Source organism: Onychomys torridus, chromosome 2 (assembly GCF_903995425.1).
Source record: "Onychomys torridus chromosome 2, mOncTor1.1, whole genome shotgun sequence".
Taxonomy (NCBI): domain Eukaryota; kingdom Metazoa; phylum Chordata; class Mammalia; order Rodentia; family Cricetidae; genus Onychomys; species Onychomys torridus.
In genome coordinates this window covers 65,394,263-65,682,620 of record NC_050444.1, presented here as the reverse complement: position 1 = coordinate 65,682,620, position 288,358 = coordinate 65,394,263, and the positions used below count along the sequence as shown (strand labels likewise).

The following is a 288,358-nucleotide window of genomic DNA, read 5'->3' as shown; positions in this document are numbered from 1 at the left end:
CACATAGTAGGAGAGAGCCAAATCCTGAAACGTGTCTTATGACTTCTACATACGTGTTATCACACACACACACACACACACACACACACACACACACACACACACGAGAACTTTAAAGGACGTGCACATATTCATTCATATGAGTGATAAATGCTTTTCCCGGAACAGAAATGTCTTCGGAGTCAATTCCACACCAGTAGCACAGCCCTACCTCCTCTCTCCCACCCCCAGATTGGAGATTGAACCCAGAGTCGTGCAAACCAGGCAAGTGCTCTGCCACTGAGCTGCCCACCCCCAGCATCCCTTTAACATCCTGTTTTGAGACAGTGTCTTAATAAGTTGCCCTGGGTAGCCTTGAACTTGACAGCCTCCTGCCTCAGTCTGTCAGGTGGCTGGGACTGCAGGCCTGCATCATCCCACCTGGCTGCCTCATTCTTTCTATTGGTGCAGAACTGCACTGTAGGAATGTGCCATAAAGAAGAAACAGCCTGTGGACGGATGCTTAGGTCGCTTCCCATAGTTTGCTCTAATGAGACCACAATGGAGAGCTCCTGACACATGTGAGTTCTGTAGTGGTTAAAGAAGCTGCTTTTTATGCTAGGCATCCATCTTGGTACCCATAAGCCTCTGGCTCCGGTCCCTGGAAGGTAAGTTCCCAGTAACCTTGACTCAGCTGTGACCATCTATGTGCTGTGTCACGATGAACTGCTTTTTGCGTTCTGCAACCTGATTTTGCAGACATTCAGGACTATTTTGAGGTTGCCTTGACTACCTAATCATGGCAGAGCAGAACAGCTCCTGGCTTGCTTGTACAGATACTCAAGGTCTTCTTGTGGGTTTTGTCTTTAAAAGTCCTTCCCTCACCCCACTTCATACGACAATCTCAGTTTGGCTCAGAGACTGTGTATCCTGCTAGCAGTAATCAATAAACCTTTTAACTATAGTTCGATTGGCTCTATGGTCTTTTCCCAGGGGTCAGCAACTCCATAACAGTTTGAACTTCTGTAACTGCATCTGCATGATAAGTTCCTAGAAGCAGAATTGCTGGGTCAAAAAAAAAAAAAGAAAGAAAGAAAAATATGAGTACTCCAAATTTTGATAGATCCTGCCAAAAATACTTTTCATGAAAATTGTTCAATTTTATTTCCTAACAGCAATGTATAAAAGGACCCATTTCCCAGGATCCTATTTTTAAATAGTAATGTATCACGGTTTCAATTTTCAGCTCTTTCTTGAGCAAAGATGAGCCTGTTCATACATTTTAGAGTTCCAGGGCTGGAGAGATGACTCGGGGTTAAAAGCTCTCGCAGAGGACCCAGGTTTGGTTCCTAGAACTCACATGGTGGCTCACATGTATAAATCCAGTTCTAGAAGTCTGATGCCCTCTTATGGCCCCCATGGTACACATGTATGTGTGCAGGCAAACACTCAAACATATAAAAAATAAATCTTTTCCTTTGTAAAAAGAACCACTTCATTCTCCAGGACCTGTTGATGGCCTTGGCGTCTTCAGATGGCCTTGGCGTCTTCAGATGGCCTGGCTATCTTTGTCTTGGGAATGGGTAGCGCAATAAGGACTTAGCCATTTGTCTGTAAGAGGTTTTGCCAATATGTGGTATGTATCCCAGTTTTATGTGTATCCTGTGATTTCATCAATTCTCCTTTCCTTCCCTCCTTTTTTTTGGGGGGGGGTGATGGTGATAAGGATGGACTCCAGTCCCACCCCACCCCCATCTTAGGAAAGTACTCTAGTACAGAGCCAGACTCACCCATCCATGATTTTATTAATGTTTGTTTGAGACACAGTCTGTCTCTACCTCCTCAGTCTGGGATCACACACATCCTCTACTATACTCAGCTCTTGTAAAAAAAAATTTTAATGCAGAATGTTTTTATTTCTATGACTTCTAGGCTTTGTCACGCAGAGTCACTATCATGTATCTATGTTGCAAAATGAATGATCTCCCAAACCTGGTGGCTTAAAGCAATAGGCACCATTTTCCTGTCGTTGCTATGGTTTCTGGGAGTCTTAGGCTGCACACAGTAGCGGGTTGCACACACACAGTGGCGGGCTGCACACACACAATGGCGGGCAGGCAGTAGGTGGGCTGAGTCACCCGAAGCCTTTCTTACACTTGTGTTTGGCTGTTGATGCCAGCCAGCAGCTGAACTGTTTGTAGCAACATTTACACAGGACCTCACTGTATATCTTGGACATCCTTAGGGCCCAGAAACTGGGTTTCAAGCATGGGCCATCTTGAGAGGATGGAAATGGAAACTTTAAGTTGCTGAAGCCTGAGCCTGGACTGTGCTAGGCAAGTGTCCCTGCACTGAACATCTCCAGCTTCAAGACTCCCTTCTGATGGAAGAGGATCAGAAAGCAAGGGCATGCATTAACACAGTTGGTTCCAGTGTGCACTGCAGCTTTGCCAACACTGCCAGTGTGTTCCCATGGCACGCACTGCAGCTTTGCCAACACTGCCAGTGTGCTCCCACAACATGCACTGCAGCTTTGACAACACTGCCAGTGTGCCCCCACGGCATGCAATGCAGCATTTTTTAAGGCCTTTTCCACAATGAATTTAGTGTTTAAACAGCAAATCTCACACTTTTTCATTCTGGGACTTTTGCGGGGTCTTTGGTTGTTGTTGTTTTCTGAGACAAGCTCTGGCGGTGTGATGCTGACTGGTATAGAACTATAAGGACCAGGCAGGTCTTGAACTCAGACTCACCTCTGCCTCCCAAGGCTGAGATCATGGGCATGTACAGCCACATCATTCATTCTGCAACATAGGTAAGTGATAGTGACTCTGTGTGACAAAACCCATCAACTTTAATGGCTCTTGGAGTTTTGGAAAGTCATTTCCTTTTTTCACGCAATAACCAGTCATTTAATACCTTTTATAAAATAATACACCTTTTCCTGTCTGATTTAAAATTTCAGGCCTGGAGATGTAGCTCAGTTAAAGCACTTGCCTAGCATGTACAAAGCCCAGGGTTAGTCCCAAGGATTTTATGAACTGGGTGGCGGTGCATGTCTGTAATTTCAGCACTCCGGAGGTGGAGCCTGGAGGATTGGAAGTTTAAGGTCATCATCAGTCACATAGTGAATTAGAGGCAAGCTTGATATCCTGCCTCTAAATAAATACATAATAAAAATTTACCTCTATTAGATACTGAACTCAGATCTCCTGGGATCTGTTTGTAGACTTCATGTTCTCTTCTTCAGAGCTCAGTTTGTCAAGTGTGTTACCTGGTACACTAGGTAAATTATTGTACACTTGTAGTATATTGGAAACATTCTGGATGTTGGGCCTGACTTTATTCATCTGCCTGCTTAGCCCATTAGCAATTTTAGTCATCAACAGATTTGATTGGAAATAGAGTTTTGCTATATAGCTTAGGCTAATCCAACTGCCTTGGCTACTGACGTGTTAGAATTACAGGCAAGCAACACCAGCTTAAATTAATTTAATTCTTTTTAAACTGGGTGGTGGTGGCACATTTCTTTAATCCTAGCACTTGGGAGGCAGAGGCAGGTGGATCTCTATGAGTGTGAGGCCAGCCTGGGCTACAGGGAGAGTTCCAGGACAGCCAAAGTAACACACAGAAACCCCATTTTGAAAAACAAAACAATAATTTTAATATTGAAGTACATCAAGTCTTTATGCAAGAAATCCTAAAAGACGTGAAATCCCTTCCTCCCTCCCTTCACAGTAAATCCCTGATTTTTCAGGAAGCAGGCACAGCTATGCCTCCTTTGGGAAGCAATATTGGATTTGGGGGCCCCTTCTCGCGCTCACAGACTCTAAGATTCCTGAGGTTGGGGGTTCCTGTACCTGTTGTAATGGGGAGGCTACCCCCAGCAGGTCTACCCTCATCATATCAAGAGGTGCAGCATCAGAAGCCCTCCTGTGGACTGTGAAAAGGCGCCCCGCCCCCCTCTGTGGTGGAGAAAGTCTGTGTCAGAGTGCTGCTGAGGCCCTGTGCTTCCAGGAGCCCCAGTCCTGCTTACAAGGAACGACTGTGCTGATAAAGAACCCAAGCAAACCCAGGCTCCTGACTGTGGAGCTGAGAGGCAGAAGAGAAGTCTGTGGTCCTAGGAATGCTGCCACAGGATTTAACGATGATGTAGCGGGGGGGGGGGGGGGGGGGGGGGGGGGGGGGTGGGTTGTTGCTCTGTGGAATCAGCCAGACTCTGTGGCTTGAATCTTTGCTGAGGCATGATGCGAAGCTGGCTGCTCAAAGGACTGGGGTCACAGACTGGTTGGGTGGCATTAGGCAAAGCCCTTCTATCTATTTGGGCGTAATCACTGGGCTGTAGGTGCCAAGCCCCGGACCAGGTCCTCAGGGAGCGCAGGACCGGGCGGCACAGTGGGATTAGCTTACAGCGCAGCCTGCTGGCTATAGGAGGAAACACATCCTTCGCATGTCCCTGTCCTGGTTGAGCTCTGTCGTCTCCTGGTGTTCATCCTCACAGTTTTGACACATGCCCCTGCAGGGTGGCTCTGAGTCTCTATGACCTTGGTCAGAGGTGCCAAGGGACATGAACCCAGGTCAGCTTGGCTAAGTGTCCTGCTTGGTCCTTGGAGACTTTTTCTGGTCACCCAGCTTCTGTGAGACCTCAGACTTGTCTCCACCCTCCATTTCTGGAATCCGGAGGCTGGCAGGCTTGTACTAACCTCCTAGTCCTCCAGCAGCTGCCCCAGAATCCTCTGTCACTCTCTTCCCCACTGTCCTCAGCTCTGTCCAGTCTTTGTCCTCTGCAGGATTCCAAAGCTCTCCCCGCTGTCTGGCTTCCTCCCTGCATCTGCCCAGCACACACACAGGCAAAGAGTGGCCACGCTGGAGACCTAACACCCAAGGGCTCAACTCACAGAGCATGGTCGTTGTCCCAGCCAGAGGAGGGGCTGCAGGAAGAGCCAATTTGAAGATGCAGCGCAATGCTAGGTATGTACAGGTACCTATAAATAATGCATTAGAGCTCCAACCTCAGGTCTAGAATTATGTACTACCATTCAACAAATGGTTAACAAAACTAACATCGTGCCAACTTTAGAGTTAACATTTACCACCTGCATGAATGTCAGTCATGCACAGTGTGGTGGTGACATAGAAATGTATTGTATAGAAATGATAGGATAAAAGGGTAGATTGTTGAATCTACTCTGAAAAAAAAAAAAAAAAGAGAGATAGAGAAGCCAGGCTGTGGTGCACACCTTTAATCCCAGCACTCAGGAGGCAGAGGCAGGCGGATCTCTGTGAGTTCGAGGCCAGCCTGGGCTACCAAGTGAGTTCCAGGAAAGGCGCAAAGCTACACAGAGAAACCCTGTCTTGAAAAACAAAAAAACAAAAAAAACAAAAAAAAAACCCAACCAAACAAACAAAAAAAGAGATATAGAAATAATAGGATAAAAGGGTAGATTAATGAATCTACTTCTGAAAAGCAACTACTAGTTTTAAATATTTTACATTGGATTTTTGTATATTGTATACAAACTGTGTATATTGATACAAAGTTGAGATTATTTTTGTTGGAACATATACTGTACATATATTTCTACTCTTGTTCAAGCTATTGTACCTATACAGCTCATTTAACAATGTAATTCAAATTGCTAGTCCTTGAAAATTATTATTACCAACTAATTAGGATATAAAGAAAGACAAGTTAGTAGTTAGTCACCTATCTCATTGGAACTTGTCAGGGTAGGTATGTTTTCAAGATCAAACAGAGATATATTTTAGATACACAGGTCATCTTCAAACACTTCAGAGATCTACAGAATATGGCATTTAAGATGTTCTAATAATATAGATTTTTTTTATGACTATGAGACATGTCTGCTCCTGCCAGCACCAATCTACTTCAGAGAAGATAATGGGCATTGGGGAAACTCCATATGGAGTTTACTTTCTTTGTGGAAAAAGTTAGCCACTGGGCAAGAAACTGCCCTTGCCTCGACTGCTAACAGTATGCTGTCCAAATAGACAAGCAGGACACAAAAGAAAAGACTTGGCAAAAGAACTTTGCCAAGACAAGAACAGCCCTTCAGAAAATCCTGCTTCACAGATGAGTCTGTCAGATATGCTAGGCCTGTGGGCTGAAGATGGATGCCCCGGTGTTGCAGAGGAGCCTTGAGTGACTGTCCAGGCAGCCAGCTGTTTCTATCATTTGTCTATCATTTTTTGGGAGTTGCTTATTTGTACTTCCTTCTCACTCAGTTAATATTATTTCCTTCTTGGGTCTCTGAGGGAGTTGAGGATGAAATATAGTTTTCATGGTTAACAAATTCAGAAAAGATACTCACTAAAGAGTTGTAAAGTGTATAAGTTTGAAAGACATCAAAAGACAGTTTTGGGTTGGTAATACAAGTTAGGATAGAAAGTGAATTAGGTACAACATTTTGAACTCACCAAAATAGGATAGATAATGGAGTATTTTCTCTGAACTTATCAAATGTTTATGGACTGGACATTGTTAATGTAATTCTTGACTATATATATATTGTATATACTTATTGTACTCATTGTATATAGTTTTTCTTATATTAGTTATAACCTTCTTTTATTATTTTAGACAAAAAAAGGGGAAATGTGGTGATATATTGTGGTACCCTAATAAAATTTACATAAAGATCAGAGGACAGAACAAGCCACTAGATTAAACATAGAGGCTAGGCAGTGGTGGCACACACCTTTAATTCTAGCACTCAGGAGGCAGAGATCCATCTGGATCTCTGTGAGTTCAAAGCCACCCTGGACTACATGAGATCCATTTATTTATTTGTTAGTTTGTTTTTTCAAGACAAGGTTTCTCTGTATAGCTTTGGTGCCTGTCCTGGATCTTGCTCTGTAGACCAGGCTGGCTCAAACTCACAGAGATCCACCTGGCTCTGCCTCCCAAGTGCTGGGATTAAAGGCATGAGCTACCACTGCCAGGCTATGTTTGTTTTATTTTTGAGATAAGTTCTGTTTACCTGGCCCAGGCTGGCCTCAAAATCTTGATCCTCCTCCATCATCCTGATGAGTGCTGAGAACATAGGTGGGAACCGCCATGCATAGCAAAATTTAAAATTTCTGATGATGCCATCAATTTGTCTTATTATTATTACCACCATTATTGTTTTGAGTCAGGGTTTTGCTATGTTGACCTGTCTAGATGGAAACTCACTGTAGAGATCAGGCTGGCCTTGAACTTGTGGTTGTCCTCCTGCCTTTACCTCCAGAGTGCTGGGATTGCAGGCTTTGGCCATCACTACAAATCTCAGAGATGCTAACCTTTTCAACAATGCTCTCTCCAGACGCTGACAAGGTGGAGAGCAATTTGAACCAGAGGCTGACACATAGAACTCACGGTTCCTTGTGAGGCCTTGGGCAAGTCACTGCCCTTCTTGATGAATTGCTTCTTCATTCATAAAGCGTGAAGTAGATGGCTTGTAGCAGAGAGCAGCAGGCCTTCTCTTCAAAGGGCTGGATAGTAAATGTTTCCAGTTTTCAGGCCATATAGCCTCTGTTGTAACTCCTCGGGCTGTGGTGACCCCACAGACAGAACAGATGAGCATGTTTGCGTCCCAATAAAACTTTATTTGTGGCTACTGAAATTTGAACGTTGTCTCTTTCTCATGTATTTCAAACTGTCCATTAGAATTCTTTTTTTTTTTTTTTTTCCCCTGAGCATGATTCATTTTTAGTATGGGAACCTATAGGTGACCAAAGTTAGCCCACAGGTATCATTTGCCACCAAAGCTCTGGGGTAGCTCTCCCACTTCAGCATGCACGTGAATGATGCCAGGATCTTGCTAAAAGGCAGCTTCTGATTCAGTGCATTTGAGGAACTCAGGGCTCCTGAGGCATTCAGAGTGGTGAGGAGACAATCATCGACTCAGTTGGAAGAGGTGATTTTATGATCGATCCCGGCATGCAGTGAAGTTCCAGTCAAGCAACATGGACACGCTGGGATCCTGCTTCATCTTACTCTTTTTGTGTCTCCCTCCAGCTAGCTTCCTGGAGAGCAGGGGCTGCACTACACGCTGGTCCTGCCCTGCAGCCTCATGCCCAGCAAACATACTGATGTAGCTGGGACGTCATCGTTCTATCGCCACCTAGTGGGCACTTTTCTGAACTGCGGGATTGGGGAGGAAGAGGCACGTGATTGACTGCGTCCATCCTGGCGGCAGGTGGAGGTAGCTGGTCTCCTGGTACAAAGCTCCTTGGAGGAGAGACTTCCTGGGGGAGGTGAAGAGCAGGGGCAGAGGCTGTCCTCAGGCATGTGCTAAGAAGGAAGAGGATCAGGGACCGCTGAGGTGGTCTGGAAGATGAGTAGGAAATGACCAACAGGAGGAAAAGAGGCCCCAGGAAAGGGAATTTCCAGGCCAGTCACTTCGGATGCGTGATGAGGTCATTTAACCTCACAAAGATCAGTGAAGCATATGGCAGGACTTGGGTTTTATACATGAGTGAAATGGCATGTTCTAGGTCTCAGATCATCACAGAAGCAGATCTGAACGAAGGCCATGTTGGCAGATGAATAAGGGTGTGTGCTTAGGTTTGTGTTTGGGGATTGTGGTTTGTTGATGGGTACAGGGTACATGCAAGATGCCCTTAAGGCAGACATGAGCACAGAAGCCCAGGGGTGGGACAGGGGGGAAGAGAGTGCCCGCCTTGATGATGTCCAGCAATCAGGGTCGGAGTGGCTTTTCTCCTATCTAGACTCAAGTTTGTTTACTGGAAGTCCACAGTCCCCAGCAAAAAACCTGATCCTTGACCACAGAGGGTAGCAGAGAGCTTTGCTGGGACCAAGTCGGGCGGCCAGGCCTCTGAGAACTGGAGAATTGTGTTTGGGTTTCGGTTCCCAGTGAGGCATGTCCCTAGGGGCAGCATGAGTGTATGGGGTGCAGGTGGGGTGGGGGTTGGGCCTCCCGGCTGTCAGGATGTTCCCCTCATCAAGGCAGAAGGAGGGGTGTGGGGCCCCCAGTTCCCCCAGTCCAGCATCAGAGCTGGGCAGTCTCCCCCCCCCCCCCCCGCAAGCTTGTACAGTCTCACACCCCACAGTGGAAGTCAACTGCCCCATCTTCTGGGGAGCAGAGGGCTCCAGCCTGAGAGACTCAGTGAGATGTGGGAGCTACACTCTCTCAGACTGTGCCAGAGCCCCAGGCTAGGATAGTCACCTCCCAGCAAGCCTGCAGGTGAGCCTTGTTAGGACTCTCATTTTTGTTTGGTGGTGGTGCTGGGGGTTAGACCAGAAGCCTCTTGCTAGCTAGGTAAGTGCTCAGCCACTGAGCTACATCCCTACATTCACCTTTTATTTTGAAATAGAGTCTGGCTCAGTAGTTGCCCAGGCTGGCCTTGAACTTGCAACTCTACTGCCTCTGCCTCCTGAGTAGCTGGGATTGCAGGCCTACAGCTCCAGGCATGGTTGGTGTCCCCCTTTTGAAGTGAGAAAACTGAGGCTCAGAGGGCCACAAGTCCTCTTGCCAGAAAGACACTTTCCAAGGTCGCCAAGTTTAAGTTGGATCTGAAATCCATGTCAACAACCCCTAAAGTGTTCGATAACAACTCCAACCACTGCCCTAGGCCACTCCTCCTCCTAGGCCGTGTCCACAGCTGTCCATCCCTCCCCAGCCTCTGGGCATCACTGGAGCATCCACTTCTGCCCAGGACCTCGGCCACCCTCCAGTTTTCCCCTAGCAAGGTCCACACCTACACATCTGACATCTCTCTCTGACCCTCAAAGTCCCCCCATGCTTCCACTGTGGAGCATGGGACCGGCACAGAGCTATGGAGCATGATAGTGGAGCAGGGTGAGAGCCCTTTCTGAGAACCTGATGCTCTGTCTAAGTCCGGTGGGCTGAACACTTGTAAACCCGTTTTTATCAACAAGAGGATCTTGGCAGTAGTGGATCCTGTCCCCATTTTTAAATGGAAAAGCTGAGGGGTTCGCAGGGGACACGACCTGTCTGAATCCTTGTAAGTTCCAGGCACAGCAGCAATCCGTGCAGACTCGATTTCCTGTCATGGGACTACCTGATCTGATCCAGCTCCCCAGCAGCTGCTCAAGGTCCTACATGTACATCAGAGGGCCGAAGCCTCTTTCTGCCAGGCAGAGACTGAGTGTCAGCTGCCCAGCAGCCCCACAGTGCGCTTCGGGGAGACCTCAGGAGATTAGAAGTAGCTGGATTCTTGGGACTTCCTGGGGGAGCATGTTCCTTCTGCTGGGCCTTCCTGTATCCAGCTCAGGGCATGGCTGACCTGAAGTAATGCTGGAATCGTCGATTCTGGGAGCTGGGACCCAGCAGTTCATTCGCACACATACAGTGCATCTCCCTTCTCCACGATCCAACGGAGCCACTGCAGAGTGAGGGTGGGGAGCTGAGACCCGGAGCCTGGAGAGCCATTGCTTGCACAGGGCCAGAGCTCAGCTCCAGAGCTGAGCAGCCACGCCCCAGCAGCCAGGGTGCTAAGGGCAGCATCTGTGCAGCCTCAACCATGAGCCAGGCCAGCGGGAGGCGCTGTCTCCTGGATCCTGGCTGGGCATCAGTGCAAGAGCAGGGGCTTCCTTGGATCTCAGGATGGGACTTTCCACTAGCAAAGGGTCCCCATAGGTGAGTCGGAGGGTCAGAGAGACCTCTTTCCCATCCCATTTCACCTTTGCACTCCGTGGAGCTGTAGAAGCCGCCGCACGGAGGCCTCTCTAGTGACTTTAGGGCCAGTGTCTAACTCTGGAGTTACCAGAGCTGGGCAGGTCTCATCCGACCCTGCCCCCACCCTAGGGGTGCCGTGCTTGGGACACAACCTTCCTCTCAGCTCCAGCGCTGGTCTTGAACTGCTGCAGGCTCTCCTCCACAGCTCTCTGTGTTTAGCTTTATTTTAGGAGAACTCCAAGAAAATGGAAGATCTCATTTCCACAGTCATCCGGGGAACTCAGAGGCTCTCGGGAGGCCATCAGAGCTGAGAAGTCATCCTGAGGCAGAGTTCAGCTCACCAGAAAGTCCTCTCGGTTCTACCTTTATGCGCACGCCGGAGCCCCTCCCCCTACTGGTCCTCTGGTCCAAGCCACTGTCACCTGTCACCTCTGAGGCTGCCTCCGGCCTGTCTCCCTGCTTCTGTTCTGGCTCAGCCCTGCTCCCAGATCTTCAGCCTGGCTCCCTCTAAGCCTCACACTTGTCCTGGGAGGGAGTTCTCCAAGGCCCCCGAGTCCTTCAGATGAAGGCCAGAGTCACAGCACAGCCTCACAAAGGGCAGACCCCCATCTCCTTCCTCCAGCATCTGGGCCTAGCTGTTCCATTTTGTTCATCCCACAAATCCCTTTCGTGTGTCCCCTACCTGGAGCATAGCTTCATGGCATCAAGTTCATTCACACAGGCTTTTTTTTCCCCATAGATCTAGATCAAGAGCGAGTCCTTCACACACCTGCCTGATTGCAGACTGCCCACACCTCGGAGGCTTCGTTTCCCTCTGTTCCTCCCCAGCCTGACGGACTTCTTTCTTTCTTTACTGTCCTCCTCCCCCAGACCCCCACTGCTGATGAAGATGGGATTTCTGAGGGCCGGAGCTTGTCTTTGCTCCTCACTGCATGTCTACAACAGAGCCTCGTGGCCAGTGCTCAGTGACTAACCACTAAATGAGCTAATGAAAGGATCTTGTCTGTCATACGTCAGGGTCCCAGTATACGCAGAGGGTGTTCCCTGGGCAGGTAGAGTGACATATTTGGATTAAAATGGAAGTTCTGGTTTCAGTATGGGTGTAGACAGCAACTGATCCTGGATAGATCCAGTTTTCATTAGGGGGCAGACACCTCCTCCAGGAAGCCCTCTCAAAGCTCTTCCAAGCCCCCGGTGAAAGTGGTCCCACCCCCCCTTCAGCCTGAAACTTTCTTGTGGTGAGTTGTAGGCCAGTGGGTGATATCCCAGTAGGGCCCCTGAGTCATGGCCAGAGAGCACCTGGGGACTGATTAGGCTCAGCTTCATGAAGCTCACAACCACCCCAAGGTAGTCATCGGCACCCCATTTTACAGATGAGCAACTGTGGTTAGAGGCTTCCCCCCCAAGCTCCACGGCTGGCATCACATAGTAGCTTCTCCTGAGCCTGAGGGCTGGCCGGGGCTCAGTGAGTGCTTGGAGGCTGAGTGAGAAAGAAAATCTGAACTGTTGGCCTGCGCGTGCCCATCCCCAGCATGTGCCTCCCCTGCAGAACATGCTCCCCGGCAGCCCTACCACAGCCTGGCCTTTGCTCTGCTGGGACGAGGGTGCTGCTTTGACGCTGTGCTGTGGAGAAAGCAAAGGCTAAGACTTTAGTGACGTTCTCTCTCGGCAGGCTTGAGTGCACCTGCCCCTCATCCTCTCCCTGGAAGGGGGTACTGAGATAGCAGTCTTTGCTCAGAATGGATGCATTAAGGTGTGTGCCTCGGTTTCCTCGCTTGTAATGTGGGGTAACTGTACCTGCCTGAAGGAAGATACTATAAAAGTGTTTGGCACTGCCTGACAGAAAGTAAATCTCCCCCTCCGTGCCCCCAGCTCCAGCGTCCTCTGTGTGTGTGTTTGTGTCTGTGTGTACACACATGTGTGCGTAGGCCAAAGGACAACCTCAGATACCTGGATCGGGAATTGAATCCGGGTCCCCTGGAAGAACAGCTGGTGATCTTAACCACTGAGCCATCTCTCCAGTCCCCATGAACAGGTTTCATAGCAAAGGAAACATGGTGGCTCTGGGACAGCCACACCTCTACTGCCAGAGAGACACCCCCCCCCCACTCTCCAGCAGTCATTTGATGTAGGAAAATAAGGGGGGGGGGTCAAAGGTCAATTTTATTCTCCCCTATCATGGAGGGGGGAAGACTGAGCTGGGAGACACCAGCAGAGGCTCCCTTGGGGCTCTGGCTCTGGACTGGCTGGACTGGCAAGTCTCCTAAAGCGGAACCCAGTGCTGCCCCCGAGGAGCAATCCTTGGGCAGGGAGACCCAGGACGAGGGTGTGTGACAGACAGACTGCCCTGGCCCACCCTCTCCACCCCACCCAGGGTCTCTGGGCTGTCCTTTCGCATTCCCCCAGGGAGGCATGGAAGACCCCAAACCCCAGGCTGTTCTGACTTTGAGCTGGGTGCACAGGAAGGCCTGCTGCATCCTTGACCCATGAAGCCCTTTGGGAAAGAACCCTGGGAAACCTTCTAACACCTGGTGCAGGTGTGGGCTGGCGCTTTTTCCAAACTTCTTTTTTAGTTGTAATACGGAAATTTTCTACTATGCAAACTTTGCTAGAAATAATACACAAGGTGTCCTGCCGTTGCCTGGCTTGGGAAGGAAACCTTCCAGGGTCTTTCTGCTGTTTTCCATTGAGGTTGTTTTTAGAATTACATTTGTGTGTGTTCGTCTGTATGTGCGCGCATGAGGTGCAATTGCATGAGTGTGGAGGTCAGGAATAACTCTATGGAGTAGACTCTCTTTCCACCAGGGATCAGATTCAGGTCACCAGAGGTGTGCGGTGTGCAGTTTGGAGAGGAAAGGGTTTGTTTGACTCGGGCTCACAGTCCCACATGGAGAGAAATCAGGGCAGGAACTGAAGCAGAGGTCGTGGAGGAGACTGCTGACTGGCTGAATCCATTCAACCTCTTTCTCTCTTCCTTCCTTCCTTCCTTCCTTCCTTCCTTCCTTCCTTCCTTCCTTCCCTCCTTCCTTCCTTCCTTTCCTCCCTCACTCCTCCTCCTCCTCCTCCTCCTTCTTTTTTTGTTGCTGTTTGTTTTTTGAGACAAGGTTTCTCTGCTCACTCTGTAGACCAGGCTGACCTGGTACTCACAGAGATTCATTTGCCTCCCAAGTGCTGGGATTAAAGACACATGCCACCACAGCTTGGTTATTTTGTCTTTTCTAATTTGCTTTATTCCATTGTATGAATTCTTTGGTTGAATGCATGTCTGTGCACCATGTGCATGCCTGGTGGCTCAGGAGGCCAGAGAGGACCCCAGATCCCTTAGAACTGGAGTTATGGATGGCTATGAGCTACCATGTGGCTGCTAGGAACAGAACCTGGGTCCTCTGCAAGAGCAACAGTGTTCTTAACCACTGAGTCATCTCTCCAGCCCCCTTTTTTATATACCCAATGCCTACCTATCCAGAGATGGTATAGTCCCCACTCCACATTAGCAGTCAAGAAAACACCCCACAAGCTGGGTGGTGGCAGCAGACACTTTTAATCCCAGCACTCGGGAGGCAGAGGCAGGCAGATCTCTCTTTGAGTTTGAGGCCAGCCTGGGCTACAGAGTGAGTTCCAGGACAGCCAGGGCTACACAGAGAAACCTTGTCTCAAAAAACAAAACAAAACAAAACAAAACAAAACAAAACAAAACAAAACAAAAAGAAAGGAAGGAAGGAAGGAAGGAAGGGAGAGAGAGAGAGAGAGAGAGAGAGAGAGAGAGAGAGAGAGAGAGAAAGAAAGAAAGAAAGAAAGAAAGGAAGGAAGGAAGGAAAGAAGACCCTACATATATGTCCACAGGTCGATTGGATGGCATGACTCCTCAGCTGAAACTCTCTCCTCCCATGTATGCCAAACTGACATCCAAAATTAGCCATCACACATGGCAAGTGCCTTCACCACAGAGCCATTTCACCAGTCTCTGGAATGTTGTAATTTTAGGCAGAATGTCACCCTCCCTGTCTTGACAATTTACTCATCAGTCTGATCATCTTTGGGCGAGGGTGCTATCTTTAGAGGTTATACTTAGGATTTTCTTTTGGTCTTTTTTCTTCTGTTCCATTCCAACAGCGTTACCCTCAACAAATGTCTTTTTGTGCCCATGATAGCAAATTCCCAAGGCCAAATTCAGAGCATGTTGAACCAGACTTAGCCAGAAGATACCAACAGATTCTCTGAAGTCATTAGAACAGCGGCTCCCTGAGGATCTGGGCCTTCCGGTCTCTTCCCCCACATTTGCTGCTGCCAGAGTTTTAAAAATACTCCCTAATCCATCGTATAGGATGCTAGACAATTATTTAAATCTAAATCTGCCGGGTAACCACTGAACATATGTTTATTGGCTTTTGCCAATCCAAGAATCTTCTTAACCAAATGGGTGGTTTGTAGATTTCTTTAAGCTTCCTAAACAGACAGTGAAGCCATCTGCTGATAATGGCACGGAGTGGCCTCAGACATGAGGGAGAAGCTGACCTGCTTGAGTGATGTGCCTCCCCTGGAAGATGAAGTTGAAGATATCCCCCAGAATGAAGAGATACAGCAGAAATGCAAAGAAAGAGAAAATACAAACTGAGCGTGGTGGGCTGACCCGGGACTCTGACTTGTAAGGAACAAGAAGTCCAGGAAAACAGAAGGAAGAAAGTAATTACATTTTTTTTCATGTTTCTTAGAATTGGAGCACATTAATGCTGAGACCAGTGGATGAAACAGGCCCACACAAAGAGATTCCAGGGCACTGGGAACATAGAAAATATCCTCCAAGTTTGCAGAGAAAACGGTGATTCAGACAAAGAAGGATGGATGAGTTAATTGCACCAGTGGAAGCCAGAGCACAGTGAAGAAATGTGTTCAAGGCTCTTAAAGAAAGAGTTTTGGCCGGGCAGTGGTGGCGCACACCTTTAATCCCAGCACTTGGGAGGCAGAAGCAGGCAGATCTCTGTGAGTTTGAGGCCAGCCTGGGTTACAGAGTGAGTTCCAGGACAGCCAGAACTGTTGCACAGAGAGAGCCTGTTTCAAAAAAGGAAGGAAGGGAGGAAGGGAGGGAGGGAGGGAGGGAGGGAGGGAGGAAGGAAGGAAGGAAGGAAGGAAGGAAGGAAGGAAGGAAGGGAGGGAGGGAGGGAGGAAGGAAGGAAGGAAGGAAGGAAGGAAGGAAGGAAGGAAGGAAGTTAGTTAGTTTTGGTTAAATTTGTGATGATCAGGCCAACGATAACTGGTAAGTCCAGGGAAAACGAAATGCTCTACCAGAGAGATTTAGTGGAGGTTAGTTTCAAACTCAGAAACTGTAAAAGCAAAAGCCCTCATTGGGGGTCTAGATCACAACTGGGGGGACACAGGTATAGACAGTGCTGAGCGAGACCATGGAGCTGCTCAGGTAAGCAAGAGGACCCCCAGAACTCCCACAAGTCCACACACGGGAGGAGGCAAGGGCTGCAAAGCTTCATCCAAGCCTGGCCTCTGCCAAGGGCTGGATCAGGAGGTGCTTTCCAGTCTTAGCCCACGGTGGCTCCCTCTTCCCTTCCAGGAGCGTAACCATGTCCATTTTCCAGCCTCGGCAAACTCTGCGTCAACTCTCATGTCTCCACCGGTTTGAGGGTCTAAGAGGTATTTTAGGGCTTTGGTGTGGTGTTTGGTTTTGTTGTTTATTTTGTCTTTCCAAGACAAGGTCTCCCCATGTTGCCCGTCTAGCCTGGAACACCCAGCTCCCGCCGCACAGCTTGAGTGGCTTCCTCATTTCTCTGCCCGTCTGTAGCCTTGAGAACTTAGTGGACTTCACCGTCTCTAGCTCTTCTTTGGTGAACTTATTGTTGCTGTCTCTTGCCCATTTTGGTCATGGGGAGTTCCTCTCTTTCACTCTTGAATGGTAAAGTTGCCTTTAAATAGCAAGCCTACTCTTTCTTTATCTATCACACCCCACAAACACTTTCTGACGGGGGGGGGGGGTCCTTCTCCTTTCTATGGTCTTTTTTAGTATAAGGGAGTTCTCATTCTTATGTAGCCCAGGCTCTCCTATGTATGTTTTACCTTTAAGTTCTTATCTGTGGGTCTTCACAGGCACCTTCCTGTGGTGTTAGCCTACAGCGTTTCCCATTTCACATCTCCGAGATACCACAGCGCTCAGGCCACAGCCAGCACCTATCTACCACTTACCATGATGGGCAGAAAGTATCAGTGACTCAAACCAAAAATCTGGAGGCAAGTGTAGGGCACTTAAGAAGCATTGTGCCCTTACCTGTTTTTTGTTTTGTTTTTGTTTGTTTGTTTTTTCCTTCCTGGGTGAAAGATCAGATATCACTTTCCAGCTTACCTTGTTAGATGGGGCCATGTGACTGATCTGGCCATGGTGTATGTGTGAAAGTACATGAGCCCTTCACTGCCCCTCAGACTTCCTGTGTGATCTTCTCTTTCCTCTTGTCCAGTGTGGGGCAGCTGCTGGGCATGCGCTAGGTGCCGGCAGGGACAGAAGACAGGAGGCCCTTTCTCTAGGAGCAGCAACTAGCTGGAACCTTGTCCATCTGTGTGTGAATAAGTACTACACTTTTCTTATGGTGTCCCATCGGGAGACTTTGTGTGATGTTTGTTATGGCAGCTAGTGTTACTGAAACCCAACAGAGGCCTTTGAATTCACCGGGACAGCTGTTCTGAATTCTGCAGAGTGGAGCTCATGTTGTCCCAGTGGTAGGATGTCGGCTCTCCGTTTTAGAGATGCATTTTCCTCTTGTGCTCATTCTAAAATCAGATCTTGGTACTGGAGTTATCAGAAGTATGCAGAATTAATTGGGAAATTGGAGCTTTCGGCTAAGCTCTGGGAGAGGTTAATAGCACTGCCAAAGCCCGTCCTCAGAACGGCTGCCTGTCTCCTCACAGCAGGTACTTTAATGAGCTGCATTTTCTCTTTCTTTTTCAAATTGACTTTTGGTATAGACTGAAGTGCACTTCCCCCCCCCCCCAATTCATAGATAAGGCACTAAGAGCTCAGGTGATTGTGTGTGGGGATAGGGTCTTCAAGGAGGTGATTCAGGTAAACTGAGTCATGAGGTGAGGCTGATGTGCAGTGGTGTCCTCATGAGGAGAGCTACACCAGGGCTTGGGGTGTGGTCAGTGGTCAAGCACTTGCCTAGCATGTATGTGCAAGGCCCTGTGTTCTGTTAAGCGGGGGAGAGAGAGGATGAATGAATGAATGAATGACAGAGAGGAGAGAGAGAGAGAGAGAGAGAGAGAGAGAGAGAGAGAGAGAGAGAGAGAGAGGATGTTCACAGGAAGGAGACATGAAGCGGTTATCTGCAAGCCGAGGACAGAACCTTCTGGAGAAAGCAGCTCCGCTAGTGCCTTGAACTTTGACTTCTAGTCTCTAAAACCACAATAAAATAATTTCCTGTTGTTTACAATTCCCTGACTATGGTGTTTTGTTACAATATTCCCAGAAGAATAAGATAGTTCTTTTTTTCTTTAGTGATAAAATATAAAAAAGAAATCTACTTATAATTCTACTTCCTAGGAATAGGAAAGGTTTTAACCAGAGGTGGTGGTGCACACCTTTAACCCCAGCACTCAAGAGGCAGAGGCAGGGGGATCTCTGTGATCTCTTCCAGGTCAGACAGAGTTACACAGTGAGACCCTGTCTCAGGGAAAATAGCAACAACAAAATGAATGAAAAAGTTTTGTTGCAAATATTCCAAATATGGGGTCATTCTCTGTGTATACAATTTGAAATCTGCTCAATGTCACATTTCCATGTGTTCCATTTGCATATTTTTGTTTTTGCAGATTCTCAAAGTAATAAATATTCACTACAAAATATTTAAATATCATTAATAGGTTTTCTGCCTCCCCTCCCCTAATAAGTTTCTCTGCTGACACAGTAAGCCAGATCAAGCCAAACTGAAAAAGTATAAAAACAGGTATATCGAGCAAAGCAACTTCCAGGCAGGTTCACTGGTCCCAGAGATCAAGGCCAGAGAAGTCACGTATCTGAACTAAAGCAGAGAGATTGTATAGGTTGTACGTGATGGGTGGTGTCGTGTCTGCCACAAGCTGGGTCTGTGCCCAAGTCAAAGCTGAGTGCTTAGGCAGGGACTTGAGTGGCTGGTGGCATCAGAGGAGGAAGCTGCAATAACCGAGAAGGGGGAACTGGGCTTTTTGGCACCGCAGAGACTCTGTGAGTGGGCAGGGTTTGGAGAGAGAGAGGGGGGCAGGAATGGGGCTTTCCTGACCGTGCAGGGCTGAGCCAGAGGCTCCAACCGAACAATCATAATACAGAAAGCATTTACATTTCTTTCAAGACTTCTGGATTTTTTTCTACTTCTTTTCCAGTCAGTCTATTAAAATTCCTTTTTTAAGATTTTTAAGATTGGTTTTTTATTTTTATTTTTTGTTTTTTGAGACAGGATCTTTCTATTATGTAGGCCTGGTTGTCCTAGAATTGCTATGTAGACCAGGCTCGCCTCAAACTCAGTAGGATCCACCTGCCTCTGCCTCCCAAGTGCTAGAATTAAAGGCATGTGCTGCTACACCTGGCTTCTATTAAAATTCTTCTTTGTTATTATTGTGAGTGGGGACGCATGGCCTTGTACACTTACGGAGGTCAGAGGATTCCAGGGTAGAACTTGGGTTGTCAGGCATGTGCAGTAGGTGCCTTTACTTGCTGAACCAATCTCCACGGGTAGAGTTAGTCTCATAAACAGTCCCATAGGCATTCATCCATTTTTGTTTCCAGAGATGAGGTCTCACTGTGATGCCCAGGCTAGCCTTGACCTATCCTAAGCCCCTGTAGCAGCTGAGACTGTGGATACGCTTCACTGTGCCGTCATTGCTAATAGAACCCCCCAGTGCTGTTCCATTTCCCTGCGCCCATAGAGATCCAGCCACAGGCTCTTCACGTGTTTCTCTCCACTCCCTCTGTCTAGCATCCACTTGTCCTTCAACATCCAGGCTTCCCGGATCCTTATAAACATTGCTTTTCCTTCCCTCTTCCTATGCTTCCCTTCCTTCCTACACCCACGCAGACACCAGAGGGAAGAGCTGGAGGTGGCAGAGAAGGACAGGGCTGGGCTTGTCTCAACTCTGCCATTTCTTTTTTGGTGGAGGGCCCATTATTTACCCTGTCTGAGCATGAATATCCTCATCTCTAAATTGGGATCATAATTGTGCCTACTTCCATGGTTGAGGTGAGAATTAAATGCAAGATTCTCGTCACTCGTTATATTTGATGTAATTCTCAGCTCCATCAGCTCCATGGTTGAACCAGACACAGCATCTCAGTAAATCCGGGAAACTGAGAAGACACCACAGAAGCCCTGAGAGGAGCTGGTAGGCCGGCTCTTCACTTCCAGTTGGTTTTCCAGCCTTTGAGGTGTCTGGGGCCCAACTGGTCCAGGAGACCCTTATAGAAGGCTGGTCTCTCACACTCTCACCTGATGCCTGGCTCAGCCTTTAGACCAAGAGCTGGAGGACGTAGAGGCAGCTGATTTAAAAACATTTCTTCCCAAGAGCTGAGAATATAGCTCAGTTGGCAGAAGCCCCAGGTTTGATCTCCAGCACGACATAAAGGCGTGATGACATGTCTTAATCCCAGTACTTAGGAAATAGAGGCAAAGAGAGCAGCAGGTCAAGCTCATCCTTGGCTACACAGTGAAGTTGAGGCCAGCCTGGCATGTATGAGGCCCTTGCAAACAAAAAAGTTTCTGTTCAAAAATATTAACCATAAGCGTGAGAGAGATGGCTCAGCAGTTAAAAGCACCTGCTGCTCTCACAGAGGACCCGGGTTCAGTTCCCAGCATCCACATGGCTTCTCACAAACAGCTGGAACTCCAGTTCCAGGGGATCTAACGCCCTCTTCTGGTCTCCTTGGGCACCAGGCATGTACATGGTGTACAGACATACTTGCAGGTAAAACTCCCATACACATAAAATAAAAATAAATCAGTCTTAGTTTGGGCATGGTAGTGTACACTTTTCATCCCAGCACTTGGGAAGCAGAGGCAGGTGGATCTCTAGAGGCGAGTTCTAGGCCAGCCTGGTCTACAGGAGGAGTTCCAGGTTAGCCATGAAAGACAAATACAAATTCCACTTACGTGAGGTCCCAGGGTAGTAAACTTCACAAGTACAGAAGGTGGGAGGGCAGTTCCAGGAGGGAGATGGGAAGATGTTAGTTGTGGGAGGCGAAGAGGGCTTTGGAGGTGGGAGTGGCCGGACTAACCTAACAGTAGAAATATCATCAACGCAGCAGCCCGAACACTCGAAAACAGTTACAACTAACGGGTTTGTTGTGTCCTTTTTCCCACAGCTGAGAAAGACAAATGCTTCTTGGGCCTCCTGCTTGCCCAGGCTGGGGAGTTATGAGCCACCACACTGGGCCCACGGGCACAGAGGGCTCAGAGGCATGCCTGTGAGGTCCAGGCTGCTCCCGCGACCCTGCCGGCACCCTGTCCGCTGCCTTCTTCCCAGGCCGCAGGTGTCAAACTCTCAACAAGGTCGTGAAACAGACCATCCACGGCTCCTTCCCAGCTCCGAGGAGCTCAGATGAGGATGAGAGTGGAAACAGGTACTTTTTAAAAAGTAGAGAATTAAAAATTCAATCGAAAATCACACTCAGTATTCCAAGATTAAAAACATTCTTTAGAAACTGGCTTATTAGAGGACATGCTTCCTGCGTCGTGCAGGAGGGAGGGGGTCAGGTCAGCGGGGCTCTCGGTAGGGGGCACGCAGGTGCAATGATTATAAAATATGTCAAATAAATGGTCCTTTTTCTCTTGCCGGGAGATAAGGAAAGGTAATTTGGTCTGTCAGTTGTGCACACAGAAGACGTCATGGTCAACTGCATTAATACTGAATACTTTGTCCAGAGTCATAGAGCTAAAAGAAATTACAGCATCTCGCCGCTGTGAGTTCTGGCATGACTCTCTGCAAGACGTCCCCACCTGAATTCACAAGAGACTGGAGATGAAAGGCAGGGCCCAGAGTGGCTTCCCTCTGGGACTTCTTTTCCTTGATCACATCCAGTCCCATCTCTGCTCCAACCTTCTGGGTCTGATTTTGCCTGGACACAATCCCAGCTCTTTCTCATGACTTCCTGGGACCACCTGTGCCTCTGGCCCCAGACTTCGCTGGGCCTTTCCCCGACCCGGATAGTTCTTCCTTAATACACACCCGTCAAAAATAACCTCTTCCAGGTCTGCAGGGCACTGTGCAGCCTTCCTCCATCCTGGACTGGAACCTTTCTTTCTGTCTTTCAGGTACCTGTGCACCACGCATAACTCTTTGTCATCTGTGAGCCACCTGGTTCAAAACCCCTTGGAAGGCAGGCCTCCCCAGTCCCAGCAGGACTGAGACTTGCTGTGTGTGACATGGGCTACTGGCCAGCATAGGTAGTTTCCTTCGGTTACCCAAGTTTGTAGCGGATGTGCTGTGTAATGGCTAGCACCCTTCTGGCCTTAGGCACTTGAGCCTGAGAACTAGCCAAAGCTTTCTCCAGATCTCTGGTTTTACACCATATGAGCAGGCACCAGCCAAGGGGTTGACTGTTCTAATCCTAGAAGTCCAGTGTGGCCTGGGGTAGAAATGCCCAGAGAGACCATATATGCTGGCAGTCAGTACCTTAGGGTCACAACTTAAATTTGGCTGGTGTTAATTTTGGAATGGTTTTTAATTAAGAATGATTTTTTTTTTTACATTTTTAAATAGTTGCATGCAAAATCTAATCTTTTTTTTTTGTTGTTGTTTGTTTTTTTTGAGACAGGGTTTCTCTGTGTAGTTTTGGTGCCTCTCCCGGATCTCGCTCTGTAGACCAGGCTGGCCTCGAACTCACAGAGTCCGCCTGCCTCTGCCTCCCAAGTGCTGGGATTACAGGTGTGCACCACTGCCGCCCAGCATAAAAATGTAGTTTTTAAATGCAGTATAAATATAAATTAAAATGTAAAAATGGTTTCACATTTTAAACGGTTGCAAAAAAATCAAAAGGAGAATGATATTCTGCAACACATAAAGATAAGATAAGAAGTCAGGTTTTGTTGGAATGTAGTCATGATTTTTGCTTAATGAGCACACTGTGCCTCTGGCTATGTGGGCTCTAGAGCAATGGCTGGAGTAGCTGTGAGAACTTATGGCCTGAGAAGGCTCAACGTCGATGACCTAGCCAGTTAGACAAGCTTTGCAGCCCCCTGGCCTTCAGAACTTCTCTGTGGTAGCCAGAGGGGATCTTAGGTTGTTGGCTTTTTTTTAAAGATTTATTTTGAATTATGTATAACTGTGTGTGTTCATACATGTAGGTGATCATGAACACCAGAGGCAGCCAATTCCCTGGAGCTGGAGTTACTTACAGGGGCCGTGAACTTCCCAGACAAGGGTGCTGGAGAGCTGTATACACTAAATCACTGAGCTGTCTCTCCAGCCCACAAGGGAGTTTTCTCAATGGCAGTCTAAATGAACATCCCAAGTTATTTGTTCTTGTGAGCTTTGGTTACAATTCACTTAATAAACATGGGAGCACATTCCAGTTTGGGCATTGGGGAAACAGAAGGAACTCAGAGCTGTGTCTCCTCAAAGGATCTTCTCACCAACGGGGAGCAAGGCTTGTGGAAGAGAGGTATAACTGCAGCATGGCCGGCATGTTAACAGGCTTGGTCCTTTGTAAGGAACACCCAAGGTAATGAAGAGAAAAGGTCCGTCACGGGTCACATTTTAGAGGTCTCAGTCCATGCTCAGTTTTCCCTGTTGCTTTGCGGCCTAGGAGACAGGGCAAGATGGCAGGGGTAACTGACCATGTAAAACTGTTCATTTCGTGGCCTGAACACAAGAGAAAGAAAAGACAAGTGGTGGAATCCTACAATCCTGAGGCAGGGCCCCCAGTTAGGCAAAGACTTCCCACTAGGTCCTACCGCCTAAAAGTTCCCCATCAATAGTCCTTAAGAGCCATACTTAAGGGCTCAGTGGAGTGCTTGCCTGACACACACAAGGGCCTGGGTTCAATACCCAGCACTGTAGAAACCAACCAACCAGCCAACAATTCAAAGATTCAAACTACAGACGAGGGTCAAGGCCTATGGTAAGTTTTGATAAAACACAAGGAGGCCTAGAAACCATAAGGATGGGGCGCTTGGCTCTGCCTTGAGAAATCAGAGAAGGCTTCTGAGAGAAGGTGATGTCTGAGCACGGTCATCAGCTGGAAAGACGGTGTAAGAAGGACAGACAGCTATGCTACACGGTGCAGCTCTGCAACAGTCCATGGAAGCCCTGTTGCGTGTGCCTTGGGGTAGACTTGGTTGCAAGGGAGAGATCCTAACTCTGCAGAGCTTAGGCAGTCAAGGAAGCCACTGGCTCCCGGAAGGCAGACCTCTGGCCACCAGGCCTGGCTGGTGGCACGAGGACAGCCAGTGTCACTGAGCCGCAGAGTCCATCTGAAGAGAATTAGGGCTGGAGGGCAGAGCCACCATGGAGGGAGGTTGTGGTTCTCCCAGGAACACTTGCAAATAGCTTACACATCCACTTCATGAGTAAGGACCCTTCTAGGCAGGGCAGGCAGAAACCTGTGCCCCGGACATTGCCCCTAACTCGAGAGTCAGGGCCTTGGCCATGCAGGACGCCACTGTGAGCAGCAAGCAGTGTGTGAGCTGAGCTGACCGCTGCCCATTCCCAGTCAGCAGGAACTGCTGACCTATGAACTCAGAAGTGGAAGACAGGAGGCAGTCCCTCCCTCCTCTCCTTTGGGCCCAGGTGCTCAGAACTTGGAGGTCTCGGCTTGAGTTCTTTAGAAATAGGGCCTTATGAGCACCTTGCTTTCCAGGGTTCCACTGCTCAGCCTCCAACCACAGGAATTAAATTTGTGTAGCACATTTAACAGACAACAAACACTGAGCAAGGTCACAGATACATGTTGGGATTACAAGACAAGACACGGTGCAGGGACCAGCAATCATCCACAGCCTTGTGATGGTTACCTGTACACACTGCCTGTGCCTCCATGCACAGAGCTGACATGGCCCCGTGTGCCATCGGGGGCCCATCATGCTGCACCCTGCTCTGCACATGACACCACTTCTTTGTTTTTTTAAGTATAGTATTTTAATTCTTTAAGGATTTCATACGATGGGTTTTGATCACATTTATCATATTTATATCATATCCAACCACCTCTGTACCCCTCCCAACCACATGTACTTTTAAAAACAAACAGTAACCTCACAGGTTCCATTTGTGTTGTCTACACAGTCATGGGGGTGAAACCACCCACTGGAGCTTGTTTGACCTCCCAGGGGCCACACTGTCAAATAGGATGGAATCCCCCTCCCACAGAAGCCATCGACTGTCAAATAGGATGGAATCTCCCTCCCACAGAAGCCATCCACAGTCAATAGTTAGGGGCAGGAGCTTGCATGAGTTCCTTTTCTATTGCAGTGATAAAACACCATGACCCAGGCAACTAGGGAAGAGTTTAATTGGACTTACGGTTCCAGAGAGTTAGAGTCCTTGAAGGGAGTACAGGAACATGGCAGCAGGAATAGCCACAAGCAGGAGGCAGAGAGCACACTGAGGATGGCAGGAAGCTTTGGAAGCCTTAAATCCTGTACCACGACACCTCCTCCATCAAGGTCACACCTCTTCATCTTTCTCAGTCTGCCCACAGGGGACCAAGTATTCAAACATCTGAACTAATGGGGGCCACTGTCATTCAAACCAGAACCAGGGCTCATGAGCAGTGGCTCTCAACCTTCCTAATGCTCGGTGACCCTTTGATACAGTTCCTCACGTGGTAACACCCAACCATAAAATTATTTCTGTTGCTACTTCATAACTGTAAGTTTGCTAGTATTATAAATTGTAATGCAAGTATCTGTGTTTTGTTATTCGAATCTTAGATGGTCTTTTAATAAAATACCCAGCCGGGCGGTGGTGGCGCACGCCTTTAATCCCAGCACTCGGGAGGCAGAGACAGGTGGATCTCTGTGAGTTCGAGGCCAGCCTGGGCTACAGAGTGAGTTCCAGGAAAGGCACAAAGCTACACAGAAAAACCCTGTCTCAAAAAACCAAAAACCAACCAACCAACCAAACAAAAAAAACCCAGAGCCAGATATCAGGGTGAAAGCTGAAAGATCAGAGAAGCAGAACTGCCAGCCACTAGTTCTGACCTCTTTGAAATGCTCAACCTAAAGAGAGTGAGTTTCCGTTTCCTCACACCTTATATACCTTTCTCTGCCCAGATATCACATCCTGGGATTAAAGGTATGTGCCACCACTACTGGCTCTGTTTCCAGTGTGGCCTTGAACTCATAGAGATCCCAAAGGATTTCTGCCTCCTGAGTGATAGGATTAAGGGTGTGTGCTACCACTGCCTGACCTCTATGTCTAATCTAGTGGCTAGTTCTGTCCTCTGATCCTCAGGCAAGTTTATTAGGGTACACAATATATCACCACACACTTCCCTGATGAGGTCTGAGAGCTGCAATGATGTAATAGGTAGAAAAACATGAATTTAGAGGTAGTTTGATGCTGTGTGCCAGAACTTCTCAGAGGTGGGCCTCTGCAGGGCAAGCATGCCCATTTTCTTATGTATTTAAAAATATGTGTAAGACGACCATCTGATGTCTCTGGATTTTTAAATCTGAGCAACATAATTTCCATCCAGTCCTTTGATTTTATAGTTGATGAAACTGAGGCCCAGAGAAGATTCCAGATAGCGATTCCAACTGCCAGGACTACAAGGTGGCCTGCGAATCCCAGCCTGTCACATTTGAATTCCGTCAGGTGAAGCATGTAGGGGTGCTGTAGGGGGCACTGCTTTTAAGGGGTCTTAGGGACACTTGGACACCTTCTCATTTGACCCCCTCTCTTTAAATTCAGAGTGGGAAACCCTGCTTTTCTTGACTGCAAAGGTTAGGTTGTTCACTTAAGTATTGTTAGAGACCAATTTTATGCAAATTAAATGCGGTAACCTACACTTAGGAGTGATCTATAAATGTGGTACCTTTATGCCAAACTCAATGGCTATCAAAAACGTTAGCTATGGAAATGAAGACTTACGGGATGTCACTAGCCTCCCGTGCCTGAAACTCATGGTCCCTCTGCTGTAACTCCAGCCTGGTCTTGGGACTCGCTTTGACCAATGGAATGTGACAGGGAGTAAGATGAAGGTTCTCCTTCAGCCTCAGGATCCGGGCCCCAACCAGCTGGCCACAAGATGGGAACCGGGCTATGCTGAATCAGCCAGCTGACCTGGTGCCTTGGTGACCAGCCAAGACTAGCTGACTCTGGCCAGCCCAGTGGATCCCACCCGCCCTCGACACTCCCGCCCTCGACGCAGTGATGCCGCTTGTTCAGAACAACCAAACTTCAAGTTGCACTGTTCTCCACCGTAGCTGATGGAGACAGAAGTGTTTTCTGATGGGGGAGAGGGAAGCATGTTTAAAATGCAGAATGGAAGTATCCACCAGAGAGCATCAAGGCCGTATTCTCTGTGATAGCCCACACCTGCTCACTCTGAGGGGGCATGATGGGCGGAACTACTTCACAGCACAGGATGGTAAGGGATGAAGGGGTAATTCTGTTTTCTAATCTCTCTCTCCTTCTCCTTCCTCCCTTCTTCCTCCCTCCCCTCCTTCCCTTCCTTCCCCCATCCCCTTCTTCCCTCTCCCCTCCCCTGTTATTTTTTCCTTTTGTAGTGCTGACATTTGAACCCCGGGTCTCACACATAGTAGGCAAGCATTCTACCACTGAGTCACACCCATAGCTTTCTTTTTTCTCTCTTTCTAAATTTCCTGGGATGCTATCACACGACTTTTTATAAAAATGCCCTTTCATAAAATGGGTGACAACAGCCCATCACTCATACCGCTCCCAGACAAGCCCCCATCTGTGTGAAAACCCGCTATTGTCACAGGCAGGAAAGAGCCACCCTCTCCCATGGAAGGTCAAGCCACTCTCTCACCCCTGCCCTGCAGCTCTGGGCATCAGGAAACACCGTTGGTCTTCTCCTCTGGACGGCCTCCCTCCTGGTGGCTTTGCTGCCCTGGCTCAGGGACGCACTGTCCTGTGCCACCGGCTCCACAGCATTCTCAGCCTCCATCTCAACTAGTTCACATTCCCCAAACTCTTCATCTTCTGGGGAAGCAGCCCTCGTCTCTCCAGGTGAAGAGAACCTTCCTACTCTGAGCTTCCAGACCCACCCAGGTCTCCATCCTATTGTGCTACCTTCATCCATATTAATCTCTTTCCTAAACTCTGAGGACAGGGTCAGTCATCACACAGTACAGCCCCCGGGACAGTGACAGAGCTAGGAATAAAGGGAAAATTATACACAGAGAGTGGAAACTGTCACTTCTAACCCTTAGATAAAGTGAGCAAGGATGAAGTTTGTGTGCAGTGAGGTCTTAATTGCCTGATAACCAGAGTAACTCGTGTGGCGGTTTGAATGTAATTGGCCCCCATAATCTCATAGGGAGTGGCCCTATTAGGAGGTGTGGCTTTGTTGGAGTGGGTGTGGCCTTGCTGGAGGAAGTGTGTCTCGGTAGGGGTGGGCTTTAAGGTTTCCTATGCTTAGGATACCGCCCAGTGTTTCAGTTGACTTTCTGTTCTCTGCAAGCCAAGATGTAGCTAGCACCGTGTCTGCCTGCATGCCACCAGGCTCCCCGCCATGGACTGAATCTCTGAAATTGTAAGCAAGCTATCCCAATTATTTGCTTTCTATATAAGAGTTGCTGTGGTCATGGTGTCTCTTTATAGCAATAAAAACCCCAAGACCACATGTAAAGTGTTTTTTGTTTTGTTTTGAGTGAGGGTCTCATATAGCCCAAGATGGCCTCAATGTTGATATGTAGTAACAGCTGACCTTGAACTCCTGGTCTTCCTGTCTCCACCTCCTGATTCCTGGGATTACAGGCATTTGATGCCACACTTCTGAAGAGAGCTTTGATTGGCTCATGACTCTGGAGGGCAAGTCTGACGACATAATGCTGGTCCTGTGATACCAACAGGGCTGGGTGGAAATGTGGCAAAGAAACGGGGGCGGGGGGGGGGGATGGCAAAAGGGATCGAGAGCATGAGGTGGTCTTGCTTTATAATAACCCACTCTATAATACAGCCATTAGCTCCTAAGTCATTCCTGAGGGCAGAAATCCACTCATAGAATGGAGCTCAGAGACGCAGTTACTGCTTACTGGGTTCCTTTCCAAAGATTTCTAGCACATGAGCCCTTGGGGACAACTTACTTCTATACTGTAGCAGCAACAAAGCCATACAGGACTCGTCTACAGACCCAGTGCCATATTTTTCCTGTAGAGCTAGACTGTGGCCAGGCCAGCTGGTCCAGGGTACAGAAATACTCTGGCTGAGCCTAATCTTACAAGGCGAGGACAGTGAGTGCTTCTCTGGCCTGTAGCAGATGGAGCCTGAGTTGTGTGACAGTCCACAGCTCTGTGTCTGGGTGGCCTCATCATCCAGCAGGAGAAGGACCACTATAGCATCTTCCCAGGGATGCTCAGGGATGCCGCTTGATGTGTTAGGCTCTGGGGGAGCCATGAGGAAAGGTGATCAGAGGAGCCAGGGAGTCCCAAAGAATAGTCACTATCCAGTGGCCACTGAAGGGCTAGTTAGCTATGTTCTGTTTTATTTGGGGGGTTGGTCATGGGCTTCCCTCTCCACATGTGCTTCCCCCTGGAGAGGATTTAGTAGCTGAAAATGGTGTAGGAGAATAAAGTCTGAAAACTCAGGAATGGCAAAGGAAGATAGCAGTCTCCTTCCTTCAGGACTCCAAGCTGGGCACGGTGTTGCATGACAATTCATAACACCATTAGAGGCCATGTGGCTTCTAGGCATCCCCACGGGCTTAGTCCTGGCTGCCAGTGCCCTGTTTGTCAGCAATTCTGTCCCCTCTACCTTGCTGGTGGGGATGTCATGATCTGCCCACCATAAGCATCCACCATATCGAGATCACATACAACCTTAACAACCATTTGTCAAGGTCACTTATCTAAGCATCAGGGGAGGAGCCAGGGGAGAGCTGTTGACAAGTTCCACCACCCCTTGAAATGCCTGGTCCTCAACAGCCAGCCAGACTGAGGACGGAGACCCACGTCTGCTGTCGCCGCGGCCATTCCCACATCGCCAGAGTAACCACACAGATGAGCCAGCGCTCAGTCCTCACCGCCAGCTGCCCTTCTTGGCCTCTTACACATTGAAACTGGGCACAGTCCTTTGGGAACTGTAATTTCCTGGAGTCTGCGCCATCTAATTTGAATACAGAAAACTGTACTGGAAAGACATGGTGGCCCCAATGGCTTCTTCTTTTGTTCTACTTGTGGGCCCAGCCTGCCTGAGGGCACAGTGAGCCAGAGGGAGAGGGCCGCTCCAACATCGCATAAGAAAGAACACAGACAGTGTGAAAGTCATGTTAAGCCAAACCGGTCAGAGTGTGGCCTGAATCCCACCCACTCGATGGGACAGAAGTGAGTTTACGTAGCCTCTCTGGGAGTCAGTTTTCTCATCCATAAGTGGCAAGAGCACTGGGCACCCAGGGCTGTAGGGGAGCCACACATCACAGACACCCAGAGCAAAGGCTGCATGGAACACTCCTGTACCAAGCCTTTGAAGAAGTGGACACAGAAATTTACCCAGTATTGGTTTGGATCACCTCACCCCTCTCCCCTACCCTCTCTTACTCCTCCTCCTCCTCTCTTCCTCCTTTATGAATTGTTGGTATCAAACACAGGGCCTCATACATGCTATGCAAGAGCCCTACCACTGGCCACACCCCAGCCCCCAGCCCTGTTTTTTTTTTTTTTTTTTTTTGAGACAGGATTTTATGTAGCTCAGGCCGGCCTTGAACTGTCTGAGTAGCTGAGGATGACCTAAGATTTCTTTTCTTTTCTTTTCTTTCTTTTTTTCTTCTTAGCTGAGGATCGAACCCAGGGCCTCGAGCTTGCTAGGCAAGCACTCTGCCACTGAGCTAAATCCCCAACCCGACCTAGGATTTCTGATCCACCTCCCTCCCTCTCCCGAGTGCTAGGATTACAGGCATGTGCTATCCATGCATGCTAGGTGAACAGAACTAATGGAGCTACCTCAAGCCCTGTATTACAATCTTACTTTGCAGTTAGTAACATGTTCAGTGAACATATTTCCATGTAAGTAGACATTTATAGATCACATCATCTAATAAATGTAGCACTGCAGTTCCTGTCCTCATCACATATAGAGCAGAGAGTTCTGTAAAGATACAGCCCCCCACACACTGCCAGGGTCTCCTCACTTTCCTCTCATACTGTTTGCTGCATCTCCTGAAGTTCCCCGAGGAAGATGCTGGTAGGATCTAAGGGGATCCATTGCCACCCATAGAGAACTTTGAGTTCTGGGTGGTCACCTGCCTCAACTAGACAAGGCTGCCCTCTGGGGAGGGAGCTTCTGGGCTGTGTGTTCTGTATTGGAGAATCACCCAAGTTTGATTAGGTCCAAGAACCTGCATTAGAAGAATCTCCGCAGTGTCTTCTGGGCAGGAAGCATGGATGTGCCAGCCTTCCAACTCAGTGAAAATGGAGCATTAGCAGTGGGAGACGTTTGCAGTAGCCCAGCTCCTGGGGTGGGGACTTCACCGGCATGTGTCGATAGTGAAGACAGTAAAGAGTACAAGGCAAGGAGTACAAAGGCGCCCTGATCCAGGGAGAATGATGGGCGCATGCGGCTCTATGACCAGCTACATGACATGTGCCAATCAATGCTGAGTGAAAAGGTGGGCCGGAAGCAGCCTACATCTGTGATAATCAGCTGTCCTCTCGGGCACTGGGAAGGTGCAGGGCAGGGCTAATGAGGTGTTCCCTCCTCCAAAGAAGGCAACGGGGTGAGGCAGGGGCTGGAAGAGGTCAAAGGGCAAGTCAGAGGTCTGCCTAGCCTGCTGGATCAAGCCCACCCCTGCCATGGGCTCTGCCAGGACACCCCTCCAGCCTACTGGCCACTTCCTTTCATAGCTTCCTTGTTTCTTGAATGGGATAAACTGTTTGGTCTTTGGACAAGATTCCCGCCCCCCCGCCTCCCTGCACCCCAAGATAAGGTTACTATCACGCAACTGAAAACAATTATGTAATGTAAGTAGAGGTCATTTGTCCAGTTGGGAATAAAGGAGTGGGTATTTTGTGCAGGTTCACTGCTACAAATCCTAGTATTCTTAAGTAAATAAAAGCAAGGAGATTAAGGCTGCTCTCTGCCCAAGCCAGGGAATTGGCAAGCCTTTTTTGAATGCCCTCACTCATGAGTGGGAGGGCTGGGTCACTTCATGGTCTAAAATAATAGGTATCCTGATGTCTGTGTCCTGGGGGAGAATGTAAGAGCTTACTGGAGGCTCCTGGGCCCTCTGAGTGGCAAGGATGCTGGTCAGCCTGAGCTGCGGCTCAGCCTCCCGTGGGGCTTTGCCTGCAGACACTGGCCTTGGCCTCCCTGGGAAGGGGAGAAAGAAAGGGTCCAGGGAAGGAAGGAGCCTGCTGCTGGCATTAGTCTGACGTTGGGGGTTGTTTGTTTTCCTTTGGTGTTCTTCATCCCAAGTGCTGGCACCCCCCTCTCCCCCGTCTCCCAGACCTGGAGACTTCTGCTTCTCTAAGGCTCTGCCTCACTCAATGGTCCGCCAGCTCCAATTGCTCTTCCGAGGGTTTCTTGGTTTGGCTCACATCCTTTCATCCTCACTGTGTCACCCGACTCACTGTCACCAGCACTGGGTGGCAGAGCCAGCAAACCGGAGGCCAGCAGCAGGAGGTCTTATGCCCTGAGCAGGGGTGGGGCAGCTCTGAGCTATGTGTGTCTCACCCTGCCAGGACCCCAGGGTTCTGTGCAGGTGATGCTCGTGGGCAGGGCAGGTGCTGGGAGGGTGAGTGGGGATCTGGAAAGGATCTTAAGGTCAAGTCTCCCGCTGGTATCCATTGACCCTGTCACAAGGCTAACAGCACTGTCACAAGGGGCAAGAGGGACACCCCTCCCAGGAAGGCCTACACCTGGGGCCGGGCTGCAGGGAGGGGTGAACTAGGCTTCGTATCACCACCTAGCACCCTCGGCTCTGCTCTAGTCCTGACTCTCCCACCTCTGACCTCTCCCTAATCTACCTACCACACACAGCGTAGCTTGGCCCGCTAAGGAATACACCGAGTCGTTAGGCAGCCTGAAGCCCGCCCTCCTTCCTTGGCTCAGTGGCCTTCTTTCTCTTTATAGGGAGCACAGTCACCATTGCTTTCAAGAGGTGCGTTCTGAAAAAGAGTATTGCTAGGTGACGTCATCATCAAAAACTCAGGTGACTGTCACTGGGCCATATAGTCCTATGGCACCATTGTCTTATACAAGGCCTGTTTTGACCAAAAAGTCATTATGGGGCACATGACTCTAGTTGAAATTCAACTGTAAATAAATAAATAAATAACGAAACCAGGAAGACGGAGCCTTTCTCCGTATAGCTCAGGCTGGCTGTGGGGGTCACTGTGTGGCCCTGGCCGCCCGAGTGGAGGGATTACAGGTGTCCCTGGTTAAATCACTATCTAACAATTGTCAACAGTACATTTGGACGGTGGTCCTGTAACTGAGGGGCTCTGGTCCTCCTTGCTTGTAGGGTCATCCCTGGCTGTCCTTGCTTACAAATAGCAACCAGGAACATTACAACCTCAGCACAAGCTGAGCCTCCTGAAAGGAACCCTGGGCAGCAAGACCATACAGTGGAAGGGGCATCCTTGAGGGCTGGCCGGTGGTGGTGATGGTGGTGGTGGTGTGGTGGTGGTGATGGTGGTGGTGGTGGTGTGGTGGTGTGGTGGTGGTGGTGATGGTGGTGGTGGTGGTGGTGGTGGTGGTGGTGGTGGTGGTGGTGGTGGTAGAGAAGGAGGAAGAAGAGGAGGAAGAAGAGGAGGAGAAGGAGGATTGTTGTTCTCTTTCAGGTGCAGATCCACCTGGATGTTAACTTTCCACAAGGAACCAACTGTGCGTAACAGGCAGGTAGGTAGACAGATGTCCATCACTGTCACTCTACACATTGCTCAGCTCCTCTTGACTTCTGTTCCTAAGATGTTCTCAGGGAAGGACAGAGAGTGTGGATCTCTTCTCTGGGGCAACCTCTGTATCTTGTCCACTCTAACAAATGACCCAGCTTCTCTGATGCTGTTCAGCTCGGTTCTCTTCTGAGGACATGGACCTGAGGCATCCAAATATCTCTGAGTGGTACCCCAGAGAACAATTATGAGGACACTGGGAAAATCTAGTCATTAAAAATTAATAATGAATGTTATAGTCATAAAAATGAGAAGCTCAGCCAGGCAGTGGTGGCGTACACCTTTAATCCCAGTACTCAGGAGGCAGACACAGGTGGATCTCTGTGAGTTTGAGGTCAGCCTGGTCTTCAAAACAAGTTCCAGGACAGCCAGGGTTACATAGAGAAACCTTGTCTCAAAAAACCAAAAAGAAAAAGAAAAAAGAAAGAAGAGGACAGAAGCTCTTTCCATACAGAGACAGGTGGTTAAGCAGTTATCCATGCTGCCTTAATTGCAGTCAGGAGATAAGAGCTCAGCAAGAGCTGGGTCCACTCAGCAAGAGCTGGGTCCACTCAGCAAGAGCTGGGTCCACTCAGCAAGAGCTGGGTCCACTCAGGAAGAGCTGGGTCCACTCAGCAAGAGCTGGATCCACTCAGGAAGAGCTGGGTCCACTCAGAAAGAGCTGGGTCCACTCAGCAAGAGCTGGATCCACTCAGGAAGAGCTGGGTCCACTCAGCAAGAGCTGGGTCCACTCAGGAAGAGCTGGGTCCACTCAGGAAGAGCTGGATCCACTCAGGAAGAGCTGGGTCCACTCAGGAAGAGCTGGGTCCACTCAGCAAGAGCTGGGTCCACTCAGGAAGAGCTGGGTCCACTCAGCAAGAGCTGGGTCCACTCAGGAAGTCCACTCAGGAAGAGCTGGATCCACTCAGGAAGAGCTGGGTCCACTCAGCAAGAGCTGGGTCCACTCAGGAAGAGCTGGGTCCACTCAGCAAGAGCTGGATCCACTCAGGAAGAGCTGGGTCCACTCAGGAAGAGCTGGGTCCACTCAGCAAGAGCTGGGTCCACTCAGCAAGAGCTGGGTCCACTCAGCAAGAGCTGGTCCACTCAGGAAGTCCACTCAGGAAGAGCTGGATCCACTCAGGAAGAGCTGGGTCCACTCAGCAAGAGCTGGGTCCACTCAGGAAGAGCTGGGTCCACTCAGCAAGAGCTGGGTCCACTCAGGAAGAGCTGGGTCCACTCAGGAAGAGCTGGGTCCACTCAGCAAGAGCTGGGTCCACTCAGCAAGAGCTGGGTCCACTCAGCAAGGGCTGGGTCCACTCAGGAAGAGCTGGGTCCACTCAGCAAGAGCTGGGTCCACTCAGGAAGAGCTGGGTCCACTCAGCAAGAGCTGGGTCCACTCAGCAAGAGCTGGGTCCACTCAGGAAGAGCTGGGTCCACTCAGCAAGAGCTGGGTCCACTCAGGAAGAGCTGGGTCCACTCAGCAAGAGCTGGATCCACTCAGGAAGAGCTGGGTCCACTCAGGAAGAGCTGGGTCCACTCAGCAAGAGCTGGGTCCACTCAGCAAGAGCTGGGTCCACTCAGCAAGAGCTGGGTCCACTCAGGAAGTCCACTCAGGAAGAGCTGGATCCACTCAGGAGGCTGAGGCAGAATGATAGCCATGAATTTGAGGCCAGCCTAGGCTACACAGTAAGATGCTGCCCATCAAAATTTTAGAGGCTTTTACAATAGAAGAGGAAAAGCCTTAGGATATAGTGAGAAGTTTTAAAAAGTCAGGATGTGGGGTGGAGAGATAGCAGTTAAAGGTATGAACTGCTTTCATAGAGAACCTGAGTTTGATTCCCATCACCCACATTGGGCAGCTCAAAACCGCCTCTGACTCCAGTTTCAGGGGACTTGGTGCCTCTGTGGACATTTGTACTCACGTGCACACACACATATGAAGAAATAAACATGCATAGATATGGAAAGGAGATACATCTTTAAAAAGGCAGAATATCACCTTGCCAGTGTAGGAGAGCTGGCCCCGCCCCTTGGCAGATGGGAGAGCTGGTCCGGTGTGCAGGGTGCAGGGAGCCAGTCCTGCCCCTGGCCAGCTGCTACAGGCAGGAGAGCTGGCCCTACTCCTCACCTGGGCAAAGTGGGAGGGCTGACCCTGGTGACTCGGGTGCAGGGGTGCAGGTAGATTGAACAGCTCAGCCCCCAGCCAGGCCCAGATCCAGGGCTTTGAGTTGGCCACTCCAACACCCACCCCATCCATAGACTGCTGGAGCACGTGAAGGGACCAGTCCTGCAGAGCCAAACCTGTAGGATCTCCCTGACACAGGGCATAACAGGACATTCCAGAGGAGTCCCAGTGAGGATCCAGTGTAGTAGAAGCCAGAGGCCTTGGACCAGACCAATGAGTCATTGCAAAGAACACTTGCAAGGTGTCTGAGCTTTAGTAAAGTAAAGGGTAGACTGGCTGACACACCACAGCTTCCACAGTGGGATTCTGTTTTGTTTTGTGGGGGGAGGCTGCAAGGGTGGAGGGAGGACATGGAAGGATGGGGCGGGGGGGGGGGGAGAGGTGAATGGGGTTGGGGTGCATGGTGTGAAATTCACAAAGAATCAATAAGTTTTTTTAAAAAGAGGCAGAATATAAAACTGTGTGAGCACTTCCCTGCACCATGTGAGCAGGAATGTTTTGTGCATACTCGAGCACCATGGGTAACTGCATGAAGACATCAAGAGGTGGTTCAGGGACACAACTTTGTCTTTATTCTTTACACTTCTGAAATACAGTTCTGTTACCATACACTGGGGTTTAGTTTAGACCAATAACACATTTCCAGGGACTTCTCAGTCAGTGTCTTTACTCAAGTGTCCCAGGGCAGCCCCCCATTTTATGGATTTAGAAACTATGAAGTCAAGGACACCCCTGCAGAACTTCTGCTCACTCAGACTGGCCTTTCCCAGCTCAGCAAACTCAGACCAAGCAGTCTCCAAGTGCTACTCCAGGCATGGAGTACCATGACTGGCTGTTGTGGAATATTATTCTAGCTAGGCAAAGATGTGTGACATTTGTTTGGGCTGTGGAATATTACTTTAACTGTAACAGCGTGTTACATTGGTTTGTGTTGCATTTGCCTAATTATGAAAAGATGTGTTGCATTTGTTTCCCCTTGCCTGCCTAAGGCACCTGATTGGTCTAATAAAGGGCTGGGCAGCCAATAGCTGCAGGAGAAAGGATAGGTGGGGCTGGCAGGCAGAGAGAATAAGTAAGAGGAGAACTCTAGGCTGGAGAGAGGAGGAGAGGAGACTGAGAGACAGGTCTGGGGCAAGAAGCCAGGCAGATGCCAGCCAGACACAGAGAAGCAGTGAAAGACATACAGAAGTAAGAAAGGTAATAAACTCTGAGGCAAAAGGTAGATAAAGAGAAATAGGTTAAGTTAAAGAACTAGCCAGAAACATGCCTAAGCTAGGCTGAACTTCAAAGTCTAATCATAAGTCTGTGTCATGATTTGGGAGCTGGCTGTACCAAAGAAAAAGCCTGGTACAACTGGCCATTGCCCATGCCTGAACTTCATTGGGATGCCAGGCTCACCTTTGCCCCTTTCTAACAAATCTTGCCTCTTTCTTCCCTCTGTGCTCTGCCTGTGGCCAGTGTTGGTGACAGAAGCATGTTTTCACTCAACAGAGGAAAGACAGACACCCAGGAAACTTCAGAAAATCCTGTTAAAAAGCTTCCAAAGTAATTCATGCCTGTAATCAAGCCAAACCATACTTCATATGAAAGCAACAACATGCTTCCCAGAGATGGGCAAAATGAAAGGGGCTTGGGGACAGTGGAGCCAAGCAAGAAAGCACATGGTGCCCACCCTCCAGCTTTCTGCTAGGGGAACATGCAAAGCCACATGGCATAGACATTTGTGTTTCTTGTTTTTTTTTCTCCTTTTCTTTTGGCTGCCCCCATGCCTCTCTCTCCCTTCCTTCTCCTCCTTCTCTTTCCCTGTTGGGGAATGACCCCAGGGCTTTGCCATGCTCTGCTCCTGAGCTATTGATGAGTCCCCACCCCTGGTACCTGTATTTCTTTATACACCTTGATACTCCTTTCTCCAGCTTCCCTGTATAAATACACACAGCCCCCAAGTCTATATACAAACTATAAACCACATAGTTTTATTCCCATTTTTATGAAAGGTGATCCTAGATTTCACTTTTCACCACTGTTTTGGAGCAGAGTATAGAGATGAGTGAGCAGCTGGGGGCCACAGAGGATGAGGCTGGTGATGGGGTGAGATGGTTGCCAGGGTAGGTGCCTATGAAATACCTACTGTGTCCTTGCACTCTCCATGCTGCAGACCCTTGCTATATAGGGCAGATGGTAGTACACAGCCCTGCATCTTGATCAAGGGGTCTTTCCCATCTTCCTTCCAGATGCTTCTATGGGGCAGTCCAACATTTTTCTCCCTAACTCCTCAGCATCTGGCCCAGGGTGGGGCCCCACTGATTTGCACTGGAGAAATGGTTAATAGGCTCACTGTTTCTTTTGGAAGCACACAGTGGAGAGTGCCGCTCATAAAGACTGTGCTGTTTAGACAGTGAGGAGTCAATCCCTGGCCAGGGGAGGGTGGGATTAGAACCTGGCTGGTGTCATTGTCCCTCTTGTTCAGCACATCCTAGAGAGGCAGGTCATTTGCACCCTTACTTCCACTTTGAGAGCTGCTCTTATAAAAATGAGAAGCCCCTATACCTGGGAATTTACCTAATGCTAATCTGGATAATTGAAAAACCCACCCAAAAATACCCTACTCAGAAGGAAGTCCTGCTAACTCGCAGGCTCAGCTCTGACTTACATTGTTGGCACTCAGGCAGTGACTGGTCTAGGTCCCTCTGGCATGAGCAGGGCTCCTTCTGAGGTCCAGATCCTGGCAGCTCCAGTGAGCCTGGCCTCAGGCATCAGCAAACCTGGAGAACTCCTTACCCTTGCCTGTTGGTTCCCATGATTTAGCTCACCACCTTTGCTGGAGACTCTCTTCTCTGGGTCTAAGTGCTGCCCTCTCTGTAAACTGGGGTGGGGTAAAGATGTGAAACAAAGTGAGGGTGTCACCTCTAAGAATCCTCCCCAACTAGATCTCACTGAGAAACAAGGCAGATAGCAGAAGGGGAAGACAGACCAACCAAGAATCCGTGCACTCCCTGGCCTTGGCTTAGGGCTCAACCCCAGACTTGTTCTAAGTCTCCTTAGTTCATGCCAAACCCACCTTCTCGGTCCCCAAGGCTGAAGCTCCCTGTGGTCACCTTCCCCATCCACCTCTACACAAGGCTCATAGTCTTAGAGCCCATTTTGTGTTCCACTTACCCATCTGTGTCTTTAACTATAGTGACTTGGGACTTCAGCTTTGTCCTTTGGACCTGTGCTTATGACCGCATTCTGTTGTTTTCCCTTACACTCGATGGTGCCTGACTCTCCTGTGTGGTAATCCGCAGCCCAGGCTACCCTTGGTCAGTCATGCTGGGATTGTTCCTGAAGCCAGACCACTCCATCTGCAGTAGTAGGGTGGCCCTGTCTGGCTTCTGTTGCTTCTCCCAGCATACCCCATGCCTTGATTCCCATCAGGGCTGTCCACCTTCTCTTCTAAGCAAGCCTCTGCTGGCCTGGCCCTGGGCATTGGGGCAAGCACAGTTGCTTCTCATAAAGCCTTCCTCTGTGAGCTCTCTCCCCCGGGAAAGCCTGTCCTGATTCCATTCTCTCTGCTGGTGCCTGGCACCATGTGCTAACTGTGGCCACATACAGATTGTAGTTACTATGTCATCTATGTGCATATTATATCAACTTCCATCCCCTTACATTGCCTTTTAAAATAATTATTAAAATAAACATATGATGAACAGAGTGGTTTCCATATTTGCATATCCAAAGATCGTGTTTGGCATTCAGATAGGTAGGTCAAGGCACACTGGAAAGCTAATGTGGTCTTCTCATATGTGTTGGGGAGTTATCTGCCTGTGGGTAACCCAGCGGTTGGGGCCCAATGGAATGCAGCTAGATCTCAGGATAAGGTCTTTGATCCCCAGATCAAAATGTAGGACATTTCTAGCACCCCGGAGGTTCCCTCACACCCAATCCCAGTCACTTTCTCTCCAAGGGAACTTGTGACATCATGGACTAGTTTTGGCTGTTTTAAATGTGGCAGAGGGCCTGTCTGATTCCCTTGTCTCACATTGTGTGCGAGATTCCTCATGTGGTATAGTGTTCTGTTTTGCTGTGAACATTCCATTTCATGGATGCCCCAGAGTCTATTTAGCCATCATTGGTTGAAGGGCCTTGCCGTCGCTCACAGAGGGCAGAGCATGCACAGCCTAGCTGAGCTGGTAACGTAATGGCTTCTTGCTCTGCTCAGCCAGTCATGCTCATTTATTTCTCCATTCTCTCACAGGCAAACATTCTCATATTTTCAATTATGATAATACTCTGTGAACACAGTAGGCACTTCCTTAAGGGCTCCTAGTTAACCTTTAGGGTAGAATTCTAGAAGTAAAGATGCTGGACCAAGGAGCCATCCTTGTATGACTCTTTCCACATATGGCAAATGGAACCCGCATTGTCTGCTGGGCTGCCATAGCAACACAGCACAGGTTGGGTGGTTTCAACCACAGATGCCTGAAGTCATGGGTACCAGCCTGGGCGAACTTATCTCTTTCTTACAGATGGCAACCCTCTTGGCTCCTCTACACATGGAAATCGTTTGTGATTCCAAGTATCCTCCGTCCTCTTCTCCTGGTCTCATTAGGACACTATTAAGATTAGATGGAGGCTTTCCCAACCCCCAATGATAGCTTAATCTCCACTCTAAAGGTGCAGTCTCCAAGTAACTCCCATTCTGAGGTACCAGGCAGTTGAATATCAACACAGGCACCTTCAGGAACACAATTCAACCCATGACAAAACAATACCCCAGAGCTCAAGCATGTCTCCTCCTGTTAATGGGTTTGAGTGCAGCCCTCTTGGCTTCTAAGGCTGAACCATACTTTGTTAAGAAGACCTTTGTTCCTTATACTCACCCATGTCCCTTGTCTGTGTTCTCATCCCATCAAACCAACCTATCCATCCATTCCTGACATTGTGGTGTCTGAGATGCAGGCAGATGGATGCTGATGTCTTCAGCCCAGGGTTCAGGCTGGAAATGGGGTATCTTAAGGCTCACAGTGGGAACAGACACCTCAGGCTGCTGATCTTTCTCTGCCCCACTTTTTGAAAAGTGTGAGGCGGTTGTGTGTGTGTGTGTGTGTGTGTGTGTGTGTGTGTGTGTGTGTGTGTGTAGTGGGGGCACAGGGGCCGCGTGTAATTATCACCTTGCAAAGTCAATTACAGCTCCATACTCTAAAGCCTGTTTTTAACTTCCCTATACAAGTTCATTTTAAGCTTGGTGGTAATTTGGCTCTTTTGTTAAAATTAAGTCCTTAAAGTAAAAATCAAAAGACAAAATGGAAAAACCATTGGGCATAGAAAATCCAGCCCCGGTTTAATAGGGCCTCTTAAGCCGAGGACTGGAGTAAGGTGTGGGGAGCCTGCTGTACATTATGGTCCTTGATGCTTATGTTCTGTGTAAGCTTTCTAAAGAAGAGGATAAACCTCATCTTCATGAGAGGCCTGCTTCTGTGGTGGGGTGATTAGGAAACCATTGTTAAGTTCGGGCTCCTCTAAATTTAACACCTCAACTCAATGTTTGCCACAAAACAGTAAAATCCTTCTACCCATAGGTGAGTCTCAGACATATAGAGCTAGAAGAACACGTCTTGGCTGGTACCCTGTGATGGAGGCCACGGGTCAAGTCCACAGTGACAGTGGCCTGGGAATGGCCTCTGATATGCTCGTGTTTGCGCAGGATGGACAGATCCTGGATAAAGATTTCTGTGAGACCTCGAGGAAAGAGGTGTACGTGACTCACCCAGTTCTGAGGATGCTAGTGAGTGAACTTGCTTCCCACTACACTATCGTCACCGGCAGGGTGAAGTCCTGGTCCCTGCCCCAGCCCTTGCTCAGACTGGCCTCTTCCTGCCCTAACCCACTCACCTGCTGCTCTGCCCCGAAGCCCACACCTCACAGAGCCATGGAACCTTTGTACACATCGCTCCCCTGCCTGCCCAGGCTGGCCCCAACCTGCTCACTGGGCATGCTGATGATCTTTCCTCTCTCAGCAGAGGCACTGTTCCTTGCTTCCGGGACGGCATGAGCACACCCTTTGTGCATCATGGTTTGCTTTCCTGTCTGGTGTTGGCATGTCTCTGTCATGGGTGTTGTGTTTGTATGGGCAAGGCCTGGAAGAGAGCTGACACTGAGGGAGGGACTTTAAAAAACAACGTAGTCTCTTATTGAGTCGTTTAGGGTAGGAAATGAAGAACTGTGCAAAGACATTCTGTTATAGTCATTCATTTATTCCCAGTGACATCTGAGACAAGATGGGCAGATGTACGATTCCAGTGACATGCTAGGGAGGTCTTTGGCTGGCTGGGATCTGTAGGTGCAGTTCCCAGCTCCAAGGAGGGCCTCAGGATGGTTCTAGGAAGTAGAGGCTAGGATGTTGGGGGGTGGGCTGCATAAAGGAGGTTGTGCTGGACCAATGAAAACCGTTATAAAATAGCACCAAGGCCTAGGGTGAGGAAGTGCAATGATGTTGCTTGGAGCAGAAGGGAAGCTTCCCACGGAATTTCTTGTAGGGTAGAGGAAAGTAAGGGAAGAGGGGCAATTCAGCAGCAACCCCAGGGACAAAAGACTTCGAGAGGTGGAACCCAAGGCAGAGAGGCAGGAGGTGAGCAGATGGGGCGTGGGAGCTGATGGAGGCTGGAATGTTTTTAACAGGGCCATTCCTAATGAGCGTCGTCTTGGCCAGCCTACAGAAGAGGCTGCTGTAAAGCCAGCAGCCCTCAGAAGGTCCCAACCCCTCCAAGTTCTGCTTGGTCTCCCCAGGACTGCCCACCAGAGGGAGAGCGCTGTTCTTCCCACCTGCTGCACAGCCCCTGTGTGGACTGTGTGGGAACCAAAGCGTGGGGCTGGGGGTGGGGTGGTGTGTGCCGTGAGCAGTTGCAGGTGCAGACAAAAGGCTATGAGTGATTTGCATGGGTTGGAGAACACATTTTCAGTTTCCCCCTCTCACAAATGGCGCACTTTCGCGGCCTTTCTTGCTCCTAGCCGACACACTGGCTTCCTTTTGGCTTGTGGTTGCAGCGTGGCACCCGTGCTGGGTGATGTTTCCGCTTCACCAGCCTCCAGGCCCAGCTGCAAAAGCTCAACATGTAACCACTGATGATCCTGGCTCCACACCCCACTTCCCGGCCATGAAAAATCCCACACTGAGAGTCAAGGGCCTGGACCTGCCTCCATATCAGTGTGGGATAGGAGGCTGCATCCGGGTATTGGGTGGGGTTTCCATGTATACCAAGGAAGGTTCTGGAACTGGTAGTTTCAGAAAGTCCTCCAACCTATGCGATGTATTATGGCAGTTTTTGACCTCGGTAGTTGACAGATATTGGGTGATGGCCCCAATAATTTGAGGTCTTGCAGGCATTTCATTTCTTTGGCTTGCTTCCCACCCCAGGTTTGGTACCTGAACCTTGTGCTTATCTTTTCCTTGGATCATGAGTCTGGGGATTGTCACTCCAGGGGTGTTCCGTGTCCCTCAGTGAGAGAAAGAATGCAGCCCCGCTCAGGCCTGGGAGTTGATCCTTCCTCCTCTGTGTTTCCACACTATTGCCTAGTTCATGTTGTGTGGTGGTTACAGCTGCCACCTGAACAGATGTATGGAGGGACCAGGCCACCAAACCTTTTCCATGTTCCGAACCTGTTGAAATTTCAAGAACTATTTTCTGATGATGAGGTTCAGTGGTGAGAGGTAGAAGGGCAGGTGGGAAGGGCTCTAATCCTGATTTGGACATGCCCGACTTGCCGTGTGAATGTGAGGAAGGGCAGAGTAGACCAGGCCGTCTTTGGCAGTTTTGTTATTAACAAGAACGTCACAGTGAGGCCAAGAGCTCTCCCATCCTTGCTAAGATGGTGGGAAAGAAGGACCAAGAGAAGATGGGGACCCCCTGCAGCACAGGCAGGCAGGATTTCAAGCCTGGTTCTGCTGTGGGGATCCAGAACGACCCAGAAAGCCAGGGTTAATTGAGGCGAGAAACCAGAAAACTCCCTGAGCAGTCAAGTGCATGAGGGCTGTCATGCAAAACCCCATGGGAGATGATGAACTGGTTACAGGCACAGAACTGGCTGGTGACCCATGACTTGTCCAGGATGCCTGTAAGTCCCCAAGCCTCTGAGGCTCCACTGGGTGGGTGTGGAGGATGAAACTGGGGTATGAAAGGAAGCCAAAACAGAGGCTAGTCTGGCATCCTCTCAAAAAGGTGACCCAGGCGAGCCTGGCCAGTGATGGCTTCTGGGAAGAGTGAGGGGCATGAGGACAATTTCAGTTTTAGGGGGTTCTGCTATGTCTCTCACTTCTGCTGGTGGGTGCTGGGGTGGTTGGGGAAGGGTGGGACCAGGACCAGGATTTTTCTGATACGTTTGATTAACCACTGGCAACACTTCTGGTACTCAGGGTTGGGTATCCACAGAGGACCCAGAGGAGGCTCCTTCTGACCCCTGATCCATTCTCCTCCACAGCTCCCAGACACGGAGAGGATGACACTTGCCCCTTGGGTAAAAGGAAAAAGTTTATTTTATCAACTGCCAAGGCTGTCTCTCCAGGTTCAGAGAAGACAGCAAAATGGCCAGTTATAAGGGGTAGAGGCAGGAGGAAGGTGTGTTATCTGGCATGTTGGAGGTTTGAGTTCATAGGGAACTAGAGATCCTTTCTGGAGGTTGAGAGTTAAAGGGCGGGGAAGAAAGAAATGGCTTTTCCTGGCAAACACAATCCACTTTATACACTGAGGCCAATGCCATTTCAGATGCTGTCTGTGGCACTGTCATTTTGTGGGGTTGGGACAGTATGCAAATGATGCAGAGTCGAGAGAAAACAAGATCTGTGGGAAGAGCCTGCTGCTGAGGCCTGGGGCCAGTGAGCAGCCCTCCAGACCAGTGGTGGGCACCCCATTTGTGATCCAGTTTCTCTCTGGCTCCATACTAGCAAAGAAAATAGCAAAAATGAAGATGGCTCATGGACTACTGAATGAACCTTGACCTCACCCAAATTTTCCAGATTATTCCCAATTAAATGAAAACAAAACATCAAAAATGTTTCCAATGGATAGACTAACTCTGTGAAAGTGCTTTTTTTAAACTTTGGGTTTTGATCTATGTATATACTTGTGAAGCTATCACAAATAATGTACACACACACACACACACACACACACACACACACACACAGAGTTTGTAATCCTTTCTCCTGCTTCTACTAACCATCCCTGGCCCCTTGCCACTGTAATGAACATTTTCAGTAGCATTCCATTGTGAGTGACGTTATTGGTAACTGGAATTGGTAACTGGTTGTGCTGGCTGGTCTTATGTCAATTTGACACAAGCTAGAGTTAGCTGAAAGGAACCTCAATTAAGAAAAGGCTTGGAAAAAATTGGATTGCAGGCAAGCCTGTAGGGCATTTTTTTAGTGATTGATGTGGGAGGGGCCCAGTCCATAGTGGGTGGTGCCATCCCTGGACCGGTGGTCCTGGGTTCTATAAGAAAGCAGGCTGAGCAAGCTAGGAGGAACAAGCCAGTAGGCAGCACCCCTCCAGGGCCTCTGCAGCAGCTCCGGCCTCCAGGTTTGTGCACTGACTTCCTCTGATGATGAACAGTACTGTGGAAGTGTGAGCCAAATAAACTCTTTCCTCCCCAACTTGCTTTTTGGTCATGGTGTTTCATCACAGCCATAGAAAACCTAACTAAGACACTGATATTGGTAACTGGCAACTGGAAAAATCTGACTTGCTTTCTTACTACACTGCTCATCAGAACAGCTACTTCCTGCCCTCCTTTTTGAGATGGAGCCTTACTGTACAGTTCAAGCTGGTCTAGAACTCTGCATTCTCCTGTCTTAGCCCTCTGAGTGCTGGGATTATAGTGTGGACCATCATGTCTGGTTTGTGCCCATGCTGGGGATTGAACCGAGGGCTTTATGCATGCTAGGTAAGTACTCTACCAACTCAGCTATATCCCTATGATGATATTTTATTTGTACTGAAATATGATTTTATTTGTATTTTAATAAAGTTGCCTTGGGGTCAGAGCAAGCCATAGCAGAAGCTGGGCGGTAGTGGTTGCATGCCTTTAACCCCAGCACTTGGGAGGCAGAGCTAGGCAGGATCTCTGTGTGTTCAAGGATACAGCCAGCATGGCAACACACGCCTTTAATCTCAATACCAACCATAGAAGACCTGGAGGTCTGTACAGACAGGCAGTGATGAGGTCATGTGGCTGGGTTTCCAACCAATGAGAAGGTAGAATGGAAAGTCTATATAAAAGACAGGACACAGGAAGTAGGCCTCTTGCGGAGAGGAAAGACAGAGCACCAGTGAAGGGTAAGGTTTTCAGCTCTCAGCTATTGCTCTGACTTCTTGGCTTTTAACTCTGCAATTGGCTCTGTTTCTAATTTAACAAGACGGTTACGTCTACATAACCCCAACCCTTTCAGATCTTGCTTTTAAACAAGAACCAGAGTAGTTTGGACCTGAGCTCTCCTGAGTGCTGTAGCCATTGCCCATGGTTCCCACCCTGGTGGGAAAAGTGGGTCCCTCACATGCAGGTGTGGACCACTGCTCCTTCTGTGGGTCTGCCCTGGTAAGTGACCTGCAGCTACTTTGGCTTGGCTGATCTCCAGCTCTCAACCTAGAAACATGCTCCCCCCCTCTCCCAAGACAAGGTTTCTTTGTGTAGTCCTAGTTCTGGGACTCACTCTGTAGACAAGGCTGGCCTCGAACTCACAAAGATCCACCTGCCTCTGACAGGATTAAAGGCATGCACCACCACTAAAATGGTTCACATTTCCCTTCTTACAACTCCCACTTTACTAGGATTTCTGGGAAATGTCTACTCGATCACTTTTAAAAGCCTTTTAGGTGTTGGAGAGATAGATGGCTCAACAGTTAAGATCAATAGCTGCTCTTCCAGAGGACCTGGGTTCAATTCCCAGCACCCACATGGCAGCTCATAACTATCTATGTCTCCAGTTCCAGGGGATCCAACACCCTCACACAGACATATACGTAGGCAAAACACCAATGCACATAAAATAAAAATAAATTATATTTTAAAAAGCCTTTTGCTTGGTAACTGTCATGGTGGGCATGTGCAGCACTCTTCTCTCTGGAAAGAGAATTAACTTTGACCCAAATCACACACCACCCAGCTTTATCCTAGAGCTCTGCACAGCATGATATGTAAACCACATTTTACAACCATGGGTTGCTTCTTTAAAATGGTGAGATCTACTGTAAGACATGGGTCTGGGTTGTACTTTCATCCTGGAGATGGCAGCTACACTCAGGTAACTTTCTTCTTTCTTGGATAGCACCTAGCTGAGTAGCCTAAGTTGGCCTCCAATTTGAAATCCCTCCTGCTTTAGGCTTAAGGGTACTGGGATTACAGGTATGTACAACCATGTCTAGATTCCAGTGATTTATCCATGAGTCTTCAAATTTCATTCTTCCATTAACTGACTTCCTTTGTTCCTACACCACAATTTTGTATTTACCTTTTCCCAACACCTGATTTTGCGCTGTTTATCCTTTAAAACACTTTGATTACTTTATGTGTACTCCTGGTGCCCTCTGAGGTGAGAAGAGGGTATCAGATCCCAAGACTGGAGTTACAGATGGCCGTAAGTCCACGTGTGGGTGCTGGGAATGGATTCTGCCTCGTCTTCAAGAGCAGCAAGTGCTCTTAACCACCCCGAGAGAGAACTCTCTAAGTCAAGCATCATGCCAAGAGATTCTAGTTTCTTACCTCTGGCCTAAACTCCTTCAACTGACATCATTCTATACAGTCCTGACTCAAACTCGATCCCCTCAGCGGAAGCAGTGCAGCCCAGGGAGGGTGTGGACAGTTTACAGTAAGGTTCACTGGGAACAGAGAGCTCTCTCCAAAGGCAACAGCTGCTCCAAGTACAGACACAACATTTGCATACTTAACCAAGAGTAAGAGAAAAATTTTAGAATCAACATTACAAAAATGGTCATATTTTATTGATCTCCTACCAGTTCACTCTGTCAGAGAGCTTGTGTTTGGACAACAAAGATATTTTACAAAATTTATAATTATTAAATTATGTGCACATGTGCATTTCTGTGTGTGGGTATTGTGCATGTGGGTGCCGATGGAGGCCAGAGGTGCTGGGTCCCCTGGAGCTGCCTAACCTGGGCTGGGAACCAAATCTGGTCTTCTGGAAGAGCAGTATGTACTTTGAACTGCTGAACCCTCTCTCCAGCTCCAGACAAAGGCCCTTCTTATTCCGATTGCGGTGGATTTGGGACTCAAGGGACTTGTTGTAACAGCAGACACATTTACCCACTGCCTCAGCGTTCTCCTCTCCCTTCCTCTAACCCTAGGCTTTCACCAGCGAAGAAGGCTCATGAGTACAAGAGAGTCTAAACAGCCTTTGTGGGATTTACAAAGATCCATGAAAACAAATTAAGTTGGGTAATATTTATCTCGATTTCTTCAACTATAGCTGTGAAATGTTAAAAACAGTCCCACTGTGATTATGCTAAAGTTTGAGGGTGCCTCTTATGTGTCTCAGGAATCTGTCTTGCACACCCACACTGCAGATCCTGTACGGGAATTCTGCTATTACCTCTCCTTTGTCTCCTCCAGGTTTCAATAGTGACCTTTTCATTTCCACAGCCAGCCTCTGATGTTCTGTCCAGAGAAAGATTCCAACAGCTTCTGAAGCAAACAAAGCTGGATTTGGATTTTCATTGATTTTCCAGTGTTTAACAAAAAAAGAATGCTAAAAAGGTGGTGATTTTTTTTATTAGTAATAATCTCTCTTCTAATGTGCTTTTAAGTCCTCAAACATTGTAGATGAGTTATATCTGAAGAGCTTGTAATTTTCAAAGCATTTAAAAAAGGTTTTCTTAAAAAGACAGTTTTCCTACCTCAAGTAAAATTGCTATAGGAACTGAAACTCAAGTTCTCCCTCCTACCTAATAAACAGCCTGAGAACATAGAATTGAGTTCTCTGTGGCCTCTGCTCAGCAACTCTAGTTATGGCCGAAATTAAGCAATCAAAACCCAAAGCCTCCCTTTATTTAACAGATAATAGAACGCTGCCACAATGGTCTAACGGGAAAACCAGGTCAGAAACCGCCTCACAGCTTTGTTTTTTTCTTCCTTTGCTTAATAAGAAATAAATTATCATTGCTATCCTCTTCCGTGTGTGTCCTCTTCTTTGGCTTCCTGTGCCTGCTCTCTCTGAGAAGGCGCTCTTCTCTCAGCCTGTAGTAATGGGATGAATGGTGCCGGGACCTGGATGGCTTTTGGTTTGCAACACTGCCAGAGGAGTGAGCTGAGCCCCTAGGGAAGTCTTCATCCACATCACCATGCCGGTGAGCCCACCTGTGCTTCTCACTGTCTCTATTCCTGGTCATTTCTTGGCGGGTTTCTTTATTTTCTCGAGGCCACCTGCTGCTTTTCCTTGAGGAATGGCTTTTTCTCACATCATGGCGGCCTCTCTTATCTGTCTCTCCCATGTGTGGTCTTTTGAACTGCCTTGGAAAATCTCCGTTTTTCTGGATTTCTGGAAGACATAAAAGTATTTTACCCATTTAGTCCATGCAGAGTTCTTGTAGTCTTAGAAATAACTTAGCATACAGAGGAGGCAGACGTTTAGAAACGTGACCAATAACAGCATTCTTAAGAGTCCCTACAACTCTGCTGCTAAAATGGGGAAATATTCTTTAGCCCTTTAGCATTTATGTTCTTTAATCTAGTGAACATGCTTTTATAAGGTTAAACAAAGAAGACTAGAGCAGCAGGTATGGTCATTATCTCAGCCCAGGGGTAAAAAGCCACATCTGACTGCTTCCAGTTCCTCCAGTGATGAAGGGGCAGCCTGAGGGCATAAGGCAAAGCAAGATCCAGAGAACAGCCTTTGGACAGTTCATGTGACATTACCCCTGAGGACAAGCACTGTGAGTGGGCGCCACACTCCCATGACAGTACCCCTGCAGAGCAAAGGCTGCAGGTGGGGTGGGGTCTGTGCACACATGCTCCAGTGCACACATCTTGGAGCTCTCAGAGTCAAGGATGCTGCACCTTGTTAGGACTTGACATGTTCATTATGAGCATTGGGTGGGAATGCTTGTGACAGCAGAGAGTGGTAGCTGAGGCTAAAGTCAAATGTGAAAACTAACAGAACCTTGGACTATTGCAGAAGTGGTCAGTAAACGCCCAGCTTAAAAGTTTAAGCACAGGGGCTGGAGAGATGGCTCAGAGGTTAAGAGCACTGCTTGCTCTTCCAGAGGTCCTGAGTTCAATTCCCAGCAACCACATGGTGGCTCAAACTGTCTGTAATGAGATCTGGTGCCCTCTTCTGGTGTGCAGGGATACGTGCAGACAGAACACTGTATACATAATAAATAAATAAATCTTAAAAAAAAAAAAAACTGGAAAAAAAAAAGTTTAAGCACAAAACAAGAAGTTCCAAGGACCACAAAATGGCTATGTTCTTGAGTTGTCAAACTAACTAAAAAGAAAAAACATGATTTTTTTCAGATTATAATGCTGTGGGATGTTCTGTATGTCAAATATGTTGCTCTGATTGGTTAAAATAAATAAAGTGCTGATTGGCCAGTAGCCAGGCAGGAAGAATAGGGTAGGCGGGACAAGGAGGAGGAGGAGGAGGCGGAGAACAGGAAGGCTGGGAAGAGAGACTGCCAGCCGCTGCCAGGAGAAGCAACATGTAAAGACACGGGTAAGCCACAAGCCATGTGGCAAAGTATAGACTAACAGAAATGGGTTAATTTAAGATAGAAAAAATAGATAACAAGAAGCTTGCCACGGCCATACAGTTTGTAAACAATATAAGTCTCTGTATGCTTTCCTTGGTTGGGTCTGAGCAACTGTGGGACTGGCGGGTAAGAGAGATTTGTCCTGACTGTGGGCCAGGCAGGAGAAATCTAACTACATTATAATTTGATAATGCTCATTGTAGAAAACCTGAAAAAAATCCCATAAATTATAAAGAAAATAGGTCCAGTCATACATCCTTTAACCCATGGCGGACTGTCAAGCCTTTTTTGGTGCTCTTTCTAGTTTAGTGGCTGAGTCTCCTCTTAATATGCTGTCCTTTCTCTACAGCTGACATCAATTTCATATCAGCATATAAGCCATGCAGGTGAGAAGTAGCTCACTTTGAACTCAAGAGAATATAAAGCCAAAAGGGGAAAAGTTAAAAATGCTGAGTCAGAAAAGAATTCAGAGAACAGATTGAAAATACACAACTGTTTTATCACACAACAGGAAAGGTAACTTGGGAACGCATTTTGCCTACAGCAAGGAAGAACAAAGGCAGAGAATATAGATTTAAACAAGATTTAAAAACGTGCCAGGCGGTGGTGGCGCACGCCTTCAATCCCAGTACTCGGGAGGCAGAGGCAGGTGGGATCTCTGTGAGTTCAAGGCCAGCCTGGTCTACAAAGTGAGTTCCAGGAAAAGGCGCAAAGCTACAGAGAAAACCCTGCCTTGAAAAAAAAACAAAACAAACAAAAACAAGATTTAAAAAATGTTTTTTCTTTATTATTCTAGGTTAATTACGTGTAGGTGTGCATGTCTGCATGTGGGCCTGTGCACATAAGTGCAGGTGCCTGTGGAGGCCACAGGTGTTAGATCTCTTGGAGCTGAAGTCACAGACAGTTGTGAGCCTCCATATGGGTGTTGGGACTCCAACTCAGGTCCCTGGAAGAGCAGCCAGTGCTCTTAATCACTGAGGTGAAGGGAAGCACAGAGGTGGCCGTGGGCCTGGAACCCTGCCACAATGGTAAATTGTAAGAATAGCCTTTGCAAGGGAAGCCCCAGAAGTCACCAGCCCCCCCCCCCCCTTATTTATTTATTTATTTTTTGGTTTTTCGAGACAGGGTTTCTCTGTGTAGCTCTGGAGCCTTTCCTGGATCTTGCTCGGTAGACCAGGCTGGCCTTGAACTCACAGAGATCCACCTGCCTCTGCCTCCTGAGTGCTGGGATTAAAGGCTTGCGCCACCACTGCCCAGCTCAGAAACCCTTTTGTTCCATGAAAAATATTAGACATATAAAGGGGAAATAATTATTCATCAAGTAGAAAAATTTCAAAGGAATCTTTAACTCTTTGCATAGACAGGTAAAATATTCCTAGGAATTTTCTGAAATGTTCTCTCTGAGAAAAATATTGTGACTAGATTACAACATAGGATTTCTGAAGTAGAGTTTGGTTTCTGGAGCTCAAGAAAGTTTTAGTTTTTATAATTATTAAAAATGTTTTTGGTGCTAACCAATGATCTCCAAAATAGGCAAAGACAGTACATAAAAAAGACTAAATTTGGGAGTCATTGCTAAACTGATCTAAGCAGAAGCTTAATGACGAACCTTTCACTTTCCGCTTTATCCTCCGATCTCTCTGCTGGATCTCGTATTTGTCATCGTAGTAGAAGATGAATGGAGATGTTGGCAGCGTCTGGTTGAACATCCGTCTTTCTGTGCATTCCTACAATTGTGTTTGAGAGAATGACATCACGAGGCTGCAGTGCTCAACAGACCTTCCCACAAGCTTTTGGGCTCCACTCCCCAGAGCTGAGTCCTGCATCACCAGCACCACGTACGACAGCTGCTGGACCACCCAACCCAGGAGTCCTACTATTCGTCTCTGCTCTTCCTTCAGGCCTGGATTCTCCCCTTCTTGACTAAGGAACCCTTTTCTTTTCTGTATCTCTGCTAAGCTCCTTCCCCAGTTTGGGTTAGCGGCACTGAGGGATGGATGGCAACTCCATGTGTCTTGTCCTCTGGAGTTCACTGGCATTGTGTGAATTCTCTGTCCTTCCTGGTGGGTTTCCTCCAGTAGCCTTCCCATCAAATAAATGCTCCTTCCTTTCCTTCTCCCTAGCCTCAAGCTGTGGCTGTAATCTGTTAGCTCTTTGTTCTTTCTCTAGACACATTGGCCAGCTTATCTGAACTCAACATTCACTAGTTACTGGGGCAGTGAATCTTTTTACCTAACAATTTCTTATGGGTACATGTCGTATCCTGAGCATATTCTCTGCTCCCTTCTGCCCCGTTCCCTCTTCCTCCTGCTCCTCCCCTCTACCGCCTCCCCTCTGTCCCCCTTGTCCTTGGGTTGAGGGGTCTTATGTGAGGCGGGTGGTGGGCTGTACCTACTTGGACAATATTGCTGGGTAATTCTGAGAAGCCTCTTTTCTTTGCTCCCTCAACCAAGTTTTCACTCATTTCTCCTATGACTGTTTCCCCATGTCTACTGCCCAATCTCTATCTTTGAGCTTTAACTACTTCTCTATCTACCAGGTGACACCAATGGATGCAGCATGAGAGGTGGAACACCTCTCTTTCAGAGAGGCTGTGCTTTGGGACTTTCTCCCTGTCTGCTTCTTTCATCTTTCGTGAAGTTTATTTACAAATGCTAGCATTTCTTAGCTAAATATTCCAGAAAATCAGAATGCCTTCAACAGTATGTGAAATACCCACACAGAATTTAGCTGACTCACCATATAAATCAATAAATTCTTCAATTTATGGTTACCCTGAAGTCCTAGTGATCTTGAGACACTGACTAAGTACCCATGCCAGCATAGCATTTTATTTCTCCCAGCCCCCCACCTTTCCACGTCCTTCTGGAACAGCTTCTTTTCCCCAGTGCCTACTGCTGTCCCTGCCTCTCTAGCTAGAATAAATGGAATTAGGAAAGGGCAATGGGAAGTGACTCAATGACGACATCTGGGGCTGAGTCTCTGAAACTGACAGGGAGGGAGCTTGGACATCTTTCATCACTGGGGTAGCCTGCTGTTTGGATACTGTTCTATCTAGACGGATGTAACTACACAGAGCTATATCGTATCACAAATGTTTTCCAAAGCTACATGTAAATTATATTTTGATTATCCACATCACTGGTCTCCTCCATTAACACAGATAATTGATAGCTGGCTATATAATTTATCTTCTGTTCTGGATTAGCCACACCAATGATCTTCTTCATTAGTGCTGGATAATCTAGAGTTCCTTCAACTATGGCTGCCAAATTTGTTTTACTGTAAATTGAAATTTGTCTCAGTCTAGATTTCAGGGATAAATTCCAAATGCTCTTGATACTCCCACCTACATTAACAGCAATGACTAGTAAACAGGAAGCATCCAACTGTAACTGTTTTTCTTTAGTTGATCAAACATAAATGCTAAAAGTATACTCTTTTGCTTTAAAGAGATAAGCAAGCACATAAATTAAACACCTGTGTAATGTGTGTGGCAGTGGTTGCCTAATATGAGTCTGTTTCCTCAAAGCTGGTGTGCATAGGGTAAGAGAAAATCTAAAGATAGGAATTCCCTAAAAGAATCTTCTCTAGTTAGGTTTTCAATCTGAATTCTACAAAAGCGAAGTCAAGTATACTGTAGGATCCTTCTACCTATTAGTGGGTTTGATCACATTAGAAACAGCATCTGAGCATCAGTGCTGTACAACTTTCTTGCTTTGGAGATAAAGATTGAATGCCAGAGGGGGAAAAAAGAGTAGTTAAATCATCTGGTTATCATGAACAGAGTAAAAATGACCACTGAGCATCTAAGCTTCATCCCAGCTTCTTACTCTGTCACCCGCCCTGGACCCTGAACATGGAGGAGAAACTCAACTGTTCACAGGCTCTGCACAGCACATTCTCTTCTCCTAGCCCGCTGTCACTTGGAATCCGTGGCACTCCCACGGTCTGGACTAGAAAGGTGCCCCAGCTGGGGTTAAGAAGGTAATCTGCAATACTATCCACTCTGCCACTTGTCTCTCTACCTCTAGTTGGAGGAGTCCTGAGCCTCTGCAGGTGTTCTTCCTCCTGACTTGTTTACCGTGGGTTCTAGGCTGTCAGGAGCCTGTGTGGGGATTGGGAATCCCCTGCACAAGGATTTCTAGTTCCTGTACCACGGTTTCTCCTCTTTGACTTCATAGTTTCACAATGTATGGGTGTGAGGCCTGTTCCTACTGGGCCTTAGCTCTGGGATGAGTTGCTACTGTTTCCTGTTTACTGGGGCAACTGGCTAGAGGACACTCACCCCTTACAGTAGGCAGCTTCTTCTACTCTCATACCCGTGACACAGTTTTGTCTTTTTAGTTTGGACTGGCACAGGATCGGCCAGGAGGGACTCTGGGCACTCGGGGAGCAGGTGTGTGAGTCAATGCTGTACCTGTCTTTCTACTACTGAATGTCAGAGGTTGCATGGCAAAGACTTAAGTGACTGTGGTGTCAGGGAAAGCTGAAGAACTAAGCCGAAAACCCAATAAACAGTTTAGTAACAGTCAACGTGAGGTGGGAGAACTCTCTGTCAGACTAACTTTGTGAGCTAAATTTGTTTTTAGTATATTTAGAAGAACTATAGGAATACGCTTCGACAGTTATTCTTGGTCGAATGGGAGGAGTAAATTAGTTGAAAATACATACAATCTTACCACTGAAGGTTAGCTTAAAAATAGTAAAGTTCCGAGTTTTGTTCGTTTTGAGCTCACTTTTCAGCAACCGCTCCCTGACAAAATGCCTTGTGTCCAAACGCCACCGAACTTACATGTCCATAATGGCCTTTCTTTGCACAGTTGTAGCAATACACTAACGCCGATGGTCCAGAAGGGGTCTTTGGTTTTTTAGGTGGTCCAGGTTTGGTCTGCAACATAAATATTTGTGAGAGTTTAATAGATGTTAGGGAAAAGGCCCAAACCTCAACCTTTCTAAAAGAGCTCTTAGGTAAGAGAACCCTTAGTGATTCTACTTTTTAGAGTTTTGTGGGCTCATGTTGGAGCCTAGGAAACAAAAACATGTAAGGGGCAGACAGAGGCTCATGAAAGCAACAGAGAAGGGAGGCATCAAGGCTAAGGAGACACAGGAGGACAGAAGCCCAGGCCTTAAAGAAGTTTCAAGGAAGGTCTGACCTACACTGCCAAGTACAACAGAAGCCTAGCAACATCAGGACAGAGACACTACCATCACAAGTCAACCATTCACAGGAGTCTCACTGTGAGAACCTGGGAGGGCAGAGAGTAGGGTGAGAGTGAAGGGAAGCATGGAGAAAAAAGTGTGTTATCAGTTAACTTATTAAATTCTACATGCGTTTTCTGCATTTTCAGCACGTACGCTGTATTTCACAATAAGAAACGTTAAGAAATTGAATATAAATTGAATAAAGGGAGAAAGTGTATATTATTATTTTGAGACGCATGCGCAAGAAAGGACAGGATAAAAGGGGGAATCTTTAGGAGGAAGAATTAGTTGGTGGAGTTTTAAATGGCAGCAACTTGATCATGTAGGCTAGTTGAGATGCGGAAAGAAGGACAGAGCAAACCCCAGAAGGAGGCGGACTTCACCAAGGGGAGGAAAATGGAATCTTATTTCTTCCCCTTCTGCAGGCTTGAAGAGGTACAGATGGGCACTTTGGTAATAATTTCTCATGCTTATTGGACTTCTATAGTGAAGAGTGCTAGTCTGCCTACTATCATTTTTACCTAATGCTGTAATCAAGTGGTTTGGGTTGCAGGGGTAGGGGAAGTTTTTATATAGAAAAATAGTGTATAAGTAATGAACTCTTTAAAAGCCTTACTTTAGCTCTTATGTCTTAAAAAGGGAAGCTGGATTGCTAGTTACTCCTCAGTGCTGTGATCAAGCAACTCACAGCCTAGGGAAGGCAGCTGTATCATTGTGGGAGGGTGTGCAGAGCAGCTCACAGATGGCAGACAGGAAGCAGAACAGTCATGGAAGATGCCAGGGCAAGACAACACCTCCAAGGACACAACCCTTCTAACAGCCAAGGGAGGACAGCTGTATCATTGTAGGAGGGTGTGCAGAGCAACTCACAGATGGCAGACAGGAAGCAGAACAGTCATGGAAGACGCCAGGGCAAGACATCACCTCCAAGGACACACCCCTTCTAACCTTAATGGATTTTCTCCAAACATGCAAACAGCCCCACCAACCTCTCAATAGTCTATTCAAATTCTGACTCTATTAATGAATTAAACCATTCTTTAGGTCAGAGCCAAAGATCTACCCCTCAGACACCAAGAGGAGTGCCTTACTAAGTTCCTAATTGCTATTAATCCAATCAAGCTAACAAGTCATCATCAAATTTGAGAAAAACAAAACCTCAACAGTCTTTTCTGCTGAAAATGATCATGGTACACAAAATGGAATTTATAGCCTCAGCTACTACCAGTTAGGATATAAGAAAAACAGAACTATTCTAAAAGCTATTAAACAGATTTTAACAGGGATGTACATAGGCAGGCAAGTGTCACTGCAGTGGTTTAGACTGTTCTTTTAGGTAGTAGAGCACCAGGAAGTTGGTAAATTATTACATAGCAATATTTTTCCTTATCTAAAAAAATGGCTGTTGTTTTGATATGAAATAAAACTGTAGCATATATAGAAAGAAAACAAAACCCAAATAGATATGGTAATTTTTTTTAAAAGTAAGAAGTTATTAAAAGCTATTCATGGTTTGGGCATGGTGGCACACACCTGTGATCCCAGTACTCTGGAGGTAGAGGCAGGAAGATCAGGAATTCAAGGCCAGCTTCAGTTACACAGCAAGCTCCAGGCTATATGAGGCCCATCTCAAAAAACCAGGAAGAAGAAGAAAAAAGTTAATGCCATGTTATGACCCAAGATGAAGCCTATGGAATACCTCGGACTTAGCAGTCGGGAAATTGTAGGTAGCTAGAGACCACTGAAAGCAATTTCATTTGAGTGGGCGGGGCACAGGAGAGACTGTGATGGCTTCACCCTAAGTACAGGCAGAGAGAGGCCGTGCATGGAAGGGAAGGGGCAAGCAGAGTGCAACACAAGTCCAAGAATGGCTCCGTCAGCCATGTCAGAGTCCTGAGCACATGGCTTAAGTGTATCACACATTTCCAGCAATTCATTAAAATATTAACTGCAGAATCCATGTCAGATATCATCCTAAGGTCTGGTATTTGAGAAGTTGGCAACATAAAATCTCAGGACACACACACACACACACACACACACACACACACACACACACACACACGTGTATATTTGTATGTATACACACATACATGTTCCTATAAACAAAATATTAGAAAGTGGTAAGTAGTATGGATTTAGACAGTGAATGAGTCACTGCTGATGACTTAGACTGATTTGCTGGCGGGGACTCCAATTTGGAAAAAAAATCAAGCATCTGAATGTGCTGACTGACTCTATTCTTGGCAAAGTTCCAAGGCAAGGATAAGCCTGCCATCTTAGAGGATTTAAAACAAAAACAAAAACAAAAAACCCTGTACCTTGAAGTAGAGCAGGTGTGAAAGAGGAGGTTCTAGAAGGTGAGGAGGTGTCATGTAAAACCAAAGGTGGAAATGCTCTGTCTGCATTTTAAGTGGCATGGAAAGCCAGCAAAGGACTGGATGCTAATAGTAGGTCGGTAGGTACTCAGCAACCAGCTGGCAACTTAGCAGGGTGTGTCGCTGATGATAAATGGAACAACCAACCTCCAGAATAAGAAATGCTCTCTTAAAAGGTACCTCTCTGCTGACAAGTGGCTCTCGTTTCTGTAGATATGTAATACATTCTATCACTAAGGTAGATGGGCTTTACAGGGTGTATCCATTTCTTACTCCACTTGTACAATTGTTGGATGATTAACAGAGCCTCATAAAGTCTGAAGCCCCTGTCTCTGTAGCCTATTTTCAGTACAAGGTCATCTTTCTGGTCTGTGACTCAGAACATGCCACTTCTCGATCTAAACTGTGACATGTCTCTTCTCACTCAGTGAGGACCAAGAATCTTACAGTAGGTCACATCTTCCCTCCCTGTAACCTCGCTGCATGCCTTGGTATGTCTCATCACCTCACTGGCCTCTTCAGTGTTCTCTGACACTCTATACAAACTTCCTTCCATCGAGAGTTTAGCACCATTGTTCCACACCAGCTACAAGGTGGTCATTATTCTGGGAAGGCCTCCAAGTGATGCTTCCTAAACCCCTTTCCTTTGAAAAACAAAACAAAAAATTACTCCCCTCAAAATAAGTCACATCGTACATACTAAATAGTTTGTCTATTCAATCCAACCCTATCCACCAGGCAAGGAGAAAGTTGCTCACTGTTGGATCTCACCTCCTGGAAGAGGGTTAGGCGTATGGTGCAAGTTCAGTTAAACATAGCAAATGAATGAATGATGAGTTAATACATATGTAGAGCACATGACTCACAGAAAAATCTTATGAATTTTAGGTATTGTTAATAAAAATTAGATACTCTGGGAAACTATTAATTTTTATATCTCCAAGGGCAAACCTATAAAATCATGCCATGATATGCTAAAAAGCTTGGATAATTAATAATACAGTTTCCTTGGTATACTTCATGTTGACAATATGGTACAAACTTGGAAAACCAGGAGGAAATCAGTGATGCACAGAGAAGAGGAACTCAGCTTTCCAGTACCAGAAATAAAGACATACTTCTTAATCAAGATTTTAAAGCATGTTTCATACTGACAATTGCTATTTTATTTAGAGACTAATATCAAATACAGCCTCAATGTTCATTTATGCCTCTGGGTGGAGCAAAACATCTGATGTTCATTCAACTGAATAATGCCACTAGTTAAAAACTTCCATTATTACTAATAAAAATAGCAGTATTTATATTGTTATGAAATTCTACACTGTTTCACAATAATTAATTAGTAAATGACTTGACAAACACTATCTACACGCTCTCATTTTAATAACTAGCATGTACTAGGACTTAATAGGAATAAAATCAGCCTAGATTTTACCTAATTAGAGCACACTTCTGTATTAGAATACAATAGTGAAAACTCAATAATGACTTCCACTGGACAAGTCTTTATACTAAGATTAAATAAAAAATCTTTAAGCTATTTCAAGAGTTGGAAATATAAAGTTTTGACTCAATACTTAGAACATGTCCTCCCCTCTGCTCCCCACAGGGATTTAGCCACACCTGTCCTGAAACTCACTCTGTAGACCAGGCTAGCCTCAGACTCACAGAGATCTGCCTGCCTCTGCTTCTGAGTGCTGGGATTAAAGGTGTAAAGTGATGTACACTTCTTTATTTTACTGGTGCATTTCTTTATTTTAAATTAACAGTAAAAGTCCAATTTAAAGTGGAGTATGTCAGCTGATTAGCTCTAGATTCAGGGTTCTGTCACTTGGGCCTGTACTATTGACAAAGAGTTATGTGAGGGAGTGAACCTAGTTTCTGAAAGTAAAAAAAATGTTTCTAAAGACTTTGACCCAATGGATATCAAATATAATATTTATGAAAGCAGGCTTTTTTTTTTTTGGTTACAGACATTTAAATAATCTATATTTGTAGGGTGATATCTTGGAGATTACTTTACTATCAATATATAGAAGTAATAACCTGGTAGATAGCATTACCTATGAAAGGTCCATCCCATCTGCTATTCTTGCTGAAAGCTTTTCATGCACCAGTAAACTCAGTAAATATCAGAAGATAAAGCATAGGCAGGCCACGCCATGGACTCACTCCTAACGTCTCCTCCAAGTGCGGCCTGATGCACCGATTACAGTGATTTCCTTCTAATGTCACTTTACATAACCCTTTTTTCTGCATGAATAGTTAGTGTGGAATGAATGAATGAGTGCCATTAAAACAGTTAATCATTATCTGGGATACTGGCCTTACTCCCTTCACTACTAAGAATCTCCATGACAAAGGCCAAGAGATCAAAATGCAAGAGCTGCCTCAGTGTCCTGTTTCTAACAGTGATTTTTTATGCAAATGAACCTGCTGGGCATCTCCCTCTGTGACCTTGGGCTGCCCTTATCTAAACTGACTTTGATCCAATGAGAGCTTACATCTAGTTGAAGCTCATTACTATACAGGATATGCAATCAATTTTACTAATTAAAGGGAATTTTCTACTCTTGTGACTGAAAAAAATGGATTTATTTTTAAAATCATACATATCTCAAAGACAAGACCATATGTTTTTATTATCAAGACAGTTTTCATATGAACATATTTTAAAAAGCATACCAAATGGCTGGGGGAATCAAATGTATAATCAAATACAATACTGAGGAAAGTTGAGATTAGCTCAAATCTAAGTATGTTGCATTTGCATGTATATCTCTTAAATTGATATAAATTTTCACATTTGAGAACAACCTTATTCATCCCAACTATTTACAAATAATTTTATTCTTTCAATAAACTAATATTACAACCCCTTCCTTAATACTGATATTTTAAAAACCTAACCCCAAAATGAATAGACTTTTTCAATAAAATGTTATCCCATCCAAAGGGACACTCAATCGAAGTCCATTAGCTGGAGTGATCCTCTGGCATCTATTTGACATTGGAGTAGAAAAAGTTTGAATTTTAAATATACTTCTTTCCTGGTAGTGATGCTGACTTTTCTTAGCTACCCAGTAATGAGCAGAGGTCTCTTCTCAGTGTTTTATCTAGTTTATAGCGAGTAAGCAGGGAAGAACAGGTAGCGGCCCTTTCCTCTGACTGTAGTAGCTAGATCACCAGCATCCAGACAAGGCCGAGCATTACTGTCATCATATCTGGGGCAGAGAGGGATGGAAGGGGAACTCTAAAGTTGGGCAGGGATCCCCTGCCCCGCCCCAAACCAGGGTTGAATTTGTGAAGAAGCACCAGCTGGGACCCTATATACTGGCAGCGTGCAGGCTAACACTTTTTGCTGTGGGGGTCTCTGGTGGTAGATCCTCCACCTGTGACCTCAACTCCAGGCCTGTGTCCATCATGGCTTTGGTCAAGGCCTTCTCTTGGTCCATGTTCTCATAAATATTTACAGTATTATTTTTCTTTGAGGATACTGGGAAAAATTTTTGCCCCAGCTAAGACAATGTTTTTTTATGAAAATTTTACTTTTCTTCTTACTGAGAAAAATAAACATTGCATCCCAGGAAACATTACTATTAATTTTTTGATGCCCTTAAAAAGTATTGAAAGTACTATATAGAGTAATTCATATATTTTTTTAATGTGTTAAAACTATGTCACATATCCAACAGACTCCCAATTCATTGGATAATTCCTTAATTAGGCAGATTTTGAAACATGTATTATGTACACAACAGACCGGAACGTCTCCTTTGGAGCATTTTCTAGTCTATCGGGTGATTACATCATTAAGCCACACATGCTACGTAGAAAAATCCTTATGAATATTCATGAAAAAATGTACAGCACATCATTAGCATGCAGCAGGCATGTATGCTTTTGATAGTTTTCTGCTAAAAAAAAAACCCCTACATGAAGTAATTAGTTGAGGTCAGGGCAGTATGAGACTGGTACCAGACACTGGCAAAAATAAAATTACAAAAAAATTGTACCTCTCTTGGTTTAGCTGAGAATAATTTACTTTATTGGAAAATGGATTCTTGAACAATGTTCATTTGAATTGAAGCAAAGTAAGAGTGTTGCTTTATTGACTAGATATTTCCAATATACATCTAACTTCCTCCCTAGTGCGCTCTTGGATATACTTGAGTTTTACAAACCCATGGGTTGAAAGATTGCAAGTGACCAACGGTAAAAACAGTAATTCTTCAAGGCCTTGCACTATCAAATGCTTATGTGTTTATGCCTTCATTTTATGTAATCAAGAGTTTAAGACAATACATGGGTGTACTGTTTCTCAGTAAGCAAAAAACTGTTAAAGTAAGATGAATATGTATATTACTGGCCTAAATTTTAGTAGTGGAGTTGCATATTTATACCATTAAGAAAACAATAGGCTATACCTAAAAGCTTTGTAAGAAGGAGCTATTAAACTGACCACTTTCCAATCTTTCTGTGAATGAAACTTCCCACTAAAAACCTCAACAACAAAAGCAGAAAGAAAAGCTCAGAGAACAATGAGCATATGCAAGACAGTAAGGATCCCAGCAGCTCTCCCCAGTGTGCCCAATCTCCCTGGCTTAAAGAGCATCCCAATTTTCTCTAAAGGTAGCGGCATTTATTCACTGGGCCATGGCTAATTTTACATGGAATGCAAAAATGTTAGTTTAAGTTTAATTTACCACCCTATTTAAATATTTCCAATGTAGCTCTCCAAGTGCAGAGCCGTCCCTCTGTCTATTTTAATTTTAAAGTAAGTTAGCATAGGGCTTCCTTCTTAATCCCCAGAGACGACCTACATAGTGGCACAGACGCACACATTTATGACGGCAACACAAATGCTCTTCTGAAGTAATGTGCAACATTAAGTGAAAATCGTTTCCTGGAAAGATATTATAGGTATCTATATTTTATTTGCCATCTTAAACATATCTGGGTCTTTATGGCCTTATTTTAAAAATGTATTTCCTTTTTATATTTCCTGGTGCAAATGGACTGCATAAATAAGCAATGTGCTATGAGGCTTCAGACCAGCCGATAAAACCTTTCAATTTTCATGCCAGCTTCTTCTTTTGTAATTCAAATCTGCCTGGAAACTGGCAGCTCTGAAAGCTGAAACAAGCACTGCCACAAATACCTTGTAATGCTATCGACCTTGTCTGCCCATGCAGTGAGGAAGGGGTGCGCATGTGTCTGCAGCCATCCAGATAACACAACTCATTTTTTTTGGGGGGGGGGCATAAGGTGGGGATAACAGAAACCAGCCCCGGACTGCACCAAAAGCAGTCATTACCAGGCAAGCTGGAGAATAAGTCTCTTCAAAATACACAGTGCATTTAAAAACCATATATGAGGCTGAGCCACTGCAGTCATTATCAATTTTAATTTAGCTCCTTCAGTTTGCCAGCCAGATAAACTCTTTAGTGCAGTTTTTTAATCTATTTGCCACATTTATGTTTAAGATTATAGTAATATGGATAGGAGAAGGAATCACTTTTAGGGAAATAAAGAAATAGATCCGCTTATCGGCACCCATCAGAAAGTTCATTAATCAGCTAGGCTTTGTGCCCTCTAAATTGAAAGGTTAAATAATCCTCTCAGGAATATTTCTCAGCCCCTCCGCCAATTGTCCGGAGAGGAGCTGCCATTCATAGCACACGGGATCAGTGACAGGGTGTCTTACCACTGTTTGGACCCCAAACAATGACGGACAAATGGCCTGCTTTACAAAGAAACCTTTTAGTACACAGATGGAAAGGACCACAAGCTTTGATGTAGGGGAGGGTTGAGGAGGGCATAGAGATAGGATATAAGGGAAGGGACAGAAAAGAATATACATATGTGTGAATTCACAGATATTTTTCTTGACAGGTTTACTGTGGTAGAGTGTAAGGCATGGAGATCACGTTAAATATATATCTTCCAACCATGTGAAATACTTATATAAATCACCACTGATAATTATAGATTAGAACCATAGCTCTACTGTATTTATTAGTTAATACATGGGAGCCCAAATAAATCCCAAGCTTTTCATTTTGACTATAACTCCATCTGACCTCTCCTCCCAAGCCTGCTTACTCTATTGAATACTGTTAGCCATCAATCACAAAGGCAGAAAATCTCACAGCTTTCAAGGACCTGCCCCAGGGTAGTCTTTTTTTTTTAAAGTTACATTTTTTAAAAAATTTGTCTATTTATTATGTATACAGCATGTATGACCAGAAGAGGGCACCAGATCTCATTACAGATGGTTGTGAGCCACCATGTGGGTGCTGGGAATTGAACTCAGGACCTTTGGAAGAGCAGCCAGTGCTCTTAACCTCTGAGCCATCTCTCCAGCCCTAAAGTTACATTTTTAAAATTTAAATTTTATTTTAAGTGTGTGGGTGTTTTGCCTGCACTTATATCTGTGTATGCCTGATGCCCACAGAAACCAGAAGAGGGTGATGGATCCCTTGGCATGGAGTTACAGATAGCTCTGAGCCATCACATGGGTGCTGGGAATCAAACTCGGGTCCTCTGGACCAATCAGTGACCTTAAACACCAAGCCACCTTCCCAGCTTTGGTCTTTTGTTTTTATAAGACATTCTGTCTTAGTCCTTGCTTGTCTTAAAATAAAGAACCTGGACTAGGAATGCTCTTTGGCGGGCACATACCACATATCGAGAAAACGTCTAATTTGGTACTGTGTGTTTTTTCTGAACCCACCCAAGGGCACCACTGGGAGACTGCAGAGCTCAGCCAGCTCTCATATTTTGTGATGCTCTCTGGCTCATTTGTGGCACTGGTCATGTGCAGGCACAAGCAGTTTTACCTGAAGTGTAAAGCCCTGGTATATTTTTGGTTTCCCTTTCTATCTTATTAAAACAATCCCTCTCTTTCTTGTATAAGATACTATAATTGCTATGAGCTGTTTGATTTCATGTTATTCTCATTAGAAAGATTTATATAATTTGCTTACAGTAACTAGTCACAGGACATTGAAATTATCAGTTAAAAACTGTGCACATAGCAGCTTAATCCATTTATCTCAAAGTGATGTCAACACTTATCTTCCTCCCTCTTTCCCTTTCTTACCTCTGCTTTCTTTAATGCTGGGGATTAAACCCAGTTCTAAACATGCATTGCATTTGTATGTATGATATGTACTTTACATCATCATTTTTATAGGAAAGGAAGTAACTTAAATCAAGTTAAGAAAATAATTTGTTTGCTGTACTTAATTAAGAGTTACTCACCTAAACCGGGCGTGGTGGCGCACGCCTGTAATCTCAGCACTCATGAGGCTGAGGCAGGAGGATCTCGAGTTCCAGGCCAGCTTGGGCTATATAGCGGTTCCAGGCCAGCCTGGGCTACATAGCAAGACCCTGTCTTGGGAAAAAAGAAAAAAGAAGTTACTCACCTACATTTTTCGGAACAAGAAAGACAAGTGTAAATACTAAGCAAAGGAGAACAGCTTGTGAGTAGTGTGACTCCAGTAGCTGTAAGAAGGAGACACGTTAGGAGACCAAGAAGAGGCTGGCCCATGCCCCTCACTGCAGCAGTCTGAGTCTGGGCTAGAAACAGAGCCCATCTCAAGGTGGGGTGCCGCAGGCTTGCTGTGTGGAGCTTACCTGGTTTAACATGCTACGAGGAGAGTTGTAAAGTACAGCAGTTACCTCACTGCACACTCATAAAGTCCTGAGAGGCAGGCACTACCACTAGTTTCAGAGAGAGAACTGAGGCTCTTCCGAGTTAGACATTTAACAACAACCTCGGTACATACTACATGAAAGAATCAGACTTGGAAGCAGAGCACAGCCCTGAGTTGGCATTCACTTCCTTATACTGTGATATAGAACATTAGCTCATCGGTATGCCTGCCCTTCTGTCCAAATTTCATAGCATGCTTTTCTAAAAAATACATAGTACAACTGTAAAACAAAGGAAATGTCAGAGATCCGAGACATACAAACACGGAGACTTTATTTTATAAACAAAGTTAGCACACAGCCCCAAACTTAGTTCTCCTAATTGCAAATATCTATATACAAGCATATTCATAGGACATAGGTATTTAGCTGGGAATGATAGTTCATGCCTGTAATCCTAGTTCTTTGGAGGCTGAAGCAAGAGGATCAGTAGTTCAAGGCCATCCCAGGCTAGTCTCATAAAAAAAAAAAAAAAAAAAACCTTAAGTGAGTATTTATAAGCACAGAGAGATTGCAAAATTATAAAGATGGACTTACAATACATCTAGTAGATTCAGTTATATTTATGTGTGTGCACATGTACATGCATAATATAAATAGTGTACACACACATACTTTTAAAAAAAAAGTAAATAGAATAAAGCTGGGCATAGTAGTTTATGCCCATAATCCAGCAATAAGAGGCCAAGGCAGGAGGAACTGCCTGTCTCAAAACAAAAACAAAACAATCTGGTGGCCTTATCAGTAACTGATGTGTGTGTTTATATGTATGAATTATTTTCACTATTGAACATTCATATTAAATAATTCTTGTTTCTGAAAAAGGATCCATTCATATATTGGTAAACCAGTCAGTTAAGGTGAAGGTATAATTTAATCTCATATACATGCATGTATGTGGTATGTATGCATGTATATTTGGATTACATACATACATGCATATAAATATAAGTCCTCAAACTTTCTTTTAATTGTTCAGTTCCTTATGACTTTGTAGCATTTTTCTTCATATAAATTACTGACATTACTTAAGAGCCAATCCTCAAATATCTGGAAGAAATATTTACAGATGTATAAATTCATATATAATTCCCTTGACTTTCTAATATATGAGGGAGTTAAATGACCAATGAATTTCAAGTTTGAAGTCAGATCAATCTGGGCAGTAATTCATAAATTTTTAAGTCACTTAAAAAAGTGTTTTTGAAACCTTACAGCCAGTTTAACTTGTTTATTACAGAAACAAGTGTAATAACAACACACAGTTGTTTCTGGGACACTGCTTGTGGAGAGGTCAAGGGTACTTTCCTGATCCGTCACTCAAAGGACTGACTTGCACTCTTAAAGACTATGCTGATCCTAACTGTAATTAATTAATGCATATAACATTGGTTTGTATATCTTAATTTACATTTATTGTTGCACTGAAATATCCAGAGAAGCACACAACAGAGTCTGTTACTTGGAATGTATTTTCAAGGAATGGCATAAATCACCTATCATATGAAAAATGGCCACTCAAATACGTTAAAATTATACATTTTATTTTCTCTGTTCTGATGTGTAGGTAACCTAACAAAATAGAAATTGCTTAACATTTCAAATGTGAAAACTATAATTTGTGGTATAAGATAGTATATAGTGGGCAACTATAAATTTGAAAAAATTTAGTTTAAGGGTTTGTTTATTTAAATTCACTTTCATTGTAAAGTGGCATTCTTTCAAAGTGCAGAGTTCCCAGTTATAAAGAATAGTTTTCTCTGGGGTTGCATGATTCATATGTGTTTTACTAAAGAGACAGAAGAAAAAAAAAATCAAAGTGTGTCATATATGGAAATAGAAGCACCTAGAAATGGAACTGAATCGCTATATATTTAATTATTAACAACTCTTTCCTACAATGATTAAATATATGTCATTTGTAAGTACAAGTGAACACGGGGGGGGGGGGGGGAAAAAAGGATAATAAAATGTCTGAATGTAACCGTCTACCTTTCTATTATCCTCAGGAAAAACAGTATAGAAAACGAATGAGCACAAGGATTTCTTTCAAGTTTTAAGCAGAAATAAACTTGAAGTTCATTTGGTGAGTACGTAAGTTCTCCAGCCATTATGGGACAGGTCAAAAAGCACAGAGACCTTTTAAATATCAAATGAAAAAAGAAGTTACCAACTATAGTAGATCTTCAGATTAAATTTATTACTGAGCAGTATTACTATCTAAGAAATGAACAAAAGTATGAAAGCGCATGGTGAGGTGATCAGACACTGAGAAAGTGGCAAAGCCCAGGCAGTCTCATGGCGTCCATAAATGGTGCAGGCAAGGCACACTTTCTGTGCTTCTCCATCGCAACTGCTTAGATCTACATCATCATCACCGCCATGAAGAATTCAAGTCTCTTTATGCAAGAACAAGCCTGTATAAAACATACCATATTGATTTCCTGTCCAAGCTAAATTACTTTGAATTAAAATATTAAAAATCAAGTATGCTGAAAAATCTCTGAAGGAATGGATACCTCATTTTCCTTCAAAGTAAGGAAACACTAATATTATTACTTCAATAAAAATAAGTTATATCCAAATTTAAATTATTTTATTATACCCTTTACTCAAAAATTAAACATGTGTAGATGACGTGAAGAGACATGAAAGGGAAAAAAATGCATTAATAGTGCACAGTGCCCATGCTTTCCTACTTTCCTTTGTAGGAAGAGCTTTAGAAAATTGCTTTTTGGTAGTTGGGCAAATTAAATTTATTTTAAGATGAATCTCAGTTATTGAGATTGACAATTCCAGGTTTTACCTTCTTTGAAAGTGCAATCCTTAACTGCTTTCAATGATTAGTTCTGGCATGTCAGTGAAATACTTTAAAAAAAAAAAAATCAGTTAATTTAACTCTTTAAATGTAGTAATTACTTTTTATATACTAAGTTAAAAAATGGTGAGACTGAAGTTAAAAAAATCTATCATAATTGTGACATTAAGGGCAGAACAAATACTTAAAATATTAAATACTAAACTATTTCAGATAAAATTTCCATGTGAAAGATCTTCAAAAATTCTGTCACTGTTCAAATGTACTTCCTGTCGGCTATCATTGATGTCATCAATGGCAAGGCTCATGCTTAGCATATACAAAGCCCTGGGTTCAGACCCAGTGCCAACAAACAAACAGCAAATCTTGATCCTTAGATCCAAGCTATCTGAAGGAACAGTGAAGCAGCCCGGTTGTGGGGAGCCTCGTGCGAACCCCATCACCAAAGCACGACAGAAGGGGCAGGTGCCTCCGCAAGTCCCAGACCACGAGTGCATTCCTAACCTTAGCGCAGTAGTGTCAGTTTAGGGTTTACAGAAAACTGCATCTTTGACATTTAACAGAGATAGTGTCTCAATAGCAATATTTAGTTAATCAAAACACGGACACAGCAGCACTGGAGAAAAAAATCCTACAACTTATATGACTATTCTTGGTTCTGGGAGTTGGCAAGGTGGATTGAACTACCAAATGAATTTATAAGAGTGTTGTTTATAATAATTTTTGGTTCTGTAAGTGTGAACTAAACCTCACTTTATTTTGGAATGGTCAATTCTAAAGATAACACTCAACCAATCCTATTTTCTTAAACACACACCTGGGCTGTTTCACTCAGCAACAGATGCAAGCAACCACAGCAAAGAATAAAGCCTTCCAGCTAAGCAGCATGTGGAGAGTGTTCTCACGGGTGGGCAGGTCTGCTTAGGTAGCTTAGAGGCTCCTAACACGTCCAAACCAATAGGAAATTCCTTTTGAAAAATGAATAGAAAAAATTCTCCATTGAGGCTGACTTTTAAAAATGTTTCGCTTTTTATTTTAAGTTATTTTTAAAGGAAAACAAGGCATTTTAGCATCAGGCTGTTAAAAATTGTGATTTATCCCTCCTTACACCTCAATCCCAAGATAGGATATTTGAATGGCTAGAGCTCAGCACCTACATTCACTTCCCTGTTGTCTCCTCCTGGACTGCGCAACAGCAGTTCTAAAGTTAGCTTTCGGCCTGTTGATATTTGGGGTACCATTCTGTGGCATATGGCACAGAATTCTTTAGATGATAAAATTCTGATGTGGTGAAAAATTCACATTGTGAAAACTCAGAAAATACTTCTGAGTTGGTGTTTGCAGATAAGGAGAGAACGTGGAATGGGAAAACGAAATGGAACGCTGTTGACTTCAGTCTGTAAGATATACTCTGCCATTCAGTGGGTTCAGGGTCTTATTCTTGATTACTAGTAAATCCTGACCATAAGTCTTTCCTGGGCCACAAAGAAAGCAAGGAAATTTATTTCTCTTCTCTATTGCACAGTTAATAAATATTTCCTCTTTTTGAAGTGTAAATCCTAAGCATTCCAAACATTATGAATAAACATTTAAAACTTATCCCTTGTATAAAAATTACATTACTTCCTTTTCTGAATTTTTTAGTTAAAATAAGAGGCAGTATGGCTGTAATGCACTTTAAGTCCATTCAGGAGGTCTACAAGCACAAAATCAAAATAAAAGGCACATTAGCCTTTCTGGTTCTTAATACATAGAACCTCCAAATTACAATTTTCTGATTACTTTTTAGGTAAGCAGTTTAAGAATGTCTACTGCATGTCCAATTACAGCTTCTAACAGGTAAAATGTCTATTGGTTATAAAACTCTGTCGGTGCCATATTAGCCTAGGGTTTTTACTATAAGAAATGAAGGGATGGGAGAAGGGACTTTCTTTCTTGATAGGGAGTTATTTGAATGAAGAAAAAGAATACTTAAGAGTCAAGGCTGCTAAAAATCTGAAAGGGGAAGTTTCAATGTAAAGAATAGGGTTATATGATTAAATCATTTAAAAACTAACTTTTTTGAGGAAGTAAAAGTATTAACTATTACAGGAAATTATGTAACTGTTAAATAATTTTTCCCTCACATATGTCTCCAGATCAAGAAAGATACCACAAGGTATAATTTTTTTTTTATTAGTCACTGAAATGTACAAAGAAAAGCAGTAAAGCCACATGCTGTGCTGGGTATGTGCTTAAGAATCCTATTATCAGTGTGTATCTTTTGGAATGATGGACTTGCCTTTTATTAATGTATTGAACTCAGGTTTGTTTAAAAAAAAAGCTATTCTATTTAGGTACAATCTGCTAGAGACTTAATTTTACCTTTGATGAAATTACTGAAATAATGAACACTTCTCTTTTGTAATCATATTACTTCACAGTATTTTAAGGAAGTTTTGAAATTTCACAAGTCTACTTATGTTGATTAACATCACCATCCTTCTTACATGCTTATAAAAGAGAGGCTTTCTAGCCAGCTGGTTTGGAGCTGTGGAAAGTGTACTTGTTCTGGAAGTGAGCATTCAGTCTCTCCTCAGCTGGGAACCATACAACAGCAAGTCAAACACTCAGATGTTAACAGTTAAATCGAACCCTCAAGTACAGTTCACTGGGGTTAGAAATAGACACTTTTTGGTTATAAAAGAAAGGAACACACCACAACGACCCCGTAGACTGTTCCATAGCTTTAAGCAGGCCACTGAAATGATTACACAGTAGCAATTCAAACCTAGTTCCTTTTGTGGCCATTGCTGTGACTGATGCCATATTCACATGTGAGGGCTACTCTGAGTCAATAGATGGCAGTCCATCGCCTAGTAAAAGGGCTGAAGATGGCTTAAAATCAGCATGCAGTTTGCTCTCACTCAATATTTAACACTGCTTAATTACAGGCAGGCATCCATATTGTTCATATACTGATAAGACAATTTAAATAATTAGAAAACGATATATTTTAGATGGACTGATAAAGTACACATTTATAAGCACACTAGTGTTATAGTTATAGTAATTCATTGTTTATTGAAACTTGGTAGTTGTGAAGTACAATGGCTACTTCAACATTTTCTGAAAGAAAATCAACCATGTTTCCAGAATGGAAAGTTTTCAAATTGAATTTGTAATTCTTACAGATAGGATATATTATATTCTAATAAAGGTGAATTTATTTCATTTTCATTTTAAAAGATCTGTATTCTTTTTATAATTTGTTTCTGAAAAGCTAAAAAATATTCAACAAACCTTTAAGTATTTCTGTTACATTTGAAGCTAATTTTCATCCTGTAATAATAGTCACATAAAATTCTTTAGTGGAAAAGCTAAAAGAATAAAAGTCAAATTTACTATGATATTATTTAATAAAAATAATAAGTATTGCTGCGCTATAATACAGAGACTCTGTGATCTTGAGAAGTCTAAGAACGATTCTGTTCTCACCAGGTTTAGGCTGTAAGGACTTCACCAATGTTATGTTACCAAAGAACTGCTACACACTACAGACATAACCCATTGACTGCGTTTGTTACATGTGTGTACAGAATATATAGACATGCACATGACTTTCATTTAATATAACACTAAAGCTTTAAACAAACCTACATGCAGACACTACCCCTGGCACTGTGGCCTGGACAGACACGGGAGATGAGTTTACCTGTTGGCTCACTTTTTATTTCTGTAAGAGGGAAGCAGTATGAAGGTACATTTTTTAAAAAAGTGCCTTTTCTCTTTTCTGACCTGCCTTATTATACACAAAACCTTTTACATAGTAATCCCAACAACTATTAATAATGTTGTTATATAACTGTATAATTAAAAGAAACTTTCTCAGCGCAACTTAGCACATTGAGAATGAACAGTAAGGCAACAGTGAACTACTGACATTGTTTAAGCTGAAGAGTCAAAGCGAGCTGACTTCATAATACTGAGCATCAGTTCAGTTATTTCCTGCTTTTACTAAGACTAAAAATCTTAATAAATTAGAATTAAATAATTTGACTATTAAGTATGTATTATAAAATTCAAACAAGTCAAGAGTTTTAAGGACAGGAGAGTTGAACTGTCCTATGAGAGGTACATTTAAGTTTTTAATCATTTAAGAATGTATAATATCTCAGTAAAAGCAGAAAAATAATGGATGATATTGTAGGCTGTATGCTTATGGACTGTGGTAACACAATATTCTAAAGACAACTGGTTATTACCCTGCTTTATAGTTTCTAGCATTTTCCCCCTTTAATTTAATGAATATAGTCTAAATCTAAGAGCATCATGATATAATCATTCAGTGATATGAGTAATAAAAATCATTTGGAATTTTTTAAAAACGGAAGACAAAGGACAGGCAGTGAGTAGAAGAGAGGGGAAGGTGTATTACTGCTTTCTCAGTACAAACGCTCCAGATGTTTATTATCTGGCTGCAGAAGATGCCTGTCTATATTTTATGGTCAGCAGTTCAGAGAAGGGTAAATAGGCTGGGTCCTGAGGAAAAGAAAAAGGTGTTTTTACTCACCGTTAGGTGATACTGCCTCCAGATTTCTGGGCAAGCCTGGAAAATAAAAATATTGATCAGCTGGGAGCATGAAACAAGGTACTTTACAGCCTGTTGGTTTTGGCATAACCCAGCATCCACCGGTGTCGGTCACAGGAAAATAAGAAGCTTAACAGAAAGGGTCTGCATTTCAGCTTCAAAAACCTGGCTAGACAGTTTAATTGAATTTTACACTGGTTTAGCACACTCTCTGCCATTGTCAGGAAGCCAGTACAAAGTTTTCCTCCTCTCTTTCTTCTCAGGTTGGAAGTTTGGGGACTAAGGTGAAATAAAGAGTCATAACTCAGTTAAACTGGTACACCAGGAGCAGTGGTCAAAATCCGTGGGGCACATCTTTCAAAAGAGCATCTGAGCCCTGGCAGCACGACAGAAGGCACTCCAAGAGCAAGTGCTTCCAAAAGCCCTCACTGGGTTATGTGCTCATCTGCAGAGCTGCTGCTGTCTTTTAGCTAACCATTTGGTGCTAACTCAATACCTAATGAAAAAGAGAATTAAAAGAGAAAACCAAACCAAAAAAGCAAAGTCCAAACCCTTCCCCTTAAATATAAAAATTTTACATGTTCATATTTATAGAGCAATAATATAAAAACAAAACAAGGAAGCCTCAAAAAATTCTGTCAAAGATGAACTTACTGCAATCAGAATAGATAACAACAAACACCATGAAGAGACCCTTCTCTGAGTCACACGTCAATCTCCTCATGGCAAATTATGACCCTGTTGAGGAAACAGTCTCTAAGAGCACACTATTAGCTCATCAGTTGACCATTTTTGCAGAAATAGAATGTGGATGACAGCAACTACGAACAGCAAAAACTCTACTGAAAATACCACATATGCGAAAGACAGTACAACTCAGCTGGAAAAAAAACCAAAACCCACATCTTATGCACTTTAACAAGCCCATGCACTTTTCTGTAGAAAAGTGTGTACATGAGAATGTTTAGTGGCCAGCTTCCCAGTTTTAATGGCATATTAATAAAATATAAAGTGTCTCAAAAAACCCACTACCTATGCCAATGATTTCTGGATAAATAACACTAACTAAAAGGAAACTAAATTTGAAAATTAAAAGCAGCTTCAGGACGCAAAGACAATGTTAGTACCAGATAAATAATAGTTGTTGGCTACAAAAGTTCTTAAGGGTATATACTAACATACATACAAAGACCCAATATACAATATATCTTTAAATACTCATTTCCTACTTTCTAGCATAAGCTTTTTTCTGTGAACATATAATTTGAGTTGGATCACTATAGAGATAAGCAAGCAGTTATTTCTACATTAGTTATGGATAGTTCTTGATTACCACAGTATCCTCAGAATAATACGGTTGAAAAATCACAATCACTGAGTTGTCATAGACTGGCAGAATGCCACTCTACCATGTGACCTTTTCTAGTGTAGTAGCAATTTAGTAATAAAAGAAAGAATTACTTGGTTTTTGAACAATCATTTGATTGCTCTGTACACAAAGATGATGACTGATACAGAAATTTAGTAGTGAAAGACTTGAAACTTCTTTCCTTTTATTAGACAATAGCATTACAATTAAAAAAAATTCTTCCTGGCTATTTCGTAAGTACTTATTTAACATTCCTATGCACAGCTTCATTTTACTATTTTATACATAATACTATGTAAGGTTAGAAAAGAGACTTCAAAGTAAGGGTCAACAGAAAGCATACACATTTATTTTAAATATGAAATATAACTGCAGCTTTGGCAGTTGCTTCCTCCTCCTCCTCCTCCTCCTCCTCCTCCCCTTCCTCCTCCTCCTCCTCCTCCTTTTCAACATTCCTTAGCATTATTCACACACACATATTTAAAATTTCTTACAAAACAGAATGGCAAAGTATTCAGGTTTATATATCTATTACATGGAAAATTTAGGTGGAATAAACTAGTTTCTAAAGGGAAGAAGCTAACTATTGCAACTGGAAACTTAGTCTAATTTATTTTAAAATAAGTTTTAAACTGAATGAGTAGTCAGCTCATCTAAATTGAAAAATATAATAAAGCATCAAAGTATAACTGCATTAGTATTGCCTTGGTGCTCTCCCCTTACTGGTAGATGGACCCAGAGGGCGTCCTTAAGTCACACAACTGAACACACAAAGCGCACTTGCACATCTGTTTCTGCAATGTGGCATACTGTTTGCCAACTTTCGCCCAACTTGTTTTCCTGTCTATTGTATTTTGGATAATAAACATACATGAATAACTGATTGCCATTATTCATAAAATTCAAAGATGAATCAACACAGTTCGCCATGCCAGATGAATTGAGAGTTTATATTGTGCATTTCAACCCATATTGAGTTTTATCAGGTGCTAATTATTGTTTTATGAGAACAACGGCTTAGGGCATCTGTTATTTAATTCCCACTTCCCTATTCTCAAATGTATACATCAAAGAAAATAAAACACTCAATCTTAAACGGCCCCTGACAGCAGACCAAGACTCAAGTGCTCAACAGACAAGGCCCTTGCCACCAGTTCTCATATTTCCACAACAATGAACAAACACAAAAACAGCACTAAGCGGCCTTTCCTCCTCCTCAGCTCCCCTTGGCCAGTTGTCTGCCTTGTACTAGAGAGAGCCCTTGAACGCAGCCCTGCTGGGAACACAGCACAGGAGAAAGGATTAGCCTTACTAACATGCTAGCATTTGCAAAAGGGAAGAAAAAAACCTCTCAGTACTGTATTTGGTATATGAATAACCAAAATGTATGAGCTGACAAGAGAGCAGGACAGGCCTGTGGCTCCCCGGGAGAAAATGTAGCTGTGATGAGTGACAGGGCTTTCAGGAAATATGTTCACAATCACAGACAGTGAAGGCCATGACCTAGATCGTTTAAGAGCTTGTCTTGTCAAATTATCAAAAGCTTCTTCCTCTCTGAATAAAGAGTGACATAAGTGAGTGTCAGAAAGCTGCAGGCTGACAAGCCAAGCATACAATAACAGAATGCACGTCACATACATGCTGAACACCGCCACTGCTAGCGGCAAATCTTAATGAGAGCGCGGCCAGCCCAGGAGACTTGGGTCCCTGCTGGCACAGCTACTCATCTCACAAAAATCCTTCAGCTCCAAGTCAGTTAGGCTCTGACACGACAGCTACAATTACGAAACACAACTTTTTAACAGAATCCTCTGGTGCTTTGTCAAAGCCTCTGTTGTGAAGAGATGGCCCCTTAAGTCACCGCAGCAAAACAAAAGGTTTAACAAAACAAGCAATAGTTATCGATGGTGAATCAGTTAAATAGAAAAACTAAAGAGAATAATTTTGTTTAAAATTTGTTGAATGAGAAGTGATGGCAAGAAAAATATTTCAGCTCCTGGATTCAGCCACCACTGTAACTCTCCCATACACACAGTTACATTGTTTTAGGCACCTTCATTTCAAATGAGTGACTCTGTGCTGGAGCCTGGTCAGCATACTCTTCACATAATGACTCTCAAGTCACCCAACTGTCCAACTACGTGGCTAATCACTGTGTATGTACGTGATTCCTCTGACACACAATATATTTATGTTTCCTACTGCATATACACTGAGTATATGTGAGCTAGAATTTATCTTAGGGGGAAATTTAAGAGAACATCTAACATTTACCTTAAATTGAAATTCTACATAAAGATAAGGTCTAAAATTACAGAAATCTACAATTAAAATTCAAGATGTTACTGTTTTAAGATTGCTTACTATATTTCTACTCTGTATAAAAAACTGGCTATTTTTGGTAAAGAGAAGCTATAAAACACATTAATACAAATACATTTATATGTATATACATCACCTATATGTGACAATGTATACAGAATTTACATTTGTTTTCTCAGAAATCAGTATGAAAAGCCACTGATTGATATCTCAAAGCTGCTTCCAAAATGAACCAGACTCCATAGAACCATCTTTTTATCCAAGGTCAAATTTTAATCAGTCCCTATACTCATAATCCTTTGCAATCAGGAAAACTGACAAGCTTTTTTTTTTCCCGTACAAAAAAAATGCAGTTTTATTAGAAAATGTAATTGTCCTCATTTTACAGAAAAATATTTAAAATCAATCACACACAGAAAAAAAAAAACCAATACATTCACAAATACTCAGTTCTCTTAAGTGACATTTTCTTTTGAAAAAGATTTTGTATAAGGAATCTCAAATGTTTCTGGAGATACTCTATGATTCTAGACGACTGGTATAAGTTCATTTTACAAATAGTTGCTAATCTTCTAACACATGCTGTTTTTAATCTAAGGATACTGCAAGCAAAACAATAGGAGAAAATGAAGACAATGAGTCACAAGAACACAACAGTTAAAATCGACATGCCAGAACCAAATAAATGTCTGGGTTCAAATCCTGGCCCTGTACTTACTGTCTTGGACAAATTATACACCACTGCACCTCAGCTTTCTATTTATAAAGCAGGGCTCCCAGAACTTTCTCAATGGGGCGCTGTGATGGTTAGAGTTGATAAGACTAATTCCTTAGAACATTGCCTGCTATACAGCAAGCTTCTGATTGAAGCTCTATGGTTACGGATAAATAGACATCAATAAGGCAGCTGAGATTCCAATGGACAGTGGTCAACTCTTCTCTGTGGTCAAGCTTAGGAGGAAAGCAAAGACTCACAGAAACAAATCAAAAAGGAAAGATGTAGCCACTGTGGCTCCTTTTTCATCGTAGGACAAACAATTGAACTGATGAGCGCCTAAGACATTCAGATGAGGCCTATTTAAGTTTTCAGTTGTTCAAAAATACATAGAAAAAGATACTGGATCAGGTGATATCTAACTTTGTATCTTACAGCTAACTTCTGACAATAAAAAAATTAAAGTATTTTGGTCACTGATGAAAACGGAAAGTATTCCCCCTTACTCTCAAAGTGACATGTCCCTGTCTTAATTTACTCAAACTTAGTTGATTTCTTTTCCTTACAATGTTGAAACAATAATGGTCATAACATTTTTACAAGCATTTCCTTTTTAACAGTAACCACAGATTTCCATCAGGGAAGGAGACTTGGAATATAAATCTCTGTCATTCTGAAAATCTATCTAGATGGTATACTAGTAAACATACAATAATGTGCACAGGTGAAGAGGGGTCTCCTGTTCTCCAGTATTTTCAATTTCTTTAGAACTTTCAATTTACCCAGGACTTCTATCTTTTCACTGACTTGTGGATTTATTTATTCAGTTAGTTTTTGAGACAGTTTCACTATGTAGCCTTCTCTGACCTTTGGCGCAATCCCATTCCCAGCCTCCTGAATTCTGGGATTACAAATATATGCCACCATGGCCAGAACCTGCATTTTTTAAAAAAAATTATTTATTTTTTACATTTATTTATTTCATGTGCATGAGTGTTTTGAGAGCATGCACGTATGTACACTATGTTCATAGCTGGTGCCTGATGACCCCTTGGAGCTGCAGTTACAGATGATTATGAGTCACCATGTGGGTACTGGGAATTGATTTCAGTTCTTCTGCACACAAAGAGTGCTCTTAACCACTGCACTCTCTCTGCATTCCTGCTATTTCTTTCTAACACAACCGTTGACATTTATTTACTGTGTGTGCACATTTATGTATGCATGTGGACATCAGAGGACAGCTTGCTGAGGTTGGTTTTACCCTCCTTCCATGTAGCTTCTGGGGATCGAACTCAAGTCGTAAGGCCTGGTGTTACCTTACTTGTTAAGCCATCTCACAGCCTAGACCCTCCATGTTTTAAATACTGACATTACTATACTTGAACAGCAACAAAAACTTAGGGTGATGGTATCCCTTAATTCTTAACTGTCATGAACTCTCTGATAGTGCCCAATGAACAGTGAATTTGACATTTATTATTTATATTTACATATATAAAATAAACAGCATCTTAAGTGACAAAAGCTATTTTTTTTAATTAGAAATAGCATTAAGTTATTTCTATTCATGATCATGTTCTATCATTTAGTTCTAGTTATGCAAATATCATAGAATTCTTCCATGGAATTTTTCTCAAGATTCCCATAGTGTCCAGGGCATGTCACATACACTTTTTGTCCAGAGTTGTGCTATCTGATGCCATCACAACTGTAATGTGAAAGGTCATCTTAAAACATCATACAGGGGTAGGGAGGCAGCTCGGCTGGGAAGGTGCTTGCTGTGTAAGCACGAAGACCTAAGTTCGGACCCCAGTACTCATGTGAAAAGCGGGGTGAGGTGGCACACGCTTGTAGTCCCAGTGCTGGGAGGCAGAGACAAGAGGATCTTTGGAGCCTGCTGGCCAACCAGTCTAGCCAGACCAGGAAACTCCAGGACTACAGTAGTCAAGTTAGGTACTAGTATCGTGGCAAATTATAAATCAGTACCACAGAATAAAGTCTAGGAATCAATTCACATAAGTGTGGTTATGTAATCTTTAACAAACGTGCCAAGGATGGACTTCAATGAATGGTGAAAATGAACTCACACCTATGTAAAGACCAACTGAAAATGGACCCGCAATCAGAATATGAAACATTAACCTGTAAAATGTATGAAAGAATACACAGGACAAAATTTTTATGGCCTGAAGTTGGGTAACAAGTTCTTAGAAATGGCACCAAAAACATAAGCCATAAAAGGAAAGACTGGTAAGTTGTACTTCAAATTTACAAATGTGTCAAAGAACAACCTAGAGAGAAAAAGATAAGCTGTTGATTGGAAAAATACTTCTGAATCATATGGGCAATAAGAGTTATATCTAAAATAATAATGAAATAATAAGTACCACAATTAAAAGTGGGAAGGGGCGTTGGGATTTAGCTCAGTGGTAGAGCACTTGCCTAGCAAGTGCAAGGCCCTGGGTTCGATCCTCAGCTCTGGCAACAACAACAACAACAACAAAGTGGGATGGGATCTAGACACTTTGTCAACGACAACACAAGGATAAAAATGAACACACAAAAGAGTATTCAGTAGCACTAATCACTAAGCAGACACAAACCAAAACAGAAAAGGGGCAGGACTGCACATCTGTTAGAATGGCTAAAAACACTCAACAGTAGTAAATGCTGGCTACTGCCTGTTCTTTCCCAAAGTACTTATGACATACAGTATTTATAAGGAGTAGAACAGTGCACCTTACACCTTGACAATATCAGACAAAGTGAATACAAGTCACTGTAAAATAGGAAATAAAGAACAAGAGAAATAACAATTTATCTATGATTCTTGAAATAATACCATCACCCAGCCTGGGCCAAGGGCTGACCATTGAGCTGTATTAGCAATCCTAATTGGCATGTTTACTAGGAGATAGGGTCTCACTAAGTTGCCCAGACTGGCCTTAAACTTGGTGATCCTTCTGTTTCAGCCTCCTGAGTAGCTGGTATTACAGGCAATCTAACATTTGCAAAGGAGTCCAGTCAGCTCTTACACAGTGTTGATAGACTAAGGCTGACTTACTGGACAGACTAAGGTTGACTGTTTGAAATCCTTAGGCTGTTACTCTGTAACTGTATAATGCAATGCTAAGAGTGGCTCACCTTTAAATTCCTCTGTCTGGGTGTGAATTTCTCTATGATCTGTTTTAAAAAGTTTTTCTAAAGTTTTTATCTTGGCATTCAAATTAGCCAATTTTTGACGTGATAAAACAGAAATGATCAACAAATAATATTTATAATTGACATTACATAAATTTCATCTACATTAATTATCCTCTCATTTCCTTGTTCCATTTTCAGACCGTCAATTGTATTATCAAACAGAGACCAAATTCCCTCCATTGTAAAAATGTTTCCCATCTTTAAATGTGGGGGAAAAAATCTCTTTTAACTAATTTCTCCCTTTAAGAAATCCCAAATGTCTCACCAAATCTGTTGACAATGATGATTCAGACATGAAGCTGTCTGCTTGTGCACAGAACAGTAGAAGCCTGAGTGGGTTTCAAGGCAGCTATCTAGTATGGTAGCAGACCAAGATGGGGATCCAGGGAGAGCCCACAACCCACCAGGAGAGAAAAAGCCAAAGAGCCAGTCTCTGCACGAGGGAATGCCAGAAAGCAGCTACCTCCTATGGTTTTTAGAGCTCCAAAAACGTATGGAGTTTGCTGCAGAGAAGCTGCAACAAAAACTTAGCCAGAGGGTTAGGGTCTCTGGTCCACATGGGGTGAAGACTGTGGCTGCGTACAGCTTGGACCTGAGCTGGGGCCTGCAAGGCCACAGGCAAGCAGCTTTTTCATGAATTCGTGCCCTACAAGTTGGATGCCAGATGTTGTTAGAATCTTAGATGGTTTAAAAAGCTCAGAGCCAGATAGCAGAGTGAAAGCTGAAAGATCAGAGAAGCCGAACAGCCAGCCACTAGTTCTTACCTCTATGAAATCCGCAACCTAAAGAGAGTGAGTTCCTGTATCCTCACAACTTCTATACCTTTCTCTGCCCTGCCATTATTACTTCCTGGGATTAAAGGTGTGTGTGCTTCTCAAGCAAAGGCATGAGCTCTCAAGTGCTGGGATTAAAGGTGTGTGCCATCACTGCCTGACCTCTATGTCTAATCTAGTGGCTGGCTCTGTCCTCTGATCCTCAGGCAAGTTTATTAGGATACACAATATATCACCACCGTGGACTTTGTAGATGACAATGGTTCTGAGTGTGAACTCTACAGATGACAATAGTACTGGAGAATGGATTGTGGACTCTATAGGTGACAATGGTGTGTTGCAATGACAAAAGGTTGGACACAACTGCATGTTTAAATGAATTAATTAGTATATAACTGTATGGTTTGAAAGTGATTTATAGAATACAGTTCAGAAGCTGTCTGGAATCAATGAAGTTTAGGAGAGTTGACCTTAGTTTGCAGTATTTAGTACGTTTGTAGCCTTACAGGGCTTTGATGGGGGTTTGTCTTCCTTAATCATAACTCAATTGTAGCCGAGTTCGTCCTTATTCCTGGTATCAATCTCACTTATAACTGTACTAAGAATAAGTCCATTTCTAAGTACCACATAATTCTTAATGAAACTAAAGGCCCTTGCGAAGACAATCTCCCTTCTTTTCGAGAAAAAGAACTGTCTCTATTCTCTACTAATGTATTCTTAGTTTCAACAAAGAAATCCTGCCATTAAGTTGTTAGGCTCATTACTAGGGCCAAGTGCTAGACCATAAGGCATGTGCTACAGAACAGCTTGAGAGGGCAGGGGAATTCTTCAGGTTAGAGATGTTGAGAAAGAAAATTGCTTAATAGAATTTCAAAACAAGGCTGAATTCTCCTTCAAACTTTCAATGTGTAAAGGTACATAGCTTCAATTTAAAATGTAGAACATGTATATGCAATTACAGAAAGTTCAGATATTCATTTATTAAGTGGCTTGGGAACAGTTCCAATGAACAGCTAATTCTTGAATTAGGATTTATTCTCTTAACAATGAAAATATAAGCAATTTTCACTACAACATTATGAGGACAAAAGTCGAGCTGGGGAGATGGCTTAGTGGGTAACAATGTGAGCTGCACAAGCCTTCGGACCCAAAATCAGTCCATGAGGCTAGATAAAAACCGGCTGCAATGGCACAGGTCTGCAATCTGAGCACTGTTTGCTCAGGTCATCTGCAAAGAGGGGATCTCAATTGAGAAAATACCTCCAAATTGGTTTTGGTCAGTGTTTTGTCTCAGCAACACAGAATCAAAGTAGGGCAACTTCTGTGGCAAGACAGGAGGAGGAAACAGGAGAATCCCCCTGAAACTCCAGGGTCAGCTAGCCTGCAGTATGTAGAGTAGCAGCAGCAGCATGAGAGACCTGCCTCAACATATGGAAGGGGAGAAGTGACTCCCCCACGCTGTCCTTTGACTTCCACTCACACATCATGGCACATGTGCTAATAATAAGAACGAAGTGAAGAGGTCTACTTAACTTTCTTGTTAGTATCCTGGCCTCAACTAAATGGGCACTTATAAGTTCATTTAATAGTATCTGTAATTAAGCAAATCAACCCATCCCAGCCATGCCTCTTGGCTTCACAATTATGCTTAAATAACAAATGTGAAAATACTGGAGATGAAAGTCTATCTAGTCCAAGTCTCATTTCCTTCTTCGCTTCCCAAATTGTTGTGATGCTCATCAAGAGGACTACACATTTATTTAAAATCAACCAATCAATTATAATATGTAATTCTGGAATATTTGAGATGATTTGAATTATTTTATTACACTTATTTATTGTGGATGTATGGGTGTGCCCATGCCACCACGAGAATGGTGTGTGTGTAAGTCATAAGATAACTTTCAAAAATTGGTTCTCTCCTACCATATAGGAGCAGGTGATTGAACTCAGGTTGCTAGGCTTGGTGACAAGCACTTTTACTCATGGACCCATGTCATCAGTTCAGGGATGATTTTATTTTCAGAATAAGCTCTTTCCTTCCTTAGCATTTGGGTTCTTATATATCCAAATTGTTTTGTGGCAACAACAATGACGACTAAAACAAACAAGGGAAAAGAATCCAGGGAGGGAGAAGTCCCTATAATCTCATTTCCTGAACCCTTGCTAGGTTAGTACATTAAAGTTGTATTTATTTTCTATCATTTTGTGATCATCATTAAGTCAGTCTTAACGTTAGTAGTTTGTCTTATTTTCAAGTAAATTAACAGGAAAATTAGTTTTTCCTTGATCATTTGAATTGAAAAAGGCTCCCTGAAATTGATCTCATCTTTTCTTGAATTTGTTCTTTTAAGCCATTCAAGTTGACACAGTATATATATTTCACCACAAGCTCACTTGTTAAGATTCTTCCTTATAGAACCTGGCAGTTAGTAGGCCCAAATTAAAGGATTGCAAAGTAACTACAGCATTTACTTAAAACACATATATGTAAGAAAAGTATTTGATAACAAGGTAAATGTTTAACAACAACAACAACAACAATCTAGAGTTGATTTCTAAAAATTCTGGGAAAGAAAGGAGAAGAGACTGCCTTTGCTTTGGAAATGTTACTTTAGTTTGGGTATGCTGTAAGAAAGCTGGCTTCTGTAAAGTCTATTGAAAGGATTTTAAACAGTACTAGGAAAATTACTAGGTCAACTCTGTTTTCACTCAAGCTGAGAATGTCCTAGCTTATGTGCAAGGTTTGACAATTCTCTGACTCATTTAATTGGAGGTTAGGTGCATAGGATTTGTCATCCTTAACTCATTCATTAATTCGTTATTCAAAATTCCATTGAGCTCCAACAGGGCAGCACTGCCCTAGAAACTGGAGTTACTATGACGCACACTCTGACCACTGACATTGCAGCTGATGTTCAAAGTAGAGGACAGAAAAGTGAATTCAGTATTAGAGATACATGTTATGGAGAAGAACCATGAAAAGAGGGCAAGGAGTTGAAAGTGTAGAGACGTGCTGTTTTAACCAGGGTGGACAAAAGGAGACATTTGGGTAGATGTAATAATAAAGATGAGGAAGTAAGCTCTTGTGGGTAACTAGTGGAAAAGTAACAGATGGTGAGTACAGAGAAAAGTTTATTTGGTCTTTTGAGGAAATCATCTAAATAAAGTAAGCAACAGGGATTACTATAGGAAACCAACAGTCAAGAAGTCAAGAGCATACATGGTTCATGTGCAGACGGAATGAGCCTGAGCTCTGACTCAGAGAGATACAAAGTTACATGTGAGAATTTTGGATTGAATTAATCTGAGACATGTTTAAAAAGGATTACTCCAAGACAGGATTGGTGGCACACACCTATAATACCAGCATTTAGGAGGCAGAAAGCTATGCTGGTATACATAGCCAGCTGCCTACCTTGTGAGACCCTCCCCTCCAAACCCCAAAGAGCAAAAAACAAGCAAACAAAAGTGATTATTTAGCTGCCTACTAAAGACAGGAAGCAAATGGGCAAAGGGGACTGTCTACAACACTACGGAGTTGATATTCGTAGGTCATGCCAGGATAATGACAAGTCTGACGAGAGTGGCCGGGACTCCAGACTATGCTGTCAACTGACCTCTGCACTGCTAAATAACGCAGACCGTGACATAACACTGTAGCTTTTAAGACAGGAACAGATGGGGCAGGAAAAAAGTTCAGATTGGCCAAAGTTTCTCAGATATGATTTTGTATCTCTCTCTGAGTCTTCATAGTGAGACCCTATCTCAAAAAACTAAAAGATAGGATGGACATTAGTAATCTCAGCATTCAGGAAGTGGAGGAAGGAGGATTGGGAGTTTCAGGCCAGCCTGAACAGGACTCGGATTTAAGTTACTGAGAAGAGGACAGTCTCTGGCAGCTTCGGGATGACTTTTTCACATTCCATATTCTTGGCATTTGGAGGGCAATATAACCAATGATACAGGTTGACCTAGACCTTGGAGCCTATCTCTATCCTTCACATTATAAAACTCAAATTCTAGTTAAATGGTTTTTGCACTGCTGATAACTAATGAAGTATTTAAAATACATAAAGAGTTTGATCATGACTCATCAGTTTTTATTATGAATTTTCTTTGCATTTATGTATCTGGTTCTGGCAAAACAGATGTTCAAGTATGGCCATAGGAAGAGAAAGTTAAACTTTGCTGATCTATTTAAAATTTTAAAAATATTCATTTATTCAGTGTGCATGTGTGTGATTGCATGCTGTGGAATGCAGAGGACAACCTGTGAGAGTCTGTTCTCTTTTTCTACATGTGGGTTCTGGGGATCCAACTTAGGTGATCAGGTTTGGTGGGCAAGTGTTTTAACCACTGACCCATCTTGTAGGTCCCTATTTGATGTTTTTAACTTGTAAAATGTTAAATATCAATAAGGTTTTAGAAGTCTTCTGGGGAAGGGCGAAAAGAGTACTAGCAGATGAGAAGATGGTGCTGGTAAGATGAGTGGAAGACAGCATCACTCTAGGCGTCTACACAGAGGGAAGTGGAAGGCTCGCAAAGAGCCCCAGCAAATGAGGACGAAGTGGATACTATTAGTTCAGAAGTGCATGTTGGGTAGTTAACAGTAACTTGACCCACATTCAGGAGCTGGCAGGCTTTTTGCACAAGCTTGCAACTTTAGCATTGAAAAGACAATGAGGACTGACCTAAAACAACAAGGGTTGGCATCCAAGTAAGAGTGTGAAAAATGATTAACTCTTAAATACAAAATAAGAATCTGTTACTCTGTAGAAATGCATGTAATTGACAGCTAAAATGACAGACCCTAGTGACACATTCATTACAAATAAAGAGTCAACTGACTGTAGGAAGCTGCATATTCACTATCAAAGCTGAGTCCACATTATCAGCCTTTCTGGGCTCTGAAACTGTGATTAGAACCAATCCCTTCACCCCATACACATTTACAACAGGAGGTGAGCAAGGGCCATTGCATCATTCTATGTTGCAAATAACAGAAATATCTTCTACATTATTTGTATTTTCTTATTATTAATAAAAAATGGGGGTTAGGGATTTAGCTCAGTGGTAGAGCGTTTGCCTAGCAAGCACAAGGCCCTGGGTTCGGTCCTCAGCTCTGGGGTAAAAAAAAAAAAAAAAAAAAAAAATGTTTTTTGAGACAGGATTTTGTTGGCCTCAAAACTTGAGATCTTTGTGCCTAGGACTCTTAGGTGCTAGAATTATAGGCCACACTACCATGGCTGGGTTACTTTTTGAATATCAAAAAAAAAAAAAAAAAAAACTAGTAAAATAAGCATATTTAAAGTCCTAGGAGGCAAGTACTTATTGTCTTAGACTAATATTATGTTACCACTAGTAAAAATCAGACCAGCTATCACATGCACATCTGTATAAAATGTGTAAGTGTACATCTATTTCCATTTAGACATATATGGATTCATATGTAAAATCTCCATGTTATATATATCTCTTTAAAATCATCTTTATTTAGTAAGTAAACAAAGTAAAGACACTAGCATGTGCTTAAAGCACTGCTGGTGTTCTCTCCTGATGGATTCTCTAGTAGGATTAGTACCTGAGATTAGTAGACCATTGCTGTGCACGGCAAGTGGCTAGTGGGATACGACGACCTGATTTAGGGAAACAATAAACATTCTTTCAAAGCCCGGTGTGATGGGGCACACTTTTTTATTTTATTTTTTATTTTATGGGCATTGGTGTTTTGCCTGCATGTGTGTCTACGTGTGGGTATTGGATCCCCAGGAACTGAAGTTATATATGGTATGAGCTTCCATGTGGGTACTGGGAATTGAACCTGCTCCCCTGGAAGAGCAACCATCTGTCCAGCCCTGGTAGCACATACTTTTAATTCCAGTACTTGGGAGGTAGAGACAGGTAGATCCCACAGTTGGAGGCCAGCCTGATCTACAGATTGAGTTCCATGACAGCCAGGGTTACACACAGAAACCCTGTCTCAAACACACACACACACACACACACACACACACACACACACACACACACACACACACACACACATTCTTTCAAGTAGGTTAGCTGCTGGCTATAACTGGTACACTGTTCAAAGTCTTGACAAATTAGTTACATTAAGGATACTTACGTCAGCATAGTGGCCTATCATATCACATCGGTCACATCGTTTTCTCCAGGAAGATCTTTCAAGACATCTGTGTGTGGAAGACATAGGCAAAGAGCAGTCTAAGCAGAAACGGGCTGGACAGCCATACTGGAGATGTCCTCTCTCTGAGCAGAGGCAACAAGGCCGGACTTTCTATGTGGCAGACAAACACAAACTTTCTTTAGCAAAATGTATCAGTTTCAAATGATAAAACATTGGTTATTCCTTTCCTATATAATTCCATAAAAAGTTATTTCTAACTCGAAACGCAGTGAAGGTCCAACCTTGAGCAGAATTGTAAAATCAGACACATGTCTGGACTCAGGGCTTGAACACAGCTATCAGTATGCTGCTGCTCCAAAGTCTTAGGTCTGGATATATGCCCAGCAGGCACTTACTTAGCATACCTTATCTTAGAGAGGAATGGTCATAGAGTGGAAGAAATATCTAGGGAAACAGAATGAGCATATTTGGAAACTAAGTCACAGGAGGAACAGAGAGAGAAGCAGAAGCATACCTATAAAGAGCTGTTTAGGAGATGTACTAGGTAATGAATGAATGTGTGTACAGGGCCACTACATGCCACAATATCTAAGAGCTCCAGTTCTGTGTTGTTCCAAAGATAGATGTACTTGCTTTACATAACTTGTATTAGTACACATATATAAATCTCTAACAGTGAGAATTACCTCAGAATAAAATATGTTGCTTAAAGAGGAGAAGGTTAAGAAAGAAAAGGGAATCATTTCACTCAGTCTTCTAGGCAGAGAATAGGAAGTGATTTGCACACAGTCACACACCTCATAATGGGGAAGCTGAAATGGATCCAAGGGTTCCAGATGCTGCACTTACTGCTCACCCCTGTGCCAGGCTCATGAGCTACCTGTAATCCAACACACTTGAACAAGAGCTGAGTCTATGTCATAGGTTTCTAGGCCTAACAGTTAGACTTTAACTACAAAGAAGCATCATGCATCTCACGTACTTGTGGTAAGGGGCAGTTTTTTGACAAATGGCCACGTTTATCACAATTTCTACATGTGACATTTTTGTTGACTGAATAGTATCGGTTGGTCCATCTTCCAGATGATCTGTTATTGCCTATCTTGGCCTAAGGGTAGGGGGAAAAATCAAGAATTAAAATGATTTCAGACAGTTTAAGGAAACCTACCTATTCTTCCTCAAAACTATCAATGAGTAAGAAACATTATATTTTGGGTCCATTCCATTACTTTGGTAAGACACAAGAATTGACAGACACCTGTGTCCACCCGAGCACCTGGATGGGGACTCCACCCTGTAAAGGTGGGCACAAGGATAGCCCTATTTCTTTTATACTTGCCCATGTGATTCCCTCCCACTTATTATTCTCCACTTAGGGTTCAAGTCTAGAAGGAATACTGATATGCTTCATTTAGTTGTTGCTAACTTCTATATCTAAACATACACTTTTGTGAATGAGAGACTTGCTTGAATTTTAGTTAGGAATGGTATTTTTACAATCTTGTGCTTTCAAACATTATAAAACCATGTAACTACCAAATATATCCTTCTTTTGAAAAGCACAGGGCTACCTCTATTGCCTATAAAACTAAGTATACTTTCTAAGAGCATGAGAGAATATTCTTTCACTACAGTCCTTGTATATTCTACTACATAGTGACCCAATTCTAGTTGTCTCGAAGTCTACTTAAATTCTACTATCTATGAAAGAACATGAGCAAAACACATCATATGAAATACCTAAAGAGGAATATGCAAATCCCAACCATGCGCTTATCTTGTTTGGCAGAATTCCATCTTTAAAGCCAGGCATGGTGGTTCATGACTATAATCCCAACACTTGGGAGGCCGGGGCAGGAGGATCTCGAGTTCGAGGCCAGCCTAGGCTATGTAGGATACCCTGTCTCAAAAAAAGAAAAATACATACACATAAATAAACAAATTCCATTTTTGAAAAAGCTTCATTTTTTACCTGTTAATTCTCTTGAACTGATTGACAGTTATCTCCAATCTAGTTATATCTTGAAATGTGACATCAAGTTGAAAACAACTTAAAAAAATTTTTTTTAAGTATTTGCTACAATAAAGCTAATAATTGACACAAGCACCTGCCACATTCTAAATATAGCCTGACCATTTCCTTACAATGAAGAAACAGAGATTTCCGGTGTTGAGCTTAGTAGTATCAGGCCATAGGAGCTAACAGGAATCATAAGGCAGAGAGAATCAGAAACAGAAGGGTATCAAATGATTACAGTACCCGTCAGCCGACAAAAATCAAAGTTGAGTTAATTTGCTGGCAAGTTAAATCACACACATATTAAAACCAAACTTTCTCTTCTATGCCATAGGGACCATGTCTTTTTTTAAAAAACGTATTACTTTTCCAAAAATTATTGTAGCAAAATAAGTGGAAATCTATAGATCAATGGACATTATTATTTTTAAAAAATTGATTTACCTCTATGTCTTTGTCACTGATGAACCAGTTCACATCATCTTCTCCTATAAAATAAAACCAATGTTACTCTTAGTGCCTAAAATCACATATAGACACATTCTGGTTCTGCAATTTGTTAGTACCCAAACTGGACCAAAGCTACAAATGAGAAATGCTAAATATCTTAAATTCTTATGCAAATCTAACGTGTTATTTTTCAGACTTATTTTATTTAAAATTGTGTGTCTGTACATGAGTGTAGGTACCCATGGAGGCCAGAAGAGGGTATCAGATCCTCTTGGATCCAAAGATACAGGTGGTAGTGAGCTTCCTCATATGGGTCCTGGGAAATCACCTCTGGTCCTCTGCAAGGACAGCAAGTACTCCTAATTGTGCTGAGCCATCTCTCCAGCCCTAAAACGTTCTATTAATATTTTCTGTGGTGATAGGGATTGAACTCAAGGCTTTGTGCATGCTATACAAGTACTCTACCACTAGAGATTCATGTGAACCTTTAGGGTAGAAGAGGACGTTGGGTGTTCTAGTCTCCAACATGCCACCTTATTTCTGTGGGACAGTGGCTCTCACTGAGCCTGGAGCTTGCATTTTTTAACTAGGATGGCAGCAAACTGTCTCTGCTTACCACAATGCTGAGGTTATAGGCACATGTGTGTTCGGCCCCACTTTATACATGGGTGCTGAGGATTTGAACTCAGGTCCTGATGCTAATACACCAAGCACTCTCACCCACCCGAGTGGTTAAAAGCACTCTTATCAGTTGTCTGTCTTTCAACAAATAGTTAACTACTCTGTGAGATTGGGATAACAGTATTTACGGTATTTGCCCTGCCTACCCGAAACCTTCTGCAGGGGTCAAATGAGACTCGCAGAAAAATGCTTTGTATATCAAGCTCTATGCAAATACAAAAAACAGGAAAGGGGCCTAAATACCCAACTGCAGATGCAGAAATAAAGTCATCTCAATTGCTTTACCTGACTATGCAGAGCTTGAACTAGAGGGGAGGTGTCTCAATGACCCCACCATCCTTTTTAAGTTTCTACACCTCAGACACTAGGGCATTGCAAAACCTTTTTGTGAACAGTCCTCAGAATCTTGTCTTGACCTTCTACACTTGGCTTTTTGTGAAGTTGGTATATAAACTCTGACCACTATCTCCATTTAAGCTCTTCAACAAGTTACTTGTTAACAAGTCCACCCAGCAGTGTGAACAGACTTCATTTTTTTTCTCCAGTTACTCTGTCCAGTGGCAGGAAACTCACATGATATCATTTATACCTATTAACTATGTCTACTGTTTCTTTCCAGGTGACTTCCACTATAGCATCAAACACTTTAAAAATATACTTCTTTGTCTGTGTGCATGTTGACATCTGTGTGGAGGGCAGAGGACAAGTTGAGGGAGTTGGCTCTCTTCTTCCACCATCTGGAGTCTAGGGATCACACTTGGTGCATCAAACTTTGCAGGTAAACACCTTCATTTGTTACTCCATCTTGCTGGCGTCCATGGTAACATTTATAAACACTGGATCTTGAAAACTAGTTCACTTTGTAGGTTAGGAAGTTTGCACTTCATTTACAGCATCAAAAAGAGTGACATAAAGGAGCAAAACAAGAGGCCAAATATCCAGAAACTTCTGGATGGGACAATGTATTCAGGAGACCGAGGAAGTAGGATTGTTGCAACACAGCCTACATAAGTGAGCTTAGGCTAGCCAGAGCCACACAACAAACCCCCATGTCAAAACAAAAACAAAACCCAAACTTCCAAAAATCCCCAAACCACTAAGTATTAGTCTAAAAATACAACTGTAAAACTGGAGGACTACAACATTTTTCTGCGTCAGCTGTTTTCTTTTCTTTGCATTGCCCTTTTACAAACTTGCAAATGCTTCCTATTCCTTTGGTCTCTCCCTTGTCCGGAGAGGGACCTATGACTAATGCAGAAGCTAAGGAGGTGTCAACAAAGGATGAAAAGCCAAGTTATGATTTCCTCCTCCATCCAACCTTACTACTTTCACCTATCTCAAAACACAAATCCAGCTTGACTTGCTTCTCTGAAAAGAATTTTGAAGAGACATGAAGTAATCTACATTTTTTCAGGCCTACCAGGGGTAAGTGTCTAGAAACATATTTTAAAATAAAATACCTGTCCTAAGAAAATCATGAGGCTGCTTTACAAAAAGGCCAATAATCCACAGGAAAGCAGAGATGCGGTGCTGCTGCTGCTGCTCACTTCCTCTGTGGAGTCTGGAGGCTGCACACATGTACTGAGAGTGAGAATATATGACACAGCAGCAGCTTCATTCCTTCGCCCACCATATAACTATTCTTTCATTCAAAAGAGGCAGGTAAGGGACACATGAACTGTCATTTTCAGAGCTGCCTGTGTATCAGCAATTGGTCATTAACATTTAATGACCCCTTATCATCATTTGAACTAAAAAACTCATCTAATTTTTTCCCACTTTTTGGGAGGGGGGTGTGTGTGCACATTTATGTGCACGGGTATGCATGCTTGTATGGAAGCTAGAAAGCTTGTGTCTTCAACAGCTCTCCACAGTACTTTTTTGAGACTGGGTTTCCCACTGAACCAAGGGCCCACCAATTGACTAGGGCAGCTCACCACGGAGATTCTGGGATCTTCCTGTCTTCATCTCCCCAGCGCAGGGATTATAGATGTGTGTTGTACCCAGGTTTCTGCACAGGAGCTAGGGATTGAACTCAGGTCTTTATGCTTGTACAGCAAGCATTCTGCTGACTAAACCATTCCTTCAACTCCACAAATCTGATTTAATTTTGTTCTTAAAAAACGAAATGCAGGCTGGGCAGAGTGGGCATGTCATTAATCCCAGCATTGTAAAGCAAAAGCAGGCAGATGTTTGTGAGTTTCAAGCCACCAAGGCTACACTGCAAGCCTCAACCAAACCAAACCAAACCAAAACAACAAGGAAAAATGAAATGCAGGGGTACACATACACCTTCAACTTTCATTCTTTTCAAGAATGTTTTGGCTATTCTAGGCCCTTTAATTTTGGGCATAAATTTTAGAATAAACAAGTCAATTTCTGTAAAAAGTTTGCTGGAATTTTGATTGATAATTGTGTTGAATCTATAGCACAGGTCATTATAATATCAAGAATCTTTATATATGAATACATCTCAGTTTACTTTGGTTTAAGTTTTCATGGAATGCTTTTCCAATCTTGGTTTGTATGTTTCATTAGTCCACACACATCTGTATATGGAGGTCAGAGGTCAACTTGTGAAAGTTGGTTCTCTCCTTCCACCCTGTGGGCCCCGAGGAATGTACCTCAGGTGGTATGTTAGGCTCGGCAGCAAGTGCCTCGGCTCTGGGGCCTCTTGCTTGGATTCCCTCTTTCTCTTGCACGGCTGCTTCCTTCCTAGAGGCTCTCCTACAGAGCGATGGTGGGTGGAGGGACAGTAAAGCTTTGCCGGGTTCCCAGGCATCGGGAGAGTACTGCATCTTCCTTTACAACTGAGTGGACTGTTTTTTATGAACATTTATAATAAACTTCCATCCACTCCCAGTTTGCTGAGTTTTTAATATAAACAGGTGGTGAATTTTATTGAATGCCATTTTTGCAACAAATTGTCCATTATTTTTCTGAACCGTTACAATAATTTAGTTTCAAATGTCAAGCTGACCCTTTATTTTGGAATTAACTGGGTTAATATTTGGTATCTTTAAAAAATAAATTATATATATATATATATATATAAAATTGCATTCACGAGGAACTGTAGCTTTAGTGTGAAATCATCCCTGGAGGTCCGTGTTTTAAACACTTAGAACCTAGCTAACAATACTATTTTGGGAGGCTGTGTAACTTGTTGGGGTGGAGGCAGAAGTGGACCACTGTGGGCAGGCCTCTGCAGGTTACAGCTGGATCAGCTCAGGCTGCCCTCTCTGCCACCAGGGACAGAGCTGCTCTGCCATCACTGCACTGTGATGGACTGAAAAATCTGAAAACCATGAACCAAAATAAGTATTTTCAAGTTGTTTTTATTAGGTACTTATGATGGAAAAGTAACTATTCAGGGATATTGATGTATAGTTTCCTTAGAATATCTTTGTGTGGTTTTGATAGGGTATAAGACCGGATTCATGAGATTTGAGAAAAAAACTGTGTTCAATTGCTGTTATTCCTTCCTTAAATATATGATAGAATTCACCAGTTATCTGTGTTAGGCATTTCTTTGTGGGTCAGGAATTTTACTTCTAAGGAAAGTTTTTTTTCTTTCTTCAAGACAGGCTTTTGTTGTGTAGCTTTGCGCCTGTCCTGGAACTCACTCTGTAGCCCAGGCTGGCCTCAAACTCAGAGATCCACCTGCCTCTGCCTCCTGAATGCTGGGCTTAAAGGCGTGCGCCACCACCACCCAGCTTGTAAGGAAAGTTTTAAAAAAACGAATTCTATTTCTTCAGTAGATATGGATCCATCCATATTTTCTATTTCTTCTTGGGCCAATTTTAGTAATTTGTGATTTTAAAATAATTTTCTTATTCTTTGATTCATCTAATTTGTACTTTAGTCTACTCAATAAAAATTTCATCTACATATTGTTTTACAGTTCCATTTGTTTCTTTTTTATTGCAATTTTTATTAAAAATTTTCTTTGATAATTTCATACATGCATGCAGTACTGTTACCCACTTTCTCATCTCCTATCCTTTCTGACAAATCTTCAATCATGAACCCATTTCCCACATTCCTATCTTTTTGTTTTGTTGTGTGTTGGGTTTAGGACCATCTGTGTGACCATAGAATACTGGAGCCTGGCAGCCTAGACTCACCCAACCACCAGGTGATTCTAGATCTCAGCAAGTTAATAAGAGAGATTAATTACCACAGAGCCTGAGCTGGCTTCTAACATGTGACTGTCCTGTCTTAGCCTCCCACTGATGGGTTTACAGACATCTACCATGACAATGGGTAACATTGAATTTTTTTTTTAGATTTATTTATTTATTATGTACACAGAAGAGGATGCCAGATCTCATTACAGATGGTTGTGAGCCACCATGTGGGTGCTGGGAATTGAACTCAGGATCTCTGGAAGAGCAGTCGGTGCTCTTAACGTCTGAGCCATCTTTCCAGCCCAACATAAATTTTTTTTAAGAAGACAAAAGCCTGCCGGGCGGTGGTGGCGCACGCCTTTAATCCCAGCACTCGGGAGGCAGAGGCAGGTGGATCTTTGTGAGTTTGAGGCCAGCCTGGTCTACTGAGCGAGATCCAGGAAAGGCGCAAAGCTACACAGAGAAACCCTGTCTCGAAAAACTGAAAAAAGAAGACAAAAGCCCAATATTATGTGGGAAAATAGGCCATGTAGCAAAAAGCACTGACTTCTACCAAGAAGTAACTAATTTATGAAGACAACACGGCCCAAATAGTTTTTCTTATGGAAAGTAGCTTGCAAAACTAAGTGTGTAAAAACCCTTTGTAATTATGAATTCATATACTATACAGAGTGAGCTAACAGGGAATAGGGAAAAGAAAGCCAATGATTAACATAAACCTGTAATCCCTAAGGAACCGAAATCTGAGGCTTTCCCAATATTTATTTTTCATTTGCATTAAAAGCTGATTTGAAACAGCACTTTTCCACCACTGAGAACACAGTGAAACTGTCCAGGAAACAAAAGAATTCAGGTGGTAAAGGTCAAGTGAATGCCTATTAGATAGTATGAGGTTAGCTTCTCGCCATTATAAAAGTAACAGCTTAAGAACTGTCACCCACTCTCCCTTTCAGTGTTCCTAGTATTTTAAATTCAAAGTCCTGTCTGAAACTCACATTTCTCACGATTTCTACCTCTGTGCTTGCTCATGATCTTCGCTGACTTCCAACCCTCTTGGTCCATTCCTATCAAGCTCAAACCTTACCTCTATAACCACAGTTCTGATTAGCCCTGCCTCAGGTCCTCAAAGTCAATATAAATAAACACACTGAATACCTTTCTTACTTTTATTTGGTGACTTGTTTTTCTAGTTCTTGTCTTCCTTTGTGGTCTCTCCCCTCATCAGTATCTTGTATGCTCTCTGTTTGCCTTCTTTCTCCCAGTGTATGCCAATATGCCCATAATGGAAACAAGCAAATCTATCCTTCCAAGCTGGGTCATTTCTTTAGTTCCTTATGCAGCCTAAATCTCTATGGGAGACTTGAAATGGATACTTCATAGGTGACTCAAATTCCGAACACTAAAAGTTCTTTCTTCCTTACTCCTGATAACTCATCAGCAGTGGGCTTAATCCTTAGTACTGTAAACTAATAAAAAATAACCAGATACATAAAGCAAAAAGCTTCTAGTTTTCGATTTCTTCCCGATATTGTCTACCTCAACAACTACTACAGTCTGTTTTCCAGGTTAGAAATCTCAAATCTTCCCTCTCAGCTGGCATAAGACTACTCATCTATCTATCCCAAACAGCCTTAATATAATTACTTTAACTCTGGGCCATTTAATTTCTGACATACATTATTAAAACAACTTCTCTTCTTTATCACAAATTCCATCCTATTCTATTGTTATTGGAATAAAACAGAAATGTGAACACATTCTATCTGGAAGACCCTTTGCAGCCAACAGGACAAATGCTGGAACACAGACAGCACCACATTGCCCATGATTTAGTCCTTAGTTTCCTGGCCCCACCGTTTTAGCTATACCTATCAATTTCCCCAATATCCTACCATACTTTGCAGGTATGCTAACACATGTATTCTCCGGAACCTCTGAAGACACCCCCTACTTCATTTACTTGGTGCTTGGATTGGCCTTAAAAGTTCTCAATAACTGCCACCTGTTACTTCTTCAACATTAGAGAGGATCACTCGACTCTGTGCCATTCTGGATTGAACTGTGACATTTCTCTTTGTAGCTTTTAAACACCAAAGTATGATCACCTAGTTATCAGGGGGCATTGAATAATAAATCAACTAAAAGGCTGGAAAGTGACTCAGTGGTTAAGAGTATTTGCTACTCTTCTGGAGTTTGGGTCTCAGCACCCACATCAGGTGTTTCACAATTGCCTGTAACTCTAGCTCCAAGGGATCTGACAGCTTCCTTCTGTACCTCTGTGGCATCTGCACTCACATGTGCACAAAACTAAACTAAAAATAAGTCTTTAAAAATCAATCAATAAGTAATCAATAAGTAACATTTCTATCTCCATTGATTTCCCTTTAGTCTTTTCTCCATCAATGACAGTATAAAAAAGCACATTACCTGCGTCTTTAGGCTATTGGGCACCTAACAGCCTTGCATTAAGGGTTTATAGTAATAAATAATTCATTCCTTTCTATGTCAAAGCTTTATGTGGACTGAGACTACATCTGTTTTATCCACATATCTACTGAGTATCTTGCAAAATCGAAATAAAGAAACAAAAAGAAATTACATTTAATCATAGGCACTCTTGTATGCAAATAGCAGTATTCTGAATTGGGACACACAAACTGTTATGTAATTTAACTGGTCGTTGCTCTATAGTAAATGTTTAGCAAGACAGTGGTTTTTATGGTTGAGGAAGAATAGAATTTTCAGAGTAAAAACTTTAAGAACCCAAAAAAGTGAAATCACCATTATTGAATAGTAATACTGATAGGCTCAGGATTTACATAAAATGTAAGATAATTTGTACATTTATAGATAATTGCACCTGTACCTAAGAGTAGATTAAAGATCACAAAGACAAAGGTGTCATTTATTTGTCATAGCCTTTCCTGAGCCTAACTCTACTCTACCAGATCCCCTCTGGGATCTTCTTCTCACTTCTAACAAGCAATGGACACAGCCATGAGTGAACCTGCGACTCCCAACTTCATCAGCAGCATCTGTTACTTCAACGGAAACTTTTGAGAAACGCACAATGCCACATTAAAGTCCCTGAGGGTTCAGCCATTTTCTTCACTTGCATTCTTGTCAAACTGTGCACGTGTGTGCTTTCTTTCTCTCACTTCCTGCTCATATTTGTGGTTTTTCATTTTAACACCAGGCAGAACACCAATTTAATCATTTTAATTTTGTGCTGTATCACTGGCAATAGCATAAATAAAACAAATTATAACACAAGAATTCATAAGAAAGAAAACATTCATCTTATTTTTAAGCATATTAAAATTACCAGAAAAAACTTATATTTAAAATTATGTGTAAAAAAAGATAAATGAAGATTTGACTTTTCTTTTTTTAGAGATAGAGGAAGAAGAAGAAGAAAGAGGAAATAAGTGCAGGTGCTTAGCTTGGGGTTACATAGAGCTCTTGCCAAGTTTATCAGCCTTATCAATCAAAGTCTATTGTCAGCGGGAAAGGACATAAGGACATTATCACATATCCTCCAATTTCTACACCCCAAGATTTCATCAGTGAGCTACTGGCTAAGAGATTCTTATTTAGACATTCAAGCTGGGCATGGTGACTCAGGCCTGTATTCTTAGCACTTGGGAGGTAGAGGCAGGAAGATCAGGAGTTCTGGAGGTCATCCTCAACTACATAGATAGTTTGAAACCTGCACTGGTTATGTGAGTCCTTGTCTAAAAAAATACAAACAAACCAACCAACCCCTAAGAACAACAACAAAACTAATTCTAAGCAACAAAAACAGAATGAGTAAAATGACCAACAGATCAACATAGATAAGGAAGATATCAGTAAATTACTCCTCCTAGTAAAAAGTATCAGTAGATGACTACCTGATTCCCACTTTTACATCCCCCCACCTCCCCACCCCAGACTATGGATGTTAGAAGTATCTGTAAAGACACAGGCATAAATAAAAACATTCAGCCCAGAGGCTACTTTGTAAAGGTAAGGATTAGAGGCTGTACAAATGTGTGAGCCCTCTGCTGGTAGTCGGGTGGTAATCTGGCAGCTACTCTTCCAGGTGCTCTGTTTCTTCAAATGCTTCCTTGTTTCCTTCCCATTCCTTTTTTTCTTCAGTGTCCAGGTCTGTGCTTATTCTCTCCATGATAGAACAAGTTATCACCCCCAAAATTTGTTTCTATTACCATTTTTGGGTCAGATTTGCTTTAAACCTTTCTCTAGACATTAGATCAAATATGACCAGGTTGACATTTATGATTTTTCTTTTTTCTTTTTGTGATGTTGAGGAATAGAACTCAGGGTCTTAACTAAGCATGCTGACATTAGCATGTTGATATGTCATTCATTATAAGTATAACATATCCAAGGCAAAATTCACCTTTACAACTTTACTTTAAAAGGGCTCAAATACCCTCATCCCTATAGTTCAAATGTAGCTTCCATTTCAACCCAATAACCACATGCTATCCAAACAGTTTAAGTCTAGGGTTCCACAGCATAATCTTTTCTTTGTCTCTTCAGGGCAGTTAAATATTTTTTTGTCTTCCTTATATTCTTCAGTAGTTACTTATTACCTTAAGATAGAAGTCTAGTCTACTGGTACACCTTCAACTTCGTTAACATATCAGATAGATTTTTCTCTAAATGATTTTATGTCACTGTAAATTTTTATAAAATCAACGCATGCATATATTTTATAAAAACACCTAACAATACTAAAATAATACATGAAAAACAAAACAACACCAATGAACTTGATAGTATACTAATTATAATCAACTAAAGAATTATCTCAATTCTTACAATTCATTTATTCACTCAACAAATATTTAGCCAATTATCTCCAAATACCAGATACCATTTTAGGTACTTAGAATATGTCAGTCAACAAGACAGAGATTGGTTCTTCAATCAGACTTACAGTCTAGTGTGGGGAGGAAAACCACACATAACAAAAAGTAATAAATAAATGATGCATGCTATGGGGTCATAGTGCTTTGGAAAGAGAACAGTAGAGTATGCAGGAGAAACTGAGTGTGTTGGGTATAGGTTACATTTTTTTTGTTTTTTTGTTTTTTGTTTTTTTTGAGCTGAGGATCGAACCCAGGGCCTTGCCCTTGATAGGCAAGCACTCTACCACTGAGCTAAATCCCCAACCCGAGGGTTACACTTTTATGTAGACTGGAGAGTAGGTTTCATTAGCATGTAAGCAAAACTTATGGAAGATGAGAGAATCAAGACATGCACTTCTAGATAAAAGCTTCCAAGTAGTAGCAAGTGCCATGGTAAAGTTTTTACAAAATAGCAGTTTCCAGTGTGGCTACAGCAGAATCAAGGCAGGGCAGGGTAAAGTCAAAGAGGTATAGGAGTACATGTTTATAAAGAGCCCTGTAGAACAGCATACAGGTTTGGGCCTTTACTGTTAGGAAAGTGTTGTCACTAGAGGTCAGTGACAGAAGGATGACTTGACTTGACTTGACAGGAATTATTCTGTGGAGAACAAACGTTGGAGGCAAGTGTGAGTAGGGGAACAGGTTAAGAAGCTACTTCAGTAATTCAATCAACAAACGGCCTCTGATCAAGGCAGAAGAATGAGAAGTTCAGGAATACACTCTGAATACACTGAAGGTGAAGCTGACAAAGTCTGGGAGAATTAGCTATGAACGTGAGAGAACTGAGTCAAGGATGGCTCCCTAGTGTTTGAACTGAGAAACTAAAAGGAGTAACTCTAACAAAAACCTGCAAGGAACATGTCTGGGGAGTTATATTTAGTTTTGGACAGGTTAGATTTGCAATAGCAGTAAAATATTGAAATGAAGACAAAGAAGCTGCTACTTGATCTATGAACCTTAAATTTAGGCAATGGAGGACTGGAAAGAGAAGTTTCCCAACTGAGGCTGGAGGTAATCAGCCCAAGATTGGGTGAGAGTGGCCAGAAACTGAATATGGAGAAGGCTGAGGAACAAGGAAGGATTTAAACCAATGAGATGGGAGCAAACTAGAGCAGAAGGACCAATGTGCATTGGGCCGACTGGAGACTACGTATCCAAGTCAGATAAGGCCTAAGAGCTGATCTTAGATTTATTAACTAAGATACTGGTAATCTCAGTGAGAGGCTGGATAGAATGATGATACAAAAACTTGACTGAATTGCAAAGAGAACTGAAGGAGAAAATTTATGAACAGTAAAGACAAGGCAGCTGTCTGAAGAGTATGATCAACTCTAAATACTGGTACCCTACCAAGCTTAAAATCTGCATCTTCTACTATGGCACCAAGTGGTCCAGTCTGTGTAGGAATTTAGACACTACTTGAACAACCAGCTCCATAAGTGACTCACATTTCAATTTAACTCCAGGAATAATGTATCTGATTAATTTATTCTTAAATTCAAAACACAAGTATTCATCAATGTGCCTATAAGAATTATTGCTTACATAAGCTGAGATTGCCAGAAAGTAAGGAAAAGGTATGATGTTAAAATTATATAAAACTGTGTTCAAAAGAGAACTTTTAACTTTTTTTATATAAGAAACTATGCACAAACTTAAAGAACATACCTTTTCAAATCCTCACTAACAGACCCCCTTCTTAGGTAGAAACAGGTCACAATACATAAAAACACAAGTTGCTGCTGAGCATAGGCGGCATATACCTTTAATCCCAGCACTTTGGAGGCAGAGGCAGGCAGATCTCTGTGAGTTCAAGGTCAACCTGGTCTACAAAATGAGTTCCGGGACAGTTAGGTCTGTTACACAGAGAAACCCTGTCTCAAAAAACCAAAAAAACCAAAACCCCAAGCCAAATCAAATCAAATCAAATCAAACCAAAACACAAGTTGCTGATATTCACCTCTACAAGATTATCCTTTTATCACGTAGTCCATTCAGGCTCTAATGTGAACATAGCTGCACTTTGAATACAGAACTGTATGTGATGTGGATATGAATGGTACATAGGGGCAATGCCAGTCTTCTACTGAGATAACTCTGAGGTTCTGTAAAAGTAAAGCCTCCCATTTACAGTTGTTGTTCCTCAGGGTGAGTCATCACATCAGACTGCATGGGGCAGAGACAAGCTCCATCTTAGTCTCTTAAGTCTCTTATCACTTGCTTAGTGTCTGGCAGGGGGTCCACAAATACTATTCAATAAAATCTGAAGAACCAAGTGATGCCTAAAATGTTGTCATTTTAATTAAAATTTTATTTTTACATACTTATTAATTTTACATGTGTGTAGGCACACACATGTGGGTGCAGGTCGAGGCTAACTTGAAGGAGTTGGTTCCCTCTTTCCATGTGAGTCCTGGGGCATTTCAGCAGGTACCTTTACCTATACTGATCTTTACAAATCATTAAGATTGTTCAGGGCATTGGTTACTCCTGTACTTACATGAGCAGCAACTGACAACTGTGTGCTCAATTTATAACTTGCTAAAATATCAGGGTAAGTACAAATTTGATTTTGAATAGCATTCAAAAAGAGTAATGTAGCCCTTTCTGGAGCACATGGAGTAGTCAGACAGATCTACTACCTACCAGCCTGTTCCTCATAGTGCTACAGTCTACTGGCAGTAAGACCAAGATTGTAAAAGACAGAGGACAAAAAGAGAAAAGACAGAGTCACGAAGCAGAATAGGAGAAACTATTTTTAAATATCACAGAATAAATGAGGGGCAGGATTACTATGCAAAGAAACACTAGGTTCTTCAAAACACACTGAATGATTGCATACTAAACATTTTCTTTCTTGAAATTTCATCTTCCTATCTGTGAGCATGAAATCTAGCTACCACATAATCTCTAAGATAAATCCCCTCAAACCAATGTAAAAAGTATCCGCTTTCCCAAAGTCCCCAGACAAAAGTCAATCAATCACTTCAGATCCAGATAATTTTCTCTATTAATTTTAGTATCGTTCAAAATCTCAAGTTCCCCTTCATACTACATAGAGGTTACATGTAAGAAAAAAACTGACAACAGAACCTTCAAATTACAAAGGAAAAATTTCGAATTATATTTCAATTTTGTACATAAAAATACATGTGAAATATTTGTCAGATATTTAGTTCATGCCCCCTGGGAATACATACTAACTTCCACTTCAGAAAAGACAATGTCTATTTATAATACATGTGCAGTATGCACTATTGAGGCCTACTAGGCAGGGTTTAAAGTGGTTTTTTATTTTCAACAAAGCTCACAAGTCCTGAGGTTAAATACACATGAATTAAGGATGTTTAATCCAACTTAAGATACCATCTTTTCAAATTTAAAGCAGTTTCCACTAAACAGGAAAAATACAAAACACATGAGCTACCCCTGAAAACAAAGCTTCTACAGGCTAATACAAACATTTAAAAAAATCACTTAGACTCATATTGTGTTTACTCTCATTTCTTATATGTACACTTACAAATTGTTAAAAGCAAAATATTTTATGGAGCAGAAAGCTGTACAAATAAAAACCCTCCTATTTGTCATGCACTTAGAAATATTTAATAAAAACTGTGCTGAGATATAACTAGGGCTAACAGCATAAAATATAAAGTGTGGTTTTGGTGTGTGTGAACACAAGGACAGTGCGGACACACAGAAAATAAATAGTTAAACAGCTTCTACCTGTTTTGTGTACTCCTTTCAGATATTGTCCCTAGAGCTTTGGCTTCTGTTGCTGTCTAACTTGAATTCACAAAACTCAATGGCTCATGGTTTTCAAAGCGTAGGGCAACGTTAGCAGAACAAAGTCGCTTTCTCTCTCTCTCTCTCCCTCTCTTTTTGGTGTGTACAAGTATGGGGACCACAGGAACAGTTAAATTCATGGCATGGCTGGTCTACCACACAGTCGGGGGAATTCTTTAAATAGAGCCTGTCACTCTCTTGGCCCATCAATGGGATTTCCTCCTCGAACTGCTGATTCGTTCAGGTACACAACAGAGGAAATTTCAGTTAACCTTTGTTTCACCCCAGGGAAAAATCTGTCTGAAAGTATAAAATGAATAGATTAAAAAAAAAAAAATAAGCTGCTCAGCCCCACGGCTGTTCTCTTAGTGCTCACTGCAGCTTAAGTTAAACAGCAGAAAGGGACAGTGGAGTGTTGCATTCCTGATGGAAATGCAAGCATAATACAGGGTATCCAGTAGGTCAGATTTTATTTTGATGACTAAACCAAACCAACTGTCCTTTCTGTTAAATAAATTTGAAATCCTCCTTCTGATAATCTTATAAATCAGATTTTTCTTGTATCACCAAAACACTAACCTGCTATAATTGTCTCTAAAAAACTGTATCCTCAATCTTTTTACAAAAGAGAGGGGGAGGGGGTGGGGAGAGACTGACTCTTAGAAATACTTTCAAATAAAACTAACTTGTTAAATTTAAGCAGTAACAGGATGCCAGACAAGAAAAAGGAATCAACTAAATGAGAATCCTGTTGAACTCTATTATCCCTTTCAAAATAAAAAATCCAAGGGAGGAGGGATACATGGAGACCCCATTTTGAAGCAATGAGAGTTCCAGGAGAGGCTAGAAGTTGCTCCATAGTTGTGAGAAATCATGGGGTGAAGGATGAACACAGAGAAAACAAATTAAACTGTTTTCCTAGGAGACTAAGATAATTTATATGCAATTAAAAATATGAATATAAACTTTGAGATATGGTGGGTGAATATACATTGGATACCTACTTCTACCAAATTATTCCTGAACTCAGTGAGGAAGAAAAGCTATTTTAACATATTATAATTACAACATATTGACTGTAAGCTATTGGGACAGCTCTCTAAATAAAAAACAAGACCAATTTCACCTTTCACCTCAACGACTAATGGCCATTTAAAAAAAAAAAAGGATTCAAGGCATTTTTGCTTAGATTTTCCTACCTATATTATATGAACATTTTCTATTTTTAATCAACATGCTGTATGTTGATGGAATAACATGGAACTTTATGTCCTACAGTGTAAATGATTGAATCAGAGTAATTACAGTTTCTTTATGTTAGGAAACTCATCTCCACCCAGTTATTTGAGACTGTGACTGTTGGACTCTGTTACCTCACTGTGTTATAGAACACTATTTACCCCATATACCTGTATTTCGGTACTAGTTACTCACCCTCTGTCAATCTAGCATCCTAGATGCTGTCTTTCTTACTTCCAAGGCAAATTTCTTTAGCTTGTATCTGTGAGAGAAAACCCACAGAATCTGCCGTTCTGTGCTAGGCTTACTTCACTTAACACAGTGTTCTGCAATTCCATCCATGTCGCTGCAAATGACTAGACTGCAATCTGTGCAGCCAGATAATATCCTATCGTGGGTACAGGACACATTCTCTTTATCCATTCAGCTGTCGGTGTGCATCTTGGTTGGTTACCTTTGTCACTGTGAGGACTGCTACAATAAACATAGAGTACCAGTCTGACTCTGTGTGTGTGTGTGTGTGTGTGTGTGTGTGTGTGTGTGTGTGTGTATGTGTGTATCTCCAAGTAGTAAAATTGTCAGGTAATACTGTTAGCCTTTTTTTAGTATGGAAAAAGGACTATATAATTATATACTACAATTATCTATGACATACAGCTCATTCTCCTTCCCATGAGATTGTGCACAAACCTAGAATTTTATATTCCCTCTTTATGTGCCCAACTATGTAATCAAGTGAGGCAGAGTAAGAGTGTGGCTGTATTGGAAGCTATATAAATGACAACCAGGGAAACTGCATCATTAAGTAAACTGACTAATGTGCAACCATGACACACCAAAGCACATAGCATAGCAAGATGGCATTATTAGATGGTTTTGACTGCGTAGAAGGAAAACATGGTGTCAGAGTTCACACACACAGTTATCTAAGGCAAAGTGGTATTCTGGATTATATAAACAAGAGAAGGTGCATGGGAACCCATGCAGAAGTACTGTACAACAGATCTCTCCAGCCATCTACAAGGCATATACATTGTCAAGAATGAGTGTAACTATCTATGCTTATGTCTTGAACCAAGGATAGCTCCATGCTACACCTCCTAGCTTAAAATACAATCACTACCATATTCCCTAAGTGGACAATGAATAAAATGCCCTTTTTTTCATTTCTTTTCTTTTTTCTTTTAAAGGTATAGAGTTACATGCTGTGGGAAGTCTGCCATTTGATCTAATGACCAATGGAATGGAGTGGTTTGGCCCAATGGGTGTGGTCTTCTCTGAAGATATGTTGTTGGAGCTCACTAGGTTTCTGAGTGGCTGTACCCAGCAGGACTGCATAAGAGGATGGTTGGACTATGGGCCTGGTATTTGTAAGGGTCTACACTTGACTATAACTAGCAAGGCGGAGGTCTTTTGCTCCACCCCTTGGCATTGTTATAAATAGCCCATTGGAATAAAGTTCTGGGCTGGATGGATTAGAATCCAGGCCCTCTCAAGGCTATCCTGTATTTTCTTTTTTTCTCCTCCCTATCCTTCTAACTAATATTTCCTGCTGCTTCTACGCAAGAGCACTCTGAGGAAATGTTGGGGTGAGGGACAGCCCCCTACAATATGTGACCCTTTAAGAATCCATGGGGGGGATGGCGCTCTAGTGGACTGAGGAGGACTTCCTGGTGCCGAGGCTCGGCGACCATCTCCAACCTTCCCCATCTCTCCCTGATGAATGAAGAGGCAGCAGTACCACTTGGTTCTGTATTCATGCGTGCACTGAATTGATTTCAAGCATTCAGTTCAGAGGTACTGAGTGTATTCACACTGTCAGGAAATTGAGACAGCATAGGAAGCTGGAGAAACAGAGGTGATACAGGAATAGAAAGTAGTCCCTGATGCATTCCCTCTAGATGCATTTCTTGCTGGATGAGAGTAAGTTCCTCACAGCCAATAGATTGACAAACCCTCTGTAAAGCCTGCTACAAAAAGACAATAACCCTTTTAGAGAGACAACCTGAAGCAGGTTTCAAACAGCCCGGTGAGACAGCTCAAGGAGTGAAGGTGCTTGCCACCACGTCTGACCTCAGGACCTGCATGATGGAAGAAGAGTCTTCTACCTTTCATTCCATGGCACACATGCTACCACCACATCACACATGTATGCATGTGCACACGTTTGTGCATGCGTATCTAACATAGTTACAAAATCAAAGTTGTACAAATCGGTAATGTGCCATTCCTCGATGGAATGTATGGACATCTGAGCTTAGGTCTGACTCTTCTCCACAAACCTAAACAGTGGCCCTCATCAACTGCCTTACAGTTTCGTTTACAGAGGGACTGTCTCCTTAAAAGAAACAAGCCAGTTCATTTTTTAAAACTTAAAATTACTAAACTTCACTTTTCTTTGAACTTGGCTGTAAATTATATTTTTCAAACAATGCAACTTCAAAATCATATACATTGGTATTACGAAGATGCTTAAGCTTGATTCTCTCAAGAAGCCCATCCACATCTTTCTGGTGTGTATTTTTCCTTAATAAATGGCGATTTTTGCTTCTTTCTGACTTATACCAAGAGTGCTTCCTGACTCCTAGCCTCACTTGAGAACTCTCTGGAAAGAATTCCTCAGGCCACATACCTGGCAGCTGTGTCTCCTAGTGTCAATGACAACCATCAACATCATTCATCTCCAGAAACTTTCATCTTGAAAAATTGAAATCCCATACTTAATAGTATTTAAGAAATGGAGAACTTAGAAAGTATATATTCTTTCCCACTGACTAGGCCTAAAGGTCCTGATAGTGAAGATGATGCTGGTAACATCATTCTTTAAGCAGAAGGGAAATCAGATGTTTCTGACACAGCAGGTCATCAGATAAAGGGGAAGAGGTTGGAACTTATTAAATATGTACCTGCTGAAGTTAGTGCTCACAAAATTTTCTTCCCTTAAGCACTTCCTAGTCCTCAAACTCTGTCTCCAGATTGGGTGTGTAGCCTGCTATGTAGAGCAGGCTAGCCTTAAACTCACAGTGATCCAACAGCTTCTGTCTCCTTAGTGCTGTAATTAAAAATGTACACCACCAGAACTGGTCATTTTTTTTTTTTTTTAAAAGTCTAATATAGTCTTTATTTGACAGATTCTTGCATGTAGAATTCTGGGTTTGACAGTCCCCCTACTTTTCCCTTTCCAAAAACTCTGATAATCCCCTGCATTCATTGTACCTAGTAAGGCACACATCATCTTACACTGCTGTACAGTTCCTTGTATTCATACGATCTTCTCCTTACTTTTGTCTTTCATCAATTGACAGAAGTCTTCTGAGTATGTACTTTATATCTTTCAACACATTTTTGCCTTCACGTCTCTCTCTTTTCCTGGAATCCTGATGACACGTTAATTCTTTTAACATGGGTTAAGACTAGAATTGGAATCTATTCTTTCAAAGTATGTGCTACATTCCCCACCCCCCATGGTTAAATTTGTTCTCCTAATTCACTGGCATTTTACATTTATTGTTAAGCTCATACAGAAAACTTTTACTTCAGACATTCCGTATTTTAGTTCTAGATGTTCCATTTAGTCATTTTATACTTTTATTTCTATATGGAGATTTCATATTTATTTCAATAAATGCTTATTTTACATCCTTGAACAGAGTCATAACACTGGCTTTGAAATCCTTGCCTGCTAATTCCAAGTGTGGTCATCAAAGAATCAGTGTTTACTGAATGTCTCTTAAGGATGCAACCCATTTCCCAATTTCTATGTATGTCTAGTAATTCTGGATTGTGGCTTAGATATGAACAAGACTTTGCAGAGACTATGTATTGTGTTTTGAAAACAGTACTTTGAAAAGTGTTGATGCTTTGTTCAAGGATCAAACATCTGGCAAACATTTAAATGCAGAATGTGGGGTCTCCTTATACAGATTCACCTTTATTTTTAAGTAGCCAGTTTTCTGATTTCCCAAATCAGTAAAACTGAGACTTCACTTCTTGGTTCTAATCAATTAGTAACTGACTTCATGCAGAAGCTGTATAAAATCAGGAAATTTATCTAATGCAGTTTCTTTATTGCAAATGTTGACTTTCTTATCAGTTTCTGTTTGATTTGTTTCTAGTACCTTCAGATATATTTTATCAATATGAAAGTACTCTTTTTAGTTATGCATATACATAGAAACACTTGTATTCTGTGCATTAAACATATAATATATTATATATTAATAAATATGTTATAATGTTTGACCACTGCATAATTATCTGTGGAAAGGTTGTCCTTTCTATTATTATCGGAAGAGGAACTTTGGGATCAAAAGATGCATGGTGCTAGGATCTTTTACAAAACCTTACTCTCTTTTTCCTTAGCTTCATTCAGGTAGGACTGAGTCTATAGTTTTCAGTGATTTGTTGCTAGCATACTTATATGTTATAAATTTTGCACAAGTATTGTCAAATGAATAATGGAAAAGGGAAAAATGAAAATCAATCAACAAGCACCAGAAAGTTCTAAAAAGGTGAAGAAGATGCTTTGGATCAGAGTGCTTAGCAATTTCTCATAAGAAACCTTGCTTGCTTCCTGGAGGCAAAGAGATCTACCCTGAGTTTAGACTGTGATGCATTATGTATGGGGTTCAGAACTGCTCTAAACGACCACTGCTCATGTCGTAGATAGGATACTCTAGTCATGATTTCTATTATCAAGGATCCCATATTGACTGTGAATTCTTTTCATCAGAGAAAATTTTACAATTTAGTTCTCTGGGCAAATTAATTATGGTTTACTATTTTAGGCCACCTTCTAAATTCCTAGGATAATTATATGAGATTCTAATTTCCAAAACATTCATTTGCAAATAGCAGCTCATGAATACTACCCAATTTCCCAAAAGGCAGTATGAAAATGAGCACCCTAAATGATGGGGGAGGCAATTAACATCTACTGAGGGATTGCTAGGTGAATGGCTGGATAGTAAGTGCTTTATCTTGCCTAATCTTCTCAATTACTCTATGACATGGACATTATTACTACCTACTTAAAGATAAGTAAAGCGAAGTTCAAAGCTGGCCAAGGTCACACAGTAGGTTAAGTGTGAAGCATGAATTCAAATATTAAAACTTTTTTCAAAAATGGAAATCAGCATACTTATCATCTTGTACTTTAATTTACTTATAGAAGCATATATTAAATTGTATAAAATAGATTTCACTGACATTTTTATACATGTTTACAATGTACTTTGATTATCTCTCACACATTGCCCTCTGTTGTCCCACCTTCCAATAACCTTCACCTTCCCAAATAGTTCTTTATTTTCATAGTTTTGACTGCACTGAAATTAAGTAGTTATAATTTGTTTGCATCAAGGAAAACAAAACAAATGCCATGGAGAGTGAAAAAGCAAGCTGCAGAGTGGGAGGACAGCCCCACCCGACATATAAAAGATCCATGTTGAGAATACATGCATTATCTCCACAAGTTAGTAAGATAAATAGAAAACTACTAAGCCCAAGGTATACAGGTCCTTAAGAAGATGCTGATGAGACTTACAAAAATATAAATGGTACTTGACTTCCTTTAGTTATTTGGCAAATGAATATTAAAGCCACAGTAAAATACCACTATAATCTATCAAAACATAACTAAGAATATTACCCATACTAAGTATTGGCAAGGATGCAGATAATGGGAATTCTAGTACATTGTTTATGCTACAAATTGGCACACACACTTTGGAAAAAGCATTGTCATACTGCATTAAAATGGAGGATAGGCATGAAAAGCAATTCTACTCCTTAGTGTGCATGTTAAGAGAAAATCACTAGCAAAGCTAAAATGTCCAATTATAGAAGATGAATAAACTGGTACAGTCATAGAATGAAAGAGCCCACATCAAGAAAAGCAGATAAACAAAATGACTATGTAATATTTTCTATAGAAATCCAGACAACTTTAAAATCATCTATCCTGTTTTGATTCTATTAAAAAAATATATAGCTGGGTGGTGGTGGCGCATGCCTTTAATCCCAGCACTCGGGAGGCAGAGGCAGGTGGATCTCTGTGAGTTTGAGGCCAGCCTGGTCTCCAAAGCGAGTTCCAGGAAAGGTGCAAAGCTACACAGAGACACTGTCTCAAAAAACCAGTGTACACACACACACACACACACACACACACACACACACACACACACCTACCTTAGGGTAGGAAGATGGTTCAGTGGATAAAATGCTTGCCATTCAAGTCTGAGCATCAGAGTTCAGACTTCTAGCACCATATAAAAGGCAGTGCAAGTGTGCAATCAAAGCATTCAGGAGGCAATGATGTTGAGTCTCTGAGGTAAGTTATCTAGCTAGACTAGCTAGAATCAGCAGGTTCTGGATTCTTTGAGAGATCTTGCCTCAATAAATAAAGCAGAGAGAGACTATGGTGGATGTTGTGGAATACATGTACATTGTATGAAGATATATTGCTGTGACTGATTTAATAAAGAGATGAATGGCCACTAATAGCTAGGCAGAAGGTATAGGCATGACCTCTGGGCAGAGAGAGGAAATAGGTGGAGAAAATTGACAGGCAGAGAGAGGCCAACAAGACATGGAGGGAGTTGGACATATAGAATGAAAGGTAAAAAGCCACATGGTAAAAACGTAGATTAATAAAAAACAGGTTAATTTAAGTTATAAGATCTAGTGGGACAAGCCTAAGCTAAGGCCAAGCATTCATAATTAATAAGTCTCTGTGTCATTATTTGTGCGCTGGTGGTTCAAATAAAAATCTGATTACATGTGGCACCCGATGTGGGGCCACAAATATCCACATAAGGCCTGAGAAAGCTAGAAAAAAAAAGTTCTGAACAGGTTTCCTGCTGATCACAGGTTTCTCAGCTAGGCTGACGATATAGAGCTCTTTTAAAAGGACCTGCTGTGCAGCTGAGCACCTGAGCATATGGCACTGGGTACAAACACCTGCCCCAGGCAAACAAAACATTCCCAGAGCTGGGGCAGGTAAAGGTGGGCCAATATTAACTGACATGAGGCTAGGCTCTCAATGAACTGAGGTGGGTGGAGTCAGCTACCAGTGTGCCATGTGCTAAGGGGAGCCGTGCAGCAGTAGTCTAGCAGTTTAAGATTTGGCACATGTGGTCAGAGGAGGCTGCACAGGCACAGAAAGATTCAGACAGAAAAAAAAATTCCCTCTGAACATATATAATATGCTTAAAAATGTGCTTAGGCTGGGCGGGTGGTGGTGATGCACGCCTTTAATCCCAGCACTCGGGAGGCAGAGACAGGCAGATCTCTGACTTCGAGACCAACTGGGCTACAAAGTGAGTTCCAGGAAAGGTGCAAAGCTACACAGAGAAACCCCATCTTGAAAAACAAAACAAACAAACAAAGTGCTTAAAATGGTATAGACAGTCATAGAAAGAAAGTTTAAAAATAATATAGTCTTCAAAAAAGTAAAGTAATATGAAAAGAATAAGCTGCATAAAGACAGGAAATATACATTGGCTCTGGATCCTGTACAGTGCTTTGTTGTCTTTGAGTTTTTTTTAAATGCTAATGTACAAACAACAATAGCTGCTGAGAGACATTGGATTATGGAAACTGCTAAATTAAACCAACCTATATATGTTTTAAAAATGTTTTATCTTCAAAACAGAAGCCAGAAAATATGTCACGTTGGGGGAGAGGTTATGCCTTTGTTTTCACAGGAAACAAAAGTTATGGTTCTTTTTGAAATTAATGAAGATTAGATTTGATTGGGGAGACCTCCTGAAAATCTTGGCTATAAATATGAAGAAAAAAAACAAAAAAGAGTATAGGATAGGTGATGTATATGCTGATCCCTCTGCTATGGGAACAGCTCTTGTTGGCTACAAAGTTCTCATGACTTCTTATATACCATCCTTTCATATGGCATGGATAGAGGTTTGGTTATACAGTTCATATACTTTGATAAAGTTAACAGATGTCTTTTACCTGCTTAAAATCAAAACAAAATCCACTTTAGCTGATTTGTGCACATTCCATACATGTGTTAATGTAGATATGTATGCTACCCTTAGAAGTTTGTGCTTCCAGAACAAAAGGACCAAACATCAATAAAGACAAGTAGCCCAGGTGATCCAGCTTCTCAGAATGCCTGTTATGGTTTCCTCAAAATTCTGCATCCAGAACAACTTCAAAACTGCTAGCTGAGATGGTCCAGCCTCACAGACTCTCCAACTTAGACTTCGGATAAGCTCTATACGTTTCCATCATACGGAGTCTAAAAAAAATTATACAGTTAGCTCTCCCAGGGACTTCACCATTATCTCAAATTTCTCAGGGTCCCATAAAGATGTCATTACCCCCAGACAACAGGAAGCAGTCTAGAGAACACAACATCCACATTCTCAAGAGGTAGGGTGGGTGGTTTTTGGCTCTTTGGTGGGTTATGAATGCTTGTCATCATTTAGGGGGATTGGTTATAAGTTGTTTCTAGTCATGGTTAGGAAAAAAAAAAAAAACTAAACAAAGTAGGTTAGAGTCAGGAATCTCTTTCCGAAAAAACAGAAAAGGTGGGATATAAACATGATAGGATAAAAGGGTAGATTATTAAATCTACTTTTAAACTAAAAAAACTATTAGTCTTAAATATTTTACATTGGCATGGAATTTTGTATACTGATACAAATTTAAGGTTATTTGTGTTATACTGTATATGTTTCTACTCTTGTTTAAGGTATTGTATCTATGCAGCTCATTTAAACATGTGGTTAATTTAATCCCAGCACTTGGGAGGCAGAAGCAGGCAGATCTCTGTGAGATCGAGGCCAGTCTGGGCTATAGAGTGAGTTCCAGGAAAGGTGCCAAAGCTACACAGAGAAACCCCACCTCAGGGAAAAAAAAAAGTTTAATCCTTGGAAGCTATTAAGGATAATAAAGAAAGATAGGCTAGTAGTTAGTCATCTATCACAAACTCACAGCCATGTTAGCTATGTTTTCAAGGTCAAACAGTGATATATTTTAGATAGACAGATGGTCTTCAAACACTTCAAGGACCTACAAAATATGGTATGTAAAATATTTTTAATAACATAGGCTTTTCATGACAGTGAGATGTCTGCTCCTGGCAGCACCAACTTACTTCAAAAAAGGATGATGGGCATCAAAAAACCTCCATATGGAGTTTGTTTTCAACGTGGCAAAGCTAGCCACTGGACAAGACACTGCCCTTGCCTTGACTGTTTACAGTATGCTGTCCTAACTGGACAAGCAGGGCACAAAGGACAGTGACTGTTGAACTTTGCCAAGACAAGGTAAGGCAGTCCTTCAAAATTCCTGCTTCACAGAAAAGTCTGTCAGATATTCTAGACCTGTAGGCCGAAGACTGATGCTCCAATTTTGCAGAAGAACCCTGGGGTGACTGTCCAGGCAGACAGATGTCTATGTCATTTCTACAGTTTTGAAAGTTGTTTGCTCTGTACTTCCTATTTACTCAGGTAATATTACATTCTTCTCAGGTTTCTGACAGAGTTGCAGACAAGATAGTTATAGTTAGTTTTCCTTGTTACCAAATTCAGAAAAGAAATTTACACGAGATGTAAGTTTATAAAGTTGAAAAACATAAAATAATTAAATTGTTTATGTAAGAAAATGTTTTGAGGTCTAAAAAGATAGTTTTAGGATGGTAATACAACTTATGATAGAAAATGGTTTAGGTATAAAACCTTAAATTCATTGATATAAGATAGATAATAAAGTATTTTCTCTGAATATGCTAAATATAAATCGACTGGATGTTGTGAATGTAATTCTTTACCTGATAATTATTCTTTTTGAGACAGGGTTTCTCTGTGCAGTTTTGGTACCTGTCCTGGATCTCACTCTGTAGACCAGGCTGGCCTCAAACTCACAGAGATCCGCCTGCTTCTGCCTCCCGAGTGCTGGGATTAAAGGCATGTGCCACTGCTGCCTGGCTTTGTTGTTGTTGTTGTTTTTTTTTTTTTTTTGTATATAGTTTTACTACATTTGAGTTAAAACCTTTCCTTTTTATTTCAAAAAAAAAAAAAAGAGGAGGGAACGTTGTGGGATATTTATACACTGTGTGAAGAAGATGTATTGCTGTGAATGGTTTAACAAAGAGCAGAATGGCCAATAGCAAGGCAGGAGGTATAGGTGGAACTTCTGGGCAGAAAGGAAGTAGGAGGAGATAATCAAGAGGCAGAGAGATGCCAATGAGACATGAAGGGAGTCCGATATACAGAATGAAAGAAAGGTAAAAAGCCACATGGTAAAAATGTAGCATTAATAAACAGGTTATTTTAAGTTATGAGAGCTAGTGGAATGAGCCCAAGTTAAGACCAAGTTTTAATAACTAATGATAAGTTTCTGTATTGTTTATTTGTGAGCTAGCAGCCCAAAGAAAAATCCAATTACAGGTGGGTACCTGATGTCAACTTTGGGCCTCCATCCTCATGTATACAAGTGCATCCCTACCGCATACATATACACACTCAAAGTTATACCTGAAGACATCATTAAGAAATTAGTTATGCTTGGTACTTTACTTAAAGTTACGTTGACAGCTGTTCCATTGGTATATAACAGTATATTTATTCACAGGAAATACATAATAGAACATTTATAGCTAAAACACCACATATATTGCTATAAGGAGATGGCTCAGTGGGACAAATGGCTTTTTGTGCAAACCTGATTACTTAAGGTCAGATTCTTAGAGTGTATAATAAGAAATCCAGGAAATATTGCCGCCTTCTTCTTTTTCTCCTTCTTCTTTTTCTCCTTCTTCTCCTCCTCCTCCTCTTCCTCCTCCTCCTCCTTCTCTCCTTCTCCTTTTCTCCTTCTTCTGTGATTGTATAGAAGTTTTTACTAAATGTTGCTGCCTTCTCCTCCTCCTCCTCCTCCTCCTTCAGTTACTGTATAGAAGTTTTTACTAAGTCCTGTTAATTTTACTTTCAAACGGAGCGATGAATTCATTTCCCTCCCCCTACTGCTACTTCACTATACACTACGATAACACATCATTCCTGAAACTGCTCTAACTGGTCTTTCTTGGTCTACTATACAGCTTTAATGAAAATAAAAATATGACCATGTAGCTACTGTAACACACATCAATAACTTACAACTGCTCTAAAAGAAAGATAAAACAATCTTAGCATGGTCTTTAGTGTCTGCAAGTTCTGACTTGGCCTCTATAGCCTTATTTCACTCGATGTGCACACTCATAGACTACCTTCAAACTGCATTGGCCTTCTATCAGGACATTAATCCTGTCTATCAGTGAGCCCTTGCACATGTTATTTCTCAGTCTAAAACATCCTTTTTCTAACCATTTCAATTAGTTAATTCCCACCATTTGGATTTAAGCTTAAATATTACCCATGAAGTTTTCATTCTGAACTGAACGCAGAATTGACAATGACTGAATTCACAGTATACAGACAGATCAGCTGTAGAAACACCAGAAATCCTGATGATTCTTTAAAAATATAATTAGTACAATCCTGAAGAGGGTATTCATGGCTTTGAAATTTAAGATTCTGTTTATTTGAAATTGAACAATGCAAAAGTGTGCAACGTCAGCATGTCTTCTTGGTTAGGTACAGAAACAGAGAATGAGTGAAATATCATTTTGACACTATAGCATCTTGTAATAATAGCATGTTTGTTTTAAAAGCACATTAGAGGTAAGAAGAGCTTCAAACACACACATAAATAAATTTCACTTTTACTGGGTTCTCTTCTAAGTATCACAGGGAACAGAAAGCCTAAAACCACTCTTGCTTTGAGAAACTTTAAATGAAGTCAGGGAATAAAATGATCCCCACAACAAAATAAAGATAAACCAGTACATGAAAGAAGTTGAATTAATGACATTATACAGGGTTCAAAGAAGGGAAGACCCAGATCAGTGTCCCCACAGAGGAAATATCCAACTTCAAGATTACAGAATTTGATTAATAGAGATCATAAAAATAAAAAGGCAGGAAGATATCCAGCAAGAGGAATGTGAAACTCAAGGTAGAGAACAGTGAGGTTTGTTCGAGAGCCATGTGTATCATTTTGGCTAGTAAGCTAAGAAGATTCATCTCCACTTAATGATTGCAACATCTCTAAGGAACAACGTAAGTCACCAAATTCATCATAGTTTGAACATCATACCAAGAAGGGCTGATGATAATGAACCCTGTGAACCAGATCCCAAAGCCTCTTGACAGTGTATATAAATGGATGAATTAAGTGTAGCAGCTCTATGAACTGTATTCTGCTGACAACTGCGCCATCCCATCTCTCAATGTTTTCTGACCAACATATATAGAACTTATCAGAACTTATCTCCCAAGAATTCAGTATGCATGAGGAAAGTTGTGCACTGCAGTGATGCAGTTCAGTGGGAGAGCACCTATCTAGCATACATACACGTAGTCCTGGATTTGATCTCTAGAACCATGAAGTGGGCAGTGGGGGGGGGGGGGAAACGACGACAGAAAAGACAAGAATGTAGCTTACAAATAGCATCTGGAAGACATTTTTAAAACTTTGTCAAGTACAACACCACACTGAGGGCCATAGAGTCTGCTCTGGATAGCTTTTACCCTACTATATTAACTTCCTCTGCTGATGATTGTTTTCAAAGCCATCCAGTTCAGAAACCTACTGTGTTAGTAGTTCTAGCTTTCATAGACTGCCTGAAATGGTTCTCTCTTTAACCATTTGGGCTATATCATCACTTCTTGAGACCTAAGTAGTGTGGTAGACAGAATCTTTCTAAATACAGCAATGAAAGTTTACATTTGTATTTGGCAGACCTTTTCTTGGTGAGCTACAAAAGTGGACTGGGTTATTAACCTTTTACAGTTAGAGGCACGGTAGTGATGGAGTTTAAGTGCTCTTCTGTTTCTTTGCTTTATACCAGGATGTTGAAGGTACAGTTTCTTTTCTTTTGAAGTCTGACCTTAAAAGATGCAGAAAAAAACAAAAAAAACAAAAAAAACCAAAAAAACAAAAAAAAGATGCAGAGGTAACGTTCTGAAGAAAAGGTAGGAATTCAGTGTGTAGGGATTTGGAGAGGAGATGAGGAAGAGGAAAAAGTAGAGCTCCAAAACAGAGATTTGATTTGAGGGTAAGAAGAGACAATGAAATATCGAGACTGAATCTCACCTTGTGCCTGAGACTGATCAGAGACAGGCAAAACAGGGCAGATCAGCACGGGGCTCCAACTCCAGGGTAAACAGGCTACACTTAATTTTACAGACAATGGGACAGTTTTTTAAAAAGCAAAGGCATAACAAGGCTTATTTAAAAGGTTAGTTATTCTAATTACTCTAGATAAAAAGGCAAGAGTTAACAGTGGGGAAAGACAAAGATGCAGGTTCTTCATCCTTTTTAGAGAAACATATCAGAACTTAATTTCATTTCAATCAAAACCACTTGATCAGAAACATGGCTAGAAATAACTCATGATTTGGGCTTACTACACTGGGGATGTTGGGGACCATTTGGGAACTCTTTACATGATCTTTAACTAGGCCTCCTATTTATGATTTTAGAAATAAACTATTTTAGTCCTACAGGTATGATTGAAACTGGCATATCAGCCTACTTTTGTTTTTATTTGAAGGCCTGAAGACAGGTATGAAAGGATTCTCATGCAAGGGGAAAAGTCACGTGATTCTTGCTCCCGCTTGATGAAATACTCCTGTCTCAAGAGTATTATTATCTAGGAAGAATTCCTAATTGCTAACTGGATAACTGCAGTTCCTTACCAGGACGAAGAACATCTGTTTTCCTCCTGACGGGACGCAGGTTTCCTAGGCTACCAAATTTATCCTCTCCCCTCCACTGCCACATATATACATGAAGGCAGAAATTTACTTTCAAATGCAGGAAACCACAGATCAAAGTACCGGGTGACTCCCCACCATCAGAACAGCCTGGTCTTATGCCTCAAACATGTGGCTTTCAGCATGTCTTTTCAAGGAAAATTTCTTCCTGCCAAGAAGATGCAAGTTCAACTGCCTTTGGGAAGTCTAGGGAAAATAGTGTACAGCATGCATGGTTCCTAATTAATACAAAGTGAGACCAAACTCTGGCCACTTTTAGTTTTTGGTGCTACCCCTGCATTTATGAAGAAATGTATCCAGAAATATCAGGCAAGAAAACTGGTGAAATAAATACTAATGCATTAAATTACATACTTTTTCTATTCTTCCTATTCTTATCTGCAATAAGCCAGGAAAGTAAGACTTACTGAGAACAATAGAAATATTTAAATCATGCTATAGTCTGCACACATACACAACAGAGCAGAGGGGTGCATGGAAGTTACATCAAAACTGGTAGTTAAAAATATTCATCAATATACAGGTTGACAAACAAAGATAATTAAATTATTGTTAAAAGAAAAGTCAGCCAGGCAGTGGTGGCACACGCCTTTAATCCCAGCACTCGGGAGGCAGAGGCAGGTGGATCTCTGTGAGTTCGAGGCCAGCCTGGTCTCCAAAGCGAGTTCCAGGAAAGGCGCAAAAGCTACACAGAGAAACCCTGTCTCGGGGGGGGGGGGGGGGGGAAAAAAAAGAAAGAAAAAAAGAAAAGTCAGGTCTTCCATTAAGTCTGACTTAATACTGGTTTAAAAGAATTAAGAGCATCTTAATTTGTAAGTAATACCATTTTATATTATATACTATTTAATAGTTTAAAATGCTTTTAGTAATATTTTCATGAAATTTTCACAAGTATGAGAATTAGCGTTACGCCCATTTCCTAGAAAATGGAAATTGTTTTCATTATTTCCATATGACTAGGAAGTGGCACAGGGAGGGCTCAAAGGAGGTCTTAAGACACTTCACTACTTTCACCACTAATGGCAGAGAGATCTTTTTGAATAGTCAGGTCTTGGCTATCCCTAAACCTCTAAGACAAAACCAAACTGACTGGGAGGCTGACGGGGCACCTGCTCAGTCAGTCCCTGCTGTGAACAGCTCCTTCTCACAATTTTAATGTGTAGTTCTGAAGTTTTCTAAGTTTAAAAGCTATACTTTTAGTATTTTGCTTCACAAATAATTTTCAAGTATTGATTATGGTCTTAAAACTTCTAAGAACAGAGCCAACTGACTGGGTTTTCTGTTTTCAGTTCAAACTGAGAAAACTGCATTTCTGGGGTGTGTGGGAGGGAGTACAAACATCCCAATTAGTCCTTGCGCCCAGTCTTCTTCAAATGTAATTTGCCAACAAGGGACAATGAGGAAGCTTAGCAGGCAGGGTGTTTCCACGTGGAGGAAAGGAGACTGGACACCCGCAAGCTGTCCTCTGACCTCTACATGTGTGCAGACACATGCGCCTAATAAAAACTTTTTCCAAGTAAAATTAATTACACAAAACTCCCTGAGACAAAATACACAAGAAAAGGTCTGAAGTTCTCTAGTCTTTGTTTCCACACAAAGGAGTGTAACAGATGAGATAGGCGGAACCACTAAAATGTATATGAACTCTGAAAATAAAGTATGTCAGAAAAAGTTTTTTCCCTATAATTCATAAGAGAAATATTAACCAATGGCAAACTATGAATTTTACTGAAAAAATACAATAAAACTACTAGTTTTTTTTTCTTACATTTTTAAAACATGAAAACAAAGTATAAAGATTTCTTAGTAAGTTAAAAAAAAAAGTAGGGATAATCTGCTATTTTCAATTAGAAAGTAAAATTCTAAAATTAATTTTTTTTGGTATTCTGGTATGGTTTTGTTAAATATGGTAATTGATATTAATCTCATAGGTCCATAAAGCCAGTGTATAAAATAAGTTAAGAAATAAGACAATAATCTAGAATAAAAAATCCATAAGAAATGGTTTTCAGAAGAACCATTAGTCAACTCATACGCATCATGAAACTGAAACTTTTATGCTCATCTTTTAAGAAAACATGTAAGAATATCTTCTAAGGAAAGAACACTATGGGGAATCCATCTACCTATATGGTCCTTTGGAAAATCTTTCTTCCTCAGAGACATACACATACTAAGGAGCAAACCTTAAGAAGTGTATAAAGAAAGACAGCACACTCAGTACAACTGAGGCCGAATTAATGGGCAAAGTTCTCCGCTGCAGGTATGGTGACAAGAACAGGTGCAGGAGAAAAGATGGCCCATCATCTTCTCTGTCAATGTCTTTTTAAAGGGGTGACAAGGAGCCAAAACAGAGTTTTATCCTAGAAACAGGATAGTGTCAGTATCTAGTACAATGAAAACATCTACCAATCTGGCCATTGGTCTGATTTTCTCTAGGCTCCAGTGGAGTTCTACATGGCACAGATGACCAGGAGAGGGCAGCTCACCACTACAGCTGTAAGACAACTCTTAGAAGTGACTCTGCCATCAAGGGGAAGGTCTACTCATATTGAATGAATGAGGAAGTTATTGCCATTAAAGATCTTAAGCCTCAGATAAAATAATAACAGCACAAGTCATTTCAGCAACCAGTTAATAAGAAATACTTCTTATATGTAAATTGGAAGTCATAATATGATGCTAAAGTTCTTGCTCTACTCTGACAAATGTAATATATGAGAGTGAGCAATTAGTCATTATAGCCAATAATATATATATATATATACTTATTATTTTCTCTTACTATAGTTCTCTTTTAAAAATAAATTATGTAAATTTGTACATAAAGTTTATGCAAATTTTCACTTATCTAAAATTCAACATATACAATGAATGTGATCAACCATAGTCTATCATATACCAGTGGACTTGTGGGGTTGGGGACACAACCTCCTTTTATGAATACATTTCAAAACTCACTATTTTTTTTGAATTTCACTTATCATCAATTAAATTTTTAACCTATGATATTACTGTAACCTTAATATTTCCACTGTCAAAAGAGCAATCAAATAGAACAGCTATGTCCTTATCCAGCTCCCACCTTCCTGATGCCAGAGGACAGACTAGTCCTCAATTTGCTAACTTCTTTTCCTTTTGAGACAAGGTCTTGTGTAGCTGTCCTCGGACTTGTGTACATGAAGCTCTGTACTGTGTACTGCTAATTAATGCTTACCTTAAATAAAATTATAAGAAAATACTATGAAAACAAAACCAATAATGATTAAATATAGTTAAAAGGTTATTGTTTAACTATATAAAACCTAGTTACTGCTTAAATACAGAATTTTATTTCCTTGTGAGGTTTTAATTGGAGGCTTAAGGCAGTCCTTCCAATCCTTTTTCATGTCCTAGGGTTCAAATGAAAGGAAGTTTGAACAATACCTTAGGATAAACTGAGGAGGACTCCAGTCAGAAACAACCAGTCCAGAAGCCCAGGAAGCTCAAAGCCCTCCTAGGCAACACCTTGATCACCTGACACACTAGTTCAGCCCAAGGGTAATGGGACTAGGGAAGGATGAAAGCAACAGTTGCAATCCTACTTCAGTGATGCTATCATTTCATAATACTGAATGTGCTCTCCAGGAAGCAGAGCAGGGCCAAGTGGAAGACAAGACCTATGTGACCTTGTCTTCTTTGCCTTTGTATACTCCCACTGCTTCCAACTCTACGCATTTTGACAAGGAAAAACTGTATTCTATTAGAGACACTTCTTCTAAAGAAAGGCTGAGACTTTAAAAGAGAAAAAAATAACAAATAAGAGGCATACATCTTAGTTTGAGTCTTTAAAACTCCTTCTGACAAAGGCACAAGATTAAGGGGCTAGGGGAAACAGAATTAGCAACAGGTAAAACTTTGGTTACTAGCATTTAGGACCAGTATGCTAATGAATATAGTAAAAACAGACATAGGTAAGAGCTAAACTATAATTATAATAATCCATGGTTCTCCCCTTTCTCCACCAACCAAAAAGGGTCAGCTATAATACAAACTCAACTCATAATTTAAGAATAAATAATAATACACAACAAAATGAGGCAAGAGTATTTTAAGTAATTTGAACTCCCTATCAAAGACCTGCTTCTTAGAACCTCAGCTTGACCCAACATGACAGTTCTAGGACTTCAGTGTCCATAAAAGGGCAGTTTAGTAGCTTGTGCACTTTCTTCTGATGGATAAGCAGGCAGAGCCAGCTTACTGAACATTCAACTTGATTTCCTTCCAGTAGGAGGTTTTGCTTGACATAATGCTTTGTTGCTGCCATCTTGAATTGTTGATAATTTCATCTCTGAACTTGTCCTTTTTATGTGAAGAACAGAATAGTGGAATGTGAGCACAAGGGATAGATCAGGTATCTGAATATGAATTAAGCAATTGGCCTGGCTCCAATGTGCACTCCTGGGGAAAGAGAAGACATCACAGACCCTCAAGAGGTAGAATTAAACCTGGACCAGTGCTGACAATGGTGCAATGGCCCCAGGAAAGAGGCATGACATTCACTGAGGATATGCAGTGGAAAGTAGGCTTATTCATTTTTCCCTGGAACTAACTGTATGTACAAACCTGAGCATTATCCTGGTAGTAGGTCAGGATCTATCCCTAGCCTAGTGCATGAGTTAGCTTTTTGGAGCCCACTACTTATGGTGGGACACCTAGCCTTGATGCAGGGGGAGGGGCTTGGACCTGCCTCAACTGAATGTACTAGGTTCTGCTGATTTCCCATGGCAGGCCTTACCTTTTCAGAGGAGGGAATGGGAGCTGGGTTGGAGGAGAAAGCTGGGGGACAGGAGGAAGGAAGAGAGGGGGATCTGTGGTTGGTATATAAAATGAATAAAAAGAAAGACAGGAAGTGCTAGTGCCCAGGCAACAGCATGCTAGGAACTCACCATAATTCAGGAAAGCAATTATAATCTCTGCTCACTTTTTTTTTTTTTTTTTTTTTGGTTTTTCGAGACAGGGTTTCTCTGTGTAGCTTTGTGCCTTTCCTACATCTCGCTCGGTAAACCAGGCTGGCCTCGAACTCACAAAGATCCACCTGCCTTTGCCTCCCAAGTGCTGGGATTAAAGGTGTGCGCCACCACTGCCCGGCAATCTCTGCTCATTTTTAAGTTATACATTGCTAAGTAAATACAGATGAACAAAGAGAAATTAAGCTTAAAGATAATAGTATTTGATAGAATCCTTTCCATATTTAGCTTTAGATGAACTAATTGTCAAAGAAGACAACTTTAAAATTATTTTCCCTTTAAAGTGAAAATACCATGACAGGATAAATCAAGACATTATTCTGAGTTACATATAAATCCATATGTCATTTGACTTCATGCATGGCTTCCAAGTTATGACAGAGGAAGCATTTAAGTGCCACCACATTATTAAAAGTCATCAAAAAGAGGGCTGGAGAGTTGGTTAGGTGACTGTCCAGGCTGCCAGCTGTCTCTGTCTACTCTTGTGAGACTCCCGAAAGTTGCTTGCGTCCTTCTCCCATTTCTCAGGTATTATTATATTCCTTCTCAGGTTTTTGATGAGGTTGGAGATAGCAGTTATAGTTACAACTTAGTATATATACATATATAATATCTTAGATAGAATATATTATGTATTAGACTCAGGTTCTTTAGGATAGAACACCTTTTGGAATGATCTTTGTAACACGCCACCTACCCACGCTCTAGACTTCCCTGGATTTTACTATGTGTTTTTTGCTTGACATTGTTTGCACTTATTGTAATTCCAACTTATCTAAGTCATTATCCCTCATTACTCCTGGACAATATTTGATAACCATCTCTTTGTATATAGTCTTGTATTAGGTTAGAACTTTCTTATTTAAATAAAAGGGGGAGATGTAGTGGATAGCCATCCCAGCATTGGCCGGGAAGTTCCAACCCCCATTGAGGCTTTGGTAATGGTCGCGCCCACAAGGCAGGGCGGAGAAGGAAACGGAAGACGGAGGATCGGAAGGGGAGGCACGCTTGGTTCCAGGACCCTGGACGCTGGAGGTAGACCGAGCAGAGTTCTCCAGAGAACACTGCCGGACTGCACTATACCTTTGCCAGACCCTGCAACCTACCCCTTCATTGTAAGTTACCCCACAAAATAAACCTCCCTTTTAACTACGTGGAGTGGCCTAAATAATTTCACCAATAATGAAGAGCACTTGTTGCTCCTGTAGAGGACCCAGTTTCAAGCACTCATATGGTGACTCATAACCATTCACTTCTCCAGGCCCAGAGGGTGTGTGTGTGTGTGTGCGCGTGCGCGCATGTGTGTGTGTGTGCGCGCGCGCGCATTTGCTAGGTGATAGAGGTGACTAACAATACTTTATGCTAATTAAAATAAAGTTGCCTAAAATATAGTTTGATGAGGTAAGAAATAAATTTGAAGAAAGAAAAATCAGCAGTCACAATTCTTCAAAACATTACAGTTATACAAGTATTTGCTATATTATACAAATTATGAGACTTAAATCTTGCTTTTTGAATAAGGGTCCAGCATTTTCACTTTGCTAAACTGTATCCTTCAAGTTGTAATAACTGGCCTCAAGCCCGGGAGCTAAATCCCATAGTTTCTTCTCAATGCCTGACTCTTGTCTTGTCAAACTCTTCTGCTTCCCAAGGCAAGCTCTGAACAAGTGTTCACATCTTGGCACTCTGTTCTTGGCTCTACCTTCCGCTACCTTTGTCTACTTGAATTTCCATGCTGTGATTCTTACCACATTTGTAAAATCTGTAGCCCAAATTTTGAGTGCCTCCTTTCTTAAGCTCTTTTATTTCTTTTCTTTCCAATCTGTAATATCCCCAAATGAACTCAGAATAATCTTGAATTAAGAACTGCTATTAGCCAGCCACTAAATCTTACTATCTGCAATTACTGTAAACAAGCCCCTCAAAGCCTTCTACCAACAGGCTACCTTAGCTTGCCCTGCATCTTCTTCACTTCAAGGTTAAACAAACTTCTCAAAGATGATGGAGAGGAGTTATGATCAGACATCCTCCCTCACACTAATATCTGGTCTTTTGTGTCCTTTAATTTGCAATAAGTTTCATTAAAAACTGACTACTTCTTAGAACATAAACTATAACCACCCAATACTTAAAATTTTAAGTCAAGCCACCATCTTACTGCAAATCAGGTTTCAATCTTACTCCCTTACTCTCTGCTTTGTGAGCATGCTAAGAGATTTTTCTGCTTTGCTAACCTAGCACATTTCTGTCCATACTCAAATTCCAACCCTACACATACTACTTCAGGTAACTTCCTTCAATATTCTCATCAATCAAGGAACCACCCTTGATTACTCTGATCTCTGTAGGACTCATGTATGTTCAGAGAATATGTGCTATATTCTTATCTTAGAGCCCACAATGATTCCACATGCATGCATCTCTTCTCAGGATATCAGAGATGAACTCTATAAAAATGAGAATGGAAAGAAAGACCCAATGCAGAAGCAAATGCCACAGCAGAATGTGTAATTCCTAGCATAAAAAAAAAATGGGAAGTTGGCTGGGCTTGGTGGTGCACACCTTTTATCTCAGGACTCAGGAGGCAGAAAAGGAGGTGAATCTCTGTGAGTTCCAGGTCATTCTGGTCTAAAAGTGAATTCATTAAAAAAAATAATAAACTAATTAAAAAAAAACCCACCACGGATTGACACCCTATGCTAGTTAATACAGAGGACAAATTGGAAAAAACAGTAGTAACAATATATTTACATACACAACATGACACCAAGGGGATGAGTAATTCTCTGAGCTAAGGATCCAATTCCATTTTATCTAGCACCCTTAACAAAAGGTAGTACATTTTTAGAGAAGTAAAAAGACAGACTAGGACTTTTGGGCTAAACGGTTGATATATTGTGGAAAAAGCAAATAAATAGCAGCTCAGGCCAGTTAGTGAAGTTTAATACTGATTCCTCTGCTCCCATCAGAGGGTGGATAGAAATCTCATGTTGTGTTTAGCAGTTAGCCTTCATTCTCTCTGGCATTGCTGAGATGTTGAATACCATCTGCATGGAATGAGTGATACTGCTAGCAGAACCTAGAAATCCAATGCTAACTAAAAGGAATCCACACGATCTCTACAAATCTCTTTGCCAGCTTTCATTATGAGTGTTGTAGCTGTTTTTTGTTTGTTTGTTTTGTCTTATCAGGACAGTGTCCTATGGCCCTGGCTGGCCTTGACCTTGCTATCTCCTGTGTTTGCCTCCCCTGTACTAGAATTTTACCGCCTGGAACTATTGTTATCAGTTTACTAGGTATCTCTTTACTAGGAGATTAAAGGTTATCAACAGATTCTTTAAGCTTATCAGGTGAGACATTTCTGCAACTTAAAAGCATTATGAAAACTATTTTATTATTACTCCTCATTCCTACCTTTTCTTTCACTTTCTCCAACATCAGGGTATTTGTTCTAGCTAGTCCTTTGGGTGCTCACCATTGTTACTCTTAGTTGTGTGTTTATATCACTGTCTCTTTGATTTTTTTGTTGTATCTGATAGACTTCTCAAGTTTATTTTTTTCTCCTTCCCTCTGCTCTCACTAATCTGCAGACACATTTTGCTTCCTTCCTATATGACTATTTTGTCACTTCAGTGTGAGCAGTAGCCAGTGTTGATGCAGTTATGGCAGTACATGTAAACTACTCTCCTTGCCTTCCTTAAAACTCCAATTCAGAGCTCTATCAACTTGTCTTTTAAATTCCAAGTCTTTTACTTTTCCAAACAGCTTCTAAGTAGAGGTTGATCAACATAGTCATGTATAATTCTATATCATTGCATGAAAAATATTGGCTTGTTGACCTACAATTTACACTCCCATTTCATCATACAAAATATTTGAAAAATGTATCAAAGTACTGAGATTTAGTAAGTTTCTTACATTTAATTTGTTGTTTTGAGACAGGGTCTCATATAACCCAGGCTGGACTGGAAATATATAGTCTGGACTGTATAGTCAAGGCTGGCCTTTGAATACTTGATACTCCTTCCATGACCTTCATTTGGGACTCTAGGAGACTAACACTTTTTTTAAAATTGTTTTATCAACAAAGTCTTTTTGTTTGTTTAAAGGGCAATATGGAGAAATAAAGATCGTAATGATTATTTCTAGTGGATTCATCACCACTGCTTTTGTCAACACAGTAAGAAGGCCAAAACTTTAGTATTGTGAAAACAGAACTGAACTTGAAGAAATAGACTCAAGACTACCGAAGGGTCTCAGTCTAAACTTTGAGGATCATTACTTCAGGCTCCTGGCTAAAGCTGGCCCATACTTGTCATGTGTTTTTGACAAATTGTAAAGAACTAAAGATCCCAAACCTATGAGAGTTTCTAGAAATTTTGCTAGTTTGTCAATCTGAAAGGAATGTTGTACAGATGTTTGGGAGATTTTGCAGTAAATCTAGTCAGTTACTAATGGCATCTGAGGAGGCCAGAGGTGTACATGTAGAACACAAACATGTAAGCAAAACACTCACCAGCATTGATCTCAACAGGTCAATTTTAAATATCTGTTGGAAGGAAATGTGTGTTATATGGAAGAAAAGTAGGGTAAGAAAAGAGTGAGAGTTGTGAATTTAGAGATTTACAAAGACCTTAAGACAATTACCATTGTCAAGAATTTAACTGACAACGAGATGATAAGACACACTGTCAAACAGTCTTCTAAGTATTTATGTTGATACCCATAAATTGTTGCTTTTCCCAACCTTTGTCAGAGCAACCTTTTTGCAAGGGGTAACAGTTAATGCAGAGACTCATAACTGGTCATAAGTTTTAAAAAGTGAAATAAGTAACTGAAAATTAAGTGACTGAGTCCTTTGAGTGATTTAGATGTTCCATTTAGAACAACCAACCCAAGACTCAAGGAACATTCTAGAAATGAGGATGGAAAAACTGTAAGAGCCAGAAGACAGAAATAAAGCTGTGAAATGCTGTCTTTTGAATATACTATGGCTATTGCCCTCATGAACTCAAATCAGCTGGAATTACCTGCCCCATCCAAGATCAAGCTAGTCAAAGTCCCAGCATGGATGAGGGAGGCCTCACGAGGCCCCACTCCTGGCTTTGCTGTTGGAACTGGTGACTGCTGTGGAAAGGAGACATTTTTCTTTGGGTGTCTGACCTCTGGTGAATTGCCCAAGGTCCAACAGCTCTGCCAGGAGTAGAGGAGATTGGAGAGTGGATATGATCAAAATCCATAATAAACACATGAAATTATCGAACGACAAAAACTTCTTTGATGTCTTTATTTCTGTATTATTTAGATTCCAGAAACTACCATGTGTCATTTATAACAGTTTTAATAAAATGAATTCAGTCAAAGTGCTAAAATCATATGAAAGATAATAAATAGACTCCTAGAATAGGCTACTATCATGCTTATCTATTAATATCTGTAGGGGACCAGCCCCTACACTTATTTACCCCAGGAATTCTTGAGGATTGAGGGATAAGAGACTTAGTTAGAAATATGGAGGAGAGAAAATGTAACAAAAATCTTGGGGCTGGAGAGATGGCTCAGCTGTTAAAGGCTAGGCTCACAACCAAAAATATGAGTTTGGTTCCCAGCACCCATGGCTGTCTCTCCAGCCAATGTTAGGAAAAAAAAAAAAAAAAGGTGATATTGTGTCCCCCAATACATTGTGCACCCTAATAAACTTGTCTGGGATCAGAGAAACAGAACAAGCCTCAGTTAATCTCACCCTGACAACTCCTCAGCTGATCCTGTTTCCTCAAACTGGAAGCCTCTGAGTCTTCATCTGAAATGGATCTCAGCTGAACTGCTGCTAAAAGCCTCAAAGCTTAAAGGGGCTCTAGTTCCTGGTCCTCATGCCTTATATACCTCTCTGCTTCCTGCCATCACTTCCTGAGATTAAAGGAGTGTGTCACTATGCCTGGCTGTTTCCAGTGTGGCTTTAAACTCACAGAGATCCAGACAGATGTCTGCCTCCAGAATGCTAGGATTAAAGGTGTGTGCCACCATTTTCTAGTCTCTATGTCTGTCTAGTGGCTGTTTTGTTCTCTGACCCCAGATAGGTTTATTAGGGTGCATAATATATTGGGGGGGACACAATATCACCACAAGAAAACACAGGATGGACTCGGGTGGGCCTGGATCCTTAACAAAATGGACCCAGAACTTTATTCCTAGGTCTGTTTATAACAATGCCAAGGGGTGGAGCAAAAGACCTCCCCCTTGCTAGTTACACCCTTTTAAACACCTGGTACCCAAGCCCATGGTCCAATCAACCTCCCATGCAGTCCTGCTGGGTACGGCCACTAGGAAACCTAGTGGGCTCCAACAAATACCAAAGTAACTGACTACAAATGACTAATGGCAAATATAAAAATATAAGCATATCTGCAGGATCTCTCTACATGAGTTATAAGGCATCAATAGTATTAGTGATTTCGTAGCATTGGTTATTTGAACCATTACTTATGTGCATACAGAATTTAATTATTTTGAAACATTTCACATATTTTAACCTAATGTAGTATTTCTGAAAGTAGGTAGGAATACTTCATGTTTTTATAAACAGTTAATAAACTCCAATGCTCTTGGCCATTTTACTGTCCTTTCTGATAGTCTATAACTTGAACTCTGTAGTCAAGATCATTCCTTGCATTGTGTTTTTGAAAAATAATTGATATTCTGGAGCTGGAGAGATAGCTCAGTGGTTAAGAAAATTTATTCTTGCAGAGGACTAGTGTTTGGTTCCCAGCACCTACATGGTGGCTCACAACCATCTGTACCTCCAGTTCCAGGGGACTGATGCCCTCTTATGATCACCAGAGGCACCAGGCATGCACATGGTATAAACAGGCAAAACATTCATACATATAAAATAAAAATAAATAAACCTAAATATTAAAAAAATAACTTATATTCATAAGAATGTGCCTATTAAGCTCAAAATTCCAACGTGCTTTCTGAATTTTTTAGGTAAGACTCAAACTAACAAGTTTTGTTTTGTTTGGCACATTAAAAATAAAATTTATACTTAGTAGTGGGAGAGCATGTGATATATACATTGTATAATCAGGTTAAACATACTATCTCTTCAAGAGTTAATCTCTTTATGCTAAAAACATTAAAAATCCTTTCTTTTGGCTTTCTGAGATACACAGTACACAATTACTACGTGTGGTTACCCCATAATTAACAGCATTTTAGAACTTCTTATTTTCTTGTAACTCAGAAATAATGCAATAATTTTGCACTTACAAATTTTCACCAAACCATAAATAACATAATTGTTAACATCAGCTTGCTTTCTGCAAATTTCATAAGATTCATTCCTTTTTATTTTGGGGTGACAATCATTTTCCTTAACTATATAAGCCAATTCTCAAAACTGTCTTAAGCCAAGATAACACAGTATGTGAGTCATGAGTATTGTTATAATGTAACTTGCCAGTGTTAGCATGATGTTTTCATTTTAACAAATAAGGTGTAACTATTCTGGTTGTATTTTCTTACTACAAGCCCCAAATACTTACTATAGAGACAGATTTGATATTGTCACTATTTTTGATAAGTTCTGCCCTAAGACTCCAATTATTGATATCCCATTAGTGGCCCTATATTATGGTTACAGAAAATGAGAATTAAACAGAGAATGGCTTTGTGACTCACATTTTAGCAAAACTCAATCAGCAAAATCTAAATTAGCTTTCTGGTTCTTGGATTTCTTTTCTCCCCAACCCCCACCTGCCCGAGACAGGGTTTCTTTGTGTAGCTCTGGCTGTTCTAGAACTCACAAAGATCCTCCTGCCTCTGCCCAGCTTGGTTCCTGGTTTCTAGATCAAAGTTAGGAGGAGCCAAATTTACACTTAAATATATATGGAAGATAGAAGAACTGACTCCTAAAAGCTGGCCTCTGACCTCAACACAAATGCCATGACATTTAAGTGTCCACATCCTCACATACATATCACACACGTGCACACATACCCACACACAATATGTACATATATTATATAGTATGTGGATATAGAGAGAGAAGAAAATGGTTTAATTTCAAAACCAGACTACCAATAAAGTTAATTTTAAACTATTTTCAAGGAAATTTATTTTTATTTGTAGTTTTAAAGGCAATTTTGTTTTTAGTCTTTGTTAAGATGATAACAAATAGACACTTTATGTTTCCTCACATATTTATGTTAAATGCATGGCTTCAAAGATCAGAGTGATAGAGAATCTTAGCTGAAATTGAAGAATTTTTATGACAACCATCCTGGTCCTATAATACAGATAGATGTTTCATCAGAGTCAGTCTAAGTGAGAATACATGAAATTTAAGTTTAAATTTTGTTTTCTATTAGAACTTCAAGCTGTTCAGTCAAATATATAAAGATGGAGAAAAAGACAAGCTGGGTATAATAGCACGCCTTTACTCCGAGGACTTGAGAGGCAGAGGCAGACACATCTCTGAGGACAGCTTGGTCTACACAGTGAGCTCCTGTCTTGGGGCGAGGGGGAGGGGGAAGAGGAGGAAACCGTAATTGACAATTCAAAAAAATGAAGAGCCATAAACTACAATATTAATCTCTTTGACTTACTGAGGTTCATTAGAAGAGTAATTCAATTAAAATTTGCTTTGACACTGCTATCTCTATTTATAAATTTTGTATTTTCCCCCAAATTTTATAAAAAGTCATACTTTAATTCTCTCTGAGAAAGAACCTATGATAAAGTATATAGCACAACCTAGTTATTCTTCATTTGTTTTCTAGGAAACAAATGGGAAATCACCACCTCTGCATTTTTACTAACATAAAAGGTAACTTTTCCAATGAAATGCCTCTTGTCTGTGTCAGCAGACCTCTTTAGAACTCTTTGTAACTGTGGACACCCAGAGCTTGTTCTCCCCCTCCCTCCCTCCCTTCCTCCCTCCCTCCCTCCATCCCTTTGTGTGTGTGTGTGTGTGTGTGTGTGTGTGTGTGTGTGTGTGTGTGTGTGAAATGCTTTTACTTTATGGCCTTGGTTATGCATTAATCCAAAATATAAAAATGATTCATCCATGTTTTAATGTGGAGAAAAAAACTAAGTTGCTCATTTTAATAACAATGAGATGTTTTATCTGTGAAAGTATGAAATTAACTTAGGATCTAATCAAATGGGGTTAAGAATTTGACTTCATCTGCCACACCCATTCTAAAAAGCTACTTTTAATACAAAATAATTCCACTTAGATTATTAGATTTTTCACACTACCAATAAATAATATTGCTAGTATGGTCCTGTTGTCTTCACTCAATGTCTTACCTACCAGTGGGTGAATAACAGGTATAAGTTAAAATCAGTGCTGGCTAACGTAGTTGGGTTGACTGCCAATCTAATTTAAAGCTAATATTGGCAAGTTGATTGCTACTTTACCTTAAGTCTTGGGTATACTTCAAATTTCACATTTATACTATCTTGAAATCTCTTTGCATTTTCTTCTAGTTACTGTAGGAGACTGTTGAGTTTTTATTTTGTAAGTAACTAGAGATAATTTCTAGAAATATAGAAATAAGAGAAAGGCTATTAAATCATATTGAGTATATTAAGAATAATGACTATTATGTTAATGACTTGGACACACTTGGCATGTACATTTACTTTTGCCTTGGGTGAAAACTAAAGACAGATTTCCTAAAAGTCTGGAATTTCTTGGCCCAACCTTTTATCGTGTTATACACTATTATCAGATAACTACCACTATAATCTTTTATAATTTATAATTATAGAAAAACAACAAACTCTTCTATTTGAGATACACTGATGCTTTGTCAGAGCAATTTTAGAAAATCATCTTCAAGTTCTTCAAACATATTACATGCCATTTTCAGAAACCTAAATTTCATAATTTGACATAGGTTACAAAGCCTGCAATAAATATATTATTAAATAGTTATTTTCTCTCACAAGCAAGTTTTAAATTATTAATTATAGATATACCTAGTTTTTGTGTGCTAAAAAGGTAGAGCAAGAACAAAAGTAAGACAACTGGAAAAATTAAATTAAAAACACTAATATAAGCTAATACTGCTTGCATATGAACATCAAGATGCCAAGGGACCCAATACAATCCTCAGTCTAACATTTTCAATGGCACAGCCTAGTGATCACACGATACTGGTGATACTCTCTAGTTACCCCTGGCAACCTTTCTCAACTGTAACGATGCTACCCTACAATAGGTTTCACTGGGCAGCTTTCTCTTCACTTAGCTGAATGCTCTGGGACCATCTGCGTCGGCAAGCATAAAAGGCCAGCCTGCCTGTGGGCCCGTCACTCTGAACACCACCTCTCTGACCCTGATTAAATACAACTTTCAATCCTTTTGTCCTCCCTGTTGACTTCTCCTATTAAGGGAGCCCTTTGACAAAGAAAGCGGAAGAGTGGACTAACTGCCCCCAAGAAAGGTGATGTCTGATACTGCTCAACACAAGGATTAGCAAGCCAATACATAACAAAAGCAAGCTTGGGGGAGGGGAGAAGTAAAGGAAAAATGGTTTTAGCGAGAGCTTTGACTAATTCAGTAGGTACACAATTCAACAACTAGCCATACAAGAGGCCTTCTCTGAGAGAAATGACTGCAGCAGAACAACAATTTGGAGAGATACTTTTCAGTATCTTGACATAAGGCCATGACATAAACAAAAACACACCAAAGAGTTATGTTTCCAGTTAATTTTTTAAATTAAAAATAAATATAATCGAGGACAAAAGATGGGGTATAAAATCAGAAACGAAGATAGTAGAAAGCAATTATAATTGTAAATTATACCTTCTCATTAGAATACAAGACAGGTGGCATATAAATAAATCAAACTAATATTTGGGTATTTAAGTATTAAAATAAAGTTGGGGGAAAATACCAACACTATAAAGAATCATTTTTATAACTCATCATGACACAATAGCTTATAAAAAGTTCAATTTTAAAAGACAGTTTTACAGGCTTAACTGCTTCTTATGTAAAGAACTTATTCTAAAATATCTACCCAGGCAGCTTGTGAACATGCATCACAGCTCAAGATGGCCAGAGCCCTCTACTAGGGGAGATGGTCAGAAACCTTCAACAATTCACCACTTTTAAGGAACTCAAGTGTCCTGCTCCCATTTCTGGCCAGCTAATAAATGTTTTGGCTGGTTACAAGACAAGTCAGTAACACGACTTCATGATATAACCCGAAACATTAAATAAGAGTATCCTAAGAAGCAAACAATAATTAGCACCTACAATCTAACCAGGGTCTACTCATGTCTTCTTAAAGCCTAACTCATAAGGCGTAGCTAGCTCAGTGGTAGAGCATAGGAAAAGTCCTGGAACTGATCCAGTAGTTCCAAGCAGGACTTAGGTCTGGAGAAGTGGCTCAGTCGTTAAGAGCATGTGTTGCTCTTGCAGAGGACCCTGTTTTGATTCACAGCACCCACTTGGAGGCTCATAACCATATGTAACTCTATTCCCAGAGAATCTGATGCCTTCTTCTGACCTCTATGTGCACCAGCCACACAGGTGATGCACATACATACATGCAAGCTAAACATTTACACATAAAATAAATCTAAAAAAGCATCATGCACAGTAAAATTTTACTATGCAATATTTAAAGAATGGCTAATAAGTCTAGGAAATCAGGTGGACAAAGGAAGAGGAGGATCCTAGGATGCAGAGGAACCTCAGTAATAAAACTGGGGAAATATTGGATAAAACAGAGAGGCCACATATATCAGAAAACTATTGTAAGTTACTAATAAGAACCATACTAGATTCTTTCACAGAACAAAACTTAAATAGTAAGCATTAAAAAAAAAAAAAAAAAGAAATCTGGCTAGTGGGACAAAGTAAGCTCAACAAGGATGCTTCCTTCATTAGAACAGAAGTCAGAATCTGCCTGTGTTTACTGTAACACCATGTTGCTTCATTAGCAGGAGTTAAGGAGGAAGAGGATAGTGCCATCACCTTCCCTGAGAATACATAAGAATTTGGCAAACCCAGAAAACCCATATTCTGTATATTCCTAAACCTCTAATTCAAGAATGCTACAGAAAAACAAAGCAATGCTTGTTTAATCTTGTGAATTCTGAGTTTAGGTGATCAAACTTCTAACCTTTTAGAAAGCCTATGGACAGAAACGTATCTGTGTGGCTGGGAACAAATCCTTACTATTAGATTTCCTGGGCTTGCACTAGTAAATTACATGTTTGATTCAGATATAAGGAAAGATCAGGGTTGTGCTCTAAGGCAACATCAGATAAATACTGGAAGGCTACCATTTCTCTCTCAGAGGCTGTTTAATGTCCTCTGTAGATCTTACAACTGATATATTCAGTACATCGTCACCACAATCAATGGGATCTTAGCTATCTACTCTTAGCTGAAAGGTGCAGGAATAGCTCTCTGCTCCAACAAGCTATCCTTTTTAGCAAACATGGCAGGGTAGTGTTAGATAGCAAATAGAAGCCTCTTAGGCTATCATCTATGCTACAACTATTGAGACAGCAACAAAAACTCCCCGCCCTCTTTCCTCATCACCATTACTTAGTTCTTCCCTGACACAAGCTTTCTAGATGTCATAGGACATGTCTTGGAAAGAAAGGTGAAAGCATGGCTCTCTTGTTGGAGGTAAATAGATATGCAGCTGCAATCTAGCAATGATTACAACCGATTCTTGTCGGGTTATGATATGCCTGTGGATTCTAACTTGAGTTCTAGATGGAGTCACATGACGGCACCTGCAGTGTCTAGCTATGCATGTCATAGATCCAGGATCAGTCTGCTCCCTTCCTTTCACTGAATATTCTCTCCAAGAAGCTTCTAAGCACTTAGAGTGATTCTGTCAACCAGAAATCCCTGGCTCCTGATCACTGTTATTGGGTAGGAAATCTGGATTATGTGTAGTTGCAGAGTCTAAAAAAGTATGAAGAAACATTTGGCTTAATCTCCCAAATAATACAGAAATCCCTGCTGAAAACAAGAAAATGTTCATAACATTATCTGAATTTGAAAATTCAAATTATTGTAACTTGTATATTAATTGTACATCTAGAAACTGGGTCATGTAATAGGGAAAATGCTAAATCTGAAACAAGTGAATTCACCTTCCAAATTTCTTCCTTCAGATTTGAAATTAGATTAATACTTGTCCTGACTATCTCCTCTGAGACAGTGTGGCTTATGTGCTATGTGAAAATAGATAATCTCAAAACACTACACATATATATTTTAATATCACTTTTGTTAGTTTATATACACATAACAGTGAAAATAGACATGTACCTAGAAGAAAGGAAACAATACCAACTCAAACTCTGTCAATCAAGAGACAAGGCAAATCTAAAGCATCTCAGGCTTCTAACTTCACTTGGTAGTAAGATGCTACAATGGTGTTAAAATTTTAACACTCTTAGTATAGTAGCTGCTACTCTAGATAATTTTCAGAAAAGGAATGACTTGTGGATACTGATTACTGTACCTAGAACGTGATCAGCCCTATAAGTAAAATAGTGTTGAAATGGTGTGGGTGGAGAGGAGCTCAGTGGTAGTACACACTTGTGTAGCACATGTGAGGCTAGGGTCTGATCACTAGCAGTGCAAAAGGCCAACAGGAAAGGACTACTGTCTCCCTAAGGATTCTTGGCTGCAGGTCACCCAGCCCTCAGTGACAAGTTTGGGCTTTCTGTTATTTATCTTCCCTCACTTGGTGCTTCTCTCTATCCTCGTCTATCTCCACAGTTTTAATCTGAAACTCAGGAGTGAGCAAGAAAGCTCTGGGACACTTAACTGATGATATCACTAATTCTCTTGGTAGAAAACAGCAATCACAATGCCTGCTTGGTGTAAAGAATAAGTGAGCTAAAGTGGTGAACTCGGAAAATCCAGAGAACTTGAGGGTAAGATGGTGGTGACCAGGGTCATATTGGTTGAAGGATGCTTTTGTCGTTTTTTAGTCAGATTAAGACTATTAAATTCAAAAGATAAATACAGGTGACTACAGTTAATAACAATGAATAGTATTCTTCAAATTTGCTAAATCTTGTATATTTGCCACAAAAAGTACATGTTAAGTAAAATACATTTATTGGCATGCCTTGGCCAACCCATGATATACACATGCTGCAAAATAATTTACACACAATTAAGCATACTTTTTTTTAAGATAAAATATAAAATACTGAAATGTGTACATATGAATTACAGTGCCTTATAAAGTTCTTTTTCCCCCCCCTTATTAGTGTAAGTTTGTTGGTAGTTTGAGATAGGTTTGCTGTGTAGCTCAGGCTAGCCTGGACCTCATATGTAGCCTAGGCAGTCCTCAAACTCAATGGCAATTCTCCTGTAGCAGCCTTCCAAGTGTTAAGATTACAGGGGTGAGCCATTATTTCTGGCTTACTCATTCTATTCCTAAACCACAAGCAAAGGAATCAAATAAAATTTTACTACTAACAAATATCAGTATAGCAAAAGGTTCACTGTAACAAGGTATTTCTCTGTTCCAAGTGATGTCCTGATTCACTATACTAATATTTTAATGCCATAGCAATATGTGTCTGAAATATACTATTGGTTTCTTAATATCCCATGTTTATATAGTACAGTAAGAAGTTCACAATATAACTACCCCTATCTCACATGGCCACACATGCATAGTAATTGGGTAACAAGGGATCATATGTTGATGCTAAAGATACATGTATGTGAGGACTCCTCTGGATCGCTGTGACCTCAGTTACAGTGCTATCCTCACACTGGTAAGTCCTTGACCTGGCCAGCAGCTTCCCTCTTGGGTTAGTCCTATGTTCATCTATTCTACTGCTATCTAAGAATCACTGATTAGACAGTTCACAGGCATGTCAAATTAAATGTTAAGAACTAAATACTGAAATGTGTTTCCCTTTTCCAAGTTTGAGCTTCCTCTAATACCAATCACTGAGAATAATGGCACCATCACATTTCACCTGCTCTAAAAAGCCACCACTTCCCTTGCCCAGCTCCTGCTACTCTCCACTCTTCCACCAAATTAGTTTCTAAATGTGACTCTGATCTTATCACCAGCCTACGAAATATATCTCCTTGAAACTCTTGAATTTTCTGACCACGCTTCTAAAGACCTTCACAGCCCGGTCAATTTATCACTGCAGACTGATCTCCATCTATTCTCCACTGCCTCTCATACCTCATGTGCCAGTCATACCTCTAACATTTTTTGAGCAAACCAATATATACCCAGGCTACATCTACCTGCTATTTCCTACAAAATACTCTCTCCATTCTTTCTCTGTTTGGCTTTCTCTTATTTAATCTTCCAAAACTGAGTTAGTCCTTCCTATGCACACCCCCTTCTGTCCCCTACTTACCATCTATCAAGATACTCTCTCTTTGTGTTATAAATACTATGTCACAGTCCCCACTAAATTGACTTGAAGACAATACCAGGTTTCTACTGTCTAACATCATCCTCTGCACAGATATGCATTCAACAAAAATTATTGAATGATGAGTTTATTAAATGCCTGCCAAGAAATTAGTTATTAAATAATTTGTGCCTGTGTTTTAAACTAAAATTTTAACTGTTTACATGGAAATCCTGGCTCCTGCTTATTTCGATCATATTTGTTTGTTTATTGTGATGCCAAGTTTGAACCCAGGACATTGTAGAAAATAGGTGAGTACCCTACCACCACGCTAAAACCCAACCTACAATCTGCTAATTTGTAGATATCATTGCTTCTCAAACACTACAGTGGAAGACTCTTGAACAACAAAGAAGGCTACCCACTCCATTACAGCATTTCAAGTACAGAATGAACATCTGAAAAATACTCTTTTACTGTACTGCAGTTATTATTTAAGCTGAGGCAGAGAGAAGTATCTATGCAATTTGTAGAATCTGACAAACTGTTTTTATTTTAAAATGATTCTTCTAAAAAGTTAAATTTTTTATCTTATAAATGAAGTCATTTTGCTGAAAAATTAATCTCCAATTTTATACTTTAAAATGCATGAGAAAATAGAATTTGATATAGCCATATAAGAAAATGAGGTTAGAATTTGATATAGCTATATAAGAAAATGAGGTTGGAATTTGATAGCTATATAACAAAATGAGGTTGAGTTACTAAACAACTTCCCTGTTAAGTGAGACATATCTGACATGTTTTGGTGAGCTTCTTCAGAGAAATTAGCTATTATAAGTTAATCAATACAATAAATACTATTCCTTATGCCACCCCATTCAATAGAAAACAAAATATAAAAAACTCAACTTTGGTTCTCTTCCACAGTGATTATCTATCCATCCATCCATCCATCCATCCATCCATCCATCCGGTGGCCCTCCCAGATCAATCATGGTGGACAGTCAACACATAACCACAGTAGACTGGTAGAGCAAAGCATTGGCTATGCCAGTGTTTTAAAGGAAAGGAAAAAGAGCAAAAAGAATAGCATTATTTGGGTTTTAAAAAGGAAAAAGAGATCTTGGCAAAAATAATTCTCTATCATTCATTCCTTTTAATACATAAAGATTAAAGATCTCCCTCATTCACCAGGTTTACTATAAATCAAATATTTAAAACACCAGGAGTTGTCTTTTAAAGAACTAATGAATATTTTATTTTAAAATCTTTTTATTAAATAAAGGTGTGTTCATTTTCATAGTAAATTGAGTCATTTAAAAAAGCCATTCTGCCTAAACAAAACCTAAGTGCTACACTCCAGTACACCTTGCTGGAGAAAAGCTTGTTCTATATCAGAAATGCTCTTGTTGAAGAAGTAAGGGCTGGGTCAGCAGTTTGTATTCTGTAGTGTTTGCTGTTTATTTTTTAAAAGCAATCCAGCACAGTGGATCTCTTTTCTCGTACTTCATTCCACAAGGATTAACTGGCACCACGAGGAGGCTAGGGCTATCTTTGCAAAAATGGCCAGTGTAGGAAGCCAAAAGACTGAGGTTCTAAGCTAAGCTAAGCAGAAAAGCTATGGGGCTACAAAGCAGTCCTGGGAAACAATAGGCCTACTTAAAATGCTTGAAAGGTAAGAACTTATTGATGAATACACAAGAAGAGAACAGAGTCACAATGTACAGGACAGAAAGTTTAGAGGCACAGCAGACGAACACCATGAAAGGCCCCATACCATACAGTTTCACAGTAATTTGTTAATAGTACACAAACATGTATTATATCTTAATGAATTAACTAAAAAAAAACACTGAAGAGAAGCTAGATTGAGTAATGGCTGCATCTGAACTCAGCTAACATTTTGCTGTTGCAGTTCTATGTAAATACTGAAAGGGATTCAGGGGACTGCCTGGATCATTTTCGCTGTTATTTCAAGTCAACCATGTCTGCAAAGAAAGCACACAAACTGTCCTAGCACAAGCCACACTTTGGTTTAAATGGTTGTTCACATATTTATAAGTGTGTCTATAAAAATGCAGTTTTCACTACAAATGTGTAGATCTTGACAGTGCTTTCTGTGGTACTTATAACTTACTAATAAAGTACAAATATTGGATTTCAAAACAGAATAAAGGATAAAGCAATGTTGATTCTTTTCAAAGGACATGTAATATTTTGAGGGTGAAAAACATCTGGATTAAAGTTTGCAAAACACTTGTAGCTAGTAGCACACGATACTGAAATGATTTCTCAACATTAGACTCCTTAAAACACTGAATGTTAATTTTATAACAAAGGTTTTGAATTTCTCAAGAAAAGCCTTAAATATATTTTACAATACTTTTAAATTTTATAAGATACATTTATGACATCAAGATAAAATACACACACATATAATTTAAATTCATTATTTGTCATCTAAAATGTATTACTCATCAATTCCTTTAAAAAAATGAACAATTTATATGTTGGAAACTTTGCTAAGATATAATTCTAAATTTCCAACCTTAATTATTCTACCTGCTTTGGCTCAAAAGTTGAAATGCTCATAGTAATCTGAGTATTTGGGATCTCTGGATAAAAGAAACATGCTCCCCCCAACATAGATAAGTATAAATATACATATACAGCTCCCATGGCTGCCTTCCTTTGTCCTAAATTACAAATGTGAGGGTCAAACTTGTCACTGAATCTGGCCTTCCTTAATGTAGTATAAGCATTCAGTCTACTGATACAATGAATTCATTTATGGAGTTCAAATGTAATTTCATGCTTTTGTTTAAGCATATGTAAATCTTTTAATTTGAAAGCAATTCCTAATAGATAAAATTAGTATGTAAATGTAAACTGTAAATATAAAACACATAATTTTAAATAACTGGAGGCAGCAGGCTCTAGCTTTCCATTAATATCTCTGAAACAATTAGAACATGTTTTTAATAAGAGCTTTACTCTGTCATCCTGTCATCCTGGTTTTATTGTATTAATACAAGAAAATGTGTTATCAGGAGGAAATGTAAAAGCAGTGTCTATACAGAATACAAAACTTGACACAAGTACTAGGTAGCACAAAGCAATAACAGTGCAAATACAATATGAGAAATATAGTATCCAGGATTACAAAAGTGAACAAAAGTATGTGTTCAACACACATAAGTATGTTCCTTTGGGAGTATGTCCCAAGTACTATGGAAAGCAAGGACGTGCCTCATACACACCACACAGAAATTAAATAACTGACACACAATGGATCCATGCATAACCCTCTGGTCAAAGCCAGACATCCCATATACATTTCTATCTCCTTTAGAAGCTGGGGGAAAAAAAATCCATTTGCTTAGAGCATAATTTGGCAGAAATCTAAGCAACAAGGAATTTGACCTTTGTTTGGAAATTTGAGTAGATTATGCCAAAACTTATTTTCAAATGCTTGTAATTTTTCTTACCACTAATTTAAACAAATAAGCATCAAGACTTTACACATGTGGCAGCAAATAGGAAGGACACAATGAACAGCTCTGACCCTGCCTTAGAGTAAGAGCAAGTTCGTTATCACATTTTAGCTCTACCTTGCTGTATGCAAGAGAAAGACACAAGAAAAACTGAGAAAATATTGGAAGTATAAGATAATCTAATATCTACTTTAATCAAATAGTGATGTTTCAAAAACTAGAACTATGCTATTTTGAACGTTCCTAAGCTGATGAGACTCAGGCTTATGGGAGAAGCCCATTGATATCCGTCATCTTCATTAGCTTGTCAGCATCTTATTTTAACCCTGGAGTTAAATACTTGATAGCAGTAGTCAATTTGGAAGATATAAAATTCTTGTTATTTGAGTTTGGGGAAGAAAGGCAGCTAAGAAAATCAGTGAAACCTCCAGAATGAGCTGCCTGGCACTTTAGTATCTCACTGGACACCCAGGAAAGCAATACTGTAAAAGGCAGGCTACCGTTTATGATAGTTGTATTTTCTGTGTTATCTAGAGAAAAACAGGTTCATCCATGCAAAATGGACTGTTTTAGAAGATACTGCTGCTAAAATGAAAGACTTTTCAAAAGGAAAAAGTGATTATTCCAGATGAAATGAGAAGCTCCAATGTCAACCTTACTTCCTGAATCAGCAAAAATCAATGCTTTAGTCAGAATAGGAAATTGGAGATTTTCTTTTAATTTACATATCTTTTTTGCTGAGTATGTTTTAGCTGAAATATGAGAGAACTTCTGGGAGACAGCACTGCTCATTTCCAACCATGCTTTGCTGTGGCATTATCAAATACTTCTACAAGGAACTAAGAATACATCACTTATACTAACACTAATATGGAAGAGTCAAGAGTTTAAATTAGAAATAGCTTTCTATTTGTGGCACTTCGTTAGACTCCCATTAACCAGCTAGTACCAACCTACTGGCCAGCTGCAGCATACAAATTTTGACCATCACTGAAACATACTTAAGTAGCTCAGTTTGGTACATTATAAACCAAATTCCTAAGTGAGCCTTAAAGTAAAAAACAAGGAAAAAATTTTTACTCCTTTACCTTAATATCACACACACACACACACACACACACACACACACACACACACCTGAATGTCTAAGTGTGCTGAGATAAACTTTGGAAATTATTCTGTTAAATGAACTGTTTTTAAAATGTGAAAATTTATCCAATATATTATAACCCTATAATGTATCTGCAATAGTACCCTTATTAAAAATCTGTGAATGTATCTAAACTGTACTATTTACAATTATCTACATAATTGAAAAATATATAAATTTCCCTTGCATCAACATTTGATTTTTTTTATTGAAGTGATTTTAATCCTAGTTGGGTAGCTTTTTGTCTTAACATGGGTAGCTTTTTGTCTTAACAATAATATGCAAAAATGCTATCTATTGGCTAGAAGAACAAGTTTTGTCTATTTACAAAACATCTCTAGCAATACTTAAATAGGACATACAACTTAAAAACTATATAAACATCTCAAAAACTGTTTAAAATTTGTAAATTGAAACATTTTACTGTCACAAGAGTAAGAAGACTTGCACTGGTTTCCACAACCGGACCATGGAAAAAGTTGATGGAGATTCCTTTACATAATAGGTCACCAAACACTGACAGACTCAAACATATAATGTATAATGTAATGTAAGTATATCAATGATCGTCAGGCCCAAACAGCAATTTATCTTCCAATGATGCACATGCCAGGTTTTCGTGTTGCTCACCGCGGTAATAATTACCTTGTAGTATATGATTTGCTCTATAGAAGCCTGACTACTTCCTGAAGCTCCTGCCACACTGAGATGTGCTAGGGCTTCCTCTACTGTGCAGAGGTATCCTCCTCACTCACTTTGTGATTCCTGACCATGCTTGAATGGCTCGAATACATTTTTTTCTTTAATACTGAAAAAGAAGTTTGTTTTTTAAAGGGTCTTTGTTTCAGATCAATTTCACTGTAAGCAGAGAGCTAAATTTAGCACAACACAGTTAAAAGGCAGGCTGCCCCTTTCAAACCATTCTGCAATGAAGTAACTTTTCAACAGTGCAGAAGCTACCGGACGGCCACTAACAAAACTGACACTGCACTGGCCTAACCTGACAAAGCTGGCTTCCTCAGGGAGCTGAACTACAGTCTGCTGTTTTCCACGCCAGAACCCCATGCTCAAAGCCCTGCTCCTGCCTTTGTCCAGCTCTTGCACCAGCAACCAAGGGCTTTCTTTTGGTTCAGTCTACTAAAAAGTCAAAGGACCAGAACATGAGGGTCACCAAGGTCTACAAGGTAGATGAACATGCCAACAAAGCCGCATCACAGGGGAAAGAAATAAGGCATTACAATAAGAATCTAATTCCAACAAAAAGAAAGGCCTATATAAAATACTGATAATTATGAGAAATAGTAAACATGGGCGATGCCAAGAATGGCTGTTTTTACTTTGGTAAATGTATTGATGATACTCTTCAATATGAAATTAAACAATATCTATTACTTACTTTTCAAATTCAAGGGAATCACATTCTATAAAATTTTGAAGGGGAAAAAAAAAAAAAAAAAAAAAAAAAAAAAGCCCTCTTAACCAGGAAGCAGTATACCTAAATCTATGTGTAAGTGACAGAACATTTCATTTTCGGCTCTATCTCACTAACAATACATTTCTTTTAATCTATGTAGAACACAGACTCATCTTTTTCACTATGCTGTTTCTAAAGTTTAAAATGAATTAACTACAATCAAAAATAAGAACCTGGAGCCACATGGTAGAACCACCAAGATGGAAAATAAGCACTAAACTGTCTCCTTTTGAAATCCATGGAGGAAAATAAAAATAACGTCACAATTACTTATAAAATGTCGACTTCCTGGTTTTGTTTCCTCTACCATTTTATTCTTATTACTGATATAAATGTGGACAAAGAAATGCTAGCTATTAGTGCAATTCTATTTACTTATAGGTTAATTGCAGTCGCAACAGAATTGCTGCCATCGCATCCATTCCCATGACAAGCCTGCAGTGAGTAAATGGATTTTGACAATTGGGAACGGAGAAACAGTGCTCATCCAGGTGAGACGCAGGTCCAGAATAACGTAAAGAGGAGACAATTTTAACAAAACCAAAAGTTCCTCTCAGTAAAAGGCCAGGTGAAAAACAGGTAGACATCAGGTGGGCTGAAAACAGCTAATTATTGGGCAGTTTTCTGGGAACATAAAAAACTCTTAGTTCAGTAAGATTTCTTCTATTAGCCTAAGGCATATCCGAACACAATAAAAACAAAGAATCAAACAACTGAAATAGAATTGTTAAAGGAGAGAAAGATTATTTAGCAAAATAGCACAACAGTTCACATTATAGTAGGCATACTGTACAAAAAGGCAAAACCGCTTTACAGAAACATGTCACAGATGTAAGCATAAGAAATTCAGAAACAGTCCAAACTAACAAAATTTTCTTTCATTTTTTGGGGCAAAAGGAGTGTTGTGATAGTATAAAAAAGTCATTAACAAATCTGGTCAAGCAGGATGGGATCAGTGCTGGCCTGTCATGGGATCCAGAAACAAGAAACCTCTCCTTTCTTCTGGAGTGTTAATCTCCTTACAAAAGATCATGGCAGAAGAGTCAAGATTGATAATTCTGTTTTCTGATCATCAAATCAGAAAACAGAACAGGACTTTGGAAGCTGCATAGGGCTTTCACACACTAGCAGTAACTATAATCTCTGCTAATTCCTAGGTTTAAAAGCAAAGTGAGATAGAAATGTGTATAAGAGTTTTTCCCACCATATACACATTTATATATGTAAGGGACACTAGTCACTACTGCTTCCCTTTTCAATGTCTCTTTATAATGAATGACCTACTTAACTGACCATTAAGTTAAATACACCAGTAATAATCCACTGCCACTGTGGCCATGCAAGTTACCCTGCTTTCCTGAGGTGAACTGCCCTTTCCTGAATGATCCTTTCCCATGGAGACATGCATATAACATAACTTCTAAAGGGTTAAAGCTCTTTGAAGGCAGGGACTGTGTTTCCCTCTTCACTGTATCTGTCATGATAGTTAGATGATATGATGAAATTATGTATCATTTTAAACTACCTTAATCCCAAATAGTAATAGTTATTTGACATTTTGTAAAAATACAACTAAACACAGAGCAGAACTCCTGAGTGTGAGAGGTCTGTAACATGGTAAAGAGGTGGAACACAGAAAGAAAAGGGAAACCAATTCTAAAGAACAGTGTGTGATACAGTGTCAGGGCAGGAAGCTGGAGGAAGGGAGGCAGGATGAAGACAGACAGAGTCCCCAACATGTGACTAGGCTCAAATGCATCCTCAACTGACACTGTACTAAAAAACAGCACCCAGAGTGCTCCCAGTTAGGCCTTAGGCACTGGATGGTATGAGTAAGGCTAAAGGGGCTCGCTCATTGCTCAGAGAATTATTTTCATGTAAAAACCAAGACTAGATTGTTTTAGTGGGATAGTCAATCAAAACAGGAAAGCAGTAGTTACGTTGATTTTGAAGAGCAGAGGGTGTCTTGGGTCATCTCTTTGGGTTTTCTTGTTCTGTCGCCACCCCATCCTCCCCTGCACCTGAACTCCAAGTTGGGGGATCTGAAAAAACAGCTGCACTGCTTGACTAGTATGGTTCCTATTAGAAATGCCTTTGGTTAGAGGACTTTCTTCAACAGCTAGATGGGAGGAGCTGAAATAACAGCTGTAAAATGGTCCCTAGAGGCGACTTCTGGGAGATAGGCACCCCTCTCGAAGAAGTTCAAATTGAAAGCGTTTGAATGAAAGCATGTCTATGAAACAACCTCAAAGGCAAGAGATTATGAGACTCAGGAGATGGAGGATGTTCCTGAAGCAAAAATGTAACAACTGGAGCGCAACTGATAAATGATTTTTCAACTTAGCCTTTCATCCTTCCAAGGTAGATAAATTGAGTAGCCTGCAATGTGCTAGGCATGGGTCTTCCAGATGAGGCTTACTGTATGCTTTGTGTAGACATTTAAAACCCCAGAGCACTTTAGATAAATAAAAAGTAGGGAGATACCCAGTGAGGCTTGGGTAAATGTTTTAAAATATAACCTGGTACGTCTTGGCTTGCATAAATTCTCTAGACTGGTTATTTGATGAATTAAAACAAAAATGTGAAAAAAAAATCACTTTTAAATAATCTTGAAATCTAGCTCTCTATATAAAAGTTCGTTTAAAATTATTTTTGAAAAATATTATAGGCAAAACAACACTCAGTAAGTACATTGTTGAAAGAATGGCTAAAATGTATCCATACAGTTATGCTGAGAAACTCAGATGAGAAGTATAAAGCTCTGGATTCCGACAGCTTGTGTGTGTGCACTTACGCCTATGTGTGTATGCACCAGAGGTCAACGTTGGAAATAGTTCCTCAGATGATATCCACCTTGTCTTTTGAGATAGGGTCTCTCACTAACCCAGAGTTTGCCAAGCCTGTTAGGCTGGCTGGCTAACAACCCCTAGTGACCTGCCTGTTTCTCCCTTTCTAGCACTAAGACTGACTATAAGCATCAGAGCAAGGATTTTAAACACATGCTGCCCTGCCTGGTGTTTTTACATGGGCTCTGGGGATTGAACTAAGGTCTTCATGCATGCAAGTCAAGCACTCTGCTGACTGAGTGATCTCACAGTATCTCTGCCACCTGCAAGCTTATAACAACTACTCAAGCATACTCTGGTTTTAAATGTAACCTGCAAATCATATGTAGTTCCACACAGAAGTCACATGGACTAAGTTTTGGCTTAATGTTTAAATATTTTCTTCCTCAGCATTCTCTCCATTTCCTCTGGCAACACTTCAGTGTCTTACTGTGGAACTAACCCCAAAGAATTTGGACACTGATTGATGTCTATGTCTTTACCCCATAGTCTGCTGCACCTCTTAGGGAGGTAGCCGCATGTCCAACCTCGACCTGTACATTCCTGTGTCCACTGGATAGTTAGGAATAACACAAGCTGAGCTGAAGAAAGAACTTCTCAGCAGAGCTTTTTCTAGCACAGTGGTCCTAGTTGCATCCCCAGGACTGGGGCACTCTGACAAAGCCCCTGAGACAGAGGTACTAAGGATCATGTAAGAGATGAGGCTGCCAAAGTCCACTTTAACTACCAACAGTCAACTAACAGAGAATTAGCCAGCACAGAGCAAAACAGAACTAAGAAACGGTATGATTAATTGAGGTTCTAGAATGATCCAGCCATGTTGAAGTCACACAAATGTCTTGATTTCCTAATTATAAATATACAAATGAATCATAATCCTTGTTTTTCCTTCTTTGTCTGTCAGACTGTACCCAATGGTCCAAAACCACTACCACTTTCTTTTACCTTTCTTGTCTGTCTCTGCCATCCCTTCAAGTAGTGCCATCCTCTACAACTCCCAACAGTTCCGTCTCCAGTGAAAGATAGCAGAGCAAGGCCTGAGGGGGCAGGTATTTCTGTTAAATTTATTGTTACCTAACTTTGGCACTAAACAAAGGTTGTGTAGTAGGATCTGGAAGTCACAATCTCAAAGTCCTACAGGAGATCATAATTGCTAAGTTCATATATAGTAGTGATTTCATACTTGGTGAGAAGAGAAACATTCACAGAAAGTTCTTTTATCAAAAAGTTAAACCATAATAAAAACTAACTTTTATAACACTAAAGCCCAAAAGCCAGAAGAAGAGTAAGGAAGGGAGAGAGGGAGGGAGGGAGGGAGGGAGGGAGGGAGGGAGGGAGGGAGGGAGGGGAGGAGGAGGAGAAGAGGAGGAGGAGGAAGAAGAAAAAGAAGAAGAATTAGAAATAATGATGAGTATAGCACACATGCCAGATTACTGGCTTAAAATTTGCTAAGAAAAGGGGCAGCATTTGGAATGTTTTAATTCCTATCCTTTACAAGTTAGGGTAAACAATGTAAGTCAATTAGAAACACAAACAAAACAGAAAAAGGAGTCAACATTGACTCAACTCTACCACACCCAGAGAAATTCTGCACACAGTGGGAACTTCATTGTCTAACTTGCTAAGAAATTTTTAAAATATTCAATCTTTAAATAATTTGCATACAGATGTGCTTTAATATCGGAGGAAGCTTTACTTTGAAAATAGTATTGTCCTCAGGAGAGCTAATCTATATCAACTTATGTCCAACTGGAAATGGGATGGAAAATTAAATGTTACCTTAAACCCATAAACCAGTATCACCAAATTCAGAATATTATACTGTGAGAATTGAAAATAGATAACTTTAAACAGAAAGCACAAAGCACAAGTTTCTCACACTTTTAAATGATTAAGTTGAACCAGCAATTTCCCTTAACCAGCCTTAATCAAAGCAACAAAACATATGCTTATACATGCATCAAAGAAAGAGGGAAAGATGAAATGAAAGATTTTAACTATGTCCAGGAAAAGAGTCTGATGGGAGTTCCAGGACAGCTAGCACTGCTTCACAGAGAAACCTTGTCTCAAAAAACAAACAAAAAACAAAAAGTCTCTTGGGTCTGACATCTCAGTACTTGAGAGACCATGCCAAACTTGGGATCTAAAGAGGGACCATCTTGAAAAGAGGAGGAGGGCAGGAGAGGGGAGAGAGGAGGGAGGGCAGGATAAAATAAATTGCCTCTCCAAATTATTTCTTGACTTACAAATCAAAATTTTACTCAGAGGTGGGAATATAGGTAAGTGATAGAACACTTGGCCTAGCATGTACAGGGCTCTGGATTCGGCACCACTTTAGGAACAGGGAGGTGAGAATGGGCCAGGACATACAACCTCACTTATAGACCAGAGTTTTAAAGCCCATAGAATGCTCACATCAAGAATCTTCCCCTAGCAAGAAGTAAGCGTGGAAGCAAGGCTTTAAATTATCCAGATGATTCTAACAAGTATCTAAGATTGAAGGGTACATAAAATAGAATCACCAAATGAATATCCAGCTTCTTGAATTCAGGCAAGAAACTTCCTCTTCCAGAGTCTTTGATCTGAGTCTCTCTATTACTGATTTATATACAAGTGCTCCTTGTTAACTTTCCCTTCTCATGATGCACTGTACAATGTTTTGGACAGATGTGATTAACAGATTTTTTAAACACAAAGCATGTTCCTCTCCTTTAAAACACTTATAGTTACAGAAATACAGGCACCATGTCAGTGAGATAGATGGCTTCAGCAGGTAAAGGCAACTGCCGTGTAAGCTGGAGACCTGAGTTTGATCCCAGGAACCCAGACAAAGATGGAAAGAGAGAATGTATTCCTCAGAGTTGTCCAAATCACATGTGCACACATGTACACACATACACACGATTTATAAAACAAAAAGGTATAGACATTAATGGAAACTGCATTAAGAGAAACGCATACGTGTAACAAAATAACCACAAACAGAATAAAACTAAGTTTTCAGAAGTGTGACTACCAGAAACAAAAGAAAGGACTCTAGGATTATATTACAGGACATCAGGAAGGTAATAAAAACAGTGAAAAGATGTAAGAAATAATAGTAGACTCATGTGACTGAGGCCCAAATATGGACATCATCTTTCACCTATTAACTATGGTTCAACAACCATTTGCTGAGGTGAGACACACACTAATCCTTAAATAAATCTTCTCTAGGATTCTTTTTCTTTCTTTTTTTTTTTTTTTTTTTTTTTTTGGTTTTTCGAGACAGGGTTTCTCTGTGTAACTTTGGAGCCTGTCCTGGAACTCATCTGTAGCCCAGGCTGGCCTCAAACTCACAGAGATCCACCTGCCTCTGCCTCCCAAGTGCTGGGATTAAAGGCATGCGCCACCACTGCCCAGCTAGGATTCTGGCCTAATGTCTTGGGGTAGGTAAACTATCCACCCAAGTACTATCCATAAAGAGCTATTTGAACTCAGGATCTCTTCAGCTTTAAACAGTGAATGCTTGACTATCATACCAAGAAGTTCTAGAATTAGGATATAGAAATGAAAACAGCCAACTTCTCAACCATAAAAACCATGCAGTCTATAAGCTATAAAACCTTTTATTTACAGGCTGATAAAAGGGCTCAGTGAATAAAAACGTGTTTCCTAACAAGCGTGGTGACCTGAATTTGATCTCAAAAAACAGAATGGTGGAAGGAGAGTATCAACTCCTGCAAACTGTCTTCTGTCTTCCACACATGTGCTATGTCATGCCTATAAACACACACACACACACACACACACACACACACTCCCAAATAATGCAATTAAAGTATTTTAATCTTTGGTTTTCATTAATCAACTTAATGCTGGATTAAAATATATGATTTTGAGTATGACAGTCTAATAAAAGATAACAAAACTCAACAATCTGAATATCAGAAAAAATATAAACACAAAAAGGAAACTCGATTTTTAAAATACCAATAAAATCAAAATATACCTAGAAATAATATGCCAAATAAGTTTAGCAAAGCCATAAAGTGCACTTCCAAATGCACATGAAAGACTGAATGGCAACTTCATCCCACCCTTCTAAATGACTGTGATTTTTGTACTGGAGATTGAACCAGGCACTTGCATACATCAGGCAAGTGGCTTCAAGTTTAATTTTCCTAGGTACTAATGACTTATTATTATTATTATTATTTTAGTTAAAAGGGAGGTTTATTTTGTGGGGTAACTTACAAGTGAAGGGATAGGTTACAGGGTCTGGGAAAGGTGTACCACAGTCCAGTGGTGTTCTCTGGAGAACTCTGATCAGGTCTACCTCCAGCGTCCAGGGTCCAGGAACCAAGAGAGCTCCCCATCTGGATCTCGGGTCTTCAGGGGTCCTCTTTTGGCCCCTCCTTGTAGGCATGACAGTTACCAAAGCCTCAAAGCGGGTGGTATTTCCAGGTCAAATCTGGAACGGCTACCTACTACACTACAGAGATGGAAATGGGAGGATCCAGTCAAGCTCATCATCAAGCTATGTGGTACATTCAAGGCTAGCCTGGGAAAAACAAGGATCTGTCCAGAAAACAAAAAAGTGTGTAATAATTTGTACCAGTCTGTCTCTGTGATGGGAGGTCTCCCCTCCTGTGATAAAAGTTCGTGGTAGAACTCTCTGAGGAGAGAATTGATGAATGAGTTCTTATTGAAGGCTTTGTCTTTGGACCAATAAGGAAATTTAGAAATCCTTAACCAGATTGCCTACTGGTAAGCAATGTATCAAAGCAAATTTCTTGATGAACACTTCTGCTATCTGAATATCTTTGGCAGATATCTATAAGTCCTTTACCCAACCTTCCCTAGATTATCATCATATTATTGAGTTGTGAAGTTCTTTATGTAATTAGACACAGGTCCTTTGTAAATGCTTTCTCAAGGTCTGTGGCTTGCATTTTCAGTTTCCTAAATATTTCTGAGGAATAAACATTTAACATTTTCTGCTTCTAGTCTGCTTCTTAGGTCTTGTTTGTTTTTGTTTGTTTGTTTTTTTTTAATATTTGATTAATTCCAAGGTTATCCATTTTGTGTTTGTATCTTGCATTTATTCTCATATTTAACCCTAAGAAATATTACAAGTCAACTGCTCATGACATGTGACTGAAGACACCAGTTTATTTTTAGCATTATAGCTATCTAATTGGATTAGTAGGAATGTGTTACAAAGCCTGTTCTTTCCTGACTGAAATACCAATCCAATACCTGTGTCTAGAACATCATACTATCTTCACTGAATTCTAGATTCATTTGTATTTTCAAATCCATTATCATTAACTCAGATAATACCACTCAAGTGAAAACAAACAATGCCTGCTCACCTTCCCACTGGTGTAATACATCTGGACAGAACTGACTTCTTAAAAACAACAGATATGGTCCACATGGCTTTTCACTCCAGGTTCTCTAATTCTTCTCTGTGTTTTCATTGTAAAGGTCTTCCCTACCTTTAGTGATGATTACTCTGTACATATTTCATTTTGGGGGAATGGAAATTTAAAAAAATTAGTATTACCTATCCATTGATAATAAGCAGAAACAGTTATTTTGTATGTGACTGTGTTTCCTAGAAAATGTTGGTACACTCATCAGTTCCAGCAGCATTTTAAAAACACACACCAGAGCTCAGAAGAGGACATTGGATTCCCTGGAACTGTGAGGCAGTTGGTGAGCTATCTGTTGTGGGTGCTAGGAACTGAACCTGGGTCCCCTGCAAGAGCGACAAAGAGTCTTAACTACTGGGCCATCTCTCCACCCCCACAGCATCTTTTAACACAAACTCCCTAGGATATTAAAGTGAATTATGACAACTAAAGATCATCCTAACTTCCTTTCCATTCTATACAACTTCCAGGTCTTCTTACTTACTGCACAGGTAGCAGGACTTCTAGTGTGGGAAGACCAGAGCCACTGAGAACAGCAAGAACAACAGCTGCGTCTTGTTCACAGATGGAGAGTGAAGTCTGTGATTTACAGAAGACACAGCCTGCCATACTTGGAAATGAATTTACCAAAAACAAAAACAAAAACACGCATTATATAGATTTCTCCTTTGTATAACACACCCTTTCATTTTACTTTTGCAAGTATTCTTATTGGAGATTAGAAAGAAATCATTATAGAAGTAAACCTGTCTAATATTAAGTAATTCAACTGTTTCCATAGTAAAAATAGCTGACTATAAAACATAAAACTATAAAAAAACCTCAGAATTTTTTTTAACACACAAGGCATTTTAATGTTTCTCATATCCTCTCCTATTAAGCATTTTAACTATCATTTTAAAAATGAAATCTCAGAATTCTTATAAGTTTCTTTTCTAGGATACTACTAAGATGGATATACCTATAGCAAATAATGAGTTAAAAAAAGAAATGAAAAAGAAAATAACAAAAAGGTGTTTATGCTATACACCTATAGTAAATAATGAGTTAAAAACAGAAATGAAATAATGAAAAAGAAAAAAGAAAAAGCTGGAGATAGTGTTGGATACTTCAAACAAATAGCAATAAATTAAGTACCAACATTAAGAAAAGTGAGATAGGTCTGAACTTACCACGCAGTATAAAGCATTTACTGGGCATTTAAGGCCCTGGGTTTGATTCTTAGCATTGGGTAGGTGGTGGTGGTTTTATTAAGAGATGATTGGACACACATGTGGATTTTGTAGGATTTCCCTTTTTAATAAATTATGTGACTTCAGATCAAGTAATTTTAAGTTGTCTTTTTATCAGAAATTAAAATTACCTCTAGACTACAGAATCAAAATTAATTAAGAATGTGTTAAAAAAAATAAAGAGGCTTCCATAGTAGCTAACATACTTGCAAATTATAGTAAAATGTAATTACAAAGAAATTTTCTATTCTTAACTGGCCAGCAAAGTATCCTAATAGAAGGTTGTTGTCCCTAAGAGATAAAACATGCATTTTCTAACTAGATGGGTCAAATAAAACTGCAAAGGAAAAAGAATGATTATAATGATATAATGCAATTTCTATATCATGTAAGAAACATACTTGTTTCCAAGGTACAGGGGCTATATTATTATGGCCATATAGGCCACTTTTAAGTGGCCCAGAAATATGATCAATATACAAGCAAACCACACTATATAAAAGATAAGAATGAAAATATATAATATTCTTTATGATTCCATTAGTTTAAAAAATTGTAGTGCCAGAGCAAAAGATGACAATGTACATGTAAGGCATAGTCTGAAGTAAATAGTACCTGCCTGCATCACTACATAGTTTCTTCTGTGAGAGTGCAGAAAAAGGATTATTGCTAATCCCCTAACTGTGAATAATAGTTTATTGAACAATTCTTAAATCAATTTCAACTGTGACCACAAAAATGATGCCTTATGTAACAAAATTAAAATGTTCAAAATTACATACATATCAACATACAATAAAATCAGATTACAAAATGATGTATATGTATTCAGTAATGGTACCAAGCATCTAGTGTTCATTTTTTATTTTATTCTTAATTGAGTAAGTCCAACTGTGGTTCTTCCATGTAGGTATCAATTAAAAGTGGTAACATAATTTCAAAAACCTTTTTAAATAGTCTGGCTTCATTCAGAGAAATAAAGAAGAGGATACGAGAATGGGGTTAAGTGCTTCTTTTGTCAGGAAGCAATGTTGCTCCCCCTGGCCTCATAAACAAGCTGCTGCTTCTTGAATACAGCAGACCTTCAATTCAAATTTATGGAAAGACTAAGCAGGAGAGCCTGCACTCACAATTTTAATAACCTATTAAGTTGCGACTTCAGATTCATTTTATAACCATGCTCCTCCGGGAGCTAAGCTATCTGGATAAAGATAAAATTTTTTTCCTTTAAAGATAAATAGCATCATTAATCTGCAACATTTCTTTTCTATTATCTTTCGAAATGAGGAGTTATTTTGTTCTGATCTTGAGGTAATTAGCCTTCATTCACTAGCCTGAAAATGTCTGTGTTCTGAAAATTAAAAATGTGTCATTAAGTGGAATTTACCATAATGTCATTTATCTTTATATAGTTCATCAGTGACAGCAATGGGCCTGGGAATCCATCAGCTTTTACCAAGGAAGCATTAAAACAAATTGAAAAACAGAATAATCCCAGGCACTCTTTAACACAGTCAAAGCCATTTGGGTAATTAAATAGTGGTATTTAAAGTTTTAATTTAGATTTTCCCCTCTGTTCATCAGTAGTCAAATGAGATGTTCATATTCATAACTGTTTGTAATAAAGGTTTTGTAAAGCAAGCAGAATATTAAATGCTATTAAAATTTAATATAACCTATAAAATAAAGTTTTTATTCTCTTGACCCTAATTTCTGAGATTACAACAGAAATTTCTGTCTTCAACTACTTTAGTTATGAAATTAGCTTCATAAAGGCTAATAATTCAACCCCCATTAAATGTAAAAACAAAACAAAACTGTATTCTTAGAAATCAAGCTTCATTATTGTCAGTATTGGGAAAGAATATCTTCCGTGTCTTAAATCTGTTTGTCACTAACTATCTTCTTGCAACAATTCATGCAGGACTATCAGACATAATAATAAAAATTTTGGAATAGCATTAGATATTAAAACAAGACTCTTGGTGGTAGCAGAGTCCAGAAGCATTCATTCCATTAAACCTAATTCTATTCTTGTATTATTGATCAGGGAAATAGCACATTACTTAAAAATGGATTAAAAAACCATATTCTCTCATTTAAGATAGTGATATGAATTAATTTAAAAAGATATAAAACAATGAAATCAATCTATTGGAAAAGCTAAAGTCTCATAAAATGTTCCAAATGTGTAAGACTTTCAAATTACATAGCTCATTCAACATACCATATATTCTTCTGAACATCTGGAAACAATATCATATCTAAAAAGTGTTTTCTTAATATAAGCACAATCTAACAACATAAAAATTAACTCAATGCAGCATTGCTCACTAATACATAATTCATATTCTGAACTTATATAATATACTCAAATATGTTAATGAATGTTGCAGTATGATTTTATGTTAAACTACTGGATAATTGAAGTTTAGCGCTTTGCCACTTAGATATGCAAATTTGTGTTCCAAATGTCTTTTGGGGAAGGAAAACAGAATAAATAAATGATATTTTATAAAATATCTTTAATAGAAAGTAATCTTGGTTGATGAATTCTAACACACACACACACACACACACACACACACACACACACACACACACACCCCTAAGCAAGTATCATACCAAATGCTGGTTAAATACCCCCCAAAAAAACTTTAAGTGAAAAAACTTTACATCTCCAGTTCCCTCCTGGCTTTTCAATGCTGTTGATCTATTCTGCAATGACTTGGGGAAATGTAAATCTGAAAGTCTTATTAAATGGATGTATGATTATATCACACATGCCTTTAAAAGAATGTGCAAGTTAATAGACCAGAACACTGAAGAACTAAAAAATTTAGAAACAGTTCATCCCATGAGGTGAAACCCTGGCATATTTGTGCAACTAGTCAACAACAGCACATCTAGAACTAAATCCAGTGTATTTTATAGCCTGCTTTTCAGATCAATGATTCTAATATTTACTAGGTATCTAAAGATGCACAATTACCAGATAAATAGACTATCAACAATAAAAAACACATTTCAAAACTGAGAAACTTCTCTACAAATAGCATTAGGATCTTTCATAAAAGAAAAACCAGTTCATTGATTTGGTCTGTTTTATCTTTTTTTTTCCGGCGGGGGGTGGAGGTGGGGTGGGGGTGGGTGGGGTTTCGAGACAGGGTTTCTCTGCGTAGTTTTGATGTCTGTCCTGGATCTTGCTCTGCAGACTTGGCTGGCCTGGAACTCACAGAGATCTGCCTGGCCCTGCCTCCTGAGTGCTGGGATTAAAGGCGTGTGCCACCACCACCCAGCAATATTTACCTACATAATTTGTAAGCATTTCTTTCTACATTCAACAGACTTGGCAGGGTTTTTGTTAAATTGAAATTGCTTGTCTCTTTAAAACACACACACACACACACACCCCACTGATCAATCCAAGCTGTGCGGTAATGATGTTTATCTTCAAACTTGTGTGGAGGCAGTCTTTTGTGGTATAAAGTTATCACACAGTTTGAAACAAAATATTTGTCAAATGCAAATTTCAGAAAAAGATCAAGTGCAAATACAACTTGTGATCATCCTCATTACTCCTTAACACTAAATATTACCAAACAATTTCATGTTAGAAAAACAAATTTGGATGTAACACTGCTTAAAATTGTTCTTAAAAATTGAAACCAACTAAGTACGTTTTAGAGTAGTTCAACATGCTGGCACACCCATTTGAAGGAAACGTCAAGGGAAGGGGACAACTCAGTGGTATAGTTCTTGCCTAACATAGGAGAGGTCCCAATTTCAATTCTCACTCTATCCCACCCAAACCCTTCACACACATGGAATTTAAAAAAAAAAAAAAAAAGCACCATATTAACCAAGAAATAATTTAGCATAAAAGTGAGAAAAAATATGCTTCAGAGAGGTAAGTAAAAACAACCAACAACTGCCCTGTATGTATTTCAATGTTCATTATACATGTATGGGAAAGGCTATTGAAAATATAGGTGTTAACAGTAGTACACTTTAGTGTTAACTTAAGCTTAGACACTGTCAACAATGTGTTTGGGGAATAAAGAAGATGGTGGAGGAGGAAAAATTAATGTTTTTTTTTTTTTTCTCTTCTCTGAGACAGCGTCTTACCATGTAGCACAAGCTAACCTTGAACTCTATGAAGTAGCTTAGACTGGCCTTGAATTTGTGAACCTCCTGCCTTTGCCTTTCCAGCGCTGAGACTGTAGGCATATGTTCAACTCAAAGCACTGTTTTAGTTAACCTTTAGTAGGAAGCAATTCTGCTAATAAGGTAACAGGTCTATTCTATTCAATGGTAACCTTGAAGCCTGAACCAAGTTATACAAAAGCTTTCAAATTCTACTGTTGGTGGAAATATTCACTGAAACTAATTTTTATGTCATCTCACTGATACTGATAATTAACAGATATAAGAATGCATACACACAAAACTATTTTATAATTATAGCTGTCCTGGAACTCACTGTGTAGATGTGTAGGATGGGTTCAAACTCACAGAAATTGATCTGCTTCTACCTCCTGAGTACTAGGATTAAAGGTATGCACTGCCACAGTAGGCTTTTTCAAGTAAGAAAATGTTCTTTTAAGAAATGCTTTTAAAGGGAATGACTAGGGCAACTGTAGCAAATCTTAAATGGTCTTATTAATAAGAACAAATCTGGAGCTGGGTATCGAGGTGAATGCTGGAAGATCACAGAAGCAGAACAAGCCACAGCCAACCTCACCTTGCCAGCTTCTCAGATGATCCTGTTTCTTCAGACTGGAAGTCTCCGTGTCTTCATCTGAATGGGTTTCAGCTGAACTACTGTTCAAAAGCCTAAAAGCTTAACCAGCCTAGTTCTCATGCCTTATATACCTTTCCACTTTCTGCCATCACTTCCTGGGATTAAAGGCATGAGTCACCATGCCTGGCTGTTTCCAGTGTGGCTTTAAACTCACAGAGATATAGATGGATCTTTGCCTCCCAAGTGATAGGATTGAAGGTGTGAGTGCCACCATTTTCTGACCTCTATGTCTGTCTAGTGGCTGTTCTGTTCTCTGACCCCAGATAAGTTTATTAGGGTGCACCATATATTGGGGAAACACATTATCACCACAGGCAACTAAATCTGTAATATTACAGAAACATTAAAACATGTATAAATAAATGTTGTTTAGGTTAGAAAAAAGAGTGATACTTATCTTTTTTTTTTTTTTTTTTAGCTGAGGATCGAACCAAGGGCCTTGTGCTTGCTAGGCAAGTGCTCTACCACTGAGCTAAATCCCCAACCCTGATACTTATCTTTATAAAGTTCACATCTCACAATCTTGGTACTCCAGACTCTCTGGGCCAGAAAAGTATTTGTATGAGTATCTTATAGAAGGTATGATATTGGTGGCTACTCAGTAGAAGCCTGCAATGACTATACTACCCTTTTTTAAAAAATTTAAATTAAAGAAAAATTTTTTTCATTTTACATACCAACCACAGTTCCCCCTCCCTTCCCTTCCTGTCCTCCCCCCACTACCTGCCCCCATCCCACCCCATCCACTTCTCAGAGGGGGTAAGGCCTCCCTTGGGTAGTCAACAAAGTGTGGCATACCAAGTTGAGGCAGGGCCTAGCCCCTCCCCTTGCATTGAGGCTGAGCAAGGTATCCCACTATAGAGAATGGGCTCCAAAAAGCCAGTTCATGCACCTGGGATAAGTCCTGGTCCACTGCTAGGGACCCCACAAACAGAGCAAGCCACACAACTATGACTATACTACCTTAGTTCTAACAACCAAAAGTGTGTTCAAACCTTAAAGACAAAACAAACAAACAAAAACCAATAACTTGGAGGGGGCAAAATCACTACTGGTTCAGCCACAGATTTCCTGAGAAATGATTTGAATACTTTACACATTAGTGTTTACCTTTTACAGACAGCTGAGCATCATTTACATGAGTTCATTTTCCACAGTGGAAAATGCCAAATAAAACTGCATCACATTACTAACATCCTACTTCTAAAACATGAAAAACTGAAACTTAAAACATTTCCAGGGCTGGCTAGATAGCTCAGTGGGTAAAAGTGCCGGCCACCAAACCTGTTAACTGGGACCCCATATGATGAAAAGAGAGAACCGAGTCCTGAAAGCCATCCCCCACCACCAGCACAGAGCAATAATAATTATTTATTTATTTATTTTTAATGTGGAGCTGAGGATCGAACCCTTGCTAGGCAAGCGCTCTACCATTGAGCTAAATCCCCAACCCCATAAAAATTAAAAATAAACAGAGAAAGAAAAGAACTGTCATGATGAACTACTTTTTATTAACTATGTAAATACAAAAAACCTTCTAATATTAGACTAAATATTTTTAGAGAACAATTTTAATCATTAAAATAAAGGGGAAAATATGCATTCCTTTAAAATGTACTATAAATTATTGAAAATTTTCAGTAATTGTTAGAAATTTATAGGGCACCATTTGCCCAGGAGCTAAGGAGGAAAACAAAACAATCAATCCTTGGGATAAATAACTTTCTGTAAAATCTGAAATAATAAAACTCAGGAAAAACATAATCTACTTTGGTATTATATACAATTTACTTTATTTTAACATAACACCAAGCTAAAATAATGCAATATAGCATACATGTCTACATGTATGTTAACGCTTACTATTCTACTGCACATGTCACTTTAGGACACAGTCACATGAACAATGTTGGCCTGCCCTCCACTCGACTGAAAGTCACCTCCAAGTCCAGTGTCCTAACGAGGCCTGAAGACAATGGCACCCTCTTGGCAAAGAGGAACTGTGGAGGAAGGGAAAGCCTCAGCAAATGTCAGTGGGGTTCTAGCGACTGTGTGTAGACAGGCATGTGAGAGAAAGAGAAGGATGTCATAGCTTATCATTTACCCAGGCAAAAGGAGTGACTTTTAAACATTCTTTCAGTTCCAGAACCCTACTGAACGTAAAATAAATGTCCAAGAGATTAGGAGCTAACGGCTCTGGCTGAGGAATGGAAAGCCTCAGGACTACTTGACCCTCCCTTTGCAGACAGGCCTGGAGAGGCTGAGAAGAGGGACCTGAAAGCTGGAGCACAAGAACAGAGGGCCATTTGAGGGAGGCAAGGAGGAGGGCTTTGACAGGCGTGTCTGTGTGCGGAGCAGGATATTATGAATCGCCTCCTGGGCTGGCCAAAGTGTTATTTTGCTGACATAGTGAAACTATCAAGACAGGAGAAAGTCAATGAGATGTAAAAAAGAAATGAATGACATAAATGTTGATCAGTTTTAGCCACTGGTCTTCAAATTTCTTAGTGTTTGCCACTGTTTTTATGTATTGTATGAGAAAGATCTAAAGAGTAAAACCTTATATCCAGAACATATAGAGACAGTGGCCATACCATCCTTAATGCACCTTATCTGTGAATCTATAATGGAAAGGACACTTTTTAATACGGTAAATACTAAATGTTCATCGATACAGTATTTTTACTTGATAAAGCACAGCTTTTCACATGAATCTCCTGAAAGCCCATGGCTGCAATGCAGACTGTTAGGTGTCATTCTCCATGTCACATGGCAATCAGTAGTCATACCAACTGTCAGTTTGATAAGTACTCTTTCAGCATTCAGGGATGAGGCCAGGGAGGTGAGAGTCAGTCACTATAGTGAACACAATCAAGCTGTGAGAAAAACTGGAAAATGGCCACAGTAACAATTGGAAAAGCAGGGAAGCTTGTGCACCCTCCTCACTTCCCGACACTCAGCATCAAGAGCTAATCCAGCAGAGTCAAATGGGCAAACAGAAAGAAGAACTTTATCCCTAGTGGATGACAGATATGGAGAGAGAGACAGAGACAAAAAGAGACACACAATTCAGAAAAGCCTCTGACTTTGTGGGTTATTATCTGCTTAGATAGGTAGACAACCAATTGTCAGCACCAAGAAGCCTTCTCTAGCACTTCCTATCCTGAAGAATCCAATTTAACCCCTTTCTACATCTTCCCCACACTAATGCTGGTTGGTGTATATTCAAGTTTTCCCTTCATCACTGTAACTGCTTCTCTTTTCCACTCTACTTATTCAAAAGATACTACTGAAAGCTGAGTGTGATGATGTAAACCTGTAAGCTCAGCACTCAGGAGGCTGAAAGTAGGAAGAACGTCAAGAGTTTGAAGCCAACTTGAACTTCTTAGGGAGAATCAACCAGGTCAAACAAGGCTAAATAATAGACCTTGTCACAAACTCAGGATTTCAAATTTAATGATCATCCTACCTGAGTCTCTTGAAGTGCTGAATTATAGTATATATCAAGCCCACAAGGTCTAGCTAACTGCTGGTAGAAAAGCAGAATAACCTAGAAGACTATTGTAAAGTCCAGACTACATAAGGATAGGTTCAATTAAGAAGGTAGCATTTGGGCCGGGCGGTGGTGGCGCACGCCTGTAATCCCAGCACTCAGGAGGCAGAGGCAGGGGGATCTCTGTGAGTTCGAGGCCAGCCTGGTCTACAGAGCGAGATCCAGGAAAGGCGCAAAGCTGTACAGAGAAACCCTGTCTTGAAAAACCAAAAGGTAGCATTTGGAGGGATAAAAACAGACCAGATTCAAAACATATTTCAAAGGCTTTAAAACAGCACGATTCGCTGCTGGTGTGGATACAGAACTACTAGGAGGGAGGTCAGGCTGATTAAGGATATTGCCAGTCCAGCTTCACCAGCCAATACAACTGCTATGCATGCACTCATTTTTCCTATTATTCAGTCTCAATTCACACTGCTGCACCCTTTCTTACTCTCACATTTCTTTCCTAAGTAGAGTGTCATACAACAAACCCTTCCATTTCAAATCTGATGTGAACAGACAGAACAGGGCAGGAGCGCCGGTCCCTAAGAGCTTACATAACAAAACTTAAACTATTCACTAACCTGATTACAGAAAGACACAGATAATCAAAGCGTGGTTTAGGGGTTGGGGATTTAGCTCAGTGGTAGAGCGCTTGCCTAAGGCCCTGGGTTTGATCCTCAGCTCAAAAAAAAAAAAAAAAGCTTTATTCTAATAAAGCTTTATTCTAGATGTGGTAGTCACAGTCTTTTACTAGAAACAAAACGGGCTGTTTCTTACAACAAACTTTTTAGAGATTTTTTAAGGGGAAAGGTATCTTCTACTTCATGGAAAAATTTAACAGTAAGATTTTTTTTTTTTAAAATCTGAATGGCACAGTCTAAAAAAATCAGTTTTTGCAACATCTATACGGTTTGTTTGTTTCTCTCTCTCTCTCTCTCTCTCTCTCTCTCTCTCTCTCTCTCTCTTTTTGGTTTTTCGAGAGAGGGTTTCTCTGTGTAGCTTTGCGCCTTTCCTAGATCTCGCTCTGTAGCCCAGGCTGGCCTCAAACTCACAAAGATCCGCCTGCCTCTGCCTCTGCCTCCCAAGGGCGGTGGTGGCGCACACCTTTAATCCCAGCACTCGGGAGGCAGAGGCAGGGGGATCTCTGTGAGTTTGAGGCCAGCCTGGTCTCCAAAGCAAGTTCCAGGAAAGGCGCAAAGCTACACAGAAAAACCCTGTCTCGAGAAACCAGAAAAAAGGTAACAATTCTGGTCCCAAATTCATCTAAAATTCAGTAAAAACAAATGCAAGTGTGAGGTTCACAAAAATGACATATTTATCACATATTTGGAAGACAGGGAGAATCACTATGTAGCCCAGGCTGGCCTTGAACTGTTACCCTTCAGTCTCACCTATCTAGATTCTGAGATACATGCCATTCTACCCAACCCTTAACATATATATACTCCCCTAAATGAATTCAGTTATGGTATTTATCTTCAGGTAACACACTAGAAACTGCAAATAAAAAAAGAAAGCAAGTGGAACTTACAGAGCATTAAGAGAGAGAGAGAGAGAGAGAGAGAGAGAGAGAGAGAGAGAGAGAGAACTGACTTTCAAGGTAAAGGAAAAAAGTTAAATTGCAGACACTTTTAAAAGTCAGAAAAAAATCAGTTTAGACCCAAAAGCCAAAAAGATATCACTTGCTTAAAGACACCATCAAATACAACAATTCTGAGCTTTGTGCATAACAATAATGCTTTGTTATTAACACATAGGCAACTGTGCTAAAAATCAATTTAAAAGAGAAATGTATGTGCTGTTACTTTTGTAAAATATAGAATAATTCTTATGTAGCTTTTCCTATGTCCCATGAATCAAAGGAGGTCATATATATTCTCTTTACTTTCTCCAAATCTTTCAATAGCCCCATTCTAAAGATTTATAAGCAGACATATGACAGAATTAAAATGTTACCTATGCTAGGGGGAATGCATTATTTATGGAAAGAGACTCCCCAACAGCCAAGATTTTGTGTGATTTATAGCAAGGACTGAGCCATAATAATGAATAATGCTCAGGGTAAACAAAGCATGCTTCTAGATTTCTGGTTTCTAGTTCAGCATAAGGGACTTAGAAGTCACCACTCTCACAGAGCGTGGTAGTAAAGCTAGCACTCAAAAGGCAGAGCAAGATGGGTCTCTGTAAGTTTGAGGTCAGCCTGCTTTAAACAGAAGTCACCAAAAAGTGAAGGAAGTCCTAGGGCAAAGTGTTAGCCTCAAAATTAAAGGAACAGGCAGAGAGAATCAAATACTGAAGGAAAATTATGTGAACTGAAACCTTCAAAGAACCAGTGCCAGAGTGGAAAAACCTAAGCTGTAACCAATTAATGACTAGAAACTAGATACCTTTAAGAGTTAAAAATTCCAAAGGGACCCAGTCATATAAGGACCTCCAGACTTTTGTGAGTTTTATTTTTGGGAGATCTATCGTGTCTTCACATAACTATCAGAGAAAACTGCCTCATGCAGCCAGCAAGGGGGCAGGAGAGAAAGCATTTGAAAGAAAGCAAAGCACCTGTTCTTAATGAAAAGTTCCCTGAAAGAAACACTTAGTAGAGCTCAACCTAGAGTTTTATCGGTGTTCCTCTACCTTGGGGGAGAGCAATGCCAATTTCAGCCCCTGCTAATCATTTGGTCTCACCTAACAGTGGGTCAGCACAAGACCCAGAAGCAACAAGGAAGGAAGTTCACAGCCAGGCTCAGGTTCACTAAAGCCTAAGAATTCTAAACCAAAGAATGTTTCTCCTAGCCCTGCACCATAGGTAGCAGTCTATTAATAAAGGCCTATTTACTATATAGCGCCTTTTCTCTATCATACAATTCATACCATTCAACAACAACAAACATGACCAGGTGTAACAGTTTAAAAGTCTGAACAAGCATCAAACCCACTGTTACATAGCACAGATGTTAGAAATATCACAGAAAGAATTTTTACATTCTGGTTAATATTCTAATGGAAAAAGCACATGTTTTGTGCAAGAGCAGACAGATAGATGGGCAGAGATAAACAAATTCTATAAAGAAGAAATCAGAAAAGTGAATTGTTTTTCACAGTAAAACAAATGTCTGTGATCACTTACTAGTAAGGCACTCTATATATATAAACTTCCAAAATTGAAAAGGAGAGTGAAAACCTGAACAGAATTCTGACAACTGTGGGCAATCACAAAAACTTTTAATAAATGAATGACATTCTGGAAGGAGGAAAAGAAACAGAAGAGACAAGTAAAACAATGGTGACTGAGAATTTCTCTCACTTTGTGCCAGATACCAACACATTATGCTTAGAGGCTCAGAAATAAACAGGGACATCATATTATATATAGCAAAGAAATTAATTCTCAAAGAAGGCAACCTTTACTTAGTGTTCCTTCTCTAACAAGAGAGAAGATACCAATATAATTTCAAGGAGAAGTAGATGACTCTAAAAAACACAAAACTACAAAGAAATACTCAATTCTGAGTAAACAGGTAAAAACTACAGAGATCAACCAGGTATGAAGCAGTTAGAGACCTAGTACCTTGCTGGCGCAATGTATGACGGTGCAGTGTGATGAGAACATGCCAGTGGGTAGTAACAAAGCAGACATGTGAATATATCATATGAGAATAAACAAATGGAAGGAATTGTGTTCATGAATTTAAGAAACTGTACAGGCATGAAAAAGCAGTGTAGGATGTCATAATAGCCTAATTACTAATCAGTAAGAAAAACAAATTATCTTTCCTACCATGATGGAAGGCTGTAATTAAACATGGTGGTCAGTTGTCTAGAATCATCTACTCAATCATCTCCATGATAACATAAGAGAATCCTTTGCTTGTTATCAAATGACTATGATTTAAATTTGAAGGGATGGGGAATTTATTTTCCTGTTGCTGTGATAAGATTTCTGACAAAAACAACGTAAGAGAGAAAGGGTTGATTCTGCTCATAGTTCCAGGCTACAGTCTATCACAGTGGAGAGGCAGCAGGTGCTTAAAGTGACTGCCACAACACATCCACAGTCAGGAAGCAGAGAGTGATGAATGCATGCTGCTGCTCAACTCCCTTTCTCTCTTCTCAGTCCCAAATCCCAAATCCCAACCAGGAAATGGACCCAACACGGGCAGGTCTTCTCACTTCAATGAACATGATCAAGATAATCTCTCACAGGCATGCCGACAGGGCCATTTCTTCAGTGAGTCTAGTTTCTATAAAGTTGACAATTAATACCAACCATCACAAGGGAGTACTGAGGATACAATTTGTATAATGCTCATGACTGTGAATTTAAAAGATAAATATTACCAGAAATATCAACATTCCAGGCACATATTTAAGAGCTTTCTTTCACTTTGCAACCCACTGCTGATATACAAATATATCAACATTCAATTCAGTGCACTTAGGCCAAACTAATATAGTTCTCAATGAAAATATTTATTGCACACTATCATTAATAAAGGCTATATTGAGTAACTAAGTGCTTTGTCTCTGTTTTTAACTACTAGTCCAGTATTAATGCTATTGTTAATGTTACCTTACTAGTGAGAAAACAAACTTGGATGTGTTGAATAACTTGCCATGGTGAAACAACAAAACCTAAGGTCTATTTTCTGGAAACTCCACACTGAGTTGAGGACACACTCCTGAGAAAGAAGGTAATCTGTTATTCAAACTCTTTTTTTAGGAAAATGCTATTAGTTCTAATTTAAAGTGAGGAAACTAAAGGTCAATGAGATTATAACAGCATCCAAGGTCACAGAGTCCAAAGCAAGAACAGATGGCTATTTGGGACACGTTTGAACCTAAAGTCTGTGATTTGTTCATGGTATTACCATCTCTCTCTTTCATAGTTTCACCTATGATTTGCATTGCTGTTTTTGCCAAAAGAAGTCATTTTCCTGAAAAGAGCTCACAGTCAGCCACTTGGTCATTTGAGCTAAAAATCTTACTTGTGCTAAAATGTAGGAGATGATCTTTATTCCAGAGTGTTTATAGCTATAATACAGTATATGCATAAATAAATCTAAAATTAAAATATGCATCTCTTCAATTAACATATAGTCCATTGTATTTTTCATTGCTTTAGTTGTCAAGGCTAAGATCTAATGTAATGTTTAAGTACAGGCATCATTTCATTTAATTTACTGTGCCCATTTTACTTTTTCCTTCTAGTTTATGTGTAACTGTCCTTCTGTACATATATATTTTACTTCAAGTCCTTCTATGGTTTAAATAAACAAGAAGGTCTATATTAACACAAACTGAAACCATAGAATACAATTTTTTCTATACCATATTCAGCTAATTTTACCTACACACAGCATACCAAAGACATCCTGGTTGGCTGTGGGATCGAAGGACACCGTGTATGAAAAGGACTGTGACAACTGGGACTCTTGGAGTGCATGTGAATGAATCCTTATTTGTATTCATTTTCCACATAAACCATACAAACACTTAAAACCAATCTGGACTTACTTACTCTTAGAACACCTAAGTTGAGAATGTGAAAAGGGAAAGCAGGGTATGGCTAGAGAAGTGGTTTTGCAAAACCAATGCCATGCAAATAACACAAGTCTTACATAACAGCTTTGATTCTCTACCTTTACAAGAAGGTACTGGAGAACACTTGACCAACAAACCAACCAAAGTGGTGTCTTAGAAGCATTACCATTACTCTATGCTTTTCACTTCCTGTGCATGGTGATTTGCTAGTGCATCTACAATGATATCAACTAACTCTGTAAGTACTCTATGCTGACCCAAACTGATTCTCCAGTCACTATCCACCAATCATCTTTTCTCTACAATAAAAACTGAAGAGTCTCTTTAGTTTTATTCTATTGACAATCCAACAGATACGGAGTGATTCAGGTGGAGTCTGTTCTTCAAATATAAGCATCAAGAATGTCTTGAGGGCTGATATAAAGGGGAAAAGGAATGAAGAAGTGGAAGGGCCCAAATACATGTTATTGGGTCCCTTTTTCTCTCTGATTCATTTTAGTTCAAGTGAGAACATGGCTAAGGAGCCACTACAGTATAAAAACAACATGGTACAAAGAGGAAAATAATGGACAGAATCCATCCCTTTAAATATGAATAAACCAAAGGCCCAAACAGTCAATCTCTTTAGGCCATTTTTTTCTTTATAAGATATTAAGCTAAAAAAAAAAAAAAAAAAAAAAAAAGATATTAAGCTAAACCTCCTTCACCTAAAAAAAGCAATGGACTCAACATGCAGATCATAAAATGAGATGATGCTCTTGTCTTCATGGCTCCTCCTAACCACTGTAGCTTGTTGCTCCTCCACTGTCCTTCACAACCAAATTAAAATTCCTGTTCACAATCTAACATTATTTCAAACAAGCTCTAGATGAGACTTACTAACAGGACATTTGCATTTCTGAAAGGATCAGTTAAACCACATAGATTTCTTTTCCTTTTATGGGCTGGGTGGGAGTTGCAGTAGGGTTTGAGGATAGATCTCAGACACACTGTTACTCAGAGTCATTTTAACCCTGAACTCTCCAGCTTCAGTCTTCCCATGTGTAGGGACTATAGGTGTGTACCTAACTTAAACCATACACATTTCAAATGAATAGGACTTGATGGTAGATGTGAATTAGATGTTTAAGCAGAGATGCCTACCAAATGCTGCACACTCTTGCCTTCTTCTTACTTCTTGTTTCTCAATCATACTTCCAAAGCACTTTCCAGAAAGTATGATTTATGCCAACTATAATATCCTCCAGACTTTTCAGAATGTTTGTGATATTATAATTACATTATATCCTCCCTTCCCTTTCTGCCAGTGGCCATGTCAGAGGAGTTGCAGACAGCAATGAAGCTTATGGAATACAGCCTAGAGGATAGCAAATCTCCTCTGGGTGCTTCCTGGAGAGGCAAAACCCCAGCAGGATTGCATGCGGAATGCTCCTTGCTATTGTTCCTCCTGCTTGCTGCTGCCATGATCCTGCTGTGTTTTGGCATGGTGTGATTACTATGTGAAAGGACCCCACTGTATCTAGTATAGTGTGATTGTTCCATGGGAAAATCCTACCTCTCACTGGGCAATTTACTTGCATATCATGATGATGGGGGGCGGGGGGTTGAGACAGGGTTTCTCTATGTAGCTTTGGGGCCTGTCCTGGAACTCACTCTGTAGCCCAGGCTGACCTCAAACTCACAGAGATCCTCCTGCCTCTGCCTCCCGAGTGCTGGGTGGGATTAGAGGTATGTGCCACCGCCGACCGGCAATGAAGATAATTTTTATAAGATCAATGATGATTAGCTAGATTTATGATTTAATTGGAGTTAGTCTAGAAGATATGGTGGTTAAGACAATCAGTAAAGATGATCAGGAAAATGGTTTAAGTTATTCTGCCAATTGCTCCAATAAGAGATTTTTAAAAAGGCAAAAACAGGCTAAAAGTCATCTTCCCCTTTGTTAGACATGGGATTTGCAGAGGTTAAAAAATAAGAACACAGAAGTTTCATGCATCTAGATCCATGAATACTGCCTGTGGAAACCAGGCAGATGATTAAAGAAAACAATTATGTCCCTACACCCAAGGTTAGGCCTAAGTCCCTGGATCATGAAACTTACAGAATTAATCACAGGCCCCTGTATGCATCTTAAAAAAACAAAGTTGTGAAAGGAAATTAAAATGGCCCTATTGTGTGTAAAGGAAAATAGATGGTGAATTGTCTACTTGTTTAAAGTTTCTTTCTTTTTTTTTTTTTTTTCAGACAGGGTTTCTCTGTAGCTTTGGAGCCTGTCCTGGACTAACTTTGTAGACCAGGCTGGCCTCGAACTCAGAGATCCACCTGCCTCTGCCTCCCGAGTGCTGGGATTACAGGATGCACCACCACCGCAGCCCACCCGGTGGTTTAAAGTTTCTTTAGAGTAGAAAACAGAAATCTGCTACACTGAAACCACAAACAGCTGCCTGCCAGTACAAAAGGAACTGGCTGATACATACTTAGCTTGCTTAAAACTTTGTTAAGCAATTATAAAAGAATCATTACTTTGGGGTAAAGATGTTATGAGGGGAAAATTAATACAAAGAAAATTGTTTAGGGCTTCTAAGGAAAAATTGTAGCTTTTGATCTTGGAAAATAAGTAACTTGTGGTTATGAGGTAATCTCTTGTGTAGAAAATTTGATATTAGGAGGTATAAAAGGGGTAAGAGAAAATGTAAAGGGAAACATCCAGGAAGAGGAGAAGGGGAACAACTGGGAAGAAGAAAAAGAAAAATAGAGTAAAAGGATCGAACAGAGAAGGAAGAAAAACCAGCAGAGAGAAAAATAAAATAAATTAAGCTTTAGCTCTCAATTCCCGTCTATGTCTATCTATCTGTCCAAGCGTTCTCTTACTCTACATCTCCTCTCCAATTTCTCTCCCTGCTGGGGGCTGGGGCCCTCAGAGGCACCTTCTTTCAAACCCTCCCATGTACCGCTCCTGCTTTCTTTCAAATTCATGACATCTCCTTTTGTTAACTGCTGTTACTGTGTGGGGTGTGTGTGTGTGTGTGTGTGTGTGCGTGCGCGCGCGCGCGCGCATTCCTAAATACATAAATATGTCCTGGTCAGTCTATAATGTTACTTGTATGACCATTTGATTTCAGATAACCAATTGGTGTGTTCTTCCCTGAGGAAGATTAGTTCTCCTGCTTTCAGTATGCCTTAATTGCCTATGGTCCTTTGCCTACGGTTGAGGCCATGACTTCCCCATTCCACATGAGCATGTCTGCTACTGTTCTATTTGTCTAGCGCATGTTTGTTTAGGCAGTGGTGATGGTGAGATCCACTGGTATAGCATTTGATAGTCTTATGAAACACAATATTATAGTACCTTTCCTGACCCTCTGGCTCTCACCACCTTTCTGGCCTCTCTTCTGCAATGTTTCCCAAGTCTTAGGTTCAGGAGCTTTACTGTACGTGTATTAGTTGGGACTGGGCTCCACAACTCTGCCATTTTGTTTGGTTGTGGTTTTCTGTAACGGTCTCCATCTGCTACACAGATAAGTTTTCTCAATGAGGAGTGAGCACTACACTTACCTTGTTAGTCCCTGGAGAAGATTGTGCAGGATCTCCTCCAGTTTTTTGTTTGTTGGTTTTTTTTTTTTTGGGGGGGGGACTCTTGTTTTTCTTTCTGCACTGACTCCTGTTTCTAACTCACCACTAGAAGTTTCTAAGAGGTAGTAAATACCCAGGGATGGATTGAACACCTTCCTCAACTTAATGGACTTAATGAAAACACATATTAAAACAAAGAAAGGTAATTGAAGGAAGCACATAGAGTAGTGAATGAAAATGATAAAAAATTAGCTGATAGTAATATTTTTAAAGATTTATTACAGTCAGGTGTATGAGAAAATAAATGAAAGGGAAAGCATGGAGTCAATTTTAATTAAAATTGATAGACACTATGAAAACAAAATATAAACTAGGCCTAGATACAGGGTAGGACTTGTACACGTGTTTGAAACATGACATATAATGAAGGGTGGAAGAAAGAGACAAGATAAGGGGCAATAAAAGCAGACATGTATAACAAAACACACACAAAAAGAGTGATAACATGTGTAAAGCTCCATGTTCCATCCCAACACCACAAGGTGGCATGTGCATGTGGGGCTGGGAAGGGGCGCAAATTAGAAGAAAACAGAAAATGGAGGGAAAGAGGTAAGACTTTGAAGCAAGAATAAGAGAATATAAATATTCAATCAAGAAAAAAATATAAAAAGATTTTATAAAGATGATGAACCAATAGAATCAGATTGAATTAAGAGTTAAAGAAAGACCACCAAAGAAGAAAGGAATCACAGCCATAGCCAGCAGTATCTTTTTGTTCTGCTTTTTTAAAAATGAAAACAATGTGATGAGAGATTGTGATAAAGAATAGCAACATCCGGGGTATGTTTTCATTGGCCTCTGAATACACTATACAGGAAACAGAGCCCGTTTAGCTCCCCTCCCTCCAAAGCACGTGGGTGTCAGGATGAAGCAAATAAGACAAAAAAAGGGAAGCAACAGAAGAGGAGGTCCATGGGCAGCAGTAGTGGACACAGATGGTAAGCACTTGATGTCTGGCTACACTACTACACAGAAAGCAAGAGAACCAGATACAGCAAGACAAAGAAAAAACCCAACAAGCACCAGGGTGAATCATCAATTAGCCTAACGGAAAAATGGAGCATGGGTCTCTGGAACTGCTTCCTATACCCCGCCATCGATTCCATTTTTCCCTGCTTGGGTTTGTTTTGAAATAGGGTCTGGTCTCAAACCTTCAATCTCCTGTTCATTCTCAGACTGCAGAGACTACGGCTGTATATGACCACACCCAGCTTGCAGCCCTTTTATCTACTTTTGAGAAAGGGGCTGTTTATACGGCTTAGCCTGTTTCTGAACTTGCTATGTAGCCTAGGCTGGCCTGACACATGTGCACCACAATGCCTGGCAAATCCATGGTTTTCAAAACTGATTCTGGCTATAAAGTTCTGGCAGCAGGGAAGTGAAGGGGGCTGCTTAGAAGGCTCAGGAGGTTAAAGGTGCTTGCTGTCAAGCACACCTGGTAGACTGATTTTGATCCCAGAAACCTACATGGTGGAAAGACAGAACCTACTTCTACAAGTTGTCATCTGATTTCCACGTACATGCACAAGGACACACAGCAAGGTAAATAATAAGTAAATGTAAATTTAAAAACAAACGGAAATGAATGACAGTCTGAGGAGTTCACAGAAATGATACTTAAGCTAAGTCTAGTGGGATCTAAAGCTGCCTTTTTCAGAAAGGGAAAGATAAGTTGATGAAATAAAATGAGAAACAGCATGAAAATACAAATGGGCCCCAGATTCTATAGGTAGTAGGAAGTTCGATATGACTGGAGAAGAGGGTTTTAGAGGAAAGAGACAAAAACCTTGAGACATAGCCTTGGACTTTATTATGAAAGACAACTCTAGTTTTCCATTTAATGACAAATTTTGTGAAGGAGAACCCCTTCCTTATTATCTACATAGCCACATCATCAAGTAGTGGGTGATTTATCAATTATTCATGATGATAGTGTCAATGTCCCTTGCTCACAGGTTAAACAACACTGCTTGAAGCAGATAGTTATAGAATCCCATTTCAGAACATGTGGTTACTATGTCAGAAAGACAATCATGCTTGACTCTCACTGACCCACATCTAACATATCAGATTCTTGGAATTTTTTTTTTTAACAAAACATTAAATCTGAACTTATTAAATAAATACTGAGATTAGTGTTGATTTTTCAAACAAGGGCTACTCAGAAATAAAAGCCACAATATTCATTAAAAGGATGGATTGCATGAAATTATTAGTTTAAAGAAAATTATATTAACAGTGAATTCTTCTGGGTGTTGCACCTTTATTGACAAATTTGCATCTTTGAATTCATGCTATCTATTGGAGGCAGTGACATTAAAAAAAAATTCATTGTGCATTTCCTGCCAACTATATACCTTCACTCAACACAAGCGCCATCAAGTGCTTTAAATAACACTTTCAATAATGTGAACTCTGTTCTTGTTATACTTTGCTGTAACTTCCTGTGTCTCTGACATATTCAAGAAGTGAAACTCATGCATAGCATGTTTATATTATTCCCTCCTTAGTGAAAGCTCACAGACAATGTCAGGTCTGGAGAGATAAGAGCTGCTTCCAGGACATGAATTCTCATGAGGATTAGGCAACCACCATCTGGGGCTCCAGAGTTTATCTGCAGCAGCTGCCTTCAAAGTATCACATGAGAAGTGGGGGGTGGGGGGTGGGGGGAGGGAGACAGTCTAATTCTAAAGTGTTTAACAAGTTGCTTCAGCCTGGCTTTGATTGTTCTGGATTGCTTTTTCCTCCTTATAAGTAAGAATAAAATACTAATGTGGTGACCACTACCTCCTAAAACACAAACAATTTAAAGTAGTGTGATATATTCAAATAGTATGGGCATAGGATTTCAAACGTTTGCTAATATTTAATATAAACATTTAATATGTCACCGAAGTATAACAATAAAGCTTTGATAGCTATCTAATAATAACCTAAAATTATTCTAGATGATTAAAAATTTGGTTTGGGGCTATCCTAGATATCTGGTAAAAAAAAAAAATCATTTTTAATGCCCTCAAGAAATGTTAAAATAACCATAATATGAAAAAAAGTTTCTTCTATAAAAGAAGCTTAAGTATGAAGCATGCTAAAGAGAAAAGTTAACTTTAAATCTCAGTTTTAAATAGCATCCCACTAAAACTGATCCAACTACTGTCATATCTGACTTTTCTATTGTGAAAAAAAATAACAAATGCTAGATATTTAAAAAACAAAATAGGAAAAATTAAATGAACATATATTTTATAAGGTATAGGCCTCAAAACCACTACTTCACTAAAATTTTGCCGATTCTTTAAATTAGGTCACCTTTAACTTCAGATACTGTTCATTTATCTGGTAAAGAGCTTAAGCGATATTTGTTCATCTGAACAACACTGTGCAAAAGACTTACTGTGAAAATGACATAGACAATACTGTTACCATCAGAGAGCTTTGCAGAGTGGTTGTACCTAAAGATAAACTTTCAATATAATACAATTAATAATAGTTCATTCTTTCATGATTTATCTGAAATATACACACACTTTCTGTAGTGGGCAATGTCAATAAGATAAAACAAAAGGAAGAGATTTTTAGGTGTGCCAAAAATAAAAAGTTGACAGATTATATGATATTTAAAGTTCTTCAAGAACCAAAAATAATATACATAGTATTATATAAAAATATTGTGTGTGTGTGTGTATATGTGTGTGTATGTATCTTAATTTCTGATACAAAGTTTCTACTCTTTCTCTTGAGGCCCCTCCCTTCACTGAAGACACACTTCCTTCACTGAAATTAAACACAGATAACGCGAACTCAACCCAACTAATAAACTGGTTCTTTTTCAATTTCTCTTTATAAAACCATAAAAAATTTAAAACTTCACAACTCTTTCACTCCTTTCTTGGTTGACATTTTTAATCACAGTATCAAGTCCTAAGGGACTTTTACTTCACAATTATTTGGGTAATATTTACTTTCAAACCTATAATTACCAATCTACTATAAACTACCTCTCAGACTCTGGACTATAATAAAATGTGTGCAAGGTTCCTAGTAACTAATGCACAGTAAACATGTTAAGTGATGGCATTAGTTACTTCCTCATACCCATTTTCTCCTACTGTTCTGGTTTTCTTGCTTAAAATGCCAGTCTTTCTCCAGTCACATACTTTCGATAGCAGGGTTTTTTCAGCATTCAAGTTTGTTTTGTCTCCATACAACACACCTGATTTATAACAAAATAATCATTTTTCTCTTGACCGAGCTGCTAATTTAAAGACATAAGACATGGGCTTATGTGATCATGTCAAAATACTATTTTCTGGTGCTATTTTTCATATTTCTGAAGGAGACAGGAAAATAAGTGACAAACAAAATCTATTTTGCTTTTCTTTTCCCTCAATTGCTCACAGTCACTCATAACATAACAAATATTTGCATGATTTTTTTCAGCCAAGTCTTTTAGATATCTGGGTATCCACTTGGAACACGTACCAGAGCCTTGTGTTCATAGAAGACAACAGAGTGCAAGAACTGTTTCAGTCTTGCTAGAAACCAGAGCTGGCAGTGACATATACACACATCTTCTGGATACAGAATTTGTCTAAATAATAACTCATTGTAGCAAATATTAGCTATTCTCTTATAAATGGGATTTTTCTTTTAAATTCCTTGTGAGTATTTATTGGAGATTCAATTTGTTACCCAAGCTGTGGATTTATAGGATTTACATTCCTAAAACCAATTCCTGCATAATGTCACACAAAGCTTTCCCTAAGTTAACCAGGACAATACCACAAATCAATCTTTCCTTTGAGAAGAAATGTTGCATGATAATCATGAAGCCATCACTTAAATGGAAAAGCATGGTGTCTGTGCAACCCCAAGTTCTACCCCGTCTTACTCCAAACCTACCTTTCAGATGTACTTTCTCAGGACTGTTTAAATAATTAAACACTCTGCACTAACTCCTGCTTCCTTCTGTTGGCTTCTTACCTAACGGATCTAAGATTCTTGCTCTTGGGTTGCAAGGTTCTACTTAACTCTAAATTTCCTGCCCATTTACTGAATAGGCTCTCTGAACTATTTCCGGATTCACAGTGGGATAAGGTATTCCAATCTAGATTTCTACCATCCAGTCTTCTAGAAAAAACATCACCCCGACAAAGCTAGAATAATCCTCATTATATTCAAGTGCTACTATGGCATTATAACGATGAACAGAGTAGCAGTTACCCAATTTTTCAGAGCCCATCCTTAATCTATACAGATCTGTATGAAAACCTAATCCCCAAACTCAACTGAGAACAAACTCAATCAAGTACTTAATTGTATAGGATAGAGGAAGAAGTACCAAAGGACTTCAAAGAAAAATACTGATGTCTGAGTTTGAGCCAGAGAATAATGAAAAGCAGTACCTCAAATCTTGTATTTTAAAGAGGAGGAGATTAAGTCACAAGTCATTCTGGAAATATTTTCAAGGAGATATTTCAAATTGACCTGGACACACTTGCAAAGATTAGGAAGAAAAAGAAATTAGTGGAGCAAGAAGGGGGGGGGGGGGAGGCAACTCATGGAAGTAGGTTAGTAAAATTCATGAATAGAATTTATGTATGTATGGCACTTCTGCCCTATGAAGCCACAAAATTCACATGAAACTACTAGTCTTAAGAATGCATTGGTTTTAAAGCCAGGCAGTGGTGGCGCACGCCTTTAATCCCAGCACTCGGGAGGTAGAGCCAGGTGGATCTTTGTGAGTTCGAGGCCAGCCTGGTCTGCAGAGCGAGATCCAGGAAAGGCGCAAAGCTACACAGAGAAACCCTGTCTGGGGGTGGGGTGGGGGATGGATTGGTTTGATTATCACAGTCATTTACTTATTCCATTTGACTGTCTCGTTAATATTGCTTCCATCAATGAACACTAAAATGTATTCTTATCTATTTATTGAGATGGGGTTTTGATATGTAGCCCAGGTTGGTCCCAGATGTCAATCCCTACCTCAGTGCTGGAATTAATTTGAAGTGTGACCCACCATGCCTGGTTTAAGATTTATTCATGAACTGTCATAAATAAATAAATGTACACCTTCTAGAAAAGGTGTCAATATGACAGGGCCATAAAACATCTGCCAATGAAAGGTGGTAAGTTATTAGGTGAATCTATGATCACGTTTTCAGGAACCAATTAATCCAGCAAAGAATAAGGTCTGTCCTGCCCTACTCTTACTAGAAAACCAGCATACCCACCAAGGAAAATGGACAGAAATTTTATTTTTAAAGCAGCATTATAAGTCTGTAGGAGAAACAAAAAACAGGAGTTAAGAGATGGAGATACATGTGTTAGAAGGCAATTTGTAGCTGTAATTTATAGACTTTGAAAATAAGTCGCTGGGCGGTGGTGGCGCACACCTTTAATCCCAGCACTCAGGAGACAGAGACAGGCGGATCTCTGTGAGTTTGAGGCCAGCCTGGGCTACCAAGTGAGTTCCAGGAAAAGGCGCAAAGCTACACAGGGAAACCCTGTCTCAAAAAAACAAAAACAAAAGTCTGGGGGCTGAGATGGCTCAGTTGATAGTGTCTGAACAATCATGAGGACTCAAGGTCAGGGACCAGCAATATCAAAGCCTGGTATGGTAGTGTGGGGGTGAGGTAGGGAAGAAAAAGGCAGAGACAGAGAGTTTGCTGGCCAGCTAAGCTAGATAACTGGTGAGAGATCCTATTTCAAAACCAAACCAAACCAAACCAAAAACCACAAGATGGATGATAGTGGAAGATACCCAACATCTACCTCTAGAAAGTGTGTCGCACGTGTGCGCGAACACACACACACACACACACACACACACACACACACACACATGTATGGACAGATGGACAGACAGATGGAAAAAGAGGGATTGTCTAAATATGTTTTGGATTGTTTAACTGAACCCTCAGAAAGCAAAATAAATATATATTAAATAAAGTCTAAAGCTTATGCTGATCTAGGGGATAAAGATAAAAATCCTCAAATATTATTTATAAATATGTCCAGTGCTGTGATCAACAAATGGCTTGAATGATAGGCAAGTTGTCAGAAGATTGAGACAGGATGGAAAGGAACATTCTACACAAAGGAAAAAACAGGAAACAGAACTCTAGAAAACAAGAACAATCTGGGAAGTTAAGTCTGTTGGGTGCCTAGAAAGAAACTCTAATGTCTGAATGCCAGTTTGAAATCAGGGAAGTGAGCGGTGTTCATGAATGACTTATTTATATTTCGAAGAAACTGAACAAGATGACTGAAACACTAATCAAACAAACACTAAGAGCTAAATGTCATAGATTTGGGTATACATCACAGAAAGATTCTAACAGTTCCTGTATTCAGGAATTCAAAATCTGGCAAAACTAGTGTGTGTAATTACTAGACAGCAAAACTCTGATATACTGGCATTATGTGTCATCTTAAAAATCAACACAAAATAATTCTTTTATAGAGGAGCTAGCAAAGTTCTTACATAGGAAATGCTTTTGAAACATGCCTAGAAAGGTAAGTGCAGTTTCTTCAGCAGAAACAAAGGGGGTGATCAAGGAAGTAATTAATATCTGAGTTGGAGATCTCTAATGAGATTGGAAGGCAGGAAAGAACCATTAAACAATGAATTCTAAATTCTAAAAGAGAGAAAATAAATAAGAGTCAGCAATTCTGATCCCAAGTACATGTCCAACAGAATTAAAAATGTGTATGAAAAAGTACACACAGATGTTCAAAGCAACATTATTCCCAATGGCCTAGCTCAAATGTCCATCAACTGAAAGACAAAAACTTGATAGATGCATTGCATGCAAAATGACTATAACTCAGCCCTCAGAAGAGTATTACGCTCTGACAGATACTGTAGCATGGTCACTCTGAAAAGCCCTGCAAGCAAAAGAAGCCAGTCAAAATAACCACATGTTGTATGACTTTATTTCTGCGAAATGTCTACATGGAATTAGAGAGAAAGTGGCTGAGGAACCAGAACTTCTTCCCTTTTTTTGTCTTATACATCCTCTCATCTCAGTTGCGTTCACCCTGCACCAGGCATACAGTGAATAGTCAATGCCAATTTGTACATTGTAGATTTTGACAGAATATACTATAGGTGTATATATGCAACTTATTTCAACAGAGAAATTCTCTTTTGTCTAACATTTAAATTAACAATTTAAACCACTGCTTTCCATTAAATGCAGGATGATTATTTTTCTAAAGTGAGACTTTCTAAAATGCTGTTTTCCAGCCTGTTACATGTTAAGATGCAGCAAGAGTTTCTATTTGAGGAGAATAATTACTGTTGATAAGAGTAATTTTATTGTAACTATCAAAAACATTAAAGTTACAATCCTTCTGTGAGACATTCCAATTTTAACTGTTATTAAGGCATTTTCTCAGGCAATAATACTTTTTAAAAATTGGGATAATACAAAGATAATACAACTGTGAACTGAAAAAAACGATTTCACATTCACTGAAATCAAGTCAATGGATCATTATTCAAAAGTGTATGTTCATCAACAAAAATAAACTTTCACTTCTAAGTTTCTATTTGAGTCTAAAGTCCTAAAATAGGCCCTAAGTTGCACCACAATTCAGCTACTAAGAAAAAGCCAAGTAATGCTTCCCATGACTAAATGGATTAATTCTTTAGCCCAAACACAATTACTGTTCTCCACACTGTTCCATTGAACATCTAAATAAGCGTCCCAAAGCTCATTTTATTCAGAGAAAAGATTCAGACCAAAGAATAATCCCAAATGTATGAAGTTTACATTTTGTGTAAAGTTTTTTCTTAAAGAGAAAAATCTCTAAGTGGTAATCAGGAAAAGAAATGAGGCATTCCAGCCAGGTGTTGGGGATGACATCTATTGACTCAAAGATATCTTTGTTGAAAGAGTACCCTGTAGATTGCAGAAGATGTCTTTTTCTCAAAACAATTTTCCTGACTTAGACCTTGAATCTAGACTTTTCCAAAGCTGGCATACATACTAGCACTAAAAACAACTCTTTGAGAAGTACCCTGTAACATAGAAAGAAATATCTCATTGGAATGTCTTCTTGCTGCAGAATGCCAACCTCAGCATGTCACAAGAATGCTGTTCTCTAACTCAAGTTTCTGAAACTTTATTCTCCTGTAAAATCCAAAAGCCTGCCACAGTACACACCTGCCCTAAAGAAGAACCACGATGAAGTCAGGTAAACGAGAATGAGGAAATGTGCTGTGCGAGAATAACTGTGACCCCAGAGGTCAAATGAAAGAAAACAAAATCTATCATTTCCTGATTTCAGATCAGAATTTGCCAAAACTGACATTATCTGACTGTGTGGCAGACTATCTTCTTAATGCTCGCTGCTACTACTAAGATGTTTCCCTACAAACCAAGGGACAAGCTCCACTGTACTGGGGAGAGAGAATTTAGATGAGGTGATCTAGATAAACTGGGCTGATTCTCCTTCCTTTTAAGACTGGGCATTTAGTTTCCAATCTGCTTTATCTGGAATTGTAAAATTATAATTGTTTTGTCATATGTGTAAAGCCCCATGGGAAAGTGCTACTGACAAATTATCATAACACTGGTTATTAGAATGGGAATTTTTAGTTCTTCATAAAATTTTGCATTTAACTAAGGGATTATCTGCTGTTGGGGGGGGGTCTTCTAAAGTTATGTCTCAAAAGACTCACAATCAATCCAAATGTTTCTAAAAATAAATCAAGCTATTTAGTTTTGCTCTTTTAATGAAAGCTGTACTAATGACAAAGCTTTTTTTTTTTTTTCTGAATTACTGAAAAACGGATGGCTGCAAGAAGGCAGGGAAATGTATAGGGGTTTATTTTCCCTTAAGACAAAAATAAAATGCAAAATCCTAACTAGTTTTGATTCATGTTCAAATTCATTAGCAGGGGGTTAAACAGCCTGAACCTCACCTTTAGCAATTACAGGTATAATCGGATTAATTTAAATGGTTATTAACGCCCTTTAGAATTCTAATTAGTCAGGGGGACAGCCTTTGGGGAGGGGTGGGAGTGTTCTCTCAGAATTCAAACTCTACCTAGAACAGCACCCTCCCTAACTTCTATCCACCCTTTGGGAGTAGTTCAGAGCACAGCGGGAGGGTTAGTAATGGTCCTGGAGAAACACAAAGGGCAGAAAGTAATGATAAGGAAGGGGAAAGAAGGGGAGAGAGGAGAGAGAACTTGATTTTGACTGATGAACATACTTTTTTTTCCTCTTTATTTTGGGACAAGGTGTCACTCCACTGCCCAGGCAGACCTTGAACTCAAGGGTGATCCTCCTAGCTCAGACTCCCAAGTACTGGCAACACAGATGTGAGCCACCATGGTTAGCTTCAATATACTTCTACACTGCATTGGAGATTTAAAAGAGGGGGGAGACACAGAGACAGAGAACATGAGCAAGCACAAGCATGCAAGAAACCTAATGGCTTCTAATATTAACAACAAACAAAAAAGACCTGCCAGAAATAACTGCTAAAATATTTAGATAAGAAAAATAAACAAACAAGACAGACATTTAGACTAGAAACTTAATAAATACAAAACTTGACATAAATACAAAAGTTCCTTTTCGCCCAGGAAAAGATTTCATCAGAGTTCCAACCTGAGGTAAGCACACTCTCTTTTCTGTCTTTCCCACAAAGATATAAAACTTAGATAGGATACATGAAGCAGCTCGTTAAGACAGATTTAAACTACCATCAAACTGGTATCAAGTTTACCTGTTTCTCCTTTGGGGTCCCCTGGCCTAGACTTAATGCAGCCTGAATCTGGCTGTGAGTGTGCACTTGGGTGAAGACAGAGAGAATTTCAGGAGCAGGCTCCTAGTTCTAGCTTGTTGACCGGGAAAGCATCTCCGAATGCTCAGAGTGGAAGAAATTCCTTCCACATTTCTTTCTATAGTATTACCTTTTGATGATAGTGGAGGCAATGACCATAGTGACAGTAGGACCCATGTGTGAGACTGGAGTGAGGAAACCATCCTCTAGTGGGATGCCCTAAACTGTTAATTTTTTCTCTGACTTCCTGCTACTTAGCATCAAAAATTCTAGCTCAGTGGCTGGAAGATCTAAGCAACCAAAATGTATCAAGGAAATAATCAAAATAGAGCACAGGAAAGTGGTCCAATAAAGTTTCTTAGGAATTCCCAGGCTCACTTCATCCACCACTCTAAGCTGTGCACGAGTTCACAGAACTTAAGGGACAATAACAGAATATGAAAGGATGGAGAAAATCTAGAAAGCTATAACGAGATGCTAAAACAGTATCTCATGCGCTTGTGAAAATTCAACTACTACTCAGTCGGCAGGCAGACCATGCTGGGCACACGTGCATGACAGACCTGAGCAAGACTGCCAGGACTATATGAAAGAGACTGCCATCAAGTCCTAAGCCACAGAATGCGACCTGACCCAACTACAGATTACCTCCCAAGAGCACAGTACAAACATCCACTCTACAACCTAGTTACTGTCTCATGATCTAACATAATTGGTTCAGAATATAGTCCAAAATAATTTGACACTTGAAGAATAATTTTTAAAAAACTCAATTATGAAGAAAGACAATCTATGCCAAAACAATGTGTCAGATTTACCTGTCAATTACCTTAAAGGCATTACCATGCAAATGTTCCAACAAAGTGTGAACACAAAGATGACAAAGTTTTCTTTTTTTCCTTTTTGGCAAGTCTGAGGTAGCCCAGGCTAACTGAAATGCTGAGCCTGTAAGCATGTACCACCACAACCACATAGAGCTAGAAATGTTCATTAAACAAACAAACATGAAGAACTAAAGGGAAATTTGTGACACTAAGAGATGCAATCAAATATAATCTTCACTGGATAGGACACTGAATAACTCAGCAGTGAGCCTGAAGACAGTGATGTCCAGTCCTAAGCTAATAGATCTAAAGAAGAAAATATGGAGACAGGGGCAAAACCTCAGGCAGGCCTTAAGGGACAATAACAGTATGAAAGGATGGAGAAAATCTAGAAAGCTATAAACTCAAAGTTTAGAATCTTACGCTGCAATTATATTATTTACACCAAACACAACTGGAAAACAAAATTCCTAGTCAGAACCCACTAGGATGTGCTGCAGCCTTAAGTGCACATCCAGGGAAAATGAAGGTAAACTAAGCTAATTCACTCACTGAGACAAACAAACCAAGTTTCTCAGAGAGAAGTTCTCTGAAGCCAGAAAAAAAACAGACATCAGGAATGGGGGAAACACAATGGAACTCAACTGGGCCTGCTTTTGACGTCATGAAATTGTTTCCATTTGCACAGAGAAAGCAGACTCAAATGGGATATGCAGATACGCAAAGGACACAGATGCATCTTAAACAGAAGGACAGCAACACAACAGGCTTCCTAAAGCCCTCCCGAGACCTGTGTTCTAGTTAGTTAGCTAGTTAGTCAGTTAGGAGGTCAGAGGACAACTTGGGGAGTTTAGTTTCTCCTTCTACTATGCAGGTTCCAGGGACTAATTTTAGGTCATCAGACTAGGCAGCTGGTGCCCTTAGTCACTGAGCCATCCTGCTGGCCTTACTTACAACTTTTAGGAAGGGAAATTAAAAAACAAAAACAAGGGTTGGGGATTTAGCTCAGTGGTAGAGCGCTTGCCTAGCAAGCGCAAGGCCCTGGGTTCAATCCTCAGCTCAAACAAAACAAAACAAATACCAGATATGCATAGATCTTTAAAAGCCAAATTATCTTGTTTATTTCTTTTCTAAATTCACCCTTCTCCCTAAATGGAAACCAAGACATAAAGCAGCTTGTAAGACAATAAATAGTGCATGGTACTGTGACCACAACTGAAAAGATATATTCTGGAACTTTAAATTTTTGCAGTCTAAATTATACAAATCAAACAGAAAAGAAATAAAGGTGATGAATTGAAGACAGGCTGAAAAAAACCTGAGCATTAAAAGAGCCAAATATAATATGTATTTTATAATATTAAATAACAATATACTTGTTTGCACAAAGAAAAACCACTGAGGAAGGTATACCTTGCCACTATTTTTGTATCTCTTATTTAAGAATGGCAAGCTATTCCTGACAATATAAGTCAGAACTTCTTTAAAGTGCTGAGCTGGAAAGAGATTGTTTCACTTTATAAGTTTAGGTTATTGAGAACATGCAAATTCAGATATACATACATACTATGTGTGTGTGTGTGTGTGTGTGTGTGTGTGTATATATGTATGTATGTATCTGCGTGTATGAGCGTATGCACTCGTATTTATATGTGGGTCAGTACTCATGTATTAATTAAAATGCAACCCAAGAAATAAATTATTTTATCCTTACTTCATCTTGTTAGTTTTAAACATTAGTAGCTTATACAAAATTTATCTTCAAATTTGTGAGCATTCTAGCAATATAAATTTTGTTTCCTTTTGGCTAAAACAGATCATCTTCAATAATATTAATACATTGTTAGAATGCAGGCAAACCTGAGTTACTGCCAACTGTCCTTGATGTGTTTGTAACACCCTAAAGATTAAACAGTATAATGTCATAAATCCTATTACAGAATATAATCTCTAAATTACATTCAAGGGGATAAAAATATACAGCGTATTAATGAACTTTACATTTTCATAACACCCTTTCCACTAAAAGTGTGACTCTATCCAGTTACTTTGGATAAAAGTTTATGAAAATCCATCTCTAATAGATATTAAATAAAATATATCCTGTTCAACCTTGGAATCAGTTACTCTGGAAATGATCTGTCTCAGAAGTGGATTAACCTTTTCCATTTCTCCTGTCCCAAATTTCAAGACTTTTAAAATGCCATACACAAAAGGTGGGCAAAAAGAAAACCTCTTGAAACCAAGTAACTTGAAATTCTGACCTAAAATAGTTTAAATCACCTTAAAATGTGAAAAAGGTGAAGCCAGTGCTTTCAAAAGCTCTGGCTTTTTAAAGCTCTATTGTAAGCTGGGCATGGTAGCACAAGCCTGTCATCCCAGAACTCAGGAAGTAAAGGCTAGCCTTGGTTACATAGCTGCTTGTCATGAACCTGGGATATCTGACCACCATCTGCCTCAAAAAAAATGAACTTTACAGTGTATTGAATTTTAACGACTTTTCAGCACATGAAACTATTAGCCTTACCTAGGGTTGGATTATCAGGAGTTCCACAGTGGAGATCATTAAAGCAGTAGTAGCTGGGGAGTGGTGTTCTCAATGTATTTTGTTAAAGACACTGCTATGGATGCCAAAGCTTTGGAAAACAATCATATTACATTATAATAAGTTATAAACCACAATCCAAGAACACAATGTACATTTACAAGTGGATACTGTATTTTCCTTTTTATAAGATTCCTTTCCTTATAACCTCTCATCTCTCTACTTTGAAGTGTGTTTGTTGAAGAAACTGGGTTTTGCCCTATGTTGATAGATTTTGATGACTGCTTCCTTTATGCTTGCATCATCCCATAACACATAGCCTTTTGGAAAAAAAAAAAATCACAGCTATAATACAAGAGTAGTGCAATAAAAAGGCAAGTCACACACCCACTGTATAGGTAAAGGAAAAGAACAAAAAAGCAAGAGATCAAATGGGGTTTCAGATTGCAAAACTACCAGAGGTTTGGGGAGCTATAACAAGAGTGAAGTCAACATACTCAGAATTGTTTAAATGTCTGGGGTCTGAAGCAAGACCTCTTAGATTCAAATCCTGATCATCCAACTTGCTGGGCACATTAACTCTTCACAGTTACTAATGAAAATAGGTAACAGTACCCATATGTTGGACAAAATACACTGTCTGCTATAAGCATTACCATTCTAATCTGGGAAGCTGACACAAGTTACTGTTAATGTGGACCTCATAAAATTACTACTTTCATGGGTCAGTACTTTAAAATTTGGGCATGTTTCTATGTTTCAAATTAATTAAATAATAGCAAAAGGCAAGTTGTTAAGAATGTACATGGCAGTCAAGAACTAAGGCTACAGCTGTCTGGGAGGACAGAGGAGTTTGCCACCACATCTGATGACCTGAGTTAGAGTCACAGGAGACACATGGTAGAGAGATAGATAACCCCTACAAGTTGGCCTCTGACCTCCACAGGTGCACATTGGTACTCAAATGCCCACAAACTCACAAACAAACAAACAAATGTAACTTTAAATAGCTAGAACTAACCTAGGAATACACTCACACAGTAGCTCCACAACATAACTGGAAGTAAATGATTTCTGTAGCAGGCTTAAAACAAATCACACACTTTAAATAATAAAATGGACTCTCCAGTAACCTCTAAGACATCCAACCAATACTTGACACTGGATTGATTCTGAAAGTTAAAGGAGTATTTTATATTCAAATAGAAGTCATTTTCCTCTGACTCACAAAATGAAAGCTAGCACAACTTTAAAAGACACATATTGAGCCAGACAGTGTTGGCCCAAACCTTTAATCCCAGTACTTGGGAGGCAGAGGCAGGCAGAGCTCTGTAAGTTCGAGGCCAGCCTGGGCTACAAAGCAAGTTCCATGTCATGTGAACATTTACAAAATTAATGCTGACTTATTAATTTAAATATAAAATCTGCTAACTTTTTAGTTAACACAACTTTGTTGACTAAATACAAAGAACGTAATTACATTTTCATATTTATTTTGATTTTATTAATATACTCTTATTTTTCTAAATATTCACAGAAGGCTAAGTTTCTCTAATTTAACAATGTATTTATAATCTACCCTAGAATCTATAACCTCCCATAACTCAGAAATGAGTTATGAAATCTCAAAACACAGACAGCACAATTTCAGGATAGTCTGATTTTTCTCAAGGCTGTCTTATGTACATCTTTAAAAATTACTAAAAAAAAACAAAAACAAAAAACAACTGTGTTCTTTAGAAGAGAAGTAAAGATATAAGACAAAAAAACAGAAGCAAAATTGTTAATACCAGGTGACTATATATATATATATATATATATATATATATATGTGTGTGTGTGTGTGTGTGTGTGTGTGTGTGTGTCTGTATGGATAAGAATAAAGACACTGCTTACGACACTGCACTCCAGTCCACTCACTTCCCTGTCATCACTGCCTTCCTAGCAGATGATACTTAAATGAAGAAGAATAAAGAAAGACACTCTTCTGGTGAGGATTTCCCAATCAATCAAGTTTTATGTTTATCCATCCACTCCCTTAAACTGCTATAATTCACCTATCATGATGTGAAATCAGTCCTAAGTTGTACAGCCATGACCATTCATTCGCTCTCAACGAGTCACTCTCCAATCTCCTTTCCTGCTAGTCTCTTGCAACCACAAATCTGTTTTTTGTATGTATGCATGGATTTCCCTATTTGAGACATTTTGCATAAATGAAATCATAGACTATAATCCTTGTGAGTCTGATTTCTTTCGCTTGGAATGTTAACTAGGTTCATTTATATTATAGCATACATCCGTATTTCATTTTTTTTATATCTGAACAATATTCTACTGCAAGGATCTACATATTTTGTTTATCCTTTCATTAATTAATGGCCTCTGGGTTATTTCTAAGTCTTAGCTATTATGATTAACATTACCACACAAGTTCTTCACCACCACCACCCCCTTCTCACCCCCCCTGTAACAATGTTTCAAAATTAAAGCAAATCACAGAAGGACTAGCAAAAATCTAGGAAGATCTTAAAGTCAAACTAAGAAATAATACAATTTTCATACAATACATACTGAATGTCTCAAACACTTGAGAAAAAGTCTCTGATGTCAATTTTTTTCAGATTTTGGAATATATATATATTATCTTGGAGATAGGATCCAAGTCTTAAAAAAAATCCACTTCTGTTAAATATATTCCTGTATTTTATGCACACACCGTGAAAACAATCTTATGAAATCTGTGGTATATATGCATTTGAACTGTGAGATCTAGAATTTTCTATAGTGGTAACCTATCATATTAACCCCTAAATGTTACAACTTAAACAAAAACCTGCAATTTGCCTATTATCTACTTTGACTAAGAACAATAAATGTTAATAAAATATTATTATTCCTCTATTAAATGGCATCACAAAATATTCTACAAAAAATGCAGAATTAAAACAACTCTTACAAGTATGTTCAATTTTATGCTTTAATATATCACTTAAAAATAAATTTAAAGCCGGGCAGTGGTGGCACACGCCTTTAATCCCAGCACTCGAGAGGAAGAGGTAGGCAGATCTCTGTGAGTTCAAAGGTCAGCCTGGTCTACAAAGCCAGTCCCAGGAAAGGTGCAAAGCTACACAGAGAAACCCTGTCTTGAAAATAACTAACTAACTAAATAAATAAATAAATAAATAAATAAATAAATTTTAAAAATAAGAGCAAAAATTTAAAGACCTTCTTGAGATCATTGCTCAAGACTGGCATAGTTTATGCCAATTTTGGAACAATCCATATTGTCTTACAACGTGCACCAAATATATTAAAACCCACTAACTACCCATCTTAGCTAATATCAGAATGTTTTACATCTGTGCTTTTCAAATACACCTTTCCATACCAGGCAGAAAAATTAACAATGAAAAATGCCTACTTAAAAATTGTTTATGAGAAAATTCTATATTTTAAGATCTTTCAGTTCCCAAAAGGAAGTTAGTTTTAAAAAATAAAGAAATCAATATCCTGCAAACATTTTTATTATAGTTTTACAAATACAAGTTTAAATACCAAATCTAGTATTACCCTTGTAGGACATCAAATATATTCAGGGCCTAATTTTTAAATTCAAATTCAATAAATATTTATTGAGTAGTCTAGTACATGCCTAAAACTATGCTAAATACTATGGGTTTAAATAAACAAAACAAACAAACAAACAAACACCACCATTCTGGCTTTCCCTATCTTCCTTCTTCCTTGTCAGTGTGGCCAACCCAAATAACCATTTGATGAAGGATGCCAGCAGGGAAATAGTACTCTCGTTTACTACACACTCGACTTAAATTTATACTCATGGCCTTCAAACTCAGAATTCACATAAATACCAACTATGAAAAGGAATTCACAAGAATCTGTTTTTCTGTAGGGCACTCATCACTGAGGGGTAAAATGTTTCTCATATGCATCATGAAGGCAGATCCTTTTTCCATGTTGTTGGCAAAACTGTCAATCATCTTGATGAGCAGCAAATAAATGAATGCCCAATGATGGGATTCTGTATTATCCTTAAAAAAGAAATCCATCAACTAAACATCAACAGGTAAATGTTTATACTCGACATCCATCAATTTCAACTATCCATGCAAAGAGACAGGTGAGCTGGACTGGTAAACCTCGAAATTAGAGAGGTATTAATCGTCTGCTTCCAGCCAATATAAACAGATGTTATTTTTAAACAGGCAAAATCATCTCTTCCAATGAAATTTATTTGCAGCAGATAATGTTCTGTTACATTTTTAATCAAGCAGATGAAGTTACATTTAAATTGAAAATCTGCTTCACTCAACTAATCAGGCAAGTAAAATTCAGAGATGATTGAATGGCATTACACAGCACACTACTGCGGCAGGTAAATTGGGAAATTTACCTGTCACACCACACAGCTTATTGTTCAGTCACTGCATCTGCAACTCAGAAGCAAAGCACTAAGACAAAAAGGGAAAGGCATGTTAAACAGACTTATAAATCAATCATATTTTATGAAAACATTATTAACGCTGCCAGCAAAAAATAAACCTTTTTTTTTTTTTTTTTTTTTTTTAAGAAAAGGGGGGAAAATCCATACCACCTCTCGGAAACACAATGAGGACTTACAAAGGTTGTACTTATCTGCTTCGTGTAAATGGTATGCCTGGTTATTTTGAAGATCATGATACAACTGAGACTGAGAAAAGCAGCAAACATTATATAGGCCAAGAGCAAAGAAACAATGACTACATGACGCCAGGAATACAGCAGATACAAAGCAAACATGAATGAAACCTTTCCATGAGAACAAAATAAACCTAACACACTCGGATTACAAGACGAAATGACCATTACTCATCATTACAGATCATTAATTTCACATACAGAACACATCTAAAACTTGCTACTTCATCATATTTATAAAATAGCTATCCCTTGTAGTTTCCTAAGTGGGTGAATGGATGGTAACTTAACATTTCTAAAATGCCTTCAAAAGCTATTTTCACAAATATAAACAATGGATATTTTTTATTTCATTGCTTAGTTTCTATAAGCTCACATGCTTGAGGCCACACTTGAATTTCATGGCCTTGTTGGTAACACTAATGATGAATAATTCCAACACTGCTGTATCTTTTACATTTCAATTATGCTAAACAGGCACTGTGCCTTTCGGTCTCTCCTTTCTGCTGCCTCTTTCTTAGCTCAATTCTGTTTTACATTCTCTTTTTTTCTTTTATTCTCTTTCTTTACCTTTCTGGGGTGGCATGGCATGGGGATGCCTATAAATAAATAAATAAGTGAATGAATGAATGAATGAATGAAGTAAACCACTTGAATTTGGTCTAAGTTATAAACAAAAAATCTATTATATAGTTCTTAATATGGATTGAAAAAAGCTTGATTTTCCCAGGCCTATCAACACCCTGTCAACAGGTTAATTAATGAAGCTAGGTAGAAAAGTGTGCATTCATCAGAACAGTGTCTAACCTATCAAAGCATCATTTCAGCAAATGACTGCTCAGGGTTCGGTCTTCGTTCCCTTTGTATCACCATAACAAAATACCTCACACTGGGCACTCTCTAAAGACATGTATGTCTGATAGTTCTGGGGGCTGGGAAGGCCCAGCTAAGGAGCCACATCACACAAGTCATGAAGGTCTTCTCAGTGGGTCCTAACAGGACAAAGAAACAAGCATGCCACTCAGTGACCTCACAGTAGAGACCTCAGCCTTATCATCTTGTGAGATCTCAATCGTCTATCAAAGGCCTCGCTTCAAAATCTGATAACGTGATTTTTGAAATTATTTTAGGGAATTAAAATTCTAATGCATGAACTTTTAGGGAACACATTCACACCATAACAAGCTACAACAATTTTAGCTTTAGAGAATACTTGAAAAAGTATACTTCTCAGATGCCCCAATCCTGGCTTCTCTATTGCTTCCATCCTAATTAGCACAGCATGTTTGTAAACATTAACAAACCAACACTGAAACCTTATTTATTATTAACCAAAGTTCATCTTTATTCAGATGGCTTTAGTTGTTAGTCAGGGTTTCTGTTTGTTTCCTGACCTAGGGTCACATACACAAGCATATTCAGGTGTCACAGTTCTTTAATGTTCCTCTGGGCTGTGAAACTACCTAAAAACCTATCAATTTGAGGAATTAATGTTACCTAGGGATTATAGAGAACGTTCCACAATTGGCATCTATTTGATGTTTTTCTCACAGCAGGACTAGTACAGGCTGGGGGAGGAAGGCTTCAGTGGTATTATTCTATCAACACAGCTTCTTGCTGGTACTAGTCTCCACAGCACCCTTATTGTGTTCTAACTTAACCTCAGCCTTCACAAAAACCACGTTTATACTTACTGTGGTTATACTTTAAATGGCTATTTTAGGTTGTTTCTTTGGTTGGTTGGTTTTTGCATATGTATGTGTGTGGTTGGTGTATGTGCATGTGTATATGTATGCAGAGGCCATAGGCTGACTTCAGGTGTTTTCCTCAATAACTCTCCACTTTATTTACCAAGTGAGGTAGAGATTCTTGCTGACCCCCCAAACTCAATGATTTAGCTAGTCTTGAAAACCAGCTTGCTCCGGGGACTCTGGATCCATCTACTAAGTGGTGGGATTATAGAGAGCCGCCATGCCTCCCTGGTTTTTAAATGGGTGCTGAGGATCCCAGCTGTGTCCTCATGCTTGTATAGCAAGCACTTTATCTACTAAGCTACCCCTCTAGTCCTCTGTTTTTTATTGAGACAGGATCCTACTTTATAGTTCAAAGCTGGCCTTGAATTTGGGTCCTTCCTGCTTCAGCCTCCAGAGTGATGAGATTACAAGTATACATCTCCATGCCTGCCATATTTCTATTCTTCTCAACTTCAGGCATTTTAAATAATACACTGCTCATCTTCACTGTTTAAGGCAGCAGTTTTAACAGCTGGTCTAAGTGTGACTGAAAGGAGGCAAAAAGAACCAAGGAACACCACTGCATTGTTCCCCATACTGCACAAAGCGGAGTCTTCTGAAGCAGTTATTCTAAGTCTGTAGCTATTTCTGACCTAGCTATTCAAAGTTAATACAAAATAGAGAGTTCATGACTTTAGCTGACTACTAAACTTCTCCAGGAGCTTTGAAAAATACTGTTGTTAGCCTTTAATCCCAGCACTTGGGAGGCAGGCAGATCTCTGTGAGTTCGAAGCCAACCTAGTCTACAGAGCGAGTTCCAGGATAGCTAGGGCTACACAGACAAACCCTGTCTTGAAAAACCAAAAATAAATAAAGACAACTGTTGTTTAAGCCCCAATTTAATCAGAATTCTTAAGGTAAGACTAGGGTACTAATAGGGTTTTTTTTTTTTTTAATCTTTTTTAAGTTTATAGGTTATCCTCATATGCACAGCATGAAGAACCACAGGTCTACCACCCTAACTATATACTGACTGCTACAGTGCAGGCTGATCTGTCTTTCTAGTTACATAACTCACAACTATGATATATTGTCTGAAGTTTCCATTTCTTGTTCAGTTCTTCCCTAAACTTTTTGGGCTTAAATGACCCCTAATATACCTTAAATCACAGGACATTTAAACGCTGGAAGGTTAAGAATTTCTCAAAAGCTAACAACACTGAGTAACATTTATAAATACTATCAATGGATAATATATATTATCCATTAATATAGTATATATAAACATATATCATTAATATGTCCAATTAATATATATTATCCAATTATCCAAGTTGAAGAAAACAAAGGACTGGACAATGACAGAATGTTCTTTAAAATCTAGGCTCACTTTTTAAATAAAGGAACAATTTATGTGGCAAATGACCTCTCAGGTTAACTTAAAAGCCAAAGAAACGCTTGTGTCTGATTGTTGGGGATGCAGATCAGCTGCAAGCACTACAGAAGAAGAGAAAGGGAGAGAGGATCATCAAAAAGGGTCAGGAGGGGCCACTTCATCGGAATCACACAAAATTGGCTCGTATAACTTCAAATGGCACATGCTGTGTTTATTTACTAAATTCTTTTTTTTTTTTTTTTTTTTTAGTTGCTCTGTGTAACTTTGGAGCCTTTCCTAGAACTCACTCTGTAGCCCAGGCTGGCCTTGAACTCACAGAGATCTGCCTGCCTCTGACTCCCAAGTGATGGGCTTAAAGGCGTGCACAGTCCAGCTATTTACTAAACTCTTAAAATGCCCAATTTACAACGTATTTGCAATCTACCTTAGAATCCGTAATCTCCTTACTAGAAATGAGTGCTGAAATCTCAAACCACAGATAGCACAATTTCAGGGTAGCCTGATTTTCCTCAAGACTCTCTTATGTACATCCTTAAAAATTACTAAAAGAAAACTGTGTTCTTTAAAAGAGATGTAAAGATAGAGGATGTATAAAAATGTAAGCAAAAATAATGCTGTTCGATTCCATTCTTTGCGTTTCCAATGAAAAACAGAAAACAGGCTTTATGAAAACTACTTTAATTTTTTTTTAATTTTAAATACTAGTACCTGAAGGAAACTGTCAGAAAGGATGAGTGGTCTGTACGGGAGACACTTCTACACAGTACAAGGCATAAAGTAGTCAGGTGGGGGATGGAGACACAGGCCACAGATGAGTGAAAAGCCCTTTTAAGCAAGGATGAGCAAAGAAGCAGCTGTTAGGAGCCATGGGAAATGAAAGCAGAGCTTCCAGAACAGAAAAATAAATCAAAGTCCTTAACAGGAGATATAATTCCAAGTGAGAGATGCCTTCTACATGCTTCTTCACGTCTAAGGAAAGAAGATAACAACATTGAAGATGGAGGGCATTTATAAATTCACAGGGTAAAATGATAAAACCAGGCTAGTTTAAGTAACCTGATTGTCCAGTAATCCACAGGGTCAGGTTGTTGTATTAATTTTCATAAAGGGGTACATCTACTCTTAGAAAAGTTTAGCAGTTTCTGTGTCAGAAAATACAAATATACAACACAGCTACTGTACTCCTAGACACTTAACACTACATCAATGAAGACTTAAAGTTACAAAACTCTATACAAGAATGTTTACAGCAACTTTATTTGTAAAAGACAAACACTGAAAACAATCTAGCTGTCCTTCAATACTTTGATTAAACTGTATACATGCATATTAAAGAGTATAACTCAGCAATAGAAAGGAACGAACTAGTAATACACACATACAACTTGAATGAATTTCCAAAGAATGCAAAAGGCCAATCCTAAAAGGCCTCATACAGTATGATTTTATTTACATATGATTCAAAGTTACAGAAATGTAAATGGTTAGTTACAAGGGGTCACAGAAGACAAAGAAAGTCAGGTCAACATTAAGCCCCTGATGGTAACAGAACTGTCTTAAATCTTGACTGTATCAAGATTCTAAGTCAGTGAAAACCAAATAATCAAAAGAATTTACAAATATATACTCCATCTAATCCTAATTTTTAAAAAAATGCTTTTAAAATGGAATAGAAGGAAACTCCTACAATTCAATAAAAAGTATTATACAAAAACTTACAGCTGATACTGTACACAATGATGAAAGACTCAATGTAGTTTTATTAACAGCCCTGGCTGTCCTGGAACTAGATCTGTATACCAGGCTGGCCTCAAACTCACAGAGATTGGCCTCCCAAATACTGGGATTAAAGGTATACACCACCACTGCCTAGCTCTAACACTATTCTGAAGTCTCTATAGGGCAGGGCAAAAAGGCAAGAAAAACAGAAAATTCACCTGTACCGCAAATAGTCAAATAGTCTATTTATTTATAGCTGATAAGTTCAATAACTCAAACCCTAAAGAACCAACTAAAGGTTTTCTCCAATTAATGAGTGATTTTAGCAAAGATACAAGAACAAAGATTCATTTTTAAAAAATTGCAGTTACAACACTGGAAACTGAAATGTGAAACTACCATCACAACAGTATCAGAAACTATAAAACAAAACTTCCAGGTATAAATTTGATGCCAGAATTTAGATTCTAACATGAAAAACAACGCTGAGAAATTAAAGTATGGAGATACACCAATGTTCATAAGCTGAAAAACTAAATATTTTTACCAAGTCAATTCTTTTAAGATTTTACTTTAATTGTGTGTGTGTATTTGTGTATCTTTGTATGCACAAGAGTACAAATGGTTTCAGGGGGCAGAAGAGAATGCTGGAGCCCTTGGGGCTGGAGTTACAGATAGCTGTGTGCCAAGAGAACTGAACTCAGGTCCTCTGTACAAGGAACACATGCTTTTAACCACTGAGTGATCTCTCCATCCTAGAACATTTCAATTCTTAACTGGCAAATTTTTGGCGCAATTTTTAAGAATCCCCAAAACAGTTGTTGGGAAGAAACTGACTACTTTAAAATTTTACATAGAAATGCAAAGGGCCTAAAACAACCACAAAAATTTTACAAGCAATTAAAGTTGGAAGACTAACTCATTTCATTTGAATACTTATGATAAGCTACAGAATTAAGATAGCAAATTGGTAAATAGAAAACAACATTCCAATAATAGACTCTCATTTATGCAGTGATTTGTTGTTGCTGTTAGGACTGAACCTAGGACCGTAAACATGGACAGTATAGACTGGTATATACCTATAATTCTAGCACACAAGAGGCAAAGCAGAAAAGATCACAAGTTTTAGGCCAGAGTGAGCTACATAGTGAGTTCAAGAGCAGCTTGAGCTACATATCAAACTTTACCTCAAAAACCAAGAGTGGGCTGGAGAGATGATGACTCAGAGGTTAAGAGCACTGACTGCTCTTCCAGAGGTCCTGAGTTCAATTCCCAGCAACCACATGGTGGCTCACAACCATCTGTAATGAGATCTGGCGCCCTCTTCTGGCCTGCAGGGATATGTGCAGACAGAACACAGTATACATAATAAATAAATAAATCTTAAAACAAAACAAACAAGAGCTAGGGATGTAGCTCCACAGTAGAATGCTTGTCTACCATGTCCAAGTTCAACTGCCAGCACCATAAATACGAAATAGAAAAGAGATGCCTGGCTCTTCACATAGGTGCTGCGATCCCAAACTCAAGTCCTCATGCTTGCATACAGGTACTTAACTGAGCTATCTCTTCAGTCTCTTAATTAAAAAACTTCCCTGAAGAAATCAATTGTTCCAAATGAAGGAGGCTGTAGAGAGGCAAGAGACAGCACTTACAAAAAGGCATAAGGAGACTTCTGGAAGGTTTTTATGAAAGGCTTCAGCACGGCCAGAAAAGGACTCTAACACTAAGCTGTAGGCTTAGCCTTTTCTGCAGATTTTGATTATTCTCACTATGCTTTAATGTAATGACCTTCTATGAATATAGGTATCTACAAATTTACCAAATTACCTACATTTGTACAGTATGCCAGCTATACCTTAAGTTGTTGATAACTGTCAATGTGCTAATAGCTAACCACTCATATATTTTATTTAGATTTTTATTCAGAGCCAGCTTCTGAAGTTATCTCTACAACTTTCCAAAGTGCCTCAGCATGCTCATTAACAGGACATTAAAATGTGAAAGAGGAGATACTTGAATTTCTTTCATGTTGTGGGCTCAACGTCCATCTGCTGTAACTGAAGAACCACTATCTGCCATAAAAATGTCATGAAGGGTCATGGTCAACACTGTTGGTTCTTAGAGATCCGGAGACAGCCATGACCTGACCTCCAAATATGCCATCAACTGTAGCTCTCATCAGGAAAAGAGAACTATATTGAATAAACACTAGCATGTGACTAGACTGAAATGTTTGATCTAGGAAATCAGAGTACTGCCCTTGAAGCTATGACTTCCAATCAATTTGTATCAAAAACAAATAGGATATTAGCTAGACACACTTTTGAGTGTGTCTGTGAAGCTGTTCCCAGAGAGAATTAACTGAGGAAAGAATGACTTCAAATATAGGCACCACCAAGCCCTGGACTGGGGTCCTACACTGAGGAAAAGGGGGAAAGGGAAAAATTCAGCAAAGCACTGGCATTTGCATCAGTTTCCTGATCCCTCCAGATATGAGCAAGCAGCCTCACACTTCTACAGCTGTGCTTCCCACACCATCATGGACTATACCCTCCAACAGTACGCTAGAATCAATCCTTCACCCCTTAAGTTGCTTCACATCCAGCATTTGGTCACAACAAAGACAAAAATAACTAACACATTGTAATTTATCAGGACTGATGCAGAAGCTGGAAACATTTGTAAAGGTGACATAAAATCAGATTGGTGGAGGTTTTGGCCAGTGAATGTTTTAATGCTGTCTAGATGCAAAAATTTTTAAGCATATTTTCTATAGGTTGCAGCAGGATCATCCAAGTGGGACATATGGCACTAATAAGGCTCAAAGTAGTAGCAGGGTTTGCATACCACACTGCCCAGGCCTAGGGCGAAGACTTCCACTGGCCTTGGAGATGCAGATCTGTACGCTCAAAGCTGAGTAAGTAGCAGTTTCTTCAAGCACACGTTTACTCACTGCATTCTCCGGCTTCACTCCATTTTGTACTTGCCAGACAGACCCTACTGACTGATTCATTTTCTCGGTACATTTCTCTCTAAAATTCTCTCTTCTACTGTCTAAAGAGACTTTACAGTAGATGGTTCTACAAAGATTCTATAGACCAAAGATGTCCCAGGTTATTGTAGCTTCAGAAGGAAATAACAACAGTTACAGGAGCAGGAAGGCAAGGATTTCTGCAAGACTTGTACAGCTGTTGGAACAGAAGTCCAAACAAAACTTCCACCATCACTGGGTTGTAGCACCAGCATCAACTGTGCAGCCCATTTCTACCCTAGCAAGATACACCAGTCATTTTTCCATCATTGCAACAAAATACCTGACAAACAATTTAAAGGAGGAAAGATTTAGTTTGGTGCATGATTATAGAGGTTTCATTCAGTCCATGGCCACTTGGATCTGTTGGGTTTAGACTATGGTAAGACCGGACACCACAGCAGAGTACATATAATGTAGCAAATCAGATGGAGGGAGGTGGCAGAAACAAGATATGCCCTTCAAAACCATGCTCTTGGTGGCCTGTTTCCTGCATCAAAATTTCCCACTGCTTCCCAATAATACTATCAATATATTAATCCATCAATAGATTCAGAGGCCTCCTCATCCAATCACTTCTGAAAAGCCTATCAGCTGCTAACCAAGCCTTTAGCAGGCATTTAATATCCAAAGCACTAACACAGACCATACAGCTCTTAGAATGCCCCTCATGGTAACTGTTAATACAAAATAGCATTTTGAAATATTTAAAGTAAAACTATCAGCTCTTCTATTATCAAACTGGTTTCTTATTGCTTGATAAATAAATGCTTTAAATGCTATGTCAAGTGATCATATAAAATGTTTAAATAGTCTAGAGATAGATTAAAATATTTTTCATAGCCAGTAGCACTGAGTCATTGCAGGTGAATCCGGAATTTAGACTTTATCCTAACTTTTATTACAATTCTGTTCCTCTGGACACAATGGCAATTGAAAATCTGTTTCAAAAAGATTATACCAATCAAGGAGAAAGAGAAAAATATACCTGTTAAAGTAGGAGTAAATGTGAACAGCATGCAAATTGCCTTTAATCTCTATACTTTATTTCTGGCTGTTCCCCCAACAGCCAATGATTTAATAGCTTGTGTGGTTTTGTGCCACTAGGCAAAGTAACTTAATTCTTTTAATTCCTAGAATTGGCTGCTGTTCCAAGACTAGAGAGATTGTACTGGAAATGGCTATGGCAGACAATAATGCAATTAATATGCTACAGAAAGAAAAACGAGATTAATTTAGCAAATGTAATATACTATATTGACACCTGCAACTCAACTATTGGTGCCCTATACTCCTTTATCTTTCACACACTGTACACAGAGTTACTCCTCTATTCTAAGAATAGACTGTATTGACACCTCAACTCAACTATTGGTGCCCTATACTCCTTTATCTTTCACACACTGTACACAGAGTTACTCCTCTATTCTAAGAATGTAATAGACTGTATTGACACCTCAACTCAACTATTGGTGCCCCATACTCCTTTATCTTTCACACACTGTACACAGAGTTACTCCTCTATTCTTCTAAGAATGGCTCTTCAGGAGAATTCAGATGAAACAGTTACCATAATATTTTTGTAATTTACTTATCTTTTAATAAACATTTTAATCAATTAACCAGAAACAGAAAACATTTGTTTCACACATTTGTTATGCTCATCACTGTGAGTCAAAGGGTACATGTGTCCTTATACACTTTTCCATTCTCTATTCCTTGACTACCACCACATAATCAAAGCCTGGTTTTAGGTTGTTTCTCTCACTTTTGCCTCATTCACCAGGTGCTAAGTGTTTAACACCAAACAACTTTCTTCTGACACTAGCAAACACTTTGGGACATATATATGGAATACATCTATTCCTTGGAGCATTTTAATTGGTTTCTATCCAGGGACACTGTATACTCTCAAAATGTCACAAAACTCACACATCTTTACTGAATTTGCCAACTTAATGATCAATGATCTCAACTAGTTTACACAACATACTGAAGATACAGAACCTCTCATCCTGAGCAACAAGCCACTCTCAGTTCACCCCTCCTAACTGAAGCAGCTGAAGAAGATGCACAGAAGTGTATGCTGTGCATATTCCAAAGAACAGGACAGTGAAGCTCTCTTTAAGAAGTTATCCATTGTCTTCAGATATTTATCCAAGGCGGGATTGGTGGATCATTTGCTACTTTTCAGGTTCTTTGAGTAATTTCCATACTGTTTCCTATAATGGCTTCACTGGTGTGTACACAAGTTCCCTTTTCTTCACATCTTTATCAACCCTTAGTATCATTTCTCTTTTGAATACAAGCCATATGAATAGGTATGCGGTGACATCTCAGGGTCTGCATTTCACTATGATTAGTGAGCTTGAGCCCCTTCATGTATTTTTTAGCCAACTATGTTTTCTTGAGAAAAATGTCTATTCAAGTTTTTTGCCCATTTTCAATTGGGTTATTTGTGTTATTATTCTGATGGCTATCTGTTCCTTACATTTTTTGTACACTTGAAAATTATATCACATACATGTTTTACAAAAACATTTTTTTCTCACTACATAGGTAATTTTTTTATTTCATTTCCTTTGCTGAACAAAAACATTTTCACATAGTTCCACTTTTTTCTTTGTTTTTGTTCTCTGTGCTTTGGGTGTGATACCTAAGGAATTAACTGCTAAGGCCACTGATAAGAGCTTTCACCTATTTCTTCTAATATTTCTAGCTTCATGCCCTACATTTAGGTCTTTAATACATTCTGAGTTGGTTCTTATGTACAACTCAATTTCTTTCTTTTGTAGGTGGATATCCAGATTTCCTAACATTTATTAAAGTGACTAACCTTTTCCAATTGTACAATCTGGACCCCTCTGCCAAAGATTAGCTGATCTTTTATAGGGTATATTTATTGCTGGACTCTCCATTCCAATATTGTGCCGACTGCATTCTGTTCTGCTCACTTGAACTTTAAACTAGACTTGAAATCAGATAGTAGGATGGCTCCACCTTTGTTCCTTCTCCACAGGCTTTGACTATCTGGGGTCTTTGGGTATTCCCTATGAATTTTAGAAATGTTTCCATTTCTGTAAAAAAAAAAAAAAAAAAGTCATTGGAATTTTCATAGGTATTTCAACAATTCATATAGATTATGTAGTATGGATGTTCCAATATTCAATTTTCCAACATATGAATCTTTTAATCTCTTTATAAATACACACAGATGGAGGAAGAAGGTGAAGGAAAAGGGGAGAGGGAGAGAGAGAATGGGGGAGAGAGGGAGAGAGAGAGAGAGAGAGAGAGAGAGAGAGAGAGAGAACGAGCTTCAATTTCTTTCATGGATGGTTCAGTTTCCACGAAAAGTATCACACTTGGGACCAGCAAGATGGCTCCGCAGGAATAAATGCGCTTGCTACCAAACCTGAAGACCTGAGTTTGATTCTCAGAACCCACATGGTAAAAGGAGAAAACCAACTCCCATAAACTGTCCTTTGACCTCCATGGTGTTATGACACACATTTGCACACACATATATATTCACAAATAAATGTTATCATACCTTCTTGCCTAAATTTTTCAGTAAGTATTTCACTCTTCTTGATGCTATTATACATGAATTTTTCCACAGCTTCTTTTTCAGAAAGCTTGCTGTTAATGTGTGGAATTAAAACTGAGTTTGTACACTGTTTTGTATTCCTATTTCTTTACTGACCTCACTTATTCTAACAGTTAATCAGTTGTAGTCTTACAGGATTTCCACATGCAAATATTATCTGAAAATGATTTTATTTTCCATCATTTCCTTTTTTCCATTACCTAATTGCTGGCTCAAAACTTCCAGTACTCTGTGACACAAAAGTGGTGAGTAGGTTCTTGTCCTGGTCTTTAGCTACAACAAAATGTTTGATGCAGGACAACCACTTGACCTTTGTTATATGGAGATACATTTCTTCTACACCAAATCTGTTTTTACCATGAAAGAATGTGATGTTATTTCAAATGCTTTTCCTGCATCAAGATAGGAGTTTTAAGTTAGACAGGATTAAACATGTGTTTAACTTCAGCATTTAGGAGAATCCTGAGTTCAAAATGAATCTGTAATACATAAAAGACCTTATCCCTAAAAACAGAACAGTAAAAGAGTATGATTTTTATCCTTCATTACATTATGCGGTACATCGCATTAACTTATTTGCGTATGTGAAACTATTCTTGCATCCCAAGAAGAAATTCCTTGATTGAAAGTACATAACAGGCTAAGTGCAGTGGCGGAAGTTTAATCCCAGCACTCAGGAGGCAGAGGCAGGTGGATCTCTGTGAGTTTGTTATCTGGGCAACAAAGTGAGTTCTAGGAAAGGCTCCAAAGCTACACAGAGAAACCTTGTCTCAAAAAACCAAAAATAAACAAACAAACAAACAAACAAACAAATAAATAAATAAATAAGAAGAAGGAAGTATGCTAACAGGGGCTGGAGAGATGGCTCAACGGTTAAGAGCACCGACTCCTCTTCTAGAGGACACAGGTTCAATTCCCAGCACCCACATGGCGGCTTATTTACTGTAACTCTACCTCCAGGGAATCCAATACTCTCACACAGACATACATGCAGAAAAACAGCAATGTATGTAAAATAAAGATAAATACATCTTTTAAAAAAGTATGGTAACTATAATGTGCCACTCGATTTGTTTTACCTGTGTTTTTATCATGTAATTTTGTTTTCTTATACTGTTCTTTGTATCTATACCTTCTCTCTCAAGTAAGTTTTAATATTTTCCTCCCTAATGAAACATTTTGGCTTCCACTCAACAAGAAATAAAAACTCACTCTTCCCTAAACACAAGGCTTTTTATATCAACCTTAATGACTGTGCAGTAATTATTGTTGCACACCCTACATCTGAGTCTTATACTCCTTTGCTAAGTAACTGAGTCTCACACTTTTTTACCTCAGGCATTTCACATTCTTATTATTACTGAGCAAGCTGTACTACACATGGTAATGTAGATCTGTACTAGCACTCTAATGGCTGAGACAGGAGATCAAGGCTAGTCTGGCTTATATAAACCGACTTTGTCTCAATAAATAAAGGTAACTGAACACCCCAAAGCCATTTTAAGTAGGTTATATTTTCATATTTTCTATACAATAAATTAAAGCTAAGTAATTATAATAGGCATTAACTCACCAACAATAAACTCATTATTAAAAATTTAATGAGTATTTTCAAAATAATATTTATTAGAGTAGCAATATTATACATTTCACAACACTCTAATGGCTGGCCTAATAATGGATTTCATTTTCTTAAGATGTATTTTACTTTTAATTATGTATATAATCATATTGTGTGTGCTATGTATGTGGATGTACTTCAACGTAGGTATCCTCAGAAAGACAAAAGAGGAAGTCGGAACCTCTGAAGCTAGAGTTATGAACAGCTGTGAGCCCCCTGACATGGGTGCTAGGAACCAAATCCAGGTCCTCTGCAAGAGCAGTACATACTCTTAACCATACATGGGTTTTTATCTGTTTTTCCAGCCCAAGTATGGTAACACATTGTTCTGGTAGAAAAATATAAAGAAAATATGCTTTCAAAAATAGGTAGTTTAAGAGCTGGGGCGAGAGTTCAGTCAGTAAAGTGCTTGTAAACAAGAGGATATGAGTTCAATCCTCAGAATTCATGTAAGGGTGGAGCGGGAGGTCATGATGATAGTATGCTTTTAATTCCAGCACTGGGGAAGCAGAGAACATGTAAATACACATAAACTCATACATACTTGAATATATACACATGGGCATGCACATAGTTAAGCTGGGTATGGTGGCACAAGCCTATAACCCCAGCATAAGAGGCCAGCCTAGGCTACACAGCAAGATCCTGTCTAAAACCAAACAAAAATCAGGAAGAAAAGTAAAATAGCTTTCTTGTAGTCCAAATATACCATAATGTTAAACATATGTACTTGAAGAAAATTTGCAAAAATAGCTCAAATTTTAAAAAGAGAGAGATTTAATTAAAATAAATACTTGGGAAAATTGAGAAGAGTTGGGGAAAAGAAAGAGAATGAGTTAAAGAAGGAAAACCAAAGCTTAGACCAAAGGAACCCTGGAAAGGATTAGAGGATAAAGTCTACCTCATCCCAGTGTGGAGACTATGAAAGATTTTGAGCCAATTTCTGCAAAAAAGAGCAAAGATATAAATTAAGAGCTCACAAAACAGGAACATCTGCCAGGCAGTGGTGGCGCACGCCTTTAATCCCAGCACTCGGGAGGCAGAGGCAGGCGGATCTCTGTGAGTTCGAGGCCAGCCTGGGCTACCAAGTGAGTTCCAGGAAAGGCGCAAAGCTACATAGAGAAACCCTGTCTCGAAAAACAAAAACAAAAAACAAACAAACAAACAAAAATATGAAAGTCTACTACGCCAAACTGTGAGCAAGAGCAGTCTAAGCCCAGGAAAGTTGGGACCACTTTGCTGCATAATCTAAGATGGGAAGCAGACTGCATGGTGATGTTCTTCACAGGAACTCCCAATCTCAATCACCTCTGTAAGACCATCTAGTGTCTAACAAATAAATAAATAAATGTCAATTAGCGGGGCAGTAACCCTCATAACAAGCAGTACCAAAGCAGACTATTCTGTCAACTCACACTATGAGCTAACTAACAGTTAATGGAGTATATGCAAGTACTTAAAGAAAAGAATAAAGATGGCATATTTTAGGTAATGAAATGCGAAAGACTCTGAAATTTGGTAAATGTTATCATCTGAGAACAGGACTTCTTAAAATTAAAAGAATTCTGTCTGGTTCAACTTCTCAGAATACCAATAGCAATTTACAAAGAATATTCTCCACACAATAAATCTAACAACTCTCCTTGAATTTATAAGTATTTAAATGAAAGCAATATTTTAATGTTACAATCAGATCACAAGACTATTTGATAATATATTCAATAATGAAACTACTGGAGTATAGCTCAGTATTAGAGTGTTTGCCTCAATGCAGTCCTCAAAACTATCAAAACAAGAACAAAATCCAAATCCAAATAAAAGTACTGCCATTATAAACTAGTAAAAGTCAATTTGGAAGACCTGCTCATTATTAAGTGAGTTATACAAATATCACCTTAGCTGTCGTATTTGTATTTCTTCCAACATCCAGTGTAACTAGAAAGTCAAATATAGTAACTGTCATCTCAGAGAGCCAGAAAGGTAGGAATGGTAAATAAATGGTGAGGGTACGTCAAAGAAACATATCAGTCACATCAAAGCACTCCCGAACATCAATGTCAGAACAGTTTAGGGGGAAAAAAGAAAAAGAGACAAGCATGGTGGCACATACCTGTAATCCCAGCACTCAAGAGGAAGCAGCAGGTAGATCTCTCGTGAATTCTAGGCCAGCCTGGTCCCTAGAGCAAGTTCCAGGACAGCCAGGGCTACACAGAGAAACCTTCTCTCAAAAGCCGAGAGAAATAGGGAGAGAGAGACAGAGACAGGGGCAGAGAGAGACAGAGAGAGAGAGAATCCAAAGTATAAATGATCAAATATTAAAAATGAAGAATGGGGAGGAACAGGCAGAGGAACTAAGCAATATTTCAATTTTTTACTTGTACTCTACCCTCAAGAAGTGAGAGCCAAACACATTACTCCTTGTAAACATGAGCTTATCTCTGAAACCCACATCAAAGTGGAAGGAGACAAGTGGCACAATTGAGTTGTCCTTTGACCTCCACATAACGTGAGCTCAACACACACATACACACAACTTTATACACATACCTAACTTAATAAGTAAAGTGTTTTGTCAAACCCGAATACTACCTCAGACAGATGACCATGGCTATTAAAATCAATAATAAACCTGACATTTACAGTATGTACATTTGAAAAGATGTGATGAGAATGGCCCTTTCTTTGTATGGTTCAGCAGAGGAAGACAACAGAGCACATGAAAAGAATGAAGTACATAATGATCCTACAAAATTCCTGAATGGTTATTTAATCTTTTATAGATACTTGAAGACTTGCTTTAGAGCTCCTTGGGATGGAAACTCTCTAATTCCTTCTACACAATGACCATCACTATCTGCCTGTTCTGACTTAAGCCCAAATTCTCAGAACAGATTCGAGAATTACTGGTCTCAACTCTTCCTTTGTAGAAGGGAGAAACACTCTAGAGTTTTTATTTTGTATCAGCTATACAATGACCAAGGCTCAGGGAACCACCCAGCTACCAGCAAGAGGCTAAGAAACAGTCCACAGAAGCCAAGCTCACTGAGGCCCACAAAGCTCAGATACCTTCTCAGAGTCAAAGGAAAATAACTTTTTAAATATTTAACATATGAAAATTACTTTATAGTTTTTCATAAACCTACATAGCTAAGAAGAAAAAAGCAAAAACTACCCTTCTCAAAGCCCGTCTCACTTTTTAAATCCCAAGCAAAATTAAATGTAGAAAGATCATTTTACATAGATTCTCCTGGCAAACAGATATAAAGTATACTAGCCATTTGTTTCTTGGGGCAAAAGAGTGCTGGGAACTGAACCCAGGACCTCATATGTATGCCTGGCAAGTTCTTTACCACTAAGCTACAAATCCATAGCCCTTCTAGAAATTTCTGAATTTAACTTGAAAAAGTGAAGGAATAAGTAAGTCACATTCTTAGAAATTTCAGCACTACAGGGATCAGCACTACAGGGACTCGTAGGAAAAAAGACACCTGCTCAGAAAGGCTGCTGTGGCTTACAAGACAGGAAAAAGGAAAACTGCAGACACTGTGATCTTAAAAGCAACACGGAACACTACACAAATAGCCAATTTTATTCATTAAATACAAGTGTTTAAGAAGAAACTCAAAGAAATTCTGAATGACTATTTTGAAATAATCTCTTTCTGTCCTCTACCCTGCTTTAAAAAAAAAAAAAAAAAAGTATTTATAAGTGATGCAGTGTCTTTTAGACGGTTTTACGATGTTTGAGGGGGGGAAAAGGCAATCTTTTCTGTTCCTATCCTAAGAAATAGCTGTTTCTAGCATACATTTATTATTTGCCCTCTTTTGTGATACAATCTGATTTACCTGCAGAACACATCAAGGGCAATTCCTGTCACCATATAAAAGAACAATAGATTAAAACAGGATCCTCAAAGCAAAAGGGGAATTACAATTTAAATCAAATTTTAGATTTAATATATTCAAACAGTTTCAAGTTAAATTCCAAGAGAAATCATGTTTCCAGATGTAGATAGTTAAGCTGATGGTTTACTGGCCTTCACCGTATCTAGAGTTTGGTTTCCCATTTTACATTGAACCCTACAAACTGAACATCCACATCCATGAAAAGCTAAAATCCTTGGGTGTACAGGTGCCCACTGCTCTTGTCTACTCCCATCCCCTTCCTCCATCCCCCTTCGGCACCTGATTAAAACCTAAAAGGAGCCCAACTGAGCGCCCCACCCCCACCGGGCCACACACTGGGCATCACTGTGGTCCCTGTGATCCTCCTCTCCTCAGGAGCATTCATTTCTAAAACCGTAATGACACTCTGTCACATTCTCTGAAAAGAATAGGAAAAACTGCCACTAAAGGCTGTGTTCATTACAGCCAGTGACTTCTTACAAATGTCTGCAGTCAGGCAGTGGCGTCTTTGGGGGTTCTTTCAGCCTCAGTCTTTCAGCAGCTTCTTCCACACATAGGAAATTACAAGATGCCTGCAAGTGATCAGAGTTTCAAAGGAAGGAAGGAAGGAAGGAAGGAAGGAAGGAAGGAAGGAAGGGAGGACGGGAGGGAGGAAGGAAGGAAGGAAGGAAGGAAGGAAGGGCCAAGTTTTTTGTTCCTATTAGCCATTTAAAGTATCCATTGATGAAAACAATTAAAAATATGTTTTAAATGATGACAAGCTGACACGGAACTATTATGGACCTCAAATAGTAACAAAACCTGTTATATGCAGAATACTGTAAGGAACTAAGAGCAGAGACACTCTACAATTATTCTAAGTAAAACATAAGCAAAAAAATGTCATGCTAACTTTTACTCCCAGATCAAAAATCCCCCATGAGAAACAGCAGTTTCCAAGGAATTCTCCCATTCTAAAAGCTTGGACTTGGATTTCAGAATACATATAAAGCTAAAAGCCACCAAATTCTTACTCTGGTCAGTTTTGTTTGACTGGTAGGGGAAAGGGAATTTTTTTCCGTTAAAAATATTTTTTAGAGGGAAGGAAGGAAAAACTTATTTTCAATGCTTTTTGCCCCAAAACTATATAATGTCTGATATATTCAGTATAAATATTCTTAAATTCACTATATTTGAAGCATACAATATGGAACTAAAATGTCCTTATAGAGATTAAATTATAAGGTGAGGTACTTGTTCTTTGCTTAGAAGTCCCCTAGTTTACGACACATCCTACACATAGTCCACAAGGTAACCGATGCTCCACTAACTTATTTTGACAGTTAATTCATTGCAAAACTGCTAACAGAAAGTAAAACTGGAAATCCAAAACAATCAATCACACAAGGCCTTGACTACTCTACAGAATGCTAGGAGATGGTTATAAAATGAATAATTAATTCCCAAAAGGGTCCCTTGCCACTCGTATCCTCTGGGCCACCTACTTTCATGACATCAATCTAAATGTCTGTTGTTCAAAGAGTACAGATTAATTTTAAAAATTAGCTTACGCTTCTGTTTATCATATTTAACAAACATATGAATCCTCTTAAGAAAAACCAAGTTCTCTTAAACATCAATCAAATCTGTGGCAAATCCCAAATTGAGAATGAGAAACAGTAGCTTAAGAAACTAATGTCTCGATCCATAATATACCTTTCTACACAAAGTGTCATCTTCACAGCAAGTATGAAACCTTCTAATGCCAAAGTAAAAATACAAATCTTAAAATTTTTAACAAATTCTATAACCTTCTTCTCCAGATAGACACTAGGAATGTGAGGAACCTAGTCTGAGGAATATGTGTCCTGTGAGAAATAATAGTCTATTGTCCCCCAACCAGTCACATGATATTCTATGCCTCCCACATACCTCTAACCCTCAAGGAAAGTGTCTTCCCTCCCCAACTCCTCTAGATTTTTCTTTCGCAACTTTTGTCTTCTACTACATGACAAGATATACATGTCTCATCTTTGTATTCACCAGGACATCTTACAGAGTAACACAGTAGGCCTGATTATTTGTTGATTAAATGACTAGATATGAATCTTATTTTTTGGTTATTATTTGCTGTCTCAGATTATTTGTCTTGGTTCTCAATCAGTAAGATAACCAAAAAGTTTACAGACTTTATAATTAAATTCTTAAATAATAAAAACAAAGGTAAATATAATTTTTGCCACCCAAATATGAAGGAACAATTACAGTTAAAGAAACGAGATAAAAAAACATAAACACCATTTCATGGAGCTTCATAAATTTAAATGTAGCAAAACTTCCTTTTTACTCAAACTCCAATGTTATAATAGATTCTAGAAATAAGTAAATCCTAGTAAAAATTAGCTAACCAATATAAATAATTTTCAAGCCTAAGTGTCCAAGTGGCCAACTGGCCCAGTTGAAACATTAACAACATCACGGTGTATAGTAGCTATCTTGTATCTGGTACCTTTTAAGCAATGTACTAAAATTTTTAAATAAGACCTATCAAATATATATTTTTGTTATAGAGAAATGCCACAAATATCTGGCCTTCATTAAAAAACTATAAAAAATTAGTAGCAAGTTCTATGTACTAAAACATTGGTAGTATCTTACAAACTTAATCAAAAGAACAATATGAACTATAATTTTTAATCCTAATAGAACTGTCATGCCTTTTATCAAGGAAAGCCATTTACATTGCAGGAAAGGAAAGACTCTATAAAAGTCAGCCTGCAGATTCAAATACTAACCCTGTTTTTATTCTATTCATCTACAAAACTCTCAATTATCTTCTTAGGTTTATATTTTCCTTTGTTTTAATTTATATCATAAATAATGAACTTACAGCTCTACACCACCCAATATTAAACATTTTTAAACTATTTTTGCTACATTTGGTAAGCCTCATTTGGTTAAATAGAAAAGGAATTATATAAAAGTAATTTTGATTTACCACTCACCAATTACATTAAAATGCCTATTATTCCAAGAGCTTCATTATAAATCAAACAATAGTCTTTAATGGTCTTAAAATGTATTACTTTAAGTTCTTAAACTTCCACTAAACTTTTCAAAGTAGCCTGGTTTGGAACTGTTTGAGTAGCAGAATATACAACAAAGGAGTGAAATGAGTCAGCAGGCAATTATTCACTAAATGCCTGAATCTCCTGATTAGACAGTAGTTCCTACTGCACGAGGGACCCTACTGCAACAGAAGCCCTAATGAGGGAGCTTTACTATAGCTCGCCCTTTCTGAATATATATTTTTTATTAGCATCCAACAACAATGAGTTTTCTTATGCAATTTCATACATATTTAGTTTTGGTTGATACCCACCCCTGTATGTTCCCATCATCCCCAAGTATTTCCTTCTCCACGTCCATATCATGTGTGTTCTGCTACCCTCCCCTTCCTCCTCCCTTGAGATCTATTTTCCCCTTTCATGAGCACCTTTCTGTCTTCCTGGCATCTACCCATGCTTATCGCCTCATAAACACACATATATAAAATTAGATGCTAGAATCTCTGAGAGAGAACATGTGGGATTTGTCATTCTGACTCATTCAATATATTATTTCCCAGTTTCATCTACCTTTTATATTTCCTGTTGTGCTAATACCTGGAACTACTCTCTATCAGGTACTTAAAAGTTAAACATCAAATTAAGAGAGAAATAACAAAGGGTTGATGTTTGCTATGTCTAAAAAGTATTAGGTAGAACAATAAGAAGACTAATTTCAAATTAATTTCTACTAACTCAGAGGTGAATCTGATACTGAGTCAGAAAGTGATTTTCAACTTAGTGTCTAATCCACTTCTTTCCATTTCCTTTAAAGTCAAATACAAAGAAGTAAAATGAGAAATTTGTCTCTTTTTTCATATTGCCATGCCATTACACTAACAACTTTTCTCTTATTTTCTTAAGATCGTTAAAAAAAAAGTTGACAAAACCACATTTGTATCTTTAAAAGCTACTTGCTCTCCCATGCAATGGACGACAATTCACAAGAGGAAGTAACTGTTATTTACTTCCTGTTATTAGAAAATCTTCAGACAACTTTATACAGCTACCATACACTTTTTTCAAAGTTTTCATTTGGAATATCTAAGCATTTTTAAATTACAATTAAAGAGAAAAATAAGAAAAACAACAGGGGATTTAGCTCAGTGGTAGAGCTCTAGCCTAGCAAGCACAAGGCCTGGGGTTCGATCCTCAGCTCAAAAAAAAAAAAAAAAAAAAAAAAAAATCCATAGATTTTTATAGACATGTCTTTCCCAAATACTAAATTGCAAAGGCTAGCCAATGTGGGTTGGGAGAAGCTGTATATCAGGAGCTGTATGATTCATAGCGATCTGGATCATAAAATCTTGACTATTCAATTCCACAGTAATCTTAGTACCAAAAAGTCAGTCACTATATATAGCAAAGGTCTTCAACACAATTGTATAATCTAATATGACACATCAATCTAAGATTAAACAACTCTTAATAATTCAGTTAAAATAGTAATCACATTTGCCTAAATTGTGATAATTTCTAATATATTGAGTATGGATGTATAAAGTATTCATCCATCTTTTCAAGGGTGAATGCATAAGAAAATGCATGGTATATATAAAATTATGAACTAGCAAACAACTTACCTTTTAATTTGGGTTATATTGCTTGCTTTTAGATGAAATCACCATTGTCAATCCAATTGTAAAAACAATTTTGTGCAAAATTTTACTAAAATATCTCAATATGCTAAGTAAGGAGTTACTTGATGAGGCATTAATTTTAATAAGAATTTTTAATTCAAAGTTTTAAAAGAAATCATCAACATAATAAACAACTAAAATGTTGGGTATTTTCTATTTTCTAAACTCATAAAACCTGTCATTTTTACTCATTTTAACAACTTGAAGAATCAACTTTCAGATTCTTTGTAAATTAAGGTTTGCTTATACTTGGTAATTATCTTTAGAATTCTTACATTCAGCTCAAATATAGAAACTGAAAAGGGTTTTATACTTTAGGGCTTCTTCACATACATTCCTCCTGATAAACAAATTACATATTCACAAAAAGAATGAATATAATCTTAAGAACTATGCATACAAATATAAAGTAGACTTCTAAAAACTTAAAATATTATTTGATACATTAAGGTTAGCTCTTTTTGAAGACTACAAAATTTTAAATACTTTAATTTTCCCGTTTTCATGTTAGTTTTCAGTACAGTCCATTCTTTAATCAAGAGTTAAATCTCTAGAAAGTTAACTGTTTATTAAAATTCTCAATGAACAGCAAAGCATGCTAGAAAACTTTCCTTTAGCTCATCCAGCCCTTTAAATAATCAAACAATAAAACAAATATTACAAGAACAAGGCTGACAAAAAATCCTAATGAACCTCTCAGATGAGAAACTAATTGGTACTAAGTACACAATGGCTTACATTTAATCCTGTTAATAACCACACAAAAAGAGAAAGAAAAGACTCCCTTTTCAGCCATCTCTCTGGACCACTGGGCTAAAATAACAGCATGACTAAATCTGACATTGACCCCGTGGCCCTGCTAGGAGTTAAAAGAATTCCTTTGAGCCTTCAGAGCCTGTTCTCAACTGCTCCAGAAGGGGTGGGCTAGTCACACACACTTGTTAACCTTCTTTACAGTAACAGGTCAAATTAGAAATGGTCACATACACTGTAGCATATAGCAATGCTTACTTTACACCTGCTCAAGAAAGAATGCTAAGGTAGTTACAGCTGGCTCATAAAATACTGGATGAAATATAATTGCAACTATGAGAATTTATCCAAGCATTAACACTGTTGAAAATGAAACTTTAAAAACCAAATTCAGAATACATCCAAATTAACAAAAGACTAAAAGACATGCAAGAACAATCACTAAACTATAAAAGATAAATTTCATATATAATTTTTAGATTAATCACATTTTAATCAGCCAATTAAATGAAAATATACTTTGTGAATTCTCATAAGCTTTGATGACAAGAATCTTCAAAGAATTTATAGTACCAAGATACAAACTCGCCTGAAAACAGTTTTTCCTTTTCATCCTGTTCCGAAATATAATTTACCTCCCAACTAAGAAACCAAACAACTCATTTTCATTTCTAACTAGTAATGGAATAATCAAGGACACAATCTGCCATACTTCACAAGGTTTTTTTCTAGTATTAATATTGCTAATTATGCATGTATATCCTCAAAATAATGCCAGGGCTGCAGTCCTATTCCACAAAACGTAATCACTAAGAAAATTTAAAAGCCAACTGCTAGCATCCATCCTGTATGTTTCTCTCAAATTCCTGCAATTAAAAAAAAAAGGCTCCAATTTACAGTAATATTTAAAACTAAAGTTCAAAATTTTCTGAATACTGAAACCCAATAGATATTCATACAACTCTAAGAAATAAATTATATATCACGGCATACCTGAATTATAAGTGGTTTCTAAAGCAAAATATAAAAACTGGTTTTTGTATTTGCCTTTCTATATTCTTAAAGACCTTTTATAATTTTAGATTTTCATATAAATAAGACTTATAAATACAATCACTTATTAGACGGTAGTAATAAGTTTCAAGACATTTTTTGTTAAATTTTTAAAAGTCTACACTGATTTAGAATAAAAACCAGAGGAAAAGTTTTAATACTTATCACTACCAAACCTTGTCAAAATATAGTCAACCCTTTTAATAATTTAAAATAGAGTTTCAGCACTCTCTTAAAACCTATAATGTATATAGTCTTTCCACCTGTCAGATGTGATCACTTAGGGCAGATGTTTTCTTTCCCAATTTTTATTGTTCTCATCTCCAACTTTCTCTCATTTCAGGCAATATCATTTTTCAAGAACATTTACCAACACTCAGCTGGAACACAGAAACACAGTAAGAGGACTTATTTCACAAACAACTCCCATTTAAATTCTAACTCAGAACAGAAACTGAACAGAAATCTCCAAAGCCAATCAGTTTCTAAAACACTCATTAACTAATTAATTTTATCCTCATTAGCTTACCATCACAGTATTTTCTGGCCTAAAATATATATATATATATATATATATAAAATAAAAGTATTTCCAGTATACTTTAATAGTTACTATACATGTTTAGCTACTCAGTTTTAAAAGAACATCCTCCCCACTGCCAAAAGAGAAAAAAAAAAAAAGAAAGAAAGAAAAGAAAAAAAAAGAAATGCCACAAAACAGAATTGCAAATAAAGACTGGAAAAGGCATCAAGCAATCATGACCTTTAAAACAAAGGCTGTGTGACAACCGCCTGGGAGGTGTCAGCAACACTAGGCCCAGTTCCTCTCCTTGGTAGATTTCCAGTCAGGCTCTGCAGTGCTGTGCTCACACACAGTAAGGTCTACACTTGCCATGAAAATGAATTTCTAAAGCTGCACACTTTTATAGTTTTATTACGTTCATATTACAGAATATACCCTGACATGACATACTATTTGAAACTGTTGTATTTTAAAATTACTTGATAGAAATATCAAAGATCAACTAGAAAGTATCTTTTAAAATACTGTTCAGAATTCTGGGACTATTTTACAAACTAATGAAGACTACAAATGTATGATCAAAGAGTAGAAATTCAAACTAATATATATATGACCAAAAGCAGAATTCATAAATCAAAATATTAATGTAAAATCAAAATACTGAATGTGAGAAATGGTAAATATAAAATAGCAAAATAACACATAAAAATGCTGTTTCTTGGTAATCATGGATTCTGTAATTTAAGACACTAAAATTATCAAAATTTAAAAAAATAAAACCATTAGATACAGAAAGGATGGCTATTCCTTCATTATCAGAGGATCCATATTTAGAAAAATTACTAGATATCTAAGTGCCATAATGTATAACCACTTACATTAGAAATTCCAAAATGATAAATTATCACAATGACTCTTCCCTTCCTTCTATTTACCAACATCAGAAAGTTTTTTTAGGCTGTTATTAAAAGCATATCACAGCATTTTTCCTGGGCTAAATCAGAAAATTATTGTAACCTTTAAATGGCAAAGGATCTTTTATTTATCATATGTTAGAGTAATATACAATACTGCATCATGTCATATTCATAAAACTGTAAAACAAATAGTTTTAGTCACATCTATTTTTAAAACCCTTATAAGTGAGAAAAAAATTTGTAGAGCTGTTGGGACTAGATTCTCTTATTTTTCATTTACAACAACAATTATTTGATATTTAAACTGCCACAACACATTTCTCCAAAGACTTAGCATTCGGCAGTATAAAGCTTCATAAAACAAAATTATTCACCTTAGAGTAGAAATAAGCATGTTCTGTATTCTTTAAAATGAAAAATTTATAAAAAGGTCAAGGTAAAATGTATCGCTGATAAACTAAATGCACATCCAAATGTCTATTTATACATGGTGTGGGAGAAATCACATATGTGATTACAACTGACTTTCAAGAGTGTATTTTTAGTATAAAATATTTTTTAAAATTTCATAATAGTACTCCTTACTGACAATTAGTATTTTTACTATTAAAATGGTTCAACAATAAATATTTTCATTCTAATAGTAAAATAAACATGAATAGAAATTTTCAGGATTAATAACTTTCCATCAATTTCATGCATAAAGCTAACACGTATTTTAAGCTTCTCAATAGTTCAGGAATTAAATTGCTATTGTTATTTAGAAAACAAAACCATGAACAAAATGAGTTCTTTGCTAGTCCCCATGGATCTAAGTACCACACAATAATTCTTCCCAATCTGCAAAGCAAAACACAGAAAAGGATGGGCTAAGGAAAAAAGAAATCTTAACGAAGAAACAAGTTTGGGATTTAAAAAAAAAAAAAAAATTCTGTCCTCTTAGCAATCAACAAAATAGGAAGAAAGAAAAAGTAGAAAAGTCACTCAGAATATATGACCAAATAAGCATGGGCACTCTTGCAGAAAACCAAGTCTGCAACCCAAAGCCATGGGAAATTTAAATGAGCAAGCACAATAGGCAGAGAATCTGCAGAGACTGCTGAGGCTGCAGGTACCCACCCTACTGGAGATCTTTTTGAGATTCCTAAACAAACTTTATTGGTTTTTTATAAGAATAACTACCAAGATTCAAAAGATTAAGCTTTCCCTTTCTAGCTAAAATACACACATGCATGTGATATATGTAAAGGAAGAGAAAGGATTCTCATTGCTTAATATTCCTTCAGAAGCTTGTATTCAAACCTATGATCTTCTAGGTTTAAGTAATCAAAGGAATAAAAACACCTAATAAAATAAAGACTCTCTGCTGCCCCTGCTACCTAAGTGTTGGCACGATCCTACAGCAAAGCACAGCTCCTCTGCTCACACAGAACATATTACAGAGTCAGCTTAACCAATGCCAATTGAAAATTAGGTGATTTGTACTTTGACCATTACATTTCTTTTGCTAAACCCAACAATCATGATGATTTTCCAAATATAAACATTTCAAACAGAAAATTTTAAGCACAAATATAGCCAAAAAAACTCATGGTATTAACCCAAAAATTTCACAAGCTAGATATTGTAAAGTTCTTCAAATAGTTGACATCCATGATATCAAGTTTAAATGATTATTAGGCAATACTAAATACTAAAATACTAAAACACAACAATATTTAAGTTACATGTATTCACCACAAAATCTATGTCACATCTAAAGCAAACCAAATGAGCAGAGTAGACAGCAGAATGACCAAAATACTTGCCTATATGGAACCGAAGCAATCATTCAAGTTCTTATTGTAACAAAGAAATTTTACTGAAAATGAAAATTCTCCTTAAATGTATAATGTAGTATTATTTCTAAAAATCACTGACAAAAATTCATTATGCTTAAAGCAGACAATTGAACACATAAAAACAGCTAGTGCAGTGTAAGAACTAACTTTCAGGGTTAGCGGAGTTCCACTATCTCAAAAACCACCTTCCTTCAGCTACATGTATCTGCCATAATCCTGAATTCCTCACTTGATTTTTTTTAAAGTACCTGTATGACTTCAGCAAACTCATTTATCAGCCATTAACTACAAATATGGGGAGTGTTGAAAAGTTCTCTAGAGGTATGACTTTCTACAGTGGATAATTCTGTTACAAGTGTTATACAGTTAAAATCAAAAGCAAATGTGACCCTTCTCACTTCAAGGGACTTGACAATAAAAATACTTTCCTGATAAATAATAGCCCCTGGGCTTCTTCAATGCTATTCTCTCACCTGGGGGTACATGACTAGCTTAAAGCAAAGGATTTAAAGCACAAACTATTTCACCATCATACAGTCTTGCTGTCTTCCTTTAAAATATGTTTGCGAAAGACAGGAATAAAAACAGTGAACTAACTTTCAAAATAGACAAAAGCTGAATTCTAAGGTTAAGAATTTGTTACAGAAATTAAAGTTACACTTTTAGCATAATAAGAGTCACTTAAAATAATTTCTTTCATCCATTCCTTGAATCCAAATGGGTACTACAAAGTAAATTGTATCTCTAGAATTACACCAAAGACACCAGAGATAATGTAACTGGATCAAGACTTAAATGAAAAAGCAAATCGAAGGTATGCCTTTATGTATTCCGTTCAATTTTAAAAGAAATGTGGCCTTATACATGACGGATGCTCAACTAGAATGGTTATCTCTCATTCTGAGCAGAAGAAACAGCAATCAGGCAAGTAACTGAATACATAATACATAAACAAAGATAAGCAATGAAACAGGACATTTTTTAGAATGAGAAACTTCCATCAATGCTTCATTACTAACCACAATGGAAGTATTTAAGAAAGTAATAAATTACTTGAAATTGAACATAAATTTAGCAAAGTCTTAAAAATAAAATCTATAAATAAAGGAACTATCTGAATAGCCTTTATGTTCATGAAAAAAATGATCAAATGTTCAGTATTTGAGAAAGGTTTCATAATCTAAACATTTATCATTCATATGAAATTTATATTCTGACCAAAAATATCATGCCTATCAGTTATACTTAATAACCTTTTACAAATGATCTTTATATACAACAGATTATTTTTATAGCAAGAAGCTATGTGAAAATTACATGTAAACATGGCACCTAAACACATCAGGACTTAAGTTCCTCTGACAAGAATGAAAATGTTGTGCACTTAATTTTATGCTTTTCCATTCCAAAGCAATAAGCAAGCCTATAGATAGAGTAACATTTTAAATGGCAACTGTCACTCATTCAATAAATATATCAAGGGAGTTTTCCACTGAGCAGTTTCTATTGAAAATCATGGCCAGCTACTAAATGTTTTTCAAAAGCAAAATTTAATTCTCTTCCTCAGCACTTAACAATGTATTTTTTTAAAGCAACAATAAATGAGTTTAGACTGAAAGTCATAAACTAACTTTGGAAGAATGCATGCCAAAGTTTCTGGTCTACAACGAAATCACAGTAAAATTAGTGACACACAATATCAACATTCCAAACTGTTATTAAAATCCAACCCAAGCTGCCTCGGATCTTGTGGGTTTCCAATAAGATTTGTGGTCTGCTGAACAATAGCCATAAGAGGCTTTTAAACTTCACCCCATTCACAAATAAAGTTGAATCTAAACATTTTTATTTCTTCTCTTCCTATGACAACTGAATAACACAGCTCAAGCCATTATGCTAATTAGAAATTAAATAAAAAAGATTCCCTTACAACAGTTAAGAGGAAGGTGACATGTACAACTAGAGACACAGCTCAAAGCAGCTTTAGGAACTGTGTAGTTCAGGCTTACAAAAGCTGAACACACTAGGGAGGGAGTCCTCTTTGCTCTTGGTCACTGGAGCTCTAGCATGTGGCTACTTTTTAATTATAAGACAGCTATTAAACTATACATCCATAAAAGTGTGTCAAATGGTAACTCATTTTTATAATCAATTAGGCCTTAGGAAGTCGTAAGAACTGTAATTACTGAAATTAAGTAGATGAATGAAAAAAAGGAGAAAAATACTACCCTAAAGATCTTAAGAACTACTGAAAGTAAAGCTTAATTTATTAATGATTCCAAACTAAACAATTTGGTTCCTTTCCTATTAAGAAAGATGACAACCTATAAAAAGCCAAAATTACATTTTTTTAAATGTTCTATTTTCAAAAGCTCTGCATAAAGGGGCTAGAGAGATGACTAATTGGCTAAAAGGACTCAAGTTCATTTCCCAGCACTCACACGGTAATCTAAGAACTCCAGTTCCAAGATCTGATGCCTTGCTCTGCTCTGGTCTCTGAAAGCACCAGGCACATGCATGGTGGCCAGACATACATGCAGGCAAAACACCCATACATACAAAATAAATAATAAATAATTAAAATCTTAAAGACCTGTGTAAGATATTCCTTAAGTAGCTGGTCATGTTCTTTAACAACTTATAGAACCAGATCCAACTGAATTTATAGTACATACTCCAACTAATCTGTCCTCCAGAAAACCAAATAGAATATCCAAAGACATGGGAGAAATAGAAACAAGAAACAGGCAGAAACAAAGAAAAATCATGACCAAGAAATCTTCCACAGCATTTTGTACATATTCAGAATATAAATGTCTGTTCTTATTTCAAATGAGATAGCTATGTGAAAAGACATAAAATATTAAATATTCCATCATATCTAGCCACATATAAATAGTAATAGCACCATATACACATGTTTCTTTCTTGCATCTTACTTGAACTTTTCAACTGAGTCTTGTACTTTGCCAACAAAGTAATGCTTTTTGCTTGCTTTTTCATTTTGTTTTGTTGATTTATTGTTTCTTTTGAGGCAGGGTCTCTCTATGGGCCATGGTTGGGGCCTAGAACTTACTATATAGATTGAATTTACAGCAATCCTCCTGCTTCTGTCTCCTGAGTGCTGGGATTAAAGGTGTGCATCACCACGCCCAGCCTATGCACTGTTTCATGAGACAAGGTTTCAGTATGTGGCCCAATCTGGTCTTAAACTTGAAATCCTGCCTCCACTTTCACACACTGGTACAGGCATGAGCCACACCCACACCAGCTAGCAAGCTTGTTTATTTGCACACACCACTCCCCCTCCCCTCCCTGAGTGTGAATGTGCAGGTGCACATGAGTGATATGTAAGTGTATGTGTGCACATGCATGAAGGCCAGATCAACCTTAGGTGTTGTTCTTTAGGAATTGTCTGTCCTGTTTTTCTGAGACAAGGTCTCTTGTAGGGATCTGGTGCTTGTCAATTATGGTAAGCTGTCTAGCCAGCAAGCCCCAGGGTTCTGCCTGTCTTTGCCTCCCCAGTGCTGGAATTACAAGTACACACAATCATACCAGGCCTTTACTCAGGTGCTGGGGAACAAAATTATATCCTCATGCTTGCACTGCAAGTGCCCAGAAGGACTCAAGTTCATTTCCCAGCACTCACACGGCGGTTTACCACCCTCCAAAGTACTTCAAGGACTTTTTCATTTTTTAAACTTTTTTGGATTTAGTTTATATGTATGAGTATTTTGCCTGTGTGTGTGTGTGTGTGTGTGTGTGTGTGTGTGTGTGTGTGTGTGTATTCACGCGCATGCGTGCATCATATGCATGCCTGGTGCCCACAGAAGTCAGGTGAGGGCTTTGAATTCCCTGGAACTTGAGCTACAGATGGCTGTAAACCGACATGGAAATTCTGAGGACACAACTTGGGCAAGAGCAACAAGTGCTCTGAACTACCAAGCCATCTCCACAGCACCTGGGAAGCTTCTGAATAAAGTATATTATATTCATCTAGCATGATTATGTGTGGTGCTGAGACATCTCTTGTACTTGTAGAAATGTATTTTAATACAACATCAGTGAGTTTTCTATATTATCAAGCATTTTAAGGCTTCTAAAAGCAGGGACTACATGACAGCTCTTGAATCCCAATACCTTAATATATGGCTTGCAGAGTAGTTTTGGGGGTTTGTTTGTTTGTTTGTTTTGTTCTGTTTTGTTTTAAGATTGAAGACTGCCTCATAAGCTAATAGATTATAAAATGCCACCAAATTAAATAAAATGTATTTAAAGAAAAGAAAGTACCATACTAGAGACAAAAAACAAAAAACAAAATAAACAAAAACAAAAGAAAACTTTTTTTTTGTTGTTTTTTGGGTTTTTTTGTTTGTTTGTTTTTTAAGTCATAAGTAGTCAACTGTAGACTCTGACATCTAGTAATGAGAAACTATAACCATTACTTCATTGAGTAAACTTTAAACTGACAGCTGGAGGGTGAAGATATCAGTTAGGCAAGGCAGAGACTAATCCAAGAAGAAAAGTGTGTACGTAAAGGCCCAAATCAAATCAAATAATTGAAGTGTCTGGAAAACTAAACCAAGGAGGATATGAAGGTGGGAGAGGAACGCTCAGGAGCTAAGCAGCAGTGAGGCTGGTGGTGGACATGACTGAGGTACATTGGACACATGTATGAAATGATCAAGGAATATATAAAAAGGCAAAAGAAAAACTGAAATTTAAATAGGTACCCATTCTACGCAACTCTTTTCAGTTACAAGCCTTGGTTGAGAGCCTAGAAAGTCCTAGGAACTCAGCAAGGGCTCTGCATGAGTTCACCTTCTGAAATTACACCTAACCTTACGAGGACAGTTTGGAGGGGAAGTGAAATCTGACACAGAAATAGTCAAAATGTGTATTGCCCTATGTCTCCAAAGTCATAAATGGACCTCAGTTTCAAAATCCACAGTTTCACATTAACTGAGCCATGACTTCATTTCAACTTCAAATAACTATGAAAAGGAAAAACACTAAAAGCAAAGACAGAAATACACTTAAGCTCACTCAGGACTTCCTTCTGTATCCACTACATGAGCCAAACTGGACATGCTAAGAATTAACAAAGAACTTCTAGACCATCACAGTCACAAACCAGAAACTAATATGGTTTCAAACTTAATGCCATGTTCTTCATTCTTCAAAGGGCGTTTTCTAAATCCTGAACCTATTTAATTTTTGTTAAATCAGTGGCCTTCAAAATTATGAAATGAGAAAGAGGAATTTACATCAAGAATGGGACTAAAGCATGCTTCTTCAGCTGTAATTACACTATTATTCATTGTTTAAAATTCATTTTAATAGTGTAACAAGTTTACTAATATTCATTGACTATTTGAAGTTATTCTTTACCTATACTCAGAAAACACTGTGTGTCTAATTATCAGCACAAGAGATACAAAAATAGTTTATAGTCCTATAGATGAGAAACATCTTTGCATGGCGATAGAAACTCAGTTCTAGTATATACTTTTAAAGAAAAAAGGTAGTAGAGTGTCTTGTGTGTCCTAATTATTGTTTTTATTTTAACATAAGCACAAAGCATTTTTTTTTCTTAACCTGTACCCATAAGGGCAAGAGCAGGAACAGAATGGAGACTTAAAAGATAGGCTTATCTGAATAGGTTTTTAATTTGGAAACTAAGAAATATTTATAAAATTATAAGACAAAGTTAAATTTTAAAAAGTTAATCTTAACCAGCACAATCCCTAGCTACACTTTAAATATTTATCCTTATACCAACAAATAAATGTAGTTCTTACTCCTCATCAAGGAAATGTCTCTGCAACAGACAGAGACCATTACAGAAAACCACAACAATGAAAATGCAGAGTTATGGAACCCAGTCCCAATGGATACATCTACAACATTAACTCCTGCACCTAGAGCTTTCCGGATCTTTGGAAAGGGAGGCAGAAAGAGTATAAGAGCCAGAGGATTAGGGAATTTACTGTGAGATTGTGTCTCCTAGAAATGTCAGAAGCTACACTCACTCATCAAATCTCACCAACAAGACTGCCTAAACAAGGAAAACAACAGACATGATTAAGTGTGTATGTGTATGTGGGGGGGGGGGGGTAAAGATGAGGACTCAACCTTAACAAAGATCTCCAGGCAACTAAGGAATGCTAAGACTGGGAGAAACAGTCTTCTACAGGGAAGAACACACCACTTGGTTGTGCAGTGTCACCCTGAAATCATACGTACAAGTAACATTATATGGACTAAGCAGGCTGTATTTATATATATGTATTATATATACCAATATACACATACACATATATAACAGCAATTAAGGAAAAAGAAGGCATGAATTTGAAAGAGAGCAAGTGGTAGGTAACATGGGAGGGTTTGAGGAAAGGAAAGGGAGGGGAGAAATAATGTAATTTTATTATAACCTAAAAAACACACTTTTATAACATATAAAATAAACATATCAAAAGCAAAATGAAACAGATGAACCTATGTATCAATGTAATACGGTAAGTAGAGGGACAACAAGTCACAGGAAATAGGAAAGACAATAAGATATAGTAAATAAAACAAAACAGATAAATTCTAGAGGGAAAGCAATCTAATTAGTGTAACTACATTACAAAGAACTAAAAGAGAAAGCAGAGAAGATAAAGGGTAACCTATAAATTAAAAGACACTTAAATCAGCAACAAATTGCAACATATGTATCAGATATGATTAAAATTAACTCTAAGGAAAAAAAAAACTTCAGAGATAGTCTGAAATCTGCCTGAGTATTTGACAATAAACATTTATTGGCATGTTGTTTGGGTGTGATAATGATTATTTTTTTAAAATAATTTTTACCTTTCAGAAAGTCTTACAGAGTGAAATATACTGTATATATGAATGAAATGACATCTATGTTCTGCTTCAAAATAATGGCAGAAGCAGATTTATGCTTTATATAATGGAGTTATTGGTAAGAAAAGATCAGTTTGAAGTTCTAAGATCTATGGCAATTATGAATCATTGTTAAAGCTGGTTTACAGGACACTGGAATCCATTACAACATTCTATCCATTAGAAAAACCTACAAGGAAGAATTAACCATTATTCCTACAGTTAAATGTCTTTTTTCTAAGAAAATAACCTTGAAGCACTTATTGTTTCTATTATTTAGTTGTCTTATGCAAACAATACTTGACATTCACTACACCAATGAAAACATGCTTATTTCTTTTCGTACATCTTTCTCCCAATAGCAGACATGCTTTTCTAACACAGTAGTCTTCCTATGTCCATAGTTTGGTCTCCATAGTGAGCCATGGTCATCTACAATCTAAAAAAATATGAAATGGAAAATTACAAGAATAATTCAATTTCAAACTATATGCCATTCTTAACAACGTGGCCATATCTTACAGAATCCTGCTCTACTGGCTTGTAAGAATCATCCCTTTGTCCAGCTTATCTGTGTTGCATGTTTCCTGCCTCACAGTCATTCAGCGGCCCTCTCGGTTCTCAGATCAGGTATCACAACATCACAAAACTTGTGTTACGTGTCCCTAATTTTAACAGCAGCCCCAAAGTTTATGAACAGTGATGCTGGTAACTGGAACATGCCGAAGAGAACACTTTATAAAAGCCTTCCTTTGGACAAAAATATACTAAGTTCTTAATTAAAGAAAAAAATGTGTATTAAGATTGCTAAAAATCTATGGCAACTATGAATCCTCTGTGATATCTAGAGGGAAAATACAAAATATATTCATTCATATAGTCTTCTACTCTTATATACTAGTTTAAATTCACTAGGTCTATTTGTTTATAAAACACAAATTTTCAACATCTATTATTAGAATTTTCAGAGACTTAACTCCAATGGCTGAGACTTCTACAAAATTACTCAGCTTATTATATTTGTCTCTTAAATAAAACAATTTGTCTCTCTAGTTTAAAATAAGTGCATTTCGTTGGGGATTTAGCTCAGTGGTTAGAGCGCTTGCCTAGCAAGCGCAAGGCCCTGGGTTCAATCCTCAGCTCAAAAAAATAAGTGCATTTCCAAGCCAATCTGTATTTTAATTATTCCTTTTTTCCTTAGGGTTCTCAGATTCTACAGTTAGTTCTATTAGCACAACTTTCCTTTCCGTGCCCTAGCACTTACACAGTGTTGTTGTTGTTGTTGTTGTTGTTATTGTTGCTTAGTTTTTCGAGACAGGGTTTCTCTGTGTAGTTTTGGTACCTGTCCTAGATCTCACTCTGTAGACCAGGCTGGCCTCGAACTCAAGAGATCTGCCTGCCTCTGCCTCCTGAGTGCTGGGATTAAAGGCGTGCACCACCACTGCCCAGCAAGTTCGTATTTTAATTTTGACTGAACACTGCTTCTAAGCAATCTTTTTATTCTTAACTGATGTGTTAACTTAATGAATTCCAGTCTCTGAGCGCCAACTCCTAGAGTGTTACACAATTAATTACAGCTTGGGTACCGAGTCACACAGTAGTATATAAAGACTACCTCCCATGTGTATTAACCAATGTACAGTGTTGTGATTAGTGAAACACAAAGTCTTGTAAGAGAATATTAGCAGCTTTTTACTAATACATATTTTCTCAATTACCAGATACTAAAAATATATAGTCCTAGTGGGATCTATCAACTGCTTGAAAGGGATGACATATTCCAAATATCAAGACCTACTACTAGAGAGTATCCCCACAGCACTCACTGTTTCCATTTCTCTTCCCAATTCACTTGGACTTTCCCAGGAAAATCATATACAAGCTTATACTGTCCCTCCTTCTTCAATCCATGAGTGTGTATCTTTCTTCTCTACCTCTATAAATAATAGAAGATTTAGCAGTTAACTTTGAATAACATAACAGCCAATCTCATCTTACCTCCCTGATCTAGCAAACAGGTTTAGTCTCTAAAAGTTTCTTCCCTTCTGCCTAAAAAACATTATTTCTCTCTTATTCAAACAGAACTTCCCTTGATTCTTTGTTTAACTACTACCCCTTCTTTTTATTATTCTTGCTGTCAAATTCTGAGGCTCATCAAACTACTGGCCACCTGTCTTCTAAGTAAGATCCTATGGAATCAGCCATGCCCACATCATATATTTGAGGCTGGCTTCAAACTGGCTATATTGCCATGGCTGACCTTGTACTCCTGGCCTTCCTGCTTCCACTCCCCAATACTGGAACTACAGGTGTACATCACCACAGCTGGTTTATATGGTATTGGAGACCAAACCCAAGCCCTGACATGTTAGACGTGCACTCTGACAAATGAGCTATATCCTCAGCCCTATTTCTTTTAGTACTATACAAAATCAACTTTCCAACAGAAGGTTGAACAGTTAAGAAATTTTATAGCCTGGAAGCCTATATGTTGCCTACCTGATTCCTTAAAAAAGGAAAAAAAGTTTGCCGCTTCTTGGGGATCCAAGCATGATCTATATTAAATGTCATCATCTTTTCAGAAAACAGTAGGGAAGAAGTAAAGGTCTTGAAACACCAGCCAAGTACCCTGAGTCACAGACGTCTCAAGAATACTAATATGCAGGGCAGATTAAAAGAAGATCATTTAGGAATCGACTCTAAGAGACTTGCCATAGACACAAAGGGAGGGAAATGAAGGGAACTTATACCCACTGATACCAGATAACTATATGTGACAGAGGGAGCAAAACTTAACACCAAACTTTCACCTTCAAGAATGTAGTGCTTGAAATTTGCATTTTCTTCTACAATCAATCAACTGTCCTACCTCCTGTCTTACTGGATCTGGAGTTCCTGAAATACTAATCCCAGTACTAGGCATTCTAGGAGCTTATTATCTGGCTAACTCCTGGATAAGCAAACCACATAAGAGGCAATTCCGACAGAGCTGGCCAAGTAAGAGCACAAAGCCAAACAGATGGAGTACTCACCTATTTCAACAGAGAAAAGAACTAAGATTTCAGTCCAGAATGACTCAAGCCAAACGTGAAGAAATGCTATGAATGTGTTTACAGTTGAAGTAGTTTCCTTGATACTCTAATATATTCTTTATCATGTTCAGACAAAGCACCACTAGAGTAGCCTCTGGTAAGAGAGTATCATGAGAAACAAGACCAAGAAGTGAGAAATGAAATGGATCAGACCCTATTGGTCTACAGCTAGGAAGAGCAGTCTTCCTTTAAGAAAGATGGTAGTAACTTTTCAAAACAGCCAATACAATACTAACCTTCAGCACCAGGGTTTTCACATCCCACAAGGTTGAGAAGGATGTCATGGTCTTTATCATCTTCCTCACATCCCAGTAGCATCCAGCTTTCCACATTTTCATTCTCTGAAATGGTACTTTCTTCCTCCTCGTTTGAACTGACCTCTATAATCATGACCTCTCGGATCACACTTGATCTCTCTTCAGGTTCAGGCTTCTCATTATCCCTCTTGCGTTTCTTAGCCAATTTATTAGAATGAGGAGAAGCAGGAGTTTGGCTCTTTTCTTGTGCTTGGACTTTAATATTTTTTCTTTTACATCTATAAATACTATCTTCATCAGATAATGTGATGACCTCTGACGTATCTGACAGCTGGATGACTTCACTATCTGAAAGAACGATTAAGTTCTTCTGGTTTGTTTGGACACTAGCTGTTTCAGAATTCTCACAGTTCTTTTCCTCACACCCTTCTTCCTTGTTGGCATTATGGACATTCTGGGCATAATGAACTTGGCTGTAGAGCTGAAATTCCACCTCACTATCAACACTCAGTTCACTAGATGAATCTTCACGATACAGATCATCTTCATATGCTTCTACAGTCTCATAGCCACCAAACATTATGGAAAGTCAGTCGCTTTAATGCTGTAAGAGAAAAAAATCATACCAGAATGTATTTTAGAAGCTAAGATATTATTTAGTTAGTACCTATCACCCCAGAGCTGACTTTGAAGACCACCACCTTTTCCCATCAAAAATTTTTTTCCCTAAGAATACCTCTTTTCCATGAATTTATAAATTTACAAATCTTGTTGTCATCCTCTAGAACAGTGGTTGTCAACCTTCCTAATGCTGCACCCCTCATGTTGTGACAACCCTCAAGCATTCCATTACTTTGTTGCTCTTTCATGATTGTAAATATCTGATATGCAGGATATCTGATGTGACCCTTGTAAAAGGGTCTTTCTACCCCCAAAGGAGTCACAATTCACAGGTTAAGAACCTCACTGTACTTGAATGATACTCAGACCTTTCAAATAAGAATTACTATCAACAAACTGATCTACATCAATGCAAATATCCTAAAGGCATACTGGAAAAGAAAAGTTTGAGATCCACAGCTCAACAGTGAACATTTGTTCTCTAAAATGTTAAGACTCCTAAAAAGCATCTCTCCCTATTCCATTCACCTTGGAATAACTTTTTTATTCTTCTCTTTTTCTTTTCTTTCTTTTTTTTTTTTTTAAAAAAGTGTCTTGTTATACAGAAACAAGGCTAACCTTGAACTTAAAGTGATCCTTCTACCTCAACCATCTGAGTGCTGAAATTAAAGTGTGCCAAGTTGCCTAGCTCTATTAACTTTTTCTTTTTTTTTTTTTTTGAGACAGGGTTTCTCTGTGTAGCCTTGGCTGTCCTGGAACTCACTCTGTAGACCAGGCTGGCCTCAAACTCAAGAGATCCGCCTGCCTCTGTCTCCTGAGTGCTGAGATTAAAGACTTATGCTACCTTGGGACTTTTTTTTAAAGAAAAAAGAGAAGTTTATTTATCATGCTGTAAAGAGAACACCAGGCATGTCGGTAACAGAGGAGTCACTGGCCTTCACTCCCTCCCCTTTCACTCAGTGTCACTTCTTTTCAGGTACACCTTCTCACGAGTACTACTACAAGTCTTACTAAAATTCACAACACGAAGCCCTTTTCACATTTACTATGAGTGTATTTATTCTCAAATAAGAATCAAATGGGAGTGTAGCTCAGCAGTAAATTGCAAGCTTAGTATGTGAAATAACCCTGGGTTTGATCCCCAATATTGAAAGTACTATTATTACTAATAATAATATCAATCCTATGGACTTTACATCTTTAGCCAGAAGAATGCATAAAAAAACTTTGATAAGCCGGGCGGTGGTGGCGCACGCCTGTAATCCCAGCACTCGGGAGGCAGAGCCACGCAGATCTCTGTGAGTTCAAGGCCAGCCTGTGCTACCAAGTGAGTTCCAGGAAAAAGGCGCAAAGCTACACAGAGAAACCCTGTCTCGAAGAAACAAAAACAAAAAACAAAACAAAACAAAAAAAAACTTTGATAATATATTCCTGTATTGGTTGTAAAAATGCATTTGAAACACAAATTTTCTAAATACCTAAAATTGAGACAAAAAAAAAAAATAGCTTTGGGAATAAATGTCTAAAAACATTTTCTGCCGTGTATATATAAAATCCTGTGCATCTTCCACCTCAGCTTTAACAGTACTTCCCACCATAAGGAATTAAGTGCTTATTGAAGAGGCTCCCATAGAACTTTATAAAACATTCACCTTTCTAAGTATTTATTCAATGTAAATGTCCTAAAAGTACAAATCACAAATCCCAGGAGGACGGGACCTTGTACACTTTGTTAAACAATAGATCACAATGGCCAAGCAGAGCAGCTAGTATTTGGAGATGTTTATAAATGTTTAAAAACATGAATTCTATCATTAAGCCCTTGTTCTTTAGGCTCAAAAAAAGTCTAACACATACCAAGAACATAGAAATTATGACAGGATAATTTCTCAGTTGTCTTTAATTACTCCAAAGCATTCACCAACAATCTACACAGTAAAATGGATGGTGGTGGCGCACGCCTTTAATCCCACCACTTCGGAGGCAGAGGCAGGCAGATCTCTGAGTTTGAGGCCACATGGTCTACATTGTAAGTTCTAGGACAGCCAGGACTGTTACACAGAGAAACTCTGCCTGGGGGGAAAACATCTACACAGTAGATGTTTCAATTACCAATGGAATGCTGATCAAAATAACAGCTCTGGGGAAAGTCAACCACACTTGTCTAAGAACCAGGAGCACCCTAAAAGAAAGTAACACTGCCAGCTTATTCTTCCTTCCACCTTTAGCTTCAAAGATGCAATTAAGAGAGCGGTTGTTTTTATAGATTTGAATCTCTGCCAGAACATCAAAGTGTTATGTCTTCTTTGCTAAGAGAACCAGCAGACCCCAAGAATCTAAGAGGCAAAAATGCACTACACTCAAGCTAGTTTGGGTGTTATTTTCCAGAAATAAAGGACTCCTTTTGTTGTAATTCCAGCACTTATGAAAGCAACAGGATACAGAATTCAAGGTCATTCTCAGCTACAAAGCAAAGTTGAAGGTCAGTTTGAGCTGTGAGACCCTATTTGGAAAAGCCAAAAGAGAACAAAACGGAATTAATACTTTTTTTTCTAAAGGATACAGTATACTGTTCACTCCTTGTACTGTCTTTCAGATTGCTATGCTGTTATTGTCACACAAGTTGAATGTGGCTGTCTGAATAATAATGCTTATGCCATTTATCGGTTTATATTGAAATGTTAGCCTCAGAGGAATTCAAATGAAAGATGAATTCTTTCCCTTTTTATTTAATAGGTAAATTAATTCTAAAAGAAGTCAAAGGAATTATGCTTCCTTCAAAATCCTCAGTGGATCCATCCTGAGGATCCAGTGTGGACTTAAGATAAAACCTAATTCCAGGGCAGCACAGAAAAAAATTAAAGAGCTAAATTACAGAGTTACAAATTTGTAGTACTCTTGGAGCCATCCCAAAGGAAAAGGATTAAGAATGGAGCCATAGGCACACCTGTGAACGTACGCCAAAAATAAACTACAGAGCCATAATAAAAACGGACTTATCTCTTCCCACGAAACGTAGAAAAATGAATTTAACAATTTAGCCCCTATGGCTGTTAAGAGGATTTTGTACCTTCTGTACTTGAAAATTGTGTTCTGGCATACATGCTCTCTTCTATTTATGTAGCTCATATATGCCAGGGTGAAGGTTTGCCTTGTGCTGTTTTGGTTTGTTACAACTTTAATTATAATCAACCCACTTAATTTTTTAAAAATACTCAGAGATGAGTGCAATGTATATATGCATATGTACACACACATACCTTGACTCAAAAGCTTTCTTAGCTTTTGGTCACTATGATTCCTAAAGCATACTTAACTAGGTACCATGACATGTTTATGACAAACATTTAAATCTAGAAGGTCCCTGTTGGATTATTTCACATAGTCCCCTTTATATTCTTATGAAGAAATAGATCCTAGGACATAATGAGACCTACCCAAGGTTAGACAGTTAGTTAAGAACACAGCTAGAATGATTCACATGTTCCTAATTCTAAGCCAAACATCACTAAGATTTTTAAAATACAAATTTTAAAATAATAAATTCAAATAAATATTGCTATATGTGTACTGGTTTTAATACCTAAATTTATCTGACACATCCATTTACTTCCCACAGGAATAAAATGTGAAACAAAGCATTTTTAATTAGGAGAAGTAGACATTTAAACTTACAAATTTACTATCTAAGAACCTCCTAAACTGGCACTCGAAATAGTTATCAAAGCCCTGTGCGGTGGTGCACAGGGACAGCAAAGCAATCCCAGCATTTGGGAGACGAGGTGGAAAGATCGGGAGTTCAAGGCTGGTCTTGGCTACTTAGTAAATTCCAAGTCAGCTTGGGCTACTCGAGAGCCTGTCTCAACCCCTCTGCACCCCATCCCCCAAAAATAAATAAACAAAAGTCTTTATCAAAACACTGACTACAGAAGACTGATCATATTTTAAAATCTAAGATATCAAAAGTGGGAATGAAGCGTATCTAAAGAAATGACATCCAACTACTCACTGTAATAAACAGGGGGGTAGATTCAGTCACTGGATTTCTCTAAGTTAGACAAAGGTTAAGTTTGCAGAATTTACTAAGACGTTAAAGCCAATATTTCTCCTTAGAAGTTTATTTATTGGTCATTCTGGACAGTTTGCTCTTAATTTCCTCCCAAAGCATTTCCAGCTTTGCTTTCTTCTGAATGCCATGGGTCATCCCAGGTAGATTTAAATCCAGAATTTGGTTTTATTCACTTTGTGGTGCTGGGGATTGTATCCAGGGTCATGGGTATGCTAAGCCTGTGCTCTACCAGAAGCTTGGTACCTGCTCCACAGCTGGATTTTTAAATCCAGTTATCAGTGGATAAACTGATTAATACATAGTTTATTCTCAGCTTAGGTTTATGACTTACAAGACTCTTAGTGTGTTACTGGCAATGACAATAGGAACAAAATCAACTACAAGAAATAAAATTTCGGCCCGTTTTTCAAATGCTACTTCCACTTCCAATCAAATGAGGGAAAGAATCCAAATCCTTCACATCAAAGAACATCAAAGTCTCCGTAGGAAAAAAGTGTGCTAAATTGACTTAGGTTAACTTCCAGCTACTCTTGGGATCCTATCTGGAAACAATGCCTTTCCTTATTAGCTGCTGTTCTTTTCCCATGCACTGCTAACCCTGTAGCTATCATACAATTTTCACTTCCAGTTTTTCCTCAGTTCATTCCCAACCCTCTGATTGCCTTGAATGACAATACTAAACTGTCCCCAAAACATAACAGTCTTAAATATACACGGTTCAAATGTTCAAAACGAAGTCAAGAGCTAGGAACCTAGTCATTACATTTTAAGGACAGTTTTATACGTGGGGAAAACAGGCTCAGAGAAAATGAGCTCAAAAGGCTCTGAAGTTTTCCTTCATTCAACCCTGAAATCCCGGTAAACTCTGGCCTAAAGGCATTTTGAGCGTCAGCAGCTAATCGGTGCCGGCTAGAACTCAGGCCTGCCAACTCCCCACCACGCTTTTCCCACTGTAAAGGTAGCTCTTGCCTAAAGTTGACTACAACTGTCTGCTGTTAGGGTGTGAAGGGGGGAAAGGTTCTCTTAGGAAAGTCACTCTGGGTCTACTGGTTTTATAGAGGGGATGGAGCACAGTTCCCGGATGCTCTGTGATCCACTCCCGCAGTGGCTACATGACAGCACAAGCTTAAAGTGGCCCCGGACTGGACGCACGCTTCAGCGCCAGGCTCCCCCTCGGCGAAAGGGGCCTCCACGCTTACGGACTGGCCCGCTTCCCCAGGACGGGGGGACCACGGGAAGCGGCGGGCCAGAGCAGACAGAAAAGAAGTGCCCGTCGAGGCCATCGCCGCCCAGCCTTTCCCAAGCCCGGGTGTCGTCAGCTCGGGGAGCCGCGTGGGGCAGCGCGGAGCCGAGAGGCCATTAGCTGCCCAGCGCTGCGCCACGAAGGACGGGGAGACGACGGCCAGACAGGGGCACACATTAGTTCCACAGCCCCGCGGGCCAGGCGGAGGGGGGGGGCAGGGGTCCCCGGTCGCGGACCGCTCGGGGTCCGTCACACACATACTCACTGCCGCGGCTGCGACCAGGAAGCACCAACCAGGAACCGAAACACGTAGAGGAACGGGGAGGGGCGAGGACAAATGAGGTAAGGAAGCCGCGTCCGCGCGGACTCCAGAGATGAGGAGGCACTTCCGGGGAAAACACAGCTCTTGGGAGCTGTCCTTCCGCCCAACCCGCGAGTCCTCCGAGCGCATGCGTAGCAACTATTAACCCTTTGTTTTCTCCGCCTAGAGACTTTAAGTTGGGTTCTGTTCCTTTTTCCTCGTGCTTTCTTTCGAAAAATATCTCGGATGAAAAAAATTATGGTACGTATTTTATCTTATTGAATTAAGCAAAAGAGAAGATACTTTCAGGGCAAAAGTGTGAACTCACTTTCTCAGGGCAGGGGGAAAAAACTACAATTCCCACGATACCTTGGGCGGATCGACGGGGCCCACCTCTTTTCTCTCTGGGTGACGCCCTGGCAGTAGCACGTGGCGCAGAGCGGATCTGGAACCTCTTCGGGTTGCGGGCTGGGTTAGAAAATTCAGGCCTGGTAGGTGGCTTCAGAGAGGCATCCTGGGAACGCCAGCGTGGGAAAACGCCTTTTTGAGGGTGTCTGGCTTTCGTTTTTTGTCGTTCCCCATCCCACTACCCGCTAGTGTGACAGGTGACCTCGGGGCTTTTCCACCCTTAGGTTGTGAAGTGCACACTATGGTGCGTCCGCCTTCTTAACCCTTTATGAACCTTGAAGGGCTGCACTTCTGCAAAGTGCAGTCAATGCTGTTCTTTATGGATACTACAAGACAGTGTTCGCTGCCTCCAGCGTTGGTTCCCCGACCACACCTTTAAAACATGTTTAATTAGGGGCCGCAGATGTAGTTCAGTTGGTAAAGTGCTTGGCTGCCGTGCTGGAGGCCCTGGGTTCATTCCTCAACGCCACTTAGACCAGAGTGGTGGTGAGCTTGTAACCCTAGGACTCTGGAGGCAGGAAATTAAAGAGTTCCAAGTTCATCCTTGACTACATAGAGCATTCAAAGACAGCCCGAGATGTCCCAATCAAAATGAAACAAACAAAACTCCACCAAAACAACAGTAAGTCAAACTATGCAAGTTTACAAATAACCAGTTGGTTAGGTACTGACAACACCCCTGATAAATGAGTGTGCCTTTTTGTCAACTTTTATTGAATATATTAAGAGCCAAGTTGCCAGCCTTCTACATTATTAGAAAAATAAACCTATATTTACTTGAGCTGTGAGGGGTGGGGAGGAAGAGAGTTGTAGGGAAAAAATGAGGCTATGCTAGAAAGTTTGGATAAAGTGGAAAAATTTAAAGGTCTTGTTATATAGAATTAGGAATTTGACGGGGAAAATAATTAGAAAAACTAATTAATGTTATGGTTAAGTGCTAGGAAGGAAAAGCACAAGACATTATGAAAAGACAAAATTGGAAAACTTACTTGGGAGATAAGGAAAGTGGCACCGAAGTGGGCCACAAATGTCTGGTCTGTTCAGGGACCCTGTAAAAGTAAGGCTCTGTGGGTGGCTTTTTAAGACTAAGTTTTTTATCAAGTGCTGTATTTTCTCCTTTTGGTATATTACCATCTCTTTCATATTTCAGCAACCATTGAGGTTATGTTGTTTGTTTGCTTGTTTGTTAGTTTTTGAGATGGTGTCCCACTACAAAGCTCAGTCTAACCTTGAACTCAGGTACTGGGATTACAAGCCTGTGCTACCTAACACAGCCCTGACTTTTGTTATCTGTGTTTGATTGTTTGTTTGAGACAAGGCCTCTCTATTACATAGTCCTGGCTGTTCTGGAACTCTCTATGGAGACCAGACAGGCCTTAAACTCAGAGATCTGTCTTCTGAATGCTGGGATTAAAGGCTTGTGCCACCATGACCAATGATTATTTTTATTATTAGTGTTAATATTCTCAATTTACAAAAAAAAAAAATTAAAAACAACAAACACTCAGATTAAACAACTTGCTAAATGCTGATAAAAGTATAGTGAATACTAGTTAGTCTTGAGTATCAGCTTAATGGAATTGAAAAACATCAATGAATACACCTCTTACTGTTCTGTGAGGGTATTTCCAGAGAGGATTAAGAGAGGTGTGAATAGAGGGAGTCAGGACAGGACCTGAATGTGAGCTGTACCATCCAAGTAGATTGGTCACCCAGATAGAATAAAAAGGGAATAAAGAGAGAAATAGCAATGCCTTGATGTTTTGTGTTGCCCCTCCCCCTCACTTTCTGGCCACCATGCTGTAAACCACATGACCACACCCTCCCCATGATGGACTGAGACCATAAGCCAAAATAAAGTGTTGCTCTTGAGAGTGTAGAGATCATTGACACTGCAGGGACACCAGACCACTCGAGCATGTGGCTCTGGCAGGCCTTGCCCTTCACCCCAGTTCCCTCTGCCTCCCTAAAAACCTTTACATTATATTCCTAAAAGTAGCCACCAAGGTCTATTCCCTTATTTGGCCATTTCTTCCTCTCGAGGCTGACTACCAAAGTCCAGCAATCAGAAGTCCCCTTTGACTCACCTAATTAACATGCCCAATTAAAATTAAACACCTCATCCTAACACAGGGTTCCCCATTTACCTTTATAAATCGCCATTTGCCTATGTGCCATGTCTGTCTCCTCTCTATCCAGAGGCAGTCCTTTGTCCCTCCAGGACAAATACCCATTCCCCCTGTCCCTTGTCCCCTTCCCCTTCTCTCTCATCTTCTATCTCCTTTACCACCACATCCTAGCTCATTCTAACACAGACCTCCTTTCTTAAGAAAGACACCTGCAAGGGCATTTTCTCCTCTTCTTAAGAAAGACACCTGCAAGATTATTTGCTACATTTTTCTGCCTAAGTCACAAAGCGGCCACTTTACCTTTTCTTCCCTGCTTAAAATAAAGGATCTCTGTGAAAACAGGTGTTTGGGGCTGGCTTGTGCCAGACTAATCTGGGGTCTGGGAGGGAGCCCCCGCAGTGCAGGAATCCCCTTCAAACACAATTCTTAACAGTTGTGCCCTGTCGTCTCACTATTACACATTCAACCAACAAAATTTCTTAAAGTGTGGAGTACTGAATGATGGTTTAATGGGTAAAGGCACTTCCTGCTGAGCCTGACCACCTGAGTGTGATTCCTGGAACTCGGGGGTGGAAGAAGGCAACTGACTCCCATAGAGTAAGTATCCTCTGACTTCTACATGTTCGGTGTGGCATATGTATACACATACACACAAAATGAATCCATATGAAGTCAAAGGAAGCCTGGAGTTCAATGGACAACCTGTTTACTAACATGCAGAATTCTGAGTAGTTAGCTGCCAGCACACTATGCTCTACCACATCTATCTTTACAATAACTCCCTCTGCCTGGAATACTTCATCTGTGGTTCTTTTACTTCTCTTAGTCTGTTTTGTTGAAGTCCTGAGACATAGGCTTATTTTCCTAAGGGTTTCTCATGCACTGTATAAACCTCCATCAAGATATAATACTGTACGGTCCTATAGTTCTAGCCTAACAGGGCTATGAAACTCCTTTAAAGTAGAAGTTCTGGTTTTATCTTTATGTGCTTATTAGCAGATATGATACCTGCAGAAAGCAAAATAATTATTAAGATGATTTAAATTAAAAGGAAATTTTTTTAGAGACTTTGTCTAAAGGTAAAGGATTGTTCCAAAATGAAAAGTCTATGAAGTGAGCACAGGGACTGTAGAGATGGCTCAGCAGTTAGGGGCATTGGCTGGTCTTCCTGAGGACCCGAGTTCAGTTCCCAGCACCCACATGGCAGTTCACAGTTGCCTGTAACTTCAGCTCTATGTGATTTGATGCCCTCTTCTGACTTCTGCAGATCTATATACACATAGCAGACATTCACACAGACACACCCACACAGAGAGAAATAAAAATAAATCTTTTTTAAAAGCTAGGACAGAAGTAAAAAGCTTACACACATTACAGAAATAAGTCACAAAAAGATCCATGAAAGTTACAATTTGGACTGAGGAGATGTCTCAGTTGGTAAGTGCTTGCTACACTAGTTTAGATCTCCAACACATACAAAAGCTGGGTTTGGCGGCACACATACATAATGCAAGAGCTGGGGAGAAGAGATAGGCAGGTCCCTGAAGCAGGTTAGCCTGCAAACCTAGCTGAATCCATATGCTCCAGGTTAAGTGAGACCCACATCTCCAAAGCAGGTAAAGAAGATTGAGGAAATTACTCATTGTCAACCTCTTCCTACACACACACACACACACACACACACACAGACACAGAGAGAGAGAGAGAGAGAGAGAGAGAGAGAGAGAGAGAGAGAGAGAGGAGTACATATAGATGAGGAAAAAGTAATTTTACACTGATGGCATGTATATAAATATTATTTAAGTTTTTCCTATGATCAAGTTTATCTAGGTACTTATTTTATGTGGCTAATCTGCTCCACACATTAGGGCCAAAATACAAGGTTAAAAAATGGGACCCAAACATTCCATGACAACGTTTAAAGCTGGCTTTTGTAGGTTTCAACAAAAGAAATAGGGACCATCCAAAAGACACAGAGAGCACAACTGCTGTCCAAAAAATAAGCACAACCAATAGCCTTAGCTTTGGGGAACAAAACGATCCCCCAGGCATACAAGAACTGGGCAGAACACCTCTGGAGGCATCACCATCCCTGACCTCAAGCTCTACTATAGAGCTATAGTAATATAAACAGCTTGGTATTGGCATAAAAACCGACATGTGGACCACTGGAATCGAATTGAAGACCCTGACCTGACATTAAACCATACACCTGATTTTTGACCAAAAAAAAAAAAAAAGCCAAAACTGTAGAATGGAAAAAAGAAAGCATCTTCAACAAATGGTGCTGGCATAACTGGATGTCAACATGTAGAAGATTACAATAGATCCATATCTATCGCCATGCAAAAACTCAAGTCCAAGTGGATCAAAAACCTCAACATAAATCCAATTACACTGAACTTGATAAAAGAGAAAGTAGGAAGTAGTCTTGAACACATTAGCAAAGGAGACTACTTCCTAAATATAACACCAGTAGCATAGTCATTGAGAACAACAATTAGTAAATGGGACCTCCTGAAACTGAGAAGCTTCTGTAAGGCAAAGGACACAATAAAGAAGACAAAACGACAGCCTACAGAATGGGAAAAGACCTTCACCAACCCCACATCTGACAGAGGGCTGATCTCCAAAATATATAAAGAATTCAAGAAGCTAGACATCAAATTACCTAACAGTCCAATTAAAAAATGGGCTACAGAGCTAAACAGAGAATTCTCAACAGAAGAATCTCAAATGGCTGAAAGACATTTAAGGAATTGCTCAACATCCTTAGTTATCAGGGAAATGCAAATCAAAGTGACTCTGAGGTACCGTCTTATACATGTCAGAATGGCTAAGATCAAAAACACTGCAGACAGCTTATATTGGAGAGGATGTGGAGCAAGGGGAACACTCCTCCACTGTTGGTGGGAGTGCAAACTTATACAGCCACTTTGGAAATCAATATGGTGGTTTCTCAGAAAATTGGGAATCAATATTTCTTAAGACCCAGCTATACCACTCTTGGGCATATACCCAAGGAATACTCAATTATACCACAATGACACATGCTCAATTATGCTCACAGCAGCATTATTCATAATAACCAGAACCTGGAACAATCTAGATGTACCTCAACCAAAGAATGGATTAAGAAAATGTGATACATATACACAATGGAGTACTACTCAGCAGAGAAAAACAATGACATCATGAAATTTGCAGGCAAATGGATAGAACTAGAAAAAGTCATCCTGAGTGAGGTAACCCAGATTCAGATGGACAAACATGGTATGTACTCACTCATAAGTAGATACTAGATGTAAAGCAAAGGATAACCTGACTAAAACCCACAGCTCCAGAGAAGCTAGCTAACAAGGAGGATCCAAAGAGGGATGCATAGATTGCCCTGAGAAGAAGAAATAGATAAGATCTCCATGAGTAAAGTGGGAATTAGAGGTGGGCAATGGAGGGTAGGAGATGGGGGATGAGAACATAAGGGAACAAGATGGTCAAGCTGGAACAGAGATGGAGTGGGAGAGCAATGAAAGAGATAACCATGATAGAGGGAGATATCATGGGGATAGAGAGAAACTGGGTGCTAGGGAAGTTCCCAGGAATCCCCAAGGATGACCCCAGCTTAGACTACTAGCAATAGTGGAGAGAGTGCCTGAACTGGCTTACCCCAGTTCAGATGGACAAACCTTACCTCAGATCGGTGACTACTCTAACTGTCATCATAGAGCCTTTTTCCAGCAACTGATGAAAGCAGATGCAGAGATCCACAGCCAAACACCTGGCTGAGCTCCAGGAGTCCAGATGAGAGAGAAGAGGGATTCTTTGAGCAAGGACATCAAGATCATAATGGGGAAACCTACAGAGACAACCAAACCAAACTAGTGGGACTTCATGAAATTTAGATCAACATCTGTAGAGCCTGCAGGGGACTGGACTAGGCCCTCTGCATATTGAGACTATTGTGTAGCTTGATCTGCTTAAAAGGCCCCTGGCAATAGGATCAGAATCCATCCCTGGTGCATGAGCAGGCTTTTTGGAGCCCACTACCTATGATGGGATACCTTGTACAGCCTTGAGGCAGGGGAAGGGGCTTCGACCTGCCTCTACTAAATGTATCTCCACATGGGAAGCCTTACTTTCTTGTAGGAGGGGATGGGGGGTAAGTTGGGAGGGGGAGGCTGAAGGGGTGGGAGGAGGGAAGAGGGAGATCTTTGATTGGTATGTAAAATGAATTTTAAAAATCTTAATAGAAAAAAATAAAGGGAAAATAAAAGAACTGGGTAGGAATCCTAACCAGAAGAAAAAAGACCCTAAAGGGGCAATGCTTGCCACAACTGTGGGAAACCTGGATGCCAGAAAAGGACTCCATTCAGTGGAATTCTAAAAAGCAGGGATTTTTCACCCCTCCAAAGAGAGAAATCACTGCTGGGGTGGTGGCCCACCCTACAAATGGAGAGCACTGTACAAGATGGCTCCCTTAAACAGTGAAGCTGCCTGAGATTTCCCAGTGAGAGCCCTACTCAAGAGACTGAAGATAACAGCCAAGACCTCAGCTAACTCTTGACAGACACAATTGCTAATTGTTTTTTCAATACTGGGCCTTTGTTCTCTGACTTCCTCAACCATCCAGGACCACTTCCTTACTAAATGAACTTGTAATAACCGGTCACAATGCCCAAAAGCCAAAGGAGTTATTGTCATCAGCCCCAGCTTTAGGAATTGCTCCTCATGTAGCCTAATGACCAAGCATAGTTTACCTCAGCTAAAAGCTCCAGCGGAATTCTATAACTAAGATAAAGAGGATGCACAGACCATAACAGCTTGTAGAAATGCTCTGAGGCTATGCAGCTGGCTCTGAAACTCCTTCCCAGTACTTAATATATGACCAACTTGTATAGAAGTAGAGTAAGAATAAGCCCCCACTAAGAATATAGACTACCTAGAAATGGTTGGTGGATTCCAGCGGTAACCCCAAGCAGATCAATGGGAATTATTAAATGACCTCATGACTCAAGGCACCTTACAAGAGAACAGTATTCTAGCCACTCATGTGTTTGTGGAGAAAGGACCTATAATGGCTAATCTTGATCATCTATTTAATGGGATTCCACATCACCTTGGAAATACCTTTGAGGTTTAACTTAGTTGGGAAGATCTACCGTAAAGTGTTGGCAGTGTGATTCCATGGGCTGGGAGCCCAGACTGAGTGAGGAGAAAGCAAGTTGAGCACCAGCTTTCATCCCTGATTGTGGGTGCAGTGGGATCAGCTATGTTACATTCTTATTACCGTGCCTTCCCTGTCTTGGTGGACTATATCCTGTCAACGTGGAGCCAAAACAAACTCTCCCTCCCTTAAGTCACTTTTTGTAAGGTATTTGGTCACAGCAAAGAGAAAAATAACTAATGTAGGGCCATGAAGTCCATAGTAAAACCAAAACCAAAACCAAACAAAACAAAAAACACAAACAAACAAAACCAGTAACCATTCTCTGCTTTGTGTCCAAAATAACCCAGGAGGTAGGCCTAAGCCATTACCTTTCCTTAATCTTCACAGAGGATGAGCACACCCCAAGAAAAAGACCAATGGTTAGATTTACTCAAACACATCCCTGTGAAGGGTATAGATAGTTCCTGATGTTTGCTGATATCCCACTTACTCCACCCTGACTGAAAAAAAACTCCAAGTTATTCTCAAGGGTCAAATCTCTCCATAAACCCAAGAGCATCTTGAAGACAAGGTCACTCACATATGTAAACTGTCAAAAACATTTAAAATATCTCTTCAAAGACTTAGCTTCCTAAATGCAAAGATAGATCCTCAGTCTATCAATAGGTATACCATTAATTCACTTAATTTGGTTTGTTCTGTTGTCTTTCTGTTAGGCACTCTTGGTACATTATATGCTCGATTGTTACCACCTCACACTATTTACTGTTTACTCTATCCCACCATTGAATTCCTTCTTGGAATTGCTTCTTTAACCATCAGTGTTTGGTTTACACCTTGAGGGAATCTCACTCATAAACTCAAAAGTTAAGATGATAAGGACAACTGTACAACAAAATCAATGGCTCTTAATACTCCGGCAGCAGCACAGAGGGAACCTAGGCCACTACTGAAGTAGAGAGAACAGGGACAGAAAGAGAACAACTGAGGCAATCCATCCTAAATCCTGCAGGGTCCACACACCAAATTCAATTTCTGTCTGATTCTGCATTAAGTTTTAATAATTTACTAACGTCATAGGTATTATGTGACTTCTGCTAATTTGGTTGAAAATCTGGTTTCTTGATACTGATATTGGAATCAAACATAACAACCTGCTGTGTGCTGGATTTGGATGTGTGGTGTGTACTAAGAAGTAGCATCTCCTCTTCCACATTCCCAAGTCACAGTTTGATCTCCAAGCTCAGACCCTCTCATTACATCAGACATGTTGAGACTTTTGACCCCTGGACACTATGTCCAAAGTAGTAACAGCAACAACATATGGATATACAACCTTCATCAACCCTAAAGATTAAAGGACCAAAGTGTCAGAGATGGAAACTGAGGCAGGAGAGAAAGACAAAGAAGAGGAAGAGGACATGGGAAAAGACAGGAGTCCCTTACTCCAGAGTCTGGTATGTCCCTTGCTGGCCCAGAGTCAAGAATTCCATCAAAGGAAGAATTATTGGGATATTTGCCTACATAGAGACTATTATTTTTATAAAGAGATATTTGAAATAAGAGTGTTAAAATAGCAGTGGACCATGCTTAAAGCCTGAGAGTATATGATCTTGAGTATGACCTAACTCCTTTCCCAGATGTTTTCTAGAAATCTCACCAAGAAGACTAAACTTTTGTTGATCATGTAAAAACAAATCTTACCTTGTGTCCCCCCACTAACTCATGGTTGTACCTTAGCAGCCATTCCCTTCTGCAACACACATCAAAAAACCACATCAAGGTCTCATTTAAGCTTCTCAGTAACTCTGAGACATAGCTTCAGAACCCACCACACTCTTGGGTGTGTTCTCTCTGTTTCTTAAGTGCCTCCTTATTAACCCCATGCTTACTTACATCTATATTTAAATCTCTTCTTAGTATGCTCCAATTCTGCTTTTAAAACAAAAGAATTGCAGGAGTTCATGGATGGAGAGATTTCTAAGAGAATAATGTATATGTGTATTTATGTACATAAACACACATATCTTTATATATAGCAAGTTCTCATTTAGAAGCTCTTCAGAAATCATGAGCTCCAGCTCTACTGCAATGATTTAGAAACCGAGCCAAGAAAGAAGAAATTTGCCAAGAGTTGGTAGAGGCAGAGCAAGGTCTGAATCCAGGTCTTGGTTAATCTAAGTCTGCTACAGCTATACACATGTGTGCATGTGTGATACACACACATAATACATTTCTCTTTCCACTTCAGTCTGTCTCTAGTCCCTACTTAAAATCATAAGAGGCAGCCCAGACATGATGGTGCACACCTTTAACCTCAGAACTTGGGAGGCAGAGGCTGGCCGATCTCTGTGAGTTCAAGGCCAGTCTGGTCTACATAATGAGTTCCAGAACAGCTGGAACCATCTATATAGTGAGATTCTGTCTCAAAAGAAGAAGAAGGAGGAGAAGGAGGAGGAGGAGGAGGAGGAGGAGGAGGAGGAGGAGGAGGAGGAGAGAAAAAGGAAAGGAAAGGAAAGGAAAGGAAGGAAGGAAGGAAGGAAGGAAGGGAAATCGTAAGTGGTAGTATGTATAAGTATCCTTGAAGCGTCTCTTGAGAAGAATATTCTAAAGAGACCATTTATTTGAGGAAGCACCAGTTTTCTCCCCAGAGCAATGGTAACCTTACATCAGATAGCAACTGAATGTGATAAGGAACTGGGACAAAGCAAAAGCCTGCTTCAGCTGGCAGACAGAGAGGGGGAGCTGCTGTAGAGGAGTAGGGGGGGTATGCGTTATCCAGCCTTCTCCTTCTCCGTGCAGAGGGTACACCTCCTTTCCTCCCCAACCCAGTTTGTTAGTAGATCCTGGAAATAATTATTTAGGCCTCATTAAAACATCCTCTTAGAGCAGTGGTGGAGCACGCCTTTAATCCCAGCACCCAGGAGGCAGAACCAGGCGGATCTCTGTGAGTTCGAGGCCAGCCTGGGCTATAGAGCGAGATCCAGGACAGGCACCAAAACTACACAGAGAAACCCTGTCTTGAAAAACAACAAACAAACAAACAGAAAGAACTGTTTTCTGTACTGTAAAGTGCATTTTAAAACCAAACTCCTTAGCTATGATGATGATAATGACCTGCTCCTGTATCTCCACCCACACCTAACCTAAGGCCAGACACACAGTGAGTTCACAGCTAACGCTTGTGAAATAACTGAACTTATGTGATGGTTGGTAACTGAGGCATTGGCACAGTGGAAAGCAAAGCTATGGGGGATCAGAGGAGGGTACAGCTGGCTGCCTCGGGAACATATAGTCAGTCAGAAAAAGAAAATTCATCATTTCAACAGCAAAGGGCATTGGCTGGAAACTCACGAAACATGAAATCCAAAAGGTCATGGCACATGTATAAGAGGTATTCAGCATTACTAACAATCAGAAAAGTGAAATTTATATCATATGTAGTGCTTGGGAATACAAACTGAAAGTGTGTTTTGGGAAATGCTATTCGGTAATACATATCTAAATGATAAGTGAGATATTTTCTTGATTTTTTTTCTATTTATGCTATGGGAGTAAAAGACATATTTTTATTTTTCCTGAATAATGTGTTTGTGACTCTATCACAAAATATTGTGACTTTAGGCTGGACATAGTGGTACATGTATTTAATCCCAGCACTTGGAAGGCAGAGGCAGGCAGATCTCTGAGTTTGAGGCCAGGTCTACAGAGTGAGTTCTAGGACAGGCTCCAAAGCTACACGGAGAAACCCTGTCTCAAAAAACAACCAACCAACCAAAACCAAACCAAAACAAACAAAAAAACAAAACGAAAAAGGTGTGTGGCTGGGCAGTGGTGAAGCATATATCCTTAGTCCCCAGCACTCAGGAGGGAGAGGCAAGATGATCTCAGTAAATTCAAGGTCATCCTGGACTATAAAGGAAGTTCCAGGACAGCCAGGGCTGTTACACAGAGAAACCCTGTCTTTAAAAAAAAAAAAAATGTGTGTGTGCCTGAATATAGGCTTGCATGTGTATAACTGCATGGAGAAAACAGTGATCATCTTCCTCTTAGTGGGAGGAAGAGTAGGAGTGAGGAATAAAGGATTTCAGTAAAAAAAAAAAAAAAAAAAAGAAAAAGAAAAAGAAAAGAAAAAAAAAGAGTGAGATGAGACCCATTAATTTCCTTTGTCACTTCGGTGGTAGTCCCACCAAAAGCACATCATTTAAATATAACCCTGAGAAGATGGCCAAATATCGTGCAGAATATTCACCAGTCTCTTCATAAGGAGCAGTGTCAGGCTGGGGATGTAGCCCACTCAGAGTATTGGCACAGCAGGTGTGAGACCCTGAGTTCTGTCCCTGGCACGGGAGGAGGAGGGGGGAGGAATGGAAGGAAGAGAATGGAGGAGATGGGAAGAAGAGTTAAGTGTCAGACGTCATGAGGCAGAGAATAACAGAGGAGCAGCGCCACAATAAAGCACACACACCCCCCAGCTGTGATAAATAAACTGTATTGTGTGATCTGGGATTTTCCTTTGCTATACACGGGATATTAGGGCAGATAGAGCATTCAAGATGGCAGTACTGAATGCATGCTGCTCTCCTGGTTTCCACATTGTACTATGAGGTGTAAGATGCCTTTGCTGTTTTCCTGCCTCGGATATGCATGCAGAAGTACCTAAGATGAACGGGCGTCATGTCTGAAACTGCATTGTTAAGGCTTGGAGTGAGAGGAGAACCCGATAAGAAATTGGTATTTGGGGGACTGTAGGCAAAGGGGCTGCAAGAATTTTTGTTCTGCTTTTGTAATTATTCTTTATAAGTCTGAAATTATTTGGAAATATAAAATGAAAAGGGGAAACAAAGAATGGGTGAGGTGGAGAAGGCAGGAGACTCTTCTGGCGTTGAAACAGTAAGTAAACGAAACCTGATAAGCACAAGAGTCTCCATTTGTGGAGAAATGGTGAGTGGCTCTGAACATCCAGACAATAATGTGGTGTGGGGCAGGAGGGATGAGAAGCAGCTGACTCAAGGTGGACACATTTGTCCGCCATCTAGACGTGCAAGTTGAGATAGGTTATGGTCTCTCTACCTACCCTCAAACCCTGCACAAAATGGCCAGAGGGCTTACCATGGCTCTGGTATTTCATTGTCAGTTTCTTCCAGTGAGCCTGGAGTACAATCAGAAACCTTAGTGTTATGAATGAAAGGGACATCTAATCCAACATCTAATCCCACCCCCTGCCCATTTTGCAAAAGGGGGAACTAAGATCCCAAACGCAGAAGGGATTTGCAAGTTCCTGGCTAGACTTAAGTCCTGTTCAAACTGGCTTGCAGTTTGTAATCCTCTAGCTTCTCCCATACCATGATCTCAAGGATACAGCAGACAGCGAAGGCTAGCAAGCAAGCAATAGAGTGTTACCTTGAAGTCTTGGTGTTTCTCATTTGCCCCAAATACAGACTTTTTGTTTGTACAATTTTAAAAGTAAATGTAGGTGCCAATGTGATAGCAGCAGAGTTACCACTTAAAGTCAATACGCTGCAACTGCTAAGTGATAATCAATTTAGACTCCTGCATCTGAAGCAACAATCAAGGTGATTCTCAGGAATTCTCAATGACATTGGTACCCATCTGGATTTGCTGAAAAAGTTTAACGTGCTTTTTTATTATTCATGATTTTGCAGTTCTTCAAATTGCAAGGTGATGGAGAGAGCATGCAATTTTCAACTAGACTATGAAATCTTCCTTGAAAATTTGGACATTCATATAGATAGATGGCTTTTAATTTTTCTTGGAGACTGAAATGTAAAAAATGCATATACCATAAATTAAGCTATATATATGATAATATTTTCATTACTACAAAATCCTAGGGATAAGGAACTAGTATGTCATGGACTCCATTCCTACCTGTTATTATTCCTAGTTGGAACTGTTTCCCTCAAAACATAGGTCTGAAGAATTCGGTAATAAACATGAACTCATACAGCATCTGCCATTCTAGTATATGCAAGAAAGATTAGGGCTGGGGACGCAGCTCAGTGGGAGAGTATTTTGCTTATCATGCCTAAGGTGCTGGATTCAAAGCTCAGCACCCCTCTCCCCAAAATAAGAATCATTAGAATACGTAATCTTGGAGCATGTCAACAGTAGTATATTGCAAAACTGAATACTTCGTACACAGTCTCTTATTTTAAAAATCACGCCTACAGAATGGGAAAAGGTCTTCACCAACCACACATCTGACAGAGGGCTGATCTCCAAAATATATAAAGAACTCAAGAAACTAGGCATCAAAATAATGAACAATCCAATTAGCAAATGGGCTACAGAGCTAAACAGAATTCTCAACAGAAGAATATCAAATGGCTGAAAGACATTTAAGGAATTGCTCAACATCCTTAGTCATCAAGGAGATGCAAATCAAAACGACTCTGAGATACCATCCTACACCTGTCAGAATGGCTAAGATCAAAAGCACTGAAGACAATTTATGTTGGAGAGGATGCAGAGCAAGGTGAACACTCCTCCACTGTTGGGGGGATGCAAATTTGTACAGCCACTTTGGAAATCAGTGTGGCAGTTTCTCAGAAAACTGGGAATCAGTCTTTCTCAAGTCCCAGCTACAGCACTCTTGGGCATATACCCAAGGAATGCGCAATCATACCACAATGACACATGCTCAACTATGTTCATAGCAGCATCATTCATAACAGCCAGAACCTGGAAACAACCTAGATGCCCCCCAACTGAAGAATGGATTAAGAAAATGTGATTCATATACACAATGGAGTACTACTCAGCAGAGAAAAACAATGACATCATGAGGTTTGCAGGCAAATGGATGGGACTAGAAAATATTATCCTGAGTGAGATAACCCAGATTCAGAAGGACAAACATGGTATGTACTCACTCATAAGTGGATAATGAAGTAAATCAAGGGATAACCAGACAACAACCCATAACTCCAGAGAAACTAGCTAACAAGGAAGACCCAAAGAGGAACACCTGTATCGCCCTGGGAAGGAGAAATAGATGAGATCTCCCCACAATGTTCTTATATTTGTGGAGAGTTTTATGTCAACTTGACACAAGCTAAAGTCAGCTGAGAAGAGGGACCCTCAATTAAGAAAATGCCTCCAGAGGATACATAGGATGGGGCTGTAGGCAAGCCTGCACAGCATTTTCTTAAATAATGATTGATGAAGAGGGCCCAGCCCACTGTGGGTGGGGTCATCCCTGGGCTGGTGGTCCTGGGTTCTATAAGAAAGCAGGCTGAGCAAGCCATGGGGGAGCAAGCCAGTAAGCAGCACCCCTCCATGGCCTCTGCATTAGCTCCTGACTCCAGGTTCCTGCCCTGTTTGAGTTCCTGCCCTCACTGCTTTTGAGGATGAACTGTTCTATGAAGCTGTGAGTGAATGAACCCTTTCCTCCCTAAGTTGCTTTTGGTCATAGTGTTTCATCACAATAGTAACCCTTACTAAGATGTATATGATATTTAAATCACCAGTGCAGTCTTACATTTAATAAACACACCACTTTTTATCATTTTACTTTTGACCTATATTTAGATAAAAAGCCATAAGCCTTTTATGATTCTGCATTCCTTAAAAATAAAAACGACAATGATTGAGAGGAAATCCACAAGCATGCATACAGTGAGTCACTTCACAGTGTATAATTCAGCGGCTCTCACTGCTTTCGGATGCTGTGAATCACTGCCACCACCGCTTTTCAACTTTCTGTCAGCCTCTCCTTCCCCTCCCACAGGACATTCCATATTTCACTTAACATTATTATCTCCAGTTCCATCTATGTTGCTGCAAAAGACAGAATTTTGTCCTTTTTGTGGCCGAATACAATTTTCCTGTGTATTTATACATCATTTTCTACATTTTCTATCATTTTATACATTTTCTTCATCTCCTGTAGGGATTCAACAGGATATAGCCATCTGGTCATAAGCAGCATCTTGCCATCAGGTGACTGGCTCTCATTCCAAACCTTACGGGATAAAGCAAGCCACTAGTACAGTCAGATGAACATTTGGTGCTGCTGACCAACACCTGGACTGTTTCTTAAATGACTCTTGACATGTTAATAATTTTCTGAGACAGCCTAGATACAGGAGCTAGAGAGATTGGCTTAGCAGCTAAGAGCACTTAGTTCCTGCAGAGGATCCAGGATCAGTCCCCAACACACAGCAGCTCACAACTGCCCATAGTTCCAGTTCTAGGGGATGTGAAGACCTTTTTTGGCCTCCAATGAAACTGCATGCATGTGGTACACACACATGCTGTGGAATAATTCCACTGTCCACTGTAAAGATTTGTCACTCTAATTGATTCCACCTCCTTTGGGATTGTGGGTTATATGGAACTTCTGTATTTACTTACTTACTTACTTACTTACTTACTTACTTACTTACTTACTTACTTTTACTTACTTACTTACTTACTTATTTACTTATTTATTTACTTACTTACTGATTGATTGATTGATTGGTTGGTTGATTGATTGATTGATTGAGACAAGGTCTTGGTAAGTAGCCCAGGCCAGATTGGAACTTGCAACTTAGCCCAGACTGGCCTTGAATTTGGCCCTGCCTCAGCCTCTCTTGAGATTAGAAGTGTGTGCCTGCCACTATTCTTAATTTTTTGAGGAATCTCTGCATTGTTTACTATAATAACTATTTTAATGTACGTGCCCATCAACAGTATGTAAGAATTTTTCTTTTTCTTTTTTTCCCTTTCTTTTCTTTTTCCTTTTGTGTGTGTGTGTGTGTGTGTGTGTGTGTGTGTGTGTGTGTGTGTGTGTGTGTTTTCAAATGCCCTGATGCATATGTGGAGGTCAGAAGACAACCTGTGGGTTACAGGTCTCTCCTTCTACCATGTGAGTTCTAAAGATTTAATTCGGTTCAGGTTCATCAGGCTGAGTAGCAAGTGCCCTTTCCTTCAGACCCATCTCACTGGCCCTCCACTGTATTCTTTTAAGATTTTCTTATTGTTTTGTTTTTCAAGACAGGGATTCTCTGTGCAGCCCTGGCTGTCCTGGAACTTGTTCTCTAGACCAGGCTGGTCTTGAACTCAGATATCTCTGCCTGTCTCTGTCTCTCAAGTGCTGGGATTGAGAGTCTTAGCCACCACACTTGGCCCTTAAAGTTTTTAAACTTATTTTTATGTATATGGGTGTTCCCTTACAGGTATGTCTGTGTACCACATACATACTTGATTCCCACACAAGCTAAAAGAAGGCATCAGATCCACCATTGCTGGAGGTACAGGTGGTTGTGGGACACCATATGGATCTAGGAACTGAATCTAGGCTCTTTGGGAGAGCAACCAGTGCTCTTAACTGCTAAGCCATCTCTCCAGGCCCCTATTCACCTGATTTTTTAAGACAGTCTCTCAATGAACCTAGAATTCACTATTCTGCTAGACTGGCTGTTCAGTAAGCCTAGGGATCCTCCTGTCTGCCTCCCCTCCCCTGGGATTACAGGTGTGCATTGCTATATGTGGCTTTTCTGTGTGTTGGGGGTCAAACTCAGGACTTCAGGATTGTGTACCAATCACCTTCCCCACTGAGCCATCTCCCCGGCCCCAAAGGTTCTTCTTTCTATACATCTTTGCTAGAATCTGTCAGATTTCAATTGCCATTCTAACTAGGATCAAACACCACTTTTTGAAGAGACCATTCTTTCCCCATTGACTCGGCATGACCACTGCTGAAAATTAATTAATCCTATATGTGTAGGTTTACTTCTGTACTCTCAATTCTATTCTGTTAAATGTATGTCTATATTTATTTGTGTATCCTATGACAGTACTTTGCTGTTTTGACTACTATAGCTTTTGTAGTAAGTTTTATCAGGAAATAGGAGTGTATCAACTTAGAATTTCTTTTTTAATATTGCTTTGGCTTTTTGGAGCTCTATTCAATTCCATGGGAATTTGAGCATCCACCTTTGAATTTGAGTTCCATCTGCATAGATTTCACTGGAATTTACTCCAGACAACATTAAGAGTGGTTTTTAAAAATTTTATTTAATTATAATTATATATATTTCTGTTGTAATTATATATATATTTCCACATAGTTATAGCCTCTTTAATTTCCCTCAGAAGTTTTGTAGTTTTCAGTATTTTACAGTTTTCTTAGTCTTTATTCCTAGGGATGGAGGGTATATATCAATATTACAGTGCATGCTTAGCAAATGCAAGACCTGAGTCTGTGCCCAATGTGTGTGTGTGTGTGTGTGTGTGTGTGTGTGTGTGTGTGTGTGTGTGTGTTAAAATTCTTTTGGTTGCCATTTTAAGTGGGAAAATTTAAATTTTCCTTTTTCATTGGTCCTTAGTGGTGTATAGAAACACAGTGATGTCAGTGTTGGCCTCGTTCCCTGAAACTTTAGTTCACATGTTTGCTCTAGTGTGTTTGGAACATGTCCCTTGGGATCTCTCTATATATACAAAAACATGTCACCTGCAACTGTACATAGTTTACTTTTCCTTGGAAATTTGGGTGACAGGCTTTTTGTTTTTTCTTGCCAAATTGCTCTGGCTAGGACTTTTAGTGAAATGCTAAGCAGTGGAGATGAGAGTGGCCACACTTGATTTGTTTTGCTCCTGGGGGAAAGCTCTCCATCTTTCACTGCTGAGTATGATGTTAGCCATGGGTTTCTCATGAATGCTCTTTGTTATGCTAACAAAATTTCCTTTGATGCCTAGTTTGCTGATTTTTTTTCTTTTAATCATGAAAGGGTAATGTAATGAATTTTGTTCAATTCCTTCCTGGGTCTATTGCAATGGCACTGTGGCGTTCCCTCCTTCTATTAATATTGTGTATTACATCAATTGGTTCCATGTTGAACCACTCTTTCCTTCCTAGCCCAAATCCCATTAGTCATGGCGTATAATCCTTTTAGTTTGCTGTGGGATTTGGTTTTCTAGTATTTTGTTCAGGATTTTCCTGTCTGTATTCATAAGGAATATTTGTCTGTCATCTTCTTTTCACTCAGTATATTAGTTTTGGGTCTTGGTATCAAAGAATGCTCATAAAATTTGTCTTCAATATTTTGGCAAGACTTTGAGTAGGGTTGGTGTTAATTCTTCTCCAAGTGTTCAGTAGACTTCACCAGTGGAATCAACTGGTCTTGGAGCTTTACTTATTGGAAGATTAGTTTTTAAATTAGTAATTCAGTGTTTAGTTGTTATAGACTTTCAATAGTTTCCTTTTATTCTTGTGTCAGTCTTGGTAATTTCTAGAATTTATCCATTTTATCTGTGTTAGTTTATCTGTTGCTCTGCAATTAATTGTCTAGAGTACTTTCTTATAACCCTTTAATTTGCATAAATTCAATAGTAATTTCTCCACTTTCGTTTCAGATTTTAGTTATTTACCTCTTTCTTTTCTTTTAGGTCAGTTTCAATTTTTGTCAATTTCGTTGAGAGTGCAAGGTTAGAAAAATTCATTTCACACAAATAGTAACAAAAAGAAAGCTGGTTGGCTGTATTAATATCAGACAAAGTGAACTTAAAATAAAAACTTGTGCCTCTCACCCTCTTTCCACCATCTTTCTGAGCTCTTACCATGGTGCACATGAATGCCCTGGCAGATGCTCTCCGGAGCATCAACAATGTCAAGAAGAGAGGCAAACGCCAGGTCTTCATCAGGCCCTGCTCCAGAGTCATCATTCAATTCCTAAATATGATGATGGTGTCATTGGTGAATTTGAGATCATTGATGATCACAGAGCTGGTAAAATTGCTGTGAACCTCAGAGGCAGGTTGAACAAGTGTGAAGTGAACAGCCCTAGATTCTATTTGCCATTCAAAGACCTAGAAAAATGGCAGAACAATCTTCTCCCATCCGGTCAGTTTGGCTTCATGTACTGACAACCTCAGCTGGCTTCACAGACCATAAAGAAGCAAGACGAAAACACACAGGAGGGGAAATCCTGAGGTTCTTTTTCTAGAGATATAAACACATAAATAAAAAGCCTGCATGGACTGTTAAAATAAAAATAAGAGTCAGCCGTGGTGGTACAAACCTCTAATCCCAGCACTCAAAAGGCAGGCAGATCTCTGTGAGTTCTAGGACAGCCTGGTATACAAAGCAAGTTCCAGGACAGCTAGGACTATTACACAGAGACACTGTTATCTGTCTCAAAAAAACCAAAATAAGTAAATAAATAAGATTTAAAAATAAAAATGAAAACTTGCTACTATGAATAAGGACATGACATATTGCTAAAAGAGCCAACTGACAAAAATTAGACAACAATTATATCCACCAAACAGTGGAGCCCTCCAAAACATGAGGTGGACACTGATGGGTCTAAAGGGAAACATTCTATAATACCCCATGATGGATAATTAGTTTATATAGCAATTTGACTAAGCTGTAGGCATCCAGATATTTGGTCAGTGATCCTGGATGCATCTACAATGATGTTCTGAGGAGAGATTAACTTTGAATTGGGAGAAGAGGAAAAGCAGGTTGCACTCCCTAACGTGTGTGGCCCTCATCCAGCAGGCCACATGTGAACAGTGCCTCTGTGAAGAGCATGTCAGGTTTCCTCCATCTTGCCAATCTTTCTTTGAATTTCTGAGTCTAATCACTTATGTTTAAAATGATCACTGACAATGCAGAATCTTCTGCCATTTCAAAGTTTGTTTTCTCTATTCTGTGGACTTTCTTGTTTCCCCATCCTTCCAACACTTCTTTTGTTTTGTAAAGAGTGCCGTTTTGACTCCTGTTTAGTTTTTGCTATGTGTGTAGAGGTCCTCAGTCGATATCCTGTGTCCTCTCTGGTTGAAATCCACCCTATACATGGAGGCTGAGTCTCTTGCTGAACCAGAGCTTCTATTTCTGTTAGCCTAGCCAGTCAGCTTGCTGACCCCTCTCTTTGTTTTTGTTTGTTTGGGAATGTTTTATTCTTCCTCCATGGATTTTGAAGAATAGTTGTGCTAGGTATAGAATTCTTGGTTAATAGTTTGTGGCTTCTATTGTTTTCTTGTCACTTTAAATATATTGTCTGATATAAATACATAACCATTTCTGGGCCTCAATGGTTTCTGATAAGTATTCAGCTTTTAACCACACTGAAGATCCCTTGTATGTGATAAATTAGTTCTCAATTGGTCCTTTCAGGTTCTCTTTGTCTTTGACAATCCTTATTATAATTGCCTTGGTGTGGGACCCTTTGAATTTACAATGTTGAACTTCTTAGATATGTATGTTAATGTCTTTCACCAAATCTAGGGCTAGTTTGATGATCATTTGTGTATCCTTTCTGTTTCTCTCTCTCTTCTTTTGGAACTCCTTTAAAGTATACATTAATGTAGTAGATGCTGGCGCCTATGGTTTTGTTCCTTTTCTTTACCCCTTTTCTTTCTGTCCCTCAGATTGGGTGATTTCAGTAACCTGCCTTCAACTTCCCTAGTTATGTCTCCTGCCTTCTAACATCAGCCGTGGGAGTCTCCCTAGAGCTGTACTTTCCAGCTCCGGGTTCTCTGGCTTGTTCTCTCTCTGCAGTCCCTGCCCTTTTATTGACCACCCCGCTTCTAGTTCCTACATTATTTCCCTGGCTACCCTTAGCATAATGTGATGTTTCCAACAGGTTCTTTGAGCACATTTAAGACAGTTCAGCTCAAGTCTTAGCCTAGTGTTGTATGTTGAATTATATGCACCACCACCCCCAGTCTCTGGGGCCTCAGTATGTGACTTTAGACATAAGATTTGAGGGATGTAACTAGCTGAGATGAATTCCTGAGGAAAGGCCATATTCAATCCAAGATGAGTAGAATTCTTGTGAAAAGGAGAGCTTAGACACAGAGGCACGTACACGGGAACATCTTTGAAGATGAAGGCAAACACTGGAATGATGAATCTATGCCATGGATTTCTAGCAATGTGGTAAAAAGACACAGATTCTCTCATAAAGCTCTCAAGCCTGCTGACACTTAGACCTGACAGTGACAATGTTGGGAAAACTGAGCTACCCTTGATTTCTCTATGTAAGTCAGGCTGGCCCTGCACTTCTGACCCTCTTCTCTCCATCTCCAGCTGAACTGACTGTCTCCATCTCTAATGTAATGGAATTGTAGGCCAGTGCATCTAGTTCCTTGCTGCAAATATGTATTCATGCTTTAACTGAAAAAAAAAAATCCAGGGGGCTGGAGAGATGGCTCAGTGGTTGAGAGCACTGACTACTCTTCCAGAGGACCTGGGTTCGATTCCCAGTACCCACATGGCAGATAACAACTGTCTGTAACTCCGAGATCTGACACCCTCACACATAGACATATGTGCAGGTAAAGCACCAATACAAATAAAGTAAAAATAAATAAATAATTTAAAAAAAGAAAAAAAAAATCTAATCAAAGTTAACTAAGATGACTCAGTAGATAAAGGTGCTTATCACTAGGACTGATGACCTGAGTTCCATCCTCTGGACCCATATGGTAGGAGGAGAGAATTGATTCCCTCAATTTGACCTCAGACTTCCTCCACATGTGCCCCACAGTACACACACACACACACACACACACACACACACACACACACACACACACACACACACACACACACACGTCAATCAATGCAATAAAATACTGGTGTGTGTGTATATATATATATATATATATCAGAGGAAAACCTGTACTCTAGGGCCCACAATGTTTGTTAAAATATTAGAAAACTTGGGTTTCAATCCTGGACTTTGTGTTTTCTCTATCTGTCCAGATCCACTCTCTTTTATCTATGAGGGTTTATTTCTATAGATTGCATCAAGAGCTTTATTGTCTTCCAGTTTTTGGTTGTTGTTGGCCAACAGGAGGCATAGGCTGGATTTAGGTGATCAGGAAGAGAGTGAAGTTGGGTTCTTAGTTCATTGACTCCCTCTCTGCTGGGTTTTCATGAGCTGATTGGATTCATTTCGGACCACTGCTCCTGTGAGATGACCTGTTGCATACAGCCACTCTTTTTCTTCCTTGTTCCTTTAGATCTAGAGTTGGTAAAGTTTCCCAGCGACCATTAGCCTTGACTTACACCATCATGTTGTCTCCTCCTGAACCCTACACACTGCTTCATTCCTTTATTAAACTCTCTTCAGTCAGGCATTTAGAGTATATCATCCCTTTCCTGCAGATACTCCAATGAAAAGATCTACCACTTAGGGTGAGCATATCTCTCTGGACTGGAGCTCGTCAGCAGCAGTCCAGTTAGCCTCCAAAGTGAAAAAGTTTATCAGTCACTTTGCAGGGTTTTTTTTCTTAGCTTTTAAATATCCAGAAGTTCTTTGTTGGTTGTAGGGGAATGTCTTAGTCAGTGTTCTGTTGCTGTGAAGAGAAATCATGATCATTTTTTCCTTATAAAGGAAAGCATTTAATTGGGACTTGCTTACAGTTTCAGAGGCTTAGTCCATTATCAGCATGGTGGAAGCATGCTCAGGCAAACATGCTGCAGGAGTAGTAGCTGAGAGTTCTACATCAGGATCTGCAGGCAGCAGAAAGAGAGAGAGCCCCTGGACCTGGCTTGAGCTTTAGAAACCTCAAAGCCCACTCCAAGTGACATACTTCCTCCAACAAGGCCACACCTACTCCAAAAGTCATGCCACTCCCTAAGCATTTAAATATATGAGCCCATGGGGGCCATTCTTATTCAAACCACCACATGGTAGGAGGAGTTTGGTGAGAGATTGGACCTGTCCAAACGATCAGTCTTTTTTTTTTAATCCAAATCAGAATCACTGAAATAAAGAGTTGGAATGGAACTTCAAATGGAAAATTGAAAAAACAAAAACCTCCACATCTTTGTTTCTGATTCATTGCCAGTATTCTGGTTCTTGGTCAACTTCTTGTTATTAAATGAAGTACCTGGGACAGGCTACTAAAAAAAGAAAAAACAAAAACAAGAAAACAAACAAAACAACACCAGAGGTTTATGTTAGTTCAGGGTCCTGGAGGTTTTGGAGCTTGAAAATGGTGATGACTGTCTCACTGGCAGAGTTTCAAGGCATTAAATGGTATCACGTGGCAAGAGAGAGGGACCTTCATATATCTGTATGATCCTCTCCTTCTTCTCATAAGACCACCAGGAGTTACAATTCAGTGGAAGAACACTTGCTTAGCATGTGTGGCACCCTGACACACACACACACACACACACACACACACACACACACACACACACACCCCTAATCTAAGGAGTAGACATCTTATCTGGCTAGAATGCCCACCTAACATGCAGAAAGCAATGGGTTAGATTCCTCTTGCACATAAAAACCCTGTGTTGGGGCACATGCTTATAATCTCAGCACTCAGGAAAAGGATGCAGTAGGATCAGCTCAAGCCTGTCCTTATCCACATAATAAGCTCAGAACTAGCCTAGAATTCATGAGACCCTGCCTCAGGAGGCAGACTTGGGAAGATTCAGTCAGAATCTAAAATACCACAGTCAGACTAACTAAGTATTCTACCTTCTTGATACTATTAACGTAAAGACTTGTAGGACTCAGTTTCCTGCCCCTGAGTTCTGCAGGACAGACTCAGACTCTGATACCAGAGTTCGCTCCTGGCAATGACATCTACACTCTGGGGCTTAAGGCTACTGAGAATTTGATCCCACCCCAACTCTTGGCCTGTAATACCTCTACCCTGAAGCCTTCATGGACTCAGCTTCTCTTGGCCTGGGGAAATACATGCATGAGCAACATTTCCATGTTTTTCCCGAGGGTTGCCGAAGCAAACGACCCAAAACTAGGTGACTTTCACACGATGTGCTTTCTTGTCATTCTGGAGTCTGGAAGACATCAAGATGCTGGCAGGTCTACACTCTCTTTAACGGGCTCTAGGGAAAAGTCCTTCCTCACAGCATGCCTGTAGAAGTCAGAAGACAACTTGCAGGAGACAGTTCTCTCGATCTACCATATGGGTCCTGCAGCTAAACTCAGACCGGCAGGATTGGCAGCAGGTGCCCTTACCTGCCGAGCCTCCTCCATCATTTTCTAGAACATCTCTACTTCCCTGATTGATTGCAAACCTGGGAAGAAATACTTCCTACCTACAAGAAGACTTTTTAGGAGCCAGTGAGGTGACTTAGCAATCAGGTCACTTGCTGCACAAGCCTGACAACTGGGGACTCATGATAGGAGAGAAGGGACTCCAGAAAGTTGTCCTCTGACTGCCACATGCACATACATAACACATTTAAAAACGTCTTAAGATCATAGATCGTCCTTTCTCCCAAGAAAGCAATAGATAGGAGGTTAAGCAGAGGCCTAAGACTTGAGCCAGAACTCCAAGGACAGGACGATGATGCTCGGTGTGACTGGATTTTGTGTGTGTGTGTGTGTGTATGTGTGTAAATGTCCAGGCCACTTCATCTCTATGAACGTCAGTTTCCTCATCTATAAAATAAGGATCTAGACTTAATAGTTGTTGAGGCAGTTCCCATTGAGCTTTCAAATTCTTTTTAAAGTTACATTTATTTAGTGTGTGTGTGTGTGTGTGTGTGTGTGTGTGTGTGTGTGTGTGTGTTGTTCCTATAGTTACACATGAGACATTGCATAGGTGTGGAGATCAGAAGACAACCCTTGGAAGCTGGTTCCTTCCCTCTTCCATGTGAGTCCCAGGGATTGAACATGGGTTATTAAGCTTGGTGGCAAGTGCCTCTACCTGCTCAGCCATCTTGCTGGCTCAGAGCTCCCAAATTCTAAGGTTCTTCAACACATGACACGTGCATCCAGTGCTAATAAATCTCTTGGTTGCTTAGTTAACCTGCTTCCTCTGACTACTTATGCTTGAGATCCATCTGGGCTCCTTCTCAGTTATTCTGCTGTTTGTAAGCTGCTTTGGCTTATTTGAAGGCACCAGGAGGATCTCCTGGCCTTCATTCTAAATGTCAAATGTAAAGGCTCCATTTAAAACTCCCTAATTGGAGCCAAATGTTTCTCTTAATGCCATCAGATTTTCTTATCTATCCTTGATTCAAAGAATATTGCGACATTTCCTCTCAGACAGAAACGTGTTACCGTGGTCAGAGGGAGAAAGAAGGACTTGAGGCTTAGAGTCCTGCTGTATGACCACCTTCATCACCCCACCCGTGAACTTGGCTGCGTTCCACCCCTCTGATCCACTGGAGGAGTCCATAGCAGTGACCCCTCCAGGGCTGACATTCTGTCCTCTTAGTCTCTGAATGTACACACGGTTTCCCTGGAAACTGGCCCAGGCGCAGAGCTGGTGTTGGATGGTAAGGAGACCAGTCATAGTACCAATTTCAGCACCACTGTGTTCCCACCTACCATTGTCCTCTGACCTCTGATCTCAGGTCTAGTAACTGACGTTTTTAAGTTGTGGAAAAAGATACACAACATGAATTTTTTTAACCAGATTTTTAAAGTACATTTACATAGTTGTGTAATCATCACTACACTTCATCTCCAGAACTTTTTCATCCAAACTAAAATTCTGTACCCATTAAACAACAAAGCCCCATCTGTCTGGTCACCAGCCCCTTGTAGTAGCCCCTTCTACTTTAATCTACCTATCTTAGCATCTCATACCTATGTGATTATCCAGCATGTGGCCATTGTGTGTGGCTCACTTCATTCAGCGTGTCATCAAGGTTCACCTATGATATAGCGTATATTAGAATTAGAAAGGGACACTTCTTAAGACAGCAGAGATTTTAAAGTGCTGAAATCCTCCACCCTTGGAGGAAGACACGTCTTCTTTGGTTAATTAAGAGTGAGAATAGTTCTCTTAGGACTGGGAAGTGAGTGTGGTTGGGTGCACTATGTGAAATTTCCAAATAATCAATAAAAATATTATGTTGAGGGAAAAAGAGGGAGAACAGGATTTTCCAGCTTCTGTCTTTGCCCTCAGTCCCTTGTGATGTGGCCTTTAGCGTTTCCTTGACCCTCTTCCATGGTTTTTCACTTAATAGGCGCCTACTTGAGTTTCTATTCTGTTATGGTCTTTAACTGAGTTTTGATGATCTGAAAGCATGAAACAGTTCTACACATGCTGAAACAGAAGTACTGTGGAGTTTGTGGGGTCACAAGAACGGCAAGTTTGGAAAGCACCAGATGTGACTGTCTGCATCCAGATGGGCAAGTGGGTGCTCTCTGTGGAGGAGCGAGATCAGGTGTGAAGCATTCTAGGCTTTGCCAGTGGCACAGAGGCACGATCAGCCTTGTGTGTTGGGAAATTATGAGTGAGCTGTTCTGACCGGAACCCTGTCTGCCTGCAGGCGGAGAGGGAAAGGCCTGAAAGAACAGCTGCAGGAGATGCCAGAGGCAAAGGCAGGTGTGCTGGGCAAGGAAGCTGGTTTTTCTCCTCAGGACAACCAGATCCATGGAAGATTTTAAGAAGGGTACACGGTCAATCTCTGTATGGTGCGTCTCTCTGCTGGCTAGTGTGAGGAGTAAGAAGCCAGGTAGGAGAGTCTTGCCTTAGTCTTCATTAGAGGTAACACAGCTAGGGATGGATGAGAGCAGTCATGTGACTGAGCCAGCTATTCCTAGTTCATGAAACCTGCTTTGCATATATTTAGGAACTTTGAAAGCTGATTTCTAAACACAGTTATTGTTTACAATCAAATCATATAAACTTACCATCTAATAAATAACATTTTTCAAGTGGTAGTAAATATTCAAAACTCACCCTTTCCTAATATTATACTATTATTTTTTCTCTATGTTGTATTGCTGAGGATCTGATGTGACTTGATTTTTAAATGTTCTCCACAGGTTCATATTTCAAATACTTGTTCCCCTGGCTGGTGGCACTGTCTTAGGAGGTTGGGATCTCTCACTGAGCCTGGAGCTCACCATGCTGGCTAGATGGGTTGGCTGGATCTACCCATGCCAACATTCGGGGCTGGGATTATAGGTGGTGTTGAGGATCCAAACTCAAATCCTCATGCTTATGTAGTAAGTACTCTACCTGCTGAATCATCTCACTAGTTCCAAGAGCTGCTTAAAGTCACAGCATTGCACGCGCGTGTGTACACACACACACACACACACACACGCACGCACGCACGCACGCACGCAAGCACGCAAGCACTGAGAGTCCACTATCAGATGTTTATAGACCATCAGTGCAGTAGCCCCTCTTCCACGGGAGTGCTGTGCTAGGTAGGAGCAGGTAGTCTTTCAATTCCCAAGAACATTGCTGGATGTTATTTGTTTTGGTAATTTACAACTAAAAAGAGTGGAATCACCAAAATTCCCTGTCTTCACCTTCCCTCCCCAAGATTTTGATTGATGGGTGTGGAAATTCTTGGACGGGTATATTAATAGTGACCACATGGGTAAATGGGGGATGTTTGCACATTATAATAACACCAGCACTTGACTTTGGAGGATACAGTAAGAAGGATTGAAGCGGGGCAGGAAAACCACTAAACACTGTGGCTGTCATCCTGGGGAGAGGTGACAATAACTGAACCAAAAAATGGCAACAGGGTATGGACCCCAAAGATGAGACAGGAAGAACCAATAATACAGGTTGACTGTGTGAAGGGGGCATGAGAGTCACTGGGTGATTGGTGGGAACATTAATTAAGATAGAAGCCAGAGAAAGAAAATAATTTTTGTGGTAATATATTGTGTCCCCCAATAGATTGTGTACCCTAATAAAACTTATCTGGGGTCAGAGAACAGAACAGCCACTAGATTAGACATAGAGGCCAGACAGCATTCTGGAGGCAGAGATCTATCCCAATCTCTGTGAGTTCAAGGCCACACTGGAAACAGCCAGGCATTTGGCACACACCTTTAATCCCAGTACTGGGAAGCACACACACCTTTAATCCCAGCAGTTAAGATCTCTTATCTCTTGCTTGGGAAAGACACACACCTTTAATCCCAGGAAGTGATAGCAGGAAGCAGAAAGGTATACAAGGCATGAGGACCAGGAACTAGAGGCTTTTAAGCTTTTAGGCTTTTAGGAGCAGTTCAGCTGAGATCCATTCAGGAGCTTTCAGTCTGAGGATTCATGGGAACAGGATCCAATGAGGAATTGTTGTGGTGAGGTTGGCGGTGGCTTGTTCTTCTCTAATCTTTTAGATTTCACCCCAATATCTGGGTCTGGTTTTTTTTTTTGTAAGACCTTTTAAGACTTGTGTTATAATTTTTTTAATACAGAATTCTGGCTGGTCTAAAACTCTATATGTAGACCAGATTGGTCTCAAACTCATAGAGACCCACCTACCTCTGCCTCTGAGTGCTATTAAAGGTGTATGCCACCATTCCTGGAAAGAAAAACCATATTTTAAGGGGCTGAATTTGGACTTGCTGGTATTCAGGTTGGAAAGTGTGGACACACGACAGAAAGGTACTCAAAAGCAAGAGCTCTGTGTTCCGGTTATATAGCTGGGGGTCTCTGGTTGAGAGGTGGCCATTGGACCAAAACAAGTGTATTGTGGGACAATTGTAAAGAGAGAAGAAAAGCAGAGCCAGAACTCTGAGGATCGGATATCAAGGGTTTAAGAGGCATATCAAGGAGGTGGCCACAAAGGATGAAGGGTAGGAATGGCTCCTGCTGTAGTACACAGCGACATAGCAGAAGACCAGAAGGGATAGTGACTTTGGAAACAGAATCTGGGACACAGGATTGATGGTGGTGTCCAATAACATCAAAGAGATAAAGCAAAAACCTGGAGAGTCCTCCAGATTCATGGCAGCCAAGAGACTCCCAGAGTCATCTTTAGAGCTATCTGAGCAACCAGCTATGAGCTGATTCCAGAGGGCTCTGGTGAAAGGAGGCAGCTGGAGATGGAAGCTGGTGGGAGTTTTCTTATGAAGACCACTGCAGTGAGGGATCCATCCTTGGGAACTTCTTGGTGGTGTTTCTAAGAGAGAAAAACTGTGTGTGTGTGTTTGTGGTTGTGGGGGGTGGGAAAGATAGGAAAGCTGAGGAACTATCAGTCAACTGACTTGCTAAAGTAGACAGGGTGGGTGGAATTGATAGGATCTTGCTGTGGGATGGTCTTTCTGTGTGCTGTGAATAGATGTTGCAACTATTGGTTAATAAATATGCTGCTTTGGCCTGTGGCAAGGCAGCTTAGAGGCAGACAAGAAATCCAAGCAGAGATACAGGGAGAAGGAAGGCAGGGTCAGAGGAGACACAATCCAGCCTCCCAGGAGCAACAAAATGCCAGCAGACTGGTAATGTTACAGCCAAGTGGCAACACATAGATTAATAGAAATGGGTTAGTTTAAGATGTAATAGCTATCAATAAGCCTGAGCCATAGACCAAATAGTTTGTAATGAATACAAGCCTCTATATGTTTATTTGGGACCGAGTGGCTGTGGGACACAGGAAAACTTCCAGCTACAGTTCTCCCAAACTTTTACTGTAGGCATAAATCCCTCAGGGATCCTACTAACATTCCGGTGATGATTTAGTAGGTCTAAATGAGTGGGGCAGGGGGCAAGGTGCAGGGGAGAAAAAGCTAAGTGTTTTTGTTTGGTTTTTACAACTGTGATAAAACACTGACCAAAACTAAGTTGGGGAGATAATTATTTATTTGGCTTACATATCCCAGGTTAAAGTCTATCAATGAGGAAAGCCAAGGCAGAAATTCAAGTATGGCAGGAACCTGGAGGCAGGGCCTAGAGCAGGGGCCACAAAGGAGTGCTGCTTACTGGATGGCTACCTTGGCTCACTCAGCCTGTTTTCTTTTACAACCCAGGACCACCTGTCCAGCCAGGGTTTGCACCACCCACATTGGACTGGCCCTCCTACATCTGCCACTAATCAAGAAACTTCCCACAGGGGCTGAAGAAATGGCTCAATGGTTAAGAACACTGACTGCTCTTCCAGAGGACCCAGGTTCAATTCCCAGCACCCACATGGCAGCTCACAACTGTCTATAATTCCAATTCCAGGGTACCTGACACTCATGCAAAAACACCAATGCACATAAAATAAAAATAAATATTTTTTTTTTTTAAAAAAAGAAGCCCCTACAGACTTGCCTGTAGGACAAACTAACAGAGGCATTCCTTCACTGAGATTTCCTCTTTCCATACATGGCTAGGTTTGTGTCAAGCTGACAAAATCTAACGAGGCAGTACACCAAGCTAAGTGAATTATAGTACAAGTATATCTAGAAATATTCCTAAATCTTTAAAGTAGATGTCACTATGAGGCCCCTGTGATAATATGGAGAAAGTAATATTTTAGAACTAGAAATAGAATTTTGGAAACTGTGTGACTTTTTACTCATTCTGGCCACTCTCTGAAGTTATGCATTTGAGTAAGCACTAGCACAGAGCAGGAAAATGGAGCTACATTGATTTGTTCAGCAAAGACTCACATGTGATGTTTACACTTAGATTTCTGTGGATGTTATACAAATTCAAACAAAAGGAGCTGGAAAGATGATTCAGTGGTTAAGAACACTGCTGCTCTTCTAGAGGGCTGGGGTTCAATTTTTAGTACCTACATGGTGACTCACAACCATCTGCACCAGTTATAGGAATGTGATGTTTTTGACCTCCTCAAGCACCAGGCATGTATGTGGTGCACAGACACGTATCCAGGCAAAACACTAAGCTAAGCACACTAAGCTAAGTATATATTGTACAATATACTCATAAAAATAAATAAATAAAATTCAAACAACAAAAGCATTGTTGCACATATGAAAGAAAAATTAAACATGAAAGCTTCGTCTTTAGGAAGCTAAACAGAGGTAAATAACATGCACACACACACACACACACACACACACACACACACACACACACACACACGGTGGCTTGGATTGGGGATTCTAAGTACTGTTTGTTTTATGCATTGAGTTTTCTTTACACAGACGTTCTTTTATTCTGGTTTGACACTGTCTCCCTTCTCTTCTTTTCTTTCCTTGTTCCTTCCCTCTCCTCTCCCTCTTTCAAGACATCTCTCCCTTAAGGAATTCACATACCCAGCAATCTCTCATCGCAGGAGCACATGAATAGCTGACATTATGTAATGCTTTGACATTTGGCAATCCCAAGGCATCACCCTACCCCTGATGCAGAATAAGCTGTCAGAGCATGAAATTGGTATTTTTACATATTCTTAATGTACAGATGTCAGTCTGAAAACCGTTCACTAGTATTATGATTGCATTCTTTTGTCTCATTTTCTGTCTATGCCAAGATCTGTTCTTGTGATTTATTTTCTTTGGGGAGTTCCAAAGAGGGAAGACAAAACTTTAATGATCTAGTTTGGGATTCTGCCAAAAGCTAAAAGTAAACTTTTACGTCTCCCACCACATTTAGCAATGATGCTGCTGGTGCAGGGGCAAAGGTGTAACACGAAGGACCAGATGCAAGCTGGCAATGCAGCCAGTGACAAACTTGATGGGGTCAGAAGCCTCAGTGTGTTCCAAACCACGTTTATTGTTCTTGTTTAATGACATATGTGATTAGTCTAGGTTGAAAGAGGAATAGCATATCTAGAAACAACAACATCATAGAAAATAGCAAGTTGAGAAGGGGAAGGTTGTGGGACACTGACCACTGCTCTATTATGCAGCCATGTCCCTATCGGATCCTTTTGTCAGTAGACATCTGGTCTCTGTTTGGACATGACCAGTGATGGATGTCTTACTTCTCCACAAAACAGTGCATTTCATCCTTGTGCTGTTGGAAATACTGCTCTGGGTCCTTCCTTCCTTCCAATAACAGCACCACCTCCTGCAATGGAACAGCTGCTACTTTATCCACAGCAGGACAGCAAGAGCTGTCAGCCTCCTTGCCCACAGAGATGGTTAGGAAAAGCATTCCATGAAATAGCCTTCCTCTTCCTAGTAACTTCTCTGGGGTCAGTTTGGTCCTTGCCTCTGGACCACACTAGCTCCTCCCACCACTTACAACCCTTCCCACCTGCAGCTGGGACCCTCCTGTTGCTTTCTCTAGCTCCCTTCAGAAGGCTTTGCTTACTCCATCCCTAATTCTCCCCTTTGAGGAGAGATGTTGACCAGCCAGGGACTAGCTGGAAGTGTTTTAACCCTTTCTGACACAGAGGACCTTTGGTAGCTTCCTTTTAGAGGCATCAAGACCCTAACTAGCTAACCTACTCAGCACCCCCTCACAGGCATGGCTAGAAACTTGTCTTCTGGATGATTCTAGATCTTGTCAAGTTGGCAATCAAGTTGTCTACATCCTTAGTGGGTATTGTTATTCCCATTTATCAGATAGAGAAACTGAGACATGTGGAGAAGTTAAACAACTTACTCCAAGTCATACAGCCAGGAAGAGGGGAAGCTGAGACTTTCAGAAATCTGGAGTGGCTGTCTCCTGTTCTCTTCTCCATGACTGTCTGGGTATTTAGAAACCAAGCAGAGTACACCTCCTTCCTGCTACAAAAGCCTGGGTGTATATTTCTTGTTGTCAAAATACAAGAGATTCCATGCAGAGTGGATGAGGTGTTGTGGGGGGGGGGCTGCGTATCATCAGATTTCTGCAGAGAATGGCTCTTAAAGGGGAAGGAGTGGACTCATTTGTAAAGTGTAAATCCCAAATCCTTGGCCCATGTGACTTTGGATTTGATCTACAGAGTGCACTCACCTCTGGGCATTTTTAGGAATCTCAGCAAATGAGTAAAGTCCAGAGGAGGAAAGGGTTTGATTGGGGTTCCTAAAGCAGAGGCTGAGCCAAGAGCATGCGCAGGGCCTTTGACTGCTGACCGGAGCTGTCGTTTGAGTAGAAAAGGAAGGGGCTGAGTCCTGGGCAGACTCAGCCAGTTCAGTTTCAGACACTGGTGTAACACCTCACCTCTTGTTCAGATCCAACCAGCCTTGTCTCTTCTCTCTGTGCAGAGCTTCAGATGTCCCACTTCAGACCCTTCAACCTACTGATGGAGACAGTGAGACCAGAGAGAGGATGGGGCTTTCAAACACCTACAGTTTTTTTTTTCTCTCTTCCTTTTTTTTCTCTTTTTTTAAAAATTATTATTATATTTATGTTTTAATTTTACACATCAGCCATGGGTTCCCCTGTCCTCTCCCCTCCCACCCCTGCCCCCATCTTTCTCCCATCCCCTCCCCTCCATTCCCATCTCCTCCAGGGCCAAGACTCCCCTGTAACAGTCGAGCTGGAACTTTCATCCAATAACTGATGGAAGTGGATGCAGAGATCCTCAGCCAGGCCCCAGGTGGAGCTCCAGGTGTCCAATTGTCGAGAAAGAGGAGGGACTGTAAGAATGTGAATTGTTGAGACCAAGATTGGAAAAGCACAGGGACAAATAGCCAAACAAATGGAAGCACATGAATTATGAACCAAAGGCTATGGAGCCACCTACAGTTTTTTTCTGGGCTAAAAACTCTGTATTCAGTGAGCTTTCAGCCTAGATAAAGCAGGGAGGCAAAACAAAACAAAACAAAACAAAACCCAAGTTAACTAACCAGTACAGAAGTACATACTGTAAATGCTGTGAAAATGTGATCTGGTAGGTCAAAGTAACTGGGGTAGGAAAAACCTGTTCCAGGAAATGTCAAGGAAGGTCTATCCAAGGTGATGTTTCCCTGGAGATGAGGGTGAAAGAGAGCTAGGTGTGAGTGTTTTTTAAAGCCAGGGACATCTCTGTACAGTGTGCATACCTGTATTCCCAGCACTTGAGGCTAAGGCGGTAAGATCATGAGTATAAGGTGAGTCTGGGCCACAAAGAGAGCCCCTGCCTCAAAATAAATGAAAAGCCAGAAGAAAGAATGTTCCAGCAGAGGAGTAGCATGAGCTGAAGTTCTGAGACAATGAATCTTAACTCTTATTTAACACTGTGTACCTAAGTAGAGCATATGTGTTTGTGGTGCTGCCCCTGGCTGCTGTGGGCAGGGGAGCAGTGGTACTGATGACTGTAAACTCATAAGTGATAATGAGAGATGTTAAAGGCTTCCATGGCAAACACCCCTCCAAAAAGAAAGGAAGGGGGAAGGAAGGAAGGAAAGAAGAAAGAAGAAGGAAGAAAGAAAGAAAGAAAGAAAGAGAGATAGAAAGAGAGAAAAAGAAATGAAACAGTCCAGGCAGAAAGCTATTGAAGAACGTCTTCAAAGATTGTGATAAAGATGCCGAGGTATAGCTCTTCACAGTTGATGGCTTCTGGTGGGGATGGGATGGGGAAGGACTTCATGTTCTTTAAGAGGCTGGCCACTGGGAGTTTGACCATGCTCCAATGAGTATATGGGCAACACAAATTGGACTTCTTTTTCTTTTTGCAGGGGGAGGGGCATGAGGGTGGGTGGGTAGACTTGGGAGGAATGGGAAACTAGTGTGACTGGGGTTCATTCTATGAAATTTCCAGATCATATATAAAAATATTATGTTGGGGGATAAAAAGAGTGTCCGTGTGGTGGTCCCTGAGGGGCTTCCCTTAAGCATTCTGTCTCTGTCATGTGGCAGAGCCTATGCTAGTCAGTGGTGATAGTCAAGTAAGTAGTGGTCCCTATGCTAGAGGAGCTTGCAGTCTGTTGGGATTGGATGGGCATGATTTAGAGACGACTTTCTGGGAGAAACATCTAGCAGAGCCCTTGAGGAAGAGCAATTGGGACAAAAGGAACAGCAATTGCAAAGCTACATTGATTCAAGGGAGCATGACTCGGTTAAATGCAAAACTTGTGTCTACATGCCTACAAAACCCAAATGGGGTTGGTGTGAGTATAAAGGTACATGGAAGAAAATGGTACTCCACCCTCATCGCCAGGTAGCTGCAATGTCACCCATGGATAGGACACAAGACTGGCAATAGAAGATGCTAACCTGAGCTCTGCCACTGGTTTAGTAGGTGACCTTGGGCATGCCCCTGCTGCTCTCTGGGCGTGAGTTTGACCCTCTGTAAAAATGACGAGGGAGGATTATGATGATGTTTTAGGGGCTCTCTTCCAGCTCTATCGCTCTGATTCTAAATCCCCTTATAACAAACTCAAGGAGAGCAGCTTTGCTCTTGCAAATGGAGTGTAAAGTTAATCCTGCCTGTGCTGAGGCTAACTAATGTGTTCGTGTGGTTTATCCTACTTCATTAAACCCTGACTCCCCACAGAGCCGTGCACAAGGCAGGTAATACCAAAGTGTTGCTGAACTGGTCTCCTAATGGAAAAGGATTTCCCCTCACTTTTCCTCTGGTTTATCAACACAAAGCCTGTAATGTTCATTTTCCACGCTGTTACCTGGTCATAGGTACAGATTCAGACCCAAGCAGAGGTCTGGCAAGCTGGGTTTCCATACTTTATTTATGACTGTACCCTGCCCCGCCCTGAACCATGCTGCAAAGTATGCCATCATTTTACCTATGAAGGAAGCCGCTGAGGTTATTTGTGACTGGGCTCTGTTCTCCAAAGTCAGCTAAAGGCTACTTTTCTACGCATCTGGATAGATTAAAAAATGTCTGAATTTAGACTCTAGAGTATGAAATTAGGGTGGTCTTATGACATTCCCTGTTCTAAAGCTATTATTATTATTATTATTATTATTATTATTTTATTATTTTACATAAAGACTGAGGTCCAGAGTAAAGTGACTTTTCCAATGTCTCCAGGTAGCTTGAGAGGATAGATTCTAAGCTCCTGCCTGCATAAACAATTCTCTTCCTTGTCTAGATGTTTGGAATGGTATTTTCCAAGATAAATGTTTACGATCATATTTTTAAAAAAGATTTATTTTTGGTGTGTCTCTGTGTGCATGCCCTATTGGCCAGAGGGGCCATCAGATCTCTTGGAGCTGGAGTTGCAGGCAGCTGTGAGCCTCTTGACTTATGTGGTGGGAACTGAACTCTGGTTGTCTACAAGAGCAGCAAGTGCTCTTAAGCACTGAAACGTGTCTTTAGCCCCAAATCACGTGTTTGAATAGCCACAAAATCATAAGGAAAGAAGAGCTGCATAAGATCTTAATGGAGCCAGGTATGGTGATACACATCTTTAATCCCAGCACTCGGGAGGCAGAGGCAGGTGGATCTCTGAGTTCAAGGCCAGCCTGGACTACAGAGTAAATTCCAGGACAGTCAGGGCTACACACAAAAACCTTGTTTTGAAAAACAAACAAACAAATATAAGATCTTAATGGTGATCTGTGGTGGGTATTGTGTTCCCTGAAATATTGTGTGTTCCCCGAAATAAACAAATCTGGGGTCAGAGAACAGCCAGCCACTAGAACAAAGCCAAAAATGGTGGCTAGAAAATGGGAAGAGTAAGCTATAGCAGAAGTTGGGCGGTGGTGGTGCACGCCTTTAATCCCAGCACTTGGGAGGCAGAGCTATTGGATCTCTGAGTTCAAGGCCACTTTAGAAACAGCTAAACATGGTGACCCACGCCTTTAATCCCAGAAACCCAACCTTTAATCCCAGGGAGTGGGGGCAGAAAGAGAGAGAAAAGTATATAAGGCGTGAGGACCAGGAACTAGAAGAAAAAGCATGTAGTTAGTTAAGCATTTGGTTGGTTAAGCATTCAGGCTTTGGAGCAACACAGTTCAGCTGAGATTCATGTGGAGGAGGACTCAGAAGCTTCCAGCCTGAGGAAAAAGGATCACTTGAGGAACTAGCAAGGTGAGATAGTTGTGGCTTGTTCTGCTTCTCTGATCTTCCAGCATTCACCCCGATAATCTGCCTCAGGTTTGATTTCATTAATAAGAACTTTTAAGATTCATGCTACAGTGATCCACCCATCTGTTCCACTGTAGTCCAAACCTAGTTGGTTATAGGTCACTTGATGAAGCTGTTTTTTAAAGAACAGATTCCAAAGCCAGGCACAGTGGCATATTCCTTGTGGTAGTTTGAATGAAAATGGCCCATAGGCTCATAGGGCCTGGCATTATTAGGAGGTGTGGCCCTGTTGGAGGAAGCCTGTCATTGGTGGTGGGCTTTGAGGTCTCATATATGCTCAAGCTACACCCAGTGTGGCACACAGTCTCCTGCTGCTTACTGATCAAGATGTAGAACTCTTTGCTCCTTCTCCAGCACTATGTCTGCCTGCATGCCACCATGCTCCCCTCCATGATGATAATGAACTAAACATATGAACTGTAAGCCAGCTCCAGTTAAGTGCTTCCATTATAATAGTTGCTGTAGTCACTGGGTCTCTTCACAGCAATAGAACCCTAACTAATCAATCCCAGCATTCCAGAAGTAGAGGCAAGAAGATCAAGAGTTCAGGCCAGCTTGGGATATAGGAGACCTTGTCTCAAAAAGAAAATGAATGAATGAATGAATGAATGAATGAATGAATAATAAATAGACAAACAAGCAAGTAAGCAAACAGATTGCCATGATAGCGCCCGTTTGTAGTGCTAATACTTTCAAGGCAGAGGCAGGAAGATCTTTAGTTTAAGGCCAGCCTGGGCTAGCCAATGGGACTCTATCTCAAAAACAGAAAAAAAAAAAAAAAAAAAAAACAATTCAGTGTTGCCAGGCGGTGGTGGCGCACGTCTGTAATCCCAGCACTCGGGAGGCAGAGGCAGGAGGATTTCTGTGAGTTCGAGGCCAGCCTGGTCTACAAAGCGAGTTTCAGGACAGGCGCAAAGCTACAGAGAAACCCTGTCTCGAAAAACCAAAAAAAAAAAAAAAAAAAATCAGTGTGGTGGCGCATGTCTGTGATCTCAGCACCATAGAAAGCAGAGGCAAAGCACAGAAATTTCAAGGCCAGCCTGGGCTATGTAGTAACTTTGTCTCAAAATTAACAACAATAATAACAATGGTGATAAAGATACATTTTTAAAACATACTAAAGAATCTGAGACCCAGAGATGAGTGTTTGTGGGTCTAAAATGACTGGGATTGAGGAGAGCTGCCTTGTGGGTGTGAATTCTTACACCACTCGCTGCCCGCCCTCCAGCTGATGCTCATACGGGAGGAGGGATGCTCAGAGCCCTGCACAACTCTGTTCAGCTGACAGAGGAAGAGACAGAAGCCCAGAAGCCGGGCTGGAGAATGGCTATGCAAACCCTAAACTCTGCAGTTACCCAAGGTAGAGCTAAGCCAGGCTGCATGGCTAAGAGCCTTTCTGACATATTCATAGTGTTTTCCCCCAATATTGGTTTTGTGGTGAGCATGTTTCATTTTCCGAAGCAGCTTAGAAGATTCCCAGCCATGCTGTGAGGCACTCAGATTTGTGCAGTGTTTACAATGCTTTTGTTGTTCATTAAACAAATTTACCCAGAATAACCCAACATGAAAGAAATCATCATGTTTACAGTGAGCTCCTGACAGAAATATGCGTAGCAAAGACAGACAAACACACATAAACCTGCATTGCCGGGTGGGACATGATTTGCTGCCGAATCCAATTTTTCTCATTAGAACTTGTTTTATTTGAATATGACTCAGTACCCCGTGTAAATGCAAGGTTGTTAATCTTATTACTATATGGAAAACAAATTAATTAGTATGCATGCAACTGGAGATGAGCTGTTAGTTTGGTGTTAGAAAGATTAGGAAAATACACTCATTATTCCAAATGATATCTGATACACACGTCTGACTCTCACTTTTAAGATCAGTGCCAATATATGGGCAACAGATATAGCTAATAAAACCCAGGCTTTTGTGCTCAGCATTGAAATGTCGGTGTTGGCCAGAGCTACACTATGCTGCTACATGCTAGCTTCTTTTGTTTTAAAACAGAGGTCAGTGTGGCAAATAACTGCTTGTTGCCACACAGCATCCAGAGATTCACCTACAGCAGAGACCTCCTCAGATCCCAGTTTCTACCCAAACCTGACTGAGAATGCTCTCTTTCTTCTGCTTGGCCACCACATGTCATATGCCCACCCTACCCACCAGCTGATACTTTTTTTAAAATTTCCTTTTATTGTTTTTAATGAGTGCCTTCAGAGGCTAGAGGTGTCAGATCTCCTGGCGCTGGAGTTATAGGTGGTTGTGAACTGCCTGAACCAAGTACAGGCACTCTGCAAGACTAACAATAGCTAGGTTGGGGATTTAGCTCAGTGGTAGAGCACTTGCCTAGTAAGTGCAAGGCCCTGGGTTCGATCCTCAGCTCCAAAAAAATAAAAAAGAGTAATAATAGCTTTCCAACGCTGAGCCATCTCTGCCTTCTTTTAGTTATAATGAATAACTCTCATTCTTCCGAGGGCTCCATGTAACATGGAGGCTATTTCTATTTGGAGAGCCAAGGCGTATTGATTAGATTGCCATACTGGAATGCTGAGTGTGGCATCACATACCTGTAATCCTGGCACTTGGAAGCTGAGGCCAGATGATTTTGAGTTCCAGGTCAATCTAAGGTATACAGCAAGAACCTATCTCAAAAAAACATGCAAGCAAGCAAGCAAACAAACAAACAAACAAACAAAAAAACCACTCCTTTTTGCAATAGTGTTGAGCAATCACTAAGATATATTGTCAGGCATACACACATACACACACACACACACACACACACACACACACACAAACATCTTTGCACACATATAGCACACAGGCAACCAAGGGAGGGATACTGGGTGATTAAGAAGCAGATATTGTTAAGAATAGGTTCTTGTTGTTGTTGTTGTTGTTGTTGTTGTTGTTGGTGGTGGTGGTGGTGGTGGTGCACACCTTTAATTCCAGCACTCAGGAGGCAGAGGCAGGCAGATCTCTGAGTTCAAGGCCAGACTGGTGTACAGATGGAGTTCCAGGACAGCCAGCTGGGGAAACATATACAGAGAAACCTTGTCTCAAATATATATATATATGAATAGGTTGTCTTTCAGATTCCTGCTGACCTTTTGAATTTGAGCTATATGCATTTACTCAGTAATTTCTTTTAACAGGAAGAAATAGAACAAATGCAAAATTTAAAAACAAAACCTAGTAAGTGAGAATTATTTCTCAAATTAAAACATCCAGAAAGGAATACAACAAATAAAAGGAAAAAAGTCATTGGGGACATGGAACTTTGGAAATTCCATTAGTAAGTAAAACTCTTGTTCGCTTGTTTTTGTTTTTAAGACAAGGTCTCACATAGCTCAAGGATGGTCTTGAATGTCTTCTGATGCCATCACACTTCTAGTGCTTGGGATTACAGACATGCACCAACCCACACCTACCATGTGGAGCCAGGGATCACACTCCAGTATTCATCCTGCTTGGTAGCAAGTGCCCTTACCTGCTGAGCCATCTCTCTGGCCTTCTAGTATTTCTCAAATGTCTTTGACTATGGTAGTCTTTAAAAACAAAAACAAACAAACAAAAACAAAAAAACCCAAAACAACATTCATTTACTGACCTGTTAGTAACCTCTCTAGGCACTAAGCAGCATTTCTGACCTGAAGATGGATCTCAGTTCTCCTGTCAGCTCTGTGATGAACTAGTCAAGCCCTTTCTCTCTGGGCCTCAGGGGCTCCATATGCAAAATACAACAGTGGCATGAAGTGATCCCTTTCATCCCTGCTGGGCCTGAAAGTCAAGTTTTGCAATAATAATGTGTCAAGGGTCTCTTCCAAAGGATGCACATGGTATTGAGAAGAGCCAAGAGATCTATGGTGCATAGGGTGTAGATGTGTTTTTCCTGCTTCTCTGACAAGCCAGAGGTGACAGTAATGAGAGGACCTAGGGATGTAATTCATTGTTAGGGCACATGCTTAGCATGTACAAGGCCCTGGGTTTAATCCCTAGCACCAAAACTGCAGAGAATCTTCCAGGAGGCTCTAAGAAACCAATGGAAACATTCTTGGTCCCTATCAGAGCCTCCGCACTTCACTTGTTTACTGGCAGCCTTGAGCAAAACCCCAAGTTAAGACTCAGTTTCCTCAGCTATAAAATGGGTATAACAATTACTCCCACACTTCTCCAAATTCTTAGTGTAGACATTCATTACAGAAACAGAGCTAAGAGGAAAACAGCCCACAGCAGTTTTGCCAAGCTGTTTTAAATGAATTTAAATGGTTGCTTATCAAGTTTTATTTCATTTGTTAATAGATTTTTCTATGCTGTTGCAAGGTCACAGTATGAGCTATGGTAACTGTCCATTATCAGAGGCAAAATACATTCACAAAAAGACTTTCACAGAAGGATTTTCCCATATACATGCACATTAAGAATCATGCAGGAACTCAGGCCCTTTGACCCAGAAAATCTAGATCTGGGGATATTAAGAAAATGACAAAAATAGAAGAAAGTGATCTGTATGAAGACACACGCTTGGGATTATCTGTGAAAGTGAAGAATTGGAGTCCTTCTAAATATGCAGTTCAAGAGGATGACAGAGCCCCTTAAGAGGGTATTATTAAGAAGCTATTAAAGTATTGTTAAAACATTTATTTTTGAATGATAATTATGAAAAGCAACATTATAGTAATAAAATGTTGTGTGAGAGAGCCGAATACAGTGATGTACGCTAATAAATCACCTCCCTAAACCCCGCCTGCCTCTGAGAAAGGATGGAGGAGCTACACAGGGCGGTCCATTTGTTAGGATGGCAGGATTTTCATTCCTTTAATTTCCTTCATTGCTCAAATGTTATGAACTAAATAAAAATCAGAGAAAATACACCGTTCACAACAGATAGGTATATTCTGTTGTAGCCTTCATAAATCCCTGCACTGGAGAAAAGGATTAGACATGGCTTACCATCCTGAGTCATAAAATAAGACCCACAGATTGCATTTCCTCTAGACCCTCCTACCCTCCCAAGAATAAATTAAAATATAAACAGCAGATTTTAAAATCCAGGATTCGTTCATTATTCTACTTCAGACACATAAAGAGAAGGAATGCATCCTTTCTCTCCTTTGGGTTAAGAGTTTCCTCAGCCAAGTCTCACCATCCACCCTTCCCCTATGGCAGGGACTGGATCATCATTTCTATGATACGCATTTCTTGACCTGTTAGAGGCTGTGGTGATAATGGTCCAGTCAGAATGAAGGGACCCAACAGTGCCTGTGCTGTGACATGAGCATCCAATTTGAGCCAGCTGAGCCCCGGTCTGCTCTCAGGATTCCTTAAGGACTTTGCAGGAAGGTACAGAGAAACTGGTTGGATCTTTGTTCTTTGAAAAATCAGTGTGGTGTGGAAGAGAAGGGTTGCAGCTCAGGGCTGAGTGCTTGTCTAGTAAAGCCATGGGTTCTTTCTCCAACAGGATCAGGAGTTCATGACCAGCCTGGGCCAAATGAGGTCTGGTGTCAAAGAACAAATCAAAAGTCAGTGTGATGTAATGGGTAGGGATAGAAACAGGCTGTGTCTGAGCCTCAGTTGAGGTCTCATCTGTGAACCCATCATTAGTAAAACCTGCTGAGTATATAGTGACGGTTGGTGATAATAAGGGTGAGGCATCCCCTGCATGCTCAGAAAATACCAGTTCAATGAGAAAGCAAGACAAAAGTACAGGCAGGGCTGTGTGTCTGTAGTCTTGCTACTGTATGTGTGTCTGTAGTCTTGCTACTGTATGTGTGTCTGTAGTCTCACTACTGTATGTGTGTCTGTAGTCTCACTACTGTATGTGTGTCTGTAGTCTCACTACTGTATGTGTGTCTGTAGTCTCACTACTGTATGTGTGTCTGTAGTCTCGCTACTGTATGTGTGTCTGTAGTCTCACTATTGGAAGCCCAAGGCAAGGGGACCATGACTTCAAGGGAAGGCTGAGCTACACAGTGACAGCTTAGAAAGAAAAATAGGAAGGAGGGAAGGAAGAAAGGAAGGAAGAGTTAAAAAAACAAAACAAACAAAACAACAACAACAACCAACCAACCAAAACTCTAAATATGAACCGAAAAGAACAAAAGTAAAGCAAAAATAAATGTCAGTTATTGTGGGAAGTGACAATTTTGTCTTCTCTGGGTCTCTTATGTCAACATTTGTTGAATGAGTAGGGCTGGCATCAGTCAAAGGGCCATCTCAACACAGGGCAAACCCACAGCTTCCCACTGCTGTAGCCACGCCCTTCCTGAGGGCTTGTCCTTGCTTTGCTGCTGAGCCACGCCCAGTCCGGCAACGACCCTGGTAAGATACATTTGTGTAGGAGTGTGTGTTCCGGAAGACACAGGCACAGGAAGGAACAAATTCCAGGGATTTTCTACAGATCCGGCTCCTGGCCCGGAATCCTGCCCACTGCTTGCCTCCTGCGTGTGCTCTTTCCAGTCGATATTTCAAGCCCCCATGTTTGTTTTGAGGTTATGCATGGGGGAGATTTTGGAACTTCCCTCACACTAGTTGAAGAGATGCTACCAAAAGCACCGTCAGTGAATCCCTGAAGGGCAGAACTAGGAACAGTGGACAGAAGGTATATGGATCCAACTTACTCTTGAGGAAAAGATGTCCTGTCAGGTATCCCACAATGCAACGGACTAGAGAGCTTCCTGTCCCTGGGAGTATTCAACTGTAGGCAGAACGTCAGTTTACTGGGTTGGAGCAGAGCCCCCAGCCTAGAGGCAGACAGTTCAATTTAATGTGGCTTGCTAGCCCCATTCCGCTGCTGTTAATGAATGATTTATCAATTATTGCTTAATCAGCTGGTTACAGCTTCTTGGAGGATGTCTTTGTTTTTTGTTTGTTTGTTTGTTTGTTTACATTGTTGTAACCAGATACCTGACATAAACAAGAGAGGAGAGATGGGGGGGGTGTTAAATGGTTTGAAAGGATATAGTTCATAATTGCAGAGAAAACATAATGGAGTTTATGGCTGTGGCAATGTAGAACTGGGTCTCCTCATACTTCATATCTTTGAGGAGTAGGAAGCAAAGAACATAGGCTATGTGTGCCCAGGCTAGTGCCTCATTCCTTCCATATAGGCCCCATCTCCTGAAGGTTCCAGAACCTCCCAAACAGCATCACCATCTGGAGATCAGGAGTTCAAACACATGAGCCTGGGGGGGGGGGGGGGCATTTCAAACTGTTTACAGAGGCTCTGCCCTTTTCTAACTTCTCCCTGAAGAGAATGCCAATTGGAGGCGGAGGATGAGACAGAATACTCATGAATCACCTACTTCAGTCTGATTTTCCATAGTGTGAATTTCTCCCCTCAATTTCTAGGGGTGGTGGTGATGATGGTAGTGGTGGTGTGTGTATATACATATACACAGTGGAGATCCCCTCATTATGTTATTCTCTGCTATCATATCTTCATTTACCCTTCACGATCCCAGGCTTTCTTCTTCCTTCAGCTCTGCCCAGCTGTGTATTAACCCAGCAAGTCTGTGTCCGACATTGTCTTTTCAGAATTCCAGCAGCAGTATCATGACAGCTGTTAACCTCACAGCCCTCAGATGTGCTTGAGTTGAATTTCTGTGCTTTCTTTCTTCCAGTGTAAGAAAAGGATCCTTTCAAAGGAAACATACAATTTTTCAACACATGAGTCTGTCGGCCTCTTCCTGTACAAACCTTACTCTTAGTGCCTGTCAAATGCTGGGCCATAGGTTCCTGTACTAACAGAGAACTATATCTAGTCAACCAAAGCAGATTTTCTTTAACAGCACCAAGGCATCTAAACCCATCCTTCTTTTGTAGACGGATTAGCCAGGCATTCTATCACTTGGTTCTTAGGACAGCACTGAAGGGCGAGGTAAGTGGAGAGCAGTTTTTCCCCCATTAAGGTTATCGAAGGGGAGCAGAGAGGTGAGGTTGTGTTTCCAGGAGAAGGGATCATTAGCATCTAAGGAAGCCTGAAGAGGGCTAACGAGGCCAGAGCAGAGGAGCCTTATTCATTCATGAGACTCACCAAAGCAAGTGTAGTGCTGTTCGCAGGGGCTGCAGAAGTGGAGCATGCACTGTGAAGGCAAGAGGTAGACAGGGAGCTATGACAGTGTGGCTAACTCAGTAGCAGAACTGTGGACCCCATTAGAGAGCCAGATACTTGAAATCTATGATACCCAGGAAAGTGGGCAGCCCTTGATCAGCCAGGAAGGCTGTCTTGTAAAGCTCTGGCAGAAGACCTATGGATGCTACTTAGGACTGGTGGGGAAGTGGACCAAACCTTAAGATGAATCCAATTCTATCTTTTGCAGACTGTTTCTTCAGCTGGCTCCAGTCACTTGCTTCACCAAGGAATTTCTCCATCCCTTGCCTTGACAGTTCCAAAGCTAATATCTATGTTCTTTTTCTGGCCACTGCTCTTCCTGAAGCTCCAGGCTGTAGCATGCTTCTCTCATCTTCTCCTCCTCCCTTCCTTCCCTTTCCTTTTTTTTTCCAGACAGGGTCTCTCTGTGCATCCCTGGCTGTCCTGGAACTCACTCTGTAGACCAGGGTGACCTCAAACTCACAGAGATCCACCTGTCTCTGCCTCCCAAGTGCTAGGATCAAAGGCATGGGCCACCACCACCACCCCTGGGGCAGATGCTATCTCCTTTTGGAAATTTTGTAAGCTAGGTACGGTGATGCATACCTATATTCTTAGCACTTGGGGGAAGAAAGCAGAAGGACATAGAGTTCAAGGCTAGCCTCAGCTATATAGTGAGTTTAAAGCTAACCTGGGCTACATGAGACTATGTCTTAACCCACTGTGGCCCACAAATCTTTATAAATACCCCTAGCAGGAGAAAGGAAGAACCTCTCCTTCATGTCTTTTACTGTGCTTAATTAAAGGCCTGTTGAGTTGTCCCATGTCACAGGCTTATTTCTGCATTCTGACTAGGAGTGACTGAGGGCAGGAGGCTCTCTGTCTCCCCGAAGCACTCAGCACTAAAGCATTTTGCTCTGTTTGCTGAAAGGGATCAAATTGGGAACAAGCGGAAGGAACACATCCATCTCCAAAGTCAGGTGTTTCTTTGGTCCTCTTGAGGCAAGGTAGAAATAAGTGTGTAATAAGACTGGCTACTGGAACTAAGAGGGGTCTGCATGCCACCATTCTGGTAAGTTCCAAGTTCTTGATGTTTGGACAGTTGCAGACCTGGTAAATGTGGCAGAGGCAATCAATAGATACAGTCTTCCCTTGAAAAGAATTCCTTCCTCTCTTCTTTAGTCCCCTCCTTTCCTCTCACCCTCTCTCCCTCCCTCCTTCCATCCCTCCCTTTCTGTTTTGTTTTGGTTTTTTTTTTTGTGTTGTGTGTTTGTTTTTGAGGCAGATTTCCACTATGTAGCCCTGGCTAGCCTCAAACCCATGATCTTTCTGCCTCGACCCTCACAGTGCTTGGGTTGCAGACCTGCATTATCACATGTGGCATCGCCCTGGAAACATTTCTAAGTCACTATCTCTCAGTGGATGGGCAGGCACTTCTGGCACCTGTCTGCTTGCTTGGGGAAGTCATAAAATACTCAGGCTCTGAGCTTCATCCCCTAGTGCTAATCAAAGCTCTCTGGGATCTTCAAGTGATTCTCCTCACACTGAAGTTTAGAAGCTCCTATTAGAAGGGAATTTACCAGCTAAAGAGCTGGCACCAGAAGGAGGAGTCTGCTCAAGAGCTTACAATGTAGGAGGAGGGCTGAGGATAGAAGACAAGGATTTCATCTCCAAACCCCAAGATGACAGGAAGTGGAAGTGCCTTATGCCAGGCCCAGCAAGGACTAGCAGTCACAGGCTGTCTCTCGCCACCTCCCTAGGATTTAGTAACGTGTGTGAAAGATATTTCAGTCTGCTTTGCTTGCTTGTTTCCCAGGCTGAAGTCTTTGGAGAATGTCCTCTCCCACCCAGAAGAAGGTAAAAAGGAATAGAAATGAAGGTTTTTTCTGACCTCCTTTTGGTCCTGAGGCCATTCCATCATCTTCATTTAGTCCATCTGGTAAAAGGAGTGGGTAGCTTTGATGGATGCCAGGGGCCTGCCCCCATGCACCCTGCTTCCTTTGCTCTGCTCCCCTGAACATGAGATTCCTTCTCTCCAAAGCACTTACCATCCACCCTCACACCTCTTGTTCTTAGCCAGCTTTTTCCCCCCAAAGTATTTTGCTTGCACATTAATGCCCAGCAGCCTTATCTGCAAAATGAGATGTTAACTATGTCCTCTGTGTCCTTATTTACCTAATGTCTTAGTTAGGGTTTCTATTGCTGTGAGAAAACACCATGACCAAAAAGGAGGTTGGGGCAAAAAGGGTTTATTTGGCTTACACTTTCCTATTGCTGTTCATCATCAAAGGAAGTCAGGACAGGAACTCAAGCAGGGCAGGAACCTGTAGGCAGGAGCTGATGTGGAGGCTATGGGGGAGAGCTACTTACTAGCTTGCTCCTGATGGCTTGCTCAGCCTGCTTTCTTATAGAACCCAGAACCACCAGCCCAGGGATGGCACCACCCACAGTGGGCAGGGCCCTTCCATATCCATCACTAAATTGAGAAAATACCTCACAGCTGGATCTCATGGAGGCATTTCCTAAACTGAGACTCCTTCCTCTCTACTAACTCTAGCTTGTGTCAAGTGGATGCAGAACCAGCCAGTGCACCTAGTGAAGTTGGGCTAACTAACTCCTGTGGTTCACTCCTCTGAGATCGTCTCCATCATGCCTTTCCAAGAGTCTGGCTTGCCCACCTTGCTGTCTTGTATACACCTAATCTTCCCCTCTTCTGGTCTGAGTTATGGCCTGTCTCCCTTCTGGACATGGCCTGAGTTTCAACTGATGCTGTTCCTTAGGTTCTGACTCGTGTGTACAACCCTTCCACACAGCCTAGGAGGAGCAGAGGATGCTATGCCAAGAGTACCCAAGGCCCTCTCAGCAAAGGTTTTGCTTTCCACCCTGGCTCTCTTGATAGTGAAACCCATTAGGCTGAGAGAGCAAGGATCTCTAGTACCTCAGGCTGCCTGTCTGGTTCAGGGGATAAGAGTACATTTTTGGAATATGTGGTCCTTTAAAACTCGCAAGCATGGGAACACTGGCCCCACCCTCACCCCGTGGAAACCAGGAATCCTGCATGGTTCTGGGTGGCCAGAAAAGCTTTAGGGGCAGAGTTTTCCCTGGATCTTGGAAGCTGCCCTGGCTGGTGCAGAGCATGTACCAGCCAGCACAGAGGGCCTAGGAGGTAGGAGGGACCAAAGGCTAGCTCCCTAAACAGGCTTTGGTGAAAGCAGCCAGGACAAAACCCAGCTCCAAGCTTAATTAAAAAGAGTGCTTAATCCCTCCCCCAACAAATGCAAATCACCCACAAAGGAGAACAGGAACCCCAGTGGCTAGGAAGACCCACTGCCTTATAAACAAGCGCTTTGGCTGTGCGGGCAGCTCAGCTATGATCTGATACAATGACTATTGTCAGAGAGGGCTGTTTTTCCATGTTTTTGTATCCTTTTCTTCGAATTTTCTTTTACTACCTAATTTCATGCATCAGAGGTCAAAAGACAAAAGGTTGGGCTTGGTTTGGAGGAGGCAAACTCCCCACCACCAGGAACGTGTGTCCAGAGGAGTGCTCTGAGGTCCTGCCTGGAAGGCGCTGGCAGGTTTTCATCCTAACTCTCTTTTGTTGCTTCATGGGGTACATGAGTCTGTGTTCCAATGGCATATGAAATGAGATGCCAAACTAGGAAAAACCGGTGCCCCTTTACGTTCACCAAAATGCTTCCCTCTCCCATTCTTTTTATATAAGAATTTGTATGTAAAAATAAAAAACCCATCTGAGTCCTAAGCCCATGTGTGTAGAGAGCTAAATATAAACATGTGTATGTATATGGAGGTAAGTTTATATAGTAGATAGGGATGTGTATTGTCAATATAAAAGCTGAGTGTGTGTTGCTTGTTTTTTTTGTATGTTTTTTTCTTCTGGGGGAATTTATAAAGATTTCTCCAGAAAATTGCCAGCACCTGTTCTAAAACTCGTTCGAATGGAAATTATGGCAGGATTTTAGCACAAATAACTTGACGTGATTACGTTAGAAGGAATTTTCATCCTTGTACCTCAAGTCTTTTCAGTGTCCCATCTTGGTTTCTTTGGTCTAGTGGGCTGCTAGGGTTTCCTTATGTGATGGGTAGACCCCTGGGTGTTCACAAAGAGAATACCACATCATGATTTTTCAAATCGATATTTTTTTTTTTACCGATTCCCTCTATGTTTACAAGCTCCTCAAACTAACCGCAAATTCCAAATGGCTTCCAACTGGCTGAAAATTTATTTGGAGAGATCTTTAGTTTTTTTCCTTTTAGATAGTTGTTTTAGGTTTAAATAATGTAGGGAGGTCTAGCTCCCGCCTCCACTACAAAGCGAAGTTGAACATTTTGGAAGTGTCTCTGTGACTGTGGGGCTGGGTCCAGGGCTCATCGCACAGACCTTTTGGACCCCAGGTTTACTTCTGTTTTCCATCTTACTTTAGGCTGAGTTCTGGAAGTCCGCTACCAGCAAATTCTGGTTAAGTTGCCAAAAGCGGGTATCCACTGAAAACCGGAAAGACTTTTAGAATACTGTTTTATTTCAGGCATATCTTCAAGCCCAGACCTTATACACCCCCCCAATGTTCCGACCACCCCCATAAGGTATTTGCCCACAAGAAAAAAAATAAAAATCAGCCCCCAGCTTGCCCAGAAACATTGCAGATTCCCACTTCAGGCTTCAGGAATGCGCTGCTCCCGGCTGTCATCCCCTGTCATAGCTCCTAAGTTATTCCAGGGAAACAGAATAAAGTAAGTGAGAACATTAAAGGGCCTACTCGGAGTGAGCTTCACTTCCATTTAGCATTATTATCGGCATTAAAAAGCAAAAGAATGATTTAGCCTGGTGTTTTCGCTTCACTCCAAACCGCCTGTGAAGTGGGTACCTTTATATTCCAATGCTTCATGGATTCAAATTACATCACATTAATTTTTTATTAGTTTAAAACACATTGAATAAATGTAAGTCTGGGCTGATGTATGAATATTTAAAGCTCATGCAACATGAAGAAAGAAGAAAAACGAGCAGAGAAAGCAAAAGGCTCATTTACAAACACTGACAGAAATAGAAAATCAACCTTCTTTAGAAAAATATGATTTATTACTGACAGTTCTGTATTGCTACTTTTCAGAGAAAAATTACAAAGAAACCAACTGATTCACAGTTGTTTTCAATCAGAATCCCTGCAAATCTTTCAATGCCTCTCTTTGGATTCTTAGGTTATACTGAATTGCTGGGACGTGTTGGCAAATTTTAAATACAGCTGATGATTTTCCATATTCATATATTGCAAGTGGAACTCTGGGAAAGTAGATTTAATCTTAGAATTCTCTAAGAGTTGTCGTCAAATCGGGTCTCTGTGCATATAGACTTGACGCCTGCCATGTGTTCCTGGGCACTGGAAACCAGTCGTGAGACTGAATTGAACTATTAGATTTGAGTTGAAATGAACCCATCCAAACGACCCTGGTCTGCACTCATTGAGGCTTTTCTCAATAACCTTTTTCATTAAAACAAGAAAAGCAGTAAAGAAAAACAATCGCGATAACCCACCATCAAGCATCAGTTCCCTGGAGCACAGTATTCCGCACTACCGGAGTATTTCCAGTAGCTGGTACATGGTACCCCAGCGAACCAGCAGCCAGAACTCCAGAGCTCGAAGCCCCCTAGAAGCAGAAGAACTTAACAGCAGCAGAAATGGGTGTTTTGACACAAGCCAGCTCTAAAAACCCCGCCGAGGCAAGTGACCAATGCCGTGTCCTTTTTGCACCATGTGCCCCAAGAAGTGAAGGTGGAGAGCCACCCCATCCATCTAGGCACAGTCTCTAGGCAAGCTCCAAGCTTAATGCAGTGGCCCTACTACTACTGGTCCTGACTCCTTGTCCACTTTCCCTGTTGCCAGAGTCTGTGCCTGGCACACGGCGCAGGGCGGGGCTGGGCTTGCCCCGCACCGCCTGCTGAAGGTGCCGTAGCACGTGCGCGCTGCGCGGACTCCTGCAAGTCCAGCTCAGGCCACGGGATCTCACTGACCTAGGGTCCCCACTTTAGGGCGGGGCCTCTTCCTCGGCTCCTTCCTGGACTGCTGCTCCCACCCACCATCTTCACCAGCTCCAGAGGGAAACCCTAGGGCTGGAGTGGGTTCGGGTGACTGCCCCCAGGACTTGCCCAGGAGGCCCAGCGGCAGCCAATGGTGACCCAAACCCTCGCTAGCACCCCCAGGATCAGGGGAGGGAGATCGCCGGGTCAGAACCGCATCTCTGTCTCAGCTGCCGGGTAGTGTTCCCAGGCCGAGCGGAAGAGCTGGAACTTAGCCCCCCCCGTCTTGTGGGTCTGTCTCCCTTGACTCTCTAGCCTCCTGGCTGGGGGGAAGCTCCCGCGCGCCTCGGCCGACCCCTTCTGCGGCTCTTTTCTCTTCCCGTCACTCTCAGCTCTCGGGTTCTGTTTTCTCCCTCCTACACACTGCCGGAGCATGCGGGGTCCTGGAAGCCTCGGCGGCACCAGCCCCTTTCCTGGGCCTCCAACCTGCCTCTGCCATTCTGTCTTTCTCTATAGATTCTCCTCGCATTTCCTAGCCGGCTTAGCTAGCATGACTGTCTGCCTCTGAGTGCCCCCCCACCCCCCGCCCCCGTCTCATTGCTTGGTGTGGCATTAAAACACAACATATGTTGAGGTTAGTGTGTTGTTTCGGCAATATGGCTAGAAAAAAACATGCCTGATTCTGTTCTTAGAACATTTCCGGTCACTAGAATTTGGTTTCCCCTCCAGGCGATGCCAGCGAGGGTTCCACCTTGCAGGCCGCTGCTGCGGAGCCCGCTGGCTGTGTGTACGCATGTGTTCAATTGTGGATACCCCGACCTACGGTTGCAAACAGGGCGGGCACTCCGAGCCGAAAGCTGAACACAGGTTTTTAGAGTTTTAGGCGAGGAACTAGGGTGCATTCAGGGATCCCGACACCTTTCTAAGCCTAGACTCCTCGCTTGCTTCCTGGCCCTTACTCTGTATCTCTAGGGCCGCAGCATCAATTCCGTGTCCTCCGAAGTGGTTTAGTTTGTCTCCTGCTCCGCAGCGGGGAGCTGCCTCTACGTTCAACGCTGCAGGCAGAGGGTTTAGGGGAGTTGAAAGTACGCTAACCGGTCGCAAGAAGGCGTCAAGCCACAGCTGGCCGAGTGAGCAAAGGAGCCGGTGGCTAGGCCTGGGTACCGCGGAAGGGGATTCTGAATTGCGATCCTAGCACCAGGACCTCAGGACTCGCGAGGTTGAGGCTTGCGACGACGGGCGCCCCCTCGGGAACGCACGTTTGTTCCACACTGGTCCGAGGCGCAGAGCGCAACGCCCCGTCAGCCCCCGGGTCTGCTATTTTTGGAGTCTGGCAAACCCGCCATTCGTAGTGTTTGGCCTAATCCTGGTTCCTAGCTAGATGTAGGCAGGAACGAAATAGTGGTCGATGTGCTCTCCCTTAATCCCAAAGCCCCCACAAAATCAAAATATACACCCGAAACTCATCAAATCGTCTCACAAATTCACAACTAAAGCCAACACAGCAAAACAAACCCCAAACCCTCATCCAAGAGCATAGCTCATTAAAAAGAATCAAAATCGAAGAAAGCAAAATAAACACATTTACCAATGCAGCACACACAAGGCACTTACAGATACAGAACATATCGCAGCACTGCTCAGTTCTAAAAGCCTGGCAAGGAGAGCCTACAAGGGCAAAGTACAAAACCCATACGAAATCAAAGCAGGCAAGACAGACAATACCCATCCCAGAGCTAAACCTGCAAAAATCAGTTTCACAAAGGGAAAAAAACCACAACAACAACAAGCAAAACGCAAGAAACAAAAGATTCACAGATAATGAAAACTCACAGGAAACAAACAACAAAACAAAAACCCTAAATAGGAAGAAAAGAAAAGCCTACAACTCCCGCCCCAGCCCAGGGTGAACTGTCAATTCCGAAAGGGCTTTTGATCTCCAGGCGCGGACAGGCCGCTCCTCCCCAGCGCTGCCTCCCGGCACCCGCGGAGGAAGGGCGGGAAGCCGGAGCAGAGGCCGGAAGGCGGACGAGAGTCTAAAGCTCCAGGACCGCCAAAAATCAAGCCGCGGAGTAGGGACCGGGACCCACAGGCTGCAGGGAAGAGGTGGCACCGGGGAGCGCGCAGACCACTTGGTGTGGGGGCCGCCCGGGAATCCTCAGCCACGTTTCCGATTGTGGCGAAATCTGCTCAGTGGATTCGTGATGTCCGGTTCCCACTAACCCCCTCCCCCTATCCTCGAACTCTAGGCTCTTCCCCCTAGGTTGCAGCCCAGCCTCGTGACCACCCCCTCAAAAAAAAAAAAAAAAAAAATCAAACAAACACTCTCTCTGAGGACGATTCACTTTCCGA

At 40.4% G+C, this 288,358-nt stretch overlaps 1 protein-coding gene and 1 pseudogene across 2 annotated transcripts; one reads left to right on the top strand and one right to left on the bottom strand.

Annotated features, from left to right (window-relative positions):
- Positions 1–48,845: 48,845 nt before the first annotated feature.
- Zcchc7 (zinc finger CCHC-type containing 7) lies at positions 48,846–234,666 on the bottom strand. 2 transcript variants are annotated; one of them, XM_036179296.1, is made up of 9 exons: positions 234,553–234,666; positions 228,338–228,962; positions 90,270–90,313; positions 88,791–88,916; positions 87,788–87,958; positions 73,254–73,289; positions 55,374–55,469; positions 52,188–52,305; positions 48,846–49,365 (listed from the first exon to the last, which is right to left on the bottom strand). In XM_036179296.1, the coding sequence occupies exons 2-9, from the start codon at positions 228,936–228,938 to the stop codon at positions 48,938–48,940; spliced, it is 1,620 nt and encodes a 539-aa protein (XP_036035189.1). In that variant the 5' UTR covers positions 228,939–228,962; positions 234,553–234,666; the 3' UTR covers positions 48,846–48,937. The 2 variants fall into 2 exon arrangements, with proteins under 2 accessions (XP_036035189.1, XP_036035188.1); XM_036179295.1 differs by having other exon boundaries at positions 234,557–234,666.
- Positions 234,667–253,865: 19,199 nt separating this feature from the next.
- Positions 253,866–254,250, top strand: LOC118578635 (annotated as a pseudogene).
- The last annotated feature ends 34,108 nt before the right edge of the window (positions 254,251–288,358 follow it).

Coding starts and splice junctions, on each gene's coding strand:
- Zcchc7 (XM_036179296.1), bottom strand. CDS start 228,938: ATGTTTGGTGGCTATGAGACTGTAGAAGCATATGAAGATGATCTGTAT. Junction 88,917..90,269: donor TCAGTGACAAAGACATAGAG/GTAAATCAATTT, acceptor CCCTACCCTTAG/GCCAAGATAGGCAATAACAG. Junction 87,959..88,790: donor AAAACTGCCCCTTACCACAA/GTACGTGAGATG, acceptor TCTGCCACATAG/AAAGTCCGGCCTTGTTGCCT.